The sequence below is a fragment of the Oncorhynchus mykiss genome, chromosome 27 (genome assembly GCF_057628025.1).
Source record: "Oncorhynchus mykiss isolate SJ-2025 chromosome 27, ASM5762802v1, whole genome shotgun sequence".
NCBI classification, from domain to species: domain Eukaryota; kingdom Metazoa; phylum Chordata; class Actinopteri; order Salmoniformes; family Salmonidae; genus Oncorhynchus; species Oncorhynchus mykiss.
The window spans coordinates 22354129-22605000 of record NC_143048.1 but is presented as its reverse complement, the minus strand read 5'-3'; the positions used below and the strand labels follow the sequence as shown (position 1 = coordinate 22605000).

The 250872-nt window shown below is 43.2% G+C and overlaps 8 protein-coding genes, 1 non-coding gene and 2 pseudogenes across 14 annotated transcripts in view; 8 read left to right on the top strand and 3 right to left on the bottom strand.

The window, feature by feature from the left end:
* LOC110507771 (membrane-associated phosphatidylinositol transfer protein 3) overlaps positions 1 to 23230 on the bottom strand; it is a 146760-nt gene extending 123530 nt beyond the window's left edge. Inside the window, exons 1-2 of one of the 2 annotated variants that reach the window (XM_036965164.2) lie at positions 22821 to 23230; positions 2448 to 2543 (exon numbers count right to left, since the gene is read on the bottom strand). In XM_036965164.2, coding sequence (XP_036821059.1) covers positions 2448 to 2543; positions 22821 to 22845 — 121 coding nt within the window. In that variant the 5' untranslated portion in view covers positions 22846 to 23230. The remainder of the gene's footprint in view (positions 1 to 2447; positions 2544 to 22820) is intronic. The other variant, XM_036965165.2, reaches the window with a different exon arrangement.
* Positions 23231 to 50736: 27506 nt separating this feature from the next.
* Positions 50737 to 61340, bottom strand: LOC110507128 (protein moonraker). Its single transcript, XR_016492455.1, has 14 exons — positions 60914 to 61340; positions 59275 to 59561; positions 58888 to 59155; positions 58575 to 58784; positions 58251 to 58472; positions 57573 to 57788; positions 56376 to 56561; positions 56075 to 56233; positions 55800 to 55954; positions 53951 to 54040; positions 52099 to 52182; positions 51556 to 51647; positions 51183 to 51349; positions 50737 to 50944 (listed from the first exon to the last, which is right to left on the bottom strand). It is a non-coding gene; the product is annotated as a protein moonraker (transcript).
* Positions 61341 to 61565: 225 nt separating this feature from the next.
* On the top strand, positions 61566 to 66797 carry LOC110507770 (thioredoxin domain-containing protein 17). Its single transcript, XM_021587998.3, has 4 exons — positions 61566 to 62374; positions 62658 to 62739; positions 65816 to 65891; positions 66209 to 66797. The coding sequence occupies exons 1-4, from the start codon at positions 62230 to 62232 to the stop codon at positions 66275 to 66277; spliced, it is 372 nt and encodes a 123-aa protein (XP_021443673.1). The 5' UTR covers positions 61566 to 62229; the 3' UTR covers positions 66278 to 66797.
* A 502-nt stretch (positions 66798 to 67299) lies between these two features.
* On the top strand, positions 67300 to 155482 carry LOC110507127 (nucleoredoxin). The gene is made up of 8 exons (XM_036965791.2): positions 67300 to 67876; positions 129207 to 129324; positions 133852 to 133985; positions 141917 to 142017; positions 143355 to 143461; positions 144422 to 144601; positions 145992 to 146116; positions 154351 to 155482. Exons 1-8 carry the CDS (start codon positions 67568 to 67570, stop codon positions 154531 to 154533), a joined length of 1257 nt encoding a protein of 418 aa, XP_036821686.1. The 5' UTR covers positions 67300 to 67567; the 3' UTR covers positions 154534 to 155482.
* mrm3a (mitochondrial rRNA methyltransferase 3a) lies at positions 154944 to 158128 on the bottom strand. 2 transcript variants are annotated; one of them, XM_021587996.3, is made up of 4 exons: positions 157679 to 158128; positions 157240 to 157484; positions 156968 to 157135; positions 154944 to 156817 (listed from the first exon to the last, which is right to left on the bottom strand). In XM_021587996.3, the coding sequence occupies exons 1-4, from the start codon at positions 158083 to 158085 to the stop codon at positions 156225 to 156227; spliced, it is 1413 nt and encodes a 470-aa protein (XP_021443671.3). In that variant the 5' UTR covers positions 158086 to 158128; the 3' UTR covers positions 154944 to 156224. The 2 variants fall into 2 exon arrangements, with proteins under 2 accessions (XP_021443671.3, XP_090079733.1); XM_090223607.1 differs by having other exon boundaries at positions 156968 to 157117; positions 157679 to 158085.
* On the top strand, positions 157819 to 164862 carry LOC110507769 (glyoxalase domain-containing protein 4). The gene is made up of 10 exons (XM_021587997.3): positions 157819 to 158139; positions 158334 to 158524; positions 158689 to 158738; positions 158892 to 159012; positions 159084 to 159228; positions 161152 to 161285; positions 161532 to 161618; positions 163717 to 163830; positions 163913 to 163999; positions 164091 to 164862. The coding sequence occupies exons 2-10, from the start codon at positions 158435 to 158437 to the stop codon at positions 164154 to 164156; spliced, it is 894 nt and encodes a 297-aa protein (XP_021443672.1). The 5' UTR covers positions 157819 to 158139; positions 158334 to 158434; the 3' UTR covers positions 164157 to 164862.
* A 5500-nt stretch (positions 164863 to 170362) lies between these two features.
* Positions 170363 to 186232, top strand: LOC110507126 (bridge-like lipid transfer protein family member 2; annotated as a pseudogene). The gene is made up of 25 exons (XR_016492428.1): positions 170363 to 171587; positions 171772 to 172079; positions 172251 to 172301; positions 172453 to 172589; positions 172837 to 172939; positions 173116 to 173202; positions 173342 to 173484; positions 173948 to 174236; positions 174605 to 175684; positions 175828 to 176153; positions 177242 to 177312; positions 177343 to 177438; positions 177700 to 178006; positions 178305 to 178463; positions 178776 to 178983; positions 179588 to 179686; positions 179997 to 180162; positions 180272 to 180419; positions 180759 to 180914; positions 181184 to 181306; positions 181440 to 181620; positions 181915 to 181992; positions 183019 to 183129; positions 183291 to 183426; positions 185627 to 186232. The product of XR_016492428.1 is annotated as a bridge-like lipid transfer protein family member 2 (transcript).
* Positions 186233 to 188550: 2318 nt separating this feature from the next.
* LOC118936433 (ribosomal protein S6 kinase-related protein-like) lies at positions 188551 to 190432 on the top strand (annotated as a pseudogene). Its single transcript, XR_016492427.1, has 5 exons — positions 188551 to 188766; positions 189025 to 189108; positions 189236 to 189304; positions 189601 to 189670; positions 190324 to 190432. The product of XR_016492427.1 is annotated as a ribosomal protein S6 kinase-related protein-like (transcript).
* A 4793-nt stretch (positions 190433 to 195225) lies between these two features.
* Positions 195226 to 203204, top strand: LOC110507766 (fructose-bisphosphate aldolase C). The gene is made up of 9 exons (XM_021587993.3): positions 195226 to 195350; positions 198281 to 198417; positions 200279 to 200490; positions 200897 to 200951; positions 201090 to 201250; positions 201375 to 201458; positions 201555 to 201729; positions 201952 to 202151; positions 202368 to 203204. The coding sequence occupies exons 2-9, from the start codon at positions 198306 to 198308 to the stop codon at positions 202452 to 202454; spliced, it is 1086 nt and encodes a 361-aa protein (XP_021443668.1). The 5' UTR covers positions 195226 to 195350; positions 198281 to 198305; the 3' UTR covers positions 202455 to 203204.
* Positions 203205 to 204474: 1270 nt separating this feature from the next.
* On the top strand, positions 204475 to 209113 carry LOC110507763 (serine/arginine-rich splicing factor 1A). Of its 2 annotated transcripts, none has more exons than XM_021587990.3 (4): positions 204475 to 204934; positions 205271 to 205461; positions 208067 to 208239; positions 208487 to 209113. In XM_021587990.3, exons 1-4 carry the CDS (start codon positions 204744 to 204746, stop codon positions 208688 to 208690), a joined length of 759 nt encoding a protein of 252 aa, XP_021443665.1. In that variant the 5' UTR covers positions 204475 to 204743; the 3' UTR covers positions 208691 to 209113. The 2 variants fall into 2 exon arrangements, with proteins under 2 accessions (XP_021443665.1, XP_090079732.1); XM_090223606.1 differs by having other exon boundaries at positions 204500 to 204934; positions 208372 to 209113.
* Positions 209114 to 210621: 1508 nt separating this feature from the next.
* On the top strand, positions 210622 to 213168 carry dynll2a (dynein, light chain, LC8-type 2a). The gene is made up of 3 exons (XM_021587991.3): positions 210622 to 210808; positions 211502 to 211635; positions 211821 to 213168. Exons 2-3 carry the CDS (start codon positions 211504 to 211506, stop codon positions 211956 to 211958), a joined length of 270 nt encoding a protein of 89 aa, XP_021443666.1. The 5' UTR covers positions 210622 to 210808; positions 211502 to 211503; the 3' UTR covers positions 211959 to 213168.
* Positions 213169 to 250872: the final 37704 nt, after the last annotated feature.

The window sequence follows — 250872 nt, the reverse complement described above, 5'->3', positions numbered from 1 at the left end:
ATAAGCAGGCCATTAATCACGTTACCAGTCAAAACAAACATGTGATGTAGGTTGCAGCAGAGACAACATCTGTTTCTACAACCACTGGCATTCATTAAAACTTCCACTCTCAGCAGGAGAGAACTGGGGCAAGAGAGAGGAAGACTAGGAGTTAGATGTGGGCCGTGAGAAGTAGAACTAACCAGCTTAAACCTACTAAATCATGCTACCACTATTCCCTAAACGACAGATATAACCATATGAATGATTGATCAAAAACACGACATGCATGAGGATGCATTTCCCTGGCTGTTATATCAACATGCAGGCGATGGCCCATACTACTGATGTGATGCCTCGGTGCTCCATGTGTGTGTGTGTTAATGTGTGTGTGTGTTATGCTCTATGAGGATTTCCCTCCCTGGAAAGCCTCTGCCCTTCACACTTTTAACTACCACCTCTAATGATGATTATCTGCTTAATCACAGGGATATTCTTAGACTACAGACACAGCAGATGGAGACTGCCAGGATGACCCCACTGGTAGAAATACCCTCTGTGCTTTAGAAATGATAAAGAAAACAAAAAGAGCACTGATTCAATTTGGCCCTAGCGTTTCCACATGAAGTATAGAGAGGGTTGTGGGTCACATCCAGGAGAGGATTTATCTTCCTCGGGTTCCATGGATGCATCCCAAATGGCACCCTGTTCCCTATATAGTGCACTACTTTTGACCAGAGCCCTATTTGCCCTGGTCCAAAAGTAGTGCACTACACACTACCGTTCAAACGTTTGGGGTCACTTAGAGACAACCACATTTTTTTGTCCATTAAAATTACATCAAATTGATCAGAAATACAGTGTAGACATTGTTGTCAATGACTATTGTAGCTGGCAGCTTCATTAAATTGTACCCGCAAAAACACCAGTCTCAATGTCAACAGTGAAGAGGCGACTCCGGGATGCTGGCGTTCTAGGCAGAGTTCCTCTGTCCAGTGCCTGTGTTCTTTTGCCCATCTTAATCTTTTCTTTTTATTGGCCAGTCTGAGATATGGCTCTTCCTAGAAGGCCAGCATCCTGGAGTCGCCTCTTCACTGTTGACGTTGAGACTGATGTTTTGCGGGTACTATTTAATGAAGCTGCCAGTTGAGGACTCGTGAGGTGTCTGTTTCTCAATCTAGACACTCTAATGTACTTGTCCTCTTGCTCAGTTATGCATCGGGGCCTCCCACTCCTCTTTATATTCTGGTTAGAGACAGTTTGCGCTGTTCTGTGAAGGGAGTAGTATACAACATTGTACGAGATCTTCAGTTTCTTGGCAATTTCTTGCATGGAATAGTCTTCATTTCTCAGAACAAGAATAGACTGATGAGTTTCAGAAGAAAGTTATTTGTTTCTGGCCATTTTGAGCCTGTAATCGAACCCACAAATGCTCATGCTCCAGATACTCAACTAGTCTAAAGAAGGCCAGTTTGATTGCTTCTTTAATCAGGACAACAGTTTTCAGCTGTGCTAACATGATTGCAAAAGGGTTTTCTAAAGATCAATTAGCCTTTTAAAATGATCAACTTGGATTAGCTAACACAGCGTGCCATTGGAACACAGGAGTGATGGTTGCTGATAATGGGCCTCTGTAAGCCTGTGTAGATATTCCATTAGAAATCGTCTGTTTCCAGCTACAGTGGTCATTTACATCATGAACAATGTCTACAATGTATTTCTGATCAATTTGATGTTTTTTTAATGGACAAAAAAATGCTTTTCTTTCAAAAACAAGGACATTTCAAAGTGACCCCAAACTTTTGAAAGGTGGTGTAGGTACAACTAAGGACTGGAGATGTATTGATCCAGAGAGGGAAACTAGTGAAGGAAGACAAAGCAATTGGTTGGACAAAGCTGGCAGGACAGAGCATACAAGCAACATGCAACAGACAGTCTCCATTCAAGACAGGGACAATAGTTCCAAAACACCTATGATTTTCACCATGAGCTTATTGTGTAAAAGCCTGGTGTTAAGAGCAACAACACACCTGTTACTACGGAATCCACTCTATCTTCCCACCGGGGGTCTAGCATTAGCAATCAGCCTCTCTTCTAACCTGGAGATAGACTTCTCTCCAATCAAAACAGCAATCATGGACCCACCCAGTAGCTCCCCTGACCACATCCCAAAACGCATGCAAATTCCCTGATGACGTGTGATTCTAACGTTACAGTTGGCTTCAAATTATTTCCCCTTTAACTGTTCAAAATACCTTTCAAAAAAATGTCCATGTTAGGAACCCTGAAGATATATCAGCCTGGGAGGCATATAAGCCTGGCCTGACCCATGTGATGGGATAAGGCACTTTTCAGTGTGCTCACAAAGGAAAAGAGATAAGGGGAAGATGAGAGAGGAAGAAACACAGGAAAGAGAGAGAGTTGAACTAAGCTCTCTGGGTGTTATCAAAGGAAAATATGAAACTAACCTCTGGCATCGAAAAACTCCTCATCTGAGCTGTCAACGGACTCCTGTGCAATGTCCTGCATCCGCCAGTGGGAGATACTGTGCTTGCGGGAAGCGGCTGAGAGGTAGAAAGAGAAAAACACGTCAATTTCTACTTCAGGAGAAACATCTATGTATGTCATCATGTCATTATTCAGAGTATTCAAGGTCAAATTCATTATGTGAATCTATATTTTTTTCCTTTCAGCTTCAAGTGCATTGTCTGTCTATAAAAGGCAGTAGAATAATTGCATTGGCTTTTAGGGCCTTGAGCAGAGAGGCTCTATTGGTCTCCAGTGTTATAGAGCACAAATCAAGCAAACCAGAGCCCTAGATTGAGAAATGTAAGGAGGCCATATAAATAAATATAAGGCTCTGAAGCTAACCAATTGAGCTCAGAGGTTAGCCAGCTAATCTTATCTATGAACCATGGAACATTGGAGATGAAGGCTCCATATCTAGGTAGACTACTGTCCCTCAACAACACCCATTACCTGAGATATTGAATCAATCTTTAGTACTACACAGGAGGGTTTGGCCAGGGAGTTCCTCAAATTCCCATTCTTCAGGACTAGAACGAGGGAATATTTAGAGAGATCCCTCAAGCTCTGTTCCTCTAAGATCAGTGTTAATAAACTAATGCCAGATAAAGGCAATAACGTTAATTATAAATGACTTTCAGACAACCAACGAGTCTTCCTTTAAGTGCTATTGAATTGAAACAAAATCAATAACAAGTCAAAGTGACCAAGCAAATTGTTCCCTTGTTCTAACCTCCAGAGAACTGCAATTGGAGAGAGAAAAATATCACCTAATTGAGTCGTGTGGGCTTTCCCGTCCCTACACACAGAGAGCCCGTGCCTGAGAATCTAAGAGCCTTTACTCCACAACAACACCAGACTGCTTGTGTTTGATCTCAGCTCATTTCATCCCTCTATCCCTTCCTCCATTATCCACTTCCAGAGGCATTTGGAAAGTGCCATACTGCATGTTGAAACGCTGAGTTCATGGCTTTCATTACACCATGCCACTTTCTCTGCCCTCACTGTTTTCACTCTCTTCATCTCTTTATTTCTCTCCTACGGCTCTGCTTCTCCTCATCGCTACACAGGAAATAATTAGCTTTTAATTTCTTACATGACTCCGTCAGTTCAAATGTTTTCACTATTAATATCTCATTGAGGGATGGGTGTCTCAACCTTTGGAGTTCTCAATTAGAATCATGAAATGGAGGATAGTCCATGAACAGCAGATGTGTCACAAGGCTTTGCTCAACCTCAGCCTGGGGTAGGCCAGCACCGTTCAGGAGAGAACCCTGGTATTTCTGTTTGCTTTTTGCACTGTCTATGCCCCCTACACACTCACGCATACTGACACGCCAACACACACACACAAACACCCACTTCATCACACACACACAATATGCACATACATTTATACTGACTCTACTGTACACACACCCACTCACATTCAATCATCATATAGGCTGCTGCTACACCGTTTATCATACATACTGATGCCTAGTCACCTTACCCCTCTACATATCTACCTCCATCACTCCAGTATCCCTGCACATTGTAAATATAGTACTGGAACTGACTGACCTTGTATATAGATTACTTAATTTATTGTGTTGTTATTATTTCTTATTTCTATGTCTCGTGTGTTTTTGTTCTACCTTATGTTATTTTTACTATGACATTGTTATTGAATACTGCATTGTTGCGTTTAGAGCTGGCAAGAAAGGCATTTCACTGTACTTGTGCACGTGACTTTAAAACTTGAAACTAACCAGATCCTAACTAACACACTGATTCATGGGTTCACCCTGGTTAATATCATTGGACTAGATGTGATTACAGCCAAGTGTATGGAGACACACCATATGGCCCTGGTCAAAAGTATATAACAATATAGGGAATATGGTGCCATTTGGGACACAGGCGCAGTGTTCAATATACACTCTCATGATGAACATGTGAATACTAACTATGTCTTAATGACAAATTGATGATGGCAAACAGGGGCATTAACCAATCACCTGAAATCTCTACGCTATTCTGTAATGAGTGATTAACTTTACATCCAATTTCTCAATACCTTCAATAGCTCATTTGCACATTCAATATACACTACCATTCAAAGGTTTGGGGTCACTTAGACATGTCCTTGTTTTTGAAAGAAAAGCACATTTGTTGTCCATTAAAATAACATCAAATGTATCAAAAATAAAGTGTAGACATTGTTCATGTTGTAAATGACTATTGTAGCTGGAAACTATATATCTACATAGGCGTACAGAGGCCCATTATCAGCAACCATCCCTCCTGTGTTCCAATGGCACGTTGTGTTAGCTAATCCAAGTTTATCATTTTAAAAGGCTAGTTGATCATTAGAAAACCCTTTTGCAATTATGCTAGCACAGCTGAAATCTGTTGTCCTGATTAAAGAAGCAATCAAACTGGCCGCCTTTAGACTTGTTGAGTATCTGGAGCATGAGCATTTGTGGGTTCAATTACAGGCTCAAAATGGCCAGAAACAAAGAGCTTTCTTCTGAAACTCGTCAGTCTATTCTTGTTCTGAGAAATGAAGGCTATTCCATGCGAGAAATTACCCAAAAACGGAAGATCTCGTACAATGCTGTGTACTACTCCCTTCACAGAACTGCGCAAACTGGCCCTAAACAGAATAGAAAGAGGAGTGGGAGGCCCCGGTACACAACTGAGCAAGAGGACAAGTACATTAGAGTGTCTAGATTGAGAAACAGACACCTCACAAGTCCTCAACTGGCATCTTCATTAAATAGTACCCGTAAAACATTAAAATTAAAATTACATCAAATTGATCAGAAATACAGTGTAGACATTGTTGTCAATGACTATTGTAGCTGGCAGCTTCATTAAATTGTACCCGCAAAAACACCAGTCTCAATGTCAACAGTGAAGAGGCGACTCCGGGATGCTGGCCTTCTAGGTAGAGTTCCTCTGTCCAGCGTCTGTGTTCTTTTGCCCATCTTAATCTTTTATTTTTATTGGCCAGTCTGAGATATGGCATTTTCTTTGCAACTCTGCTTAGAAGGCCAGCATCCTGGAGTCGCCTCTTCACTGTTGATGTTGAGACTGATGTTTTGCGGGTACTATTTAATGAAGCTGCCAGTTGAGGACTTGTGAGGCATCTGTATGCAAATAATAATAATTGGCATTTAAACAGGATTTGGAGCATGCTAAAAATCAAGCTGCAACAAGAGCGGCTAGAGTTGGTTAGGGAAAGAAAGCTCTAAGGGGAGAGTTTGCTTTGGGAAGGTGACCCAGATTTACCTGGGGTCGCTCCTCTCTCGGTCATGCCCCGGACTCATTCGATATTGTTGGAAACTTACAGTTGTTGCCAAAATTTAATGAGAAGGACCCTGAGACGTTATTTTCATTGGAGCTTGTTGCTGACAGGCTCTCTCGAATGTCTATGTGACTGTCACGCCCTGACCATAGAGAGCTTTTTATTCTCTAGGTAGGGGTGTGACTGGGGTGGGTCATCTAGGTGATTATATTTCTATGTTGGCCTGGTATGGTTCCCAATCAGAGGCAGCTGTTTATCGTTGTCTCTGATTGTGGATCATATTTAGGCAGCCGATACCCCTTTGTGCTTTGTGGGATCTTGACTACAGTGCCTTGCGAAAGTATTCTGCCCTCTTGAACTTTGCGACCTTTTGCCACATTTCAGGTTTCAAACATAAAGATATAAAACTGTATTTTTTTGTGAAGAATCAACAACAAGTGGGACACAATCATGAAGTGGAACGACATTTATTGGATATTTCAAACTTTTTTAACAAATCAAAAACGGAAAAATTGGGCGTGCAAAATTATTCAGCCCCCTTAAGTTAATACTTTGTAGCGCCACCTTTTGCTGCGATTACAGCTGTATGTCGCTTGGGGTATGTCTCTATCAGTTTTGCACATCGAGAGACTGAAATTTTTTCCCATTCCTCCTTGCAAAACAGCTCGAGCTCAGTGAGGTTGGATGGAGAGCATTTGTGAACAGCAGTTTTCAGTTCTTTCCACAGATTCTCGATTGGATTCAGGTCTGGACTTTGACTTGGCCATTCTAACACCTGGATATGTTTATTTTTGAACCATTCCATTGTAGATTTTGCTTTATGTTTTGGATCATTGTCTTGTTGGAAGACAAATCTCCGTCCCAGTCTCAGGTCTTTTGCAGACTCCATCAGGTTTTCTTCCAGAATGGTCCTGTATTTGGCTCCATCCATCTTCCCATCAATTTTAACCATCTTCCCTGTCCCTGCTGAAGAAAAGCAGGCCCAAACCATGATGCTGCCACCACCATGTTTGACAGTGGGGATGGTGTGTTCAGCTGTGTTGCTTTTACGCCAAACATAACGTTTTGCATTGTTGCCAAAAAGTTCAATTTTGGTTTCATCTGACCAGAGCACCTTCTTCCACATGTTTGGCGTGTCTCCCAGGTGGCTTGTGGCAAACTTTAAACAACACTTTTAATGGACATCTTTAAGAAATGGCTTTCTTCTTGCCACTCTTCCATAAAGGCCAGATTTGTGCAATATGCGACTGATTGTTGTCCTATGGACAGAGTTTCCCACCTCAGCTGTAGATCTCTGCAGTTCATCCAGAGTGATCATGGGCCTCTTGGCTGCATCTCTGATCAGTCTTCTCCTTGTATGAGCTGAAAGTTTAGCGGGAAGGCCAGGTCTTGGTAGATTTGCAGTGGTCTGATACTCCTTCCATTTCAATATTATCGCTTGCACAGTGCTCCTTGGGATGTTTAAAGCTTGGGAAATATTTTTGTATCCAAATCCGGCTTTAAACTTCTTCACAACAGTATCTCGGACCTGCCTGGTGTGTTCCTTGTTCTTCATGATGCTCTCTGCGCTTTTAACGGACCTCTGAGACTATCACAGTGCAGGTGCATTTATACAGAGACTTGATTACACACAGGTGGATTGTATTTATCATCATTAGTCATTTAGGTCAACATTGGATCATTCAGAGATCCTCACTGAACTTCTGGAGAGAGTTTGCTGCACTGAAAGTAAAGGGGCTGAATAATTTTGCACGCCCAATTTTTCAGTTTTTGATTTGTTAAAAAAGTTTGAAATATCCAATAAATGTTGTTCCACTTCATGATTGTGTCCCACTTGTTGTTGATTCTTCACAAAAAAATACAGTTTTATATCTTTATGTTTGAAGCCTGAAATGTGGCAAAAGGTCGCAAAGTTCAAGGGGGCCGAATACTTTTGCAAGGCACTGTATGTATGTGAGCACGATTGTAGCTTCAAGTTTCATTTTGCGATTTATTGTTTTCTTTGAGTTTCACTTCAAAATAAAGAGGATGGAACCATACCACGCTACATCTTGGTCCACTCATTCAGACGATCGTGACAGAAGATCCAACCACAAACGGACCAAGCAGCATGGCCAGGAGGAGCAGACATCCTGGACATGGGAGGATATCTTGGACGGTAAGGTATCCTGGACGTGGGAGCAGATCCTGGCTGGAAAGGATCGCCTTCATGGGAGAAGACTGAGTTTCACTTCAAAATAAAGAGGATGGAACCATACCACGCTGCATCTTGGTCCACTCATTCAGACGATCGTGACAGTGACTGACTGTTGTTCATTTTGTTTGGTATTGTCCTGTTCTGTCGCTCCTGTCTGTTCCCTTCTGGTCTTGTTTTCTTCTTTCCTCTTAAAGGTTGCTTCCAGTGCGCAAAGGTTGCTGAGGTCTTGGGGAGGACAAGGTTGGCTGGGGAAAGTGGAAGTGTGGACACGTACCCCCTAATGGATTGGGGACGCAGACTGCGTCATTTGGGATGCAGAGCAGGGTCATTTGGGACACAGGCTGCGTCATTTGGAATGCAGGGCAGGGTCATTTGGGACACAGTCTGCGTCATTTGGGATGCAGGGCAGTGTCACTTGGGACGCAGACTGGGTCATTTGGGACACAGCCTGGGTCATTTGGGATGCAGGGAAGGGTCATTTGGGACACAGACTGCGCCATTTGGGATGCAGGGCAGGGTCATTTGGGACGCAGTCTGGGTCATTTGGGATGCAGACTGGGTCATTTGGGATGCAGTGTCATTTGGGATGCAGACTGGGTCATTTGGGACGCAGTTGGGTCATTTGGGATGCAGGGCAGGGTCATTTGGGATGCAGGGCAGGGTCATTTGGGATGCAGACTGGGTCATTTGGGATGCAGTTGGGTCATTTGGGATGCAGGGCAGGGTCATTTGGGACGCATCCTGGGTCATTTGGGATGCAGCCTGGGTCATTTGGGATGCAGAGCAGGGTCATTTGGGATGCAGAATGGGTCATTTGGGATGCAGGGGAAAGGGTCATTTGGGATGCAGACTGGGTCATTTGGGATGCAGTGCAAGGTCATTTGGGATGCATACTGGGTCATTTGGGATGCAGGGCAGGGTCATTTGGGATGCAGCCTGGGTCATTTGGGATGCAGACTGGGTCATTTGGGATGCAGGGCAGGGTCATTTGGGATGCAGAGGGCAGGGTCATTTGGGATGCAGCCTGGGTCATTTGGGATGCAGACTGGGTCATTTGGGATGCAGGGCAGGGTCATTTGGGATGCAGAGGAAAGGGTAATTTGGGATGCAGAGGAAAGGGTCATTTGGGATGCAGACTGGGTCATTTGGGATGCTGACTGGGTCATTTGGGATGCAGACTGGGTCATTTGGGATGCAGACTGGGTCATTTGGGATCCAGACTGGGTCATTTGGGATGCAGACTGGGTCATTTGGGATGCAGGGCAGGGTCATTTGGGATGCAGTGGGTCATTTGGGATGCAGGGCAGAGTCATTTGGGACACAGCCTGCGTCATTGGGGATGCAGAGCAGGGTCATTTGGGATGCAGAGCAGGGTCATTTGGGATGCAGAGCAGTGTCACTTGGGATGCAGAGCAGGGTCATTTGGGATGCAGAGCAGGGTCATTTGGGATGCAGAGCAGTGTCACTTGGGATGCAGAGCAGGGTCATTTGGGATGCAGAGCAGGGTCATTTGGGATGCAGACTGGGTCATTTGGGATGCAAACTGGGTCATTTGGGATGCAGACTGGGTCATTTGGGATGCAAGGCAAAGTCATTTGGGACACAGGCTGCGTCATTTGGGATGCAGAGCTGGGTCATTTGGGATGTAGGGCAGGGTCATTTGGGATGTAGGGCAGGGTCATTTGGGATGCAGACTGGGTCATTTGGGATGCAGGGCAGGGTCATTTGGGATGTAGGGCAGGGTCATTTGGGATGCAGACTGCGTCATTTGGGATGTAGGGCAGGGTCATTTGGGATGCAGACTGGGTCATTTGGGATGCAGACTGGGTCATTTGGGATGCAGGGCAGGGTCATTTGGGATGCAGGGCAGGGTCATTTGGGATGCAGAGCAGGGTCATTTGGGATGCAGAGCAGGGTCATTTGGGATGCAGGGCAGGGTCATTTGGGATGCAGACTGGGTCATTTGGGATGCAAACTGGGTCATTTGGGATGCAGACTGGGTCATTTGGGATGCAAGGCAAAGTCATTTGGGACACAGGCTGCGTCATTTGGGATGCAGAGCTGGGTCATTTGGGATGTAGGGCAGGGTCATTTGGGATGTAGGGCAGGGTCATTTGGGATGCAGACTGGGTCATTTGGGATGCAGTCTGGGTCATTTGGGATGCAGGGCAGGGTCATTTGGGATGTAGGGCAGGGTCATTTGGGATGCAGACTGCGTCATTTGGGAAGTAGGGCAGGGTCATTTGGGATGCAGACTGGGTCATTTGGGATGCAGGGCAGGGTCATTTGGGATGCAGGGCAGGGTCATTTGGGATGCAGAGCAGGCTCATTTGGGATGCAGAGCAGGGTCATTTGGGATGCAGGGCAGTGTCACTTGGGACACAGACTGGGTCATTTGGGATGCAGCCTGGGTCATTTGAGACACTGTTCAGTATTATTTGTTGTTTGTGTGATTGGTGTGGTGTTCAACAAGGATCCCGGTTTATGGACCAGAAATACAACATGGATGGATAACCTAAGATGTTTCACTTTTTTGCTCTGAGGACGCACATCAAGAATGGGAGAAATTGTTCAAGTAGTTTTTAAACAAAAGAAATAGCCAAAAGAGTGGCATTATTAAGTTTAAGTAGGCGATGAAGTAATCAAACAGCCATCTTAAATCACTATAAACATATTCCCTTATAGATAAGTAAGACTATTATGGGAGTGATAAAAACCCTTCCTCTAAAATCTCTCCCTCTCTCCCTACCTCTCCCTCTCTCCCACTCACCGAGCCGCCAGCCAGCCAGCCAGCCAGCCAGCCAGCCAGCCAGCCAGCCAGCCAGCCAGCCAGCCAGCTAGCTAGCCAGCTTCTGGCTCCCGGTTAGGTAAATAGGCAGCACTCGCCAACCCAGTGCACCCTCATGACAAACGGCCATTAAATTCTAATTAACACTACTTTGCATGCTTGAATAAATAACTGAGGTCAGGGGCTGAATGCATTATCACACGCCTGAGTTTGGCAGCACTGCCGAATAGAGGCCAAACCTAAGATTTCACTTATGGCACATAAGATTGTAACATTAGATGATACTCGTCAGTTATTGGAAAATGACAAATGTCTTCATGGCTTAAATATTCCATGGACAATAGGGCTATTTGAGGGCTTTACATGAGGTTGCAAAAGATACATAAATAATACATGGAAACAATAATTGTGAAAACTTATCAAAAAGGTAAGACTTAAACTGAAATGTGTTTGGCATCGGTAGAGAGTTAGCTAGGCATATCTATAATTTATCTGGCAAAAATGAATGTAGTGACTAAATTAGCAAACATGAGGGGTTGTGAAACTAACTGAGCTCTCCCTCTGAGGAATGAGGAAGAGCGAGAGAGAGAAAGGCCTACAGCAGCACCTAGATCTTCTGCACAGATTCTGTCAGACAGTAAATCTCAGTAAGACAAAAATAATGGTGTTCCAAAAAAGGTCCAGTTGCCAGGACCACGAATACAAATTCCACCGAGACACCGTTGTCCTAGAGCACACAAAAAACTATACATACCTCGGCCTAAACATCAGCGCTACAGGTAATTTCCACAAAGCTGTGAACGATCTGAGAGACAAGGCAAGAAGGACCTTCTATGCCATCAAAAGGAACATAAAACTTGACATACCAATTAGGATCTGGCTAAAAATACTCAGATCAGTTATAGAACCCATTGCCCTTTATGGTTGTGAGGTCTGGGATCCGCTTACCAAGCAAGAATTCACAAAATGGGACAAACACCAAATTGAGATTCTCCATGCAGAATTCTGCAAAAATTTCCTCAGTGAGGAACGTAAAACACCAAATAATGCAAGCAGAGCAGAATTAGGCCAACACCCGCTACTTATCAAAATCCATAAAGAGAGGTTAAATCCTACAACCACCTAAAAGGAAGCGATTTTCAAACCTTGGATAACAAAGCCATCACCTACAGAGAAATGAACCTGGAGAAGAGCTCCCTAAGGAAGCTGGTTAAGGACAGCAACACAATTAGACCCAACCAAATCATGAGAAAACAAAAAGATAATTAGAATTTACAATAAAACTGAGCCAACTAGAATGCTATTTGGCCCTAAACAAAGAGTCCACAGTGGCAGAGTACCTGACCACTGTGACTGACCCAAAATGAAGGAAATCTTTGACTCAGTGAGCATAGCCTTGCTGTTGAGAAAGGCTGCCGAAGGCAGACCTGGCTCTGAAGAGAAGACAGGTTATGAGGTGAAAACTGAGCTGCACTTCCTAACCTCCCGCCAAATGTATGACCATATTTGCCGACATATTTCCCTCAGATTACACAGATCCACAAATAATTTGAAAACAAATCAAATGTTGATAAACTCCCATATCTACTGGGTGAAATACCACAGTGTGCCATCACAGCAGCAAGATTTGTGACCTGTTGCCACAAGAAAAGGGTAACCAGTGAAGAACAAACACCATTGTAAACACAACCCATATTTATATATTTTTATTTTCCCTTTTGCACATCATTACAACACTGTATATAGACATAATATGACTTTTGAAATGTCTTTATTCTTTTGGAACTTTTGTTAGTGTAATATTTACTGTTATTTTTTTATTGTTTCTATTTCACTTGCTTAGGCAATGTAAACATATGTCTCCCATGAAAATAAAGCCCTTAAATTGAAATTGAGAATTGAGAGAGAGAGAGTGAGTGTGTATCTGCTGTCTGTCACTGCCTCCTCTCATACAGGGCTATTTTTAGCTCTGTGCTGAATCCCAATCGTTGTGCAAATTAGGAAGGACACAATCATTTGGGCAGAAACTGAAAAACCAGATTGGAGTTGGCCAATTTGAAACTAATTCAAGTTACATGTTACAGCAACTGCACATAAATAAATAATCTATACTAAATGAGGACATGATTCCAGCTCCAGGAATGAAGATAATTACAATAAAGATTTTTATAACATCAATTGATCAGCTGCAAGAGGTGCGCCGGCCATAGCCGACAACACCCAAAGCTTGCCTAATGTTGATGGTCATAGGCACCGCAGTGCAGGGTCTTTTAATGGTCATTTACTTTCCTTGAGTCTTAGTTTCAAATGTAGTCCAAACTTAAAACAAAGAATAACGAGTCTGCATTTTCTTCCTTGTTTCAGTCACCTATCAGCCAGTCAGGTGGCAGCTGGTAGCTGTTTCAGAAACTGAAAACAGAGGGATCTCACTAATATCATTCAGCCCATCACACAGCAAAGCTGCCAGAGAAGAATTACAAAAACTATCTACATACATTTATTAAACCGCAATCATTGGTCTTGAGTATTATTCTGCAGCAGTCAATGTGGATCTTATCAATAAGCAGAGTTCATTATGTTTAGTATGCTTGAAAATAAATGAAGGAACGGAACTCAGACCATTACAGGTACAATGCCAGCCGAAGTCATTAATGCAGAAAACAATGTGGTCTAGGGAATGTGTTTGTCTGGGTTATTGATTGCACTGCTTACTTTTTCAAATGACTTCTGAGGACAAAGCTGCTTGTCTGCTCAACCCTCATAATGTACAGTGCCTTGCGAAAGTATTCGGCCCCCTTGAACTTTGCGACCTTTTGCCACATTTCAGGCTTCAAACATAAAGATATAAAACTGTATTTTTTTGTGAAGAATCAACAACAAGTGGGACACAATCATGAAGTGGAACGACATTTATTGGATATTTCAAACTTTTTTAACAAATCAAAAACTGAAAAATTGGGCGTGCAAAATTATTCAGCCCCTTTACTTTCAGTGCAGCAAACTCTCTCCAGAAGTTCAGTGAGGATCTCTGAATGATCCAATGTTGACCTAAATGACTAATGATGATAAATACAATCCACCTGTGTGTAATCAAGTCTCCATATAAATGCACCTGCACTGTGATAGTCTCAGAGGTCCGTTAAAAGAGCAGAGAGCATCATGAAGAACAAGGAACACACCAGGCAGGTCCGAGATACTGTTGTGAAGAAGTTTAAAGCCGGATTTGGATACAAAAAGATTTCCCAAGCTTTAAACATCCCAAGGAGCACTGTGCAAGCAATAATATTGAAATGGAAGGAGTATCAGACCACTGCAAATCTACCAAGACCTGGCCGTCCCTCTGAACTTTCAGCTCATACAAGGAGAAGACTGATCAGAGATGCAGCCAAGAGGCCCATGATCACTCTGGATGAACTGCAGAGATCTACAGCTGAGGTGGGAGACTCTGTCCATAGGACAACAATCAGTCGTATATTGCACAAATCTGGCCTTTATGGGGGAGTGGCAAGAAGAAAGCCATTTCTTAAAGATATCCATAAAAAGTGTTGTTTAAAGTTTGCCACAAGCCACCTGGGAGACACACCAAACATGTGGAAGAAGGTGCTCTGGTCAGATGAAACCAAAATTGAACTTTTTGGCAACAATGCAAGACGTTATGTTTGGCGTAAAAGCAACACAGCTCATCACCCTGAACACACCATCCCCACTGTCAAACATGGTGGTGGCAGCATCATGGTTTGGGCCTGCTTTTCTTCAGCAGGGACAGGGAAGATGGTTAAAATTGATGGGAAGATGGATGGAGCCAAATACAAGACCATTCTGGAAGAAAACCTGATGGAGTCTGCAAAAGACCTGAGACTGGGACGGAGATTTGTCTTCCAACAAGACAATGATCCATAACATAAAGCAAAATCTACAATGGAATGGTTCAAAAATAAACATATCCAGATGTTAGAATGGCCAAGTCAAAGTCCAGACCTGAATCCAATCGAGAATCTGTGGAAAGAACTAAAAACTGCTGTTCACAAATGCTCTCCATCCAACCTCACTGAGCTCGAGCTGTTTTGCAAGGAGGAATGGGAAAAAATGTCAGTCTCTCGATGTGCAAAACTGATAGAGACATACCCCAAGCGACTTACAGCTGTAATCGCAGCAAAAGGTGGCGCTACAAAGTATTAACTTAAGGGGGCTGAATAATTTTGCACAGAGACTTGATTACACACAGGTGGATTGTATTTATCCTCATTAGTAATTTAGGTCAACATTGGATCATTCAGAGATCCTCACTGAACTTCTGGTGAGAGTTTGCTGCACTGAAAGTAAACAGGCTGAATAATTTTGCACGCCCAATTTTTCAGTTTTTGATTTGTTAAAAAAGTTTGAAATATCCAATAAATGTCGTTCCACTTCATGATTGTGTCCCACTTGTTGTTGATTCTTCACAAAAAAATACAGTTTTATATCTTTATGTTTGAAGCCTGAAATGTGGCAAAAGGTCGCAAAGTTCAAGGGGGGCGAATACTTTCGCAAGGCACTGTATATTCAGTAGTTCTTCCCGACTGTATTTAATGAAACCTAAGATTACCTGGGGTACCAATGTAAGAAATAACACGTAAAAAAACCAAAAACTGCCTAGTTTCCTAGGAACGCGAAGCGAGGCTGCCATCTCTGTTGGCGCAGGATGCATGTTGGATGTCGGAGCAGGATGCATGTTGGATGTCGGCGCAGGATGCATGTTGGATGTCGGCGCAGGATGCATGTTGGATGTCGACGCAGGATGCATGTTGGATGTCGGAGCAGGATGCATGTTGGATGTCGGAGCAGGATGCATGTTGGATGTCGGAGCAGGATGCATGTTGGATGTCGGCGCAGGATGCATGTTGGATGTCGACGCAGGATGCATGTTGGATGTCGGAGCAGGATGCATGTTGGATGTCGGAGCAGGATGCATGTTGGATGTCGGAGCAGGATGCATGTTGGATGTCGGAGCAGGATGCATGTTGGATGTCGGCGCAGGATGCATGTTGGATGTCGGCGCAGGATGCATGTTGGATGTCGGAGCAGGATGCATGTTGGATGTCGGCGCAGGATGCATGTTGGATGTCGGAGCAGGATGCATGTTGGATGTCGGAGCAGGATGCATGTTGGATGTCGGCGCAGGATGCATGTTGGATGTCGGCGCAGGATGCATGTTGGATGTCGGAGCAGGATGCATGTTGGATGTCGGCGCAGGATGCATGTTGGATGTCGGCGCAGGATGCATGTTGGATGTCGGCGCAGGATGCATGTTGGATGTCGGCGCAGGATGCATGTTGGATGTCGGCGCAGGATGCATGTTGGATGTCGGCGCAGGATGCATGTTGGATGTCGGCGCAGGATGCATGTTGGATGTCGGCGCAGGATGCATGTTGGATGTCGGCGCAGGATGCATGTTGGATGTCGGCGCAGGATGCATGTTGGATGTCGGCGCAGGATGCATGTTGGATGTCGGCGCAGGATGCATGTTGGATGTCGGCGCAGGATGCATGTTGGATGTCGGCGCAGGATGCATGTTGGATGTCGGCGCAGGATGCATGTTGGATGTCAGCGCAGGATGCATGTTGGATGCATTTGTTTGTTTTGGTTGTGTTTCAGATTATTCTGTGCCCAAACAAAATTAATGGTAAATTAGATATTGTGACATTTTGGAGTCACTTTTATTGTAAATAAGAATAGAATATGTTTCTAAACACTACTACATTCATTTGGCTGCTACTATAATTACAGATAGTCCTGAATGAATCATGGATAATGATGAGTGAGAAAGTTACAGACGGACAAATATCATACCCCCCCCCAAAATGCTTGGGGGTTTGATATTTATGCATCTTCATTTCAAATCCAAAATGCTGGAGTACAGAGCCAAAAAACAACTAAAAGAACACTGTACATGCCTGGAGTCTACTTCTGTCTCCAACCTAAGGTTTTGATCAAGTGGAAATTGAAGAGTGAAAGACCACATGTAACCCCTAAACCCCTGATGTTCTTCACATCAATGAGGAGATCATGTTTTTAGGAGAAGCTGAAACAGAAATACTGATTCATCATGTTCCAAGTGCATATCATATGGCATGTTTGGCAGAGCCTCTGCTAAAATCAAAACGGATGTTCCCATCTCCTCTTATCAAAAATGCAATTTCCTTACTGATCCCCAGCTGCTTTTTGGTAATGAAAGACTTTCTATAGAGAAAAGAGGAAAAGGGTATGTGGCAGAATCCTTAGAGACAAACTAAAAAAAGCTACAGATCCACTCAGAACAGATCTCAAGTAATGATGAAGCAGATAAGAAGAACGTGTGTGAATATAAGAAAGAAAGATTACAATAAAGTCTATATCTTCTAGGCCAAGTTGTTTTACTGTAAATAAAGTAAAGGGAGAAAAAATGTCCTATCTACAAACTGCAATGACACAGAGATTACACACTACAGTCAAAGGTGCAACAGTATTGAAAGAAAATAGATCATGGAGATATGAAGGTAGGAACAGTAACCCTTACATATTGCAGTTTGCCATCAATCTTATACCAGTGTGTTCAAGCATTGCAGGGTTCAAATGATCTTCATGAGCAGAACAGCGAGCATGGCTGGAATGATGGCTGTGGCCATAGATTTGCCATTAGCTCAGCGAGGGATAATCACTCACATCATATTGTGACTATTATGACAAACTGAAGAAAGGACTACAGTTACAGCTACTTACAATTGAATTAGTCTGTTAGTTTCAAGGAAATCTATTGTCGATTATAAACTGGGTAGCAATGCTTTCCTCTCAATCATATTACAGCACATCATGAATAATCTGCACTGCACAACTGGTGACAGAGTGAAAAGCTTCCTGCTACAATGTACAGAGGACTCTATTAACCTTCTAAGAACAAGTTTCCCACTGGGCACAAACGTCATTTCAACGTCTAGTTTTGATTTAATTTTGGTTGTGTTGTCAACTAATGTCAATTCAACGCAAAATCAACAGAACATTTCACCATGCCTTTGGATTTAGGTTAAAAGTTGTGTGAAAAAAAACAAAATTACATTATGTTGATGGCTTATTGCAAATTCAATCAGTTTTCCACGTTGATGCAACAACATCACATAGATTTTTTGTTGTTAAAATGACGTGGAAACAATGTCGAATCAATAAGTGTTTGCCCAGTTGGTTATGAGCTCTTGAAATAATCTATCTGTCTCTCTCTCTCTATGTCTGTCTCTCTATCTGTCTCTCTCTCTCTATGTCTGTCTCTCTATCTGTCTCTCACTCTCTGTCTGTCTCTCTACCTGTCTCTCTCTCTCTCTGTCTGTCTCTCTACCCGTCTCTCCCTCTATGTCTGTCTCTTTACCTGTCTCTCTCTCTCTGTCTGTCTCTCTATCTGTCTCTCTCTCTCTATGTCTGTCTCTCTATCTGTCTCTCTCTCTCTGTCTGTCTCTCTACCTGTCTCTCTCTTTCTGTCTGTCTCTCTACCCGTCTCTCCCTCTATGTCTGTCTCTTTACCTGTCTCTCTCTCTCTGTCTGTCTCTCTATCTGTCTCTCTCCCTCTATGTCTGTCTCTCTATCTGTCTCTCTCTCTCTGTCTGTCTCTCTATATCTCTCTCTCTGTCTGTCTCTCTATCTATCTCTCTCTCTATCTCTCTCTATGTCTGTCTCTCTATCTGTCTCTCTCTCTCTCTATGTATGTCTCTCTATCTGTCTCTCTCTCTATGTATGTCTCTCTATCTGTCTCTCTCTCTCTGTCTGTCTCTCTACCTGTCTCTCTCTCTCTGTCTGTCTCTCTACCTGTCTATCCCTCTATGTCTGTCTCTTTACCTGTCTCTCTCTCTCTCTGTCTCTCTATCTGTCTCTCTCCCTCTATGTCTGTCTCTCTATCTGTCTCTGTCTCTCTATGTCTGTCTCTCTATATCTCTCTATGTCTCTCTATCTGTCTCTCTCTCTATCTGTCTCTCTCTCTCTATGTCTGTCTCTCTATCTGTCTCTCTTTCTATGTGTCTCTCTATCTGTCTCTCTCCCTCTATGTCTGTCTCTCTATCTGTCTCTTTCCCTCTATGTCTGTCCCTCTATCTGTCTCTCTCTCTCTATGTCTGTCTCTCTATATCTCTCTATGTCTCTCTATCTGTCTCTCTCTCTCTATCTGTCTCTCTCTCTCTATGTCTGTCTCTCTATCTGTCTCTCTTTCTATGTATGTCTCTCTATCTGTCTCTCTCCCTCTATGTCTGTCTCTCTATCTGTCTCTCTCCCTCTATGTCTGTCTCTCTCTCTCTCTCTGTCTGTCTCTCTATCTGTCTCTCTCCCTCTCTGTCTGTCTCTCTATCTGTCTCTCTCCCTCTCTGTATGTCTCTCTATCTGTCTCTCTCTCTCTGTCTGTCTCTCTATCTGTCTCTCTCTCTATGTCTGTCTCTCTATCTGTCTCATCTCTCTTTACTCATTGAATCAACTGCTAATTGAGGTGAATCAGTAAATTAGCAGATGCAATTGCGACATGGCTGGTATGTGATCTGGATAGGATTCTACTATACAGAGCTGAGCTCCCTCTCCTAACACCTGGGCTGGTTCAAAACATGCTGCCACTGTGTGTCCCAAATGGCACCCTATTATTTTGGTCAGAGCCCTGGTCAAAGGTAGTGCACTATAAAGGGAAAAGAGAGTCATTTGGGGGACACACACTGTGTTTCAGTCAGCAGCCAGTGGCATAAGCGCATGTTACTCTAGCAAAATGTTTTATTCAAGTGAATGGGTAGTCTCCCTACATGTTTTGTTGTTGTTGGTATTTATAGGATCACATCTCATAGCTGTTGTGTACTTATTGTACCCGCCAGGTAGGACATTAGCCTGCCTTCTGTGAGGCAGGTGGTGAGGGAGATTCTTAAAATTGTATTGTTTTCATTATAAAACTAATTTCAGTTCAACCTAAATTACATTATTGGAAAGCCTGGTAAAAGTAACCTCATCCTCAGACTCAACTGCGAGAGAAAGCCGACTGGGTGAACGAGACTAAGTAGTAAGACCATAACTTGGCCTTATTGTATGCAATGTAATTCTGTCTCTGGTGTTCAGTTCCTGAGATTACGGTCCAATCATCAGCCAACCAACAGTGACTGTATAAGACAAATGAGACTAACCTCAATAACTTATGTGACCTTGACATCATGGTTTTAATTACCTCCATAACAAATCATTGCACCCCTATAACAAAATCATCATTGTTGGGCACTGCGAAAAGAGACATTGGGCACCACCAAGAGTCATGCATAATTTGAATACTGCTTGACTTACTGAAACTGGATAATAAAGGCCTACAATGGGTATTTTATTATCATTCAGCTCACCAATATGACCAATTTACGTCACGTCTCCAGAGTCGAGTCAAGGTTAAATATATAATGGAACAGTCATGAAATATTAAATCCTTTCAAAAAGCATAGCGAACGCCGTCAGAGAAAGCGTTATGATGAATACAAAACTAGGATGGGTCTGACTGGGTCAAAACTAGGATGGGTCTGACTGGGTCAAAACTAGGATGGGTCTGACTGGGTCAAAACTAGGATGGGTCTGACTGGGTCAATCTAAAGAAAACTCACCAGTTGCTCATCAATCTTTTATCACTCTACTTTCAGGAAATTTGGACAAAATCAGGCAGGGGCTACATCCCAAATGGCACCCTATTGGCACCCTATATTCCTTACATAGTGTCCTACTTTTGTCCTTACGTAGTGCACTATTTAGGGAATTGGGTGTCTTTTGTGACACACAACCCATGCTGTCCAAAGCCCATTGCTTCATGTGTTGTTGTTGAGGAAGTCAGTATAGCACTGGACAGCACACAATCTGTCATGCGTTCGTTATCTAATTAAATTCATTAGACCAAAGATGGGCCCAAGTATTTCACACATAGTCATGTTTTCAAGATACTTTGTGTTTTTACCTATACCTCAAACACATTCATTCAACAGAAACATTTACTTAGGATTCCACCATCTCAATCACCTTCCACTGCCCCGTGTCACCTTCTTTCTCACCTTCTTTCTCATATCTTTAAGAAATGGCTTTCTTCTTGCCACTCTTCCATAAAGGCCAGATTTGTGCAATATACGACTGATTGTTGTCCTATGGACAGAGTCTCCCACCTCAGCTGTAGATCTCTGCAGTTCATCCAGAGTGATCATGGGCCTCTTGGCTGCATCTCTGATCAGTCTTCTCCTTGTATGAGCTGAAAGTTTAGAGGGACGGCCAGGTCTTGGTAGATTTGCAGTGGTCTGATACTCCTTCCATTTCAATATTATCGCTTGCACAGTGCTCCTTGGGATGTTTAAAGCTTGGGAAATCTTTTTGTATCCAAATCCGGCTTTAAACTTCTTCACAACAGTATCTCGGACCTGCCTGGTGTGTTCCTTGTTCTTCATGATGCTCTCTGCGCTTTTAACGGACCTCTGAGACTATCACAGTGCAGGTGCATTTATACGGAGACTTGATTACACACAGGTGGATTGTATTTATCATCATTAGTCATTTAGGTCAACATTGGATCATTCAGAGATCCTCACTGAACTTCTGGAGAGAGTTTGCTGCACTGAAAGTAAAGGGGCTGAATAATTTTGCACGCCCAATTTTTCAGTTTTTGATTTGTTAAAAAAGTTTGAAATATCAAATAAATGTCATTCCACTTCATGATTGTGTCCCACTTGTTGTTGATTCTACACAAAAAATACAGTTTTATATCTTTATGTTTGAAGCCTGAAATGTGTCAAAAGGTCGCAAAGTTCAAGGGGGCCGAATACTTTCGCAAGGCACTGTACACTGAACTTTTCATATTTCATTAAATGCACTGAATCATGAAGAATAGACTATCAATTTCCATAATCAACAAAACACATCTTCTCCCTGGGGAATGCTATATAGTGGCCTTGATACACTGTATTCATTTCAATTGTATCAATGTGTGCATTGGTGTTTTAGTAAGCAGGGGTGGACTGGCCATCTGGCAGGGTCGATGCCAGGGTTGATTTCTGGTCCCAGTCCACCCCTGTCAGTAACGTATTGAACCCCAAGGTGATCAACTGGATATCAACCAGGTATAATGAAAATGCAGTTAAAACAGTTATAACACCTTCATTACAACATTAATTTAACTGTATCACCTGCATGTTAGCGTTTTTCATAATTAATCTTGTTCTGGAGGCAGCTCTGCAGTGGTCACTAGCTGGCACAACCATAAAGTCATAGAATCTAATTTTAAACATAACCCTAACCACAATGCCAACCCTAACGCCTAACCTTAAAATAAGCCCATACATTTTTACAATATAGCCAATTTTGCAGCTAGCCTATCTTAGAGGAACTCGCTCAGTTCTGCCTCCAGGACAAGACTCATGACAATAAACGTCGACCTGCGTATCAACTCGTGCGTCCTGTTTTACTTCTGGAAAGTCCAGTTTTACTTTTATAATACACGAATTCATACTGTTAAATATTTGTGTGGACAACAATAGTCCAACTAATAGCCTACTAATAATAGCCTATCCACTAACAATGTAATTTTCCTTGAATGCATGCTTGTCAACAAAGATTGATCAGCGTTTGAGTCTCTCAGGAACTGAAAAGGGTTTACCCAAATCATTTAATATGCTCAATATATGTGATTAACGAGGTCCAAATCTAAGTTTGGCGCGCGCTTTTTCCCGTCGTTAATGGTCAGGATGACCATATCACACCTTACATGTGTCAAAATATTTTACAATGAACGTACTCAGGCAACATCGACAAAAACACGTCACACCGTTTGACAAACATCTCAGAGGACACGGGTTGTTTTATATTCTGATAGACTACTGAACGGTAACATCACGCATTCCAACAGATTGTCAAGAAGAGCCAGCGGGCTATTGCGCGCATGCATCGTTTTACATGATTTAGGTTGAGACGTTGACTTATGCGACCTGATAACCTCATAAGATTTGACACCGGAGGAGACATGGTAGGCTATATAAAAAATATTGAACCGAGCACCTTACCTTTCCCTCTCGTTTCCTTCGCCATCCCAACCTCTACGTCTCTACCAAGGTAGGTGCGGAGTCACCGGGGTGTAATTTTGTCAGATAGTTTTAACCGAGTGGGCGCTCCCTCCCTCGTCTCCGCACCTTGACGCCAGCCAGGCAGAAGATAGGTAGCCCTGAGGCAGTGAGGATGCGCTTTTTCTCTCGGCTTGAATTCTGCAGCTGAGATCCTCTGGCTCATCGGTGACAAGACCCACATCTAGTGGATCTGCCTCTTGTACTGAACACACTTTCAGTTTTTGTATCTGTGCAGACTTTGCTACTGCCCTCCCCTCCACTACCGTCACATCAGTAGAACTGTTTCAAGGACCAGTGTTAGACTGCCTCCAGTGGCTCGCTGGTGTGCCACCCAAGGGCGTCCTTTGTATGAATTGGCTCTGCCTCCTGCAGTTGGGATTCCAATAAAATAAATTAGTCGACAGTGACACATTGATGCAAACTGATTTGAATGGGATGCACTTCTAACCATGGACGTGAGGTCTAGTTGACGTGAGGTCTAGAAATAAATATAGCCCAATTGGAAAACAACACATCTACAAAATCGCACTCCTGCCTATTCAATTAGGTAGTTACAACTGTTATGATTGTAGAGTAAAATAATAAAGATAAGATAACCTATAAGTCTATAAACAACAGACTGAGGTGAATGTTTCAGTATATTGAACCATAAGTATGCTGCACGCAGCAGACATGACAAATAGCTTGACAAAGACTCTTTATTGACCTTAAAGACATGATGATGATAATGACTGTCTCCGAGCCACAGATGGGGGCCTAAAGGGCAAGGACCGAATCTCACCTTGTCATGACTCTAGCTTTATTTCCTGCAGCCTTGGCTCCTCCACAATGTTAGGTCAGAGACCCAGCTATAAAACATACTGGAACCAGAGTTCAACAGCATAGCATCACAGCACATTCCTCATGGTCCACAGACGGCTCACATCACATCTTAGGCTTTGTGCGAAGTGGACTGTTGCATTTAAGAGAAACTGTTATTAGCCACATGGATCAGATGCATGCATTAATGGCCTGCATGATGAGGGATGTAGGTTGAGTCCCAAATGGCACCCTATTCCCTCAAAGTGCACCATAGTGTGCACCATAGTGCAATTTTGCCCTAGTCTGGTCAAAAGTAGTGCACTATAAGGGCAAAGGGTGCCATTTTGGATTCTGTCAAACTGTTATTAGACACATGGATAATCAGATAAGTTAATGGATGCATTGCCGTTAGGGATGTAGCCTATTGTATGTGAACTGTAGAAACACAGCACAGTAAGGCTGGCTGGCTTGCTTCCGACATTCAGTGCCTAATCTATTATGTTTTATAGATTTCCCTGCTCTGACATTGTCAACAATCTTGGGCTAACTCTCACAACAGGCGGTCACGTCTATCAAACAATACGCTATATTAATTTAGATCACTGTCTTATCTATCAAACCAAATCTATTCATTTAGAGTAGACCACTTTGAATATGCTGAAACCTGCTGTCTATATGTGAAGAGCCCATTCAGATAAACATAGTATCATATTCACCCCTACATGTATAGAAATCGTATTACCAAAGGACACCCATGTTCCCAACCCTTTCAACAGAAAACAAGATATTGTACTATAACACAAAAACTCAAAGTAGATTCCCAACCTGAAAATCTCATTGTAGATTCCCAACCTGAATACAACCTAAAAAAATCATTGTAGATTCCCAACTGAATACAACCTGAAAAACTCATTGTAGATTCCCAACCTGAACCATCTACCAAGCGCAGTGGGAAACATGGGAGAGCAGTGATTGTCTGTTGTTGTGCACAGCAGTGCAGATATATAGTTATACCCTCGTTCTATCCTCTAGCTAGCACATGACCACAGAACAGGTCATAGCCTGGGATCAGAGCAGCACCAGCATCACTCTATCTGCAGCTCTGCACCCTGGTGCCATTTAATGACTATCGATGGACCCAAATGCCTGAAGCTGAGCCATCTCCCTCCAATCTGAGTACTGGCCTGGCCACAGACACGCTGTATTACCCAATCCTATGAGGGCCCAGGATATTTCAACCAGTCAGGATGACCAATGACAAAATACTTCTGGCTCAAGACACTGTATTGTGATTCTAGCAGGAGAGTAAAAGAAATCAGCCAGCAGGGCCAGAAAGACAGCGAGAGATAGCATTGATTACACCCAATGGCCTCACTCACAAGAAAAAAAAGGTAATTCAATTTAGGCAGAATAACTTTTTTCTTTAGAAGCAATCTCATCCTATGCCAAGGCAGTGTGCCAAGTCTACACCAGGCTCTACTTTGAGCTGCCCCACCCCTCAATCATAAAAAAAACTCAGCACTTGTGGCTGAGTGGAAGCAAGTCCCTGCAGCAATGTCCCAACATCTCGTGGAAAGAATTCTCAGAAGAATGTAGGCTGTTATAGCAGCAAAGGGGGGGACCAACTCCATATTAATGGCCATGATTTTGGAATGAGATGTTCGGCGAGCAGGTGTCCACATACATTTGGTCATGTAGTGTACACTGAGTGTACAAAAAATTAGGAACACCTTTCCATGACATAGACTGACCAGGTGAATGAAAGCTATGATCCCTTATTGCTGAACCTGTTAAAGCCACTTCATTCAGTGGAGATGAAGGGCAGGAGACAGGTTTTAAGAAGGTTTGCTAAGCCTCTAGACAACTGAGAAATGGATTGTGTATGTGTGCCATTCAGAGGGTTAATGGGCAAGACAAAATATTGAACAGGGTATGGTAGTAGGTGCCAGGCACACCAGTTTAGGTATGTCAAGAACTGCAATGCTGCTGGGTTTTTCCCGCTCAACAGTTCAAGAGTGGTCCACCACCCAAAGGACATCCAGCCAACTTGGCACAATTGTGGGACGCAATGGAGTCAACATGGGCCAGCATCCCTGTGGAACACTTTCACCACCTTGTACAGTATATGCTCCAACAAATTGAGGCTGTTCTGAGGGCAAAAGGGGTGCAATTCAATATTAGAAAGCTGTTCCTAATGTTATGTATACTCAGTGTATATCCACGTATCCAGATACCTGAGAAAGCACCTGGTCTCAGCACTTCCATGTATGTACCAGTCTGTCATAAGAGACATGGGGCTGCTCCAGAGTGAGGGCCAGTGGGTTCTAGCAGAAAAGCAGCCAAGAGATGACCCCATGACCCCAGAGACATGGGGCTGTTCCAGAGTGAGGGCCAGTGGGTTCTAGCAGAAAAGCAGCCAAAAGAGGATCCCATGTGTAATCATCTACTAACAACAATGAACTTTGCACCTCAAGTCTGAAATAAGACTCTGGACTTTTTGCCTTTTAGCTATCCACACAAAGACTTAGCTTTCAATACATCTTAATTCTACTAACCATGAGTCAGCAAGGATAATGACACAGCAAGGATAAGTGTTTCACATTTGATAGCTGCCAATGCTATGAGATTACCCACTGCGTTGTGGGGGAAACAAGGTTGTTTCTCTCTCGTTTCTGAAGTAGAGAATTTATAGGTCAGACTATCTGATGACATCAGGGAGATTACTGCCCAGGGAGGGCGCATACTGTGCTGATCAATTTCTCAACTGGAGCAGCTGCATTCCTCTCTCATATCCACACCCAGAGCATGGATCTAACTACTACAATCTCTTCAATAGTTGTTCAGAGAAGGAGAATATCACTGGTTCTGTAAATAGGTCAATAGTACTATAGAGAGAACATTTGTCTTACTTGGTTGAAGATCATATCCAATTTTCTAAGAATTGTGAAAATTTCCAGCCATTAGCTGAACTGTCCCTGAGTGAAACCTAAAATGATTCTATCCAGCCTGAATGGGCATTGTTGCCTCAAAATACGTCACTGTGTGTACCACATCATTCATATTACCATGACTACTAGTCAATACTCACAGTCACATGAATTCTGTCTTTGACAAGGATAATTATGCTGGCTAACATACTGTAGGGACAGGCCCTTTTCACCATTAGAACAGTGGAAAAGGAGACACAGCTCTATATCTGATGGCTGTATTGATAAAGCAAGATACATATCATTTTTAAAAATGATGTTATAATACTAACATCATTAAGATTATCAAGGTTGTCAATACCTCATTTTGACTGAATAAAACAACCTTTACATATTGTACCAGAAAAAAAGGTATTACAAAATAAACTTTTGGGCATCAGTATAAAACAGTCTGCTATGAATGTGTCATGAAACATCACAAAACATATATATATCAAAGCACCACAAAACCAATTCCATTGTGTTCTGTGTTATGTGCAAAACACATCAGAATAGATCATAGACAGTTCTTGTTGTTCTGTTTGTTAATTGTGTTGAAAATACATTTCTGTGTTGAGTCTGTGTTGGCTGTCTGGGGCGGGAGGTGACACACTCAAAACCAAAATATCAATAGACAGCATTCAGCACCATGAAAATGAAAAATCATTTGAAATTAGCCACCCTGACTCTCACAGACGAACAATATATTTTTCAATTTCAAGTATTCTTCAATTCAAAAACTCCTATTATAAGGATGCGATGGCTCCTAGATTCCAATTTGTGTCGAACTCTGGGACGAAACAGAACTGTGAGAGTGAGTCATGTGTATGTGCATAAGCCTATGTAAAACCTGCATGTATTCTGACACCCACACAAAACACAGTTGGCGGAGAGAAAGAGGGTCTGATTCAGAGTGAGCTATTCACTCAGTCACTCTCTGTCCCTTGTCACAGTCAGTTCCGCTCGGGGCCAACTCAACATCTGGATGTGTCTCTCTCCTCCTTCACAGCTGCTTTCTCTCCAGGGCCTGAGAACATCCGCCACACCAGTAAAGGCTCCCTCATCCAATGTGCACTCATGATATATGCATTCTTATTTAATTTAAATCACTCATTTGGCAAACATACAGTATTTGGTGCATGCCATGGCAAGTGAATCACACAATTTCAATGATTGCAATATGCTATCCGGATTTCCTATTAACCAATGAATGGTGACCTTGGCTTGCTGCACCCCTATTGTTAATTCCCCAAACAATTCATTTACTTCTATGTTTCAATGTGGAAATGGAAAGAGTGAGTGGGGGAGGTTTATAAATTGAAAGAGAGGAGACCCTCTGTAATGTCGTAATGTTCTCTCTAAGCTTATCAAAACCAACTTTCCCAGTGAAATTCACCCATCCCTCTGGATGAACTACAGAATTGAACCTGCCAAATAGGAATAATCTGCATTGCTTTAGTTCCATTCTATTCTGAATGTATTCTGAATGTTGTCACATCAATGCAATCAGGATGTTTTTCCCCCCAAAAATGAACTTGTTTTACATAGTTCTTTCACCGTTTTAGTAAAACCGCTGTATTTAACACACATAGATACATATATAAACATTAACCCAGTCTAAACTATAATCTTAGCTGGCTAAACCCTGAAGAGTAGGCAAGCTCGTTCTACATTGCCCGGTGGCCCAGGTGGGTGGAGTTCTGTTGGTGCTGAGTTGAAATATCCACCTACGCAGTACACCGGGCGATGCAAACTGAACTCGTCCAATGTTCACGAAGAGGAAGAGCTCTATTGGCTGTCTAATGGTGGATCTGAAGCAGGACGGGATGTGATTGGCTTATTACCAACATCTGACTGATAGACAGGTTACACTGATGACTGAGAATAGCAGGCTAAATGACGTTGCATTTCCCCCCATCTGTCCCTTGATACTGAAGCAATTGGACTGGTCCCCCTGAAACTTCCCTTCCCAAAAAACTGAAAAATATGAGTTATTTTTTTCTGAACATACAAAATTCAGATGCATAGCTCAAGAGGATGGCATATGACTTTATCTCCTGTCATCTCTCACTCTCTAAAAGTAACGAGGCAACAATAGTAGTTCTCCCTTGGGCTGGTTTTCTTAGCTGACTTTTTTTGCAACAATTCACACTCCCACACACAGATATGGTGAGAGGAGAGAGAGGCATCTCCAAGTGCCAGACCTGAGTATCTGTCCTTTGGTACCGTTAAGAACATTTGGCGTATTATTCAATTACATGTGCTTCTCTTTGAAATGTCTGAATATGACGCGTTTCTGATCTATCACACTCAAATGCATTCAGTATGCTCATAAAGACAAGGGGGATTCTCTGCATTGCACCAAATTAAGAATTATTTTAAATATGCACTCACACGCACCCCACAACTAGTCAAACACTGGACCTAATGTTTGAATAAGCAAAGAGCACTATGTTTGAGGAAGAGTTGTGTAGCCCTGGGCCAAGTGAATAATCCATCCTCCTACACACGGTGGCATTCAGGGACTAACTGGGTAGCAAATAAATCTGTTGAGATGGCTTAAGGAACAACCAACTGCAGATACAGTTGAAGTCTGAAGTTTACATACACTTACATTGTCATTAAAACTAATTTTTCAACCACTCCACAAATTTCTTGTTAACAAACTATAGTTTTGGTAAATTGGTTAGGACATCTACTTTGTACATGACATAAGTCATTTTTCCAACAACAGATTATTATTATTATTATTAACAGACAGATTATTTCACATTTTCAGTGGGTAAGAAGTTTACATACACAAAGTTGACTGTGCCTTTTAAACAGCTTGGAAAATTCCAGAAAATGAAGTAATGGGTTTAGAAGCTTCTGATAGGCTAATTGACATAGTTTGAGTCAATTTGAGGTGTACCTGTGTATTTCAAGGTCTACCTTCAAACTCAGTGCCTCTTTGCTTGACATCACGGGAAAATCTAAAGAAATCAGCCAAGGCTTCAGCATTTTTTTTGTAGATGTCCACAAGTCTGGTTCATCCTTGGGAGCAATTTCCAATTGCCTAGAGGTACCACGTTCATCTGTACAAACAATAGTATGCAAGTATAAACACCATGGGACCACACAGCCATCAAACCGCTCAGGAAGGAAACGCATTCTGTCTCCTAGAGATGAAAGTACTTTGGTGCGAAAAGTGCAAATCAATCCCAGAACAACAGCAAAGGACCTTGTGAAGATGCTGTAGGAAACAGGTACAAAAGTATCTATATCCACAGTAAAACGAGTCCTATATCGACATAACCTGAAAGGCCGCTCAGCAAGCAAAAAGCCAATGCTCTAAAACCGCCATAAAAAGCCAGACTACAGTTTGCAACTGCACAGGGGGACAAAGATCGTACTTTTTGGAGAAATGTCCTCTGGTCTGAGGAAACAAAAATAGAACTGTTTGGCCATCATGACCATCGTTATGTTTGGAGGAGAATGGGGAGGCTTGCAAGCCGAAGAACACCATTCCAACCGTGAAGCACGGGGGTGGCAGCATCATGTTATGGGGGTGCTTTGCTGCAGGAGGGACTGGTGCATTTCACAAAATAGATGGCATCATGAGGCAGGAAAATTATGTGGATATATTGAAGCAACATCTCAAGACATCAGTCAGGAAGTTAAAGCTTGGTCGCAAATGGGTCTTCCAAATGGACAACAACCCCAAGCAAACTTCCAAAGTTATGGCAAAATGTCTTAAGGACAACAAAGTCAAGGTATTGGAGTGGCCATCACAAAGCCCTGACCTCAATCCTGTAGAAAATGTGTGGGCAGAACTGAAAAAGCATGTGCGAGCAAGGAGGCCTACAAACCTGACTCAGTTACACCAGCTCTGTCAAGAGGAATGGGCCAAAATTCACCCAACTTATTGTGGGAAGGTTGTGGAAGGCTACCAGAAAAGTTTGACCTAAGTGAAACAATTTAAAGGCAATGCTGCCAAATTATAATTGAGTGTATGTAATCTTCTGACCCACTGGGAATGTGATGAAATAAATAAAAGCTGAACTAAATAATTCTCTCTATTCTCTCTCTCTACTATTATTCTGACATTTCACATTCTTAAAATAAAGTTGTGATCCTAACTGACGTAAGACAGGGAATTTACTTGGATTAAATGTCAGGAATTGTGAAAAACTGAGTTTAAATGTATTTGGCTAAGGTATATGTAAACTTCCGACTTGAACTGTACATTTGCATTTGAGAAAGTGAAACATTGAAAAGTACTACAGTCCAAATGGCACTAGTAAGAGTGTACTCATAGGTCCCTGGTCAAAAGTAGTGCCATTTGCCATTTGTTAGTCGCTCTCACCTGTCTGCAATGGCCCAAGGGTTGAAGCTGCCCACAGCCTCGTGGGAAACCAGGAGGAGGTAAACCTTGTGGTCCTGTCTGTACTGCTTGATACTCCTCTGCATGCTGGCTGGCACAGAGAGTCACGTCCCCTCTCCCCTCCTCTCACCTGGGGCTGGGAAGGTGCTGCTGCTGCGGCCAGGTAGACCTGGGGAGTCCTCCTCCCTGATACTATTCTCAGACAGGACACTGTGGCGAGATGGAGAGACAGACAGGGTGTTCAGGCTGTTGAGTTAGAGAGACAGACAGACAGACAGACAGACAGACAGACAGACAGACAGACAGACAGACAGACAGACAGACAGACAGACAGACAGACAGACAGACAGACAGACAGACAGAGAGTATGCTTGGGTTCTGGATAGACAAAAACAGACAGGCAAACAGGATGCTCAGGCTGAATACCAGACTGATGGAGCTTCACCCTGTCTTTCATTACATTGTCCTCATCTCCATTCAGCCTGTTTGAATTAGGTACATATGTCAATGGAAGTGAAAAAGCAGCAGCCTGGAATATAACTGCTATTTATCAAGATAGGGGCCAGAACGTGCACACGCGAGAGAGAGACAGACAGACAGACAGACAGAGAGGAGAGAGAGAGAGAGAGAGAGAGAGAGCTGGTAGTCCCATCCACCAAACTACCAGGTGTGAAACAGGGAAGAGACTCAGGGGGTATGCTAATTTGGTATAGAGCAGACTTAACCCACTCTATTAAATTAGTCAAAACAGGAACATTTTTACATTTTACTAATTAATAACGAAAGTGAAAAATGTTCTCATGTGTGCTATCTCTATCCCCCCAATAGAATCCCCATACTTTAACGATGACAGATTCTCCATCCTAGAGGGGGAGATCAACAATTTCCAGGCCCATGGACATGTACTAACAAGTCTGTGGCGACCTAAATGCCAGAACTGGACAAGAACCTGACACCCTCAGCACAAAGGGGGACAAACACCTACCTGGAGGTGACAACATTCCCTCCCCCATATGCCCCCCTAGACACAACTGCGACAACATAACCAACAAAAACGGGTCACAACTCCTACAGCTCTGTCACACGCTGGGTATGTACATAGTCAATGGTAGGCTTCGAGGGGACTCCTATGGTTGGTACACAGATAGCTCATCTCTTGGCAGTAGTACTGTAACCTACTTTATCACTGACCTCAACCCAGAGTCTCTTAGAGCGTTCACAGTCAGCCCACTGACACCCCTATCAGACCACAGCAAAATCACAGTCTACTTGAACAGAGCTTTGCTCAATCATGAGGCATCATAGCTAAAGGAGCTGAATAATATGAATTAATGCTATAGATGGAAGGAGTGTAACAACAAATTCAATCCCTTCTAGACAATTTCCTGGACAAAAGGTTTGACTGTAATAGTGAAGGTGTATATTTGACCTCACAGCTGCCATATCAAATCTAAAAACTTGAAGCAGACAAAAAACTAAAATTAACAACAATAAAAAATGGTTTGAAGAAGAATGTAAAAACCTAAGAAAGAAATTGAGAAACCTATCCAACCAAAAACACAGAGACCCAGAAAACCTGAGCCTACGGCTTCGCTAAGGTGAATCACTAAAATAATACAGAAATACACTACGAAAAAAGGATCAGCACATCAGAAATCAGCTCAATGTAATTGAAGAATCTATAGAATCTAAACACTTCTGGGAAAATTGGAAAACCCTTAACAAACAACTACACAAAGAAATATCTATCCAAAACAGAGATGTATGGATAAACCACTTTGTCACGCCCTGACCATAGAGAGCCATTGTCAGGGCGTGACTGGGGTGTTCTAGTTTATTATTTCTATGTGATGTTCCAGTTTATTATTTCTATGTGGCGTTCTAGTTTTCATATTTCTATGTTGGTGCGCTTGATATGGTTCCCAATTAGAGGCAGCTGGTAATGGGGGATCATATTTAGGTAGCCTTTTTCCACCTGTGTTTTGTGGGATTGAATTTTGTATTTTGAGTTAGTGTATGTAGCAGCGATGTAGACACTGTTCGGTTCTTGTTTTATAGTTTCACTTTAATAAATTATGTGGAACTGTAATCATGCTGCGCCTTGGTCCTTCTCTACAAACGATCATGACACATCTTCAATCTTTTTGGCTCAAAAACAAACAGCAAAAACATATACATGATGAAATACAAAATCAATTCTTAAAGACTACCAGAACACACTGGATTCTCCAATAACGCTGAATGAACTACAGGACAAAACACAAACCCTCCAACCCAAAAAGGCCTGTGGTGTTGATGGTACCCTACATGAAATTATAAAATATACAGACCACAAATTCCAATTGACTATACTTAGACTCTTTAACATCATCCTCAGCTCAGATCTTCAGCAATATTTGTAACCTAAGACTGATCACCCCAATCCACAAAAGTGGAGACAAATTTGAACCAAATAACTACAGTGGGATACGCGTCAAAAGCTACCTTGAGAAAATCTCTGCATTATCATTAACAGCAACGTACTGAGCAAATGTCAAATTGGCTTTTTACCAAATTACTGTACAACCGACCACGTATTCACCCTGCACACCTTAATTGACAAACAAACCAAAACAAAGGAAAAGTATTTTCATGCTTTGATTTCAAAAAAGCTTTTGACTCAATTTGGCATGAGGGTCTGCTTAACAAATTGAAGGAAAGTGATGTTGGGGGAAAATCATACATAAGATCCATGTTCACAAACAAGTGTACGGTTAAAATTGGCAAAAAACACACACATTTCTTTCCACAGGGTCAGGAGATGAGATAGGGATGCACCTTAAGCCCCACCCTCTTCAACATATATATCAACAAATTGGCATGGTCGCTAGAACAGTCTGCAGTACCCGGCCTCACTCTACTAAAATCTGAAGTCAAATGTCTACTGTTTGTTGATGATCTGGTGCTTCTGTCCCCAACCAAGAAGGGCCTACAGCAACACCTAGATCTTCTGCACAGATTCTGTCAGACCTGGGCCCTGACAGTAAATCTCAGTATGACAAAAATAATGGTGTTTCAAAAAAGGTCCATTCGCCAGGACCACAAATACAAATTCCATCTAGACACCATTGCCCTAGAGCACACAAAAAACTATAGATACCTCGGCCTAAACATCAGCGCCACAAGTTACTTCCACAAAGCTGTGAACGATCTGAGAGACAAGGCAAGAAGGACCTTCTATGCCATCAAAAGGAACATAAAACTTGACATACCAATTAGGATCTGGCTAAAAATACTCAGATCAGTTATAGAACCCATTGCCCTTTATGGTTGTGAGGTCTGGGATCCGCTTACCAAGCAAGAATTCACAAAATGGGACAAACACCAAATTGAGATTCTCCATGCAGAATTCTGCAAAAATATCCTCTGTGTACAACGTAAAACACCAAATAATGCATGCTGAGCAAAATTAGCCGATACCCGCAGATGATCAAAATCCAGAAAAGAGACGTTAAATTCTACCACCACCTAAAAGGAAGCAATTCCCAAACCTTCCATAACAAAGCCATCACCTACAGAGAAATAAACCTGGAGAAGAGCCCCCTAAGCAAGCTGGTCTTGGTGCTCTGTTCACAAACACAAACAGACCTCACAGAGCCCCGGGACAGCAACACAATTAGACCCAACCAAATCATGAGAAAACAAAAAGAGAATTACATTGGAAAGTAAGAGCAAATGCTATCTGACCCCAAATGCTATCACACCCTAAACAGAGAGTACAATGGCAGAATACCTGACCACTGTGACTGATCCAAAATTAAGGAAATCTTTGACTATGTACAGACTCAGTGAGCATAGCCTTGCTATTGAGAAAGGCCGCCAAGGGCAAACCTGTCTCTCAAGAGAAGACAAAATGAGGTGGAAACTGAGATGCCCTTCCTAACCTCCTGCCAACTGTATGACCATATTAGAAACACATATTTCCCTCAGATTACACAGATCCACAAAGAATTCGAAATCAAACCAAATTTTGATAAACTCCCAAATCTATTGGGTGAAATACCACAGTGGGCATCACAACAGCAATATATGTGACCTGTTGCCACTAGAAAAGGGCAACCAGTGAAGAACACCATTGTAAATACAACCTATATTTATGTTTATTTATTTTCCCTTTCGTACTTTAACTATTTGCACATCATTACAACACTCTATATAGACATAATGACATTTGAAATGTCTTCATTCTTTTGGAACTTTTATAAGTGTATGTTTACTGTTCATTTTTTATTGTTTATTTCACTTTTATTTATTATCTATTTCACTTGCTTTGGCAATGTAAAGATACATTTTCCATGCCAATAAAGCCCTTAAATTGAAATTGAACTGAGAGAGAAGAGAGAGAGAGACAGAGAGAGGTGTGATGCTACATTCTAAAGTCTGTGTGCTCCCCTCACACCCACACTCTCCTCTGCCACAAGTGGAGGGTGCCAGCTGGGGGCTCATTTGGGCAATGTCAAGGCCAGGGTTGTAATATTTGTTTCTGAGAGTAAGTCAGTTCAGCTCTGGCAACAGCTCTGGCTGCTACTATATTTAGAGACAGACACAGCAGTTCCACAAGTAAAGTGCCTCTCTAATGTTCTCCCCACACACCAACCCAGGTCCAGCCCCATTTGCTCCTGCTGCTCATGGGGTCTGCACACCATGGGGCCAGGCTGTTAGCAGACAGAGACACAGCGAGAAGTGCCAGGTTGGGTATTTCACTGTTAGCCCTGCCAATCCCCTCCATCCCTGGACTACACACAGCACACATTTCTGCTCTGATAGGTCATTTAAGGGCCATTGAGGCGATATCACAATCATTTCCCTTCTCCCCTTGTGCAAGATTTCCTTTATGTCTACACAAAATGGAATAACACACTTAGATTAAAAGCAGAGTGAAGGCGCCCAAGGGTTATGTGCAACTTTAAGAGTGTGGGCATGAGGGCACCAGTCAGGAAACACCTTTCACAAATTCAAGTGGCAGTATATTTTCACAAAAGAGAAGATTTTCACATGGGTAGGGTTTGAGTACGGTAAGGTGATGTGAATGCCAATGTATACAAGCTGCACTACTCTTTCTCATGGCTCTACAAGGATGCTTAGAAAGCTTAGAGACAATGAGGACACACTCACTGACACGTGTTAATCGTCGGTGGTGAATATTTTGCGGTCTGTTCACTGTTGTGAGTGTGGGCAGCAGTTGCTGACAGGGGGAGAGGAGAGGGTAGCTGCAGTCTGATCATAGCCTGACAAACCCAGCCCTCTCACATCCACCTACTACAGAAAGGCCTAACACAAACAACTCAAATTGATGAGCAGCCTGAGCCATAAATCCCCACAGCGAGGTGCGTGATATCGACTTCAAATGACTTTCAAGATAGTTTGTCGTTCTTCTCCAACAACTACATAAGTCTATTGCCAAGGAAACAGAGAAAGCGGCAAAGCACCAGCTCCATATGTGATATATCAAACAGGAAGCAGACTGCGCTGGGCTTGATTCTGAGACAGCAAGAGAGAGAGTGAAAGAGAGAGAGAGAGAGAGAGAGACCCAAATCTGTTTCAGAGATAGTGGGGGGTGATTCAGGGAAGAGGCTGGCTACAGCTCTACCGCTAGAGAACTGGTGCTTAGGTTCTGAGAGCAGAGAAACAAATCAATGCACTAAGAAAACAGGTGGATGGAGAAAACAGTGCAGAGAAAAGAAGGTGAATCATTGCAATGTGGTAGCAACTTGTATTTCCTTCTGCCTACAACAATAACAGATGGTTCTACCTATCAGAGCCAATCGCAGAGACAGGGGCAGTGGTGGAGTTTCTTGGGAGCTAGAGGTCTTGATTAGATGGGCTGGTAACAGCCATCACCGCATCAAAATACCAATTTCCTGTAACAAGGTTATGGCTTAGAAGAGATTTTTCTGAGAGGACAGCACAAGAGAGTGAAGGTTTGAGAGAACAGTATAAGAGAGTGATGGTTTGAGAGAACAGTATAAGAGAGTGATGGTTTGAGAGAACAGTATAAGAGAGTGATGGTTTGAGAGAACAGTATAAGAGAGTGATGGTTTGAGAGAACAGTACAAGAGAGAAATGGTTTGAAAGAAAGAGGAACACACCAGGGACAAAAGCAGGGCTCTCCAACCCTGTTCCTAGAGAGCTATCATCCTGTAGGCTCTCTCCAACCCTGTTCCTAGAGAGCTATCATCCTGTAGGCTCTCTCCAACCCTGTTCCTAGAGAGCTATCATCCCGTAGGCTCTCTCTAACCCTGTTTCTAGAGAGCTATCATCCTGTAGGCTCTCTCCAACCCTGTTCCTAGAGAGCTAACATCCTGTAGGCTCTCTCCAACCCTGTTCCTAGAGAGCTATCGTCCTGTAGGCTCTCTCCAACCCTGTTCCTAGAGAGCTATTGTCCTGTAGGCTCTCTCCAACCCTGTTCCTAGAGAGCTATTGTCCTGTAGGCTCTCTCCAACCCTGTTCCTAGAGAGCTATTGTCCTGTAGGCTCTCTCCAACCCTAATCTGGGACACCTGATTCTAATAATTAGCTGGTTGAAAATCTGAACCGGGTTAGTTACAACTGGGGTTGGAGCGAAAACCTACAGGAGGGTAACTCTCCAGGAACAGGGTTGGAAAGCCCCTGACAAAAGACTGGAGAGAACATAAATCATCAGTCTTCAGACAGTAGCAGAGTGACCAGTCTTTAATCTGACCACTGATTTGTTTGTCTTGGTGGTGGTGGAGCTGTGGTTAGTCAGCATCCGTCAGAGAGGGACCAGTAGGGCGGGTGTCATCCTCCCTCCACTAGGTCTTCTCACCATGGAGACCTCTTATCCTCTGCTCCAATGATGCATGACCTCCCCCCACCCACTCCATTGCTCTCACCATACGCATACTGAGGATTAGACTCTCTACCCACCCATCATCTCCATCATAAATCACCTACCCCAATTCAACCCAGGTCACAGAGAGGGATGAGGATCTACAGCTAGTCTAATGCATGTTGAAATATTATATTTAAAAGCAATGCATTTGGACTGAGTGTTTCCCAGGGGGACTGAAGTATCTCCATTAAAGCTCTAGCCTACAGCAGCTAATTCAATCTTTAAGTTTAACTATTAGTCTAGACTCAATAGCTACAGCATCTTGCGAAAGTATTCACCCCTTTGGCATTTTTCCTATTTTGTTGACTTACATCCTGGAATTAAAATTTTTGGGGAGTTTGTATTATTTGATTTACACAACATGCCTACCACTTTGAAGATGCAAAATAGTTTTCATTGTGAAACAGACAAAAAATAAGACAATGAACTTTAGCGTGCACAACTATTCACCCCCCCCCCCCACCCCCCTCAAAGTCAATACTTTGTAGAGGCACCTTATGCTGCAATTACAGCTGCAAGTCTCTTGGGGTATGTCTCTATAAGCTTGGCACATCTAGCCACAGAGATTCTTGCCCATTCTTCAAGGCAAAACTCCTCCAGCTCCTTCAAGATGGATGGGTTCAGCTGGTGTACAGCCATCTTTAAGTCATACCACAGATTCTCAATTGGATTGAGGTCTGGGCTTTGACTAGGCCATTCCGAGACATTTTAATGTTTCCCCTTAAACCATTCGAGTGTTGTTTTAGCAGTACGCTTAGGGTCTGCTGGAAGGTGAACCTCTGTCCCAGTCTCAAATCTCTGGAAGAAGGAAACAGGTTTCCCTCAAGAATTTCCCTGTATTTAGCGCCATCCATCATTCCTTCAATTCTGACCAGTTTCCCAGTCCCTGCCGATGAAAAACACCCCCACAGCATGATGCTGCCACTACCATGCTTCACTGTGAGGATGGTGTTCGCGGGGTGATGAGAGGTGTTGGGTTTGCCCCAGACATAGCGTTTTCCTTGATGGCCAAAAAGCTACATTTTAGTCGTCTCATCTGACCAGAGTACCTTCTTCCATATGTTTGGGGAGTCTCCCGCATGCCTTTTGGCGAACACCAAACTTGTTTGCTTATTGTTTTCTTTAAGAAATTGCTTTTTTTCTGGTCACTCCTCCGTAAAGCCCAGCTCTGTGGAGTGTACGGCTTAAAGTGGTCCTATAGACAGATACTCCAATCTCCGCTGTGGAGCTTTGCAGCTCCTTCAGGGTTATCTTTGGTCTCTTTGTTGCCTCTCTGATTAATACCCTCCTTGCCTGGTCGGTGAGTTTTGGTGGGCGGCCCTCTCTTGGCAGGTTTGTTGTGGTGTCATATTCTTTCCATTCTTTAAATATGGATTTAATGGTGCTCAGTGGGATGTTAAAAGTTTTTGATATTTTTTTTTATAACCCAACCCTGATCTGTACTTCTCCACAACTTTGTCCCTGACCTGCTTGGAGAGCTCCTTGGTCTTCATGGTGCCATTTGCTTGGTGGCCCTTTGCTTAGTGGTGTTGCAGACTCTGGAGCCTTTCAGAACAGGTGTATATATACTGAGCTCATATGACACTTTAATTGCACACAGGTGGACATTATTTAACTAATTATGTGACTTCTGAAGGTAATTGGTTGCACCAGATCTTATTTAGGGGCTTCATAGCAAAGGGGGTGAATACATATGCACGCACCAATGGGATGAATACTTTGCAAGGCACTGTACATGGTTCATTGGAGTGAAAGGGGGCTAGATATTTGTAAATTAACTTCCTCATCAACTGTAACCACATTTTCTAAGGAGAGCTTTGAGCAAATGATACCTTAACAGAAGTGTACATTTGCCAGCGAGAATACTTTCCAACAACTGTTTCCAAGTGCTGTTCAAATCTACAAGACGATGTTATACCATATACATACACGTGATGATTGGAAAAGGCTGACCATCGGGGAGTGTAGGCTTTTTCTCTTACTTAGGTGTTCTCAACGCAGCACAACACAGGCTTTGTACCTCCCAAAAATGAAAGTTACACTTGATTTAACAATGACAAATAACAAAACACCTAAAAAAAACAGAATGTGGGAGAAATTAGTTCCTATGAATTCCAGAACAAATCAGATGAGAGTTGTGCTTTGAGGATTGTGTACAATAACAACATTGTGTTCTATTCTCAACAGTGGTGGAAAAAGTACCCAATTGTCATACTTGAGTAAATGTAAAGATTCTTTATTAGAAAATGTACTCAAGTAAAAGTGAGAGTCACCCATTAAAATACTACCTGAGTAAAAGTCTAAGTATTTGGTTTTAAATATGCTGTACTTAAGTATCAAAAGTAAATGTAATTGCTAAAATATATATTAAGTAAACCAGACGGAAACTTTTTATTTTTAAGGGGCACACTCCAACACTCAGACAGAATTTACAAACGAAGCATGTGTGTTTAGTGAGTCCACCAGATCATCAGTAGGGATGACCAGGGATGTTCTCTTGAATAACTGTGAATTGGACCATTTTCCTGACCTGCTAAGCATTCAAAATGTAACGAATACTTTTGGGTGTCAGGGAAAATGTATGGAGTAAAAAGTACATTATTTTATTTAGGAATGTAGTGAAGTAATAATAGTCCAAAATATACAGTTGAAGTCAGAAGTTTACATACGTTTTAGCCAAATACATAAACTCAGTTTTTCACAATTCCTGACATTTAATCGTATAAAAAAGTCCCTGTTTTAGGTCAGTTAGGATCATCACTTTATTTTAAGAATGTGACATGCCAGAATAATAGTAGAGAGAATGATTTATTTAAGCTTTTATTTATTTCATCACATTCCCAGTGGGTCAGAAGATTACATACACTCAATTAGTATTTGGTAGCATTGCCTTTAAATTGTTTCACCTGGGTCAAACGTTTCTGGTAGCCTTCCACAACCTTCCCACAATAAGTTGGGTGAATTTTGGCCCATTCCTCTTGACAGAGCTGGTGTAACTGAGTCAGGTTTCTAGGCCTCCTTGCTCGCACATGCTTTTTCAGTTCTGCCCACACATTTTCTATAGGATTGAGGTCAGGGCTTTGTGATGGCAATTCCAATACCTTGACTTTGTTGTCCTTAAGCCATTTTGCCACAACTTTGGAAGTATGCTTGGGGTCGTTGTCCATTTGGAAGACCCATTTGCAACCAAGCTTTAACTTCCTGACTGATGTCTTGAGATGTTGCTTCAATATATCCACATAATTTTCCTGCCTCATGATGCCATCTATTTTGTGAAGTGCACCAGTCCCTCCTGCAGCAAAGTACCACCACAATATGATGCTGCCACCCCCGTGCTTCATGGTTGGGATGGTGTTCTTCGGCTTGCAAGCCTCCCCTTTCTCCTCCAAACATAACGATGGTCATGATGGCCAAACAGTTCTATTTTTGTTTCATGAGACCAGAGAACATTTCTCCAAAAAGTACAATCTTGTCCCCATGTGCAGTTGCAAACCGTAGTCTGGCTTTTTTCATGGCGGTTTTGGAGCAGTGGCTTCTTCCTTGCTGAGCGGCCTTTCAGGTTATGTTGATATAGAACTTGTTTTACTGTGGATATAGAAACTTTTGTACCTGTTTCCTCCAGCATCTTCACAAGGTCCTTTGCTGTTGTTCTGGAATTGATTTTCACTTTTCGCACCTAAGTACATTAATCTCTAGGAGACAGAACGCGTCTCCTTCCTGAGTGGTATGACGGCTGTGTGGTCCCATGGTGTTTATACTTGCATACTAATGTTTGTACAGATGAAGGTGGTACCTTCAGGTGTTTGGAAATTGCTCAGACTTGTGGAGGTCTACAATTTTGATTTTCCCATGATGTCAAGCAAAGAGGCACTGAGTTTGAAGGTAGGCCTTGAAATACATCCACAGGTACACCTCCATTTGACTCAAATTATGTCAATTAGCCTATCAGAAGCTTCTAAAGCCATGACATCATTTTCTGAAATTTTCCAAGCTGTTTAAAGGCACAGTCAACTTTGTGTATGTAAACTTCTGAACCATTGGAATTGTGATACAGTGCATTATAAATGAAATAATCTGTCTGTAAACAGTTGTTGGAAAAATTACTTGTGTCATGCACAAAGTACATGTCCTAACCGACTTGCCAAAACTATAGTTTGTGGAGTGTTTGAAAAACGAGTTTTATTGATGCCAACCTAAGTGTATGTAAACTTTCGACTTCAACTGTACCTAGTAAAGTAGATACCCCCAAAAAACGACTTAAGTATACTGAACAAAAATATAAACGCAACATGCAACAATTTCAACAATTTTATTGAGTTACAGTTCATATAAGGAAATCAATAAATTAAAATAAATAAATTAGGCTTTAATCTATGGATCATGTGAATTAGGCCCCAATTCACATGACTGGGCAGGGGCGCAGCCACCGGTGGGCCTGGGAGGACATAGGCCCACCCACTCGGGAGCCAGGTCCACCCACTCATCAGCATTAGTTTTTATCCACAGAAAAACTCCTCAGTTTCATCAGCTTTCTGGGTGGCTGGTCTCAGACGATCCCGCAGGTGAAGAAGCCGGATGTGGAGGTTCTTGGCTGGCATGGTTACACGTGGTCTGCGGTTGTGAGGCCGGATGGACGTACTGCCACATTCTCTAAAACGACATTGGAGGCAGCTAATGGTAGAGAAATTGACATTAAATTATCTGGCAACAGCACTGGTGGACATTCCTCCAGTCAGCATACCAATTGCACGCTCCCTCAACACTTGAGACATATGTGACATTGTGTTGTGTGAGAAAAGGGCACATTTTAGAATGGCCTTTTATTGGCCCCAGCACAAGGTGCACCTGTGTAATAAGCATGCTGTTTAATCAGCTTCTTGATATGCCACACCTGTCAGGTGGATGGATTATCTTGGCAAAGGAGAAATGCTCACTGACAGCGATGTTAACAAATTTGTGCACAACATTTGAGTGAAATATGCCTTTTGTGCGTGAGTGATTGGCATACTGAATGATGTGTGCATTACTTTCATAAGCTATGAGATATGGCTATGCAGCCAATCCCTGGTGTGTGTTTGTGTTGTCTGCAGTGGAAGGGCCTGCTGACTCCCTCTCCCTGTGCTGAGCATTGTTGGTTGTAAACACAGGTAATCACAAGCTTAGACAACACACACAACATATTGAGCTCTGCACACTAATAGGCAGCTGTGCCCACTCTCCGCTTCCCAAACCCACAGCATTAATCACTGTTTTCATACATTCTACCCTACAACAACAACTGTCCACACACACACACACACGGATTAGCTATCACTTTCCATTCAGGCCTTATAGAATAACTAGCCCCCTCTAGTGACTGTCTGACATTCTAAATGGGATTTCTTCCAAGCGCTTTAAACACACTGTAAATCTTCCTGTGGTGAATTGCCCTATAAAAAGAGTGAGAACATAATTTCATTAACCTAATGATAGCAATAACTCTCTCCCTCTCTCTAGATTTATCATCAGTTTACCACTTTTCCACTAACAATCTCTTACGCAGAAACCTGATGGAGTTTGAACTTTATCACAATAAGTATGCATGAGTAGTAATTGAGCATAACTGTGTCTATAACTAGCCTATAGCTCTCTGCACTGTGTTATACTACGGCCCAGAGCTCCACCTCAGTATTTTTTTAATCAAGGAAGTCCCATTGAGGTCAGAAGACCTCTTTTACAAGGGAGACCTGGCCAAATGAATGAATGACATGTGGAGAAGCATAAGGACAACCAGAGACAAAGCACCACAGAGCTACAGATAACTTTGATGAGGCAGTACATCATTTAGTTACGTACCATCATCTGGTCCATTATTTCCTTTCACTATTGATTGTGTATTGCCTGGCATCGAAGTGGCCATTATAATATGATGGATAGGCTATATTTCAACCTATAACATTTCAGTGGCTCTACTTCCTGGAGTTGGGAATGTAATAAAAAATAAATGAGAATACAACACCAGACATATGGGAATAATCTTCATTTTGAAGCTAGGAGCTACACTTTGGTAATAGAATTAGCCTGTGCTCCTGTTCATCTCTTCTGATCTGAGGAGGGAGGGCTGGTTGCAGACAGACAGAAAGCAATCTGAGAAATGTCATTCCTATATGAGCCATCCAACAGGCAATAGTGTGCTCTTGTTATCAGAAGGGCTTCACTTGAGACGGAATAATAATCACCTCCGCTCTGAACAACACTTCTGACATATAAAGAACGGATGTGATCTTGATGAAAAACGACAACAGGACTACGAGGGCTGACAGAGGACCCTCCAGAGAAATATGCATTTTAGTGCTGGCAGTGCAGTACTAGAGATGTGCACTCAGCAACCATTTCTGCCTAGATGTGGCACATGAGGATAAAAATGTAGAAATATAATTGTGTATCTTTGATATGTCAAGATGTCCCAAGACAAACACTATCTCACCAAGAGAAGAATCAGTGAGCCAGACACACAAACCACTCTAGAGTGATTCCATATGAAACCAGAACCAAAAAATACCATGATTTTGGGGATTTTCACAAAATTGTATCCATATAATGGTCCTTTAGAGCAGGTTTTCCCAAACTTGGGCCTGGAGTTTTTGCCCTAGCACTACACATCTGATTTAATTGAGAAAGAATGAATCAAAGTTGGCATATTTATTAGATTTTGGCCTTACCCAGGCTCCTTTAAGACTCCATATGACTTGGCGTCATATGAAGCTTTACCGCTGCTCTGTAGTACTTGATTTCAGTAAAAAAAAAAACATTGTTTACAATAATGTATGAATATTCACAAATAAAAACATGAGTTTTGAAAAATAATAACAAATATTTGGCTTATCTTTCAATATATCGTTGAACATAATATACTCTACGGGCATCTCAAAGTTCCAGAGTGGGATCTCTGGTAGATTTAAAGTTATGGACAATTTTATACAGCAAAATTGGCATAGTAATGTAACCAATTACAGCCCTCCTTTTACTTGTATCATTGCACATCCTGCTAATCACCAGCAGAAACATTTGCAACAATAAAAAAAATAAAAGGTTTTCCCAATATTCATGTTTCTAGTTTTCAATATTCATACATGAATGTAAAAAAAAGTGTATTGAAACTAAAATACTACTCATATCACAGTGTCACGACTCCCACCGAAGGTGGCTCGCCTGCCTGTTCGGACGGCGGTCCTCGTCGCCGGTCTACAAGCTGCCACCGATGCCGTTTACCTTTTCTGTTTGTTTTGTCTTATTGGCTGCACCTGTCTCTTATTTTGTTTTTTATTCAGGACTATTTAAGCCTGTTAGGCCCGCCTGTTTTTGTGCGAGCTTGTTTTCTGTTAGTCGAGGTTGTGCGTGTAGTTCTTGTCCGTTTGTGCCCTGTGTTGGGTTGGACATTTTTGTGATTATTTCGCCTGTTGTTTTGGGCGTTAGCATTGGAAAACGAAATAAAGTCCGGTTTGCTCAGTATCCTCTGCGTTTGACTCCACACCCACCACTCCAGGCGTTGTGACACACAGAGCAAGCAGTAAAGCTTCATAAAACACCCATTTTTGCTCTAAACACCTACAGATTAAATGGCAGTGGTCACCAACCGGTCGATCGACTGATTGATCTTCAAGGCCGTCTAGTCGATCACCAAACATTTCTGTAGAACAGCCAACGATAAAGGCTTGCACTCCCTTTTTAATATTATTCATGTTGCGCTGTTTTGCAGTAGGTGCACTTGATTCAGAAGCCCTGTGCACCGGGTAGGTAAAGTGTTCCCATTTTGAACCATTTAATTTGTCTGAAAAGACAAACTCCGCCGAGAGAGAGCTGAGGCTAAACTGGGAGATCTGTCGCTAAATCGAGTGCGCCTACTGCGCTGGCTAATTTGATAGCTCAAATCACTACAGCTTCCACAACCCCGGCCACGTTAAATTTGATACTAGCCTATGTGAGATTTCACAACTTTCAAAACCATGAGCAGAGACAACAAAGAGCTTCTGTTTTTATGAGCGAGTTCATGTTCGTTTTTATTTTGCACTATTACAAAACATTAAACGATCTACTCCCTACTTCCACTCGAGCTTCAGCTGCAATAAATGAGTATCTAAATACAGTATATGGATAGCCATGCGTTTGTATTATTATTAGCAGTTCATCGTGTCTATTTTAATATAAAGGAATATTTAACTTTCTCTGATCATAGGAACATGAATTTGTGCACGACGCAGATGCGGTTTGACTTCAATTTAGTCATCAGGTGGAAGACATGTCCCCTCTCTCTGGTCAGTCTCCTACCGGAGGAAAGAAAGAAGAGAACAGGGACCGTGAGATGAACCCTCTGCTGCTCTCTCCCTCCCTCCGCTGAGACTAATGCCGCGTTCAAAACCACTGGGAACTCGGAAATCTCAGACTTCCAACTTCAGTGCGTTTAAAACAACTGGAAACTCAGGGAAAAACGAGAATTCCAAGTAGAAAACTTGGACATCTTTCTAGAGTTCCGACTTTACGACTGGAAGATCACTGATGTCATGATTTGACCTCGTTTTTTCCTGATTTCCCAGTTGTCTTGAAAGCACCATGTAAAATAAAAAATAAAATAGCAAATTATTTGCTAATTATTTCAATTTATACTCAGCTGTGCCTTGAAAGTGCTACACCAACAAAAATAAATCTGAGCGGTAGATTTTGGCTTGCTATTTGACTGCGAGGAAAAGGTTGGTGACCACTGCTTTATGGAGTCTTAAAGAAGGCCTGGGTAGGTGACCACTGCATTATGGAGTCTTAAAGAAGGCCTGGGTAGGTGACCACTGCTTTATGGAGTCTTAAAGAAGGCCTGGGTAGTTGACCACTGCTTTATGGAGTCTTAAAGAAGGCCTGGGTAGTTGACCACTGCTTTATGGAGTCTTAAAGAAGGCCTGGGTAGGTGACCACTGCATTATGGAGTCTTAAAGAAGGCCTGGGTAGGTGACCACTGCATTATGGAGTCTTAAAGAAGGCCTGGGTAGGTGACCACTGCATTATGGAGTCTTAAAGAAGGCCTGGGTAGGTGACCACTGCATTATGGAGTCTTAAAGAAGGCCTGGGTAGGTGACCACTGCTTTATGGAGTCTTAAAGAAGGCCTGGGTAGGTGACCACTGCATTATGGAGTCTTAAAGAAGGCCTGGGTAGTTGACCACTGCTTTATGGAGTCTTAAAGAAGGCCTGGGTAGGTGACCACTGCATTATGGAGTCTTAAAGAAGGCCTGGGTAGGTGACCACTGCATTATGGAGTCTTAAAGAAGGCCTGGGTAGGTGACCACTGCATTATGGAGTCTTAAAGAAGGCCTGGGTAGTTGACCACTGCATTATGGAGTCTTAAAGAAGGCCTGGGTAGGTGACCACTGCATTATGGAGTCTTAAAGAAGGCCTGGGTAGTTGACCACTGCATTATGGAGTCTTAAAGAAGGCCTGGGTAGTTGACCACTGCTTTATGGAGTCTTAAAGAAGGCCTGGGTAGGTGACCACTGCATTATGGAGTCTTAAAGAAGGCCTGGGTAGTTGACCACTGCATTATGGAGTCTTAAAGAAGGCCTGGGTAGGTGACCACTGCATTATGGAGTCTTAAGGAAGGCCTGGGTAGTTGACCACTGCATTATGGAGTCTTAAAGAAGGCCTGGGTAGGTGACCACTGCATTATGGAGTCTTAAAGAAGGCCTGGGTAGTTGACCACTGCTTTATGGAGTCTTAAAGAAGGCCTGGGTAGTTGACCACTGCATTATGGAGTCTTAAAGAAGGCCTGGGTAGGTGACCACTGCATTATGGAGTCTTAAAGAAGGCCTGGGTAGTTGACCACTGCATTATGGAGTCTTAAAGAAGGCCTGGGTAGGTGACCACTGCATTATGGAGTCTTAAAGAAGGCCTGGGTAGTTGACCACTGCATTATGGAGTCTTAAAGAAGGCCTGGGTAGGTGACCACTGCATTATGGAGTCTTAAAGAAGGCCTGGGTAGGTGACCACTGCATTATGGAGTCTTAAAGAAGGCCTGGGTAGGTGACCACTGCATTATGGAGTCTTAAAGAAGGCCTGGGTAGGTGACCACTGCATTATGGAGTCTTAAAGAAGGCCTGGGTAGGTGACCACTGCATTATGGAGTCTTAAAGAAGGCCTGGGTAGGTGACCACTGCATTATGGAGTCTTAAAGGTAAGGCCTGGGTTGGTGACTGCTGCATTATGGAGTCTTAAAGGTAAGGCCTGGGTTGGTGACTGCTGCATTGTGGAGTCTTAAAGGTAAGGCCAAAATTAATTATTTCTCAACTATGCTTTTAAATACAAATGTCAAATACATGTAAACAATCTTTCATCCAAAGGACCATTCGATGGATTACATTTAGTGAAAATTCCCCAAATCATAGTCTTTTTTTGTCCTGGTTTAGTATGGAATCAATCTCTATTGGCACCTGTATCTTTGTCAACCCTTTGAAGCTTAGCGCTCAGAACACAGGCCTTTAGGGAAACATACTGGGAAGAAAATACTCCCTGTGTGTTGGCACACAAAAATCTATCATTTTCAGCCCTGAGTGTTTGGCTGACTAATTTTCTCCACGTAATCAAGGATAATAGAAAGACTGGAGGGAAGAACTCCTGAACATGCTCTGTGTGCTTGTAGGGGATGAGACAATATCCATGTGGAATTTAGAATCAATCCCTATTGCTTTGCAAATGAGAGAGAATGCGATGAAAACTTGCCCGGCATTCTCAGGGACACAACATACAATCATTGTGTTGTGCTTTCACACGAGTGTACTCATCGATACAAAAAAATACCTGGCTTCATATTTGGTCAGACAGTTACACATTATCTCATTTATACAGCTACTGGGGGCAAAGCAAGGGAAATACAAGGGAGAGAATTTTCATGACGCACTCTGCTAGTCTTTTTATCGGAATCCTGTCAGAGGCTCAGGCCATTTTCATTTTCCTTGTCTAACACACCAATGAAATTACCTGCCAGTCAGGCAGGGGTGAGAAGTCCCATTGGACTGTGTAATTCACTGGGCTGTGAGAGGGAGGAAGACACAGAGGCAGACTTTCCTGGGTGAGTCTAATGCTCTCTTCATAGAGGCAGGAGGATACAGGTAGCTAGTATCTACAACACAGGGGTAGAAGTAAAGCTATCTGGCCAATCAATACCAATGCAGAATCAAGAAAGCCATGGTCAGTTAGTTCTGCTAGTGTTGTTTTACTCATAAACCATATGAAATAACTAGGCAAAGTCATAACCTGCGCTATGAATGGAATTTGGGTTGACCACATCTTCCTCCCAACCCACAAAATAGACAGCAAAGAGCTAGTGGTTGTAGTTTCTGCTGGTCTTTAGAGACAGAAATAGGTTACAGGTGGATAGGTAAAAGCAAACGGACAGAGTGAGAGATGAGTCACAGAAGAGTTGGTCTGAGCCCCTCCAGAAGGTCCAGGAACAGTGAACTACACTGTCTTTAATATGCTAATGGTGCAGCTGCTTGAATATGTTTTCACTGCATCATGCTGGCATGTCCGCTCTGCTCCACTCTCAACAACTTACTTCCCCTGTCAGCCGTTGGCTCTCATCTCTCACCCCTCCTTCTTCTTCAAGCAATGGCAGCTACAGCTAAACCTCTGGGCAGGGGAGGGAGGCAGAGGCACACTGATGCACTCCCTTTATGTCTTGCCAGAGGGTGAGGTGGGGGGGGTTAGGGTTTGAAGGGGGTTAGGTTTGGTCTCATCGCAGCCTGGAGAGATTAGGGGTGGAGAAGAACAGCCAGAATTGAGGCACAACAAAGCAGTGCATTCTGGGAAAGGCATAAACAACGTTCCACCTCCATCCGTTTTGTTGATCGTCTGGAATGGACGTCAACTGCAAAATAAAGTAATTGACAGTTTTTGGGACAGTGATTTTGTTGGGCACTTTCTCACAGTCTTAAATTTAGGGGATCAATGTTCTGCATCAGTTTTGTCTCGTTATATTGTCCTTTATGAGTTCCTGCCTGATAAGGTACATCTAATACAGCAGGTTAAGTGATGTCATACACCATTACCCTCTGTAATTAATTCCCATTTAGAGGAGACTGCAGAAGTCCCATCACCCAGTATAGCATCTCATAACCATTAACTACAATCTGCAACATCAACAAATTATAAATGTATAATTAAGCAATAATGGTATATGGCCAATATACCACTGCTAAGGGCTATGCATGACGCAACGCAGAGTGCCTGGATACAGCCCTTGGCCATGGTATATTGGCCATATACCACAAACCCCTGAGGTGCCTTATTGCTATTATAGTGGTTACCAATGTAATTACAGCCGTAAAAATAAATTATTTGTCATACCCGTGGTGTATGGTCTGATATACCACGGCTGTCAGACAAATCAGCATTCAGGGCTAGAACCACCCAGTATATAATGTAATTTATTCCTTATTAATATATATCTGTTTCTCAAACCATCTGTCCATACATCAACCCATTAAACTCAGACAGGGCTTGAAGCTTTCTCTAAGATGGTGGCTGCAGTATTGCATGGTGATTACTACAAAACAAACATATTAATATACAGATACTGTAACAATACACAATGTTCTATTGAATTCTGTGCATAGGATTATTCAGAGAAAAGAGCGCTTTGGCAACACCAGATGAAAAAACACCCGGTCTCCACAGGGCTCTCCAGGACAATGTCAGACGTGGTGGTGTGTCTCAGTGTTGGCCCGGTGATCCTGACGGGCTGAGGAGAGACTGGCCTGGAGCAGGCCTCTAGGGCCTTGAGAGAGAGATGGGGATGGGAGAAAGAGGGGTGGAAAAGGAGAGTTAGGAAGAGGGATAGCCTTGCTCTCAACTGGCTGAAACAGCACTAAGACAATACCTCCACCTGCAGTGCACCAGAGGAACAACAATTCAAACCCTCATGTAAACTGCCTGTTTACTCCCCAGTTGTGTCCCCTTTGTCCCAGTAGTGAGGGTCTGAGTACGTGATGGTAGAAAAGTGCCTCCTCACAACTTCCTGGTCTTTCTGCTCAGACACATAGATGATAAAATAAGTATATTATTTAAATACATTTTTCAGCCAAACAATAATACAAATCCGGACAGGACTGGACAGTGTATTCACTGTATCCCCATAGTACAGCTTGACCAAGGCTGTCAAACATCACACAGGCCTTGCATGACAAACTAACTAGCGGTGCCCTTTCAAACTCCCTGTGACCTTTGTGTGGTGGTCTTTCCTTAGGGCCATGCTCAGGGCTCACCTCCATCTCCTCCATGCGTAGCAGCATGCTCTCCAGGGTGGGGGCCTGGAGCTGGCGCTGGGCCAAACCCTCCATCTGTCTGTCTCCGCCACCCAGGTGGCCAGCACTGCATCAGCCAGCAGCTTCTCTAGCAGGGCCTCACTCAGCACCTCAGTGCACTCTGCAGCCTGGAGAGGGAGGTAGATAGCACAGAGCTCATCACATGCGTTTTATGGAATCACTTCATGGTTGTTTCCCGAAATGGCACCCTATTCCCTATATAGTGCACTACTTTTGACCAAAGCTCTATGGGCATTTGGGACTCAAATACTGAGAAAAACAGAAATATTGGTAATATAAGTCAGTATCATTACAATATGACAGGGCTACTCACTCTGTCTGTAGCCTGCTCAGACAGCCGATGCCTCAGTGACGATGTGGCCTTTCTGTCCCGGGTCTGAGAGGCAGCAGCTCCCATCTGCTGGGGTACACAGGTAGAGCAAGCTCAGTACCACACCACTACTGACCTTCTCCTACCTAACACAAACCACTCCTACTCTAACTCAGTCTTGTCACTCAGCACATACACAAGGCTGCAGCAGTACACCCTAGGCCTAGCTGTAAATTCCCTATTCATTTCACTGTGGTGGCACAAATATGGTGGTAAAAGCTGTATGGATTTTTCAATTACAAATGAGATGTATTGATTTTCCCACTCCTCTGAGGGCAGTGGAATTCCTGAGTGAGGGGAAGCTTTCCTTGGTCCAGGCTTTTCTTCTGTAACAACAATGTGGGTATTGAGTGACAGCAAAGTTACACACTCAGTTATTTATTCCCCTACCTGCTGAAAAGCAAGAAAAAACTCAAAAGGATTGTCTATTTTTTGTGTCCATACAACCCTTTATTTTTTTTAGGGATAGTTTAAATGTCTCTTGGGCCTGGTCCAAGAGAGGCTGAAGTCTCCCTCGGGCCTCCCTGCTCAACTCTCTCAGCCCACTGGGTTGGAGAGCCCACCTCAGACCTGACACACACACATGCGCAAGCCTGGTGTGACAATATAGTGTCTTTGAATCCTGTCTACAATAAGTTGTTGAAATCAAATCGAACTTTATTCGTCATATGCGCCGAATACAACAGGAGTAGACCTCACCATGAAATGCTTACTTACAAGCCTTTAACCAACAATGCAGTTCAAGAAAGAGTTAAGAAAATATTTACCAAATAAACGAAAGTAAAAAACTAATAAAAAGTAACACAAAATAACGAGGCTATATACAGGGGTACCGGTACTAAGTCAATGTGTGGGGTTACAGGTTAGTCAAGGTCATTGAGGTAATATGTACATGTAGGTAGGGGTAAAGTGACTATGCATAGAAAATAAACAGCGAGTACCAGCAGTGTAAAAACAAAAAAGTGTGTGTGGTGGTGGGGGGTTTAATGTAAATAGTCCGATGGCCATTTGATCAATTGTTCAGCAGTTTAATGGCTTGGGGATAGAAGATGTTAAGGAGCCTTTTTGGTCCTAGATTTGGCACTCCGGTACTGCTTGAGGTGCAGTAGCAGAGAGAACAGTCTATGAGTTGGGTGACTGGAGTCTTTGACAATTCTTGGGGCTTTCCTCTGACACCACCTTCTATATAGGTCCTGGATGGCAAGAAGCTTGGCCCCAGTAATGTACTGGGCCATACGCACTACCCTCTGTAGCGCCTTACGGTCAGATGCCGAGCAGTTGCCATACCTAGCAGTGATGCGTGATGCAACCGGTCAGGATGCTCTCGATGGTGCAGCTGTAGAACATTTTGAGGATCTGGGGACCCATGCCAAATCTTTTCAGTTTCCTGAGGGGGAAAGGTGTTGTCGTGCCCTCTTCACGACTGTCTTGGTGTGTTTGGACCATGATGATGTGGAGACCAAGGAACTTGAAACTCTCGAACTGCTCCACTACAGCCCCATCAATGTTAATGGGGGCCTGTTCGGCCCTCCTTTTCCTGTAGTACACAATCAGCTCCTTTGTCTTGCTCACACTGAGGGAGAGGTTGTTGTCCTGGCCCAACACTGTTGTCTCATCGTTTTCGGTGATCAGGCCTGTTGTGTCGTCAGCAAACCTAATGATGGTGTGGAGTCATGTTTGGCCATGCAGTCGAGGGTGAACAGGGGGTACAGGAGGAGACTAAGCACGAATTGGAGTGGGTCTAGGGTATCTGGGAGGACGCTGTTGATGTGAGCCATGACAAGCCTTTCAAAGCACTTCATGGCTACCGACATGAGTGCTACGGGGCAGTAATCATGTAGGCAGGTTACCTTCGCTTCCTTGAGTATATCCTACGCGTCAGACACGTTAAAGAAACATCTTTGTCCAGTTTGAGGTGAGTAATTTTTTCGGTCATCAGAGACGTTAGCAGCAACATTATGTAGAAAATACGTTTTTTTAAAAAAGTTACAAACAACGCAAAATAAAACCGAACAAAATAGCACAGTTGGTTAGCAGCCTGTAAAACGGCAGCAATCCCTACCGGCGGCATTTCATTTGAATTTAATTTTGAACTTGAATCCCCTCTGGCTTGGTCATATGGTTTGTCCATTGATTTCCAGACTCATACTTGTCACAAACCTGAAGGGCTTCAGGGATGTGTTAAGTTGTCATCATTTCACACTGAGGAATTAGTACCTTGACACAACTACTGAACATTTTGACCTTCCACTTTTAGCTTGACGGGTAGACTAACAGTATATTTGTTCCCAGGCTATGACAGGGAGTGTGTACAGGACGTAGTACTACACTAGTGTACTGGATTCTCTGGATGCGTTCTGCTTCATCTTTACTCAGCTGAATTAGGTCCCTCAGTCACTACATGGTCATTCTGTCAATCCAGGCTTGCCTGTGCATTCACATAAAGACAACACAAGACAGAACCGTTTCAATTAGAGATCCACATATGTGGATGGCCAGGGTAGGCAGCCATTGTAAAATAAGAATTTGTTCTTAACTGACTTGCCTAGTTAAATAAATAAAAATCCAGTCCTAATGTCAGCCACCAAAATCAGGCTGCAGACATTTGATTAATTATAGACCTCAATTGCACTAATTAAGTTTTGATTAGTGTAGAGGGTTGCTGTGCACTTGAATTTAGGGCAGGCAGGCACTGCTTTCCATCAGGTGCTTTAAAAAAATAATAATGTCCCCAATCTAACAAGCAAGCGCCTAGATTTAATTTATTGGAGAGGTTAACTTTCAATTGGAATCAGAGTATTGCTTGCAGCTTTCAGCAAGTGGGGTCTGAGATCAGGGTTTTAAATGACTTAATTACTCAAAATGAGCAAACTCATAATTTAACTGTTCCCTGGGCAGTTTCCATTGGTTCATTCATTCTGCCAGTCCACACAGCTATAAAACATACACACTATTTATACAAAACTCCCCTTCCAATTAGTGGATTCAGCCACACCCATTGCTGACAGGTGTATCAAATTGTGCACACAGCCATGCAATCTCCATAAACAAACATTGGCAGTAGAATGGCCTTACTGAGGAGCTCAGTGACATTCAACGTGGCCCCTTCATAGGATGCCACCTTTCCAACAAGTCAGTTTGTCAAATTTCTGCCCTGCTAAACCTGCTCCGGTCAACTGTAAGTGCTGTTATTGTGAAGTGGAAACGTCTAGGAGCAACAATGGCTCAGCCGCGAAATGGTAGGCCACACAAGCTCACAGTTTCATGTAATGGGTTTGCATGGCCTAGCAGCCGCACACAAGCCTAGAATCACCATGCGCAATGCCAAGCGTTGGCTGGAGTGGTGTAAAGCTCACCTCCACTGGTCTCTGGAGCAGTGGAAACGTGTTCTCTGGAGTGATGAACCACACTTCACCATCTGGCAGTCCGATGGACAAATCTGGGTTTGGCGGCTGCCAGTAGAACGCTACCTGTCCAAATGCATAGTGCCAACTGTAAAGTTTGGTGGAGAAGGAATAATGGTCCGGAACTGTTTTTCTTGGTTCAGGCTAGGCCCCTTAGTTCCAATGAAGGTACATCTTAATGCTACGGCATACAATGTCATTGTAGACAATTCTGTGCTTCCAACTTTGCAGCAACATTTTGGTAGAAGGCCCTTTCCTGTTCCAGCATGACAATGCCCCCGAGCACAAAGCGAGGTCCATACAGAAAAGGTTTGTCGAGATCGGTGTGGAAGAACTTGACTGGCCTGCACAGAGCCCTGACATCAACCCCATTGAACACCAATGAAATGAATTGGAACGCCAACTGCAAGCCAGGCGTAATCGCCCAACATCAGTGCCCAACCTCACTAATGCTCTTGTGGCTGAATGGAAGCAAGTCCCCGCAGCAACGTTCCAACATCTAGTGGAAAGCCTTCCCAGAAGAGTGGAGGCTGTTATAACAGCAAAGGGGGGACCAACTCCATATTAATGCCCATGATTTAGGAATGAGATGTTCGACAAAGAGGTGTACACATAGTTTTGGTGATGCAGTGCATTATACATCAACTAAAACCTCATGAGACTAGTAAGGTACTGTGATGCTAATAAGGCACAAGGTTGTTTGCCATGTCCAATGGTTTATGTTTTATGTGTTAAATGAAAAGATTTCTGCAAATAAAATGCATTATTGTTATTATCAGTGACCTGAGGGCTTCGTTGTGGGCATGTCTCTGTCTATCACAGGTCAGACAATAGTCCTGCTCTGCTGTCACCACACCACTCAGCTGCTGCTCTGAGGTGCCTGAGGAGGGCTTCAGAGGGGAGAAGAGACATCGAGGCTCTGGTCTCTTCTGAGAGGAGATGGACACATAAAACAAGTAGATTAGAAAAAATTACAATCAAAAGAGACTGTAAGAGAGGGAGAGTATGCAGCAAGAGTAAGTTACAAAAGAGAGACCGAGGACAAGAGAGAGTGCTCTCCTCTGATCTCACCACTGTTGTTGTTGTATAGGAGGAGAGTGAGGTGACGTGGGTATCCAGGGCACAGAGGCCTCCTTCTGTGGGTACTGACCCACTCTCAGCCTGGAAGCCACTGTTGGCTGCTGGAAACCTGCATCCCTCACATGGGCTCCCTGCATCTAGACAAAGATCATGTTTAAGAGACACAATTGTAGTGCAAATAGTTCAGGCTAGACAGTTATTAATAGACATATTAAAATACATTTAGTTGCGCCAAAAATGTGCTAATTAAACTCACTGACCTTTGTCCTGTCGGGGTGCAGGACAAAGGTCAGGTGAGCAGTGCTCCTCCTTGACTGTTGGGACCTGTACCCCACCTTCCCTGAGTTCTCTAAGATGGACCAGGCTCTCCAGGCCAGCCCTGAGCACCTGTCTGCGATCCAGCTGTGGAGGAGGCTCTGTGGCTCTGGGTGGCTGCTGATGCTGAGGGACCGCTCTCCTATTTTGCTAACATCACAACATTGGCTCATCATCAATTTTTATTGAAATGTTGTTTTGAAACACTTGAACAGCTAGGCTATGTGACCAATCATTTCTATATGCCCTTACAGATAAGTGTTACAGTGCTTGGCATGACTAATCAAACATTAGTAAATGTTTGAGGCCCTTAACACCTGCATGCTCCTTTGACAGACTACACAATTATCTGGCACAGAAACAGACACCTGCCTGCTGCTTGTTTAGCAGTGTGGAGAAGGTACAGTAGGGGGTTTGTTCATTGACAGTGAGAACTGTTATTAGTTGCCAAGGAGACCTGCGCATACTATCCAGTTCAAACCCTCTCGTGGTGTGTGGTGGTTGCATCATATCTCCCACAGGGAGACTGTACACAGTAGAAGCTAACAACCCACACAATGAGCTGCCTGCAGGAGACCCATGGCCAGAGAACCGGACGCCGGCCCTGCTCTCCCCTCTTTGTGTCAGTCAGCCAGTCCCTCATTAATCTCCACCCTGGTGCCGTGATTCAAGCTCGTTGGGAGGCCCAAACTCACACAGCACTTAAGCCTTCAGGTAATTTCCTGAGCCATGGGAACCGTAAGAATCTGCTACCTCGTTCACAATGAAAGAACAGGGTAAACAACAAAGACACGAGACGCTCAAATTAAAAATGCAATTTCAGGAATCGTTCCACCCACGCAATAAATGTTCTATTTTTGGATCAGATATTTTATCAACGGCTGAGTCTGTGTGACTGTGGTTTGAACCGTAGGATGGGGGATGCTGATTTGTCTGACACATTTGCTGTGTTGGTTGTTCCCGGTTTAATGATGTATGAAATTAATTTACATGAGTTATTGATGTTATGAGGATATGGAATAATGAGCCAATAAAAAAAAAAGACTAGATAATTAGGCTATCCTTATTAAAATGCTAATAAAATAGCTTCAGCAGCACAGCTGACTGGGACAATGAGTGTCTCTGAATGCTGAGTCATTCAGCTAGAATTAGAATGAGAACACCTGCTCGTTGCTCACAAGGGAAGGACTTCTTGGGGCCTGCTGCTCTACGAGGTCCTCTGAGACCCCTGGTGGCAGGGCCCCTGGGTGCACGGGGATGGGGGGGAGACGTGCTGCGAAGTGGAGACCTGCGGTAGCGTGCAGGGGAGGAACTGCGTGCTCGGGCGTGCCTCCTATGTACTGGACTCTCCTGCTACCTGAGAGCAGTATCCAGGGTCTGAGAGACACAGAGAGAGACACAAATCAAATATATTCTGTATACATTCAAATTAAAGAAGCCAAATAAAATCAAAATGAAATGTACTGTATAATACTTCAGCTCTACCTATGGTTTTGTAGCTCTCCAGCACATTTATTTCCACTTTCTTTAGATTGATTAGCTTTGGTTTTTAAATGGAGTATTGCTTGTATAACCTAATATAGATGTATAAGGAAGCTATGGAAAAATGACCAATAGATGTACAGTAGTTGATTGGGGAAATGTTCTGGTGCCCATCTTCTGTGTAATAAGGTGAGAGTGACCTGTAGGTGGATTAAATATATGGATGCATCGCAAATGGCTTTCTATTTCCTATATAGTGCATTACTTTTGACCAGAGACCTTTGGCCCTGCCCCTGATCAAAAGTACTGCACTATAAAGATAATAAGGAGCCATTTGGGACTCAGCCTATGACTGACCCCTAGTTTCTGCAGGATGCCCAGGGCAGTCTCTGGGATGGCTGATCCCTGGCCCACCTCCACCTTGGCCGAGCACAGAGAAAGCTGGCGGATCAGCTGGCCCAGCTCTTTACAATGGGAGGGCATCCTACCCTCAGACGTGTCAGACAGCTGATTAGTGAACCTCTGCATGGCCCTGATCGCCCCTCTTTGGGCAGCAGCCAACCTGTCCATCGATCTGGACTGAGAAAAGGAAGGCGAGGGAGATGGGTGTTAGTCTTTGTCATTGTCCTCATCATGAACCTCATCAGAGTATGACAGCTTTGGTTATTAAGTGAGAGTTACTTTGTTTGTGTGATCAATCTTCTGTGAGCGCAGTTTGTCTAAATCCTCTTGGATCTCTTTCGCTTGTTGTTGTAGCACATAGATGATGCGTGCAGAGCGGGCTGCCTGTTCCTGTCTGCGGACCACCACCCTGCGCTGCTCATCAGGCTCCAAGGGCTCTGCAACCATTCGCCTTGGAATGCACAGTATGCCAACAAGGTGCCACTCCAGCTGTGTTACCCATAGAAATATAATCACTACAACAGGCCTAGAACCTCTGACCATGGCGATTTGACTGGTAAACTCATGGGTAAGTTTAATTATGTGGAGTTACCTCTGTTTGTGAGCTGATCTAATCTCTGGATGTAGTTGGCCAGCTCTCTCTGCAGTCTGCGGGCCTCCTGGCTGAGTGCTGTCTGGGGCTCCTGGCTGGCTGTCTGCCTTGGGCCTGGGTCTCTGGTTGGGGGGGACAGGCCATGATCAGGCCCAGGGGGTACAGAGATATACTTCTGGGAGGTGTATACAAGCACCTTGGCTCCAGACCGAGTCGCTTCTTCTTTGGGGCCGGCTGTCTTTGACCTCCCCTTAGGAAAAACCCTCTTCTGCTTGAAATTGAAAAATTATCAAGGTTGATAATCGATTATAAAGGTTGATGAATGATTAATCGCAGAGTAAAATTGATATAAACTGTACAAGTGAAAGGGGAGTGAGCCTTATTTACCTGCTCCACATTGCTCTTGATGGTAGTGGTCTCCTCTGGCTGTGGTCTGATGGGGGAGCTGTTCAATGACTCCTGTCGTCTCTTCCTCAGATCTCTTGGCCAGCCTAATTGCAGCCAGCAGACGCACCTCAGACAAGAGCAGAGAAACACAGAGAGCTGCAGGTGCTATCCAGGTCATCCCAATCCTCTACCCAGGGCATCAGCTTCTCAATCACAATGGGTGCAGCTGGGCCAACTTGGCTAGCACGGTTATAGGCGTTGGGAGGCATGGCTGCATTGAAGAGTAACTGAAAGAAAACAATAGTGGCACTGGAATCATTCCTGCTGTTGCAATGACAGAGCTACCAATTTAGCTAGCTAGCTAAGTTGACGTAACATCCGGCTGTCCAACTTATGACCTGGCCACATAAACTGGCATTCACAACGTTAAAATGTTATATTTCAATATCCATCATGAGAGAGTAGAGAGTACAGTAGTATTTTATTCATCCCAATTTGGGAAATTGTTTCATCACTTCATCATCAATCAATAAAATTACAAAGTCAGGACCCATACCAGTGACAGACACATGATAAAACACATAATATAAACTGGGTGGACCGAGCCCTGAATGCTGATTGGCTGACAGCCGTGGTATACGGGTGTGACAAAACATTTATTTTTACTACTCTAATTATGTTGGTAGGGATTTTATAATAGCAATAAGGCACCTTGGGGGTTTGTGACATATGGCCAATATACCACGTTGCATCTTGCCTAAGAACAGCCCTTAGCTGTGGTATATTGGCCATATATCAAACCCCCTCAGGCATCATTGCTTAAATAAAACACCTGCATGTTAATAGCCATAAAAGATAGGTAAGAAAGTATGTTGTCTATCCTCCTGGGAAACAGCAACAACTACACAAATAAAAGGCATAACAAATTAGTCATTTGTGATGGCTGTGGGTAAAAAGGACCTTCGGGAACATCTCTGTGGAGTGTTTGGGCAGGATGAACCTGCTACTGTGTTGCATTAGAGTGCTGTGGCATTGTCCATAATCATGTGTGTTGAAGCTTGCAGCCTTTCTATGAACATGTCTTGCATTGACTCGACTGCATCTGATTGTATCACTTTCTTTATGATTTTGTCCAGTCATCCTTCACAAAGTTTCCCTTCCAACACACAATGGCATAACACAAAACACTAGCTACTACACTGCTGTAAAACATGAGAAGCATTGTGTCTCACACATTAAAATATATTAGCTTCCTTAAACAGTACAGTCTGGATTAGGTTTTTTGATAGATACTCTGGGAATTATCCTTCAGTTTATTGTCCACTATAACTCTCAGGACTCTTAATTCCCTGTGATGAGCATCGTCACCTTTTATGATACAACTTGCTTTTGCAGAATCTGAGAATTTCTGCAGGTGGCGCAGTTCATTGTTGTGTGTGAAGTAATTTATGTATTGAGAGGAAACGGGAAAGGTGACAGGGCCGTTCCTAGTGGGGTTAACGTTACCGTGTTTGCGCATATCTGGTCTCATACTGCCTGGTTCAATCTCACGAACTGTGGTCTTATTGGTCAGATAGTTCACAATCCATTTGACCATATGTGGGTTTACATGAATGTCTTTCCGCTAACGTTACCTTACCTGGGTCTGAAAAAGCCGAGTGCTTCGATTTGGACCTAATGTGACCCAGCTTTTCGATTGTCCTAGGTCATCGGGAACTCTAGGTTTGCAGTCATGGCTGTTCCTAAATCCCCTAGCTAATTACCGGTCTATCTACATCAGCTGTAGCCAGTATACCTAGCTACCTGCCTAGGTAGCTAACTAACGTTAGCTTTGATACATTTTGCAAACCCTTGCCTAGCATTTCAGTACGTATCTAGCCATGTAACCAGATGGTACAATATGCTTAGAATATTATCATGTAAAGAAAGTGAAAATATTTAGCTAGGATACTATTTGTACGGGATAGACTTCGACAGCTAGCTAGCAAGCTAATCACAGCTAAAACGGTTTAAAATGCCGCCTTGACAACAAATAATAAGCACCGCCTTCTGTAAAAACGAGAAGTGGGTATTTCTAACCTACGGAAAGCAGAAACCGTCAAACATAACCAGATGTAGGACATTTAAAATACTAATTTGACTAAAATGTGATAACTATGATAAAATTGTTGTTTTTCTATCTATTTGTGTCCATAATGTTCTGTTTGTTTCGATAAAACAGTCATCAAAAGCAGTACACGAATAGGATGATGTTGTCGTATCAGTTTTATTTTTCATAGACAGGAAGAGGAAGTGTTGTCATGCGTTTTCTGAACTGATAGCAAAGATTATGGATATACTGACAAGATACTTGCCTCTCTGCCCTAACAATGGGAGTCGTTGTCCACAAAGCGGCAAGGCGGGCTGTCTAGCTCCCGCCTATCATTTCTTTGGATTGGTGATGTCTCATATTGTATTCGATGAGGGTTGTTGACGTTAACCGTCTGTATTCAATGGAGAAATGCTACGCTACAAGCCTCATATCATGAATATGCATAGCCATCTCGAGATGACTACGGTATAAAGTGTTTTTAATCAAAGATGAGACGATGTCATGTGTCCTACTTATATCAGTACAGTCGTAACAACCCAAACATTACGAAACTTACAATCAATCAAATACACCTCAAGTAGCAAATATGCCATACATTTTTGTTGTTGACCAAATTCGAAACTCTCATTGACCTCCAAACAAAAACTCCTTGCTTGGTGGGCGAAAAAACACACAAAACACCACCTGCTGGACGGAGACAGATTTTCCGCCGAGTTGGGCCTCTCTCTTTACTTCTTCCTCTCTGGTCGTAGTATTTTAGAAGCGATCATAGTCCAACTCGTTTTTATTCTAGCGTGAAACGATTCATACCTGCTTGCTTTGCCTACGATAATTGATAATACTGCTACTTATTCTATTTCATCATGTCTCATTACGAAGAAGTAAAGGTCCATGGTTATGATGAATTCTGCAAAGCAGTGTCTGAGCGAAAAGGAAAGGACATATTCGCATATTTCTCTGGTGATAAAGACGCTCAAGGGATGAGCTGGTGTCCAGATTGTGTGGAAGGTATTATAGTTATTTTATTGCTGTATTGATTTGTACTTTACACGTATAGCGGTTGGCTTTCTTTTCCAGCTGTCTGCCATAATGCGTCAGTCTCTGCTGCATTATGGTCGGCAATTCATTGTAGCCAAGCCAACTATTCTATGTAATGTGTTTACTGGGGATGCTCGTCTTATGCTCTATTTTCTGTATTATTTTAGGAAGTTATAGCTGTTGTGTGATTTATTGCTTGCATAAATCAAAGCCACACAGATTTGCCAGCTTTGTTCTGCTCCTTCCCCTCCAGCTGAGCCAGTTGTTAGAGGAGAGATGTCCCACCTTCCCGAGGGCTCTGTCTTCATCTACTGTCAGGTTGGAGAGAGGCCATAGTATGTACTCAACTTTTTCTTCATATTTACTGGTGATGATAGGAGAATGATAATGCTGTGCTATCAACAGGCAATAGAAAATACGATTTTTTTCATACCCGCAAATGCAGCTAGTAGTTTTGAAAAGCTTAGATAAATTGTGCAAGTTGTAACATCACGATTTGTTGGCTCTCTCAGGCAGCATATTTGAATTGAGCAAAATACACTGAACAAAAATATAAAACACAATGTAATGTTTCATTACTGAAATAAAAGATCCCAGAAATGTTCCATAAGCACAAAAAGTGTATTTCTCTCCAATTTTGTTTACATCCTTGTTATTGAGCATTTCTCCTTTGCCAAGATAATCTGTCTCCTGACAGGTGTGGCATATCAAGGAACTGATTAAACACCATGATCATTACACAGGTGCACCTTGTGCTTGGGACAATAAAAGGCCACTCTAAAATGTGCAATTTGACACACAACACAATGCCACAGATGTCTCAAGTTTTGAGGGAGTGTGAAATTGGCATGCTGACTCCAGGAATGTCCACCAGAGCTGTTGCCAGAGAATTGAATGTTATCTTTTAACCATAAGCCGCCTCCAACATTGCTTTAGAGAATTTTTGCAGTACGTTCAACCGGCCTCACAACCGCAGACCATGTGTATGGCATTGTGTGGGCCAGCGGTTTGCTGATGTCAACATTGTGAACAGAGTGCCCCATGGTCCCTGTGCCCAAGAACACTAAGGTAACATGCCTGCCTAAATGACTACCGACCCATAGCACTCACGTCTGTAGCCATGAATTGCTTTGAAAGGCTGGTCATGGGTTACATCAACACCATTATCCCAGAAACCCTGGACCCACTCCAATTTGCGTACCGCCCCAACAGATCCACAGATGATGCAATCGCTACTGCACTCCGCACTGCCCTTTCACACCTGGACAAAAGGAACACCTATGTGAGAATGCTATTCATTGACTACAGCTCAGCGTTCAACACCATAGTGCCCTCAAAGCTCATCATTAAGCTAAGGACCCTGTGACTAAACACCTCCCTCTGCAACTGGATCCTGTACTTCCTGATGGGCCGCCCCCAGGTGTTAAGGGTAGGTAACAACACAACCGCCACACTGATCCTCAACACAGGGGCCCCTCAGGGGTGCGTGCTCAGTCCCTTCCTGTACTCCCTGTTTACGCATGACTGCACGGCCGTGCACGACTCCAACACCATCATTAAGTTTTCCGATGACACAACAGTGACAGGCCTGATTACCGACAACAACGAGACAGCCTATAGGGAGGAGGTCAGAGACCTGACAGTGTGGTGCAAGGAAAACCTCTCCCTCAATGTGATCAAGACAAAGGAGATCATTGTGGACTACAGGAAAAGGAGGACAGCACGCCCCCATTCTCATCGAAAGGGCTGTAGTAGAGCAGGTTGAGAGCTTCAAGTTCCTTGGTGTCTACATCACCAACAAACTAACATGGTCCAAGCACACCAAGACTGTTGTGAAGAGCGCACGACAAAACCTATTCTCCCTCAGGAGACGGAAAAGATTTGGCATGGGTCCTCAGAAGATTCTACAGCTTCACCATTGAGAGCATCCTGACAGGTTGCATCACTGCCTGGTATGGCAACTGCTCGGCCTCCAACCGCAAGGCACTACAGAGGTTAGTGCGTACGGCCCAGTACATCACTGGGGCCAAGCTTCCTACCATCCAGGACCTCTATACCTCTAAAAATAGTCAAAGACTCCAGCCACCCTAGTCATAGACTGTCCTCTCTGCTACCATCCTGCCATCCTGACAGGTTGCATCACTGCCTGGTATGGCAACTGCTCGGCCTCCAACCGCAAGGCACTACAGAGGTTAGTGCGTACGGCCCAGTACATCACTGGGGCCAAGCTTCCTACCATCCAGGACCTCTATACCTCTAAAAATAGTCAAAGACTCCAGCCACCCTAGTCATAGACTGTCCTCTCTGCTACCGCACGGCAAGTGGTACCGGAGCGTCAAGTCTAGATCTAAGAGGCTTCTAACAGCTTCTACCCCCAACCCATAAGACTCCTGAACATCTAATCAAATGGCTACCCAGACTATTTGCATCCCCCCCCCCCTCCTTTACACTGCTGCTACTCTCTGTTATTATTTATGCATAGTCACTTTAATAACTCTACCTACATGTACATATTACCTCCGTCACCTGGACTAACCGGTGCCCCTGCACATTGACTCTGTACCGGTACCCCCTGTATATAGCCTCCACATTGACTCTGTACCGGTACCCCCTGTATATAGCCTCCACATTGACGCTGTACCGGTACCCCCTGTACATAAGCCTCGCTATTGTTATTTGACGGCTGCTCTTTAATTATTTGTTACTTATCTATCTTTTTTTATAGGTATTTTTCTTAAAACTGAATTGTTGGTTAAGCATTTCACCTGTTGTTTTCGCCGCATTTGGTAGCAGTGGGGTTATGGTATGGGCAGGCATAAGCTACGGACAAAGAACACAATTGGATTTTATCAAGGGCACTTTGAATGCACAGAGATACCGTGACGAGATCCTGAGGCCCATTGTCGTGCCATTCATCCACCGCCATCACCTCATGTTTCAGCATAATCATTTATTGCCCAATGTCGCAAGGATCTGTTCTGTACACAATTCCTGGAAGCTGAAAATGTTCTTCCATGGCCTGCATATTCACCAGACATGTCACCCATTGAGTATGTTTGGGATACTCCGGATAGACGTGTACGACAGCGTTTTCCAGTTCCCGCCAATACCAGATACTGACTGATTTTCTGATCCGCGCACCTACCTTTTTCAAAAGTATCTGTGACCAACAGATGCATATCTATATTCCCAGTGATGTGAAATTTATAGATTTATTTCAATTGACTGATTTCCTTATATGAACTGTAACTCAGTAAAATCTTTGAAATTGTTGCGTTTTTATATTTTTGTTCAGTGTGTGTGTATATATATACATACACACACACACACACACAATGCACAAAATTATACGTTTGACCTAAATGTCTGACATATGTATTTTGCTTAATTTACCTTTTCATCTTCGACCAGTTGGAAGGATCCCAATAATAAGTTCAAGAAGACTCTGAAGCTCAGTGGAGTTCCCACTCTGATCCGATATGGCACGGTGAGCATAAGATCACAAAGAAAATAATTTCTAGTATAGTGATCGATTATCAAATTGCCTTTTCAAAGGAGAATTTCTCTCATCAATTTTGGGTTTTCTTTGGATTTTGTGGCAACACTCAAAGGCTCCTAAAAGCATTGAATGTTTTTTTTTATAGATAGTCTGTAAAAAACTTTAAACTGTTACAACACATTGGCACGGTTGTTATTAACCATTTATACACTTTATAAATTCTATGTAAAATATAGCTTCAGGGAAAGTGTTACCAAAACATGCTAAGTTATGTTTATTTTCTTTTCCTCCATCATCTAATTCAGCCTCAGAAGCTGGTTGAAGAGGAGTGCTTCAAAGCTGACCTGGTGAGGATGATGTTCACCGAGGACTAGAGGACCACACTCGCCCTGCACTGGGTCATCTTCCATTTCCCACTGTCCTGTCTTTTTCCTGAGATCCAGCCCCAACCCAGGCACCTTTTCACTACACTAGATTGAACAGAAATTATTGTTTCTTTGAAATTCAAATACACACTCCTCTCCCTGCGAGGTAGTGGTAATCAGTGAATGTGTTGCTATTCTTACATGGAATTAAAAAGCAACTATAACATAACCAGAGGCCTTGGTAGAGCTAGCTGACTGCTTTTATAACTTGATGTTTAATGTAGTAAATTAAATAGAAGAGTTATAATAACATAATATAATAACACTTTTGACAAATATATTAGATACCCCTAAGTGGTAGGCAGCCTACTCCTAGTATGTGATGTGCCAGATGAATTGATGATTCTTACTTATAGCAGAAATCTTTATAGTGAAGATATCAACTGAAACATTACCTGTTATACTGTGATTGGCGTGTTGTTGTGTAGAACTTAGTCAAATGAAATAAATGATGGATGGATGAAAACAATTGTATGTGTAAAATGGTTTGTCTATAGTGCAGTTCACTTTGTGAGACGCTAGGTGGCACCCTCAGCCTGTCTAAAAACATTTTATTTAACTAGACATTAGGCCTAATGTGTCTTATCATAAACATTTAGGTTCGCGTTTTATCTTGATATTTAAAACATTTTTTTATGTGAAATTATAATATTATAATATAATTGGCACATTTAATAATAGGCCATGTTGTCTTTGGAAACCGGCTCATGAAGAAGAAAGTAACCTAGCCCTAGTTCTGTCATTCGAGTTTAATGTACACATAGGCCAAACATGCCATGTGTACCATGTAGGCCAAAACATGCTCAATGCTAACAACAATCAGTCTTTGAATAGTGAACTTGATCAAGTAATGCTATTCAATACAAGACCAAACAAAGGTGGTCAGATTTTATATATATACACACACACACATACAAACATCAAGAATATTATAGAGATGCAATATCACCATTTTATAACTAGGTGTCATCAAAGAGTTGCTTTCTTGCTTTGACGTGAAGAGTGCAACCACTTCTATGAGTATAATTGGAGCGCATTCCTGCACACCACACATTGGAGCGACTGAGCTGAGTGGATGATATCTGTAGTTGTGCACACATTTGAGCATAGGCTATATAACGAATTGGGGCTCTCTCCAAGGAAGCTAAATTGGAGGACGAGGGCGTGTTGGTTTTCATTTTCTGCAGTATTGGTAAGAGAACGGAATATATTAGGGTCTGTTTCAAGGACTCGAGCAGCATGTCGGAGTTACTGGTGAATCTACTCGGGGAGCGGCTCGTCAACAGCGAGAAAGCCGAGGTGGATGTACAGGCGCTGGGCAGCAAGCTGTCCCTGGTCGGGCTCTACTTCGGCTGCAGTTTAAACGGTCCCTGTAAGCAGTTCAACGCCAGTCTGTGTGAGTTTTATAGCAAGTTCAAAAAATCATCTGAACATAAAGACAAATTGGAAATCGTCTTCGTCTCATCTGATCAGGACCAGAAACATTGGCAAGACTTTTTACAGGAGATGCAATGGCCGGCATTGCCTTTCAAAGATAGACACAAAAAGGTAAGCACTGACTAATACAAATGTGAACCTGGAATTGCACCCTGATTTAAAAAAAAAATGTGACACCCATATATTTAGGCTACCCTGGTCATTTGGCCAATAAACCCTTATATAAATAAACAACATGCTTGGCCCAATTTTTATATAGGCCTACCTTACAGTGCACAGGTGTATGCTTTCATGTGGGTCATTGGAAATAACTGACTGTGGAACCAAAAGTTGATACAGGGTCTAACATATTTAGTTTTTAATGTTGCCAGCTGACCTATTTTTTTCAGTAGGTAGATTAATTTGTCCCTGTCCCTTATGTTATGTATATAGATTACGGTTTATACAGAAGGCCCACTGTATTTCTTCCAGGTTCCATTGTTTGCATTGAATATATCATATAGCCTATCTATTGTGCACTGCAGTGCCATGTGTCACAGGTTATCTATAGCCTAAATATCCATATTGAAATAATAAAATGTCACATACACACACAGGGAAGATATGCTGATGTCTACAATGCATTGTTATTCATAGTGGAATTTGTAGAAACCTTTTTAATTCAAACACTCCGGTAACAAATTACATTGGGGGGAGAAAAAAACAACGTTTTAGGGGCAGGATCATTTACAAAACATTTACAAAAAAATCTTGAGAAACTTTAATTATTATAGGCCATTAGAAATAGTGACAATGCTATATAAATATTGATCTAAATATAGTAAAAATGTTATTTTTTTCTCTATAATATATCTTAGGTTTACTATAGCCCAGATGAAATTATCGATGCTGAAAAGAGTTATTGTAAAAAAGTAAAATGTATTTTTTTAAATCCGTGTTATTAAAATATGTGAAACTCGAGACAATGGCCTACTCTTTGGTTGTTAGGATTTTGTTTGAGGTAATTATTTAAGGGCCATTATTTAGGATCCAGAAGTCAACATCTCATAGGCCTACACATTACACAGCTATTTGAAAACAGCCATATGTCTTATAAAAGGAGAACAGATCTAAACAAATTTCCTATAAATATACCTGTAGGTGTCACATTAAGTCCTTTTTTAATCCTATTATCTGTCCATCTCTTTCATATGGGTGTAATGTAAATGTTTCAATAACAGATGTTTAGCCTATAGATGTTATGAGGATTTAAGCTCATCTTTCACAGGAAATTGCTCAATCTTTTCTATGTACCCTGTCCATTTATTTATTTATTTATTTATTTATTATTTTGCCTTGCACACAACAAACTACATGTCGCTAATATATCACAATTTGTCAAGATGTGTGTGTGTGCAGTTTAACAAATGAGCACAGTTACTCTCCCATATAATTAATCTAGGCCTATATTGTAAATATTATTACCACACTATCTTGAATCTGTATTTTATTTTCTAGACATGGATTCAATAAAAATAGCATGTTGTGAAAGCCTTTAAAATATGTAAGCTGATGTCAGTGTGTTTTTGTATCTTGTACATTTATGGGTAAAGCAATGGTTTCAGGATTAGAAATAAATTATACCTAGATGATACCTGCATCATGCTGCAGGTTAAGGATCTATTTTGGGTCCTCTGCAACTCTAGTTTCCTACATACGTAAGCATGCCTGTCTTAAAAACAAATGATGATTCTCAATAACAAATTACAATTAATCCCACTGAGACTCTCGGCTAGCCGATGTCTCTACTTGCAGTTGCATGCACATAATGTATATGCTATAAAGAATAATATCCAGGTGGGCGGATATAATATATATGTACATTGTAATCGTGAGGGAGAGAAGGGTAGAGGGAGCGAGCCGAGGTACTGTGAATATAAATCTAATTGTCTGCAGAGAACGGAGCTGCGCCATTCTCAGTGCCCTGCTGCTGCTACCCTGTTGGCAGTACAGGACATTATACCCAGTAACACCTGGTAAAGACATGATCATGTCTCTAGGCCTCACAGGATAGGTAGAAACAGTATGGTATGATTTCCTGGTTCAAAGAGAATATTTCCAAATGAAAGAGTTTCCTTGGCATCTTAGGACAATGAAATTATCACTGTCCAACTAAAAGCCAGCCTCCTTCATCACCATCTCTGCTCCCATTATTTTAAGGAGATATAAATGGTATGGTATGATTTCCTGGCTTGAAAATGTAGAAATGGTATTTTATATCTCTTTAAAATAATGGGAGCAGAGATGGTGATGAAGGAGGCTGGCTTTTAGTTGGACAGTGATAATTTCATTGTCCTAAGATGCCAAGGAAACTCTTTCATTGGGAAATATTATCTTTGAATTAAGAGTATATATAGCCATCTTCTGTGTCTCTTTACATTGCCACACCAGGCTAGTAAAAGGGATTCGCAGGAGATTTTCTGTAAGAATACTTCTGCATATACTCTGTGCCAGTGGAATGATATTATTTACAGTGTGAATGTTTTGTCATGTATTTATCTGATCTAGGCCTACATAGTTTATCCACATACTGGCAAGTAATTACATTTGACCACCTCTTCAATGAAATGCAGACATTTAGGATGATTATCTTTCAACAGTAAGGGCACACAGGACCTTTTTAAATGAGCTTTGGCTCCACACCACCCAACCTTTCCCCATAGTCATCAAATAGCGTGCTGTACATTTTATGAACTCTTTGTGAATTTCCTTAGTTTAGTATTTTCCTGTAGAACCCTAACCCTTAGTGCAACATGATTTCGATTGAATCAAGGCCCATCTAATGTGATGCAGATTGTTGGTGATGGTTTGTGTTACACTTCATTATGCAGTCCAGGCATGAAGGGGGGAATGACAGAGGGATGGCGGTTGGATGGAGGCAGGGAAGGAGGGATGGGGTTGTCTTGGGCCGGTCTGGGAGGAGCATATCTCCACAGGGCAGCATTACTGTGTTCTGAATGATGCTGGTGGAAAATATTCTGCAGCATTAACATTGCCATTGTTCAAAATTCGAGTGCGGCCACGACTTGGCTAAGGCTACTTGAGAGTAGTGTTCAATTTTGCATTTAACTCTGACAGTGTCACCAGTATTAATTGCAGAGTAATTGTGATCTTCAGAACAGCAGGGGCCTGAATGAGTGTGTCTGTTAGTGGTTTAATTGACCAGCTCTGTCCGCTCTGTTTTTATACTGAAGAGAGAATTCATGTTTCAGTGAGCAGTCAGATGTAGGTCACACTACCATAGCCTTCTGACATGTCCTAAGACATGTACATGTTTAGTGTTTACTTAAGGCTTCATGTGGCCTATACATTTCCCCCTTCAGAATTATTATTTTGGCACGTGTGTGCATTGATGTGAATGTGTTCTTCTGTTCCTGTAGCTAGGCTGTATAACGCATCAGATAGCCAACCCACAAGACTGCAAAGCTATGTAGTCTCAGGCTTTGTCTGATACACAGATGTGGTTTTATCACCAGGACAGGTATATGAAGCTCCTGGCACCTGACAAGAGAAGCTTTGCTTCAGAGGGGATACACATATACAGGACATCACAAAAGTGAGTACACCCCTCACATTTTTGTAAATATTTGAGTATATCTTTTCATGTGACAACACTGAAGAAATTACACTTTGCTACAATGTAAAGTAGTGAGTGTACAGCTTGTATAACAGTGTGAATTTGCTGTCCCCTCAAAATAACTCAACACACAGCCATTCATGTCTAAACCGCTGGCAACAAAATTGAGTACACCCCTAAGTGAAAATGTCCAAATTGGGCCCAATTAGCCATTTTCCCTCCCCGGTGTCATGTGATTCGTTAGTGTTACAAGGTCTCAGGTGTGAATGGGGAGCAGGTGTGTTACATTTGGTGTCATCGCTCTCACACTCCCTCATACTGACTGGTCACTGGAAGTTCAACCTGGCACCTCATGGCAAAGAACTCTCTGAGGATCTGAAAAAAATAATTGTTGCTCTACATAAAGATGGCCTGGGCTATAAGAAGATTGCCAAGACCCTGAAACTGAGCTGCAGCACGGTGGCCAAGACCATACAGCGGTTTAACTGGACAGGTTCCACTCAACAGGCCTCGCCATGGTCGACCAAAGAGGTTGAGTGCACATGCTCGGTGTCATAGCCAGAGGTCGTCTTTGGGAAATAGACGTATGAGTGCTGCCAGCATTGCTGCAGAGGTTGAAGGGGTGGGGGGGTCAGCCTGTCAGTGCTCAGACCATACGCCATACACTGCATCAAATTGGTCTGCATGGCTGTCATCCCAGAAGGAAGCCTCTTCTAAAGATGATGCACAAGAAAGCCCGCAAACAGTTTGCTGAAGACAAGCAGACTAAGGACATGGATTACTGGAACCATGTCCTGTGGTCTGATGAGACAAGGATAAACTTATTTGGTTCAGATGGTGTCAAGCGTGTGTGGCGGCAACCAGGTGAGGAGTACAAAGACAAGTGTGTCTTGCCTACAGTCAAGCATGGTGGTGTGAGTGTCATGGTCTGGGGCTGCATGAGTGCTGCCGGCACTGGGGAGCTACAGTTCATTGAGGGAACCATGAATGCCAACATGTACTGTGACATACTGAAGCAGAGCATGGTCCGCTCCCTTCGGAGACTGGGCCGCAGGAAAGTATTCCAACATAACAACCCCAAACACACCTCCAAGACGACTACTGCCTTGCAAAAGAAGCTGAGGGTAAAGGTGATGGACTGGCCAAGCATGTCTCCAGACCTAAACCCTATTGAGCATATGTGGGGCATCCTCAAATGGAAGGTGGACGAGTGCAAGGTCTCTAACATCCACCAGCTCCGTGATGTCGTCATGGAGGAGTGGAAGAGGACTCCAGTGGCAACCTGTGAAGCTCTGGTGAACTCCATGCCCAAGAGGGTTAAGGCAGTGCTGGAAAATGATGGTGGCCACAAAATATTGACACTTTGGGCCCAATTTGGACATTTTCACTTTGGGGTGTACTCACTTTTGTTGCCAGCGGTTTAGACATTAATGGCTGTGTGTTGAGTTATTGAGGGGACAGCAAATTTACAGGGCCTGGTGTTATACAAGCTGTACACTCACTACTTTACATTGTAGCAAAGTGTCATTTCTTCAGTGTTGTCACATGAAAAGATATACTCAAATTTACAAAAATGTGAGGGGTGTACTCACTTTTGTGATATACTGTGTGTGTATGTATGTATGTATGTATGTATGTATATCTGGATGAGCTGCACTACCTGAGCCACTTGTGTGGGTTGTAGACTCCGTCTCATGCTACCACTAGAGTGAAAGCACCGCCAGCATTCAAAAGTGACCAAAACATCAGCCAGGAAGCATAGGAACTGAGAAGTGGTCTGTGGTCCCCACCTGCAGAACCACTCCTTTATTGGGGGTGTCTTGCTAATTGCCTATAATTTCCACCTGCTGTCTATTCCATTTGCACAACAGCATGTGAAATGTATTGTCAATCAGTGTTGCTTCCTAAGTGGACAGTTTGATTTCACAGAAGTGTGATTGACTTGGAGTTACATTGTGTTGTTTAAGTGTTCCCTTTATTTTTTTGAGCAGTGTGTATATGTATATATATAATCAGCTGTGTCTAAATGAGCTGGCTATTTCTTGCTTTCCATGTACAGTTGAAGTCGGAAGTTTACATACACTTAGGTTGGAGTCATTAAAACTTGTTTTTCAACCAATCCACAAAATTCCTGTTAACAAACTATAGTTTTGGCAAGTCGGTTAGGATATCTATGTATCTACAAGTCATTTTTCCAACAATTGTTTAGACAGATTATTTCACTTAGTGGGCCAGAAGTTTACATACACTAAGTTGACTGTGCCTTTAAACAGCTTGGAAAGGACCTTGTGAAGATGCTGGAGGAAACCGGTACACAAGTATCTATATCCACAGTAAAACGAGTCCTATGGCCATAATGACCATTGTTATATTTGGAGGAAAAAGGGGGAGACTTGCAAGCCGAAGAACACTATCCCAACCGTGAAGCACGGGGATGAAAGCATCATGTTGTGGGGGTGCTTTGCTGCAGGAGGGACTGGTGCACTTCACAAAATAGATGGCTTCATGAGGGGGGAAAATTATGTGGATATATATTGAAGCAACATCTCAAGACATCAGTCAGGAAGTTAAAGCTTCCTGACGCTTTAAGGTGATCCTAACTGACTTAAGACAGGGAATTTTTACTAGGATTAAATGTCAGGAATTGTGAAAAACTGAGTTTAAATGTATTTGGCCAAGGTGTATGTAAACTTATGACTTCAACCCTATATGCTGTTGAATTTGCATAAATTCTTTACAATTCATTTTAACAGGACTTTAAGTTATTTTAAAAATAAATAACAAGGTGGCAACCCACACCAATATGACTTGCCAGTGCTTTTATCATACATGCTATGGTTAAAGGCATCATCTGTGCCTATATTGCAATCAGAAAATGTTTCCAGTAAATGGAAGGGAAGCAAGACAAGGTAATGCTCTCATCTAAATCAACATGTTTGTGTAGAGGAAACACATTTGAGTCCAGTCCAGCTGTGAGGTCTTCTTTGAAGAAGTGTGAAGTCAGCTATTGAACAACTTGGCAGCATGGGACTGTTTACCCCCTCAGTGAAAAGATGATGTCGGGCACTGATCTTGCCTGCATGCGAGTGTGATCATAGCAACTAGTAAAGAGTGGCTCTGTGCTGCATTGAGGTTGTGGGTCTGTGGGTAGTAAGTGGCCCTATTGGCCCCTCGTTTCAGGCCTGGCTGGGCTCTGGCTGTAGGCAGGGGAGGAGAAAGAGAGCGGCAGCTCTGTTGAGCAGCAATCTCACTCCATTGCCTCGTTCAGAGCCTCATCACCCACCTGGCACCTCCCTCCCTCTGTCCACCCCTCCTTCAGTAGTTCCCCCTCCCCTCCCATTATTATCTAACCATGCAGAGATAAGATGGAATACTGAAGACATTGTCTTACATTTTTTACAAGCGAGGAAGTTTTGTTTTGAAGGACCCTGGGGGCTTTAAGTTTGACTATTAGGCAGGTTTTCATTTGAAGAGTCAGATTTTTTTTTACCGCTGAATTGTTACCACTCTGATTTCACTTAAGTCATCCAGTACAAGACGTCATTCACATCAGAAAAGCTGTGGTTCACAGAACATGTTTTATTACGGTTTGATATTTTGTCATCCTTGAGTTGGCATAATAGAAAGGTCACAGTAGCTGTGGGAGGAGAACAATGTGTGTGTGGTGTTCAAGGGACCCTTTAGCAGAACAGTGGGTGGGTGGGTGCCTGTTATGGAACCAAGGCTGTGTGTGTGAGCGGAGTGTCTTGGCTGGCACTGCCTTACATGGAGAGGTACAAGCAGGAGTGGGAGAGCTGCTCGTAAATCAATTACAGCCTTCACCAAGTCTCTGTGAAAGCCCCACTTTGCCAACGCTGGAAAATAAACTCTGGGGCAGTGTGTTTCTGCTGAATCAAGAGGGGAGAGGGTAGCACATCCCAGTGAGAGAGGATGCATCCCAAATGGCACCCTATTCACTACATAGTGCACTACTTTTGACCAGAACCCAGTGGGAAAAGCTCTGTGAACAGCGTGCCATTTGGGACGCACTGTCATGGACTAGAGCCACAGCTGCTAGGTGCTTCAGTGAGGGGCTAAGGGTGCCTGTCATCAGGGTGTCACTGATCTGATGAAAACCGCCCCCTGCTCATCACATATCTCAGCCCTACGCCGCCCTACGCCTCCCTGCGCCTGCTGTATGTCTTTGATCTGGAAGGAGCAGCTGGAAAAAGCATGCTACATGCCCTCTTAATTGCAGGTGATAATGTGCAATTCCGTATCTGTAAATGCTAAATTTGGTTGGGGTTGACCTGTGTAGATGCTCTCTCACCTGTCAATTTCACTTGTATGTGACAGTTTGGGCTGCTGTTTACTGCTGCTAAGTGGATAACTAGGTGAACAAACACTGAGCCTTTTTACACGCAGGGTAAACACTTCTGATAAGCCCATGCTGAGAGGGTATAGGACCAAATGAAGCCCTGGACATAATTTAAACTTCTGCCCATCAGTCAGGATGAAAGGCTAGATAACCCCCTTCTGACGGGATGGTAAGTAAGCCCACCATGCTAAGATTACGTAGTTAAAGGATCCAGGCTAGTCATGCAATGGGGTGACCCCTCAGTGACTAACTTCTCGCCCCTCCTGGCTAGTTATGCAGTGGGGTGACCCCAAGTGCTTAATTTGTAAATCGGGAGGTGCCGGAACAAAAAGTGAGTGTTGCATGCAGATCATCGCATTTGCATAGTGGCACAGAGTAGTAGAGGTGCTTGCAGAAGTTGCATACATGGGGAATTATTTTTGTAGCCTAGGGTCTGGGATAATGTTTGCCTTTTTATGAATGTCATTTTACATGACCGGAGACCTTAGCATAATCTTCTTTAACACCGCACAAATGATTGAAATGACCGGCTACTTGGACACTTGACTAACTGACAATCTGAGATCATTAAAAACAACCTAGTCTTGAATCCATTCAACTCAAATTTTATTTGAATACAACAGGAGTAGACCTCACCGTGAAATGCTTACTTATAAGCCTTTAACCAATAATGCAGTTCAAGAAATAGTTAAGAAAATATTTACTGAATAAACTCAAGTAATTAAAAAAAAAAGTAACACACTATTGAGGCTATATACTGGGGGTGCCGGCACAGAGTCAATGTGTGGGGGGTACAGGTTAGGTGAGAGAATTTGTACATGTAGGTAGGGGTAAAGTGACAATGCATAAATAATAAACAGCGATTAGCAGCAGTGTAAAAACAAAGGGGGTGGGGGGGTCAATGTAAATAGTCCGGGTGGCCATTTGATTAATTGTTCAGCAGTCTTATGGCTTGGGGGTAGAAGCTGTGAAGGAGCCTTTTGGTCCTAGATTTGGCACTCCGGTACCGCTTGCCATGCTGTAGCAGAGAGAACAGTCTATGACTTGGGTGACTGGAGTCATTGACAATTTTTGGGGGGGCCTTCCTCTGACATACTACTGGCTTAAGCAGGGGGACACATCTGGCACTGCAGGATTTGAGTCCCTGGCGGCGTAGTGTGTTACTGATGGTAGGCTTTGTTACTTTGGTCCCAGCTCTCTGCAGGTCATTCACTAGGTCCCCCCGTGTGGTTCAGGGATTTTTGCTCACCGTTCTTGTGATCATTTTGACCCCACGGGGTGAGATCTTGCGTGGAGCCCCAGATCGAGGGAGATTCAGTGGTCTTGTATGTCTTCCATTTCCTAATAATTGCTCCCACAGTTGATTTATTCAAACCAAGCTGCTTACCTATTGCAGATTCAGTCTTCCCAGCCTGGTGCAGGTCTACAATTTTGTTTCTGGTGTCCTTTGACAGCTCTTTGGTCTTGGCCATAGTGGAGTTTGGAGTGTGACTGTTTGAGGTTGTGGAGGTCTTTTATACTGATAACAAGTTCAAACAGGTACCATTAATACAGGTAACGAGTGGAGGACAGAGGAGCCTCTTAAAGAAGTTACAGGTCTGTGAGAGCCAGAAATCTTGCTTGTTTGTAGGTGACCAAATACTTATTTTCCACCATAATTTGCAAATAAATTCATAAAAAATCCTACAATGTGATATTTTTCTCATTTTGTCTGTCATAGTTGAAGTGTACCTATGCTGAAAATTAAAACAATTGTATTGTAAAACAATACTGTTCCCTCAATAGGCCTATTTAGAAGTTGATGGACTATTTTGGTAGCCTCTACAGACAGATTAGTCTTCTCTTTTCAGCAGGAGCCATTTGCTTTCCAACCTGTGTTCCGCATTGTATTTGAAATATTGCAAAAGGCCTGTTTTGGCTGCATGCTGTTCACTGGCAGATTTTCCGCACATTCCGGACGGCTACACACAATCCACAGCTAGGCAATAAAAAAATATTGATCCTCTGTGGCTAAAAGTATAGGCCTATAGTCCTGGTGTAGTATTCTGAATTATTTAATTTATTTCTGAACAGCAGTAATTCTATAATTGTTCACGGCTATGATTCTATAAGGAAATAAATAATGAATTGCAACGCTGGAGAGATGGTTTTAGGTTCATGTCTATCAGAGCAGAGACGGGGAGAGAGGGGTAATAGAAAGTGAATATCATTCTAGTTCTGTGGGAGATACAGGCATACTTTTCTCTCACCCACAGCACCAGCCACGCGTTGGTCTCTAGGCTACAATTTTGCGCGAACTATAAACCCGGGCCACCCAAATCAATTCTTAGAATATCAGGCACGGCTGAAAACAGATTTTTCACAATATGTTTTTTTGGGGGGGGTCATTAAAATTAGAGGCAACTCAAATGAACTCTGACTGCTTTTATTCACATTTTTACATTGCAAACAGTGACAATTCGTTTTCATGTCATGACGTACTGGATCCTGGCAAATAGGTTCCGGAACAAAACAGTCCAAAACTAAGTGCTGGTGACCCCTCTGTGACAGTTACCTCTCGCCCAGTCTGAGGTGGAGTCCCAAATTACACTATTTCCTACAATGTACGTCTTTTGACCAGGCGTCATAGGGCTCTGGTCAAAAGTAGTGCACTACATAGGGAATAGGGTGTCATTTGAGATGCATACAGTGTCTGTGTGAGTGAGCCTGGCTGTGGGGCTGTAATGTAAATAATAATGTATTAAACTTTTATAGTGATTTTTATTACAGACAATCTCAAAGCGCTTATGTAGTCCAATATGTCTCCATTGTGCTGAGTGGCCTGCAGCTGTGAGTTACTGTACGCCATATTTGACAGGAGCTCGTGAGGAATTTGGGCAGACACCTGCTCTGCAGAGAGAGGCAGTAAGGCCAAGGTGCAGGGAAACAGACTGTGCTGTAGTAAAGTACTGTGGACCGATGCTCTGTTGCCCGAGCCAAATGTTGCCTCTCACACCAAGCTAGTGTTACTAGCTCTTTCACTGCTCTTTGTGCCATTTCACAGGGAGCACTGTAATATTGTGAGGTAACAATAGGTTGATGTTGAAGGGGAGTTTAAGTTACCCTCTGAAATTTGGTGAAAACAGTGTGGCTGGCTTGTAGACCACAACCAGAATCTCTGTGTGTGTGTGTGTGTGTGTCTCCTCTAAGCAACCTGATCTGTTTCTACATCCGTTATCTGCATGTAAATGAAAACACACAAAGACGCTGAGGCTGTGACCTTGGTCTGTGGTCCGTGAACCACTGAAAGATCCACTGGGATTGGGCCTATGGCTTTGTCCCCGGTATTCTGCAGCTGGTCCATTGATACAGACTCTCTGCTCTCTTTCTGTGGTTTACGACCAGAAGTTTCCACAGGAGAGTACAAGCATGGCCATGTCTTCACCACAGTGCCTACAATAACACTCCAATGAGAACAACCAATGATTTTCCAGCTTACGTACATTATTCCAAACCAACCCCAATTAGCACATACTAGACGCTCCAAGAATGCCCACTTTCCTCATTTCTTTTCTCCAAATGAACCAAATACAGGAAATGGAACACCGGAGACACTGACTAGATATTAATTAAGAGTGAAAGAAATTACTTTGTTTCCTTTCCATGGAAATAAGCATATTGTTGTTATTCTATCTTGATGATCTCACCCTCATCTGCTGTTTTCCTTGCGATGCTGCTATGTCTGTGTTAGTCTAGCGACCGTGGTTTGAGTTTTCCCCTGGTCTTGAGGACTCCTCTCTCCAGCGAACACTCGCACACACAGTCCTCCAGTCTGTAATTGCCCCCCACACCGCATTTAATTTCTCAAATGTGTTTACATACCTCCTATTAGTGAGCATTTCTCCTTTGCAAAGAAAATCCATCCACCTGACAGGTGTGGCATATCAAGAAGCTGATTAAACAGCATGATCATTACCCAGTTGCATCTTGTGCGGGTGACAAAAGGACACTTTAAAATGTGAATATTTTGTCACACAACACAATGCCACAGATGTGTCATGTTTTGTGGGAGTGTGCAATTGGCTTGCTGACTGCAGGAATACCCACCAGAGCTGTTTCAGAGAATTTAAGGATTTAAGGTTAATTTATCTACCATAAGCTGCCTCCAATGTTGTTTTAGAGAATTTGACAGTATGCCCAATCGGCCTCACAACCGCAGGCCTTGTGTAACCACACCAGCCCAGGACCTCCACATCCGGTGGCTTCACCTGCGGGACCGTCTGAGGAGGGTGGTGCTGAGGAATATTTCTGTCTGTAATAAAACCTTTTTGTTGGCAAAAACTGATTGGCTGGACCTGGCTCCACAGTGGGTGGGCCTATGCCTTCCCATGCCCACCCATGGCTGCACCCCTGCCCAGTAATGTGAAATCCAAAGATTAGGGCCTAATACATTTGTTTAATTTACAGATTTTCTTATATGAACTGTAACTCAGTAAAATCTGTGTGTTTTTTTTATATTTTTGTTTAATATAGCTCATCCCTCACAGTTTACTCTTTCTGCTGAAATAACTGTTTGTATACAATGCAAGGACGCCTTAACGCCTGCAAGAACACCTACACTGAAACGTTCCCCTCAAATAACCCCTCTCCCTGTGCCATTGTCTCACCAGTCTAATAGGAGATGGATGACAGACCGTTGAATGAGAAGGGTGTGAATTCTGGTCATGTGACTGGAACTGCAGCTCTGGCTCCTGTCTAAAAGAGGCTTACTATGCAAACAGGCCTACTGTCTCAGCTTGTAGCCTGGCACACTGACACATTGGTGCCAGTCCTGCTATCTTGCCTACTATTGAGTTGTTGGGAGCAAGTGGTGGGAGTATTTATTTTTTCAACTGGCTGACAGAATTCCACTGTGTGAGAACCTAAATACCGTTACATTGATTATTTTGGCAATGTTATATTATAATCTGTAATCCATGTATTACTACAGTGCACATTCTGTAGGAAGGCACTGAGCCGGAGAGGAATAAGCTGAGGACTGGACTAGTAGTGTAACTGAGAGAAAGGTTTGGTCACTCCCTCAGGCTAATGGTGTGTGCTGTGGGAGACTGAGAGACTGACAGCTCTACTCTGCGGGACTTTAAAAACCTTTGTGACAAAGAGGACAGTACAGCATCCAATCCACCTCTGTAAGGGGAGATGAGGGAGGTGCTTAGGGAGAGAATATGTGGTGAGGAGGGAGAGTTCATGTTAGTTTAAGAGTTGAAAAATAGCCGGAATCTCAAGAAGATTTTCTTTAATTGTGGTTGGAAACTTAGTTTTCAAGAAATCCTCTCTTGAATGATAGTTTCTGTTTTAGTCCAGATTTGCAAATAACCATTGACTTTCCAAGCAGATTTTGTCTTTAAACAACTGTACTGCAAGTCTCTGTTACCCACACTAGTCTCTCTGTTAGGTAAGGTTCCTATGCAAGTCTCAGTGAGCCCCAGTGAAAGGTGAACAGTCACCTAACCCTGTGACAGTTCAAAGAACTCCATTGCGCTCCAGAAGTAGTCTCTCCTGGGAGGAGAGCGTTGCTTGGTTCAGGCCGTCTAATCTCCATCTCAGGAATTTTACAGCCAATTAGCACCTCCACGAAAGTCACCCCAAAAACAGTTCCCCTACAAGTGTTTTTTGACTCCTCTGACGACTTGGTTAGATTAGTTTTGTCTACGTCAGGCCCGGGCAATTATTTTCCATGGAGTGCACGTTAGAATATATTTTTGCCATCGCGGGCCAGAATCATATCATCATATATACATCATGTTGTATGACTGTGTTGACAGATACATCCACTAAATCACGTCCAGATATGCTACTTATTTGACTTTTTTAATGCACAGACATAAACCACATCCATCTTCTCCTTTTGATAGGTATTTTCATTATTAAATATGCAATGAACTCCACGGAGGGAAAAGTACACTGCATTCAGCACCACGGACTGAACTCTTGTTAACGGGTATGCACAAAAACACAGAGAGTGCTCAACATTACATTTAAACTACTCAATCAGTGTGAGGAGTGAAGTCTCTGATGGGCACCCAAACAGTACAACTTCTAATCTTATGAAAGTTTTGTTCATCGAGAGCTGCATAGACCCTTGTCAGTGACATTGTTTTGAATAGTTCTCCAATCACTGCATCAGACTGAAGATTGATAAGTTCAAGTTGCGTGTCACGTGCATCACTGCTCTCATCCAGGGCCAAGGATAAATAAGTGAAATCCTTTACCTTGTCTTTCAACTGTTGTTCCATATTCTCTGCGATGTCCTCAACACGCCGTGTCACTGTTCGTCTTGACAGGGAAACGAAAGCCAAGTTAACAAACAGATTACCGACCATTTCGAATCCCACCGTACCATGGATGCACCTCAGCCACGCTCAAGGTCCTAAACGATATCATAACCGCCATCGATAAGAGACATTACTGTGCAGCCGTATTCATCGACTTGGCTAAGGCTTTCGACTCTGTCAATCACAACACTCTCTTATTGGCAGACTCAACAGCCTTGGTTTCTCAAATGATTGCCTCGCCTGGTTCACCAACTACTTCTCTGATCGATTTGACACACTGAACTCGGAGGGCCTGTTGTCCGGACTTCTGGCAGTCTCTATGGGGGTGCCACAGGGTTCACATCTCAGGCCGACTCTCTTCTCTGTATACATCAATGATGTCGCTCTTGCTCCTGGTGATTTTTTTTTTTACCCACCTCTACACAGACGACACCATTCTGTATACTTCTGGCCCTTCTTTGGACACTGTGTTAACTAACCTCCAGACGAGCTTCAATACCATACAACTCTCCTTCCGTGGCCTCCAACTGCTCTTAAATACAAGTAAAACTAATGCATGCTCTTCAACCGATCGCTGCCTGCACCTGCCCGCCCGTCCAGCATCACTACTCTGGACGGTTCTGACTTAGAATGGACAACCAGAAATACCTAGGTGTCTGGTTAGACTGTAAACTCTCCTTCCAGACTCACATTAAACATCTCCAATCCAAAATTCTATCTAGAATCGGCTTCCTATTTCGCAACAAAGCATCCTTCACTCATGCTGCCAAACATACCCTCGTAAAACCGACCATCCTACCGATCCTCGACTTTGGCGACGTAATTTACAAAATAACCTTCAACACTCTACTCAACCAATTGGATGCAGTCTATCACAGTGCCAAATGTTTTGTCACCAAAGCCCCATATACTACCCACCACTGTGACCTGTATGTTCTCGTTGACTGCCCCTCACTTCATATTCGTCGCCAATCCCACTTGCTCCAGGTCATCTAGAAGTCTCTGCTAGGTAAAGCCCCGCCTTATCTCAGCTCACTGGTCACCATAGCAGCACCCACCCATAGCACGCGCTCCAGCAGGTATATCTCACTGGTCACCCCCAAAGCCAATTCTTCCTTTGGCTGCCTCTCCTCCCAGTTCTCTGCTGCCAATGACTGGAACAAACTGCAAAAATCACTGAAGCTGGAGACTCATATCTCCCTCACTAGCTTTAAGCACCAGCTGTCAGAGCAGCTCACAGATCACTGCACCTGTGCATAGCCCATCCAACTACCTCATCCCCATACTGTATTTATTTATTTATTTATCTTGCTCCTTTGCACCCCAGTATCTCTACTTGCACATTCTACCATTCCAGTGTTTAATTGCTATATTGTAATAACTTGGCCACCATGGCCTATTTATTGCCTTACCTCCCTTATCCTACCTCATTTGCACATACAGTAGAAAAAGTCTATATTCAGTATTATTGAATGTATGTTTGTTTATTCCATGTGTAACTCTGTTGTTGAATGTGTCGAACTGCTTTGCTTTATCTTGGCCAGCTCTCAGTTGCAAATGAGAACTTGTTCTCAACTAGTCTACCTGGTTAAATAAAACATTAATTAATTTTTTTTTTTAAAACATTTTCAAACAGCTCTTTCTTGTCGGGGAAAAGTATTGGTGCAGAGTCAATTAAGCATTATTTATTTAATTCACCCTCAGCGAATAACTTGCTATGTTTAGCAATTCTGTGGGACAGTACATAGCTAGTTAGCTCTTGCAATTCCGTAGTTTGCTGAACGCAGTATTGTGAAAAGTCCTTGCTTCTTTTGCAACTGAGAAAGCAACTCTTTCGATGCATTGGCCCTCTGCTCAGAAGACATAATCCTTTATTTCTCTACATGCTTCGTCTGGAGGTGTCGGGACAAGTTGCAGTCTTCCAAGACAGCGATGCTCTCTTTGCACACAGCTTTCCCTGATACCTCAATAAAGAAATATTTCGATGTCCACTATTGCTGGAACACCCAGCTTTTAATTTGAATAACAAATACTTTTTTCAAAACTTTATCGCAAATTCTTTGCTCTGAGCATGATTCTGCAAGCTGTATTGAATCAGGTCGCGGGCCTCACACGACCCCGGGCCGGCCTATGCCCAGGCCTGGTCTACATTGTAGTGCTCTATTCTGATCCTAGCCCCCTCTAAAGACGGATGTCATTGTAGGGAAGGCGTTCATCTCCAGCTACAAGATAATGAGGTGGTGTGTGTCTAAGGTTGGATGGCAACTCATTGTGCCTTCTTAAAGATTCCTTTCCATAATATTGAATCAGCCTTTTTCCAGCCAATCTTTGACAGAGAGTGAGCTTTCTATTTGAGCTGATTAGGGTAATTGAGGAATTGTCAGGTGTCCCCTCACTGTCAGAATGGTTATGGCAGAACGAACCAAATCTAGCTATTTTTGCATTGCAGTGGGGCTTTGTGCTTGTTCTGCACAACCCACAGTGAAACTAGTTTATGTACTGTTTTAGTAGCGAGCCGGTGAATAGTGGCGGTGGGGACTGAGTTCAGAACTTTGGCAAGGCAGTTTTGACGTTGTCAATCGTCATATCAGCCAGGGTGAAGTCAGAATCCAATCAGATTCAACCCTGGTTCTCATCACCCTCCCTGCTGTCTCTGGAGATAGCTGGCAAATACTAATGTTTACAATTTGGATTTACATAATTCTCTCCCAACCAATTTCTTGATTAGTAATCCAAATATCGAATATTGTATGCTGCCAGTAACATCAGTCAGTCCATATGTCTGTTTATCCCTACACATTACTACAGCAATATGCCCTCCCATGTAATTGGACATAATATTTACTTGGCCCAATGGATATGAGGATACCTCCTGGCCTGCTTTCTCCTTGGCAGGACATTCACATCATTCCATCTGCTTTTTATTGACCTCATTTAAAGATTCAGTAGTTCTATTAGTGTGTCGTATGATCGCTTGGACACTAGCACTCACTAACCATTATTCAAGGGCATTGCTTGGCAAGCTGGTCCTGAAAACAAATGAAATATGAATGGTAAAGCACCACCTCATGCATGCTGATTTTCATATCATTATAGGTTCAAATAATATATCACATATTATGGTGTCACTTCTTCTGCTTTTCAATAGAGTAAATAATTATGAAAGTAATTCCCAGAACCACACACATTTACATTGACTGTTAAGGTATATCCAATCCCACACGGTCAAGCCAGAGCCCCCAGTGCAAATTAAAGCATAGTGAGATTATGTATGGGAAATAGTTGTCTGCTCACAGCAGCTGCAAGCTTTTTACGGGCGAAGAATGTCTTCTGATTACATTGTTGAGAAATGACATGTTGATGCTGATGGCAAGGCAACCAATATGGGGGAATAAGTAATGATGGTATTGCAGCGAGAAGAGAAAAGAGGCTAAAAAGAGACATAGCCAGAAACATCCAGAGTTGGCCTAGCTGTGGCGTAGAGGGAGAGGATGATGTGGGAGATGCTGACTATCTGTTGTGTGAGAGGGATTTCTCCTGGAGACAGACAGACTGAGTGAAAATTATGTAGACTGAGTCTGCGTCCCAAATGGCACCCGATTCCCTATATAGTGCACTACTTTTGACCTGGGCCCTGGTCAAAAGTAGTGCACTACATATGGAATAAGGTGCAATTTGGTACTAGGTTTGTGACGGTACCAGTATCGTGAATTTTTTTGCTATGACAAAAATGAAAACACAAAGCAGACCACACACGAACTTTGGTCCTTTTTAAAAACGTGCTGTATGTAAAATATTGTGTTTTCCGAAAGAAGTTCAAATCCACGATACTAATGAGTACTGCAATACTGGTATCGTCCCGGCCCTATTTGGTACGCAGCCCGAGATCACTGAGGTCAGTGGAGCTGCCGCACTGGCATGAGTCTGACTAGAGCCACGTATACTGTAGCCAGTCAGGTTAACTTAGTCATTATAGCAGTGTACGTTTCCACTGCCGTCACGTCCCGTTGTAAAATATATTATTGTACGTCTCGGTTACTCAAAACACCCACTACACGCATTCCAAACATATTGAAGGTAATAGTTACTTGAAAGGCATACGTTCAAGTTCCCAAATATAAGTAGAATAAGCACAGGGAAATCATGAAAGGGAATGCCTGGCGATGGGTTTGGTTGGAGTGGACCCCCTGCGGGGCTGAGCCCATGCTGTGGGTTACCCTGTGCCTCTGTGTTGGGGGCTAATCGTTGTTTTGATGATTATTTTGCTGTGCATCTGTTTGGGCTTGGGGGAACCGATCCCACGGCCATGTAGCATCAAAGGCGTTACCAGCTTAAGCTGGTTGTAAGGAGCCTGCGAGGTCTTGTCTTTTTGAGAGACATTTCTCCAGCACTGCATTGTTAACACGGGCTCCAAATGAAAGCCACATGATGTTTCGCTGCACAGCAACATGAAACCCTCGGCCTCAATCAGTTTTACTGGATGCAGAGTGAACTGATGGATTAACCGTCAGACTCATCATATGAATGGTCCTTGCTATCGAGATACTTCAGATCAATGAGTTGAGATCCCTTTTTAATTTAACCTTTTATTTAACGAGGCAAGTCAGTTATGAACAAATTCTTATTTACAATGACGGCCTACCCCGACCAAACCCTCCCTTATCCCGGACAACGCTGGGCCAATTGTGCGCCGCCCTATGGCACTCCCGATCGCGGCCGGTTGTGATACAGCCCGGGATCGAACCAGGGTTTGTAGTGATGCCTCTAGCACTGAGATACAGTGCCTTAGACTGCTGCACCTCTCGTGAGCCTATTAATCTATACAACTCAGAAATATACCGTGTTGGAATGGATGGAATGGGGACATTTTATAGGACTGAAGTTGATCCCTGTCCAATAGAAAGGTTATCCCACTTCCCTCCATGTTTTCTTTGAAACATGCTTTAGGAAGTGAAAAAGCAGTGTATGCATTCAGAACCATTAGTGTAATGGGATTCCCAGCCTGGTGAGGTGTTAAGTCTAGTCTGGGAGGAGGACAGACAGAGCGTACAGAGACAGAATGTGTGTCCCAAATGACACCCTTTTTCCTTATACATTGCTCCCTATGGGCCCTGGTGAAAACTAGTGCACTGTATAGGGAATAGGGTGCCATTTGGGATTAAGTCGTTTCATTGGCGCATCAGAATGTTACTCACCACCTGCTCATTTGACCACCTCACTGCTTTCAGAACCAGCAGGTGTGTTTTTAAGTCTTTAGGGGTAGCCGGTGCATCTCGTCCTTTGCTCTGCCGCATGCAGAAAGCCTATTTACTGTTGAATTGAATGTTGTCCAGAGTAATGTTATTTAGGAGTAGTTCATGTAACCTTGATAAGCTCCTCCTGTTTGTGTGCAAGTGATCACCAGCAGACTGGGAAAGCTGCTGAGCTGGAGCAGAGTAACGGCTTAAGGTCTGTTAAGGTTTCACGTTTGAAATGTCAGTGTTTTTGACAAGCACCACCCTTTTCTCCTTTTCGTTCCCTCTAATTACTGAGCACAGTTAGCGGTATGCACTGATGTCAAGAGCAAGCAATGAAAGTGAAGCAGAAAGGGAGAAAGAGGAGTAAGTGAGATGTACTAAGAGTGATGGTTGAAATGGAGCAGGGGGGTTACCAAAGATTTATGGGAATGAAACTAAATGTTAACCGAGTATAGCCCAGTTCATGCTAAGAAACTGTCCGAAATCAGAAGCCAAACAGCCAAAGAGGAGGTTCATCTCACTACATTGATTTAAAGACATTTGAACTAGAGGTTGACCGATTAATCGGAATTGCCGATTTAATTACGGCCGATTTCAAGTTTTCATAGCAATTGGAAATCGGTATTTTTCGGCGCCAATTTTTTTTTTTAATACCTTTTAACTTTTTATGGCTGCAGGGGCAGTATTGAGTAGCTTGGATGAAAAGGTGCCCATTGTAAACGGCCAGATCCTCAGTCGCTAATATATGCATATTATTATTATTATTAGTAGTATTGGATAGAAGACACTCTAAAGTTTCCAAAACTGTCAAAATATTGTCTGTGAGTATAACAGAACTGATATTGCAGGCGAAACCCTGAGGAAAATCAAAACAGGAAGTGGCTTCTATTTTGAAAACTCCATGTTCCATAGCCTCCCTTTGCTGGGTTTAAAGGGATATGAACCAGATTCCTTTTCCTATCGCTTCCTCAAGGTGTCAAGTCTTCGGACATAGTTTCAGGCTTTTATTTTGAAAAATGAGCCAGAACGATAACATCGCGTCAAGTGGTCACATGAGTTTTGCTCGCGCAACAGAATTTGGACAGCCATTGTTTTCCCCTCTCCTACTGTGAAAGACATTTGCGGTTGATATATTATCGATTTATATATTTTAAAAACAACCTGAGGATTGATTATAAAAAAACTTTGTCATGTTTCTGTGGACATTATCGAAACTATTTGGAATTTTCGTCTGCGTTGTCGTGACCGTTCTTTCCTGTGGATTTCTGAACATAACACGACAAACAAACGGAGGTATTTTGGATATAAAAATCATCTTTATGGAACAAACGGAACATTTGTTGTGTAACTGGGAGTCTCGTGAGTGAAAACATCCGAAGATCATCAAAGGTAAACGATTCATTTGATTGCTTTTCTGATTTTCGTGACCAAGCTTCCTGATGCTAAGTGTACTTAATGTTTTGTAGTGCGATCGATAAATTTACATAAACGCTTGGATTGCTTTCGCTGAAAGCATAATTTCAAAATCTGACACGACAGGTAGATTAAGAAAAGACTAAGCTGTGTTTTCCTATATTGCACTTGTGATTTCATGAATATAAATATTTGTAGTAATATATTTATTGAATGTAGCGCTATGCTATTCAGCGGGATTGCAGCCATAACAAGTTAACTAGGCAAGTCAGTTAAGAACACATTCTTATTTTCAATGATGGCCTAGGAACGGTGGGTTAACTGCCTTGTTCAGGGGCAGAACGACAGATTTTCACCTTGTCAGCTCGGGGGATACAATCTTGCAACCTTACAGTTAACTAGTCCAACACTATAACCACCTGCCTCTTGTTGCACTCCACAAGGAGAATACGCGAATGCAGTAGGAGCCAAGGTAAGTTGTTAGCTAGCATTAAACTTATCTTATAAAAAAACAATCAATCAATCATAATCACTAGTTAACTACACATGGAGGATATTACTAGTTTATCTAGCGTGTTCTGCGTTGCATATAATCGATGCAACGCTGGGGGATGATTTAACAAAAGCGCATTTGCGAAAAAAGCACAATCGTTGGACGACTGTACCTAACCATAAACACCAATGCCTTTCTTAAAATCAATACACAGAAGTATATATTTTTAAACCTGCTTATTTAGCTAAAAGAAATCCAGGTTAGCAGGCAATATTAACCAGGTGAAATTGTGTCACTTCTCTTGCGTTCATTGCACGCAGAGTTAGGGTATATGCAACAGTTTGGGCATTGCGAACTAATTTGCCAGAATTTTACGTAATTATGACATAACATTGAAGGTTGTGCAATGTAACAAGAATATTTAGACTTAGGGATGCCACCCGTTACATAAAATACCGAATGGTTCCGTATTTCACTGAAATAATAAACGTTTTGTTTTCGAAATGATAGTTTCCGGATTCGACCATAGTAATGACCTAAGGCTCGTATTTCTGTGTGTTATAACTAAGTCTATGATTTGATAGAGCAGTCTGACTGAGCGATGGTAGGCAGCAGCAGGCTCGTAAGCATTCATTCAAACAGCACTTTCATGCATTTTGCCAGCAGCTCTTCGCAAGCACAGCGCTGTTTATGACTTCAAGCCTATCAGCCTAATGGTTGGTGTAACCAATGTGAAATGGCTAGCAAGTTAGCGGTGGTGTGCGCTAATAGCGTTTCAAACGTCACTCGTTCTGAGACTTTGAGTAGTTATTCCCCTTGCGGCTTTTGTGGAGCGATGGGTAACGCTGCTTCGAGTGTGGCTGTTGTCGATGTGTTCCTGGTTCGAGCCCAGGTAGGGGTGAGGAGAGGGACGGAAGCTATACTGTTACACTGGCAATACTATAGTGCCTATAAGAACATCCAATAGTCAAAGGTATATGAAATACAAATGGTATAGAGATAAATAGTCTATAATAACTACAACCTAAAACCTCTTACCTTGGAATATTGAAGTCTCATGTTAAAAGGAACCACCAACTTTCATATGTTCTCATGTTCTGAGCAAGGATCTCAAACGTTAGCTTTTTTACATGGCACATATTGCACTTACTTCTCCTACACTTTGTTTTTGCATTATTTAAACCAAATGGAACATGTTTCATTATTTATTTGAGGTTAAATTGATTTTATTGATGTATTATATTAAGTTTAAAATAAGTATTCATTCAGTATTGTTGTAATTGTCATTTATTACAAATACATTTTTTTTAAATTGGCCGATTTTAATCGGTTTCTGCTTTTTTTGGTCCTCCAATTATCGCTATTGAAAAATCATAATCGGTCGACCTCTAATTTGAACAGAACTGCTGTACTCTAACTCGTCTTGAGATTATACCCCCCCTGTAGATTCACTCCCTCCTCAACCACCCTGGCCCCTCTGAGAGAAGCTTCTGGAAGAAGAGGGACATCCCCCACCATATGTCTCATTATATCCCCTCCCAGCTCTGCTAGTGACAGGTGTTCACTCTACAGCCAACATGTTCTTTTAGATGCATAGAAGCCTTCTGAACATATACAGTAAGAAATAACTGTCTTTAGGGCCTTTGCCAGAACATTCTTACAAGGCTGTCAGTTCTCACTTTATGAATGCCTTGTCTCCATATCTTCACCCCAGTTGACCCTCCCAGTGTGAGTCTGAAGGAGTGTCTGAGAGGGAGTTCTCCAGCCTCTTTGTTGTGGTGACATAGCATTTAGTGCTGAGGTGCGGGGTTGGGATTTGCCAGTAGGGTGGAGAAGAGAGATGTTCATAATGTATAGTGTAATTACTCTCTCTAATTACTGGAGGAGATCTACAACATATCATAGCAACATGTCCCATTACACTGTCTAAAAGACTAGTGGTGTTCCTGCCCCACTGTCTCTGACTGTTAGGAGGTGCAACTGTTATTAACGCCATCAATCCAGGTTTTATATTGGTGTTAGAACCAATATAAATCAGCCAATTCCATGGTTAAGAACAACAGGCTTATGTAATAGCTAAATGGCAATTATTGCAGTGTCTGTTTGAATGCTTGCATGTTTCATGCTGACTATGTCAGTGTTTTTAGATGGTTTCTGGAGGAGACTCTGTTGGGGGGAAACAAAGCAAAACAACTCTACTCTAGTGGCTTACTGGCCTCCCCAGGCCTATTCCACCATCACTTTTTTTTATTTCAAAGCTGAAAGCCCGGCCAAACTAAATATCTGCCCTGGCCACAAAGCTAGGAATATTTCAGAGAAGGAAAGCGAAGGGGTTTATGTAAGTTCAGGGATAGGGAAAACAGATTGCATGTCTTTTGTGGCCAGTTAGTTGCCAGTTATTAGGGATGGATATACCACACTGCACCGGAATAGTAAGTCATAATCGAAAAGGGAAAGGGGGATACCTAGTCAGATGTACAACTGAATGCATTCAACTGAAATGTTTCTTCCACATATACTGGGGGTTGTTGTTTGTAGATTTGCCAAAGTGGTAGAAATGGGGGGCCAGTCAAGGTTATTGTTCTGTTCAAGTCCTGTACCCCGAATACAAAGAATGTTATTGCAAGATTTACTGTTGTGTATGAGTGCATGCTCTCTCTCACTCACACACACACACACACACACACACACACACACACACAGTGGCCTGCAGGTGTGACCTACCGTCCTGGTTTCCTTTACCCCTGGCTCAGAGGTGATGCAGTACAGTAGGTTCTATCCATGTTGTGTTTTACTTTCCAGCCACCCACTGTGGGTGTTCCGTGTTCCCTTGTCTCTCTTCCCCTTCCCGTTTAGTTTCCTTTTTGAAGTGATACCCATGAGTCGCTTTGGCCTTTAAAGCCAAACTTGCTGTCCTAGAATTCTCTCTTAATTGGCCTGCCATTGGGCTTCATGACGTTTAGTTTGTGGAGGCGCCCATGGGAAATCAGAATCCGAGACGGGGGTGAGGCCATTCTTCACCCTCCCATGCTTCCTTTCTTCTCTCCTTAAGGACACTGATGAAGAGAGGGAGGGAAATGAAGCGTTCCTAAAGACGTGTCCCAACTTTGATCTTTAAATTGCAGTCATTACATGTCATAATACAGCGTGTAAATTCATTTTCCATACCATTGTTAAAGTGAAATATGTCTGTCACATTTCACTTTGATGTCATAATTCTATTATTATGATGATGTATGGTCAATATACTTGTTTAATTGCTATCCTTATACTAATGGATGCCAACCCGTCCTATGTATTTCCCACCTTCCAAATGTAGGAAATCCGTTCCACTAACAGCCAGTCCTCTGTGGATGCCAGTGAAAAGAGAGATTGGGGCTGGCTTTAGGGTTTACACTTGGGGTTACAGGCCAAGGTTGTTGTGATTTGTGTTGGCATTGTGTTAACGTAGGGATTGGGAGTCAAGCCTCCTCGACAGTAACAGGAGCTTGAGTTCCTCTAGGAGCCATGGCCTACTTTTGGCTGTGCCCTTGGGTGAAATGTGGACAGCTGTAGTACTTTAGGATGCCAGCCGAAGGAGAGTTGGAATAATTGCTCCAGTATGTATGTGAGCTGAGTCACTGACTACATCCTAACCACTACAGCTGTTTCCTTTTTGGTGTTAAAATAATGTTCAAAGGCTATATGGCTAAGTATTTATGGCAAAAATGCAGCACACAGGTCGGGCGGCAGGCACTATTAGGTACTAGTTCTTGCAGGGATTGCTGTGCGGTATCATTTTGGAAAGTAAATACAATTCAAGTTTAATATTCAGCGGGGGCGATGCATGGAGGGAAAACAGACACAAGTGCAGAACGGCTGCTTAAAGATTCATTATCCATGTGAGGTGAGAAGGGTAGAGGGACACCTAAAGCTAAACATATAGCCCACACACACACACCCGTGCAAAGACACATTGCCTCCCGCTATGTTGTTTCTCTTTTTGATTGACTCCACCCCCACAGCAGTGTGCCTTTTCCCTCCAACACAAAGGATCGCAGGAAGAGCAGATTGGGTCAGGTTTCCTCTCTGCTCCCTTCTGCCGTGTCGGCCTTTCCCTCTTTCTCTCCGAGGGGGTGTTGGTCCTTATATTTTTTGTTTCGTTTTTTTCCTCTGAGGTGGGGGATTGGACTGGATCCAAACTCACTCATCAATTTAAATTCTGTTCCACAATCAATGCAAAATGACAAGAATTTAGCTCTATTCCCATGCGTAGTTGTGGTATGATAATATGTATTTATTGTTTGGGGCCCCAACTCAAGGTCTCAGTGATAATTGCATTCACAGGCATGGTGGAGATCTCTGCCTCTCAACAACCCCTCCCAGCCATCTCCCTAATTAGCAGCACTCTTGTCATTTCAGAATTTCAAAGGCTGAAACACTTTAGCAGTTAATTGATTTGGACAAAACTATACAAGAAAATCTCATATGCTGCTCCATCATGATACCTTATATATACAAAAGTATGTGGACATGCCTTCAAGTTAGTGGATTCTGCTTTTTCAGCCATACCCATTGTTGACAGGTGTATAAAATCGGGCACACACCAATGCAGTCTCCATAGGAAAACATTGGCAGTAGAATGGCCTTACTGAAGAGCTCAGTGACTTTCAACGTGGCACCGTCATAGGATGCCACCTTTCAAATTTCTGCCCTGCTAGAGCTTCCCCAGTCGACTGAACGTGCTGTTATTGTGAAGTGGAAACGTTTAGAGCAATAATGGCTCAGCTGTAAAGTGGTAAGCTCACAGAACAAGCTCACAGAATTGGACCGCCAAGTGCTGAAGCGAGTAGCGCGTAAAAATCGTCTGTCCTTGGTTGCAACCCTCACTACTGAGTTCCAAACTGCCTCTGAAAGCAGAGTAAGAGCAATAACTGTTCTTTGGAAGCTTCATGAAATGGCCGAGCAGCTGCACACAAACCTAAGATCACCATGCACAATGCCAAGCGTCGGCTGGAGTGGCGTAAACCTCTCCGCCATTGGACTCTGGAGCAGTGGAAACGCATTCTCTGGAGTGATGAATCGCGCTTCACCATCTGGCAGGCCGACGGACGAATCTGGGTTTGGCGGATGCCAGGAGAAGGCTACCTGCCCGAATGCATATAGTGCCAACTGTAAAGTTTGGTGGAGGAGGAATAATAGTCTGGGGCTGTTTTTCATTGTTCAGGCTAGGCCCCTTAATTCTAGTGAAGGGAAATCTTAATGCTACAACATACAATGACATTGTAGACAATTCTGTGCTTCCAACTTTGTGGCAACAGTTTGGGGAAGGCCCTTTCCTGTTTCAGCATGACAATGCCCCTGTGCACAAAGTGAGGTCCATACAGAAATGGTTTGTCGAGATTGATGTGGAAGAACTTGCCTGACCTGCACAGAGGCCTGACGTCAACCCCATCGAACACCTTTGAGATTTAATTGGAATCGCTCGACATCTGTGCCCGACCTCACTAATGCTCTTGTGGCTGAATGGAAGCAAGTCCCCGCAATGTTGCAACATCTAGTTTTGGAATGAAATGTTCCACATACTTTTGGTCATGTAGTGTATTTGCACACTAGCAGTTCAGCTTAGATTCTTCTGTGAGTGAAAGTTTGGCGGCATAAATCCAATACTGTAGTCCCAATGCAGCAGGACTGGACTGTAGCTTGTCGTGCAGACCTGTATCTCAGTATTTCCTGTTATTCACTAGGCCACTGTGTGCCACTCTTCCTGCTCTAACACTTTCTCAGGCTCTAACAATAGTCTGGCCCCTCACTGCTGCCCCCCCCATAATCCTCTTTACAGCCCCCCTCCCATCTCTTCTCCACTAAGCCTCCTCCATAGGCCAAGCACCCTGCTGTCTTGTCAACATCAACCAATAACTGCGAGGGTTACTGCAAATAATGAGCTGCATTCCATGTTCAGCATTTTCAAAGCCTCTTACATACCCCTGGTCTCATAACTTTTGGAGCGAACTTCAGAGATTTGACTTGACTGAGACTTGTTTATGTTAGTAAATATGTGATTGCAGATCATTTAAAGCCTTAACTCATGTGGTGAAGGTATAGAGGGAAATGGAGGGTAACTGATGCTAGCGTGGCAGTGTGCCACCTCCTTATAGTCCAATGTCTTCAACAAGTTGACCCGGCTGACGCAGACCAAAGCTAACTCCATTCCCTCCTAGTCTAGTTTGTTTTCCCAGAGTCCCTTGTCTTGCTAGGCGACACCTCGTTTGGGCTTCTGCCTCCGTCCTGATGCAATGTGCTTGTCATACTGTTGCTATGGCCTGCTAGTTGAGCAGCTTTGATATCTATCTGAGAATGGAATCCCCACCACACAGAGCAGAGACAACACTACAGGCAATGGAGCACCGCTGAGGGGAAAAGGGAAACACGGTACAGATAAGACCCACCGTAGAGAGCTTCTTTTAATTTAGGCTTTTTATTCCATCTCCACATTCTCCATCTTGTGTTTTATATATTTTTTCCATTCACAGCAGCTCATAATCCACAACTAGCCTCTATTACTTGATGTGGTAGCTGTATGTCCCTCCTATCTGTGATAGAGTATTTTGTGAATGTTCAACACGGACCTGAACATTCTTTCTTACTTCCTGTAGACCTCTGGTCTGTGTCTAGTTTCAGACGGCTTACATGTGTAAGATCACTTTAGCCATAGCACTGCAGCATAGAGTGAGTCTCAAATGGCACCCTATTCCCTATATAGTGCACTACTTTGAACCCCGGGGGTTAGTGCACTACTATGAACCCCGGGGGTTGTGGAGTGTGAGCCGTTTGAAAGGTGTCAAGGATTTAAAATGCTTTTTTGGAAACAAGCACATTTCCCCCTTTTTTAACTCTCCTGTGTTCAGCTGGAGATCCTTTGAGCTTAATTTAAACATTTAATTATTCACCCATTTATGCATTAAATTGACTTTTTTCTTGAATGGAATGGTGACTGACTGCAGATCAAGGCTGAGAACAGGTTGCAGGCTATGGTGGGATGTTAGGGGGGAGACAGAGTATGGGGGCTGCTGGGATTCAGGCCTGGGTGGCTGGCTAACTGACTGGTGGAATCGTTGATGTGCTGTTAATGGTGGGAACTAAAATGGTCCCACTTATGAAGTCCACCCCGCCTCGTCTGCCTTGCCCGTCATCATGACTCTGGCAAATTGCCAACTGTACAAGGGCTGCTCCTCTCATTACAACCCTTACTGAGTGATTTCTGCCCTCGACAAGCGTCAATGTCACTCAAGTTTAGTGAGCATGATGGCTGGAAGCAGTTGGGGGTGGGTGAGAGGGTGTGATACTCCAGAAATCCACATCAAACAAAGCAATTACAGCATGCTGGTACATTGGACTAATGGGTGTTTACAAGTACAGGGAGTCTGCCATCTTAATTACATGCTATTAATTATTAGCCTGACTCACACTGGCCCACTGTAGAGCTTTGGGCATAGGGCGACTGAGGAACAGTTAGGCTGCTGGGTGTTGGACTACAGACTACGCAGGTAAGGTATGAGAAGGTGCTGGCCATACCAGAGCTGTGATTGTGTGTGTTGAGAGACTGGGTGTGCGAAAAGCTGATTTTTCTGGAGTAATGACGCGACCCCTCGCCAGCTCTCACAATGCCACTCAATATCTCTCTCGACGGACCTTACTAACCACCAATGCTACTCTCCTGCTCTAGAGCTTTATTTCAATAAGGAATATTACTGTTAATACAGTCCCTTCTCACCCCCTGGCTTTACTCCCTTTGTGGGAGGAACACTTTTAAAGGAGTTCTGTATTGTCAGCTGGGCTGCTGGAGTGGCTGTATAGTGGCTGTATCCTGAATAGTCCACAGCTCTCGGCTTAAAGAACCCACAGTCATTCACTCATTCACTTCTAGATGACAGAAGAAATACAAATAATTAAATTACGTCCATTTTTCTATTTTCTTGGCATGACACTGTCATTAATCTTCTTGGATGCTGAGTGTATCCAGGAAGGAGGGAGATGTCTCTAGTGTGATGAGGCAATCTGTCTTAGTAAACACTCAGAGGTTTAATTTAAAAAAGATTGTCTTGGCTAGGGAGAGGAGAGATGGACAGAGAGGAGAATTAATATGTACAGATTTTAGAAATGGGGTATTCAGACATTCACTGACTAAGACGGCAATTATTCTGGAAACTTTCACTGCAGAGAAATGTCATTGTTACTGCACCACATTAAAGAAGATTTACATCAGTAATGCTTTAATTACACAATGTTTACGTGGTGAAATAAAACAAAACTCATTTTTATTTTAATGAGGGTGCATTTTTGCAGCACAGGAGCTCTGCTATTTAATGAGTCCACCCATTAGTGTTTTTTAGATTCTGTATGCTCGTGTACATTTTAATTTTAAGTACAAGCAGCTAGTCCATGATACATACATTTGTCTTACTTATGTCGCATCAACAAACGTATGAATACTCAAACTTCCTCCCGTTAAACATTTTTATAATCCAGGAAACATTTAGAATAATAGATGTCCCATGGCTTTTAGACTGGGGAATCATTAACACATTGCTAGGGAACTGTGACCAGGATATCCTGCTTTATTTTTACTCCTGTAAAGAGGAGCTGTGTGCCGCTCTACTCTGCTCGCCATAGGCTAATGGAACACGCCACTGCAGCAATTAAGCGGGTATTTGGAATTAATCAAATAAACCCCCAGTCCTGATGCCTACTCTACTCTGAGCCACCGATTTTCCCACAGATTACATTAATAGATGTGTGGCCATAATGGAACAGGCTTCACATAGGCAACACTGATCAGGAAATAAGCCATGAGCTGTACAACCCTTACGGCTTTTCTGACTTGCCGCAGTTTATTATCAACCAGCATGAGGCGTAGTTAGTTTTTGTTGGTTAAGATACAAAAAAGTATTTAGGGTTTAGAGTTTTTGATATGACTAATGTAATGTACTTCCGGTGCCAACAGAGATGGCCGCCTCGCTTCGCGTTCCTAGGAAACTATGCATTTTTTAAAATTTTTATGTGTTCTTACAACGTTACCCCAGAAAATCTTAGGTTTTATTACAAACAGTCGGGAGGAACTATTGGATATAAGAGCAACGTCAACTCCCCAACATTACGAACAGGAATATGACTCTCCCGAAGCGGATCCTGTGTTTTGTCTTCCACCCAGGACAATGGATCGGATCCCAGCCGGCGACCCAAAACAACGGCGCCGTAGAAGGGGCAGACGGAGCGGTCTTCTGGTCAGGCTCCGTAGACGGGCACATCGCGCACCGCTCCCGAGGTATACTACTCACCGATGTCCAGTCTCTTGACAACAAGGTAGACGAAATCCGAGCAAGGGTAGCATTCCAGAGAGACATCAGAGACTAACGTTATTTGTTTCACGGAATATTGGCTCACTCGAGACACGCTATCTGAGTCGGTACAGCCACCTGGTTTCTTCACGCATCACGCAGACAGAAACAAGCATCTCTCTGGTAAGAAGGGCAGGGGTGTATGCCTTATGATTAACGAGACGTGGTGTGATCATAACAACATACAGGAACTCAAGTCCTTTTGTTCACCTGACTTAGAATTCCTCACAATGAAATGTCGACCGCATTATCTACCAAGAGAATTCTCTTCGATCATAATCACAGTCGTATATTCTCCCCCCCCCCTCCTCCAAGCAGAAACATTGACGGCCCTGAAAGAACTTCCTTGGACTCTATGTAAACTGGAAACTACTTATCCTGAGGCTGCATTTATTGTAGCTGGGGATTTTAACAAGGCTAATCTGAAAACAAGGCTCCCCAAATTCTATCAGCATATTGATTGTGCTACCAGGGCTGGCAAAACCCTAGACCATTGTTATTCTAACTTCCGCGATGCATATAAGGCCCTCCCCCGCCCTCCCTTTGGAAAAGCTGACCACGACTCCATTTTGTTGCTTCCAGCCTATAGACAGAAACTAAAACAGGAAGCTCCCGTGCTCAGGTCTGTTTAATGCTGGTCTGACCAATCGGATTCCACGCTTCAAGATTGCTTCGATCAAGTGGATTGGGATATGTTCCGCATTGCGGCGAACAACAACACTGAAGAATACGCTGATTCGGTGAGCAAGTTTATTATCAAGTGTGTTGGTGATGTTGTACCCACAGCGTCTATTAAAACATTCCCCAACCAGAAACCGTGGATTGATGGCAGCATTCGCGCAAAACTGAAAGTGCGAACCACTGCTTTTAATCAGGGCAAGGTGACCGGAAACATGACCGAATACAAACAGTGTAGCTATTCCCTCCGCAAGGCAACCAAACTAGCTAAGCGTCAGTATAGAGACAAAGTGGAGTCGCAATTCAACGGCTCAGACACGAGAGGTATGTGGCAGGGTCTACAGTCAATCACGGACTACAAAAGAAAAACCAGCCCCGTCGCGGACCACGATGTCTTGCTCCCAGACAGACTAAACAACTTCTTTGCTTGCTTTGAGGACAATACAGTGTCACTGACACGGCACGCTACCAAAACCTGCGGGCTCTCCTTCACTGTAGCCAACGTGAGTAAAACATTTAAACGTGTTAACCCCCGCAGGGCTGCAGGGCCAGACGGCATCCCAGGCCGCGTCCTCAGAGCATGCACAGACCAGCTGGCTGGTGTGTTTACAGACATATTCAATCAATCCTTATCCCAGTCTGCTGTTCCCACATGTGTCACGAGGGCCACCATTGTTCCTGTTCCCAAGAAAGCTAAGGTAATTGAGCTAAATGACTACCGCCCTGTAGCACTCACGTCCGTCATCATGAAGTGCTTTGAGAGACTAGTCAAGGACCATATCACCTCCACCCTACCTGACACACTAGACCCACTCCAATTTGCTTACCGCCCCAATAGATCCACAGACGACGCAATCGCCATCACACTGCACACTGCCCTAACCCATCAGGTATTCCTCTTGTCCAATATAAGAATGCTGTTCATCGATTACAGCTCAGCATTTGACCCCATAGTACCCTCCAAACTCGTCATTAAGCTCGAGATCCTGGGTCTCGACCCAGCCCTGTGCAACTGGGTCTGCCCCCAGGTGGTGAGGGTAGGTAACAACATCTCCACCCTGCTGATCCTCAACACTGGGTCTCCACAAGGGTGCGTTCTCAGCCCTCTCCTGTATTCCCTGTTCACTTACGACTGCGTGGCCATGCACGCCTCCAACTCAATCATCACGTTTGCAGACGACACTACAGTGGTAGGCTTGATTACCAAAAACGAGACGGCCTACAGGGAGGAGGTGAGGGCCCTCGGAGTGTAGTGTCAGGAAAATAACATCACACTCAATGTCAACAAAACAAAGGAGATGATCGTGGACTTCAGGAAACAGCAGAGGGAGCAGCCCCCTATCTACATTGACGGGACAGTAGTGGAGAGGGTGGAAAGTTTTAAGTTCCTTGGCGTACACATCACGGACAAACTGAAATGGTCCACCCACACAGACAGCGTGGTGAAGAAGGCGTGGTGAAGAAATTTGGCTTGTCACCAAAAGCACTCACAAACTTCTACAGATGCACAATCGAGAGCATCCTGTCGGGCTGTATCACCGCCTGGTACGGCAACTGCTCCGCCCATAACCGTAAGGCTCTCCAGAGGGTAGTGAGGTCTGCACAGCGCATCACCGGGTGCAAACTACCTGCCCCCCAGGACACCTACACCACCCGATGTCACAGGAAGGCCAAAAAGTTGCCGTACCAGGCGGTGATATAGCCCGACAGGATGCTCTCGATTGTGCATCTGTAGAAGTTTGTGAGTGCTTTTGGTGACAAGACAAACAGCCATCACTAACATTGAGTGGCTGCTGCCAACATACTGACTCAACTCTAGCCACTTTAATAATGGAAAAATGTATGTTATCAATCTATCACTAGCCACTTTATATAATGCTTACATACCCTACATTACTCATCTCATATGTATTTTCTGTACGCTATACCATCAACTGCATCTTGCCTTCTTGATGTAATTAAATGCTGTGCTGTGGGAGTGATGGACAGACCAAGGCTTTTGCATGGACAAGTCAACAATGCCACTTTATATGTTTTCATTACTCATCTCATATGTATATACTGTACTCTATACCATCTACTGCATCTTGCCTATGCCGTTCAGGCATCACTCATTCATATATTTTTATGTACATATTCATATTCATTCCTTTACGTGTGTGTGTGTGTGTGTGTGTGTGTGTGTGTATAAGGTAGTTGTTGTGAAATTGTTAGGTTATATTACTTGTTAGACATCACTGAATGGTCGGAACTAGAAGCACAAGCGTTTCGCTACACTCGCATTAACATCTGCGTATGTGTATGTGACAAATAAATTTGATTTGACGTAAGCGGTCTTCTCACACAAGTACTGTGTCAGCTGATACCCTGAGTCATTTTTGATCTTACTGGAGAACCATCTTATCCTGTCAGTGTTTTCTATTGGTCACGTAAAGATTCTGTCTGTTATCTGCTGTAGCCTTCCCGTTTCCAAATATGTCATCACATGACATTGTTGTATGACAACTCACTCTGTGTTAAAGCTATTGCTTATCCTTGTTAGTTCCATAGAATCAAGACTGAGCCCTAGAATGAAATATGGAGTGTACAACAGGCTCTTATCAGAGGAGGTGCATCTGCAGAAGATGGATGTCGCTAGGGACCTAGCTGTGCTGTGGGAGTGATGGACAGACCAAGGCTTTTACATGGACAAGTCAACTCATGCTGCTCACTGGCATTCACAAGATCTGAGGAAGCATGAGAGAGTGGGTTGGGAATTCATTAGTCTTGAGTTCAAGGAGGGAAAACAAAATGGATGAGACTTGGATGTGAAGATACACTGAGTGTACAGAATATTAGGAACACCCTCCTTTTTGCCTTCCGAACAGCCTCAATTCTTTGGGGCATGGACTCTACAAGGTGACTCTAATGCTTCCTACATTTGTGTCAAGTTTGCTGGATGTCCTTTGGATGGTGGGCCATTCTTGATACACACAGGGAACCGTTGAGCGCAAAAAACCCAGTTGCGTTGCAGTTCTTGACACACACAAACTGGTGCGCCTGGCACCTACGACCATACCCTGTTCACCCTGTAAATGGCACACATACACAATCTTAATTGTCTCAAGGCTTAAACATCTCTTCCCCTTTATCCACACTGATTGGAAGTGGATTTAACATCAGAAAGGGATCATCAGAAAGGGATCATAGCGTTCAATGGATTCACCTGGTCAGACTGCTCTTTCCTTGACAATCATTCCTAATGTTTTATACACTCCGTGTATATGAAGATCTTGAGGGAGTGAGAAAGACATTGAGTCATTCTGAGACGAGGGCCCTGTTTTGAAGGAGCAATTAGCACTGATTTTGGTGTCCAGAGCGAAACACTGGAAGGGAATCAATTAAATAAAACATTACATTAAGATGTCCCTTTTTTCCACTGTACTTCCGTCCCAGCCCTGGGATTGGTCGGTTTAGTTGTTTGTCTTTGTTGTGTGATGTATAAAATTCGCTGACTGATTCTTTAAATGAAACAGTCAGGCAATTCAGAGTGTTTGTGAGCTCATTAAAATAAATGGTGGCATTGAGCAGTTTGTTTTGTGCTGGGGGATGCCGTCGATTTAGAGAAGCGAGAGAGGTAGCCATGATGGACAGGAAAAAAGCCAAACAAGTGTACCACACAGGGATGGCAGTCCGATCTGGGCTGAACCGGTCCATGCCGCTCCATTTGTTGCTCACTTGGCTGGACCACCCAGAGTAATCCGGTGGGTTACACAAGTGAACATTGTATCCCTCTGGGGGAAAAATCTTATAACAAAACTGCTTTTCAGCTTTCATACGTGCCAGAAACAAAAGGAGAGCACAACAAATGGCTGAATATGACATTTTGATACCTAATTGCTGCCCCGGCCTTTGTATTAATGCCAGCGGATCTATCTAGCAGGACGAGGTAGAGTGGTGTGACAGACAGGAGCTCTTTGTTGGGTTTGACTGTGGTACGACTGAATACAGACCGACGAACACCATGCGGTTTAGACCAACACTATGCGGTTTAGATGGTTTGGAACCATCGTTGCACAGCACACACTTCCCCTGGTGGAGGATGTTGATGGAGGTTTCAGAAACACCCCAAAAAATATCCAGCCTTGGTCATAGAATCACAGACTCTATATGTAAATTATAGGATCTCTTTGGCCATAGAGAACAACAGATGAATGTTTAGAGGGCTATTGCGGTTCCCCTCCCTTTTAGCCTTGTGAATGTTAACTCACCCCGTGAGAGGCTGGGGGAGTGTTATGTGTTTTTAAGGGGAGGAGTGATATGAAGTAGCTTAGAATGGAAGGAAATGTGCCAGTCCCTGTAGAACAGGAGTGACACGTAGAAGCAAAGAGCAGACTGTGTGGTCTGCTTGTGGTAGGTTTTCTGTCACAAATTATAAATATTATTTGAGCTAACCCATTCCAACCCGGCAATTGCAGTTGTGCAGGAGGACAAATGAGCAAATTGGGAGAGCTTGAACAGTTGCTATGTGTTGTCTAACAAAATTGAATTACCACACAAACAGAATGGATCAGGAGGTGGTCTAGAAGCCTCTAATTTGACCTTTTGGTTTGCCAAACGAGAACATTTGCCTACTGTTTATGTCTCAAAGCTCTTAGCTTGAATGTCCGCTAGACTGTTTGTTTTTGTCGATTTTTACCGTTTGGTTCTCCAGCTGGTTCCAAGCAAAAGACACGTAGACAGAGTGCCATGTTACGCGGAATTGAATAACACACAGTTAACTGTGTTTCAGCAGCCCAGTATAATGGAAAGGAGAGCTTGTGCAAATTTCATAGCGTTTTTCTCCCCTCTGTCAAGACATGCGGCTTATTCCCTCTCTCTCTGTTACTATCATCAGCATGACTGTCTTCAGTCCCCAGTGAGAAGGCCAAACTACAGCATGAATATCTATGGATGGAGGCAGTTTGAATCAACCAGTTTCCAAATTCAGTATTTTTTACACATAGTTATGCAATGTGGTAGCAAGACTATTTGCTTGGCAGACCACTGCTTCCAGGTTGGGTTTCTGGCAGCAGCCTGCTGGTGGCAGTGTGAAAGTGAGGCTGAGATGTATGCAGCCTTATGTTTTGAAAGGTCAAACCCTGAAGCCCAATAACGACCAAATGACTGCAGACAAATAAGGAAATGAAGAGGGATATTGTGCTGATAAAGAACAGGCTTATAATTGTAGTGTGATTAGATTGACATGATTACAGGGCATGACACACAGATCCTATTAAATTGTTATATTTAATTCCATTACTTACACCTCCTAGTTCTACTGTAGCCCTGGGTTACATAAAGACTCAAGCCTTTACAGCCTGTTCTTCTGTCTGCAGTGATCTCAACACAGCTTTTGTGTGACTGTACAACACTGTCGCCATGTTTCACCACCGCGAGGCAATAATGTGAGCAGGTTGGCTGTGTGTATTGATGTCGGTTTCACTTGTGTCTGGCATTTCATCCTGTTCCTGTTTCTATGCATTAGCCCGAGTGCCACTCAAAGGCCATGGGGAACAGGGCACGAAACGGTGAGCTCGCCCAATCCTGTTAATGTGGAACAGCATTTAATTAGATCCGCTCGACGTGGTAGACGGGACGGCCCGGGTGTTTGTAGAGTAACATCTCACTGGAACAGTGCAGAAAAAGCAATGAACATTGTGCATATAATTTTTTGTCTGATTTGCAGAAAGTACAGACCGTGACGAAATAGGTATAAATCTGAAATGGGCTTTATCTGCTGCTTAGCGTCTCCGATTGGTCCTTTTGATCTGTGCTGATGGAAGAAAGGGATGGTCTATGTGGGCCAGGGCGTCTAGGCTATGGGTTACAGACGTGTAAGTGGATTACACAGTTCAGGCCAGCTGTGGTGGGCAGTTGAGTGGGTTTCTTGTTTGTTTGAACTCCACAACAAAGCACCTCTATGTAGGGGAAACCCCTTGCTGAGAACTGGGTGGGTGGGTATTACATAAATGACCCTTTCTGAGGTCTGATAGTGGAGGGTGAACCTGTCTGAAGCTAAAATACTTTCTCTCAGGCCTCTGTTAATCCAACTGAAGTTACAGACTGTGTGGGTGTAGTAGAGATACTTTAGCTAATCATACATGAACTCATCCATGGTTTTCTGTCATATAACTATGTTTTTTATGTGTTTTGATAAAGGGATGTGGGACCTGGCTGGGGAGACAATAGAGCTGGTTGGTTGAGATGGTAGTGTTTTCTCTCCACAGTCTTATGTGTGTGACTCACAGTCCAATTTGCCGCACCATGAAAAATGTAACATAAATGCACATTGCACCGTGCTCTCCACACTCCCCCTAACCGTTTCACTCTGGATAGTACGAAGGCATTTACATTTGGTGTGACTGGCTATTGTGGAACCTTTTTCAGTCCTTCACCTCCTCCCATCTCCCCTCTCTCCCTCCCTCCCTTGGTCTTGGTGCATGTCATTACACAGCATGACAGTGCATCATTAGAAAAGGAGGGAAAGGTGGCATAAGGAATGAGAGATAAAAGAGAGCGTGGTTTCCATCTCTATCTATGCTGGTTAAGCTTCAGGTGGTGCGGCGGTCCACTCGGGCTCCTTGGAAACCAAGGGAGAGGGGTGAATGCTGTAATGTGACAAAACAGATTGATTCTCATCAGAAATCTCCCGTCGGCTCTAGATCCCTGCACAGATTTGCACTGAAACACTTGCTCTGGCTGGGTTTTCTGCTCCAAGCATATTTCAACGGGTGATTAAGTATCATACTGTTATGAATTAGCCACGTTTTTTGTTAGTCGGTGTACTATTCTAGAGACATTGTAGATGCTCTTATTGTTTTGAAATTGGAGTATTGATTTCCCCTATTAACGTTCTTTGAATAATTGAAGAGATTCGATATTGTTGGATTACCATCTGGTGGCATGCTGATTATAGCTAGTCACAGTCACCTCTAGACTAATGGGGGGGGATAAGTGCACTGCTGTAAGCTACCTCAACGTCTCTCTCATACGGGGACACACACACGCCACAATAGCTCCCTTTAAACACTCCTGGGTTGCCTTGATTTCTTTTCTCCATTCAGACTAAATGGTTCTGGTGTTGCTAGCAACGGTGAGAGGGCGAGCAGGTGGGATGGAGTGGGGCTGGGGAGCTGGTGGTAACCACTCCAGAGAAAGTGAGAGAGAGTGGTAAGCTGGAGTGGACTGCAGGGCGGGCGGAGAGGAAAGGGTGCTGGCTGCCTGGGAATGAGGGAGAGAGAGAGTGGCCCTGCTCCTGCAGATTCAGAACAGCACTGCCTTTTGTGTCTCCCTTTTTCTGACAGTTATTTATAAACCCAGTAAACCCTCATCACATTCCAGCCTGCCACAGATGCAGCCAGAGTAGAGCTGCACCTCGCACATGTGTGTTCTCTTTGTCTCTCACTATAGCTCTGGGGAATTTAGTTTTATCTGAAACAACATTACTCAGGGCCATTCAATGGTGGTTTTACTGACGTTTGCTAAAACCAGAGGCAATTCGGCAAATTACATTTTTATACATTGTGAGCTAATTGTCATCTTTCTCGTAAAGTTGGCAGGCTATGGCATTTAACTTTGACCCTTGCTATTGGTTTATACTGTTTTAATTTTGTCCTAGCTGTTGTGTTTTTATGAGCTATGCTTGTGGTCTTCTGGTGACTCATATTTGGGAGTTTCTTCCTCGCTTGGCAACAGGGTCTTAAGTTTAATGTTAACGTATTACTTCAACTGAGTGCTGTGTGGTTCTCTCCCTCCCTTTCTTTCCGTCTGTCTCTGTCTCTCTGAGACTCCTTTATCTCAGACTTCTCTGGCCAGCCAGGGTTTAAGCCCACAATGGTTCAATCATGCATTCTGCTCTTTTTTTATTGGATATTCAACTTAGCCTAAATGGGATCGTTCTTAAGAAATGTGTGGAAAGCCTATTGGGGCAGTTAAGTTCCCACACATTTCTGTATAGTGGCAAAACTGGCTTGTCATCAAAACAGTCACAATCAAACAAAGTTGGCTATTCTATTTGAGCTGCCAGTCAGGTAAGGGCAGTCAGTTTGGTCTGTTTATTTTCTGGCCATACTCTCCTCCCTCCAGCCCCTTCTCTCTCTGTTTGCTGGCTCCAGTTGTAAGCTAGTTTACTGTAGCAGTACAGTGGAGGAAGTTCTGGAGCAGGTCCAACTGCTAAAGGACTCCACTTCCCCACCCCTCTAACCAGGTTCTGCTCTCTCGCTCCACAGATCACATGAGGTCACTAAGGTACTACAGGACAGGATGTGAACAAAAATGAGTGTGGTTATGAGTTTGTTTGCTTGTGTTTCACTGTTCGAACTTAATGGAAGGACGATGAAAGTGCAAAGGGAAACTGCAGCAAACAACTCTGTGGCCAGTTCATTAACATCTGCAAACAAACTTGAAAAGTTAAGCCCCCAACAGTCCTCGTTCCAACTCTCATATCACTCCCCCTCTCTTCTTTTTGAGGGGGAAAAAGGACTGTGGTTCTTTGGACCATGGAGTCACAGTGTGGTTTTTCTCTACCTTCTCGATTATTGGCAGGCTTTGAAAGAGTTCTCTTTTCCTGTAAATGCTAGGCCTGATTACAAATCACTATGAAGCTCGCCTAGCCTAGACCAACTCTTCCCTTCCTCCCATGTGCAGCTTGATATGTTTTAAATAGGCCAGTGATGGAAGAGACGTACTGTCTCTCTGAACCCAGGTTAAAAGCAGGGATGGAAGAGACGTACTGTCTCTCTGAACCCAGGTTAAAAGCAGGGATGGAAGAGACGTACTGTCTCTCTGAACCCAGGTTAAAAGCAGTGATGGAAGAGACGTACTGTCTCTCTGAACCCAGGTTAAAAGCAGGGATGGAAGAGACGTACTGTCTCTCTGAACCCAGGTTAAAAGCAGGGATGGAAGAGACGTACTGTCTCTCTGAACCCAGGTTAAATGCAGGGATGGAAGAGACGTACTGTCTCTCTGAACCCAGGTTAAAAGCAGTGATGGAAGAGACGTACTGTCTCTCTGAACCCAGGTTAAAAGCAGGGATGGAAGAGACGTACTGTCTCTCTGAACCCAGGTTAAAAGCAGGGATGGAAGAGACGTACTGTCTCTCTGAACCCAGGTTAAAAGCAGGGATGGAAGAGACGTACTGTCTCTCTGAACCCAGGTTAAATGCAGGGATGGAAGAGACGTACTGTCTCTCTGAACCCAGGTTAAATGCAGGGATGGAAGAGACGTACTGTCTCTCTGAACCCAGGTTAAAAGCAGGGATGGAAGAGACGTACTGTCTCTCTGAACCCAGGTTAAAAGCAGTGATGGAAGAGACGTACTGTCTCTCTGAACCCAGGTTAAAAGCAGGGATGGAAGAGACGTACTGTCTCTCTGAACCCAGGTTAAAAGCAGGGATGGAAGAGACGTACTGTCTCTCTGAACCCAGGTTAAAAGCAGGGATGGAAGAGACGTACTGTCTCTCTGAACCCAGGTTAAAAGCAGGGATGGAAGAGACGTACTGTCTCTCTGAACCCAGGTTAAAAGCAGGGATGGAAACTGGGCCCAAAAATGTGACCCTTTTTTATTTGCACTGAAACATGCAAAAAATCCCTGCTAGGGGGAAATGCAGGTTTTAACTAATTAAACAACAAAGAATATGATCTACATGATCAGTCTCTGTGTGTAAAATAAAACGTGGTTAATGTGACGCTAACTCAGAGCTAAAAAATGCAAAGAGAGCAATCCAATGTTATAGTCTAGACTTTACAGCAAATGACAATCAAGTCTTGAGAAAAAAAACAATACACTAATATTGCAGTTAGCCATGACAGCCTTTATAATAGAGCACTTGTGACCACACACATCTAAATATTGCACTTGGGAAAAAAACATCTTAAGTAGAAATAGAATGAAACAAACAGGCATTCTATTTTTGCTCTATTATAGTGGCCATGATAGTAGACATTGATCAAGTGCACAAGCCTCGTGTGCAAAAAGAACGTTCACTGAGTAAAAACATTTAATAATGCCCCTCACTCACACCTGTTACTGTCAAGTTCAACACAACAAAAGGAATATATTTGGGCTACACATTATTACATTGTACACTTTCTGCCTGTGGACATCTGTTCTACAAGTGTGCCAGCAGAGCATGATACCCTTTGTTGGCATAATTGATCTCTTTCAGGCAGAGAGTACACCTGACATACCCCTTTTCATCAGCTGACTGAAAAAGTGGCCAATGTGTGTGGTGTTCCTTTCAACTCTATGGTGGCATCCAGTTTAAACCAGGCCCAGCTCCAGCTACATTTAATCCCTGAATCAACTTGTTTAACAAGCAATGCCTCATTTTCACCTAATTCTCTCATTCTGAAAATTAACCACATACTTTAGACAGAAAAATTAAATTCACAGATTAGTAGTTAGTTCATTAGCTAGTTAACATTTCACACAGATTGCCAGGGTCCAGTAAGCAACTAACGCGTTATAACTTGAGGAACGGCAAGGAGTCGTAACCAGTTAATACTATAGCGAATTGGTTAGGTGCTAACGTTAGCGCATATGATGTTGTAACATTAGCTAGCTAACGTTAGATGTCTGACTTTATTAGCTAGCTAATTTTCACACCATAAACTCAATTATTTGATAAATTAAGTTGGCTAATGTTGCTCAACATTTATCTGGCTAGCTAAGGGAGAATTTGATCCAGCTAGCAAGATACTTAACAATGCTAACAAAACTTGTTCCACCACACTTTCTCCCTCACCTCAAACTTTCCAAATGCCAGTTGTTTTTCAGCTCATGAAGTACGCTTCATCACCTTCTCACCCCGTCTCTGTGGCTCTTCGTTATCGTTCAGTGGACGCACAAACTGCCTTTCCACTCTCCCGCTGTCTTTCCAGAGTGCGCGCTGATGATGTAACTAGCGAAATGGTTGTCTCTTCCCTCTTCAGTCCATGCTGCATTCTGTTGTTATGGGAACGATTGGCTGAGCCTTGGATTGTGGCTGAGCCTTGGATAGCCCCCACAAACTTTTCGCATCGGATCTACACGAATCACATAGGTCACCTATTTTGGATTCAAAATGGCGAATTTTGCCGAGAGGTGACTAGTTTGCGTGCCAGGTTAAAACGGGGAAAATCCGCTCATTACAGCCAATTCAATCATGTGTTTTAGACTATTTCGAACAGTAGTTATTACCTGACAGTTATACAGTCTGGTGGTGTTTCAGTAGAGCAGCACAGTGTCTCTGTGGTTTAACTGTGTAATGATCTGCTGCTGTGTGTGGATTGAGAGAAAGGGTGATTTGTAGGCCAGTAAGGACTCATGAGGCAGCTTAGAACTTTACTCCACAGTTCACCACTCTACTCCACCAGTCTTAATACTGTACTGGGGGAATTTGACAAAAAAATTGACAATAAAATAATTCTGAGGTTTTATGTGCAGTTTCGCACCCCTCCCTCCTATTCGTAGATGTAAAGTCTAGCCCAAAGCAGTCATTCAGTGGGTTACCAGAGGCTCTCCTTGGTTTCAACTACCTAGCCTCTCCCACACGGATCATACATGCCTATTGATCTGTATCAATGAGATTTGACTGCTATTGGCTCCAATAACCATGCAGTTAGTTACATGCGGTATTAGACCGAACAACAGACTGGATGGTAGAAATATAATTTTAGGCTGTGTGGATTACATCATCTTGTCTAGCAAACTCCTAAACTGCTGAAAGAAGACATCACAGAAGCCAGGGCTTACCGAGGGCTAGTGACCTCACTCCCTGTCTGTGGGAGACCTCAGATCTGTGCTGTTGGGATGCTGGTGCTGAATTACAAACAGAGAACAAAGCACCACTCACTGTGTGCCTTTCACTCTTTGATGCATGGGAAGCTTGAAGAGGAGGGCTGCTCACTTTACCTCTACACATGGAACGCTCTGCTGAGGACGGCCGATTTAGCTGCTTCTCCCAGCTGTGTTTTATCCTCTGACTCGCTGTCTTTATCTGTGTGTGCGCGCGCCTGTGTGTCTGGAAAGAGGCCTCAGAAGATGAGGCGTGTACAGGATGGGAAGGTTTTGAAGGAGATTGCTGAGTGGTTATTTAAAAGGTTTTCCTTGTAAAGTTTTCATGTGACGTGGTGGGGCTGCTGGGTCAGAGGGGATGACGGTTTGGGGAGGTAAGTGGCCAGGGGTCTTTTTTGAGGTCATGTTTTTCCTGCTGGGGTATTAACATCCTGACCTTTTGATGCTGCCCTGTCAGTCAGTCAGCCCTTCAGTTGGGGGATGTGACCCTGAACCAGCTCCTCAGCTGTCTGTGGGGCAGACCGACCTTGCTCCCTCCATCTCTCCTAATCTCTCAGGCTTGCTCTCTCTATTTGGCTCACTCTCACACATACACACACAGACATGTACAGACATTCACACCCAGCAGACATACTAACTCTTGTACCGTACACATACACCCTGGTCACACCCACACTTCAGAGTGAACAACCGACTAGCTCTGAAGTATGTTCATATTCCATATATTGCCATTTCAAATTATTTAACAAAAATTAGGTCAAGTAGTTGGAGCAAAAATTCCCCATTTTGTGGTTTGTGTAGGTTTTAAGCCGGAGCGCCAATGAAAGCTGCACCTTTACGTCTCTCTGACCGGCCGCTCTGATTTGAGAACATATTGTCAGAGCAAAGCCGGAAGAAAGGGCAGGCGGGGTAGCAGAGGAGATTCTCTATGTATTGGGGCTGCTGTGACAATGGGGTTGTAAGCTGTCACGGGGCAGGAGGGGGGTTTATTGGTGGGGGTTGCGGGGAGGGGGGTGTAGGTGGGTGTCCAGATGTACAGCTCAGCCGTAAAATCCAGAGCCCTGCGTGCAGCAACATGAAACAGATGTGCCTTTTAATGAGCGTAAGAGGAGAGGAGGAAATGGGTTAATGAATGGAGATCAAGTATCACAATGTAACCCAATGTCACTGTAGGTTTAATCTGGTACCAGGTAATGAAGGAACGGGACTAGCTACAACTCCTCTCCCCAGAGGACAGCACAATTGATGTCATTCCATTTCTGTATAAAATGAAAGGTTGGGAGGCAAAAATGCTGGTGAGCTAGATCTTTTTATTCCATGTTCAGAGGTGGACAGGGCACTTTGGTCGACGTTTCAGCCGAGTGGCCTTTCTCAAGGCCATCCCATTTCATGATGACATGCATTCTGTACTGTGAATGTGAAGTGGGAGTATTGAAGTAGAGGTGAGAAATTGGTCTCATATAAAGCTTTGGATCGCAGTCCGGCATCTGTCAGGCCCAGATGACGTGTGTGTGTGTGTGTGTGTTGACTGTGGTCTTGTAGAGTTGGAGCCAAGTATCTGGGAGCTAGCTACCACTGGTCTATAGTTTATGATGCAGTATAGTCTCATGGCCAGTGTCACTGTGATTTACAACCCTACTCATTGGCCTCAGAACACAATGAAACCTAAAATACACTCTCACTAAAATGCACCATATATCTCCCTGGGAGGTTACAGTGTGTATATAGTCAAAAAAATATATATTGGATAATTTCATAACATTGCCTAGGCTCTTTCAGGAGCCTAATAATGTGTTACAAGGACATCAGAAAAGGCTTTATTATTTTCTAAGGATTAGTTTGGGTTTATTGCAGTAGTAGTGTCCCATTAGAAGTCCAAGCCCAGCACTAACACGTAGGCCTATATAAGACATACATACAATAACTGTTATGTATCACTCAAAGTATAGGAAAGCAGAAATCCTCTGAAGGAGATGGTGGGTGTTTCTCAATATGCATACCCCCGAGCTCCACACTCTCTCATGCTCCAAGTGCATTATCCGAGGACGTTCTCTTGAGAGGACGAGAGTGTGGCGAACAATGGCAACAATGGAGACAACAAGATATACACACAGCAATGTGTTACTTCAGAATTATCAGCTAGCTAGTTAAATAGGCAAAAGGTATAGTAGTTGTAAAATCTTTGTGGGTAGCGAGCTAACAATTCTTTGTGTCTATCCAGTTAGCCCTATTAACTTACCATTCACTGAACCTTCTTTCTTCTAGCCAGGACAATTGCAATAGAGACGAAACAAGATATACACAATGCAAACATTTTACTTCATAACTATCAGCTAGCTATACATCAAAAATGACCTAAAACAAGTGTTATCCAATATAGATGTCAATTCTTCGTTGTTAGCTAACAATTATTTGTGGCTATATGGCTAGCTAACAGTAGTAACTGGCCAGTTAACTCTATTGACTTACTAGTGAGCTTGCGACCTACGCACACTACAGTTGGTATTGTAGGCAGGTAACCATGCCAAAACTAACACAGCATGTATTTAGATCATTTGTGCAATTTTTTGGCGTGGTTGCGTCATATTTCTTTGCATACTTTCCTTTGAAGCTTACATCGATGCATGCTTCAAAATATGTACAAACGGAGCATGCAGACGAGAAGTGCCCTACTTGCTCCGTTTTGCATTCTTTGATTTGGACTCATACTCCGACCCTTCTGTGCTCCAATTTGCGTGCTTGGAGCACGGTAGTATACATTTTCAGAAACACCCAGTGTGTTCTGAAAGTTCTACTGTGATAATGTCTGTCTATGTAAAACTGCTGTAGTGTTATCAAAATGAATCCCCTGCGTTGCGATGGGACCTGAAGCTGGAGGAGCACAACCAGTCTGTCTCACTGTCCCAAATGCCACCCTATTCCCTTTATATTGCACTACTTTTGACCAAGGCCATTGTTAAAAGTAGTGCACTAAAAAGGGAATAGGGTGCTATTTGGGATGGACATCTGTCTCTTCCAGGGAATAGGAGGAGGAGTGGGAGTTAAACGTTGGGTCAACCAGGGGTCAAAATAGGGAAGGAGCTGTGTAAATGCACCCCTCCCCCCTCCCTGTGGTACTCAAATAAGCCAGTTGACCGAAGCCTCCAATCCAGCCTAAACATAGAACTCTTGTCTCACTTTATTTATGTACTTCAATGAATCACAGCTAAAGGTATCCCTCTTGTTAATTCACTAAAACCATATAAAAGCATAGGAGGATTTTATAGGGTTATTCTTAGTGGTTTCTTCACGTGTGTTATAGTAGGCTATGTTATATTGTATTGCTCACTAATGTTTTCTATTTGGATCATCATGGAGGCTTAGCAGGTGCCAGCAAAGGCTTAATGTGGTCTTAACAAGGTGTGTGTGGGCATGTGTTTTCAGGACATGTGGTGCTTCTGTGTGTTTTGAGTTGAGGAGGATGCTGAGGCTGCACTGTCTAGCCGGCCCCGTACCAGGAACCACTCCATAATGTATTAGATTACATTTTTTGCATGAGAGAGTGTGATATGAATTACCTCTGGCAGGCGCCAGGGACAACCAGGAAAAATGTGCCCTGAGGGCAGTTCTCTCTCTCCCAGTGGGTGAGGCAGGCGGGCCATGGTGATGCCAATCTCTAACAGACTGGCGGCCGTGCCCATTGGCCAGACCAGAGTAGGGCCGTTTGGTGCAGAGCCAGAACATCTCACTCTCTCTATATCTGAGAGGCCCAGCAGGCCTTGACTTGATGAGAGGCAGGATGACAGGAGGAAAATCCTCTCTAAAAGCTTAAACTCACCACCAGAGCTTTTATACTGGTCCACACTAAAGTGGTCAGTTTGCAATAGGGCTGTGACAATACCAGTATCGTGGTATTTGTTCCATGGCATAAAAGAAAACACGAAGCAGACCAAACACTTTGGCCCTTTTTAAAAACCTGCTGTATGTAAAATATTGTGTGCGTTAGCTTGGTAAAAAAAAACATAATGGTGTTTGTTTCCAGCATTAGGGCTGTTTTCCTGAAGAAGTTAAATCCACTTCATGTTTTGTTTTCTTGCCACAATACTAACGAGTATCACAGTACTGGTATCTTCCCGGCCATAGTTTGCAGTGAATCTTGTGAACATTGTTGAAGTAAATTCTAATTCTTCCACAGAATTGCAAGCAGTGAACTTTCTACATTTGTGGTCTACACTGGTTTAATAATTGACTCATGGGGTATGCAGGTCTAGGGTGAGAGGTATTTTGGCTTTTACACAGTTCTAAACACCAGCAGGAGTAAAGATTGCACCCCCTGCCTTTGATCTTTGACCCTCCAGTATGTAGGCCTCAGGGGCAACCCACGCTTGTGGAAGACACGATGCTGCAGATAACTATTGAGTACTGTATTTCTACTCCTTTACAATCCCCCTTTTACGCTGCATTCTTCACTAAATAAAAACTTTTACGGTGGTGCCCAGCCATACAGAGTCCGAGTTTGGATTAAGAGCCTGCATTCAGACATCAGCTTTTTGTCAACACGAGGAGAGGAAGAAACACCCCTCTTACGGTCTCTCCTCTGTCGCTCTCTCTCTCTCCCTTTCCATCCAGCTATTCCCCCTAAGCTCTCTGACATTCTGGCACCTGTTTTCCTCACAAAACCGTTAATTTATCACTGAATTATTAACTAACAGCCCACAATGTGACTGGGGGGTTGCCATGGCAACACACGGAAGCAATTTAGCCCGTGGGTGTGTGTGTGCAAGGAGGTCCACAACGGCAAAATTGTTGGTCGGGCCAATGAATATTGTAAGAGATAAATATGATACAGCAATCACATGCTGCCCTGAAAAGGAGGGGGACTAATGTGCATTACTCTTGTTTATTTCAGGAGTGTTTATCCATCATAACAGAGAAAATATTATACTGTACTGTGGTTCAGGGACCACATTTTTTTTTTTGTAATGAACTCAGTGGAAAAGAGAGCAAGGCCTGTAATGTTAATCAGTGGTTCTGGCTGGGGAGGGTTTGAGGAGACCGGATTAATCTGTTCTGTTCCACGTCACATGCTCCCTCCTTCGATCCCTCACCCCTGCCTATCTAAGCACTAGAACACAGGGCTTCTATCCAATATGCCTCATATTTTACCCGATTCTACTCCATTCCCAGAGAGCCAAAGGCTGAAAGCTCCATGTAGAATGAATAAGCTGCAGACGGTTGAACACTACATCAATGTAAATGAGATCAAGTTGGGATCCAAATGTGGGATGGGATAAATTTCCCATCGTTGAGGACCAAACTCTACAGATTCTCTGCTGTCTAGCTGTCAACTTGGAGAATCTTCTTTTATGCTGTCGCTTTGTGAGAAACATAAAAATCTGTAAGTTATAGTATTGTCCTTTACAAAACAGCCCATGGTTGTGCCCCAAATGACACCCCATTCCCTACAGATCCTGGCCAAAAGTAGTGCACTATATAGGGAATAGAGTGCCATTTGGGACTTAGCTCAGTTCTCCTACCTCCTCTCCTGGTCCTTCCCAGTAAACCTTCATGGCCAGGGCTCAAGCTGCCTGCAGGCAGGCTCTATAGAAATACCCAATAAAAGACGAACGCTTTGGTATGGAGTGGGCTGGACGGACAGACAGACATCCTCTATCTATCAACCTGTTGAAAGGCCACATGAGAGACTACTAGATTTACCTTTATTTAACAAGGCAAGTCAGTTAAGAAAAAAATAGAACAAAGAGACTACTATATCTCGCAGGTCCTGAGACTGCTGTCTAACAGGCTAGCTTTACTTCAAATACCACCAATGAAGGTTTTATTGACGGAGTGACTGATCATCTGACTACTGGTGTCGTTGCCATCGTGGATATTAAACGGGTCAGTGTGGATTCCTCAGCAGTGTTGGAAAAAAATCTTGTTCTTGCCCCCCATGGAGACATGTCTTAGTTGAAACTATAAAAACAAAACAAAACGAGAGACATGACTGGTTTACCCTGCCTGTCTGGCCCGCCATGCTCTGATAAATGTGGAACACATTATTGTTTTTTATAGAACTCTCAAACCTACATACCAATCTAACAGAATGCACATGGCAAAAAAATCCTTTTGAAAAGAATGGGGAAGTGAGTTAATTCAGGAGCGTGTTGATAAAGTAAAAAGACATAGCTAATGGGATTAAGGGAATACAGCCTAATTTAGGATTCTGGTTGTTCATTAGTGGAAGAGACATGAGTCTAGAGAGTCTTCTCCCCAGAATGCAAGACTAGATAAAGTACAGGAATGCCCTCTAGACCATGATAAATAAGTTAAAACACAAACTAGCTAGCTACTATCAGATGGTAAATTGTCCTGTAGGTATAGCCTACAGTACTCTGTGAAAGGCCAAGGCTTTGATTCTAGAAATAGCTACTCCGACTCCCTCCTTCCTTTGTAGTGTGTGTTTTTTTAAATGCCCATCCATGTTATTCTTAAGTATTCTATTGAGAGATAAAGAACTTTATTCCTGTTAGTATTCAGCAGGGTGGAGCACATGGACTCCTTTGTACGCTATTGAAATCCCTTTGTAAGTGCCGTGTTTGCTAAAATGGGGCTGCAATGTGAGCGTTTGGCAAGCGCCTCAGGTCTGGCCGCCTGGGCCAGTGAAAGTAGATCTGTGTGGAGTCAGGGCAGGAACAATGAGAGGTGAATAGGGATGATGACTGGAGGAATTTCTTCCACTCCAGCTCTCTCAGCAGGGCTTCTCCTCTCAGCCCAGCACCACTCTCTCTCAGCCCAGCCTCTCTCCACAAGGCTGCATGGGGCTAGGAAGACCATAGGGGGAATGGAGAGGAGGAGGGGTCGGGGGAAGAAATGGCAGTGGGGGTTCAGATGGGAGGGAGCGGGTCACAAGTGAAGCAGATGTGTCTGTGAGAGCTTTGGGAACGCCAGTAGGAGCTCTGTTAACTACCCCCACCCCTTTAAACGCCAAGTGTTCCTACAAACGTGCAGCAGTACAAAGAAGCATGAAAATGATTACCATCCATGACACCAAACATAGATACAGTATTGTATGTGGACAAGATGGACAACTGTGAGAATTCCCTTCTCAGAATAACATACAGACAGTGTGACGTTATTTAGTGCATTCACAAGACTCATCAGTGGATTTAACAAGATCAGTTTTTGACAGGCAGTCGGAGCTTGATCATTATGATGACCTTTTCACCTCGTGCTGAACATCTCCGATGTGAGCGTTATACAGAGCATTGCATTAAGCTACAGGCCTGGCCGTCTGGCTCTGCTATGTCCATACAGGCAGATCTACTGCTCCCTCCTCAGCCTCCATAAGTGGAACCACAGCCATGGGTGATCCTATTAGGGGAGGGGGAGGGAGGGAGAGTGTGTGTCCTAAATGGATTGTTAGTATGGATTTCCGGGTCTCTGGGGGGTTGGCTGGGGGTTATTGGCACATTTGATCTAGTCTAGTGTGTTGGTCTGGGTAATGAAAAGGGTTGCCCACCTAAAAACATGCAGGAGGAAGGGAGATGTGTAGCAGACACGTGGACTAATGCTAGGGTCTCTAGACTGGCTATGATTTATGCTGATAAAATTATATGATTGTTTCCGAGAAGTTTTATATGATTCCTCTCATCTTCAGCTGTATCTACGTTTTCTACCATGTTCTTATTTCTTTGGGTCTTGCACAGACTTTCCTACAGTAGATGATTAAAACGTACAGCACAATGGATATTCAATACTTTGATTAAATCATTCCTTCAAGAGTCAAATGAAATCCAGACAAACCACAGAGATCTGGTTTGGAGACAACCATGTATGCATCCCAAATTGCACCCTATCCTCTATATAGTGCACTACTTTTGACCAGAGCCATATGGGCTGTGGTCAAAAGTAGTGCACTATAAAGGGAGTAAGGTGCCATTTGGGACACGACCCATGTGAAGTAGGTTCGAGATGAGCCCTGACTGGGGAATAAGTTTAGTTTGGACACTGATTTATGAGTGTTTGTGGCTCACAGGGTCACCAGTTCTGTCACCAGTTCTGTTCTATTTTTTTTTAAACTTTAGTTTATTTAGAAAATATTTTCTTAACTCTTAAAACTGCATTGTTGGTTAAGGGCTTGTAAGTTAGCATTTCATACAACACCTGCTGTATTCGGCGCATGTGACAAATGAAATTTGATTTGTTTATTTTCTCTGCAGCTTCTAATACACCCAACTCTGAACAGATGGCTTCAAACATTGACTCTCTGAATGGAGTAAGGTACTAGAGGGAGTGGCTACATTTGGGAAGCTAATATTGAGACCACTATGGCATCACATTCCTCTGTTTTTAGTCCCTAAAGGCAAACCGAGGAGAGAAGGAGTAAAAAGAAGTACAGTCTGTCACTGTGTGCAAGGCAGAACCTCTAGAGATTCTGAACAAATGTTGCTATTGTTTTCAACATTTTCTAACATACCACTCCAAAAAAATGCTGTCCCTCTTGGGAACATCTGCTTTTGTTTTCAAGACTGCAAAAACCTCCCACTGTATAGAAAAGAGGTTCTCCTTTTGGTGTTTAATTTAGGCAGCCTAAGGAAGAATCACCATGAGAACAAGCACAGCAAGGCATCTTGTTTTGCCTCTAAACAGTGACATAAGTATAAATGAATGACTGTTCCATACCTCTTCCAGTATGAATCACCATGTCTCAAGGTGGTGAAATGTATGTAGCTGCCATCAATGAATGAATGTAGGTGATGTAACTGTCATAATTACCAGGCCCATCATCTGCCCTGAAATCATGATAACAGCCCGATGGCTGTCACACACAGCCTAGCCTCCAGGCGAATCTACAGATCTACAGCTGACGTGATTTAGTGTCCTGTGGTGCCCTGAACTGCAGCCAAACCGCCAGGCAGACAAAATTCCGGATCATGCAGTAAATTAGCAGTAGTGAAAGGATCGAGGCTGAATCGGCTCCGAGGTCTCTCTGTTTCTGAGAGGCAATCTCTCTTTCAGCAGTGCTCTCTATGCACCAGGCTCAGACTAGAGCAGGGTGGGGTTGAGAGAGGTTCGGCATTGGTATACACACTAATAGATAGACAGACATATATGTATGCACATTGACATTGTACACTTACTGTACACATCATAGAAGAATTATGTATATTTTAGACAAGCTGTATATAAACTCATGAACTCATACTGACCAAAAGGGCCCTACTATGATATATTATGGCAAACATCTCCTAGTATGTTTAGTTGATAACGGTACAGTATTTGAAACATGCAAATAGACCTAATGATTTGTAAATACAGACTTCCTGTATAGCCCGTCATCCATTGGCCCTATAGCATTTTTAGCTAAATATGATTTGTCTATTTGAAGAGTTTTGCATATATTTTGTTGTGACTTCAAAGTTATGTCCCTAGGGCTGTGGAGGTCACAAATTATTGTCAAGCAAATAACTGTCGGTCTCACGGTAACTGACCGTTAATTAACATAAACGCATTTAGTATCTCCTGGCTTCCACACAAACCACTGATGCAATAAATACATTTATTTTAGATAGGTCTAAAGAAACATAATATGAAAAAAATGTAGTCTATTTCAGAAGAACAGAATAGCATACTCTTGAGTTGTCCTGATATGGCTATGACAAATGGCTGTGGGATACACTAGTTCATTTTACAGACAAGATTTACTTAGAATTCTGTGGCATTATTTTATAGTCTGAAGAATACAATTGAACAAAGCTGATTTAAAATGGAATGGATATTTTCTCCAAACGATTTGAGGGAGTGCGCACTATTCCGTGTAGAGCGAAAAATTAGGTGCTCCTATATTCATTTAGAGGTATTCATTTAGTTGTTCTATTAACGTTGGGCCATATTTTGATTGTAAGGTTGCATGATATGACTAATGATGATTTAAAAAAAAGCTTGTTTGAACGGCATGAGCTCTGCTTAGTTTTTTTGTGTAGGCTGTACCCACTTCATCAGTCTCTCATTCATAATTTGATAAGCACTTGCTAATACCTAACATTTCCCGGGGCTTCTCCTTTGTGTGGCCGTAATGCACCCTAAAAACGTATATTCCTTCTGCGGCCAGTGGCCGTTGTGCCCTTGGCCCAGAGTGCTGGGTTGTACTCTTCTCCCTCAGTGCTGCCTGCTCCGAAGCACCTCCAACTCGCATGGCTCTCCATCACGTGATCGGGTCTTTGTCACAGGCTACAAGTGAAGACTGACACATCGGGGGCACAACTACGCGCGTCCTTATCCAATTCTGAGGTGCATATTGAAGATATTGGAAGAACTGTCCACATTTACTTTTCGTCAGCCAACAAGATGAGTAGGCCTAACGAACAGCAAAAGCACTAGCCTATGTCGATTTACTATCCCCTATAGTACAACATTTGAAATAAATATTCCAAACTTAGTCTGGGACAGTTGTAGGATGCAATAGATCCCAAACCACTAGCATCATTTTTTACGCAATGTTGCTGATGCAACAGATCAGAACGTTTTCGCTTAAATGTTGATAAACTATTAGGTTATAACCGTCCGGTCCAGGCAGATTGTGTGTACACCGTCCACTATGTGAGTTTCACAGATGTGACGCGGGACATGTTGGTTACCCTGAGACGGTCCCAGTTAATGACCTGGCCCCTAACCTCATCAATGTGGCTGGGGCAGATGGAGTTTCCAGAGGACCAAGAGAGAGAGAATGCACCATGCAACCTGTGGTGGAACTTTTGATTGTGGGTGGCCCTGACATGAGGGGTACTACAGTATGGAGGGACTGCCAGACAGACAGCCATACTCCACTACAGAGGACTTGGGTCTTCCACTCCCCAGGACAGGTAGGCACGCTGACCAGAGAGATGCCTGCTCATAGAGGACCTGGTGGGGGTTGAACACTCCTCTTCCAGTTCCACAGTAGAGAGGATGTCCCTCCCTGTACAGTCCCTGTCGAGGGAACCCATACCCTGTAAAACGCCAATCTCTCTGAGCAGCCTGAGCCTCCCTGAATCCGTCTGCACATCAGAACGCTAACTTGGCTCCCGAAGTGAAGTCATTGTTTTTATTAGAAAGAAAAGTTTTTCATCAGCCAGGCCTGGACTGGAACAGGACTGTAACTGAACCCAACTGGAGGCTTCCCCCACTGAGACAGACTGCAGACAGGCCTCACTCCTACATCTATCTCTCCCTTTCACTGAAATTACTAGAGAGACCACAGTGCTAAAATCATTATATGGTACTATGTGCCTATACCAAATTGTCTGGACTGGTGCAGTCCTTGGTGTATTGGCTTGGCTATCTCAAGGTCACTGGTACAATTCTGGCTCAGACTTGCTATCAGACTTTCAAACATCAATATTTCTATGCTTCTCAGACAACTCTCAGGAAATTGACCTCTGACTCTCAGTGCTATTCTTCAGGAGCTAGTCATTTCAAGCAACGCCCATCTTCTTCCCTCTGATATGGAAAGTGAGTTTCCACTGTGTGAGTTTCTTGATGCGCTCTCTGTCGTCGGACTACACCGAACATATACACCTATAAACAGTCCCAGTTTCAAACACTGCATTTGCGGTCATAAAGAGTCTGTTTCCGTTTTTATGCGGTATGTTTTATATTCATATCATGTCACAATATACAGTCGCAACAGTCATTATTTACTGAACAATAATATAAACGCAACATGTAAAGTGTTGGCCCCATGTTTCATGAGCTGAAATAAAAGATCCCAGACATTTTCCATATGCACAAAAAGCGTATTTCTCTAAAAATGTTTTACACAAATTAGTTTACATCCCTGGTTGTGAGCATTTCTCCTTTGCCAAATAATCCATCCACCTGACAGATGTGGCATATCAAGAAGCTGATTAAACAACCATATTCAGCAACTTCACACAGCCTGATCAATTATATGCGAAGGAGATGTCGCGCTGCATGAGCGAATGGTGGTCATACCATATACTGACTGGTTTTCTGACCCACACCACTACTTTATCTGTGACCAACAGATGCATATATCAAATAGTATTAGTCACATGCGCCGAATACAACCTTACAGTGAAATGCTTACTTACGAACCCCTAACCAACAATGCAGTTTTAAAAAATACGGATAAGAAATAAAATAAACAAGTAATTAAAGAGCAGCAGTAAAATAACAATAGCAAGACTATATACAGGGGGGTACCGGTATAGAGTCAATATAAGGGGGCACCGGTTAGTTGAGGTAATATGTACATGTAGGTAGAGTTATTAAAGTGACTATGCATAGACGATAACAACCGAGAATAGCAGCGGTGTAAAAGAGGAGATGGGGGGGGGGGCAATGCAAATAATCTGGGTAGCCATTTGATTAGTTGTTCTGGAGTCTTATGGCTTGGGTGTAGAAGTTATTTAGAAGTCTCTTGGACCAAGACATGGTGCTCCGGTACCGTCTCCGGACAGTCTATGACTAGGGTGGCTGGAGTCTTTGAACATTTTTAGGGCCTTCCTCTGACACCGCCTGGTATAGAGGTCTTGGATGGCAGGAAGCTTGGCCCCAGTGATGTACTGGGCCGTTCGCACTACCCTCTGTAGTGCCTTGCGGTCGGAGGCCGAGCAGTTGCCATACCTGGCAGTGATGCAACCAGTAAGGATGCTCTCGATGGTGCAGCTGTAGAACCCTTTGAGGATCTGAGGACCCATGCCAAATCTTTTCAGTCTCCAGAGGGGAAATAGGTTTTGTCGTGCCCTCTTCACGACTGTCTTGGTGTGCTTTGACCATAATAGTTTGTTGGTGATGTGAACACCAAGGAACTTGAAGCTCTCAACCTTCTACACTGCAGCCCCGTCGACGAGAATGAGGGTGTGCTCGGTCCTCCTTTTCCTGTAGTCCACAATCATCTCCTTTTGTCTTGATCACGTTGAGGAAGGGGTTGTTGTCCTGGCACCACATGGCCAGGTCTCTGACCTCCCTATAGGCTGTCTCATCGGTGATCAGGCCTACCAATGTTGTCATCAGCAAACTTAATGATGGTGTTGGAGTCGTGCTTGGCCTTGCAGTCATGAGTGAACAGGAGTACAGGAGCAGACTGAGCACGCACCCCTGAGGGGCCCCTATGTTGAGGATCAGCATGGCAGATGTGTTGTTACCTACCCTTATCACCTAGGGGCGGCCTGTCAGGAAGTCCAGGATCCAGTTGCAGAGAGAGGTGTTTAGTCACAGGGTCCTTAGCTTAATGATGATCTTTGAGGGCACTATGGTGTTGAATGCTGAGCTGTAGTCAATGAATAGCGATCTCACAGGTGTTCCTTTTGTCCAGGTGGGAAAGGGCAGTGTGGAGTGTAATGGAGATTGCATCATCTGTGGATCTGTTGGGGCTGTATGCAAATTGGAGTGGGTCCAGGGTTTCTGGGTGTTGATAATGGTGTTGTGAGCTATGACCAGCCTTTCGAAGGACTTCATGGTTACAGACGTGAGTGCTACGGGTCGTAGTCATTTAAGCAGGTTACCTTAGTGTTCTTGGGCACAGGCGCTATGGTGGTTTGCTTGAAACATGTTGGTATTATAGACTCGGACAGGGAGAGGTTGAAAATGTAATTGAAGACACTTGTCAGTTGGTCAGCGCATGCTCGCAGTAAACGTCCTGGTAATTAATCTGGCCTACGGCCTTGTGAATGTTGACCTGTTTAAAGGTCTTACACGGCTGCCGAGAGCGTGATCACACAGTCTTCCGGAACAGCTGATGCTCTCATGCATGTTTCAGTGTTATTTGCCTCAAAGCTAGCATATAATTAGTTTATCTTGTCTGGTAGGCTTGTGTCACTGGGCAGCTGTCGGCTGTGCTTCCCTTTGTAGTCTGATGGTTTGCGAGCCCTGCCACACTCAGCTGGCATCAGAGCCGGTATAGTGCGATTCAATCTTAGTCCTGTAATGATGCTTTTCCTGTTTGATAGTTCGTCGGAGGGCATAGCGAGATTTCTTTAAAGCTTCCGGGTTAGAGTCCCGCTCCTTGAAAGCGGCAGCTCTAGCCTTTAGCTCAGTGCGGATGTTGCCTGTTATCCAGGGCTTCTGTTTGTGGTATGTACGTACGGTCAATGTGGGGACGACGTCTTCGATGCACTTCTTGATGAAGCCAATGACTGATGTGGTGTACTCCTCAATGGCATCAGAGGAATCCTGGAACATATTCCAGTCTGTGCTAGCAAAACAGTCCTGTAGCTTAGCATCTGCTTCATCTGAGCACTTTTTTATTGATCTAGTCACTGGTGCTTCCTGCTTACATTTTTGCTTATAAGCAGGAATGAAGAGGGGAGAGCTTTGTATGCATCTCTGTGTGTGGAGTATAGGTGGTCCAGAGTTGCATATTTAACATGCTGATTAGAAATTTGGTAAAACGGATTTAAGTTTCCCTGCATTAAAGACCCCGGAGCGCCACCTCTGTGTGGTTTGTTTTCTTGTTTGCTTATGGCGGAATACAGCTCATTCAGTGCTGTCTTAGTGCCAGCCTCTGACTGTGGTGGTTTGTAAACAGCTATGAACAATACAAATGAAAAGTCTCTAGGTAGGTAGTGTGGTCTACAATTTATCATGAGATACTCTACCTTAGGCGAGCAATAGCTCGAGACCTCCTTAGATATCGTGCACCAGCTGTTATATATCTGTATTCCCAGTAAGGTGAAATCCATAGATTAGGGACTAATTTAATTCATTTCAATTGACTGATTTCCTTATATGAACTGTAACTCAGTAAAATCTTAAATTGTTGCATGCTGTGTTTATATTTTTGTCCAGTATAATTAATGTTAATTCCTGTGGAGGTATGCTTTCTTCACATACTTTATTGAATAGACAGAATAATTTACAGTTTTTTCCTCACTCGAAGAAAGGCTACATTAAGTGATTTGTATTTCTATGGGGTATAGTGCAGAGTCGGTGACAAAAGGTTTTTATCAAGTGTGGATTTTTCTGCTCTTTTTACGTTATGTTGCTCTTATTAGTGAAGGTGGAAACATCTCCACTTCACTGATCCTCAACACTGGGGCCCCACAAGGGTGCGTGCTCAGCCCCCTCCTGTACTCCCTGTTCACCTATTACTGCGCAGCCATGCACACCTCCAACTCAGGCAGCAAGTTTGCAGATGACACAACAGAAGTGGGCTTTATTATCAACAACGACGAGACCGCTTACAGGGAGGTCACTCAGGGGCACTCGGAGTGTGGTTTCAGGAAAAAAAACTCACTCAACGTCAACAAAACAAAGGAGATGATCATGCACTTCGTGAAACAGCAGAGGGAGCACCCCCTATCCACATCGACTGGACAGCAGTGGAGAAGATGGAAAGTTTTAAGTTCCTTGGCATACACATCACAGACAAACTGAAATTGTCCACCCACACAGACAGTGTGGTGAAGGCGGCACAACAGCGCCTCTTCAACCTCAGGAGACTGAAGAAATTTGACTTGTCACCTAAAACCCTCACAAACTTTTACAGATGCACAATTGAGAGCATCCTGTCGGGCTGTATCACTGCCTGGTACGGCAACTGCACCGCCCACAACCGTAAGGCTCTCCAGAGGGTGGTGCGGTCTGCACAACGCATCACCGAGGGTAAACTACCTGCCCTCCAGGACACCTACAGAATCCGATGTCACTGGAAGGCCAAAACGTTCATCAAGGACAACAACCACCCGAGCCACTGCCTGTTCACCCCGCTACCATCCAGAAGGTGAGGTAAGTACAGGTAAAGTGGGGAGAACAAGTATTTGATACACTGCCGATTTTGCAGGTTTTCCTACTTACAAAGCATGTAGAGGTCTGTAATTTTTATAATCAGTACACTTCAACTGTGAGAGACGGAATCTTAAACAAAAATCCAGAAAATCTCATTGTATGATTTTTAAGTAATTAATTAGCATTTTATTGCATGACATAAGTATTTGATCACCTACCAACAAGTAAGAATTCCAGCTCTCACAGACCTGTTAGTTTTTCTTTAAGAAGCCCTCCTGTTCTCCACTCATTACCTGTATTAACTGCACCTGTTTGAACTCGTTACCTGTATAAAAGACACCTGTCCACACACTCAATCAAACAGACTCCAACCTCTCCACAATGGCCAAGACTAGAGAGCTGTGTATGGACATCAGGGATAAAAATTGTAGACCTGCACAAGGCTGGGATGGGCTACAGGACAATAGGCAAGCAGCTTGGTGAGAAGGCAACAACTGTTGGCGCAATTATTAGAAAATGGAAGAAGTTCAAGATGATGGTCAATCACCCTTGGTCTGGGGCTCCATGCAAGATCTCACCTCATCAATGATCATGAGGAAGGTGAGGGATCAGCCCAGAACTACATGGCAGGACCTGGTCAATGACCTGAAGAGAGCTGGGACCACAGTCTCAAAGAAAACCATTAGTAACCCACTACGCCGTCATGGATTAAAATCCTGCAGCGCACGCAAGGTCCCCCTGCTCAAGCCAGCGCATGTCCAGGCCCATCTGAAGTTTGCCAATGACCATCTGGATGATCCAGAGGAGGAATGGGAGAAGGTCATGTGGTCTGATTAGACCAAAAAACTATATTTTTGTCTCAACTCCACTCTCTGTTTGGAGGAAGAAGAAGGATGAGTACAACCCCAAGAAAACCATACCAACCGTGAAGCATGGAGGTGGAAACATCATTCTTTGGGGATGCTTTTCTTCAAAGGGGATTGGACGACTGCACCGTATTGAGGGGAGGATGGATGGGGCCATGTATCGCGAGATCTTGGCCAACAACCTCCTTCCCTCAGTAAGAGCATTGAAGATGGGTCGTGGCTGGGTCTTCCAGCATGACAACGACCCGAAACACACAGCTAGGGCAACTAAGGAGTGGCTCCGTAAGAAGCATCTCAAGGTCCTGGAGTGGCCTAGCCAGTCTCCAGACCTGAACCCAGTAGAAAATCTTTGGAGGGAGCTGAAAGTTCGTATTGCCCAGCAACAGTCTGTATGGAGGAGTGGGCCAAAATCCCTGCTGCAGTGTGTGCAAACCTGGTCAAGAACTACAGGAAACGTATGATCTCTGTAATTGCAAACAAAGGTTTCTGTACCAAATATTAAGTTCTGCTTTTCTGATGTATCAAATACTTATGTCTTGCAATAAACTGCAAATTATTTACTTAAAAATCATACAATGTAATTTTCTGGATTTTTTGTTTTAGATTCCGTCTCTCACAGTTGAAGTGTACCTATGATAAAAATGTACAGACCTCTACATGCTTTGTAAGTAGGAAAACCTGCAAAATCGGCAGTGTATCAAATACTTGTTCTCCCCACTGTATATCAAAGCTGGGACCGAGAGACTGAAAAACAGCTTCTAAAGCCATCAGACTGCCTACATTCAGACTCAAAATCATCGTCCACTTTAATAAATGGATCACTAGTAACTTTCATAATGCCACTTTTTAATAATGTTTACATATCTTGCACTCATCTCATATGTATACACTGTATTCTACACCATCTATTGCATCTTGCCTATGCTGCTCGCTCATCACTCATCCATATATTTATATGTACATATTCTTATTCCATCCCTTTACTTAAGATTGTGTGTGTTAAGTAGTTTTTGTTGAATTGTTAGATCACTTGTTAGATATTACTGCACTGTCAGAACTAGAAGCACAAGCATTTCACTACACTTGCGTTAACATCTGCTAACCATGTGTATATGATCAATAAAATTTGATTCATGACATCACAGCAGGGGCGAAACGCTCCTTGTGAATGCCAGTTACTTTAAAGTTTAAAGTTAGCTAGTTAGTGTGATTCTAGCCTTCATCTAATTTACCGCAGGCTGCGTCTCTGCTGCTGTTTTATTCAACCTGGCTCATTTTGTAGTCCCTTTATACTTCAGAGAAACGGCTTGCCTCGGTAATAGATACTGGTCCTTCTGCACTTTTGGTGTAATTATAGTGAAAATGGCTGTTGTCCTATAAACTTATGGATATCAATTGATGTCTGATAAATAATTATTTATAAACTAGATGGAAAACCAACTATAGTAAGATGTACGACATTCAATTACTTTTTTTATTTGTTTTTTTCTATTCCTGTTGCTCGGACGATTAACCAGAGCATAGGTGTCTTATACTAACTGCATATTTCCCATTTCTCTCCTCTGTCCTCTCTGTCTGTCCAGATGAAGCTGTGGAACAAGTACAAGGTGACCAGTATTCCCTCGCTGGTGTTTGTGGATGCAGCCACAGGGAAGGTGTTGTGTCGGAACGGACTACTGGTGGTGAGAGATGACCCCAAAGGTAAATCTCCTCAGTCAGACTGAGCCTCAGCAATGAGGACTGCGCCAGAACACAGAGACACACACGTGCAAACAAGCATACAGTTTATTACATGATAAATGCCTTGTCAGAATTTCCTATTGTGAAGTTTCTGTGCCACATCCTTCCATATTCCATATTTCTCAATTTGTGTCCTGTTCTTGTATTGCATGAATATTATAAAGTGCCCTTTCTTATTCCCACATCTGCAGACCTATAATTTCCCAGCTTTTAAGTGGGAGACTGCCTGTTCGCAAGAGCAGACTTGCATTCCTTTCTGGTACATGAGAGGATGTCCTCTCATGGCCAAAAAAAATCACAATACTTTGACATCCTGCTCTTTAGAGCCCTAATTGCACAACATGAGAAAGGCCCACTAGTCAGAGAGGGGGTGTTCCAAAAAAGGTCCAAATACAAATTCCATCTAGACACCGTTGCCCAAGATGACACACAAAACAATACATACCTCGGCCTAAACATCAGCGCCACCGGTAACTTCCGCCAAGCTGTGAACGAGCTGAGAGACAAGGCAAGAAGGACCTTCTATGCCATCAAAAGGAACATAAAATGTGACATACCAATTAGGATCTGGCTAAAAATACTCAGATCAGTAATAGAACCCATTGCCGTTTATGGTTGTTAGGTCTGGGATCTGCCTGCCAACCCAGAATTCACAAAATGGGACAAACACCAAATTGAGACTACATGCAGAGTTTTGAAAAAATATCCTCAATGTCCAACGTAAAACACCAAATAATGCAAGCAGAGCAGAATTAGTCCGATACCCGCTAATGATCAAAATCCAGAAAAGAGACGTTAAATTCTACAACCACCTAAAAGGAAGCGATTCCCAAACCTTCCATAACAAAACCATCACCTACAGAGAGAGAAACCTGGAGAAGAGCCCCCAAAGCAAGCTGGTCCTCGGGCTCTGTTCACAAACAGAACCCACAGAGCCCCAGGACAGCAACACAATTAGACCCAACCAAATCATGAGAAAACAAAAAGTTAATTACTTCCAATGTGTCAAGTAATTAACAAAAAAACTGAGCAAACTGGAATGCCTTTCCACAAAGAATTTGAAAGCAAAACCAATTTTGATAAACTCCCATATCTACTGGGTGAAATACCACAGTGTGCAATCACAGCAGAAAGATTTGTGAATTTGTGACCTGAAAAGGGCAACCAGCAAACACCATTGTAAATACAACCCATATTTATGTTTGATTTATTTTCCTTTTGTACTTTAACTATTTGCACATCATTACAACACAGTATATACAGTGGGGCAAAAAAGTATTTAGTCAGCCACCAATTGTGCAAGTTCTCCCACTTAAAAAGATGAGAGGCCTGTAATTTTCATCATAGGTACACTTCAACTATGACAAACAAAATGAGAAAAAAAAATCCAGAAAATCACATTGTAGGATTTTTAATGAATTTATTTGCAAATTATGGTGGAAAATAAGTATTTGGTCAATAACAAAAGTTTATCTCAATACTTATATACCCGTTGTTGGCAATGACAGAGGTCAAACATTTTCTGTAAGTCTTCACAAGGTTTTCACACACTGTTGCTGGTATTTTGGCCCATTCCTCCATGCAGATCTCCTCTAGAGCAGTGATGTTTTGGGGCTGTTGCTGGGCAACACAGACTTCCAACTCCCTCCAAAGATTTTCTATGGGGTTGAGATCTGGAGACTGGCTAGGCCACTCCAGGACCTTGAAATTCTTCTTACGAAGCCACTCCTTCGTTGCCCGGGCGGTGTGTTTGGGATCATTGTCATGCTGAAAGACCCAGCCACGTTTCATCTTCAATGCCCTTGCTGATGGAAGGAGGTTTTCACTCAAAATCTCACGATACATGGCCCCATTCATTCTTTCCTTTACACAGATCAGTCGTCCTGGTCCCTTTGCAGAAAAACAGCCCCAACGCATGATGTTTCCACCCCCATGCTTCACAGTAGGTATGGTGTTCTTTGGATGCAACTCAGCCTTCTTTGTCCTCCAAACACAACGAGTTGAGTTTTTACCAAAAAGTTATATTTTGGTTTCATCTGACCATATGACATTCTCCCAATCTTCTTCTGGATCATCCAAATGCTCTCTAGCAAACTTCAGACGGGCCTGGACATGTACTAGCTTAAGCAGGGGGACACGTCTGGCACTGCAGGATTTGAGTCCCTGGCGGCGTAGTGTGTTACTGATGGTAGGCTTTGTTACTTTGGTCCCAGCTCTCTGCGGGTCATTCACTAGGTCCCCCTGTGTGGTTCATGGATTTTTGCTCACCGTTCTTGTGATAATTTTGACCCCACGGGGTGAGATCTTGCGTGGAGCCCCAGATCGAGGGAGATTATCAGTGGTCTTGTATGTCTTCCATTTCCTAATAATTGCTCCCACAGTTGATTTCTTCAAACCAAGCTGCTTACCTATTGCAGATTGTCTTCCCAGCCTGGTGCAGGTCTACAATTTTGTTTCTGGTGTCCTTTGACAGCTCTTTGGTCTTGGCCATAGTGAAGTTTGGAGTGTGACTGTTTGAGGTTGTGGACAGGTGTCTTTTATACTGATAACAAGTTCAAACAGGTGCCATTAATTAACGAGTGGAGGACAGAGGAGCCTCTTAAAGAAGAAGTTACAGGTCTGTGAGAGCCAGAAATCTTGCTTGTTTGTAGGTGACCAAATACTTATTTTCCACCATAATTTGCAAATAAATTAATAAAAAATCCTACAATGTGATTTTCTGGATTTTTTTTCTCATTTTGTCTGTCATAGTTGAAGTGTACCTATGATGAAAATTACAGGCCTCTCATCTTAAGTGGGAGAACTTGCACAATTGGTGGCTGACTAAATACTTTTTTGCCCCACTGTAGATGTAATATAACATTTGAAATGTCTTTATTATTTTGGAACTTCTGTGAGTGTAATGTACATTTGTTTATTTCAGTTTTGTTTATTATCTACTTCACTTGCTTTGGCAAATTTAACATATGCTTCCCATGCCAATAAAGCACTTGAATTGAATTGTGAGGGAGAGTGGAGAGAGTAGGCATGGTGGCAGTAGAACACGTGGTGCAGGGGAATGGATTTCACGAGCTGAACTGTATGACAGATCCTCTGTCTGTCTGCTTAATGAATCCCAGTCTCCATCCCAGCCCACAGTAGACTGCACACTATCATTCCCATGATTCATTAACACCAACTAGATGTGGTAAAGAAGAGATTCATCCATCCCCTCCTCTTTAACAACTCTGAGAGGGTAGCGGTAGCAGAAAAGGGGTGTGTTTGTGTTGTAGTGAGGAAGGGAGACGGGGGTTACAGGCGGGGTAGTAAGAGTTTGAGGTGGGCTGGGGGGGGGGGGGAAAGGGGAGGGTGGTTGAGAATTCAGGACCCTCTTTCAGCATTGTGAAAAGGCCTAGCTGTCTTGAGTGGCGGAGTGGAGGAGAAGTTGCCTGCAGCACCAGGAAGGAGTGCACTTTTACAGTGTGAATGGGGACAACAATAAAAGGATACAGCAGCAGAGGCAGTGGGGATGTGTCAGCCATGTCTAATGAAGCCCTATAGAGGGAAGCCCACATAAAGGAACCTTTACTTCCCTGTCTAATGAAGGCCTATAGAGGGAAGCCCACATAAAGGAACTTTTACAGCCCTGTCTAATGAAGGCCTATAGAGGGAAGCCCACATAAAGGATCCTTTACAGCCCTGTCTAATGAAGGCCTATAGAGGGAAGCCCACATAAAGGAACCTTTACAGCCCTGTCTAATGAAGGCCTATAGAGGGAAGCCCACATAAAGGAACCTTTACAACCCTGCCTAATGAAGGCCTATAGAGGGAAGCCCACATAAAGGAACCTTTACAGCCCTGTCTAATGAAGGCCTATAGAGGGAAGCTCACATAAAGGAACCTTTACAGCCCTGTCTAATGAAGGCCTATAGAGGGAAGCCCACATAAAGGAACTTTTACAGCCCTGTCTAATGAAGGCCTATAGAGGGAAGCCCACATAAAGGAACCTTTACAGCCCTGCCTACAGCACTTTATTTATGATTACACCTTATTATTTGGTCCTCCCAAATGCATCTCTAGTGCTTGACACTAACAATGAAGACACCTTGAAAAAGAAACGAAAGGGAGTAAGGTTGGCAGCGCTCCCTGTCTCTGTATGGGAAATTGAAAAGCATGGCATTCAAATCTAATTTTGCATCTGTTGTGCGGTCCCATTTCCAAACACAGATGACATGGATTACAAAAGAGCTTGTGAGTAGGAGGCACACTGGGTTTAGACGTTTGTATGACAAATGCTGGGCACATGTGCATGTATTTAATATCTAATAGCTGTGCCAGGGGGATGGAGAGAGTGCTCTGGTTTTGAATGGGGAGTTTCTCACACACAGAAAAAGCTCTCTTCTCTGTTCAGTAATCAGACCCTTGTCTCTCTATCCTTTCTCCCCAACACCAAACCCTCCCTCCCACCCTAATTCTCCCTCCTCCTCCTCCCCCCCCCCCCCCTCTCAGGCCTGGAGTTCCCCTGGGGGCCCAAGCCCTTTGCAGAGGTGGTGGCCGGCCCTCTGCTCAGGAACAACAGGCAGACAACAGACATCAGCTCATTGGAGGGCCACTATGTGGGAGTGTACTTCTCAGCACACTGGGTAAGTGGTGGGGTGGAGGCCGGGAAGGACACACACATGCAGGGAGGGAGGGAAAGGACCCTCATTTTCCTTTTCAGGCATCCAGCTGCCCCCGATATGAGGACTAGCCTTATGAAAACAAAGGCATCGGTGAAAGCCAGGGCGGGGCGGCAGGGCACAGCGGGAGGAAACACAGCAGCCGGTAGCCAGGAATGGACAGAGTTGTTAGGGGATTTCCATTGTCTGGGATTACAGTAGCTAGTTATTCCACTCCTTGCTGTCATCACCAACTAGTGCCCTTTTAAAGTGAGCGTCCGATCCATTGTCTCTGTCAGTGCTGGGCTTGCCCATCCGTGTGAAGGTCGTGATGCATGAAAGGCTTGTGTCACTGATGAGCTCAGCTGATGACACACACACACACACACAGGCCACAGATGCCCCTCCAGCTGCCAGTGCTGCCTTCAGCTCCAGAGACCAGTCAGCACCAAGCCATAACGCACTGACTGGTCCACTTTCCAAACCAATACAAATTTGTACATTTTATTTGTCACATTCTTCACAAACAACAGGTGTAGACTAACAGTGACATGTTTACTTACAGGTCCTTTTTCCAACGATGCAGAGTTAAAGATAAAATAGAAATAGTGACATGAGGAATAAATACACAGTGAATAACATTAATGAGTAAAAATAGCATGGCTATATACAGGGAGTACCAGTTCCAAGTCCATGTGCAGGGGTATGAGGTAATTGAGGTAATTATGTACATACAGTGAGGGATTTTGTACGTTTGGCCACTGACAAAGAAATGATCAGTCTATAATTTTAATGGTAGGTTTATTTGAACAGTGAGAGACAGAATAACAAAAAAATCCAGAAAAACGCATGTCAAAAATGTTATAAATTGATTTGCATTTTAATGAGGGAAATAAGTATTTGACCCCCTCTCAATCAGAAAGATTTTTGGCTCACAGGTGTCTTTTATACAGGTAACGAGCTGAGATTAGGAGCACACTCTTAAAGGGAGTGTTCCTAATCTCAGTTTGTTACCTGTATAAAATACACCTGTTCACAGAAGAAATCAATCAGATTCCAAACTCTCCACCATGGCCAGGACCAAAGAGCTCTCCAAGGATGTCAGGGACAAGATTGTAGACCTACACAAGGCTGGAATGGGCTACAAGACCATCGCCAAGCAGCTTGGTGAGAAGGTGACAACAGTTGGTGCGATTATTCGCAAATGGAAGAAACAAAGAATCTCCCTCGGCCTGGGGCTCCATGCAAGATCTCATCTCGTGGAGTTGCAATGATCATGAGAACGGTGAGGAATCAGCCCAGAACTACACGGAAGGATCTTGTCAATGATCTCAAGGCAGCTGGGACCATAGTCACCAAGAAAACAATTGGTAACACACTACGCCGTGAAGGACTGAAATCCTGCAGCGCCCGCAAGGTCCCCCTGCTCAAGAAAGCACATATACATGCCCGTCTGAAGTTTGCCAATGAACATCTGAATGGTTCAGAGGACAACTGGGTGAAAGTGTTGTGGTCAGATGACACCAAAATGGAGCTCTTTGGCATTAACTCAACTTGCTGTGTTTGGAGGAGGAGGAATGCTCCCTATGACCCCAAGAACACCATCCCCACCGTCAAACATGGAGGTGGAAACATTATGCTTTGGGGGTGTTTTTCTGCTAAGGGGACAGGACAACTTCACCACATCAAAAGGGACGATGGACGGGGCCATGTACCGTCAAATCTTGGGTGAGAACCTCCTTCCCTCAGCCAGGGCATTGAAAATGGGTCGTGGATGGGTATTCCAGCATGACAATGACCCAAAATACACGGGCAAGGCAACAAAGGAGTTGCTCAAGAAGAAGCACTTTAAGGTCCTGGAGTGGCCTAGCCAGTCTCCAGACCTTAATCCCATAGAAAATCTGTGGAGGGAGCTGAAGGTTCGAGTTGCCAAACATCAACCTCGAAACCTTAATGACTTGGAGAAGATCTGCAAAGAGGAGTGGGACAAAATTCTTCCTGAGATGTGTGCAAACCTGGTGGCCAACTACAAGAAACGTCTGACCTCTGTGATTGCCAACAAGAGTTTTTCCACCAAGTACTAAGTCATGTTTTGCAGAGGGGTAAAATACGTATTTCCCTCATTAAAATGCAAATCAATTTATACAATTTTTGACATGCGTTTTTCTGGATTTTTTTGTTGTTATTCTGCCTCTCACTGTTCAAATAAACCTACCATTAAAATTGTAGACTAATCATTTCTTTGTCAGTGGACAAACATACAAAATCAGCAGGGGATCAAATATTTTTTCCCTCACTGTATATAATTACAAAAGCTAAGACAATGGAGCCGGAGGGAACGGCTGCCGTTTTACGGGCTCCTAACTAACTTTGCGATTTTGTGTTTTTATGCATTGTTTAACTTATTTAGTGCATAATGTTGCTGCTACCGTCTCTTATGACCAAAAAGAGCTTCTGGATATCAGAACAGCGATTACTCACCTCGAACTGGACAAAGATTTTTTTCTTTAATGAGTCCGACGCGAAGGATGTACTGTTTCTCCGAGACCAGGCCCAAATCCCTGTCATTTGAGTGAAGAAAAGACAGCGGTACAGGGGGCGGAGATCGGGGTGCTTTGTGAGAATTCGTCAGCGAGTGCGTAACCCGCCTCTACCATCTGGCCAATGTGAAATCTCTGGAGAATAAACTGGATGAGCTCCGTTCGAGACTATTCTACCAACTGGACATTAACTGAAATATGTTATGTTTCACAGAGTCGTGGCTGAACAACAACACGGATAATATGCATTTGGCTGGATTTTCCATGCATTCGCAGGACAAAACTGCTCCGTCCGGTAAGACGGTAGTGGTGTGTGTCTATTTGTCAATAACAGCTGATGATCAATGTCTAATATTAAGGAAGTCTCGGTATTGCCCGCCTGAGGTAGTGTGGTGTACAGCTTATCATGAGGTACTCTACCTACCAAGAGAGTTTTCATCTATATTTTTCGTAGCCGTCTATTTACCACCTCAAACCGATGTTGGCACTAAGGCCGTACTTAACAAGCTGTACAAGGCCATAAGCAAACAAGAAAATGCTCATCCAGAAGCAGCGCTCCTAGTGGCCGGGGACTTTAATGCGGGCAAACTTAAATCCGTTTTACCTCATTTCTCCCAGCATGTCACCTGTGCAATCAGAGGGGGAAAAAACTCTAGACCACCTTTACTCCACAGAGATGCATACAAAGCTCTCCCTCTCCCTCTATTTGGCAAATCTGACCATAATTCTATCCTCCTGATTCCTGCTTACAAGCAAAAACTACCAGTGACTTGCTCAATACGGAAGTGGACAGATGACGCAGATTCTACGCTACCGGACTGTTTTGCTAGCACAGACTGGAATATGTTCCGGGATTCATCCAATGGCATTAAGGAGTATACCACCTGAGTCACCAGCTTCATCAATAAGTGTATCAACGACGTTGTCCCCACAGTAACCGTATGTACATATTCCAACCAGAAGTCATGGATTACAGGCAACATCCGCACCGAGCTAAAGGCTAGAGCTGCCGCTGCCGTTTTCAAGGAGTGGGACACTAATCCGGACGCTTATAAGATATCCCTCTATGCCCTCAAAAGATCCATAAAACAGGCAAAGCGTCGATACAGGACTAAGATTGAATCCTACTATACTGACTCTGATGCTCGTCGGATGTGGCAGGGCTTGCAAAGGGAAACCCAGCCGCGAGCTGCCCAGTGACGCGAGCCTACCAGACAGGCTAAATGCCTTTTATGCTCGCTTCGAGGAAAGCAACACTGAAGCACCAGCTGTTCTGGACGGCTGTGTGATCACGCTCTCCGTAGCTGATGTGAGCAAGACCTTTTAAACAGGTCAACATTAACAAGGCTGCGGGGCCAGACGGATTACCAGGACGTGTACTCCGAGCATGGTGGACCAACTGGCAAGTGTCTTCACTTGACATTTTCAACCTCTCCCTGACCGACTCTGTAATACCTACATGTTTCAAGCAGACCACCATAGTCCTTGTGCCCAAGAAATCAAAGGTAACCTGCCTAAATGACTACCGCTCCTTAGCACTCATGTCGATAGCCATGAAGTGCTTTGAAAGGCTGGTCATGGCTCACATCAATACCATCATCACACTGCCCTTTCCCACCTGGACAAAAGGAACACCTATGTGAGAATGTTGTTCATTGACTACAGCTCAGCGTTCAACACCATAGTGCCTACAAAGCTCATTACTAAGCTAAGGACCCTGTGACTAAACACCTCCCTCTGCAACTGGATCCTGGACTTCTTGACAAGCTGCCCCCAGGTGGTAAAGGTAGGCAACAGCACATCTGCTACGCTGATCCTCAACATTGGGGCCCCTCAGGGGTGCGTGCTAAGTCCCCTCCTGTACTCCCTGTTCACCCACGACTGTGTGACCAAGCACGACTCCAACATCATTATTAAGTTTGCTGACAACACAACGGTGGTGGCCTGATCACCGACAACGATGAGACATACTATAGGGAGGAGATCAGAGACCTGGCAGTGTGGTGCAAGGACAACCACCTCTCCCTCAATGTGAGCAAGACAAAGGAGCTGACCGTGGAGAACAGGAAAAGGAGGGTCAAACAGTCCCCCATTAACATCGGGGCTGTAGTGGAGCGGGTCGAGAGATTAAATTTCCTTGATGTCCACATCATCTACAACAAACTATCATGGTCCAAAAACACCAAGAAAGTTGTGAAGAGTGCACAAAAATGCATTTTCCCCCTCTGGAGACTGAAAATATTTGGCATGGGTCCCCAGATCCTCAAAAGGTTCTACAGCTGCACCATCGAGAGCATCCTGACCGGTTGCATCAGCGCTTGGTATGGCAACTGCTCAGAATCTGACCGTTAGGCGCTACAGAGGGTAATGCCTTCTGCCCAGTACATAAATGTGGCCAAGCTTCCTGCCATCCCTGTTCTCTCTGCTACCGCAAAACAAGAAGTACCGGAGCGCCAAGTCTCGGTTCAAAAGACTTCTTTACAGCTTCTACCCCCCAAGCCATAAGACTGCCAAACAATAAAATTGCACCCCGGACTATTTACATTGACCCCTTCCCCCCCTTTGTTTGTACACTGCTGCTGCTCGCTGTTTGTTTATCTATGCATAGTCACTTTACCCCTACCTACATGTACAAATGACCTTGACTAACCTGTAGCTCCGCACATTGACTCGGTACCAGTATCCCCTGTATATAGCCTCGTTATTGTTATTTTATTGTTACTTTTTATTTAATTTTGTGTTACTTTTTATTTAATTTTTCACTTAAGAAAATATTTACTAAATAAACAAATCTCTTTCTTGAACTGCATTGTTGGTTAAGGGCTTGTAAATCAACATTTCACGGTAACACGGTAAGGTACCTGTGATACCTGTTGTTTTCAGCGCATGTGACAAATACAATTTGATATAGTTATGTGTATTATTTTAAGGCTACATTCCCCTCTCTTAACAGTGTAAATTCACCACACCATTAATAGACAGTTCCAAGCGTGAAATGGCCAGCACTTGGCCATTGGATTACTTTTACCAACAACCTGAAGTGACCCTCGACAGGATAGAGTAGGTGATCCAGTTCCTCACTGACTTTACCCTCGTCACTAGCTATGTGTGTGTGAGCGCTGTGTTTGTGTCACTGAGGCTGAGAAAGAAAAGGAGGAAATGGAGAATGGATAGAGAAAATATACTGTAAGAGGGAGAGACTGATGAGTGAGACTGGTCTGGTTTGTTTTCTTCAGCCACAGATCTGCCACCGCTGGCACTCTGATACCATCTTAATGCCAGCCGCTCTGCTCCTCCACGCTCGCACGCACTCATGGAGGGAACACAACACACACACACACTAGACCAGAGACTATGAAGTCATTCTCCCTGCTTGACTTGAGAGGGCTCTCAAAATACACACTCACAACAACAAATGCCTCCAAGCCAAGGACCATCCTGAGTTCAATCCCGAGCACTTAGGTTCTCACATTTGAATGGCCCAGGAAACAAAATGTAAATGTTAGTCCTGGTTCCTGGTGAAACATTGGAGTGATGTACTGCAGAGAGTCAGTCAGAAAACACACCCAAGGCCATGTTATATTTATTTATATACAGTGCCTTGCGAAAGTATTCGGCCCCCTTGAACTTTGCGACCTTTTGCCACATTTCAGGCTTCAAACATAAAGATATAAAACTGTATTTTTTTGTGAAGAATCAACAACAAGTGGGACACAATCATGAAGTGGAACGACATTTATTGGATATTTCAAACTTTTTTAACAAATCAAAAACTGAAAAATTGGGCGTGCAAAATTATTCAGCCCCTTTACTTTCAGTGCAGCAAACTCTCTCCAGAAGTTCAGTGAGGATCTCTGAATTATCCAATGTTGACCTAAATGACTAATGATGATAAATACAATCCACCTGTGTGTAATCAAGTCTCCGTATAAATGCACCTGCACTGTGATAGTCTCAGAGGTCCGTTAAAAGCGCAGAGAGAATCATGAAGAACAAAGAACACACCAGGCAGGTCCGAGATACTGTTGTGAAGAAGTTTAAAGCCAGATTTGGATACAAAAAGATTTCCCAAGCTTTAAACATCCCAAGGAGCACTGTGCAATCGATAATATTGAAATGGAAGGAGTATCAGACCACTGCAAATCTACCAAGACCTGGCCGTCCTTCTAAACTTTCAGCTCATACAAGGAGAAGACTGATCAGAGATGCAGCCAAGAGGCCCATGATCACTCTGGATGAACTGCAGAGATCTACAGCTGAGGTGGGAGACTGTCCATTGGACAACAATCAGTCGTATATTGCACAAATCTGGCCTTTATGGAAGAGTGGCAAGAAAGCCATTTCTTAAAGATATCCATAAAAAGTGTCGTTTAAAGTTTGCCACAAGCCACCTGGGAGACACATCAAACATGTGGAAGAAGGTGCTCTGGTCAGATGAAACCAAAATTGAACTTTTTGGCAACAATGCAAAACGTTATGTTTGGCGTAAAAGCAACACAGCTGAACACACCATCCCCACTGTCAAACATGGTGGTGGCAGCATCATGGTTTGGGCCTGCTTTTCTTCAGCAGGGACAGGGAAGATGGTTAAAATTGATGGGAAGATGGATGGAGCCAAATACAGGACCATTCTGGAAGAACCTGATGGAGTCTGCAAAAGACCTGAGACTGGGATGGAGATTTGTCTTCCAACAAGACAATGATCCAAAACATAAAGCAAAATCTACAATGGAATGGTTCAAAAATAAACATATCCAGGTGTTAGAATGGCCAAGTCAAAGTCCAGACCTGAATCCAATCGAGAATCTGTGGAAAGAACTGAAAACTGCTGTTCACAAATGCTCTCCATCCAACCTCACTGAGCTCGAGCTGTTTTGCAAGGAGGAATGGGAAAAAATGTCAGTCTCTCGATGTGCAAAACTGATAGAGACATACCCCAAGCGACTTACAGCTGTAATCGCAGCAAAAGGTGGCGCTACAAAGTATTAACTTATTAAGGGGGCTGAATAATTTTGCACGCCCAATTTTTAAGTTTTTGATTTGTTAAAAAAGTTTGAAATATCCAATAAATGTTGTTCCACTTCATGATTGTGTCCCACTTGTTGTTGATTCTTCACAAAAAAATACAGTTTTATATCTTTATGTTTGAAGCCTGAAATGTGGCAAAAGGTCGCACAGTTCAAGGGGGCCGAATACTTTCGCAAGGCACTGTATATATTTATATATTTATTTATTTATATATATATATATATATATATATATATATATATATATATATATATATATATATATATACACAGCTGTATAGGGACAGATCAATATAGAGACAGATCAATATAGGTAATTCTGGAAACTGTGTTTGTGTTGTCCCTGCAGTGCCCTCCATGCCGCAGTCTGACTCGGGTGCTGGTAGAATCATATCGCACTGTGAAGGAATTGGGTCAGAAGTTTGAGATGGTGTTCGTCAGCGCTGACAGGTGAGACTCATCAAGTATTTCCTTCATACACGTATACACACTGTCTCGCGCTCTCGCTGTTGCTCTCTCGCTCTCTGTCGCGCACGCATATATATATATATATATATATATATATATATATATATATGTATGTATGTATGTGTGTGTGTGTGTGTGTGTGTGTGTGTATATATATATATGTGTGTGTGTGTGTGTGTGTGTGTGTGTGTGTGTGTGTGTGTGTGTATATATATATATATGTGTGTGTGTGTGTGTGTGTGTGTGTGTGTGTATATATATATATATATATATATATGTGTGTGTGTATATATATATATATATATATATATATATATATATATATATATGTATATATATATATGTGTATGTATATATATGTATATATATATATGTATATATATATATCCATTAAAATAACATCAAATTGATCAGAAATACAGTGTTAATATTGTAAATGACTTTTGGAGCTAGAAACGGCTGATTTTTAAAAATATATATATAATAATAATGGAATGTCTACATAGGTGTACAAAGGCCCATTTATCAGCAACCATCACTCCTGTGTTCCAATGGCACGTTGAGTGCCTAGAAGGCCAGCATCCCGGAGTCGCCTCTTCACTGTTGACATTGAGACTGGTGTTTTGCGGGTACTATTTAATGAAGCTGCCAGTTGAGGACTTGTGAGGCGTCTGTTTCTCAAACTACACACTCTAATGGACTTGTCCTCTCGCTCAGTTGTGCACCGGGGCCTCCCACTCTTTCTATTCTGGTTAGAGACAGTTTGCGCTGTTCTGTGGAGGGAGTAGTACACAGCATTGTACAAGATCTTCAGTTTCATGGCAATTTCTCGCATGGAATAGCCTTCATTTCTCAGAACAAGAATAGACTGACAAGTTTCAGAAGAAAGTTCTTTATTTCTGGCCATTTTGAGCCTGTAATCAAACCCACAAATGCTGATGCTCCAGATACTCAACTAGTCTAAAGAAGGCCAGTTTAATTGCTTATTTAATCAGAACAACAGTTTTCAGCTGTGCTAACATAATTGCAAAAGAGTTTTCTAATGATCAATTAGCCTTCTTAAAATGATAAACTTTGATTAGCTAACACAATGTGCCATTAGAAGACAGGAGTGATGGTTGCTGATAATGGGCCTATGTAGATATTCCATAAAAAAATCTGCCTTTTACAGCTACAATAGTAATTTACAACAAGAACAATGTCTACACTGTATTTCTGATCCATTTGATGTTATTTTAATGGACAAACATTTGAATGGACTGAATAAACAGAGTTGACAGTGGCTCTAAGGGTTGTTTTGTGTTTGTCAACCAACGCAGGTCGGAGGAGTCCTTTCAGCAGTACTTCAGTGAGATGCCTTGGTTGGCAGTCCCATACTCAGACGAGGCCCGACGATCACGACTCAACAGACTCTTCGGAATACAAGGTACAACACTATCTCTGATGTCTCCTCCTGTACTCATATAATGTAGTCCTCTTGGACATGAGGCTCAGAGTATCAAACACTAACTGTCTGGCCAAATTATGTGTTGATGTGGAGAAGCGGCCTAATGGCAGCCAGCTCTACTGTGTGTTGTTCTGTGCTGGGTAGGGAACAGTGAACAGATAGCCCTCAAGCTAAAGGAATGTGGGCTGGTAATCAAGTTTACTGTCCCGCTCACTGAGTAAGGGTCATTTCTCTCTCTCGCTCTGCCTTTTTTTCCTTCTTCCCAAGGCTTTTTTTCTATAACCTACCCCCCCCCCCCCCCCCCCCCCCACACCCCCGTCTCTCGCTAATGCCCCCACCATCAAGTCTGTCTGTCCGTCTGTCCACAGGGGAGTAGTGTGGTTGTAGTCAAGGTGCTGGCTCATTGCCTTTTCTGCCTGAATGTTAAGAATGCTTGCAGGACTAGTCGATACTGCCCCGCTTCCCCATTCAAACCCCTGTTATTCACACTGGCCCCCACCCATCACACACACACACACACACACCCTTCCTCCCAGCCAAACACACACTATGCACTCTGTCTGTTTCTGATAAGGCTGTTTAATACGGCAGTGACATTGTAATCTGAAAGACTGTGGGAGAGAAAGGGGTCGGGCGTTATGAAAAATCTCCTGAACAGGGAACGCAGCGGGAGTCTGAGCAGAGAAATGGATGGGGAGAGAGAGAGAGAGAGAGAGAGAGAGAGAGAGAGCGCAGAGGCAGGTCAGAGCCTCTGAGGGACTTTAAGCTCCTCCATACCACACAGATAAACAGTGGGAGAGAGACAGCCATATGTGGTGAGAGTAACTGGAAAACATGGAAGAATAGGAGGGTGAGGTGGCAGTAGCAAGATCTTCAATTCATGATTGTTCTCTCCGTTTCCATCTTTCTCACTTTCTTTTTTCCACACTCCCTCCCCAGGTATTCCCACCCTTATTCTGCTGGACACGGAAGGTCACATGATCACGCGACAGGGCCGTGTGGAGGTGCTGAATGACCCAGAGTGTCGGCTCTTCCCCTGGCACCCCAGGCCCGTACTGGAGCTCAGCGAGTCCAACGCCGTGCAGCTCCACGAGGGGCCCTGCCTCGTGCTCTTTGTGGGTGAGTAGATGAGTGGATGACCATTTCAATGTCAGTCCCTACCGTGCACCTCCACGAGAGGCCCTACCTCGTGCTCTTTGTGGGTGAATGGAGGAGCATTCAGTGCTGGTTTCTACCAAAACAATCCTTTAGACTATGTAGAGTAGTACATTCTAAAGAATATTGTGCAAGTAGTAAAAGTGAACAGATCAGTTGTAAGGCCGCATGCTATTTTAAAGTTTGAGAACATGCAAGAGTAGGGTAGAGAGAAGGATGAGAAGAAAATGGTCTGTCTGTCTGTTAAGCTGTTAGCAGTGAGAGAGATGGCAGAGATGGATGCCATGCTTTGCTAAGTGGCTCAGGCCGAAGTGGACAGGACAGCCAGCAGGCCAGACGACACAATAATAAAGCAATGTGAGAATGGAGTGACCGGGTGCACACTGATGACCTCAGGCCACCCTAAGATCAGATCCAAAGGGCTCAACCACAGACCATCTGCTCTCCTCCGTTTGCCTCCTCACTCATCTGTCTGTTCACTCACCCCCTCTCTCCTCCCGTCCTGCACATTCTTTCTCTCCTTTTTCTCATGGCTGTTTTTCTTTCTCTCTTCATCCTGTCCCCTCTCTCTGGCCTTTCTCTCTTCATTCTGTCCTCTCGCTGGCCTTTCTCTCTTCACCCTGTCCCCTCTCGCTGGCCTTTCTCTCTTCACCTGTCCCCTCTCTGGCCTTTCTCTCTTCATCCTGTCCCCTCTCTCTGGCCTTTCTCTCTTCATCCTGTCCCCTCTCTTTGGCCTTTCTCTCTTCATCCTGTCCCCTCTCTGGCCTTTCTCTCTTCACCCTGTCCCCTCTCTCTGGCCTTTCTCTCTTCATCCTGTCCTCTCTCTGGCCTTTCTCTCTTCATCCTGTCCCCTCTCTCTGGCCTTTCTCTCTTCATCCTGTCCCCTCTCTCTGGCCTTTCTCTCTTCATCCTGTCCCCTCTCTCTGGCCTTTCTCTCTTCATCCTGTCCCCTCTCTCTGGCCTTTCTCTCTTCATCCTGTCCCCTCTCTCTGGCCTTTCTCTCTTCATCCTGTCCTCTCTCTCTGGCCTTTCTCTCTTCATCCTGTCCTCTCTCTCTGGCCTTTCTCTCTTCATCCTGTCCTCTCTCTCTGGCCTTTCTCTCTTCATCCTGTCCTCTCTCTCTGGCCTTTCTCTCTTCATCCTGTCCTCTCTCTCTGGCCTTTCTCTCTTCATCCTGTCCTCTCTCTCTGGCCTTTCTCTCTTCATCCTGTCCTCTCTCTGGTCTTCATACATTCACACCCAGTTTTCACTCTCCTCTGTCTCACTCTCTCTCTCACACACACATTATCTCTCTCAACCTTTACTCTTTATCCTCTTTTCATACATTTGACACCTGTGTTTCTCTCTTGTTCAGATGCGGAGGAGGAGGGAGAGCTGGAGCCGGCGAAGGAGCTGATCCAGCCAATCGCAGAGAAGATCATGGCTAAGTACAAAGCCAAGGAGGAGGAGACACCACTGCTCTTCTTCGTGGCTGGAGAGGTTAGATAGTGGACACATGCACATGCACACGCGCACACACACACACACACACACCTCCAGCTGACCTAGATGAGAATATTCACACCTGATGAAATCTGTCTTCACTTTTGGTGTTTTAGTTGTTTTGCATTCTTGTCTTGTGTACTGTACATCTCTACTGTGGGCATCTGTCTCTGTGTGTGATTGCTTGTTGCTATGCTCTGGTATGATGTTCCATCTGCTTTAGTTATCACATATCATAATCCTCTGGTAGAGAACACCAACCGACACACAAATGTGTGTGTGTGTTGGGGTGGCAGGTAGCCTAGTGGTTAGAGGGTTGGGCTAGTAACCGAAAGGTTGCCTGATTGAATCCCCGAGCTGACATGGTACAAATCTGTTGTTCTGCCCCTGAACAAGGCAGTTAACCCACTGTTTCTAGGCCGTCATTGTACATAAGAATTTGTTCTCAATTTACTTGCCCGGTTAAATAAAAAAAAATATATAAAAAATAAGCTACAGTATAATATCAGAGGGGCAGTTTCTGAGGGATGAAACCCTCTTTCACTTTTATGTGAGACAAACCACACGGCCCATGGCCCAGAATTCAGCTGGCCGTCTGTCTGATGATAGCTGTTCTCCCTCTATCCGCAGAACAGCTTTGCACCTCTCCCTCCCGAATCCTCTATCTCCCCCTCGATCCTTCCGCCAGCCCTCAGTGCAGGAGGGATCATGGAATTATCTTGACTCTTGTTATCTCTTGTTTTTCCTTCTCATCCTTTCTGGAACTTGTGGAGTTAGCAGCAGGGGCAGCCATAATTACCAGATTAGCTAGCTCCCCTTCTCCTCCTCTCCCCTGCTCACAGGGCTCAGAGCTCGGGGAGGTCAGGACGCTGTCCCATGTCAGATGGTCTAGGTTTCAGCCATGGGGGACTGCACAGGTGCTCCCTCTCTGTCCTGTCTGACCATCTGCCTGGCTGCCTGAGGCCACACGGCTCTCATGACAGCCTTGAAATGCCACAGCCACAGACAGACCGAAGGACTGACGCGTTCACATGTCACAGACAGGCACTGTGGCTAAGACAAGATACTAACACCCTCTCTCTTTACCGTTCACTTGTTTTGGGGATTTATTGCATATTAAATGGTATTTCTGTTCATCCGGACTCGACCCATTCTAATGAATGCTTTCTAGGTGCATGTTCAATCTGGCACCCCTGGTAGTCTATAGCAGGCAGGTACAGTTTTCTCATCGTCTGGGTTACATGTAGCTTCACCAGCACTGGATCTGTTCCAGACTGGGATAGTCCCAAATGGCACCCAACTCCCTATATAGTGCATTACTTTTTACCAGAGCTCTATGGGGAATAGGGTACCATTTTGGATGCAGCCTGTGTATACCCTGTTAGATATCACTCCCTGCCATGGACCCATTGGGCTCTGTTATATTGGGCTCTCTGTTATACATGATGGACCCCCATGCAGCCTACTGGTTGAGGCCTGCCTGCATGTGGCTAGACCAGGCCCTGTCTGCCAGCTGCTGGGGAAGGTTTATCAGTGAGACAGCACTATGCTGGCAGACCCACAGGGAGAGCCTGGCCTGCAGAAAATGAGGGGATCTCATTACCCCGCTATGTCACACAGGGGCTGAGAGAAACTGACTGGCAACCTACAGTAGAACAATTGGAAGACACCCTATTCACACAGAAAATGAATGGGGATTGATTGATGTGTGATTGCAATAAAGATGTCTACTGTAATTTAGAAATGTTTCTATCAGTACACTACATGACCAAAAGTATGTGGACAACTGCTCCTTGAACATTTCATTCCAAAATCATGGGCATTAATATGGAGTTGGTCCCCCCCTGTGCTGCTATAACAGCCTCCACTCTTCTGGGAAGGCTTTCCACAAGATGTTGGAACATTGCTGCGGGGACTTGCTTCAATTCAGCCACAAGAGCATTAGTGAGGTCGGGCACTGATGTTGGTCGATTAGGCCTGGCTCGCAGTAGGCACGCCCAATTCATCCCAAAGGTGTTCGATGGGGTTGAGGCCAGGGCACTAAGCAGGCCAGTCAAGTTCTCTTTATGTAGTGTTGTCTCTCTTGTCGTGATGTGTGTTTTTCCCTATATTTATTTTAATCACAGCCCCCATCCCTGCAGGAGGTATTTTGCCTTTTGGTAGGCCGTCATTGTAAATAAGAATTTGTTCTTAACTGACTTGCCTAGTTAAATAAAAGGTCAAATTAAAAATTGCATTTAAAAAAGTTATTCCACACCGATCTTGACAAACCATGTCTGTATGGACCTCGCTTTGTGCACAGGGGCATTTTCATGCTGAAACAGGAAAGGGCCTTCCCCAAACTGTTGCCACAAAGTTGGAATTAGAGAATCGTCTACAATGTCATTGTATGCTGTAGTGTCAAGATTTCCCTTCACTGGAACTAAGGGGCTGTGCCCGAACCATGAAAAAAAAGCCCCAGACCATTATTCCTCCTCCACCAAATTTTAGTTTGCACTATGCATTTGGGCAGGTAGCGTTCTCCTGGCATCCACCAAACACAGATTCCAATGGCAGCAAGCTTTACAACACTCCAGCCAACACTTGGCATTGGGCATGATGATCTTAGGCTTGTGTGCGGCTGCTCAGTAATGGGAACTCATTATATAAAACTCCCGACGAACAGTTCTTGTGCTGATTTTGCTTCCAGAGCCAGTTTGGAACTCGGTAGTGAGTATTTTTACTCGCTTCAGCACTCTGCTGTCTGGTTCTGTGAGCTTGTGTGGCCTACCACTTCGCAGCTGAGCCTTTGTTGCTCCTCAACGTTTCCACTTCACAATAACAGCACTTACAGTTGACCGGAGCAACTCTAGCAGGGAAGACATTTTATTAACTGACCTGTTGGAAAGGTGGCATCCTATGACGGTGCCCCGTTGAATGTCACTGAGCTCTTCAGTTAGACCATTCTACTGCCAATGTTTGTCTACCTGTCAGCAACCAGTGTGGCTGAAATAGCCGAATCCACTAAGTTGAAGGGGTGTCCATGTAACAGTATTGCTTCCGTCCCTCTCCTCGCCCCTACTTGGGCTTGAACCAGGGAACCTCTGCACACATAGATAACAGCCACTCTCAAAGCATCATTACCCAAGGGGAACAACTACTTCAAGGTCTCAGAGCGAGTGACGTCACCGATTGAAACGCTATTAGTGAGCACTCCGCTAACTAGCTAGCCATTTCACATCGGTTACACTCACCCCCCTTTTGACCTCCTCCTTTTCTGCAGCAACCAGTGATCTGGGTCAACAGCATCAATGTGACAGTATTGCTTCCGTCCCTCTCCTCGCCCCTACCTGGGCTCGAACCAGGGATCCTCTGCACACATAGAAACGCTATTAGCGCGCACCCTGCCAACTAGCTAGCCATTTCACATCGGTTACATCCACATACTTTTGTGTATATTATTTTTATTTTATTGACTATTTTCTATATAATTGACTCAATGGGATATTTAGGGTCTAGTTGTTGTCTTTGCCTTGACTCTTCCCAGGTATAACCAGGAATAGGAGATCCTGACAATAGTTTAGTCTGCCGCCAGTCTCACCTGCTAACCTCCCTGACCCCAGGGTTCAAAGGTTGAGGCCTGTGTCACACTGTTGTGAGCCAGACAGGTTGGCCTCCACTAGTTATTTATGTCCAAGCAGTGTGGCGTTTATAAAACACTTGTCTCCTGTTTACCTTACTGGCAGTACAGTTCAACAGTTAGAAGAAATTAAACAATTAAAAGAAGCCAATATCCTCACAGGCAAATCCCTGTCATTTAGGACAACCATATACCTACTGATTAAATAATATGTTACATATAACACTTTTCACAAGATCTAACAGCGCTTTACAAGGGCGTTATCTTACAAAGTGTGTAAACATACAGGGTCTAGCTGGCCTATTTCCTATCCTTTGAAAAAGTGATTCTCAGTGACATGGGTTTCCAGCCTCCCATTGATACAGACTGATTGTTCAGCCAATCATATCGCTGTGCCAATTGTATCCTGAATTTTACAACACCTGGAGAACTCTCATGCTGACCAATCAGTAGGCTGCTGCCCAGGCCGTCTGGCCAATGGGAGCTTCTTATCTTTGAAGGTCCTTGTCTGATGACGGTCATCTACTCTGTTGAATGCCACAGTCCCTCTACAATGGGCAGAATAAACCTGACAGAGGTCGACCGATTTTCAAGTTTTCATAATCGGAAATCGGTATTTTTGGATACCGATTTGGCTGAATATTTGTAAAATTTTAACACCTTTATTTAACTAGGCAAGTCAGTTAAGAACACATTCTTATTTTCAATGACGGCCTAGGAACAGTGGGTTAACTGCCTTGTTCAGGGGCAGAACAACAGATTTTTACCTTGTCAGCTAGGGGATTCAATCTTGCAACATTACGATTAACTAGTCCAACTCTCTAACCACCTGCCTTACATTGCACTCCACGAGGAGCCTGCCTGTTACGTGAATGCAGTAAGAAGCCAAGGTAAGTTGCTAGCTAGCATTAAACTTATCTTATAAAAAAACAATCAATCAATCATAATCACTAGTTAACCACACGTGGTTGATATTACTAGTTTATCTAGCGTGTCCTGCGTTGCACATAATCGGTGCGCATTCGCGAAAAAGGACTGACGTTGCGCCAACGTGTACCTAACCATACTCATCAATGCCTTTTTTTAAATTAATACACAAGTATATATTTTTAAACCTGCATATTTAGTTAATATTGCCTGCTAACATTCATTTATTTTAACTAGGGATAATGTGTCACTTCTCTTGCAACAGAGTCAGGGTATAAGGAGCAGTTTGGGCCGCCTGGCTCGTTGCGAACTGTGTGAAGACTATTTCTTCCTAACAAAGACAGCCAACTTTAACAAAAGCGCATTTGTGGAAAAAAGCACAATCGTTGCACGACTGTACTTAACCATAAACATCAATGCGTTTCTTAAAATCAATACACAGAAGTATATATTTTTAAACCTGCATATTTAGCTAAAAGAAATCCAGGTTAGCAGGCAATACTAACCAGGTGAAATTGAGTCACTTCTCTTGCGTTCATTGCACGCAGAGTCGGGGTATATGCAACAGTTTGGGCCACCTGGCTCGTTTGCCCGAATTTTGCGTAATTATGACATAACATTGAAGGTTGTGCAATGTAACAGGAATATTTAGACTTATGGATGCCACCCGTTAGATAAAATACAGAACGGTTCCGTATTTCACTGAAAGAATAAACGTTTTGTTTGAGATGATAGTTTCCGGATTCGACCATATTAATGACCTAAGGCTCATATTTCTGTGTTATTATGTTATAATTAAGTCTATGATTTGATAAGAGCAGTCTGACTGAGCGATGGTAGGCACAAGCAGGCTCGTAAGCATTCATTCAAACAGCACTTTCGTGCGTTTTGCCAGCAGCTCTTCGCAATGCTTCAAGCATTGCGCTGTTTGACTTCAAGCCTATCAACTCCCGAGATTAGGCTGGTGTAACCGATGTGAAATGGCTAGCTAGTTAGCGGGGTGCGCGCTAATAGTGTTTCAAACGTCACTCGCTCTGAGACTTGAAGTAGTTGTTCCCCTTGCTCTGCAAGGGCCGCAGCTCTTGTGGAGCTATGGGTAACGCTGCTTCGAGGGTGGCTGTTGTCGATGTGTTCCTGGTTCCAGCCCAGGTAGGAGCGAGGAGGGACAGAAGCTGTACTGTTACACTGGCAATACTAAAGTGCCTATAAGAACATCCAATAGTCAAAGGTATATGAAATACAAATCGTATAGAGAGAAATAGTCCTATAATTCCTATAATATCTACAACCTAAAACTTCTTACCTGGGAATATTTAAGATTTGTGCTAAAAGGAACCACCAGCTTTCATATGTTCTGAGCAAGGAACTTAAATGTTAGCCTTCTTACATGGCACATATTGCACTTTTACTTTCTTCTCCAACACTTTTGTTTTTGCATTATCTAAACCAAATTGAACATGTTTAATTATTTACTTGAGGTTAAATTGATGTATTATATTGGGTATTGTTGTAATTGTCATTATTACAAATACGTAAATAAAAATTGGCCGATATCAGCTTTTTTGGTCCTCCAATAATCGGTATCGGCGTTGAAAAATCATAAATCGGTCGACTTCTACCTGACATTGTGCAGTAGGTAGGTTCCATACGGTAAACACACACACAAGCCTTATCACGGCAGTCAGTCAGTGACTGCAGGCCAGACATAGCAGAGCGACTCTTTGTGTTCAGAACTGGGCTGGAGAGGGCGGGGGCTGGCCTCTCTCTCTGTCTCCCTCCTTCTTTCACGGCTGGACTGGTTGCTTTTAATGAAGAACAGTTTACACAGGGTTAGCAGCCACACAAAGGAAGATGCAAGACTTCCCACAGAGAAGACAGCCAGGGAGATTACATCTCTTCATATCTAAGAGGCTGGGAGGCCACGCTGACAGACTCCTCTGTGGTTTCTCTTTCTGTGGTTCCTTTCTAAGGCGATGCCCGAGGATGTATCTTCAAACTGAGCTTGCAGTGTGGAGTCACAGATTTTTAAAGATTGAGAATGGAGCTTGTGGCTACATGAATCATCCTCATAAGTGTAGCAATTACTTTCCTTGGATATTTTTATGAACTTTAATAGGTTTAAGACTCAATGTTCTGCTCCTAGATCAGATTTTAGAGATTCAGAAGAATTGAGCTCTCCAGATTTTACATGCCACAGGATAACTCAACTGTTCTGCTAGCAGGTTTACAACAAGTTGAGGTCAAACTTTGTTGGCATGCATACTTGTCCATTTTAAGTAGAAAATCGACCAAGCTGCTCTTTGAGAGGTCTGAGAGCTGATTGTGCAGTTTAATAAATTTTTAGTTTGAATCGTTTTACTGCCATTTTGCCAGATGACAGGAACATTTGAAAAGCTGTGATTTAATGAGTGCCAATCTTGTGACAGTGCCACCCTGTGGTCGTTCCCTGTAACATCTGTATTTTTTAAATAATATTTTCCATAAGAACAATTTCAATCTTCGATCTCTTCCAAGCCTCTCTCACCCAGAGGGCTTAGTTGAGGGGAAGTCGGCTCATCCTGTCATGAGGAAGCAAGAGACCATCTCAGTCGACGTTAGATACTAGTCTGGCGGCATGTAGCCTAGCGGTTAAGAGCGTTGGGACATTAAACTAAACGTCGCTGGTTCAAATCTCCGAGCTGACTAGGTAAAAAAAATCTGTCGGTGCCCTTGAGGAAGGCACTTAACACTAATTTCTTCTGTAAGTCGCTCTGGATAAGAGCATCTGCTAAATGACAGCTGAAATGTGCGACCTCACATAAATCAACAAAAGTCTTGACTGACTGGAACTAATGCAGCTTTGTTGATTTACTAACTGAAATGACATGCTATTGCAAGTATTGCCAAAAAGTGCCTGTTATTTTCTCTCTGAATAATTGATTGCCCCTCCAAGTGAGTGGGCTGGGGAGCTGCTGCCTGTCTGCTGTGGTGTTATAGTGAGTTATTCTAGGCCCCATCTGTAATTCCCATTTGTTAAATGGTGAGATCTGGGATCTGTGTTTGAGGGCTTGTAAAAGGGCTTGTAAAAAGACATTCAGGTAGTGACAGTTCTGTCCTGACTAACTCTGTCGTCAAAGCTCCACCACACACCCTTTTATACTATTCCTCACCAGGCATGAAGTAATACAACACTCCCTCTTTCTTTCTCCCTCCCTCCCACGCATACACTATTCAAACACGCTGTGATGTGTGTCTGAAGCTTCCCAGCCTTGTAATCCCCCCGTGGGGTGCATGATGGAACCCTGGCTAGCTGGGCACACTGCCTGCAGGAGGAGAGAAGAGAGGTCCCCAGTCTTCAAAACCAAGCAGACATTGAGACTATCACCTTGAGTTGTGAATGAGTAATATTAAGTGGCATAGTTCATCTTGTGTGCTGTCCCAGTTTTATTACCAATATCAAGTCATAACTGATTGAAGCAATTGTTTTTATATTCAGTCATAAGGATGTTAGTAGTTATCTAGCAATTGCTTTTGCATGACACACAGGATAAACTGTTGTTGATAATATGTAGGCTAGTCTACTTCACATGTGATTGTCATAACTTATTTCCCAGGCATAATTGCTACCGCATATAGACAGGTTTGACAGAGTCAGCTGGTAGGCAAGATTGTCATATGATCATGACTGACCCGTCTGTGTTTCCAGGATGACATGAGTGACTCCCTGCGTGACTACACCAACCTCCCAGAGGCAGCACCCCTGCTCACCATCCTGGACATGTCTGCCCGGGCCAAGTACGTTAAGGACGTGGAGGAGATCACACCGGCCGTGGTGGAGACCTTTGTCCAAGACTTCCTGGCTGAGAAGCTCAAACCAGAGCCCATTTAGAGAGCACACCTAGCCAGTGTCCCAAATGGCATCCTATTCCCTATAGTGCACTACTTTTGAAAAGCAATGCACTACATAGGGGACAAGGTGCCATTTGGGGGACACACCTAGAAACCTACGGGACCGAAACCCATAACCCCCATCAAACTCTGACCTCCCAGTTACCACCACCAGCCTCCTCCCCCCCCTTTCTGTCAGAGGAAGTTCTCACTTTTTACAGACATTACCTTTTTTTAGATGTCTTTCTCTCATGGAGTCTTCTCCTTCTCCTGTGGTGCCTTGCATTGACTACAGCCCCTACAGTAATATGGAGATTCTGTTGCTTTTTGGCTTCCAATAGCTTTTTTTAAATCCGTTTCATTATTAGCATTTCTTGAAACTAGAAGAAACCACACAATTTTGACCCAATGGACTTGACATGTCTCTTTATTACCTTTGCTGAACCCACATTGCTTTTGTTTTCCAAAATGTGCTGAGAAAGAATAAAATGATTGCAACAAATTTTCTAAGTTCTATAGTTGTAATTTACAAATATGCAGTGCAGAAAATGTCCTGAACTTCAGTTTAATGTAACTGTCTTAATGTTCTTCTGTTTTAGAGGTGCTGCATAAATGTTAAGATTTCCCTGGTTTAAAAGGTCATTTTGTTTTGTATTGCATCTGGCTTTGTGTGTCATGGGATTTCAAATACTATTCACTTGTCTTGTTCTACAATGAAGTGAGTGATAGTCAGCTCTACCCAATTAAGTTTCCATCTCAACCACCATGACATTTAAGAGGATTTTCTGTGAAGATCCCATCTATTGAAAAGGCCAGATATTTTTGAAGGCACAAAAATGGCATTAAAATCCACCTTAGCAACTAAGTGTTGGAAGTATGAATTCACATTTGTCACTCCCTGGTTGTCTCTAGTCATGACTTCACAGCCATTAAAATTCACTGTTAAGCACTATTGTCTTATGTTGTCAACTTCCTCTATCCATGAGGCCAGTTGTATTCCATTGGGAGAAAATGTATTTTAGACAGTATTAGCTTGGTATCACTTCTACATGTGTGCATTATTTATATATAATGACTCCAGAAATGTAGTTTCCATTTATATTTCTAATTTTAAAAAACAAAATCAAGTGTACTGTTCTTTGTCAGGCATTTGTACACAACCCATATGTTTACAGTATAAGAAAACTAAGTATTTCACACCTTTCACATGCAGTACTGTTTTTTTAACCGTACAACTTCATAACATACAGTAAATGTTCTCAATAAGGTCTCAAGTTGCTTCAGGTGCCACCTTGTGGTTACTATGATAATTGCTTTCAGGCCTGTTAGATGGACAGATTATTTCCCTTGCTAAACAGACACACTTAGCACATGTCCAGTATAGAGATTAAGCAGTCAACTGACAGGAAATCTAGAGGCCAACTGCGTGTGGAGACTAAGTGAAGCTTCTAAAGCCACACTGGCAGGAATGTTGGAAGACAATAGAGGAAATATGCAGACAGGAAAGAACACAGAATTTCCACAATGTGAAATGTGTCACTCATTTTACTTAATTTATTAGCTGAGAGTTGAATATGGAAATTAAATCCATCCATATGATTCAGTCTGACATGAGGTGCAGCCAAGAATGTATGCATGGAAAAAGTGACCAACACCAGGAATAACATGTCCATTACACTCCAAATGGATGGATCATGGAAATTGCACCTTAGACTTAGCTTTCCTCCCAGACGTCTCCATTAGGTTCAACAGTTGCCTTCTGCCTTCAAATAGGAGAATGCTGGCTGCCATGGCGGAGTTGAGACTGTCCACTCCAGGGACCACAGGGATAAACAGTCTTTGACCGGCAGTTTTCTCAGCCAATTGGACAGCCTCTAGACTCAGTCCATGAGTCTCTCCACCTATCACAAGACCAGTGTTCCCCTGAGCCCAGCCCTCATGGTACAACTTGGTCTCCAGTCTTGGAAGTGACAGTTCGGAGTCGAAATCTGATTCATATTCCTTATAGTCGAAATCTGATTCATATTCCTTATAGCGCATGTCTTTACAATTAGGCCTGCTACTCACCCATCCATATTCCCCCATCTTTGAAGGTTTGTTGGACTGGTTTGCTTCCTCAGCTACTTCTTTCTCAGAGCCACTGCAGTTATCTGCCACGTGGACAGTCACCAACTTTGGCAGCTGGTTTTGAATGTCGTCCCAGTCCAAGCTGGGGAAGATGGGAAGGCGGAAATGGGCACCCATCGCTGCTCGCAGCACCTTAGGTTCCCAAGCGTCCACACAACCTGTGAAAATAGACATACACAAGATACTTAGTGAAAGACACATTCAGAGTAGTGCACAGGTTTATACACAGCAATTCCTCTATCAGCTCCACTCGAAATGGCATCATGGACTTGGATTATGCCCATTCCCAGCTTATCATCATGACATACCCTTGGTGAGCAGGACATTGTGGCAGCCTGCAGCAACAGCACAGCGCAGGATGGTGCCCAGGTTCCCAGGGTCCCGCACGTTGTCGCAGATCAGGGACAGCGGCACAGACTGACCACGCTGGTCCTGAGGGAATGTCAGCCGGGATGGGTCTGGCCGAGAAAATATGGCTACAAGGGGTAAGTAAGCGTTGTCAATTTACAGTACTCATTCTCAACAATATATGTAGAACTTCAAAAGCATTCTGAAAATGAAAACATGCAGCCCATCATACCTATCACTCCTTGTGGAGCTACAAGGTCAGACCAGATCTTGATGTCCTCAAACTTGACTTTGACCAGAGTGGCCCGCTTCAGTTTGTCCAAGGGGAGATCACACAGTCTGTCCACAGAACTGAAGAACACCATCTGAGGGTTGGCTCCAGCAGCCAGGGCATCGCAGATCAGGCGTCTCCCCTCCAACAGGATCTTACCCTGGTGCTCCCGAAACGTCCTGGAGCAAGCCACACTCACTACCCTCCTGGGAGATGGAGAGAGGGTAAAAGAGGTCATGATATCTGGGCTGAACATCAGCTAACAAACTAAGCCTACATGCAAACATACATAACAATCCCGTAGTTACTAGACCTCTACTGGCCACTATAATTAAATAGGATATATTCACTCAACTAACATTAAACATAGGGTCGATAGCCAACATGCACTGAGACTTACGCCAATCTTTTGTCACCAGGTAAGGCCCTTTCGAATTTGAGGCCTCCTAGTTGGTCCTTCAGATTGGTTGTATGTTCCGACGTTGTGGATGCATTGCCATTTCTGGCACTCCATGACATGCTGCTAACACGTTTATTAGTGGCCTCATTTTTTAAAATGGCGTTGACAGTGGACTCCCTCATTTTGGACGCAACTTTTTGAGACTGCTTGTTGACTATTTGATCTGACCTCTGTTTCGATGTTGGAGAGGTCGTCTCACTATCAGGATACAACACCTTCACGGGCCTCCTTTTCAATGCTCGCACGTATCTCTTTGAATCTACGATACAGTCGTTACTTTTTTTCAGAATATTACTTCGTTCCGCTACAAGAATATGCCAAAACATGGCTCTCACGAACGCCGCCATATTTGCTACAACAGTAAGAAGAGAGAGTGATAACGTTCGACAGTATGACGATTGGTTGGTTTATACCATTATAAAGGGGGGTGGGTAATCCAAGTAAAACATATTTTATGTTGGCAATACTGATTTGTAAAACAATATTAGATGCTTAACTTTTAATTTAAATACTCCTCGTTATCTTGAGATAGATTTTGGATCTGCGATTGAGTTGCAAATAATTTTAAGTGTACCGAAAATGTTGTCTTCCATAGAATCGATACCAGAGCAATCGATTGCAAGGCTCCTCAATCGACGTATACAAACTGAGCGTGACATATAATCGTATAGTACATAGCAAACTCACCGGGTGAACATGGCTTCGAGTCGAGCCTTGCATTTTGTTTTCAAAGTGGGTGACAGAAGAAAAACGGCCACCTTTTACCGAGATGTGCTCGGCATGAAGGTACATGTTCAGCTCTTTCGTAGAACATCCTCAAACATTGCACAGAGTGTACCACTGTTGCATTCTTTTGTTATGATTGTTCCTCAATGTTGTTCAGTGTTCTGTAAACACGTGATATTGGGGACTAGATCACAGTTTTGTCAAAATCACTGATTTGATTTCAGATTTTGCGTCACGAAGAGTTTGAAGAAGGATGCAAGGCCACTTGTAATGGGTAGGCAGGCTGTCAACTTTACTGTTCAAACCTCCCCTTGAAACGGACTTTGGTCTGTAAACACCTCTTGTGAAAATGGATTGTTTGAATTACTTGTGTAACAATACGGTCACTCCTTCTCTCACGATGCCCTACTTGCTTGTGTGAGTTAAGCCCTTATGATGGAAAATGGAGCAAGACAATGGTCGGCTTTGGTCCAGAAGATGATCACTTTGCGGCTGAGCTGACCTACAATTATGGAGTGGGAGAATATCGCCTTGGCAATGACTTCCTGGTAAGTGAATGGTTGTTCATTAACAACCATATATGTATATTATTTTTAACCCAATGCTAACTCAATTTCAGGGTCTAACTCTGCAGTCTAGCCAGGCTGTCAGTAATGCTAAGCGGCTTGGTTGGCCCCTCATTGAGGTTGGAAAGGCCCTCTATCTGGCTGAGGCTCCAGGAGGTTATCGCTTCTACCTGGTGGACAAAGAACAGCCTCCTAATGGTGGGTCAACATTGCTTTGCACAGAAGATCATTGCTGTAGTATACTGTAAAGTAGAGCAGTAGACCATGTTTATTTTAAAGTCCAGGAGGAAATGAATTAACCTGGGTACCAGTCTGTTTGTGCCATCATGCCAATCCTTGCCATGCCATGTTTGGCTTGCATGGAGTAGGCAAGAGCACAAACAGATCTGGAACCAGTCTAGATATGAATACTCCTTATATTCAGGTAACTGCCAAAATAAAGTAAACACTAACATAGTGTTTTAATAGGGTGTTGAGTCCCCACAACCTGACAGAACAGCTTCAATGCGCCTTGGCATAGATTCTACAAGTGTCTGGAACTTATTGAAGGGATGTGACCTTCATTCTTCTACAATAAATTCCATAATTTGGTGTTTTGTTGATGGTGGTGGAAAATGCTGTCTCAAGCACCACTCCAGAATATCCCATAAGTGTTCAATTGGGTTGAGATCTGGTGACTGACACACACACACACCCTTTAAAACCCCTATGCTCCTTTGATAGCCCTCTTTCAAAGTCACAGATCAAATGTATTTATATAGCCCTTCTTACATCAGCTGATATCTCAAAGTGCTGTACAGAAACCCAGCCTAAAACCCCAAACAGCAAGCAATGCAGATGTAGAAGCACGGTGGCTAGGAAAAACTCCCTAGAAAGGTCAAAACCTAGGAAGAAACCTAGAGAGGAACCAGGCTATGAGGGGTGGCCAGTCCTCATCTGGCTGTGCCAGGCGGAGATAACAGAACATGGCCACAATGTTCATAAATGACCAGCATGGTCAAATAATAATAATCACAGTAGTTGTCGAGGGTGCAGCAAGTCATCACCTCAGGAGTAAATGTCAGTTGGCTTTTCATAGCTGATCATTAAGAGTCTCTACCACTCCCGCTGTCTCTAGAGAGTTGAAAACAGCAGGTCTGGGACAGGTAGCACGTTCAGGGTTCCATAAGCAGGTTCTATAGACAGGCAGAACAGTTGAAACCAGGTGGACTGGGGACAGCAAGGAGTCATCATACCAGGTAGTCCTGAGGCATGGTCCTAGGGCTCAGGTCCTCAGAGAGAGAAAGAGAGAATTAGAGAGAGCATAGTTAAATTCACACAGGACACAGGATAAGACAGGAGAAGTACTCCAGATATAACAAACTGACCCTAGCCCCCCGACACATAAACTACTGCAGCATAAATACTGGAGGCTGAGACAGGAGGGGCCAGGAGACACTGTGGCCCCATCCAATGATACCCCCGGACAGGGCCAAACAGGAAGGATATAACCCCACCCACTTAGCCAAAGCACAGCCCCCACACTACTAGAGGGATATCTTCAACCACCAACTTACCATCCTGAGACAAGGCAGAGTATAGCCCACAAAGATCTCCGCCACGGCACAACCCAAGGGAGGGGGGGGGGCGCCAACCCAGACAGGAAGATCACATCAGTGACTCAACCCACTCAAGTGATGCACCCCTCCTAGGGACGGCATGAAAGAGCACCAGTAAGTAAGCCAGTGACTCAGCCCCTGTAATAGGGTTAGAGGTAGAGAATCCCAGTGGAGAGAGGGGAACCGGCCAGGCAGAGATAGCAAGGGCGGTTCGTTGCAACAGAGCCTTTCCGTTCACCTTCACACTCCTGGGCCAGACTACACTCAATCATATGACCCACTGAAGAGATGAGTCTTCAGTAAAGACAGAGCTCTTCTGCTAGCCATAGTAGCCAAAATAATGGGCAACTGAGCATTTTTATACGTGACCCTAAGCATGATGGGATGTTAAATGCTTAATTAACTCAAGAACCCCACCTGTTTGCAAGCACCCGCTTTCAGAATACTTTGTGTCCCTCGTTTCCTTTAAATTGGCATGTACCTGTATATTGTGAATGTTTATCTGTTTTTCACTTGGTTAAAGATCCTGTACAGAAGGTGTGTCTGGCAGTGTCTGACCTGCAGAAATCAACACACTACTGGTCCTCCCTTTTGGGGATGAAGGTGATAGAGAGACATGAGGAGAAGACTGTGCTGATGGGATTCGCAGACACTCAGGTCCGTGGTGGTACCTTAATTGGGGAGGACGAACTCGTGGTAATGGCTGGAGTGGAATGGTATCAAATACATCAAACAAAAGGTTTCCATGTGGTTGATGCCATTCCATTTGCTCCGTTACGGACATTATGAGCCTTCCTCCCCTCAGCAGCCTCCTGTGTTCTACACTTAGAATGCAACTGTGTTTTTGCAGGAATTAGTAAGATGGTGCTAATGCTAGGTGTGTGTTTTTCTCTATATTTGCAGTGTAAACTAGAGCTTCACAACATTGGTGGGACAGTAGATCATGGGACAGCCTTCGGGCGGATAGCGTTCTCTTGTCCACGTGAGCAGGTGAAGTAATAGATCCTTTTCCAGTACATGACACACTGACGTCACGCGCAGATGCGCCCGACTCTTGGCTGCAGTAAGAAAGCCATCGCCATCTGCGCCCATTCAACAAAGCCTTTTTTGGGTTCTCATATGCATACAATTATGTTTTGATTCTTGCTTGAACAGTCACTAAGACTATATTTGGTTGTGATCTTAGCAAAATAACTATTTTGGATGCAGCAGTTGTTAGCTACAATACTAACGCTCATTGATACAGGCTGTAGCAAAAGCTAGCCAAAGAGCCATTTTACTGGTTGAAGTTTGTGTTTAAGTATAATGCAGTTTATTTTGTGATGATGACACAAACTAAACTCCAATTATAATCCAAAAGTAGTGTGAATTGCACTCGTAAGCAACGTACAGTGCCTTGCAAAAGTATCCATCCCCCTTGGAGTTTTTCCTATTTTGTTGCATTACAATCTGTAATTTAAAGTGATTTTTATTTGGATTTCATGTAATGGACATACACAAAATAGTCCAAATTGGTGTAGTTTCAAAATTGAAAAGTGGTGCGTGCATCACCCCCTTTGCTATGAAGCCCCTAAATAAGATCTGGTGCAACCAATTACCTTCAGAAGTCACATAATTAGTTAAATAAAGTCCACCTGTGTGCAATCTAAGTGTCACATGATCTGTCACATGTTCTCAGTGTATATATACACCTGTTCTGAAAGGCCCTAGAGTCTGCGGCACCAGGAAGACCAAGGAGTTCTCCAAACAGGTAAGGGTCAAAGTTCTGGAGAAGTACAAACAGGTCAGGGACAAAGGGACAAATTAGGGTTGGGTTATAAAAAAATATCCAAAACTTTGAACATCCCATGGAGCACCATTAAATCCATTTATTTAAAAAATGAAAAGAATATGGCACAACAAACCTGCCAAGAGAGGGCTGCCCACCAAATCTCATGGACCAGGCAAGGAGGGCATTAATCAGAGAGGCGACAAAGAGACGAAAGATAACCCTGAAGGAGCTGTAAAGCTCCACAGCTCGAGATTGGAGTATCTGTCCATAGGACCGCTTTACGGAAGTGGCCAAAAAAAGCCATTGCTTAAATAAAAAAATAAGCAAACACACATGTGGGAGAGTCCCCAAACATATGGAAGAAGGTACTCTGGTCAGATGAGACTAAAATTGAGATTTTTGGCCATCAAGGACAACGCTATTTCTGGCGCAAATCCAACACCTCTCATCACCCCGAGAACACCATCGGCAGGGACCGGGAAACTGGTCCGAATTGAAGGAATGATGGGTGGTGCTATGTACAGGGAAATTCTTGAGGGAAACCTGTTTGTCTTCCAGAGATTTGACACTGGGACAGAGGTTCACCTTCCAGCAGGACAATGACCCTAAGCATACTGCTAAAGCAACACTTGAGTGGTTTAAGGGCAAACATTTTAAATGTTTTGAAATGGCTAGTCAAAGCCCAGACCTCAATCCAATTGAGAATCTGTGGTATGATTTAAAGATTGCTGTACGCCAGCGGAACCCATCCAACTTGAAGGAGCTGGAGCAGTTTTGTCTTGCAGAATGGGCAAAAATCCTAGTGGCTAGATGTGCCAAGCTTATAGACACCCCTAGAGACTTGCAGCTATAATTGCTGCAAAAGGTGGCTTTACAAAGTACTGACTTTAAAGGGGGGGGGGGGGGTGAATAGTTATGCACGCTCAAGTTTTCAGAATTTTTTTTGTATTTTATTTCTTGTTTGTTTCACAAATATTTTGCATCTTCAAAGTGGTAGGCATGTTGTGTAAATCTAATGATACAAACCCCCCCAAAATCAATTTTAATACCAGGTTGTAAGGCAACAAAATAGGAAAAATGCCAACGGGGGTGAATACTTTCGTAAGCCACTGTAAATAGAGGCTATTTTTTTCTGCCGTTCTATAAAAACTCCCCCTTGTTCTGCCACCAACTTGCGCACATCGCCCTTGTGCGGCAAAGTTAGCAAAACAAAGTGGTCTATACAATGCTTTAAATTCTTAAATTATTTGCCCCACTGATTCTTTACATACATGCACACAGAAAGCAATATTCAACTATTTGTTTTATTATTTTTAGTTGGCAGATCTTGAAGCCCTGATGACAAAAGAGAACCAGAAAATCCTTACTCCCTTGATTAGCCTGGACACCCCTGGGAAGGCAACAGTAGAAGTGGTCATTTTGGCTGATCCAGTGAGTGCCTTACCAAATTATTAACATGGGTAGACTTGATTCATTATAAATTCTCACATAACTCTGGTCATCTGTCTTCTAGGATGCCCATGAGATCTGCTTTGTGGGAGATGAGGCATTCAGACAACTCTCCCAGATGGACCCCAGTGGAAATGCATTGCTGGATAAGGTTGGTATTTAGAAATATTATACAAATGAAACAATACTTTGCATTATCACAGAGTACATGCTCTTAATCTTTTACCCTAATTTATTTTCAGGCTATGGCTGAAGATAAAAGCGATGACTGGTTTGCCAAGCACAACAAGCAGAAGGCTTCAGCATAAGTGTGAAGAACATAGCTTAGCCATCATGGGTCTTCTGGACATTTCCAACCTTTTGCCCCATATATGGCATTACCCTTCCAGCGGCACAATGTCAGTAGATTTTACTCAACCAGAAGTGTTATTTTGAGATGCTTAGAATGAGACTGAAAGTGTAGCTGTATTTGAGTCATACTGTGGCAGACGCTTGATGATCATAGACCACTTATATTAACCTTGTTTGTGTATGCATTGAAAATAATTGTACCTCTTCAGCTCAATGACATGAGTAAAACACTAATACCTGTGACTTCATGAGAACAGTGCATTTATGGTGAAGAGTAATATCCATGTGAAGTCCTCACACTGCCAAATTGTAGGTAAAGTTTTGTGAAATGTGCAGACATTGGTGGGCGGCCCTTGGTTGAAAAAACAATGAAACGAGGGGGTATATCTCTTGTGGTGTAGAAGCTGTGTCATGTCATGCTCATTGAACTATAATATGGGAAAATCAAACTGAGCAATATCAAAAGGGGATGGCATGAACATTTTCTTGAAGATGGGAGAATTGCCTCACCTTTGCTAACAACTCACTCCAACTACCATTTTCTAGTGATCCCCTTTCTTTGGCATGAGATGAATGACACTGAATAAGAAAGTGTCTAGTTCATTTTTAAACTAGCTGTTCTTGAGTGGTTATGCTGCATAATAAAGGGAGAAGCATGGTAAATAATTGTTCACTGATTGAAAAAGATTAAGTGCAATGTGGCTAGGTGAAAGGTGGGTTGAGTGTGAGGCGTTTCATACTCCGGGTTACAAATTAGTCGACCATTGACTTTTTGGTTGTTTTTTTCTCATCGCGCCTCTGTTTACAGTGTAGACAACACACCTAGAAGATGATGCTGATGCTGCTTTGCCACTGAAAATGTAATGAAGATAAGAACCCTCCGGGCGGGATGAGAACATTTGACACATTCAGATTTTCGACAAGCTGAAAAGGGGATAATACTTGTTAGCTAGCCCCCTAATTACCAAGTTTGCCAACATTGGTTTCAATTGACGCGGTAGCTAGCTAATGTTACGAGGCTATTTACCTAGCCAACTAACGTTAGTTAGCTAGTAACTGACTACTGTTAGTGATGTGAGTATAGTTAGCTAACTCGCTACTCGATACGGTGAACCATTGCTAGCGTTCCATCTTAGCCAGCTAGCTAACGTCATCGTTTCCTTCAAACTTTTTTGTGACAGGTACTGAAGCCAGTTAGCGAACGTTAGCTTACCACAGTCTGGCCCTAGAGCTAGCAAAGTGTAATTTAGTTATCAGATTTTACAGACTAGACATACCAACGTTAACTGGCATGTTATTTAATTGCTCTTGAATAGTGTCTTGCATGCATTTAAATCCTTCGCTAACAAGACAACGTGACATTAAGCTCGAGGTCTCCGGGCTTCAAAGAGGAGCAAAGCTGTCTATTAATTAACCACCGTGTGGCATGGTCATCAAAGGAACCAGCCGCATGACCACAGGTTGTGTGTGACAGAGGGCGCAACATAAGGACAGAATATATCTCCTGCTCATTGTCTTACTAGTACTTCTGCTCCTGATACTGTCTGTCCTACTCTTCAGGTAAGAAGACATGCCTTAAATGGGGGAAGGACACTTACAAAACATTCCTGTCCGATATGCTTCTTTCTGTTGCCAAAACAACTCTTGCCATTTCATCAAATACTGCAGCTGCCCTTTTCTGAAAGTATCTATGCATATCTTTAATTTGGAATACCTGATTCTTGCTACCTGAAAATCACTGTTCATGTGACTTGAAAAATGTAGAGGACCCACAGTTACAACTGAACTGCTGAAGCTTTGTTGTATGAGTTGGGTAAACAATGTCCTGTCTTTGTGCACTAACACAAGTGCCAGCTTGTCCTTTGATGGAACTCAATATGACAGGCAAACAAATGCACACAGCTCTGTTGATGGAGAAGTGAGAGACAAGATTAGTCGTGGCTGATAGGTGCCACGATAATGATGGGAGCATCCCAAAATTACACTCTATTCCCTATGTAGTGCAGTCCTTTTGACCAGTACCCATATCAAAATAAGTGCACTATATAGGAAACAGGGTGCCATTTGGGATGCTGATGATAACTGACCCATGTATAATTTCTTCATGACTGGTGTCATGACGTTGGCCTGGGGGTAGGTTTATGATAGTCATAAATACCTCTTCCCCCCCCATTTTTCCTCTCTCTACCCTACTGATGTTACATTTGCAAACGCCTTGATTAACATATAGATTCTGGGAACATCAGAAGGTTTTGGGAAATTAACTATATTCTGGTAATCCGACCAATTGAACATATGCGGTGGTACTTAATGAATATGATGTCCGTTAGGTTGTCATCTGAGACATTCTCATCAATGATAAGATGACAAACTCTACAGTGGAAAGTCTACACATCAGAGTTATCGGATTCACATGGAATTGTTGTTCAATTTAAATGTTTGAATATTAAATTATTCGTGATGGGATGAAATGTGATTTTAGCTTCTAAAATGTGAGAATTGGGTTTTCATAAGGTTAGGGCTCTGCTCAATCAGTGGCCCGCCCCTGTGAATAGTCATGGGTTATAAAACTTTTCAGACACACCCTTCTCGCTCCACTATATAAAGCCTTGACGACAATATAACCTCCTGTTCTGAGGATGTGAGGACTACGGTCCGATGTCAGAATGGTTCAGATAATAACTACAGAACGAAGTCAACATCAGCGTGAGCTTTGGTTGTGAATGGTATGAACTTTGGACTCTTATTGAGTTTGAGTTTATTTTTATTTACAGGGACTGCACATTAATCAACGTTTCAGTAAAAGTGCCGGTTTTATAATTTTCAACCGCAGTCCCTGGGAAGGTTATTAAAAACAATTACAGTATAGACAATAGAAACATAGGACAAGCAAGACATAGCATACAGACAGAGCAACATAGGACGAGCAAGACGTAGCATACAGACATAGCAACATAGAACAAAAAGCAGCAAGACAAAATTCATAAAAGCAACTAAGTGTTTCCACACCTCACAAGCTACAGACAACAGACAACATGGAAAGAGGCAACACACAGCTAGGGACCATGTTCACAAATCTGATTGACCTTTAGCCATGTCTTCAAGCATTTTGTGAAAGTGTGATATGTGGTGCAGTTATGTGTGTCTGATGGCAGTGTATTCCAGACATGGGAAGCTCTCACAGAGAAAGCGGATTTACTAAAGGTGCTTTTCGTTAAGGGAACTATACAGTCACCTCTCATGGCAGACCTTGTGGATCTGCTGCCATATGTTTGGGTTTTCTGTTTAACAAAAATACTGAGTGGAGGGGGAGCCAGGCCATTTAGGATCTTGAATACAAGACATACGTCAGTGTATTGCACAAGATTTTCCCAACTCAGGAGCTTTCTGAGGATGTAACAGTGATGATGGCTATTGGGCTTCCTATCAAGCACTTTGAGAGCCTGTTTATAGACAGACTGAATAGGTCTTACTGTCGTACAGCAAGCTTGGGCCCAACTAGTCAAGCAGTATGTTATGTGGGGGAGTATCATAAATTTGAAGTACAGTTTTGCTACCTCTGTAGTCAAACAATTTCATATAAATCGGAAATTAACTAGGTTGAATTTGGTTATTTGAATTACCTTTTTCACATGCTTTTTAAGAGAGGTTGGAATCAAGTATGATGCCAAGGTACTTAAAATCAGATACCACCTGGAGCTTCACCTCTGACACATAGACATATGGCTCAGTAGCATCTGTTGCCCTCTTTGTGAAGAACATGCAAACAGGTTTTTTTCACATTGAGATGCAAACATGAGTCACTGAGCCACTTTGTAACCTGGACCATTACAGTAGTGAGTTCTTGTGCAGCTTGTTGTTTGCTCTTTCATGCACATATATCACTGTATCATCTGCATACATTTGAACTTCAGACCCAGTACAGACAGAAGGCAGATCATTAATGTACAGGCTGAACAGGAGGAGCCCCAGTATTGACCCTTGGGGCACGCCCACATCATAGCTAAGAGTGGGCGACAGCTCATTGCTCACTCTGACACACTGAGTTCTGTCTTCATGGTATGATTTCATCCATCTCAAGGCATCAAGGGAAAAGTTGAACTTGGACAATTTTGTGATGAGAATCTCATGGTTAACAGTATCAAAAGCCTTCCTTAGGTCCAGAAACACAGCCCCAACAACGCCCCCTTTGTCCATCTTGGACTTCACATTTTCCAGAAGAAAGCAGTTGGCCGTTTCTGTGGAGTGTTTCGCTCTGAAGCCAAACTGCATGGAGTGTAATGTGAAGGGGCTGTTGTTGAGGTGGGCAATCAGTTGTTCTGCTACACACTTTTCAACAACCTTTGACACCACAGGTAGTATACTAATGTGCCTGTAGTTACTCACGTCAGCAGGGTCGCCTGATTTAAAGATGGCAGTTATTATGGCTGACTTCCATACCCTTGGAAACACCCCGAGACCAATAGATGTGTTGGTGACCTTAGTAATGGGGCCAATGAGTGACTCTTTGTAGTTTTTAAGAAAGGTAGAGTCGGGCCCAAACACATCTTTGGCTTTAGAGTTCTTTAGTGAGCTAATCAACTTGTTCACCTTTGACTCAGAAACCTCCCTTATGATGAAGACAGGTTGAGCATAATTTACTAGCACTGAGCCCAAGAAACCAGTGGAGGGGTTCTGTGTCAGCACCCTGACAGGGTCAATAAAGTAGGAATTGAAGGCTATTGCTATTTCGACTGCATCCTGTGTTAGATTGTTATTCACCATGATTTCTAGTCTTTTTGCAGTGTTACTATGGTCTTTCCCTGTTAACTTTTTTAGATTCTCCCAGATCAGTTTAGAATTTCCCTTTGCTTCACCAATTATGTTAATAAAAAAGTTTGCCTTGGCCTGTCTGATTTCTTTCATCACCTTATTTATCAACATGGTAAACCTACGTCTGTCATGCTCTAATTTGGATATCAGGGCTATTTTTAGAGCATAATCTCGTTCTTTCATCAATTTCCAGATTTCTCCATTCAGCCAAGGAAGAGTGCTCTTTTGGCCAGGTTCGGATTTGATTTTCTTAAGGAAACCATTTATTGTAGTCTGGATTGTGGATAGAAAAACCTGACTATCAGCTTCCACATCTGTATAGGACAAGTGATCATTCCAGTTAATTCCCTTAATTTGCTGTTTCAAAATAGCTTAATTCACTCTTAGGTATTCTTAGTTGATCCGGCTTTCTAACAGTAGAGAGGTTAAACCTGCTTTTAGACAGCTTTCTGGCTATAAGTGTCAGATTATGATCAGATAGTCCAGTAACCATATTGAATGATTTAGTCACTCTCTCTGGTTTATTACTGAACACCAAATCAATCTGTGTTTTAGAGAAACAAGTCACCCTGGTTGGCCCTTTAACTAGCTGTGTAAGGTCAAAGGTATTAGTGATCCGTTTGAGGGTTTTCCTACAAAACTTGTCTTCATAATTAATGTTAAAATCTCCCATTAAGATTACCTCTTTCCCAAAGTCACATTCCCTAAGCATGTTATTAAACTGATCAAAAAACACACTTTTGGTGGAAGGTGGCCTATACATTCCAATAAGGGTAAAAGACATTTGGGGAGACAGTGTAACTTTCAGGCCAATACATTCTAGTTTATTATCACATGACCACTCAATTTGTTTACTTCGGATATGTTCTTTAATGTAAATCATCACACCCCTCCTCTTCCTTCAATCCTGTCTCTCCTGAAGACATTGTAGCCAATCACAATCAAAGCAGCATATGGAGAGGTTTTATGGAGTCATGTCTCTGAGAGGCAGAGGAAGTCAAGGTTGGAGTCTGTGAGTGGATGTTGAATTTGGTCACTTTTTGGAATGACACTACGAATGTTCAAGTGCCCCCCTAGTGGTCCCTTGGGCATAGCTCGTGGGTCCCAGATGACTCGAGAGTGATTGACACATTGAAAAAAGTAACATTTTTTGTGTTTTCTGATGGCTGGGTTTAGGCCGTTTTGTTTCGTTTTGATTAGGGGCAGTTCGGTAGCGCAATTAACAATCCCTCCCGCCTGCACTGGATGCAGGGAACTAATTAAAACAGCTTGGGTACAGAGTCAGGAATCGCATATCGCGACTTGGGTATGTTTGAAGAGTCAAAATCTATCCTGGAGCCGGATGAGTCGAGAGAAACCATGGGACCATAGCACTCACCCACTTCCACAGCGGCGACGATCATCAGTGGACGAGGCCATCAACCGCTTTTCACTCCGGTGAGTGTGGATCGTCCACTATTCACGACAGAAGTCATACCTCCTAGCCGTTGAGTTAGCAACAGCAGCTGCAAACGATGGTTAGGAAGGAACAGGTGCATTTCTCCGTGTTTATTTCAGGAAATAGACAGGATATGGATTTCAAGCAAACTTTTAAACCAGAACCTGCCCGTGAGTGTATAAACATGTCTTCAAAACAATCTTATGACCTCACATCATAATTGCATATCTCTCAGCCTTCTTGCCCTTTTAAGGGAAAGGGCCCGTGAATCATTCAACAGTACAAGGTTGTGAACTGTGTGTTTGTTCCTCAGGAGGTGCCTGGAGTTGTGTGTGGGCGAGACCAGAGTGAGAGTGGACCTGCAACAGCCTCTGAGACCTTGGGCGCCTAAGAGCTGTGATGGAGGAGAGTCGGAAGGTTCCTCTTAGCCCCGCAACCCTGCGGTTTATCTCCCAGGAAGGGACCAACACAGAACTGTTTATATAAGATTGCTACTCACAAAATATTTCATGAAATAAGTGTTCTCAGTTCACTCTGCTGCTGTCTGTCTCTTCTCTCAGTTGCTGTCCTTCCATATTGACTCCATCAACGTGATGGTGTTTAACCTAGCCCTGTCAGAGTCTCTATGGTACATGACCACCTCAAGTATTGACCTACTGCTCAACCATCAGGGCAAAAGGTATTAAACCTCCACACACTAAAGTCATCTAAACAGATCGGTCTTATCTTAGCCTGTCTGTTTAAATGTTCATGATTTTTCATATCAATTTCTCAAACTTTCATTACAGGTTGGCCTGGGACTTTTTCTGTGGGGCAGCTAAGCAGTAAAGTGCTTAAAATCAGAGTGGAGTTTTTTCCCATGTAAACATAGCAGTCTTTTGAGTGTCTCTCTTTAAATAAGTGTTACTTAACAGAATGTATTTCACTGCATTGTCTCAACTCACTGCTCAGCAGGATACATGTCTGCCAGAGACGTCCCTGAGCCTGGTGCTGTCTGGGGATGTCAGCCTACCAGAGCTGGGTCCAGGCCGAACGGCCCTGTGTGTGAGAACACTGCTGGCTGAGCTGCACAAAGGCTTGTTCCTCAGCCAGCTACTGCTTCCACCTCCTCCTCTGGAGAGCACTCTCTCTGCAGATGGTGAGAAAGGGCAATGGGTTTCGTCCCAAGGGCACCTTATTCCCTATATAGTGCACTACTTTAGGGAGAAATGTGCCATTTGACATGCAGACATGGTGTTATTGTATGGTTGCTGTGAGGTAATTTTGAGAACCATTCGGAGATGCATTATTCACAACCACTTCTGTCTGTCATTTTCTTTTAGAATGTGGAAAGGACAAGTTTTTCCAGACTGAAGCAGTGGAGCAGTTTCATCAGCTGGTGCCCCAGAAGGTCAGCGTGGAGTTTGAGAATACTAGTATAACCCTGTCCATGCACAGCCAGAAAAGGTGAGTCATAGGACATGGAGTTAGTATGAATTATATTTTATGTGTTGGTTTGTGTTTCTGTTATTCCATTTTCTTCATCCTTTGACTATCTGAATCATCGGACGTGAGGACGAGCAGCTGTTGCTCAGGAGCTTCACCCCTGAGATGAGCTTCCCTCAGAGCAGCCTGGAGCTACTTCTGGAGGGTGAGTGGAGAGCTTGGCACCAGAAAGAAGTGTGTCACAAATGGCAATCTATTCCCTACATAGTGCACTATATAGGGAATAGGTTGCCATTTTGGATGTAGCCATAGAGGAGGGGATGAGAGGGTCTGGGAGGGTGGGGAAAATATCCATTCCTTGTTTGTGTATCATCAGATGGGCAGACAGAGAATCCTTTGCCTTAACACCCTCAGGACTGTCTTGCAAGTGAGTGGTGTGGATTTGATTGATATGGTTACTAGTTTTCATAGTTGCATTGCATCAACATAGCTTTTTGCAAATATGTTTGACATTTGATCTCTCGTAAGAAATATGTTTGTTCTGAAGTCTCCTGCTTGTCTCCCACTCATGTCCCCAGGTGACATCAGTGGACATTTCAGGGCCAGTCAAGGTCAACACCTGCATCATCCACTACCGTCACCAGGAGTTCTCCCATTGGCTAGACCTGTTTCCATGGGAACAGCTTATTCATAGGAAAACAGCTCATAGAAAGAGGTATGAGCATTTTCAACTGACAAACCAGACTGGAGAATGTCAAGCACACCAGTTCATTGCTTGAAACGGATGTAAAGACAATATCCAAAAACATACATTACTAACTTGGCCCTATAACATGGTTTCTTTTTGATATTGATTAACACTCTAATTCTCTCCTGTCTGCTTCCTCATGTTTCTGTTGTGTCTGGGGGTATATTGTGGTGTGTAGTCCAGTGGAGTATTTGCATACCCTCCCGTCCTACAGGAACTTCCCCCACCTGGACACCCCAGTGATGATCAGCTCCTCAGTGTCCAATGTCTGGGTGACACTCCTCCCTTCGCCCTGGGCTTCATCTCAGTCAGCACAGGTACAGCCCAACACACACTCGCACAAGGCATGGTCAAAATATACTCCTGTTGCATTAAAGGTCAAGAATATGTTGTGGGAACACAAAGTTTAGTCTTGCCTGGAGAGGAATGACAGGAATGCTAATGAACAGCAGTGGGTGTTTTTCTTCAGTTAATTCTGCTTTCAACATTGCAGTGGTTTCAGGAACCATGGTGCTGGAGCTGTTGAATCAACCCTTTCCAAACATACCCAGCCCTGATAGATTACATTCCTCTATATATGGTAATCAAATGCAATATCCTTTTACATCACAGAATCATCACACACCTACACATAGTGAGTAGAGTTAGAGTTGCATACCAAAGTGTAGTAATGTGACTTGTGATCTTCAGTAGATCTGAATATGTCATGTATAATATAGAGATGCAGCACTTCCTGGACATCAGCACAAATGCAGAGAGCCTCAATTTCCAGAATGTTCACCGCCACCTCTCTATGTCCCTGGCAAACACGTGTGGGGGGGAAGCCCTCATCCTCGACTCCCTTACACTGCAGGCATACAAGGTAGGCAATAACTATTTAGGGTTACTCACCCACTACTACTCCCCAAGGTTTCAGCTGGGTTCCAATGATGTGATGAAGAACACCAAAATCAGGCTACAGGAATTCCTACTTATCTGAAATGACTATCTATTCATAAATCGTTGAAGTTGACCTCTAAACCACGGGTCAAACTCATTCCACAGAGTGCCGGGTGTCTGTGGGTTTTCACTTCTCCCTTATACTTGATTGATGACACAAGGTCACTAATAGTAAGGAACTCTCCTCACCTGGTTGTCTAGGTCTTCATCGAAAGGAAAAACCTAAAACCCCCAGACACTAGGCTCTCCTTAGAATGAGTTTGACACCCCTGCTCTAAAAACACCCTTCTTTTCCTCTATTGACCTGATGATCACAGCCCTGATTTAGTATTTGACCAATACTACACCAGCCATTGTTGTTATCTTTGTTGTCTCTGTCACCCCAGGGGAGCTTCAACAAGCCCCAGAGTGAGTCCAGTAGCCATTCTGAGAGTGTGAGTGTGGAGTCCAGTGTGAGGGGACTACAGCTGGATGTGTCAGAGACCTGTGCCCTGTGGCTGTCCCGCCCACTGTCCCTCTGTAACCTAGACAGCTGCTGGAGGCCTCAGAGCAGTCAGATGTGGTGCCTGTACCTGTCCTTGTTGATGGGACAACCTACCCCTACCCCTGCCTTTTATTTTAAGATTGAGTGTAACCTGGAGGATGTCAACTTGTTCACACTCTCCAATGTAGCAGGTAAGTTAAATGGGAAGTGCTGTTTAGGGTTTGCATCCAAAATGGCACCCTATCCCCTATATAGTTCACTACTTTTGACCACAACCCTATGGCCCCTGGTCAAAATTAGTGCACTATATAGGGCAGGGGTACTCAACTCTTACCGTACGAGGTCCGGAGCCTGCAGGTTTTCTGCACCTGGTGTCCAAGTTCTAAATCACTCTCTGATTTAGAGGGGAACAATGGAAAAAATGCAGTGGCACTGGCTTCCAGTCCAGAGTTGAGTTTGAGGGATATAAGAAATAAGGTGCATTTTGGATGGACCTTTTAATATCCATCTCTGACTAGGCCGACATTGAGTATGGTAATTGACTCCTGTGTTGTACTAGGAGCTGTGTCTTTGTGGGTGGACACTGTGAAGGCCCAAGACTCGGCAGAAAGCTCCACGGTGTCTGTCCAGGGTGTGTGTGTCTGTGGTGAAGGCTCTCACAGAGACCATTGAGCCCTCCTGTCCCTCAGCCCAAACCCCCAACCCTATCCTCAGCCTCTCCATCCTGGCCGTCTGCTACCACATCACCACCGGGAACGTGGAGGTAGCTTACAGTTACTCATCCTTCCATCAGGCTTATCAGTCCTATTCCTTCTTCTTGATTGACAGTGTTATTCAGATAAGTTTGCATGGGCAGAACCCGCTTCACAGCCTAGGTAACGGAGCACAACTACCTTCTGCAGCACACAGACGCCCTGTCCCCCTCCACTCACTCCGGCTCCATGAATGTCCGCTCGCCCCACATGTTTCTCAACTTCGACGGCAACAACATATTCTCCTTCAAGGGCTTGGAGGTCCAGACGCACCCTAATCAGGCCATGGACCAACGCCACCTCTTTCCCTTCCTCTCCACCTGACACAACCGTGTCTGGGTGTTCACCTGCCTCTGCCTGGCTGTGGAGTTCCCCTTCCAGTACAACTTCTCCAACTCCTTTGACAAGTTCATCAGCATTCAGAAGTTGCTCAAGTCCCTGCACATCAACCCCAGCCAGACCCCAGGCCTCCAGCGTCTGCCCCCAGATCTGGTCTTCAAGATCAGACAGTTCTCCTTCGTCTTCCTGGATGACGTGTTTGAGATCAAGCTTAGGGACAACTACGATCTGATGAAGGACGAGAGCAAGCAGAGCTCCAAGAGGCTCCAGCTGCTGGACAAGAAAGTGGCTGACCTACCGAAGCAGCACAGAGAACTGCTGCCTGCGCATAGAGATCTACATCCAGCGCTCCCGTCGCCTCTACTCCAACACGCCCATGAGGAAGTCTCTTCTGACCTGGAGCTGGTGGCCCTGGCCGACCAGTCCCTCCACGGGCCGGAGCGCGTCCGCGAGCAGCTGAGGGACATCGATGGAGTCAGCCCCTTCCCCAGAGACGGGCTCCCCCTCGTGGTGCCGGGCAATCAAGTTCAACCTCACTGCCTTCTTGGGTGAGTGATGGGATTGTGTCCCAAATGGAACCCAATTACCTTTTTATAGTGCACTACATTTGGCCATTGCTCCATACCTTAATTATTTATATTAATATTGATAATATTATCTTTATACTAAATTATTTTTCCCCCTGCGCCAGTGAGAATCCGGGACTATCCTCGTTACCTGTTTGAGATCCGGGACTGGGAGCTGTCAGGCCGTCTGATCGGGACCGAGCAGGACGGGCTCGCCACAGGCAGATGCTGCCACTAGGCCAGCCATGGGGAGATGTAACCATCCACAGGAACATGCCACCACTCAAGTTCTACTGCGATTTCAAATGTGAGTCAAGTGTTTCAATGAAACGCGATCCTCGTTTTTTGAGATCAACACTTGTATTTTCAACAGTTGGCAATAGACACACACTGGACGATCACATACGGTGCATTTGGAAAGTATTCAGACCCCCTCACTTTGATTGGAGTCCACCTGATTGAACGTGGTTTGGAAAGCCACACACCTGTCCTATATAAGGTCCCACAGTTGACAGTGCATGTCAGAGCAAAAAAACAAACCATGAGGTCGAAGGAATTGTCCGTAGTGCTCCGAGACAGGATTGTGTTGAGGCACCGATTTGGGGAAGGGTAACAAAACATTTCTGCAGCACTGAAGTTCCCCAAGAACACAGTGGCCTTCTTCATTCTTAAATGGAAGAAGTTTGGAACCCCCAAGACTCTAACTAGAGCTGGCCGCCCGGCCAAACTGAGCGAAGGGCCTTGGTCAGGGCGGTGACCAAAAACCCAATGGTCACTCTGACAGAGCTCCAGAGTTCCTCTGGAGATGAGAGAACCTTCCAGATGGACAACCATCTCTGCAACACTCCACCAATCAGGCCTGAGTGGTAGAGTGGGCAGATGGAAGCCACTCCTCAGTAAAAGGCACATGACCGCCCACCAAAAGGCACCTAAAGGACTCTGACCAAGAGAAACAAGATTATCTGGTCTAATGAAACCAAGATTGAACTCTTTGGCCTGAATGCCAAGCGTCACGTCTGGAGGAAACCTGGCACCATCCCTACGGTGAAGCATGGTGGTGGCAGCATCATGCTGTGGGGATGTTTTTTCAGCAACGGACTGAGACTAGTTAGGATTGAGGGAAAGTTTAAAGGGTCCAAAGTACAGCGAGATCCTTGAAGACCTGCTCCAGAGCACTCGGGACAATGACCCTAAGACAATGACCCCAATGACCTCCCCAGGTGCATTACTGGGCCTTCTTCGCTCAGTAGAGGGGCATCCAGGTGGAGTGCAGCAAAGGCCACGTCTTCACCAGAGGGGCTCAGAGACTCATCCCACAGGGTAAAAAGAGCTGGCACAACACAGGCATAGTAATTTATACACTCACGTAATAAAACATTGGGCCTAAAAACATTACATCTTCCCATATACATTAGTGCCCTACTAAAGTAGTGCACTATATTTGGAATTGGGTATTATTTGAGACTGAGTTGTTGAACAGCCTACCTGTTGGTCTAACTCGTGAGTGTGTCTGTGCACGTCGTCTGTCTGTCCTCTCAGCGGGCACGGTGATGAGGCTGATCTCAGAGTGGAACGTGACCCAGATGGTTTCAGAGCTGTCCCTGATGACGGTGCACCTCATGGCCTCCGCCTGGGACTAGACGGCTGACCACCAGATCAACGCCCAGGTGAAGAAGACCCACTTGCTCGGCCTGTCCTCCTTCAGTTACCAGCGCCAGAGCAACCGCATGGAGGAGGTAAGACAACGGGGAGGGGATGGTAGACACCCCAAAGTTGATGGCACAGACTGCGTCTCCATTTGCACCCTATTCCCTATGTCGTTCACTACTTTTGACCAGGGACATTGGGGTGCCAGTTGGGACACAAACACAGTAGTTTTAAATGAATTATATTTGTTCTGTGTCTCAACCCTTCATTTGTAGTTCTACAATCAAAAGGCATAGCTAGATCTCTTGTAAAAATGTGAAGTGTATAAATGGTGTTTCTCATTGTGGCAGGGGGTGAACCCAAAAGATGAGGTGAATGCCCCGTACACCCACAAGCTGTGCCTGGTTGACCTGCGAGCCGCCTGGACCACCACTAACAGGAACATAGCAGTCGGTCTGTACGACGGCTACAAGAAGGCAGCTGTTCTCAAGAGGAACCTCTCCATAGAGGCTCTGAAGGGCCTGAGGATAGACGCTACACTGCAAGCTGCCAAGAAGCTCAAGCGCTCTTTGTCCAACTACTCTGGCGGCCACAGCACAGCCCCCTCCACCCCAACCATGCCCAGCACCAGCCGCCCTGAGAAGAGCCCGTACGAAGGTAGGATGTTTCCCCTGGAGTAACAGAAGTTCAGCCTAATTCCTTGTGAATGAATGGTCTTTCATGTGATTTTCTTTTAAGGGATTTTCAGATTTTATTGAACAGATGGTGAGAGGATGACAGTGGACAAATAAAGAGAGAGGTTTGAAACCGGCCTTTGGTACATATGTCATCACTAGATATGTATGCCAGATGCTGCAGCATTACTGTTAGACCAGCCAGGCCATATGAATGGTCTTTCAATGTGATAAGTTACTACCTCTGTTTCTTCAACTCTTCCTTCCTCCTCTCTCTGCAGGGACATCCATGCTGCAGAAGCTAATTGCAGAGACTAATAAGTTTGTGGTGTTCTCAGAGGAGGACTCTGGTGTGAGTGATCAGCTGTGTGGCATCGCTGCCTGCCAGACAGACGACGTCTACATCCGCAACTGGTTCATTTGAGCTGGTCAACTGTCAGGTACAACTAGTCTGGGACTTTAGGTTCATGGCAAATCAGATTAAGATTGTAAAGAGCAGTGGGCCAATCACACTTGTAATGCCCCAGAAGTTAACAATTCTGTTTGCTAACAGGACCTTATTGGACAAAGACAAATATGGAAAGAATGTTCTGCGTCTCAGTCATTTCGGATCCTTAGCGATACTGAAAACAGAACTTGTTCTATTTTTTAGCAACATTCTAATATAAAATGTTCTGCCAATCTAGCATTTTATTTAGCATGTGACACTCCAGTCTCCAGGGTTATAATCCTGCTCTGCTGTCTGTCTGTAGATAATGTTGTGTGGCACAGAGACAGCTGGCTGACGGCTGGTGTCTGCTGCCAAGGCCCAGGTGCTGCAGTGTGAGCACCACCCGGTCTGGTACAGCGACACTCTCAAGCAGAAGACCACCTGGACCTGTCTGCTGGACAGCATGCAGTACTTTGCCACCATGGAACCCAACCCCTCAGAGCAGGAGGACTGGCAGCTGTGGCTTGAGGTGGGCCAGTGAAACCATTATTAACAGGCTCTGAAAGATGCACTATGCAGAAATCGCTCCGCCATTTCCTGGTTTCTAAAGTTCTAATAGTTTGCCTAGTTTCAGTTTGCGACAAAGCAAGTATAGTGTTGAGAATCATTGTAACATCTAAACCACTGTGAAATATATTTTCCATAACCAAAAATTTTCAGCTGTAAAATTTTTTTTTTTTTTAATTTAAAAAAAAGTAAAACGCAAAAACAGAACTTAAGAAAGGGGAAGCAAAGGGGAAGCATAGCGCACGTAGAACAGATCTAACTGTTCAATGAGTGACAGATCTGACTCACATTTCTATATACATTTGGTCAGGTTGCCCAAAAAGTTATAATGCCACTTTAACAGGAACTACCATAAATTATCATCTGTAGCATTGAATGTAGCATTGAGCATATGTGTTGCATATGGCTCATGATGGCTTACATTCAGGCTCAAGTCCAAGTTACATGACAGAGTATTTCTGTATTAGGTCCAATACAGAGAGCGTATTTGTGCAGTTAGTCTTTCAGATTCAGGGTGCTGTCATAGCTTTGACCATGTGTCTTTTCCTTGGTTGTGTGTGATGCGTCTGAAAAACATTGAGGAGCACAGGAAGCGTCACCTGGACTCCATGCTGGAACTGATGGAGAGTGGTCAGGCTGTTGGAGGCATGGTCAGCACCACCACAGGTACTTCTGCTCCTCACACATCCACTCTACCTCATAGAATGCACTCTGTTTAAACCATGGCCCTGCAAAGCTGAACATCTCAACTTGATCTGAATCTTTCCTTAAAGGGGGAATTCCCAAAAATGTTACATTTATATTCACCATCTCCAGCACCATAAGTATCGACATATTTGTAAACTGCACATTTTATGTTATGTAGTTTAAAAGTTCCACATGATGATGATGATGATAAGGTTAAAAAGTGGTGGAATTGCCTTTTTAACTTGTGTCAAGGTAAATGTAACACTTCCTCTCTGTTCTGTGTATCCAGACTGGAACCAGCCGGCCCAGGTGAATGACACCCAGCAGGTCCAGCGTATTATCTCTCGTTGCAGCTGTCGCATGTACTACATCGGCTACAGCCACGACATCGACCCTGAGCTGGCCACGCAGATCAAACCCCCAGAGCTACGGCGCAACGAGAAGGAAGACTTGCTGTGTTCTATTTCATTCTGAGGCAACCTACATCCTCAAATACAGTGTTGGAACATGCTGACTGTTTTTTGCTGTGTTATTGAGTGTAAAGGCTTGAGCCCTTTGACTTAGTAGAGTGGGAGGAAACATACCATCAGGGGCTGTGGACACCTTCACCCTCATTCACCATGACCTGGAGATCTCCACCAACCCTGTGCAGTATGCTATGATCCTGGACATCGTCAACAACCTATTGCTGCACGTTGAGCCCAAACGCAAGGTAACGAGATGTCAGCATCTGACTAGGCAGTGTTTTGTCCTATAGCATTTGCAACTGTGTAAGGGGTGAATCCTAACTCCCACTTAAGTCAAATTTTCACTTAGTCATGCATTGAGGTCAATGGGAGACTAAGTTAAATTTTTACTTGAGTGGAACTTTGGATTCACCCCTTACTGTATGATAGCTGAATCTCTTAACTCTACAAGTCCCTTTGCGTCCCAAATGGCATGATATTCTCTATGTAGTGCATGACTTTTGACGAGGGCTTTAAATAAGGTGCCATTTGGGATGCCTCCTGTCCTATCCTCTAACCATGTTGTGTGTGGGCTCTGTCCTCAGGAGCACAGTGAGAAGAAGCAGCAAGTGCGTTTCCAGCTGGAGATCTCCAGTAACCCAGAGGAGCAGCGCAGCAGCATTCTATACCTGCAGGAGGCTGTCAGGCAGCACATGGCCCAGATCAGACTCCTGGAGAAACAGATCTACTCCAATATCAGGGTGAGCCATTGGACAGACTGACATACACACTCTTCTCATAGGCCCTGTGTGTGGAGGCAATGGCTGATTTCAACACTACTTGTGAGGTGAAAGTTGAAGGTAATTCCGATGGGAGAGACGATACAGTTGTATTCGATCTAGTTTACTTTATTCAATTATAATCTAGAGTGGGAATAAACACATCCCTGAGTTATGAATCCCTAAACACTGAAATATCTACTTGGTGAGTGTGTATTTGACCTGTGTGGTGTGTGTATGACCTCCCTCAGGCCCAGCCTGTGGAGCTGAGAGGGGATGAGCAGTCAGAGATCAACGTGAGGCTGCAGAACCAGCTCAACCTGGGAGAAGACTGACATGCAGATGAAGAGTGAGGTGCTCAACATCCTCATCAGGTCAGCACAACACCGCCACACACACACACCATCATTTCAAGGACTAGGAAACTACTCAGCCAACAATGGGAAGTTCTGCCAACCACACTCACGTCTCCTGTGTTCTTCTCTGTATGTCTCGCTCTGCTCCTAGATGTTTTAAAGACTTCCTGCTGCAGAGGGCCAATAAGCTGGAGCTGCGTAAACCCCCGGGGGACGTGAGTGTGGTTCGCAGGACAGAGATCTGCTTTGCCCAGGCCCGCTGGTGTCTCACTGAGGAGGATGGACAGCTGGGCATTGCTGAGCTGGAGCTGCAGAGGTTCATGTACAGCAAGGTGTGTGGGCATGGGGCAGGGAGGACACTGCTCTGTCCTTACAAGGAGATGACCCTAACTCTTTTCATGCTGTGCTTCGGCAAGAGAGCTGGGCCCATATTCACCAAAAGTCTCAGATTAGTAGTGCTGAAATTAGGATCAGTTTTGCCCTCTAGATAGTAATGAATGAGATGATATAGACAAGGGGGTACCTGATCCTAGATTAGTACTCCTACTCTGAGACGCTTTATGAATGCGGGCCCTGATGTTGACGCTAAACATCTGTTAAACTGTCTCCTCCCACAACTGAACAAGTCAGACGACACAGCAGAACATCTCCTGGAACTGGGCTGGTTCACCATGAACAACCTGCTCCCCAACGCTGCATACAAGGTCAGGAAATAGTGCTAATCTGACCTTTTCTTTGGTAAGGGCAGTCTGCAGCTCAATCCGTGTATCGTTTTGGATACATTTTTACAACATGAGCTATGAACCTGTGAAGCTTACAAATATGTCCTCTGATAGGGCAAGCCTTTTTGTTTTTTCAATATTTTGTCAGAAGTTTTAATCTCCTGCTGTTACTGATCCAATGATTCCAGGCCATGCTGCACCCAACATGTAGTGCTCACAAATAACTCTAATGCAGTGTTTGCTTGTGTTGTTAACTCTACTTGTTAACTTTACCCTGTGCAGCACGTGAGGTTATGTATGGTGCTGGTACAGAAACTGGGAGTTCATGTCACTGTTGTTGAACAGTATGATGTCATCATCCAGTCAGCATCAAGGAAATCCCACTCAGAATATTATGGTTGTCTCCCAAATGGCACCCTATTCCCTATATAGTGCACTACTTTTGACCTGGGTCCTGGCTAATAGTAGTGCTCTATTAATGGAATATGGTGCCATTTGGGACTCAGGCTTTGTTATTCAGCATTGCATGTCCATCATGGGACTGGGTCACCAGAATGCCCAGATCCACAGTTCTTCGTCTTATTGTGGTGCCCCTCGTTGCATTTGCACCGTCATCTGAGTGCTGTATGGTACCATGCCTTGCATCGCTGTATGAGTCATGTTTGTTTTGCAGATTTTCTTTCCCGCTCATACGGGATATTTAGGAGGTAAAATCCATATAGCTGTGAATTGATTCATTTATCCTCCTCACAATTCATGCTGTATGGACACATGTTCAGATTCATTGTATTATCTTTACAAAATATTCTGAATTTGATTTGGTTTCCTACATTACAGGAAACATATTTTGGGGTTGCTTCATGAGTCCGAGGTTAGGAGCATGGCATTATTCAAGTGATTATTTTGTTTACGTGCCGAATGACACCATATTCCCTATATAGTGCACTACTTTCGGTGCCATTTGGGATGCAACCTCTGTGACTTAACTTCATGAAACCTGTCTCCTAGGTGGTGTTGCGTCCTCAGATCCCGTGTCATTCTGGCCGTCAGTTTGCCCTGCGCATCTTCAGTAAGGTCCGCTCCCCAGTGGGAGGCATCTCAGTCAAGGAGCACTTTGAGGTGAGGAGGAAGCATGTGATCATAACATTAGAGATGTCATAAGGTATGTATGTGGTCATAACATTGAAGATGTCGTAACACGATCATAACATTTAATTATGAAAGCATTGGCAGCATACAGTTAAACGTGTTTCTCTGTTGTAATGTGTTTGTGTCACCAGGTGAATGTGGTTCCTCTCACCATCCAGCTCATGTACCCGTTCTTCAAAAGGATGATGGAATTCTTTTTCCCAGGAAGGAACGTGGAGGAGGAGGAAGTTGCTGATGAGGAAGACAAGTCCCGAATGGTCACTACTGGTATGTATTGTCTCTACCTGCTAGCATCCTGTTCAGGGGGTGTACTTGTACATCAAGCTACAGAAGCTGGGTGCCTGCCCTATGGGCCATTCTGACTCGGACAAGGCTTACTTACCAGTTATTGATGTGCAACAGTTATGCTTTACTATATAATACATTCACTTGCCCTCAAGTCTCCATCCATCCGCTACATGTTGACCAGCCTGAAATCCACACCTGTCTCCACCCAACCAATATTACTTTCCATTGTCTGCCAATTCTTGTGTGGTATTCTATAGGTAGTTGCTGCGTCACCCCTGGTGTCTATTAAAAGCCTGGGACTAGTGTGACCTTAAGGGCTGTGCGAGAGTGTGCATCCCACATGGCACCCTATTCCCTAAATTGTGCACTATGGGCCCTGGTCAAAAGTAGTGCACAATAAAGGGGATTGGGTGCCATTTTGGAAAGTACAGGAGTGTAGGGTGTGGACTCTAGAGTGGTAGTCGTTCAGAGGCCGTGGTGGTACTGCTGCTGTCTTTTTCTTGAACTCACATTCACACTTGGTGCGTTGCTCTGCCACTTCTCACAATGGTGCTCGTTTAGTAAAGTTAGATCAAAGAAGAATCAATGTCTTGAAAGATCACATAATGAATCATTAGTATACTACATAACCAAATCAAATATAATTGCATAGTATGTTACTATTATACCAACAACACTACGTCATTTCTTGACATTTTAGGATGGTTAGCTAAATGGTAGAAAACAATGATCGTGCGACCAACTCAACAATGCGCCTCTAGGTAGAAGGTACTCACGAAACAGTAATTCAAGAAGATCTAAATGCATATGCTGCCATTTTTTTGTATTAATGTAGGCTACACTGTCCCACAAAATTATCCTGTTGTTTGGGGTTTGGGGTCACTTAGAAATGTCCTTGATTTTGAAAGAAAAGTACTTTTAAAAAAAAAACAGAATAGAAAGAGTGAGGCCCCAGTGCACAACTGAGCAAGAGGACAAGTACATTAGAGTGTCTGGTTTGACAAACAAATGCCTCCCAAGTCCTCAACTGGCAGCTTCATTAATACTGTAGCCGCAAAACACCAGTCTCAACGTCAACAGTGACGAGGCGACTCCGGGATTCTGGCCTTCTATGCAGAGTTCCTCTGTCCAGTGTCTGTTCTTTAAAAAAAAAAAATGTTTTATTGGCCAGTCTGAGAGATGGCTTTTTCTTTGCAACTCTGCTTAGGCCAGCATCCCCTAGTCGCCTCTTCACTGTTGACGTTGAGACTGGTGTTTTGCGGCTACCGTTTAATGAAGCTGCCACTTGTGAGGCATCTGTTTCACAAACTAGACACTCGAATGTACTTGTCCTCTTGCTCAGTTGTGCACTGGGGCCTCCCACTCTTTCTCTTCTGGTTAGAGCCCGTTTGTGCTGTTCTGTGAAGGGAGTAGTACACAGCGTTGTATGAGCTCTTCAGTTTCATGGTAATTTCTCACATGGAATAGCCTTCATTTCTCAGATCAAGAATTAAATGACAAGTTTCAGAAGAAAGTTATTTGTTCCTGGCCATTTTGAGCCTGTAATCGAACCTACAAATACTGATGCTCCAGATACTCAACTAGTCTAAAGAAGGCCAGTTTTATTGCTTCTTTAATCAGAACAACAGTTTTCAGCTGTGCTAACATGATTGCAAAAGGGTTTTGTAATAATCAATTAGCCTGTTAAAATGATCAACTTGGATTAGCTAACACAATGTGCCATTGAAACACAGGAGTGATGGTTGCTGATAATGGTCCTCTATGCGTATGTAGATGTTCCATTAAAAATCAGCTGTTTCCAGCGACAATAGTCATTTACAACATTGACAATGTCTACACTGTATTTCTGATCAGTTTTATTTTAATGGGCAATTTTGGTTTAAATTTTCTTTCAAAATCAAGGACATTTCTAAGTGTGTGTGTGTGTGTAAGTAATTATCCAGTCTGATAAACAATCTACCCGACCACTCGGAGGCGTCCGCTTGTTAATGCAATTTCAGAATGTGGGGGGGGGGGGTCATGACCCCAGTGAAAGTTGTCCCTGCTACTTTGCCAACTAGCTACATCTGCTGGTGGAATTGGCTTGTTGTTTCACAAGTACTTCTCAACTTTCTCGCTAAAGTTATGCTGCTTCAGATATGGCATCCTAAACCTTATATTGTGCCCTACTTTTCACCAGAGCTCTATGGACCCCTACCGACCAAGCCCTCCCTAACCCGGGCGACGCTAGGCCAATTGGCGAACCCAGGGACTCTGATGGCACAGCTGGCGCTGCAGTACAGCGCCCTTAACCACTGCGCCACCCGGGAGGCCCTCCTAAAGCTATTTTTATGTTACAATATAGAACTATGTATAGTTGACTTCATTCATATGTCCTATATACAGTGGGGCAAAAAAGTATTTAGTCAGCCACCAATTGCAAGTTCTCCCACTTAAAAAGATGAGGCCTGTAATTTTCATCATATGTACGCTTCAACTATGACAGACAAAATAAGAAAAAAAAAATCCAGAAAATCACATTGTGGGATTTTAATGAATTTATTTGCAAATTATGGTGGAAAATAAGTATTTGGTCACCTACAAACAAGCAAGATTTCTGGCTCTCACAGATCTGTAACTTCTTCTTTGAGGCTCCCCTGTCCTCCTCGTTACCTGTATTAATGGCACCTGTTTGAACTTGTTATCAGTATTAAATACACCTGTCCACAACCTCAAACAGTCACACTCCAAACTCCACTATGGCCAAGACCAAAGAGCTGTCAAAGGACACCAGAAGAAGAAGAAAGGAAGACTGAATCTGCAATAGGTAAGCAGCTTGGTTTGAAGAAATCAACTGTGTGAGCAATTATTAGGAAATGGAATAGATACAAGACCACTGATAATCTCCCTCGATCTGGGGCTCCACGCAAGATCTCACCCCGTGGGGTCAAAATGATCACAAGAACGGTGAGCAAAAAAACTCCAGGGAACCTAGTGAATGACCTGCAGAGAGCTGGGACCAAAGTAACAAAGCCTACCATCAGTAATACACTACGCCGCCAGGGACTCAAATCCTGCAGTGCCAGACGCGTCCCCCTGCTTAAGCCAGTACATGTCCAGGCCCGTCTGAAGTTTGCTAGAGAGCATTTGGATGATCCAGAAGAAGATTGGGAGAATGTCATATGGTCAGATGAAACCAAAATATAACTTTTTGGTGGTAACTCAACTCGTCGTGTTTGGAGGACAAAGAATGCTGAGTTGCATCCAAAGAACACCATACCTACCGTGAAGCATGGGGGTGGAAACATCATGCTTTGGGGTTGTTTTTCTGCAAAGGGACCAGGACGACTGATCCGTGTAAAGGAAAGAATGAATGGGGCCATGTATCGTGAGATTTTGAGTGAAAACCTCCTTCCATCAGCAAGGGCATTGAAGATGAAACGTGGCTGGGTCTTTCAGCGTGACAATGATCCCAAACACACCGCCCGTGCAACGAAGGAGTGGCTTCGTAAGAAGCATTTCAAGGTCCTGGAGTGGCTTAGCCAGTCTCCAGATCTCAACCCCATAGAAAATCTTTGGAGGGAGTTGAAAGTCTGTGTTGCCCAGCAACAGCCCCAAAACATCACTGCTCTAGAGGAGATCTGCATGGAAGGAATGGGCCAAAATACCAGCAACAGTGTGTGAAAACCTTGTGAAGACTTACAGAAAAGTTTGACCTCTGTCATTGCCAACAAAGGGTATATAACAAAGTATTGAGAAACTTTTGTTATTGACCAAATACTTATTTTCCACCATAATTTTCAAATAAATTCATTAAAAATCATACAATGTGATTTTCTGGATTTGTTTTCTCCTTTTGCCTGTCATAGTTGAAGTGTACCTATGATGAAAATGACAGGCCTCTCATCTTTTTAAGTGAGAGAACTTGCACAATTGGTGGCTGACTAAATACTTTTTTGCCCCACTGTATGCCACAGCAGACTTCTGTTTTACACTGTAGTTCCTCAGCATATCTGTGCAATATATCACAACCAAGCAGCAAAAAATATGTCCTTGTTTTATATTTGATGGCACTTACAGCTTTGATAGGCTCTGCGGAAGTAATGTTGTTGCAGCTTGTCTCCATAATGTTTTGTAATCTTAACACTACAGCTCTTTTTAATTAAGCAAAGTATTTCCAATATTTTTATTACCATGTTAATTATTTTAAATTACAGCTATACCAACACCTTAGTTTGTTATTCAATTACATCTTCCTTGAAGTGCAAGATGTTAATTATTTCTGTCTAAATATTTCAAGAAACATTTATTATAGCTCAATGAAGTGAGTTGTTTCTTTAACGCTTTTTCTTATCACCATGCATGTAACTGTTTGTCAATAAAATGTTCTAATGTCTCTTAAAGCTGAATGTGTCATGTATGTTCTCAAGTTCACTACACCGTCAACTTATAATTGATTTCGTAATTATTAATAGATGTGTAATAGAAATGTGGAGTTTTGGTTTTAGCTGTTATTTCCAGTGATCATATGACAGGCTCAACTGGAGCGGAACTTCGCCTTCTGCAGAATAACATCGAATGGGAGGTTATCATTCGTTGCTATTAATGACAATCAAACCCCGCGCGCCGCTCGGTCATGGCGAGTCAGCAACGTGCACTCGATGTTTTACACCGCAGTGTAAAAGATAATAGAAAATAGTCATGTGGGGTTGATCGAGGCTTACCAGTGAGGGGGGGGGGGGTGGCTCACTGTGGCTGCTGTGAACTTCTCTTGTTGTTGTGCCTGGAGTAGAATGTACTAAAAGCAATTCAAACAAACTGGACTCAGATCATCTACATGAAAATACCATTAATGACTGTCTTCAATAGTCGTTTATTTATTTATTTCGGTTTCATATAATACAGTATCTCCTCTATCCAATGCTGATTTACACCTGCATGATTCTAGTGTGGCATATGCCAGTAAGTAACCTCGAGATGTTTGACATTTAATTGTAGTTACTTCCTGCACACAGCAAAATGTATAATTAGAGCCATCACTAATTAGAAAGCCACTGTCCTCAATGGAGAGACAGGCACCAAGCCAAGAGAGACGACACTATCAAGCCTGGCATGGTCTCCAATATGGGAATATCCTTTGCTGACGGAATTCGCCACCTTGGCCCACCTGGTCTGGCAACACAGTGCATGGTGCCCGGCAGTGGAGCCCCAATCCCTGAGGCCCTCCTCCCAGGAGACAGTCCTCAGAAGCCTGTCATGGAGTGGACTCTCCCTGGCTTAATCTCTATCTTTCTGCCTGAGTTCCCACACCCTAAATTCCCTGGGCAAGACAATTTCCAGGTAGTCCTCCTTAATTTGCATTGAGCACTTGGACCACAGATGTTATCAATGTTTTCAGCAGATCTAATGAACTCATCAATTGATGGGGAAACAACAGATAAATCACATGTATTACTTCTATATGGGGGGAATATATGATGTGATGGTCTGTCTGATGTAAAAAAAAATAGAAAAAAAGATGTGTAACCTACCTGTGATGATACTAACATTTAATAATATTGCAACATTTGAATCTCTCTTTCTCTCCATGACATTCAGATCCTGGGCTTCATAGCTAAAGGCTCCTTTGGTCCTATCTTGAAAGTAAAGGACAGGTCGAAGGAGTAGACGTATGCCGTTAAGGTGAATCTCTCCTCAGCCTCCTGCCTCATCACATTTAACCAGCACTATATTTCATGTGACATCTACACACATCTAGTTTATTCTATTTCCACTGTATTTAATGTTCTTATATTGTGTTGCTCTACAGGTTTTATCCAAGTCTGAGATACTGAAGCATGGCGTCCTGGAACAGTCAAAGGAGGAGGTCATCATTCAGGTAGGTCACACTGCAGGATGACCTGTGAAGCTGCTATCCTGAGCAGGCTTTAGCTTAGGGCCTGACTTTGTTTACAGCATGTTATCCCCTAAACTATGACTCACCGAGCTCTAATAATGACTATGCCAATTATCCCTAAGAACTTCTGTGCAACAAGAAGCATGGTCCCATGGAGCTTTTGCTGTAAGAAAAACAACCTTTACCATCATTCCCTCCTAAATCACATTGTTCTACTGAGTGTCTTTGCTGACATCCACACTTGTTGCTGCTGTTGTGTGTTGCCTGTTGTGTTGCAGCGGCATGTCAGCCACCCATTCCTCCACAATCTGCAGGATTGCTGGCAGAACCAGCGTCACCTCTTCATTAGTGAGTGACTAATGTGATCTAACTAGATCCCTCCTTCCCCTTTGTTTTATCCTCTCCTCTCTTTACCCTCCCTGTGTCTTACATAGGAGCTTCCCACTGGGAAGCATTGGTTCAACGTAGTTTCATTGAAATGTCGTGGAAACAACATTAATTCAACCAGTGTGTTGTCTCACTCTCCCTAGCAGGAGCGTCTACTATGGCATTGACTGGCCTTGCTGCTATTTAGTGTTGTCTCCCTCAGTTTGAGCCTCATGACTCATCTGAATAATTATACTGCCATCTGCTGAGATCTCAGGGTGTAGCATACAATCATGTGGCCTCTGAACTGGTATCCCCTTCCTTTGATTTATTAATAACACCCTTATTAGTGGATAAAGGCATATTTGAGTTAATTGTCTCTGACTGACACACATCTCCTTACCCAACATAACCCCTTTCCCCTCCCACGCTTCCCCCAGCCTTAAAAAACTTGCCACTGTGTGACTTCCGACAATTACATTTTTTCCTGTTGCTTCTCTCCTCCATTGCTCCTTCCTTTTCAAGTGATTGTGTTTTAGGAGGGGTCATCTAGTCCCAGCCCTGGATCAGTGTACTGTACATATCCTTGTTACTAAGATAGTTAATTGTGTGTGACTGTGTCTGTCTTCCCACAGTGTGAATACTGCAGTACTGGAGACCTGTATACCTACTGGTTACTGAAGGGCTAGTTTGGGGAGGATGAGGCTCGGGTGTTTGCTGCAGAGCTAGGCTGTGCTTGGGGTGAGTGTACCTCAAGTGTATATGCACAATATAGTTCTGCAAAATGTGTATGAAATCTGTCAGGACCCGGTTACGAACTCGGGTCTCCGATGTGAGAAACAGTCACTTAGTAAACTGAGCCACTAATAGTCGGTAGAACCCAGAAGATGAGGCAGACACAGCAGTACTAGAGACGGTGATTTAATAAAGAAAAAGGAAACAAATCTTCAAGGCAAAAATATAAATCCACAACGTCAAAAGTATTTCCAAGAGAAAAAATGTATCTCCTCCAAGACACAAGGAAAATCCACAAAGTGGTAAGAACAGCAGGGAAAAAACAAACCTCAAAATAATAATAAAAAATAAACAAGAACAAAACCAGAGTACCGCAAGAAAATCCAACTAGAGAAACTAAAGTTCACAGCATGGCTGGGGCTGGGTGCTAACATACAAACACAGAGCAAAGAACTGAGTAACACTAAGGGTTTAAATACATTCAAGGGAAATGAGGCACAGGTGCAACTAATAACTAGAACAAGGGCAAAACAAAAGGGTCAAAAAGCACAATGGGGGCATCTAGTGACCAAAACCTGAACAATCCTGGCCAAATCCTGACAAAATCATTGTTTAAGTTTCACCTTTACTTGAATTATAATGTGTGTCCCCGATCGGTAGGTTTCCTTCACAACTTTGGGATCATGCATAGGGATGGGAAAGTATGAACATTTGTTTTGATAATGAACATTATACTTTATACATAATTTATGCATTCTTTAATCTAAATAACATATATTTATAACTTCACAGAGAATATTATAATCATCTGATTATTCTGGATTTTTTAGATGGAGAATGTCCTTCTGTCTGACCAAGGTAATGCTGGCTAAAATAAAATAATATATTTATATATATATATATAATATATGCCATTTAGCAGACACTTTTATCCAAAGCGACTTAGTCATGCATGTGTAGCACATGGGGATGTGTGAAACGTACTCCTCAGCCTTAAGTGTCCCGCTTGCACCACCTCATTAGCTATCATTTGAGGTGGGTTGGCTGAGACGCTTGAGGGAGGACTGTCATATGTGTTTGTGAGGCAGAGATCCTGAGTTGGCGCCAGGTATGGGCCAAATCGGGGGCAAGTGGTCCCTGCTAAGCAAGCAGTGTGATGTCTTTTACACATGCATGCATTTTACTTAGGGTTTAGTTTACTTTCTACTACAATAAAATATAAGAGAACACTAGAGGGCCTTATAATAAAGTGGACACTTCAGGATTGTTGTTGTATGGAAGATATAGTTCTATAGTGAAACTAATTTAAACTTCATATTAGACAGGTAGAACAACCAGAATCGGATTTGTGAAGTACTGTACATAAAATACTACTGTATCTATTTGATGCAGGTCATCTGCGTTTAACTGACTTTTAACTGACTTTGCAAGAGCATTTACAATTTGTGGGACAATCCAATACATGGGTGAGATGCATGGGATCAGGCAAAGTTAATGATTACTACACATTAAGCACATATTATAATCTCACTGTGATGGTCCTCTGTCTGAACAGCTCCTGAAGTCCTGAGTGGGGGTCCCTACAGACATGCTGATTGGTGGTCTCTCGGGGTTCTGTTCTCATTGGTGACTGGAAAGGTGCAGTAACCACCACAGTTCATCATGTTAACTGAATATGTAATGATTTAATAGTTGTTAGAAAGGTGGTTTTTCTTATTTTTTTTTAGCTCAGTCCTGTTGCAAATCTAAATCTAAAGATGTTGCTAATTCTGTCCTTGTCACCTACATATTTCCCTGTGCCTCCAGAACCAGACCACTCCAACATGCTGAGAAAGGTCAGAGATTGCCCATACTCCATGCCCAAGACCTTCTACCCTGCACTGACCCTTCTGCTCACAGAGGTCATGTGTAGTTGGATTGTCTCAGATTAGGAAACACATTTACCTTTTAAACAGAATATCAACAAATTCTCAATGCTCTTATTTATTTCTCTATCCTATTTGTGACTCTAGCTCCTATCTATGCAAGAACCCAGCTCATCGCCTGCGTAGCCTGGAGCTCTTCCAAAGGCAGACATTTTTCCGTGGCATTTCCTTTGACTCTCAACTGCTACAGAAGAGACCCGTTGAACTAATTCTAGAACTGAAGAACCATCCTAATCGTCCAGCCATAGCCATGTGAGGCCTGTCTACGGACTGCTTCCAGAACTTTGACTGTGACATACTCCACTCCCCTACCAGCTCAACTGACATGTCACCTACTTTGGCCAACATTGACCTGAGCTAGACTCTGGCTACAGCTCAGGGTTTTAGTGCATGAGATGTGCCTGTGCTACTATGACTCAATACTGACTGTAGTGGAAACAAGTATGGACATGTATTTGATATATACATTTTGTACCACATGGATACATGGTTGTGAAAAAGCTCCTGTATGTTTTCTTTATTTACATGGCCTATTTGGCTCCCTCTCTTCCTCTGTATACCTCTTTGCATACCCATTTAAGGTGGTGATAATTATAGATGAGCTTAAATGCATTGAAAACCACCACTTACCAAAAAAGGTTTAGAACATTTCTATTTCCCATTGAGTACCGCAACTCAAAGCCTCTCAAAGCTCTGCCAAATGGCACTTTCCACATGTGGATCAACCACCTGCATGTTTAACCTTTTACCTTTGTTATTACATTTGTATCTATTTTCCTGAAAATCCTTTCACATATATTTTTAACAAAGTATTTATTTAATTCTGTAGGTTTGATTGCTTAGGCCATCTGATTATTTGATTGATTATTGTGTGTGTGATCACAATGTCTTTGACTGTTCACAAAGTCCTGCTCTATACCCATCTCTCATTAGATTTCACTAACTGTTGTTGTGTTTTACCCAACCACAGTGACATCTGAAAAATGAAAGCCCCTATGAACTCATGGTGGGGTTGTCTCCTGTCATGATATACTAGGAGAAATATCAAAGGATATATCAAATCTTTCATTTGGAATCTCAAATGTTTTTTCACCTGAAATCTGTGCGGTTCAGTTGGTAGAGCATGGAGGTTGCAACGTCCTGGTCATGGGTTCGAATCCCGTGGGATCCTGGACACCCATATGAAAATGTATGGATGATGCACTACTGCAAGTCCTTTTGGATAAACGCGTCTGCTAAATGGCATATATCATATATTATGTTAATAACACATACTGTACATTATATGTATTGCACTACAACTGGATACATAAAGACAACTTTTTCCTCAGACTTTAGTGTGATGGTGACCTATTTGGTAAAACACCAAGAAACCCTTAAGGGAGCAACCTTAATAGGACAGAAAATTAAAGAACAGATAAAGCATAATCATTAAATGTTTTAATTAGGTTCAAACAGAAAAAAATAGCTACTGCCCCAATGGAGATGGCTAAATATAATCTAAGCACAAGTCCCAGTCATCTTGCTAAAATGTCTCCTGAATAGGAAGGTCTAGTGGGCTTCTCTCTCTCTGCGGTCTGACACTGAATTCCCCTTTAGGCCCTTGTCTTAAACAGGTCTGGTATAGTATGTCTGTGGCGTTAGTCCAGTGACCCACATCTTTACATTGGTGGACACCTCTAGCACACTGACTCAATTATAGAGAGAGGGATGGAGAAGTCCCATAAAATAACTAGAACAAGTGAGATGTCTTAGAAAAGTGGAAAACATATTTTCTCACTTCTATACAGAAAAGGGGCAGAGGGAGATAAACGTCCCAAATAAAGGATCAAATACTTGATGAGAATTAAGTATTTACTGTCAAATACAAGTCATTCTTGGTAGAATTATCTACACATTTTATCCAACAACTTTGAGTGAAAATGTAACAACTGAATATGCCACCATAAAGCCAATGTAGCATATCACTGTTGATCTTCATGTGATGAACCTGATCTCGAGTATCAACCTATGTAAAGTACTCAAACATTGATTGTTATATCTTGTTCACAGAAAGAAAATACATTCTGACCCCATTTCTCTCTAATCTATGTCCCAGTTCTATATTTGGTAATGTACTGTATATACACTGGAAACACAATTTCTGAACCTATTAATACCCATGAGTTCCTACTAATGCATAATGCAGATATGCATAGGGGTGTTTGAATTGCTCTGAGACTGAGCTTTTCCTCTGGGTCTTAGGGGATGTCCGAATTGCCAAGAGATTCAGAAATGTGCCCTAGGCATAGTTCAACCCAATTACATAAGTCTATGATTCCAACTAATTAGCAGAAATTAGTGAGCAACGGGGTTGTGGTTTAACCCTTAAATGAGGTTGCGCTGAAGGGTTATTATAGCTTCAGAAGAAGTTATTGGGCCAACATACTGTAATAAACCTGGGTGTACACAATAGTGCTGTTTTAAGTAGCCAGACTTCATGAAATATAACATCTATGTATATAAAATTAAGAGAAAAACAAAACTGTTGTTTGGAATGATTAATTAGCTTAATATTTCATCCACTTAATTATTGATTGAACTTGCAAGACAAGTGTATCGTTATTATTGTAATGACTTGGAATGATGGATTAGTTTTAGTTGAATACAGAGGCTGGTGGAGGAAACTGTAGGAGGACAAGCTCATTGTAATGGCTGTAATGGAATCAATGGAATGGTACCAAACACATCAAACATATGGAAATAACATGTTTGAGTCCATTCCATTGATACCATTCCAGCCATTACAATGAGCCTGTTCTCCTATAGCTCCTCCCACCAGCCTCCTCTGGTTGAATGCATTCGTCCATATTTATTTATTATCCATCAATAAGCCCCACCCCATCGTTAAGCCCCGCCCTAGAGGTATTGAGTGGGATACAAGGGAGCAGCAGTCTGTCAGACATTGCAGTGGCCATCACTTCTCCAGTGAACAAGTGAATTCTGAATTTGCATCCTATCAGGTAAGGTTCTCAAGTTTTCTTGACATTCACTTTTCATTTCAGCAAGCTTTAGTAAACATGATAGATAATATGATATTTAGAAATGTTCAACTATATGTAATGAGTGGGACCCAGATATGCTATTAAGTTAATGATTTTGATGTTTTACTTGGAAAACTAAAGATGTTTTTAATTCACTAAACCAATATAAAGGAGTGGATTGGAGTTACATGATAGGTCAATGCATGAAAGGTAAACATTTTTACTGGCTATTGTCGTATTTTTCCTCGGTTATTGCAGACAGTGGAGTGGTCTGTGTTTACATGGTGATTTGCCATACCCAATATCAAGGGGTGTGATATGAATGCACAAATCAACAAGTGCATTGTACTACCCCCACAGATCCCTGTAGTCAGCACTGCTGCATCAGCAAGTGGGAAGTGTGATTAGTGGCCTCCTGCTTTCAATAAACAGTACTCATACAGTATAAATATATAGCCTCTATGTGAATGATACAGTTGAAGTTGGAAGTTTACATACACCTTATCCAAATACATTTAAACTCAGTTTTTCACAATTCCTGACATTTAATCAGAGTAAAAATGTCCTGTCTTAGGTCAGTTAGGATCACCACTTAATTTTAAGAATGTGAAATGTCAGAATAATAGTAGAGAGAATTATTTATTTCAGCTTTTATTTATTTCACATTCCCAGTGGGTCAGAAGTTTACATACACTCAATTAGTTTTTGGTAGCATTGCCTTTAAATTGTTTTACTTGGATCAAACATTTCGTGTAGCCTTCCACAATAAGTTGGGTGAATTTTGGCCCATTCCTCCTGACAAATCTGGTGTAACTGAGTCAGGTTTGTAGGCATCCTTGCTCACAAGAGCTTTTTCAGTTCTGCACACACATTTTCTATAGGATTGAGGTCAGGGCTTTGTGATGGCCACTCCAATACCTTGACTTTATTGTCCTTAAGCCATTTTTCCACAACTTTGGAAGTATGCTATTGGCCATTGTCCATTTGGAAGACCCATTTGCAACCAAGCTTTAACTTCCTGACTGATGTCTTGAGATGTTTCCTACCTCATAATGCCATCTATTTTGTGAAGTGCACCAGTCCCTCCTGCAGCAAAGCACCCCCACAACATGATGCTGCCACCCCATGCTTCACAGTTGGGATGGTGTTCTTTGGCTTTTTCCTCCAAACATAACAATGGTCATTATGGCCAAGCAGTTATATTTTTGTTTCATCAGACCAGAGGACATTGCTACAAAAAGTGTTGGAAAATTGGTTTCTTCCTTGCTGAACGGCCTCTCAGGTTATGTCGATATAGGACTCGTTTTACTGTGGATATAGATACTTTTGTACCCGTTTCCTCCAGCATCTTCACAAGGTCCTTTGCTGTTGTTCTGGTTGATTTGCACTTTTTGCACCAAAGTACGCTAATCTCTAGGACACAAAACGCGTCTCCTTCCTGAGTGGTATGACGGCTGTGTGGTCCCATGGTGTTTATACTTGCGTACTATTGTTTGTACAGATGAACGTGGTACCTTCAGGTGTTTGGAAATTGCTCCCAAGGATGAACCAGACTTGTGGAGGTCTACAATTTTTTTTCTGAACTCTTGGCTGATTTCTTTGGATTTTCCCATAATGTCAAGCAAGGAGGCACTGAGTTTGAAGGTAGGCCTTGAAATACATCCACAGGTACACCTACAATTGACTCAAATTATGTCAATTAGCCTATCAGATGCTTCTAAAGCCATGACATCATTTTCTGGAATTTTCCAAGCTGTTTAAAGGCACAGTCAACTTTGTGTATGTAAACTTCTGACCCACTGGAATTGTGATACAGTGAATTATAAGTGAAATACTCTGTCTGTAAACAATTGTTGGAAAAATGACTTGTGTCATGCACAAAGTAGATGTCCTAACTGACTTGCCAAAACTACAGTTTGTTAACAAGAAACTTGTGGATTGGTTGAAAGATGAGTTTCACTTGACTCCAAGTGTATGTAAACTTCCAACTTCAACTGTATGTATTACTACATCATCATTTTTTATTTCACTTGCCTATTTGATATTGCTATTACAGCTACACAGAACCAGGGTAATATATCTGAAAAAGCTCTGGTTTAGACTGACAAATTTCCCTCACCTTTCTTGTACCTCCTGGGATATTTGTCAGTAGCGCCCACCTCAACAGTGACCACATGCCGAAGGTTGTCTGGATTACTGAGTTGTTGGCTGAGAAAGTTGTATATTTCAGCTCTGACTGTGTCTCTTAGCTGTACTTTAGAGTGTGGGAAAGAGAGAGGGAGTTGAGAGGAATACATTTTGGGGGAATGAAAATGCTTGAAGAGATTGAAAACAAGCAAGCAACAATCGATGAGGGAAATGTGTTGGTGTATCTATTTCGGACAAAGAAGCTGGACAGATTTCTCCATTGGTTGTCATCATTGGCATCCAGTCATTCTTATATTTTAAAAATGTTATTTAACTAGGCAAGTCAGTTAAAAAACAAATTCTTATTTACAATATCGGCCAAACCCGGATGATGCTGGGCCAATTGTGCACCGCCCTATGGGACTCCTAATCACGGTCGGTTGTGATACAGCCTGTGTAGTCCTTGACTTTTTCTTATTAAATAGTTATTTTTGATTGTTTATGAGACCCCAACAGAGAAAATGTAAATCCTTCCGGACATAAAGACTTGCATGGCCCCTTGTTTGGTGGTCTGCATAGTCAGCACAGAGGTCCACACATTCCTAATCCCAGTTGACAATATGCCAACAAGGACAGCCACTTTGCCAAAATCCCTGGGATTTGGAAGGACGGGAGAGATATAACCTTACTGTTGATGTATTTCTCTAGCTAAATATTTCCCTGAGTGAATATTGATCAATATAGACCAGAAAATATGTGCACAATCTGATATCCCTATGCAGGTTGTGTGATCGACCATCTCTCAGGATGACGCACCAATTCCCAGCCCTCTCCAGTGGTCAGAAGCAGGAGCTCCAGGAGATTGCCCTTCGTATCGTCACTCCAGGGAAGGGCATCCTGGCTGCTGATGAGTCTGTTGGTTAGTAGGGAGCTCTGTATGTTCTCTCTGCACTGGAAAACAGTTGGAATGAAAATGATTACGTAACAATCTACATGTACAGTGCCTTGCGAAAGTATTCGGCCCCCTTGAACTTTGCGACCTTTTGCCACATTTCAGGCTTCAAACATAAAGATATAAAACTGTATTTTTTTGTGAAGAATCAACAACAAGTGGGACACAATCATGAAGTGGAACGACATTTATTGGATATTTCAAACTTTTTTAACAAATCAAAAACTGAAAAATTGGGCGTGCAAAATTAAGTTAATACTTTGTAGCGCCACCTTTTGCTGCGATTACAGCTTTAAGTCGCTTGGGGTATGTCTCTATCAGTTTTGCACATCGAGAGACTGACATTTTTTCCCATTCCTCCTTGCAAAACAGCTCGAGCTCAGTGAGGTTGAATGGAGAGCATTTGTGAACAGCAGTTTTCAGTTCTTTCCACAGATTCTCGATTGGATTCAGGTCTGGACTTTGACTTGGCCATTCTAACACCTGGATATGTTTATTTTTGAACCATTCCATTGTAGATTTTGCTTTATGTTTTGGATCATTGTCTTGTTGGAAGACAAATCTCCGTCCCAGTCTCAGGTCTTTTGCAGACTCCATCAGGTTTTCTTCCAGAATGGTCCTGTATTTGGCTCCATCCATCTTCCCATCAATTTTAACCATCTTCCCTGTCCCTGCTGAAGAAAAGCAGGCACAAACCATGATGCTGCCACCACCATGTTTGACGGTGGGGATGGTGTGTTCAGCTGTGTTGCTTTTACGCCAAACATAACGTTTTGCATTGTTGCCAAAAAGTTCAATTTTGGTTTCATCTGACCAGAGCACCTTCTTCCACATGTTTGGTGTGTCTCCCAGGTGGCTTGTGGCAAACTTTAAACGACACTTTTTATGGATATCTTTAAGAAATGGCTTTCTTCTTGCTACTCTTCCATAAAGGCCAGATTTGTGCAATATACGACTGACTGATTGTTGTCCTATGGACAGAGTCTCCCACCTCAGCTGTAGATCTCTGCAGTTCATCCAGAGTGATCATGGGCCTCTTGGCTGCATCTCTGATCAGTCTTCTCCTTGTATGAGCTGAAAGTTTAGAGGGACAGCCAGGTCTTGGTAGATTTGCAGTGGTCTGATATCGCTTGCACAGTGCTCCTTGGGATGTTTAAAGCTTGGGAAATATTTTTGTATCCAAATCCGGCTTTAAACTTCTTCACAACAGTATCTCGGACCTGCCTGGTGTGTTCCTTGTTCTTCATGATGCTCTCTGCGCTTTTAACGGACCTCTGAGACTATCACAGTGCAGGTGCATTTATACGGAGACTTGATTACACACAGGTGGATTGTATTTATCATCATTAGTCATTTAGGTCAACATTGGATAATTCAGAGATCCTCACTGAACTTCTGGAGAGAGTTTGCTGCACTGAAAGTAAAGGGGCTGAATAATTTTGCACGCCCAATTTTTCCATTTTTGATTTGTTAAAAAGGTTTGAAATATCCAATAAATGTCGTTCCACTTCATGATTGTGTCCCACTTGTTGTTGATTCTTCACAAAAAAATACAGTTTTATATCTTTATGTTTGAAGCCTGAAATGTGGCAAAAGGTCGCAAAGTTCAAGGGGGCCGAATACTTTCGCAAGGCACTGTATGTATGGTATTAACAATAACAGTGGGACCTACTTTCAAGAAATCAGACAAATGTTAATTTCCAGTAGTGCTTGCCAAAACCCTCTACAAAGCAGTGGTACAGGATGGTATCCAATAGATTATTCAGTTTTTATAAATGTAGGTTTACCAGAGTGTGAACATGTTTGTTTCTAATGTTCCTGGAAACAGGCAGCATGGCAAAGCGCCTTAACCAGATAGGGGTTGAGAACACTGAGGAGAACCGCCGGCAGTACCGCCAGATCCTCTTCAGGGCTGACGACCGCATCAACAGCTGCATCGGAGGAGTCATCTTCTTCCATGAGACGCTGTACCAGCACGCTGATGATGGCACACCCTTTGTCAAGATGATCAAGGACAGGGGCATCACTGTGGGAATCAAGGTACTGTACGAGCAAAGCGGTCATAGGGGCCAATGGTGATATCTGAAGTATGTTTTATGTCTCTGGTCTTTAGCTTGGGCAAGAATACCTCTCGACCCTACTTCTACTGTATATAACATTATCGAGGGAAGGAATGAGAATGTAGAACATAAGGCTACTTGATATGCTCCAATAGACAGTTCCAAGAAGGGAACAGGTTTCAACATTAGAGGCCAAAAGGTAGCACAGATACACTCGGATCAGGAGTTCTACCCCTGATGGGGTAGATGGTGCAGTGCTATGGGTTGAATGGCTGCTATTAATATCAACACCATCTGGAGGAAAATAAGCTGGTTTTAAGACATGGAGAAGATCAGTGTGAAGGGGAGGGATTCTTATTTTTGATCTGCTTTATCTTTTTCTTCAGGTTGACAAGGGTGTTGTCCCCTTGGCAGGAACCAATGGAGAATCTACCACTCAGGGTAGGGCTAAGACCCCTTGGGTTCTAGTCAATCTGATCATCATAACTATCTGAATTTGACAGTTACAAAATGTAGTCTGCCACTCATTGGTGAATCCCAATCCTTACCAGCCTTCTTAATTTATTTTTCATCCTATAGGACTGGATGGGCTCTCAGAACGCTGTGTTCAGTATAAGAAGGATGGAGCAAACTTTGCTAAGTGGCGCTGTGTGTTCAAGATCAGTGAGACCACCCCCTCTAAACTGTCCATTGAAGAGAATGCAAATGTCCTGGCTCGATATTCAAGCATTTGCCAGCAGGTAAGGACTCCACAAATGCAGATGAAAGGCACAATATCAGGTATGATGAAATATCATAATTGCAGGAGGTAACATCAGCAACGCCTTCTAATCATGCGGATTATGTCATTTTTCTTTCACCCAGCATGGGATTGTGCCTATTGTGGAGCCAGAGATTTTGTCTGATGGAGATCATGATCTGAGGCGTTGTCAGTATGTCACAGAGAAGGTGGGACCGTACCCCAACTCTTAACCTGTTAGTATGTAAATGTATTTCTAACATTGCCAGTTTATTATGTTCCATGTGTTCCCCTGTGTTGTGCAGGTGCTAGCTGCATTGTACAAGGCCATGTCTGACCATCATGTGTACCTGGAGGGCACTCTGCTCAAGCCCAATATGGCCACTCCTGGCCACAGCTGCCCCACCAAATACAGCGCAGAGGAGGTTGCCATGGCAACGGTTACAGCCTTGCGCCGCACCGTCCCTCCTGCTGTCACGGGTAAGGTCATAGGCCATTGACCAGTTATATTGCCTCTCACTCTCAATGAAGCTCAGAAAGAGAGTACATGTAACACCTGTGTCAGATTCAGTCACTATACCAGTGATTTGGCATTATGAACATATATTAATTTATTGGCAGTTTGTAAAGCACTTATGGTGCTGATAGAAATCCATTAACTGTTCACTCACAGCGATTTCTATTTATTTTCTGTGTGTGCAGGAGTAACGTTCCTTTCTGGGGGTCAGAGTGAAGAGGAGGCCTCTGTCCACCTGAATGCCATCAACAACTGCTCCCTGGTGAAGCCCTGGGCCCTCACCTTCTCGTACGGCCGAGCCCTTCAGGTCTCCGCACTCAAAACCTGGCGTGGACATAAAGAGAATGAGAGTGCTGCCACTGAGCAGTTTATCAAGAGAGCAGAGGCATGTACATCACTATGTTTTCAGCCTCATGATCAATCTTTTAGCACTTAGTGTTGTAGAGGAACATATATATATTTTTGCATTTCACCATTTTCCGTGTGGAACGGTCATCTGAGGAAGTGATCTATGTATTCAGCTGACATGAAGTGAGTTTCACCCCTAACAGTGTTTGTGTGTTTGCCCCTCATACCCCCATCCCCTTTCTCTCACTATCAGGTGAATGGCTTGGCCTGTCAGGGGAAGTACACTGGTGGCGGGGACAGTGAATCTGACCAGATCTATGTGGCCAATCATGCATACTGAAGAGCCAGTGATGCCTCACATTACAGCTTTGGCTAACCAATAGCATCGTCCACTGTCACTGCTATACCAGTGGCCAATCACAGGCATGTGCTGTCTACAATCTGTATTCTAGGAGTTATAATATAGTTACTTGAGTGTACACACTTGTTATTAAAAAATGTTGCACATTGGTGGACCCACTAGATGTAAGGGTCTAATGAAATTAGTCATTAACGGATGTCCTTTGATTAGACACTTTCAACAATATTATTGTAACCTTTGAGATGACAACATATTCTTGTGGTAGTAGCAAAATGAAACCTAACTGATGTTTGGTTGTTTCATTATTTATTTTGATGAGATCCAGAATCAACTTTTGCCATGTAAAGCCACTTTCCAAACTGCTGCACTAAGCATTAGATAGGGGGCGTGGTGTAGGCCTATTGTGTGTGACGAGAATGGAGAATTCTAGCTTTCTTGAAAAGACCATATTGCCATTCCAAATTCTGGATTAATGATGGGATATGTGTGTCAAAACAAAATAGCTGTGTGAAGTTACTATTTTGTAGAAATTGTGTGTGTGTTCTTGCATAGAGGCAGAAGGTTCCAAAGACGTGGTTTTGGATGAACTAATGGACAGCTGGACTTACAGTAAATAGTGTTGTTGGAAAAATGTTATTTTTGTGACTTAGCTAAGTATTGTTCTCTATGCAACTGATTATCAAATACTGTAGTGCAAAAGTAATAACAATAAATTGTGTTGAGTTGAAACAATCTGGTAATTCTGGTTTTATTTCTCATAAATTAATCTTGGTTAAACCAGAATTAAAATATCCCATAATTTGGTCAGATGCTCATGCTCCATAGTCTGTCCATGAAGACTAGGCCTACTCACAAATATATATATTTTTTAACTGCACCAAAGAGTAGGCCTACCTACACATTGCATGATTTGTACATTATTTTCTACAGTAGTCAAACTCTGTTATACAGTTCTTGATTTTAACAGAATTCTTAGTTAATTTATCCTCACCCATGAACTAGTAGGCTACTTGTAGCGTGTCATCTGATTTGCTTTCCCATACCATGGTCCATGGCACCATCTACTGGCTTAAGAGTAGTTGATGATGATATATTAGGGTGTTTTCACATATTCCTCTTTAAAAAGAACGCATCTCAGTCCTCTTTAGGGTGAACAAAAAAAAGCTAAAGAACTAATTTATTTTTGTATTCACACTGCCCTTGCCTCTGAATGAGGACTACACTATTTAGCCTGTTCACTTCACCTATTTTGTGGACTGAGTCCTCTTTGCATTCACATTGATTTGTTTAGAAAGGAACCAAAATCTTTTTCCAACATGCACTCTGGGTTTTTACAAAGTGCAGGACAAGCCATTCAATCAGAATGTGTTATCGGACAGCTAGATATACCTACTTACATTTTGGAAGCTAATAGATTGCATTTCATTAAAATATCCGACATAATAATTGTAATCAGAATATACTATTAACGTGTACATTTAATTGCTAACAGAATAAATAGCAACCGAATAACTGCAGAATAAATAATGCTGTAATTGAAAATTGTACACCCAATGTAGGCTACTGCCCCTTTAAGAGCTAGAATACTGTATATAGACTTCTTTTTTTTCTACTGTGTAATTGACTTGTTTATTGTGTTATTGGCTTGTTTATTGTTTACTCTGTGTGTTGTCTGTGTCACACTGCTTTGCTTTATCTTGGCCAGGTCACAGTTGTAAATGAGAACATGTTCTCAACTAGCCTACCTGGTTAAATAAAGGTGAAATAAAAAAATTGATTTTGTACCCAACATTGTGATTCTCACCAAATATATTGTCTTCTCACACTATTCAAACCCCCCAATCAATAAACAGTTGATTAAGCTATCTTAGCCTATAGATCAAATATTGCAAACTAAAAACTCCACACATTCAACATCTTCTCTCTTGTGGCACCAATGTGAGTGTTTAGGGCAAAGGAAACTGTTGCAGTAGCCTAGTCTCTTTTACAGATGAGCCCTGTGGACTATTTTGTTTGGCGGAGGTAGGCATTTCTAGAGTTCTCTACTGGGTACATTTCCGGTATTCTCATGAATGCCCTCGCGAAGAAGCGCGGTTCTGCACCGGGAGAAGTGTAGCTAGCTAGTAGACAGCTTTAAGCGCGATTGATACCTTATTTCGTGTTTATGCACTATACTCATATGGTTTTCTAATCGGTTGTGATCTACTTAAATACCGTTTTGAGAACTCGCTTTTAATTTCAACCTAACGCTAAAATAAACTAGCTAACATGTCGGGAGGCGTCGTGCGAGGCCCTGCAGGAAATAACGATTGCCGTATTTACGTCGGAAATCTACCCCCTGATATTCGCACCAAAGATGTCGAGGACGTCTTTTACAAATACGGGGCGATTCGCGACATCGACTTGAAAAATCGGAGAGGAGGACCTCCCTTTGCCTTTATCGAATTTGAAGATCCCAGGTAGCTAAAGGCTAGCTTGTTAGCAACTCGTGCACTGCTCTAACGTTACTATACTGTAACTTGAATATCTATGCTCATGCAACGTTGACTTAGTTTGCACATGTAACTAACGTTAACGTAACTAGCCATTTTCGTTTTAAGAATGTAACGTTAATTGGCTTGACCGCTGGTTTCGTCTCTTTCTGCAGTGGCACATTGTGAAGTTGTCTTTGTTTGTGTCTAGCCAACTAAACGCCACGAGTTAAAGTAAATTGTTGAGTTTAGCCGGCTAATGAGTTACGCCACAGTTTGCTGTGTGGACGATTGTTTAACTAACATTTTCTATCACTTTTTCAGGGATGCCGACGATGCAGTGTACGGACGAGACGGCTATGACTACGACGGTTATCGGCTGCGAGTTGAATTCCCTCGGAGCGGCAGGGGTGGGGGGAGAGGCGGCTTTGGTGGTGGTGGGGGGGTTGGTGGCGCCCCTAGAGGCAGATACGGGCCGCCATCCAGACGCTCCGAGTACAGGGTCATTGTCTCAGGTGAGTTGTGTAACTACGTTGGAGACTTACCGTTGCTGAGGTCTCATTTTCAAGTGATCGAAAAGGGTCGCCCCTGGTCAATGATGGCACAGAATCATCTGTCTGGAGACTTAATTTCAACACGATCTGTCCAATACCTCAAGATAGGGTTGTCATATTCTAATGACATTTTTAGGGCTGATGTAGAACAGAGTAGATTCAAATAAACTGTGATATTATGCAAATGAGGCAGTACGGCATACATAATTACAATAATTTAAGACAAATAGTTTTACGGTAGGGTTGTCATATGAACAAATATTTGTGCTTTGTGAAACAGCGTATGTAACAATTTACTTTTGACTTTATGCAAATTAACTACTTAATATGCTAATTCTTATTTTCAGAAGAAAATGACAGCATAGCATGTTAAACCCATTAATTTAAAGTACCAATCTTATGCAACAGTACCAAATGTAACACACTAATTTGAGTGTCCCAGACTTACTTCTAGTCAGGGCATTCTGGAACATAGGAGGGGAAGGAAAGACGTACCTTCCGCCCAAGGACATCTGATGACCGTAAAACGCCCTCAGGACTTTCCCGTACTTGTTTGCAATACAATGTCACATCGATCTTACTCTGGTAGAGTGAGGAATACTCAGTGCAAAGAGCAAATATGAACACCAATTTCACAGGTTTCATTAAAAAAATGCTGTCCCACAGCATAGCGCCACTGTCAAATAATATTACTAGAAAATATTAATGAAATCACAAGTGCAATATTGCAAAACACAGCTTAGCCTTTTGTTAATCCACCTGTTGTCTCAGCTTTTGAAATTATGCTTTACAGCGAAAGCAATACAAGTGTTTGTGTAGCATCAGGCAACTTGGTCACGAAAATCAGAAAAGCAATCAAATTAATCGTTTACCTTTGTTCTTCGGATGTTTTCACTCACGAGACTCCCAGTTAGACCACAAATGTTCCTTTTGTTCCATAAAGATATTTTTTATATCCAAATACTTCTGTTAGTTTGGTGCGTTATGCCCAGGAATCCACCGGAAAGAGCGGTCACGACAACGCAGACACAAATTCCAAATTATATATATAATGTCCACATAAACATGTCAAATGTTTTTTATAATCAATCCTCAGGGTGTTTTTCAAATATCTATTCGATAATATATCAACCGGGACAGTTGGCTTTTCACTAGGACCGGGAGTAACAATGGCCGCCTTTCTCTTTTGCGCACAACTCACTCTGAGAGCCCCCACCTATCCACTTACGCAATGTGGTCATTCACGCTCATTCTTCAAAATAAAAGCCTGAAACTATGTCTGAAGACTGTTGACACCTCGAGGAAGCGATAGGAAAAGGAATGTGGTTGATATCCCTTTAAATGGAGCAATGGGAGGGTATGGAACATGGAGTTTTCAAAATAGAAGCCACTTCCTGGTTTGATTTTTCTCAGGGTTTTGCCTGCAATATCAGTTCTGTTATACTCACAGACAATATTTTGACAGTTTTGGAAACTTTAGTGTTTGCTATCCTAATCTGTCAATTATATGCCTATTCTAGCATCTGGTCCTGAGAAATAGGCCGTTTACTTTGGGAATGTTATTTTTCCAAACATAAAAATAGTGCCCCTAGCTTCAAGAGGTTATTAACAGGCACCGCATTGATTATATGCAATGCAGGACAAGCTAGTTTTAAACTAGTAATATCATCAACCATGTGTAGTTAACTAGTGATTATGTTAAGATGGATTGTTTTTTATACGATAAGTAGCTAGCTAGCATTAAACTTATTCCTTGCGGCACTCGCGTAACAGTTGGTCAGCCTCCCATGAAGTCGCCTTGTGGATTGCAATATAATCGGCTTCCAAAAATGCCGGTTACCGATTGTTATGCACATTTGTAATCGGTCAACCTCTAGTTGATATACGTCACTGGTAACTTACCAGTCTTTAATATTTCAACAGCACTGTGCTGGTGGTCTTCTGTATTTCACTAACAAATGGACTCCCTGTGTTAACATAGCAGGTGTAAAGTAATCGCCTGAAACTAGGTCCCCTACATACTGGGCTGCAGTATGACCAGTTGAAAAACTGGGAGGGGTTGGGGAACGCTGTGAACATGGCCACTGCCCTTTTATATACTCGCCATACCCAGCAAACGTAACTTAGTTCAAGAATGTATCAAACGTCGAAGTGAACTGAACGCACCTCGGGTCTTGGCGAGAAGGAAAATAAACTGTTGGGCAGACCTCTTCTGCACTGTTCAACCAATCCAGTAAATGTGGAGGAGGAGTTAAGATGGAGTATCGCTGGAACATCTGGTTTTTGGGTACTCTGCAGAGGCTGATTGGCTGGTTACTTTTTCACAAGACGGAAGCGGTGGTCTTTTGTTCCACTAAATATTGATAGTTAATTCATATCCATGTCTTCTACATTAGTTCATTGTTTCTGGTGGGGTAGAACCAGCCTGGTTTAGTTATTATCTGTGCAGACTCTGAATTATACTGCTATGCCACAGATCTATTGAGCAAGTTTGTACCATTGAGCAAAGTGTTGAAAGTTATCATTGAGTAAAACATATCTAATTTATATGCTCTTCTCTCCAAAGGGCTTCCCCAGAGTGGCAGCTGGCAGGACCTCAAGGATCACATGCGTGAGGCTGGGGATGTATGTTATGCTGACGTTTTCAGAGATGGAACTGGGGTTGTGGAGTTTGTGCGCAAAGAAGACATGACCTACGCCGTTCGAAAGCTGGATAACACCAAATTCCGATCACACGAGGTATGCTTTCAGGTTTGATTGGTGGTTCATGGATTTGATTGTAAGGATATGATTATATTTTTGTTAAAGATAACTAAAGTGACTAATAACACTTGATTCTTTCCCCTCAACCTTTCCCCACTTTCAATCCAGTGACTACTTGTGCAGCCTTTCAAGAACTGAGGCTTGTTTTGATGCAATGGAAGGAACCGTTTGAGGTGGAAATGCTTTTCGTTTCAACGTCCAGTTCTTTTTGTGTGTCTACCAGGGAGAGACCGCTTACGTTCGCGTGAAAGTAGATGGTCCCCGCAGCCCGAGCTATGGAAGATCACGTTCCAGGAGCCGCAGTCGAAGCAGGAGCCGCAGCGCAGCCAGTCGCAGCCGCAGCAACTCTCGCGGTGGTGGTACCCGTGGTGGCAGAGGATCTCCTCGCTACTCTCCACGCCATAGCCGCTCTCGCTCCCGTTCCTAAACTATGTTGCCCTTTTGGTGGATCCCCTGTAAACAGTTCCCCTCTCCACTTGTTTTTACCCCCTTTTGAGTTTTTCCAGAAGTCAACTATAGATTTGAATTTTTGCATTGCATCTCCTGATGTCCTAGTGGAAAGTCGTGGTATGTAGGTGTATCACCTTTCCTCCCTCCCCTGACCCTCCCTACTTTAGTCCTTTTGTTTTGATCCCTTTCAATTAATTTTGATTTACCGATTGTCTCTGTCAATTTTTGCAACACTTGAAACCCGGTTGTTCTTTTTAATGAGATCAATGTTTTTGTAAGTGTTGGAAAATTGAGATGTACTTTTTCATGGGATGGCGGGAGTTTATTGCTAAACTGTTTTACCCTTGTGTCTTCCTTTAGACATCTGAAGATAAGGATTAAAGAGTGATTTGGAATAAAAGTTGTGGAGCACATTTCATTTGTTTGATCAGGATAGGACATCTTAGGAGGAGTCAGGTCGAGGCAATGGTATGCTTTAGTCTTGATTATTTGCATCTATCGATAAAATGGTTGCTACAAGATGCATGATTGTCTCTTGAATGTAGCACAATTTTCTATATCATCTATACTTATTGTTTGGCAACCTTATTTAAGCACTGATAAACAGTGCATGTATTTGGTTTTGTGCCAGGACAAATGTCCTGAGGTGTACCTTTTCAACTTTAATGTTACATAGGAACCCTTTATCTTTTTTATTTTATAGATGCTGGTTTAATTAGACAGGGGCTCTGGGCTTGTTTCAGCTCAAACATTGAGAAATATTGAAAAAAAAATAAAAAAATTGATCATTAGTAGTGACATGTCATGAGTGCACAATATAAGAAGTGGGCTGGGCCCAAATCAGACATGATTCTAATGGTTTCCCTCTGATTTTTTTCCTGGTATTTCAAGGTTTTGATTGGAGGAGTGGCTCAGTGGATCCCAATCCTTGGAGACGGATCAGAGGAGCGTTTAGGGAAGGAATAGGCAAGAATGGATGCTTGGAACGGGATCCATTTTCCAGGAATCAAATCAATTGAACTAATTAAGGAATCCTAGATGCAACTTTTTGAATGGCCCAGTTTATTTCAATTTTTGAGCGGTAAATATGCGCAGAGTCAAAGGATAAGGATTATTTACGTTTTTGGAGTAAGAAAAGGAAACTGAGGACCAGGAAGTTGGATCAAAGGATGCAAGGAGTCTGGTAAATAAGGCATTAAAATGTGGGATGGTTGGGGATTATATTTAGTATAGTTAGTCTGTCTTTATTAAATTTACTTTACTCTTTCAGTTTAGCATTTTCAATAAAATCCTGAAAAGACACCTGGTTTTTCTTTTTTTCCTTTTGAATGAATGTTAAAGCTGATTTTCATGGCCCTATGATGTAATAAGAGAAGATAAATGCTTAGTTGTAGACCTAATTGAAAACCCCAGTAAACCATCTACTCCATTGTATTACATTTTACATCGTGGGGCGGTTTCCCGGACACAGATTAATTTTAGTCCTGGACTAAACTTTCAATGGAGATTCATAATTTACTGTATGTTTTAGTCCAGGACTAGGTTTAATCAAGAAATAACTGAATATAAACTCTGAAATAAGTGATGATAAGAGCCTATTAAGAGTTGTATGCGGTAGTGAGGAAATGTCATTCCAAGCAGATGTTTATATACATCTCACACAGAAACATGGATTATATTTTTATGAAATGAATATCAGCCTATATAATCTCTCATACATTCATTGGTGCTGATATCAATAAACTAACACATCGAGCATAATACATACTCCGTACAGCTGAGTTTGTGAGGAGGCCTTCTCTACCTCACCGTGTATTGTTAACGATGCATTGTGGGATGAAATAAGATGCTGGCAGAGAAGAGCTGCTAGAAAATGCTCAAAACACAAGAAGAGGTGGCAGCTCAGCCAATGGCAGGATAAGTTGTGTAGGGCGGGGGAGGTATTTTACGAGGGCAGTTTCCCCACATATTTGCTTTGAGTAAATCTTGTAAAATAATTTGTCGCAGCACGATCCATCAAGTAAGCAAAGCTTGATATCCACTAAGGGGAATTACTTGATTACGAAGGGGATAGTATCAGCATCTCCTAAATAAGGTGAGCGACAATGTTTAGTAGCCTGCACGCACTCACACTTGACTTGCATGGATGGTGGTGATTCAGGTTGTCTAATTGAAGCGAAGTTTCTCGTACAAGGTAGCCTACTTTCTATTGTGAATTTAAATCGAAATAATGAACTAATGCGCAATCACTACCACCTGCAGGCTATTGGTACGAATCCGATCACCCTCGGACCCGTTAAATCATCCAAAATTTAAAGGAATTATATGTAGAAATTAAACTAATAGTTGATGTATCTGGATGTTTGAAATAGACTAGAATTGTGCATATCAGGGGACAGATTCCTAATTGTATAAATGTAATGTCGCCATGTGGTTTTTAATTATACCTGTATCGAGTTTCTTCCGCAACCTATTTGTATTGTACCTAACCAGCACTCAAATCACTCAACGTAATCTGGTGCCGAAATATAGACCAGCTATTATCCCAGTACATTCGGAAACACTGATAGAACCGCGTTGATTGCAACATTGTATCATATCTGCATTTGATTGGCCTATCCTTTGACTTTCGTCGTAAACCGCACGGTACGGTGAAGACGGGATAAACCAATCATAGCTGCACGTGTTACCTGTGAAATTCCGGCTTTATCACCTCACTAAACTTGTCATTTTGTATCTGTAATTATGTTAGTTTAGACTTGTTTATTTTTGTTGTCCTTGTTTGCAGGCATGACTGACAGGAAGGCAGTAATCAAGAATGCTGACATGTCTGAGGACATGCAGCAGGATGCAGTGGACTGTGCTACCCAGGCCATGGAGAAGTACAATATAGAAAAGGACATTGCAGCCTACATAAAGAAGGTGAAATGTGAATACTGTGTTGTCAGGCCTTTGGCCTATGTATTCCAATTAGAGTGATGTCTTCCATGGTGCAAGCTGTTTAAATACGATGACCAGGCTAGGCTGCAAGATGTGCATGCCATGAGGTCATTTTCTTCCTCATGCAGTCATTGATTACTAAAGCCCTGCTTTTTAAATCCCTATAGGAATTTGACAAGAAGTATAACCCTACATGGCATTGCATTGTTGGAAGGAACTTCGGCAGCTACGTCACTCATGAGACAAAGCATTTCATCTACTTCTACTTAGGGCAGGTGGCCATCCTCCTCTTCAAGTCTGGCTGAGTTCTCGTTGAGGCCTGGAGTGCCTCTCTTCCCAACATGGACTGTAATGCACTGGTGGCTGATGTCACAACTTCCCATACACTTCAAATATTAAAATTAAAACATACCATGATACACAACTGGCTGTGCGCAACTGCATGGACTAAGATGTACCATATTTAATGTGTATATGTTACAGTAAAAATATTACTTTTCACTTGTTTCCATAAAATGCAACTGGAAGATTTTTGTTAATGCTACATTTTGTTATAATTAATTTGTAAATGCTTTAACAGTGGCCTTTGATTGTATAATAAAGGAAAGCTAGAGATTGTAGTTGTGCATCTGCTTTCCCCCAGAGCTGTTTTGTTTTTAGTGACTTCTGTCCTGTCATTTTAAATGTGTTTAGTTGCTCAAGATGTTGAAGTACTACAGCAGTTTGTAATACCTGTATATTGCCAGAGGTACAAGTGAGCCTAGCGCAGTGTATTTGGACATGTCGTCCCAGATTTGCAACTGCTGTTATCGATCCCATTATCTCACAATCTTATTTCATGAGCTGGACTGTCATCTGGCATTTTTCTATTGCTATTTGTATTCCAAGCTAGTAGAGTTCCTATGCTAACTTGTTTAGATGCTTGGAGGTTCCATTTGCAGAGGGTTGACACCATCCACACTTGAACCTATTCTGGCTGTGCAACAAAGGACTGAATGTTGGCGTTCAGGTCCTTTTGTAGACTTTCAAATTGTAAGAAAATATTAATCATTAGTGGTTACATTTTTTTTACTGTATTTGCTATGTTGGTTGTTTCTGTTTATAGTATAATGCAAATTGCTGTATGATTTGCACAGACGTACCTCTTATTGTTCTCAGTTCATGGGCACCTGAACTCAATTGCACTTCACTAAAGGGATATTTCGGCAATGAGGCCCTAGATCTACTCTCCCAGAGTCCGATTCACTTGATACCATTATGTGGGGGAAGTTGGTAGTTTCGTGAGCTACCGCTAACTAGCGTTGGTGTAATGACTTGAAGTTGCTAGTAGTTAGCGCGATGACTGGAAGTTTATGGTTAACAGATCAAAGTTATAATTGACTCCCGGCAAGTAGCTAAAGGGCCTCGTTACCAAAATGCTGAAGTGTCCCTTTTAAAGGTGTCCAGTAAACTTGGACATTTTAATATAGTCAATGTATAATCAAGCCAATGATTAAACGTTTCATTGTATCCTGATCACGTTCAATAGTTTTGTGATTACTTAACCATGTCTTTGACAATGCAGTCAAATGTGTAGCTATTGTTTCAAAACCATGGACAGTTACAGTGGGTGGAGCCCACCACATATTATTTGGGCAATTGGCCATTAAGATTTCATTAAGGTTGTTCCTGTTTGGAGGTGTAGCAATGTAGGGACAGATATTGGCTGGCAAATTAATTAACCTCGGAGGCAGCATGTTATATACAGTATGTGCTGCTTGGGATCTTTTCAGTACTCGAGTGCAAACACTACGCGACAACCTGAGTGTAGTGTAGTTCAGCAACTGAGCAGTAATATTGATTAGGGGAAAATATTGATGCAAAGACATTCGTTCTGCATAGAGGTCAATTGGAGGCAAGACTACAGAAGACAAAGTGAAGGACAAGTGACTGATAAATTATTTGTGGGTACAGACCACAAATACTACCCTAGGCTTCACAGGGAAACACACTGACTGAATCAATGTTCTTGTTTTTTATAGAATTATAGACACGCATGTGGTTATTATAAAAATGATGTGCCTTTTGATTCTCAGCGTGGTAACCATTCTCCACTCCAGTGGCACATCCTGTTCACTGCACCTCTGAGTGTTTGGTCCGTTACCTGACAGCCAGGTGAGGGAAGCATTCAGTAAGGATCTGTCCTTCCACTGCTAATCAATCCAAGGCTTGAATGACAAAAGAGCTAGATGATGGATGAGATACAGTACATTGAAGTGAGTTGCACCAGACTCAATAGCTTGTGGTTGTACAGTTCTGGAATGCCATGTACTTTAGATCAGGGTTTCCCAAACTCAGCCCTGGGGCCCCCACCCACCTGGGTGCATGTTTTTGCCCCAGCACTACACAGCTGATTCAAATAAATAAATAAATTGTAAATATTCAAGGAACAGTCTTGAAAAGCAGACAGCCGATAGAGCTAGTTATTCATCACGTGTTAAGCTCAGTCGAATCATGGTGCCATATGCAATATGCAGTACCAGTCAAAAGTTTAGACCCTCATTCAAGGGTTTTTCTTATTTTTTACTTTTTTCTACATTGTAGAATAATAGTGAAGACATCAAACCTATGAAATAACATATGGAATCATGTAGTAACCAAAAAAGTGTTCAACAAATCAAAATATATTTGAGATTCTTTAAAGTAGCCACCCTTTGCCTTGATGAAAGCTTTGCACACTCTTGGCATTCTCTCAACCAGCTTCATGAGGTAGCCACCTGGAATGCATTTCAATTAACATGTGTGCCTTGCTAAAAGTAAATTTGTGGAATTTCTTTCCTTCTTAATGCATTTGAGCCAATCAGTTGTGTTGTGACAAGGTAGGGCTGGTATACAGAAGATATCCCTATATGGTAAAAGACCTAGTCCATATTATGGCAAGAACAGTTCAAATAAGCAAAAGGAAACAAAAGTCCATCATTACTTTAAGACATGAAGGTCAATCAATCAGGAAAATTCCAGGTTTCTTGAAGTGCAGTTGCAAAAACCATCAAGCGCTATGATGAAACTGGCTCTCATGAGGACCGCCACAGGAAAGTAAGACCCAGAGTTACCTCTGCTTCAGAGGATACCTTTATTAGAGTTACCAGCCTCAGAAATTGCAGCCCAAATAAATGTTTCACAGAGTTCAAGAAACAGACACATCTCAACGTCAATAGTTCGGAGACTGTGAATCAGACCTTTATGGTTGAATTGCTACAAAGAAACCACTACTAAAGGACACCAATAAGAAGAAGAGACTTGCTTGGGCCAAGAAACATGAGCAATGGACATTAGACCGGTGGAAATATTTCCTTTGGTCTGATGAGTCCAAATTTGAGATTTTTGGTTCCAACCGCCCTGTCTTTGTGAGATGCAGAGTAGGTGAACGGAGGATCTCTGCATGTGTGGTTCCCACCGTGTCAGTTATGTATTTGTAATTCAGGGCACACTTAACCAGCATGGCTACCACAGCATCCTGCATTGATACGCCATCCCATCTGGTTTGCGCTTAGTAGAACTATAATTTGTTTTTCAACAGGACAATGACCCAACACACCTCTGGGCTGTGTAAGGGCTATTTGACCAAGAAGGAGAGTGATGGAGTGCTGCATCAGATGACCTGACCTCCACAATCACCAAACCTCAACCCAATTGAGATGGTTTGGGTGCTCAGCATATGTGGGAACTCCTTCAAGACTATTGGAAAAGCATTCCAGGTGAAGCTGGTTGAGAGAATGCCAAGAGTGTGCAAAGCTGCCATCGAGGCAAAGGGTGGCTACTTTGAAGAATTTAAAATAGAAAATATATTTAGATTTGTTTACCACTTTACCACTTTTTTAGGTAATACATGACTCCATATGGGTTATTTCATAGTTTTGATGTCTTCACTGTTATTCTACAATGTAGAAAATAGTAAAACTAAATAAAAACCCTTGAATCAATAGGTGTGTCCAAACTTTTGACTGGTACTGTATATCTATGCAATTTCTATCCTGTTGCCTCGTCACTTCACCTCTACCTATATTTAGATATCGATCTCAGCTACCTCGTACCCCTGCACATCAACTCGGTACTGGTACCCCATTTACAGTATATAGCCAAGTACACGTTACTCATGTTATACATTTTTCAAAATATTTTAATTTATTTGTATCTCTGCATTATTGGGAAGGGCCCGTAAGTAAGCATTTCACTGTAGGTCTACCCCTTTACGAAGCGTGACAAATACAATTTCATTTGATGCCACGTGATATGGGTCAGATATGCGTGAAATTGTTCTCATACAAATTATATACGTGAAAAGGCTGTTAAAAAATGTAAACATGCTAATGTCCTTGGTTCCAGGCAGTTTGTTATGTACTGGACGCTATGCTTCCTTCCGATGTCTGATCACCGCTCTTACCCCACTCACTCACTGTACGTTGCCAACTCTATGCCCTGCGACTGGGCACTGGCTCATCAACGTGTGTGACTGTGTGTTCCTTTTTGTCTTCTTACATGCACACCCACACACCAATGGGTAATAATCGTTAATTTCCATGCATATACTCAGATGGACTTGAGTGTTGTGTTACGTTGGTCATACACTCAATTGCCAGTTTATTAGGTAGACCACCGTGTTCACGAAAATGGTTTGCTCCTACAGGCAGTGAGTCATATGGCCGTGTCTTGTTATGTAAAGCAGGCAGACAGAGATCGAGGCTAGTGATGGGCATTCCGTCTCTTTTCAGTGAACCGGCTCGTTCGCCTCAGCTCACCAAAAACAGCCTGCTATTTTGGCTCCCAAACGCTCTTTAAAAATAATATGTTTTGTATTTGACTATGATTGGTGTTAAAACAATTCTAATTAAATTATTAAATGAAATCATTCTCTACCTTAACTACAATGTATTTAAAAATGCATTGGTTTGTTAATGCTATTAAACATTTTATTTTTAATGTATATAAACAAAGTGCATATAAATCTAATCATTCAAAACGAACACAATCTGAACAGTATAATAGAATATTGCACCATATCAAAGAAAAATAAATAACAATTTGCAGAACTGCAGCATCCCACAAATTGAAATACATGTAAAAAAATAAGGATGTTATTACACATGTGCATTTAAAGTTTAACTTTTTTAATGTATATAAACAAAGTGCATATAAATGTAACAATTCAAAATGAATACAATCTGAACAACATAATAATAGAAACTGCAAAACTACAGCATCCCACTTAAAACATTAAAATGGTCCCTGTTTTTCTCTCTACTTTATTGCCATGTTACAACCAGCAGCACAAAGCAATGCTGACCATTCTTTGCTTTTATGAGAGATTTGCATTCAGAAATACAAGCTGCCTCACTTTCGAGGGGCTGATGTGGTTTCTTCTCTCAGTAATTATTTGTCCCGTTTTCGAGAAGAACCTCTCAGAGGGAACAGATGTGGCCACTATGCAGAGTCTCCCTGTCATGACTTTAGTAAGCCGTGGGTAGACAGAGGCCTTGTTCTTCCACCAGCTCAGAGGAGGAGCTCCTCCAAATAGGGACGGACCTCCATTATGGCATCTGCTGAGAGATTCCTTCATGCTGCATCCCCAGTTGCTCTCTCGTCAAACAGCATCCAAACAGCAGACGTTTGTGGCACTACTGATGGTGCTTATGCTCCATCTGATCCCTCTTCTTCCTGTTGCCCTGGTGCTGGTATCACTGAAGGCTAACTTATTAAACCTCAAGTCAAGTGCAGCTGTTTTGTCTACTGATACTACATTCTCATCTACTGCTCATATACATATGTAATACTGGATAAAATAATGATGTAGTAATAAGTGCTTACTGTACCTCTCTCCACTGATCTCCACAGTGACCTGCTCAAATGGTTCCAGGGTTCCATCTCCTCCACCACCTCCCATTCCTCTTGGGTCAGAGCATCAACAGGTGCATTGACAATGGCCAGGGTAGAGATGATGGCATCCTTTGACTCAAGAAACCGCTTCAACATATAAAATGTTGAATTCCACCTTGTAGTGCAGTCTTGTTTAGGCCTCAGCTCAGGCATCCCCATCTGGCGTTGTGTAGACTTTAGTTTTTCAGCACCTACTGGGCTCCTGTGGAAGTATTCTACAACTACTTTCACTTTGTCCACAGTGGGCTTCATCACCTTCAGAGCATCTCTTACAATCAGGTTGACTGTGTCGACATGGATGATGGGTCCATTTAAACATTTTCATGGATTTGGTTATGTTAGCCGCATTGTTGCTAACAAAACAGACCACTTTTCCATCTACTTGCCATTCTCTGGCCACTCTCAACAGTTCCTCTGCCAAGATCTCTGAGGTATGTCTGTCGCTGAACTCAAAGCAGTCCAGAGGACAGCTAGACATCGAAAAATCTTCAATGAAGTGACATGTAACTGACATGTAAGAAATGGTTACCCTTGATGTCCAACAGTCAGTGGTAAGGCAACTGCAGTAGCTTTTTGGACTCTTTCCTGCACTGAAGCCTGTGTGCTCTCGTACAGTTGTGGAATAAGTCATTTTGAAAGGGTTTTCCTGCATGGAATTGTGTACATTGGATTTAGACGATTAGACGATTATTTCTAAAACCTCTGTCCTCCACGATCGAAAATGGCTGGAAATCGGTGGCAATCATTTTAGCCAATGCAATATCAATTTGACCTTGTTTTGCTACAGACATAGACTTTGGCATAAACTGGTCCATAGAAGACTGAGTTGCTGTGGGTCGCGGAGTAGGCCTACTTGACTGAGTGGATACATCTCCACATGTGGGGGTGCTGGCTCCACCACTATCACTAGCAGGCCCGCTAGTTTCTCGAAGCTCCGCTACAGCTAGCTTCACAATTGGGTGCACAGTTCGCATATGATTACGACTCATTTTCCAGCTGTTGTTTTCACAGCTGTCCTTCCTCTCTGTCCTCGGCTGCTAAGTGTGTGACTGTGAGTGTGTTTGCTCGGCCCTCCCTCACACATCTTTGGTTCATTGGTTGACACTGCGTGTCTGATTGACAGGAACAACAGGTGAGGCTGTTAGTCTGAGCTGACAGTCAGAACAAATGTGTGCGCGCTTGTGCATTTAGGCCTATATTATTATAATTTATTTTTTTGTTCTTTGAATTAGTTAATTATATTCATTTAAATATTTTGATTATTCATATCTTAATTTTTAAAATATTTTAATAAATAGATTCGGCTCTTCTGATATGCGAGCGTGCTCCCAATGTTCACCTACAAGAGCCGGCTCTTAGAGCCAACTCGTTCGCGAACGACCCATCACTAATCGAGGCACCCAGTTATTGTTCGATTGAACATTAGAATGGGCATATCAAGTGACCTAAGCGACTGAGCGCTGTATGATCGTCGGTGCCAGATGAGCCGGTTCCGGTATCTCAGAAACGGCTGGCCTGGGCTTTTGACGCATAACTGTGTCTAGACTTTACCGATAATGGTGCGACAAACAAAAAACATCCAGTCAGCGGCAGTCCTGTAGGCGAAAACAGCTTGTGGATGAGAATGGCAAGAGTTGCGCAAGCTAACAGGCAGGCCACAAACAGGCATATAACGGCACAGTTCAACAGTGGTGTGCAGAACGCACAACTCGTCGGTCCTTGTCACGAATGGGCTATTGCAGCCGACGACCTCACCGGGTTCCACTCCTATTATATAAAAACAAGAAGAAATGGCGATCGTCACAGGCGGCCAGTGGCACCTTAATTTGGGAGGACAGGCTCATAGTAATGGCTTGAACGGAATAAATGGAATGGTATCAAACACATCAAGCACATGGTTTCCATTCATTCCGTTCCAACCATTATCCAACCAGTCATCTTCCCCTCAGCAGCCTCTTGTGGCGATCACCAGTACTGGACAATTGAGGAATGGAAACACATTGCCTGGTCTGACGAATCCCGTTTCCTGTTGTGTCATGCTGATGGCAGAGTCAGGATTTGTTATAAGGAGCATGAGTCCATTGCCCCATCCTGCTTGCTGTCAATGGTTCATGCTGGTGGCGGTGATGTAATGGTGTGGGGAATGTTTTCCACACGGTCCTTTGATACCAATTGAGCAACGTTTCCATGCTCCAAGGATTTCAGGCTGTTATGAGGCAAAGGGGGATCCAACCCAGTACTTGATGGGTGTACCTAATAAATTGGGTGTACTGAGTGTACATGGAAACATTTTATTAAAAATGGCATCTCTTTTAACACACTCTTTCTTCCTCATAGGCACGTGCATGTGCACACACAGACCTGACGCACACACAGAGTAAGACTTTGATGTTTGTAAATGTGTTCCTCCAGGACTGGCCTATCTCAGAGGATGCTAATGTTCTTCCTCCTATCTTGCGCTCCAGTGACATGAGGATGTTGAAAGTTTGGGGAGAATCAGCATTTTATTCACCTCTCACCAGGCAGCAGTACACTGCTACCCAGTACACTGGGTATACAAAACATTGAGAATTACCTGTTCTGTGGCCTCCAAGTGGCACAGTGGTCTAGCTATGCCAGTAGAGATTTTGGGTTCGAGTCCAGGCTCTGTCCCAGCCGGCCGCACAATTGGCCCAGCGCCGTCTGGGTTAGGGGAAGGTTTGTCCGACAGGGATGTCCTTGTCCCATCGAGCACTAGTGACGCCTGTGGCGGGCCGGGCGCAGTGCATGCTGACACGGTCGCCAGGTGTACGGTGTTTGGTGAGGCTGGCTTCCGGGTTAAGTGGGCATTGTGTCAAGAAACAGTGCGGCTTGGTTGGGTTGTGTTTTGGAGGATGCACGGCTCTTGACCTTCGCCTCTCCCGAGTCCGTACGGGAGTTGTAGAGATGAGACAAGACTGTAACTACCAATTGGATACCACGAAATTGGAGAGAAAAGGGGGTAAAAAATAATACCTGCTCTTTCTATGAAATAGACAGACCATGTGAATCCAGGTGAAAGCTATGATCCCTTATCAGTGGTGTAAAGTACTTGTAAAAGATATTACTTTCAAGTACTAATAAAAAAAAATTGGGGGGTGTCTGTACTTTACTATTAATATTTTTGACTACTTTTACTTTTCTACATTCCTAAAAAAAGTATGTACTTTTTACTCCATACATTTTCCCTGACACCCAAAAGTACTAGTTGCATTTTGAATGCTTAGCAGGACATGAAAATGGTCTAATTCCCACACATATCTAGAGAACATTCCTGGTCATCCCTACTGCCTCTGATCTGGTGGACTCACTAAATACCTGCCTTATTTGTAAATTATGTACGAGTTGGAGCGTACCCTTGTCTATCCGTAAATAAATAAAAAACTTGAAAATGTTGTCAGCTGCTTTGCTAAGGAATTTGAAATTATTTATACTTTTACTTTTGATACTTAAGTACATTTTAGCAATTGCATTTACTTTTGATACTTAAGTATATTTAAAACCAAATACTTTTAGACTTATACTCAAGTAGTATTTTACTGGGTGCCTTTCACTTAAGTGATTTTCTATTAAGGTATCTTTACTTTTACTCAAGTATGACAATTTAATACTTTTTCCACCACTGTCCCTTATTGATGTCACTTCTTAAATCCACTGCAATCAGTGTAGATGAAGGGGAGGAGACAGGTTAAAGAAGGATTTTTAAACCTTGAGACATGGGTTGTGTAATGTGTATGCTTGCCACTCGGAGGGTGAATGTGCAAGACAAAAGATTAAAGTGCCTTTGAACGGGGTACGGTGCCAGGCACACCGGTTTGTGTCTAGAACTCCAACGCTGCAGGGTTTTTCATGCTTAACAGTGTGTGTATCAACAAGTGTCCACCACCCAATGGACATCCATCAATATTAGGAAGGTATATGCTGTGCAGGTAGGATAGTCTACAGTACACGATGAGATTATGGATAAGAGCAGTGGTGATGTTAGCATGTAAATCTTGGTGGGGCAAAGCCACTACACAACACAACACTAAACAATACATTAATTGCAGTTTAATGGTGACAAACGGTACCCACAAACTGTTAGGGCCTCCATAAAGCTGTCCCAACAACAGAGCTTTCTTTTCAACACAATGCAGTGAATCGTTACCACTGCTACACCTGGCTATCAGCGGAGCCTTGTCTGGTGGCAAAAAGTTGATTCAGCCTCATTTACTGCCTTTAAAAAACACATCGCTGATATGGCTGACCTGTTTCAACAAATGGGGTTTCTACATTTGAGATGTACAAACTATGGCATAAGGGGTTGACGAGCGGATAAGAGGAAATCCATCATTTCGATTAAGACATTAACGAGCAAGCTAGGACGGATGTAGTCAATATAACTATTTGTTCAGCAATTTTGAAATGTACAACGACAGAATTCAGAACATGGGTTGTTCTTACAGTATTCTCCCTGTACACCAAGTCAGAACCGTAGGATAAATAAAGGTGGCATATAGCAGACAATGAAAGCTATTACAATATTCAATGATTACATTTCTCTAAAACAGACTATAGGCTACATGTGCACCACCAAGTCAGAACAGTAGGCTAAATTATGAGGGCAAAATGGACCAAATTATTAGGGTGAGGCACATAGGCTGCTAACAGCTTACTACACAACATACATGTAGTATTACTTTCTTAGCTACAGTATACATATCTCCCTGGCATAAAACATCATTTATGCAGCAGCTTACAATACATTTTTGGACTCACCTGGTTGTGCTGTGCTCACTTGAACAGGAAGGTCGCAAGACTAAGGCTTGGCTAATTTTGTCATGAAACTTTGTCATTCACCTCTAGCATTATCTGGATTTATGGTGCTTTCAACACAACTGGGAACTCTGAAAAAAACAAGGTAGAATCATGACGTCTGCGATCTTCAGCTCGGAACTCTAGAAAGAGTTCCGAGTTGGAAACATATTTTCCCAGTCGGAGCTATTTTTTTCAGAGTTCCCAGTTGTCTTGAACTCACTGAAGTCTGAGATTTCCTCAGTTCCTACTTTTCAGTTGTTTTGAACATGGCAGAAGTCATGCTGGATTGACAGCATGGCCAATCTATTCAACCTTTTCTGGTCCATGGTGTTGAATGTTTATAATTTTAAGCTTGGAAAAGAGACCCTTAAACCAAGACTTGAACCACACACCCGCTCATCTGAATAGCAGGATAGTGATTTATTTGTAATGCTTGCAGTTAGCCACTGATTTCTTCCAAACCACTCATTGTTGAATTTGCGATTTCCAACTTGTTGTGTAATGTTTATGGCCAATGGCTGATTGGCATTGATACATTTATCAATAATTAATTTTAATATTGAAAAGGATTTGCCAGTAGATTGTCAACGTGATTCATGATGGTGACTGCTTGTCTAGGTTGCTAAGGTTTTGAAAGTATGATGTTGATGCGATCAGTCCAATCAAAGCTACGGTAGCTATAACGTGATTTGAGGTCATTTTATCTGTGGCCAATGACCTTGAGACTTCTTGGATGGGCACTTCTAATGTAACTCAATGGCAGATTTGCGTTGACGTAGTGTCCCCATGAGTGACAGAACACTGAGCAAATCCCGGCGCAACTAGAGAACATTAACCAACCCCTACGCTCTGTATTTTTCGCTGGCTGCCCCAACATCACAGAAAGCACCGAGCTGGGCCGAAACACTTGCATTTTGGAGCTGTCTTATTCAAAAAAGATAACATGTTTGTATGCAGATTTTTATTTATTTTTTACAATGTTTGCAATCTGATATGTGACACGTATTAATGCCAAAACAACATGCAAAACAGGCTCTGCCCCACCTGCCCTTAATGACTGGTCGCCACTGCTCAGTTTACTCAACTCAACTAGCTAGCTTAATAGCTAAAATTATTCATAAGCGAAGGACCAAATGTCCATCCAGGCTCAACTGTCCTGTGCACGTTCCCTGTCTTAACCAGTTATCCACACATTTATGTTGATCATGATCCTTTTGATACTTAGATTATTATATTACATCAAATAATTATGTCTCGACTCTAGAAACGTCATACACTAAATAGCCACTAGATGGTGGTAGAATAAAATAAATCATAGGCTCTGCAGGAAAAGATGAGTCTTTATCATGGACCGGGAGAGTGGAAGTGAGACTGATCTGTTTCAGCTGTCACTCATGGGTGCTATATGATGCTTAGCTCATATTTTACAATGAAAACCCTCTGCTCCAGCTCTGTTCACCATGCTGATTTGGGAGGACAAAATATGGAGAATGTATCCTTCCTGTATCAGATTTGTCCTTTTTTTGCACAACCCCGAAAATGATGTGCACATGACTGAGGCATAATCTATAGAATATTTATTATAATCATACACTGGGTGTATTGTGTGATTAATGGTGTTGCTATGGGCCACTAACCTCAGTATTGCCATCAGTAAGTTATTAACGAAAAATACGAGGTGTGGTGTTTGTGTGTGTGATACATACGGCAGCCAAGCAGAAATAGATTCATGGAAATAATACCACTACCTCAAACAAATGATCAGAGGAAATGGCACTGCATCTAAAATGGTCTGTAAATGTAATAATCACAGTCATTTTGGAGAGAGTGCAAGGACTGTGTGTAATAGCAGGGATATGTGTGAAATGCTGGATAGAGTTCTGAATTAAGCGTGTTAGTATGTGTGAAATGGCCCTAATTTCTGGGTGTGAAATGGGAAATACAGGATGTTTACTGTACAGCAGGCTACTGGGTCTAAAATGCTGCCTGTAAAAATGCTGCATGTACATTAATTCACTTGTTATTACCTGTGTGTGTGTGTGTGTGTGTGTGTGTGTGTGTGTGTGTGTGTGTGTGTGTGTGTGTGTGTGTGTGTGTGTGTGTGTGTGTGTGTGTTAAAAGCTGTCAGGGTAGATCACTGGTCTATAGTGCTCCTGACAGAGTGTGTTTGCATCATTAGGGCTCTATTTAGAGGGGGAGAGATCTGATGTACAGTCACCTCACAGTCACCTGATTTGGTGCATCACACCATGTATTCTGTCCAAACTGATCTGTAGAAGCTCAGTGATTGACGTGTCCTCCTCTTTTCTCCTTCTTCCAGGTTCTCAGCTGATGAGGCCAGGGACCTGATCCAGAGGTACCTAACGGAGCACCCTGTCCCCAACAATGAGAACATTGGCCCAGAGATGCCAGGATGAGACTGATAAAGAACAAAGTCAACCTGTGAGTTCCCTTCCCCATGTTGCTTGATCTTTAAGATGGCGTTCATATGGAAAAGTCATGAAATAGTTGAGAAAATAATTAAATACTTATGTGAGATATTTTCCCTGCTTCACCGATGTTGGGATTCTGGTTATTGCAGCTATGTTTACACCTCAGAAGTCAGCATTGTGTCAGTTGAGCTCTGCAGAATCACTGCATTTTCAACTTAACTATGTTTCTACCAGCTTGAATGGGAGGAACAGCGATATTCATATATTGTGAAATAATAGTTGACCCTCCATCTCTGTAACTGTCCGGGGTCGTGCTGTGTTCTAGTAGCCCTTTCCTGCAGTCAAATGACCTAGTGGCCTCATGGATGGAATGTTTTTCATAATTAATATTGTGTTAATTATTTTTTTGCATAAAATCCAGTGTTTCTATGTCAAACATTTATTTTTAAATAGTACAGTCTTCTGTGATGTACAGTATATAAAATGTAATATTGGGATGCAAACTCAACATTTAATACATTTCAACTCTATATCTGACATAGTACAGGCATCTTCTTTTATAGCCCATAACCATGTGTGTGAGGTGTATACTTTTGTTTCAAAGTAGATTTGTTTAAGACTAGCAAAGAACACTCTGTGTGACCCTGATTTAGCTGCAGTAAAAGGTTAAGAACCGCCTGCTTCGCTCTGTGACCATGCATGGTCCTGTGGTAGAACAGCTTTGTGTCCATCTGCAACAAAGACAACCATAACCTGCTCTTCAACATGTGTGGTTTCAAATGCTGCATCCTGCCCAAGTGTCACACCAGCTACGAGGAGTTCACCCACAAGGACGGAGTCTGGAACCTGCAGAACGAGGGCAGAGGGGAAACGGAGGGATGAAGGGATGGAGAGAGAAGGGCTGGAGGAAGAGGGATGTTACATGGTTAAAACTTCGTTTTTCAGTTGGCCCTGTCCTGCGTCTCCATGGCAATACAGGGAGACAGTGATGTGCTAAATAATCATGGCAGCCGTCACCAGAAACAGTCAGACCTTCATCACTGTGGCTGACTGGAACTGATATGCTGCTACACTGTTGTCCGTTGTACTAACTTGTTGTGAATCACTGGGTGCTTGATAACAACAGAAGTCATTCATTTTCATTTTTAGGAAACTATCCCTTTAACTGTATAATAAATGCGGTGAGAACACTGTGCTTACTGTTTGTGTGTGTGTGTGTGTGTCAGTGTGTTTCCGTGTGTGCTTAGGTGACCAAGGAGCGTACTGCCCGGTGTTTCCTGCGTGTGTATGATGAGTCCATGCAGCGGCTCCACAGCAGAGTCAGACAGATCCTCATGGCCTCAGGATCCACCACCTTTACCAAGGTTAACAGCTCTTTCACAAAACAGCACTGTTCCTTTCTTTAATGTGGTTGCATCAAACAGATCAGTTTCAGTTTTGTTCCAACAAATGTGTCTCTAACTTTGAAATGGTTGCTTGGAGCTATCAGTTATTGTGACACCATCCCTGAAAGACACGACTCTCAGTAACATGCACGTCTCCTGTTTCCCTCTGGGCCTGACAAAGCTATGCAGGATGTGTTAGAAGGGACTGTAACAAAATGGAAAGTAATGCAGATCTTCTTTTCCACACACACACACTTATTTCCAGATGATTACCAGACACATATCAGTCTCTACAAACCATAAATACTTTAGATGGATATCAAACCAGGGCTACCTGACATACAGTATCTTTTTGTGTTACTTAGTGGTTTTATTGACGTAATGGCAGTAATGCCAAATTCAAAGGTTTCATCAAATAATTTTCACATATGTTTCTTATACCCCCTGAATCAAATAGCTTAAATGTAATACTATCTTAAAACAATTATATGTGTTAAGGTAGTAGATAAAGAAAACACATACAAAAATGCCTGTTTTTAATAAAAAAAAGTGATGGGTAATTATTTTTTACCCAAATGGTCCCCAGAGGAAGAAAGCCATGCTTGCCGCTCCCAAGCACAAAAATAGTTTGAGAAATGCTGAAAGAAACCATGTTTCTTTACTGTGAAAGATGTCAAAGAAGACAGAGGCCAGTAATGGACCTAAACTCAAACACTCATAAAAACATTTGTCTAAATCAAAAAATGTCCTTCAGGCCATAAAAATGCTTTCATATAAGTTATAGAAATAAACATTTTAGAGATTTAAAAAAAAACACATAAACGACACCTGGAACCAAATCAGTGGCCTTGTGGTTAAAGTCTCGCCTCTGAGATTGGAAGGATGGGTGTTCCATCCCCAGGTTTAGTCCTACCAAAAACTTAAAATGGGAGCTGATGTCTGTCTGCTTGCCACTGAGCATTAAGATGGATTTGGGGGGGTAAGGCCCTTTGACAGACTAGTGTCCTGTCCAGGAGATGTACTTGCACATCAAGCTGCTTCACGCTACAGAAACAGAATATGGGCTCTTGTCCCTATGGGCCGTTCTAGCTCTACTTACTGACACCTGGGCCATGTTATGGTGAAAACCTATACAGACCGATTTGTATATACATGTAATATTGGGATGTAAACAAACTTAAATACATTTAATCTCAATATGACATGATATACAGTAGGTGTCTTCTTCAATTTGAATAACTATGTGTGTGAAGTGTATACTTTTATACCATTAAGATATGTTAGACTACCAAAAAACACCCTGTGAGACTTTTCAGCATGACCGGAACCTGGCACATTTTTCAAATCTGTGGGTGGCAAGCCAACCCAATGAAATCACTTTTAAAAGCTCTCTGAAATTTTGTAAGTAAACATTTTTTCAGACTCATTGTCTTTTCTGTATTGTCCATAAAGGATATATATATATATTTTTTTACAACCCCCCCCCCCAACCAGTGATTAATTTCCTCATCCTCCTTGTGTGCTATGGGGGCTCTGAAAAAACATGAACAAAGGCTCCAAAAACACCCAGACACATCATTTTAGAAACAGAAAATCTCCCAGTATAGTGATGCAGGTCTTTACACTTTATACACATGAAATTGTGTCATTCCGAACTTTATCTGCTACGTTATATTCCATTTTTTAGCGACTCCTGTGATACCTCTCCTTCCATTCTACAGGTTACTGTTAAAATACAGGAAACACTTGAGTAAATGAGGGATACTAAGTATAAAGCAGGTGCTTGCACACAAGAAGTTCGAGACACTTGTAGAATCTATGCCAAGGCGCATTGAAGCTGATCTGGCTCGTGGTGGCCCAACGCCCTATTAAGACACTTTATGTTGGGGATTCTTTTATTTTGGGAGTTACCTGTAGTAGTAGGCTACACTGAGAATGGAACAGCTGGATAGGGGAAACGGCTCGAGTCGCACAAAATGTGGCGCATGCGATGGTCTCAGATATGCAGTGAATGGCAATATCACCACCGTTGGGGAATGCTTTTCCTTTGACCCTAGGGATAGTCTACCAGCAGAAGCCTCCACAATGGGGGCCACTGCGTCATCACCCCAGAACTGAATGCTTTCCTGTTGGCTGAATACAACGGCAAAACCAGCCATATCCTTCAGAACATTCTGTATGTTGATGAAGAGCATCGATTGGAGCTGGAAAGGGGGGATTACTTTCACCCTTCCAGCTGGGAGTGAATGTCAGGTGACCCATGACTAGGGCTGTGGCGGTCACAACATTTCGTCAGCTGGTGATTATCAAGCAAATAACTGCAATCAAATAACTGGCGGTCTCACGGTAATTGAACGTTAATTAACAAACACGTTTAGAATTTCCTGGCTTCCACACAGCCTACAAGCCACTGATGCAAACCTTTGGAACATTTTTGAAAAGTCTAATAAATCCATGTAATATAGCCTACACCGTCACAATAAATCCATTATTTATTTAGGTCTAAAGAATCATGATATGAAGAAAATGTAGTGTATTTCTGTTACGTGCCTCCTAGCGGAGGGAGGTGCAGGAATCAGGAGCAGGAGAGCAAGGAAATCCCAGTGGCAAAATAGTTTATTGAGCAGTCCCAACTCAACTACAACATGGGACTGAAACACGCCCAAACGAGATTGCCACACACACAGGGACTATAGCGATACACACGGAGGAGAAACCTCTACTCCTAAACTCAATACCAAATGGCACAACTGCTGTGAGAAAAGAAACTCTGTGGTGCAGACACGCACCCCTAACAAAGTAACCACAGCAACCAATCCCGCACAAAGACTAGCAGGCAGCAGAGGTTAATAAACCCACCGAAATCAACTAATTGGACACAGGTGTAAACAAAACAGACAGACACAAAGGAAAAATGGATCGGTGGCAGCTAGTAGGCCGGCGACGATGACCGCCGAGACCGCCCGAACAGGGAGAGGAGCCACCTTCGGTGGAAGTCGTGACAATTTCAGAAGAACAGAAAATAATACTCTGAGCTCTCCTTATGTTAGGTCCTGATCTGGCTATGCCAAATGGCGGTGCGCTACAGTAGTTAATTTAGCAGACAAGATTTGGTTAGAATTATGTGGCATTATTTTATTGTATGAAGAATACTATTGAATTAATCTGAATAAAATAGAAAGGGTATTTTCTCCAAACGATTTGAGGGAGGGCTCACATGCGGCTATTTCGTGTTAAGAAGTTAACCAATTAGGTACTCCTATATTAATTTAAATATTAATTTGAATTTTTAATACATTGTAAGGCTGCATGACACGACATGACATGATGATTTGGAAAAAGTAGCTTGAAAGGCATGAGCTCTGCTTAGTTTTTTTGCGCAGGCTGTACACACTTCATCAGTCTCTCATTCACAACTTGACAAGCACTTGATAATGCCTCGAACTTCCTGGCGATATCCCCTTTGTGTGGCCGTAATGCACTCTAAACAAATCCATGCCTTTTGCGGCCACTGGCCCGCTGCTCCCTCCTCGTGCTCTGAATAACCTCTCACTCACATGGCTCTCCATCACGTGATCTGGTCTTTCTCACAGGCTACAAGTGAAGACAGACACTTTGGGGACAACTGCTTGTGTCCTTATTCAATTCAGAGGTGCGTGTTGAAGATTTTGGAAGAACTGTCCACATTTACATTTCGTCAGCCAACAAGATGAGTAGGCCTAATGAACAGCAAAGGCACTAGCCTATGTCAATCTACTCTCCCCCATAGTACAAAAGTTGAACTATTCTGTGAAAGAAAGAAATATTCCAAACATACTCTGGGACAGTTGTGGGATGCGATAGATCCCAAATTAGTACAACCACTACCATCAACAAAATATTTTTTATGCAATGAGGCTGATGCAACAGATCAGAACATTTAACTTAAAATGTGATAAACTATTAGGCTACTTCTTCACATTATAAGTGCAGCAATGCGCACATGGCAGTAGGCTATAAGCTCAAATGTTCCATTAACGGGAAAACATCATTATCAAAAGTGACCACAAATGTGATTATGCATTTTTATGGTGAAAATTATCTTCCCCAAACTTGAAACTCACACAATGCTTATGTATGCCAGTTAGGCTCTACACCCCTTGTAAAGCAGATGAATGTGCTTAATTTTAAGAAGTTATTTGGCCACTTTAGTTGTGATACAAACCTTATTAAAACGTATAGGCCTATGGGCTAGGCTACATGAGGTGTGTGACTATCATTCAAACAAGTCGCAAAAAAAAGGCATTGTTTCTTATGCTGGGCATCATTTACAAGTGATAATATATCATTCACAAATGATAGGCTAATATTGTCACACATCAGACTTCTTGATTTAGTCTTGTCTTTACATATACTAAATAATATGTCTGAAATTTGTTTTGATTTAGAATGGACCATTATCATGCACCTGTCTTGAAACAGGGGCAGCAGGAAAAAATACATGTCATCTCTGCACTTAAATAGCGAATGGAGGACACTTTTCCTGTGGTTCATTTTCATGCCAGCCAGGTAGACTATACTCCTGTTGTAAAGGTAAGCAATGTGCTTAATATTAGGAAGTTGAGAAATAAATATAGTAGGCCTAGCCAATAGAAAGACGGGATCCTCCTCTTTTTAATAAAGGCCACCACTCTTTTTTTCATGCATTTGCATAGCCTACAGAAATGTTGCGCAACATGAGCTCATGAAGTGTTTGATTAGATTTTCGATTACATTTGCATTGAGGTCAGAGTGATTGGAGGGACAATAGAGTGCTGACCATCAGCAGCTTTAGAGCTTGGGGAGGCCTAATTCCTGTGACTAAATGGTCACGTGGAATTTGACTGCCTTCATGACTCGTGACCGCTGGTATGGCGGTAATACAGTCACTGCAACAGCCCTACCCATGACCCCTTAGTTGATGTCTCTGATGGTCTCTAAGTTGATGACAGTCACCCTGTGGGCACTGCGAAGCTGGATGTCTTCCTCAGCCGGGATCTCTCCCTGCAGGATGGAGGAAGCCATCTCCAGCAGGTCCTGCCTGGCCTCTTGGCCATATGAAGAAGCAACTCTCACCTCCTCCACCTTTTGGGCAGGGGATACAAATGCTGCCTTGGCTGAGGTAGAGGGCCCAGCCAGTATGGAGTGGCCGAAGATCCTCTCCAGCTTATGTGAGGGTTGGTCCACCACCTGAGTGGGACACCCTACATGGCCCTCCTCATTGGCCCAAGTCCCAGAATCCAATCCCAAGAAAACAGTCACACTTAACTGTGTCCCGTCCACGGGACGGTTGAGCTAACGTAGACTAATGCAATTAGCATGAGGTTGTAAATAACAAGAAAATGTCCCAGGACATAGACAAATCTGATATTGTCAGAAAGCTTAAATTCTTGGTAATCTAACTGCACTGTCCAATTTACAGTAGCTATTACAGTGAAATAATACCATGCTATTGTTTGAGGAGAGTGCACAGTTTTGAACATGAAAAGTTATTAATAAACAAATCAGGCACATTTGGGAAGTCTTGATACAACCTTTTGGACAGAAATGCAATGGTTCATTGGATCAGTCTATAACTTTGCACATATACTGCTGCTATCTAGTGGCCAAAATCTAAATTGCAGCTGGGCTGGAATAATAGGTTATGGCCTTTCTCTTGCATTTTAAAAAAATACAAAAGAACGGTTGGTTTTGTATTTGTATTATCTTTTACCAGATCTATTGTGTTATATTCTCATACATTCCCTTCACATTTCCACAAACTTCAAAGTGTTTCCTTTAAAATGCTACCAAGAATATGCATATCCTTGCTTCAGGTCCTGAGCTACAGGTAGTTAGATTTTGGTATGTCATTTTAGGCGACAATTGAAAAAAAGGGGCGGATCCTTAACTGTTTTGAAGCTAAAACTTTTTTGTTTACTGCTTAGCTCTATGGAGTATTTGACCAGACAGCAAATGTATTATGACCCCAAAACACCCTACATCTTCAATGTTACAACTTGGTATTACAGTTCTGAAGTGGGCCATCCAGTATGTGAAACAGCTTTTAAATGTAGCCTACCTTTATGGACAATGTCCCTGGCATTTTCAGGGTTGTTGCAGGTCTTCTGGAAGATGTCTTGCACCCTGGTGCTCAGAACCTGGCAGATGACCCTTAACGCCTCCTGGTGGTCCTGGTTTAGGGATATCCAGGGAACTGTTCCTCACCAGAACGCCCCACAAGGTGTCACCCCACACGACCGGGGGGGGGGTTTCATTATGCTGATCTGTTGCAAAAGGTTTAGGCCGTTGAAAAACGTTTTGCAACAGAAACTGTTTACTCCAAAAGCAGTTAAGTTATGTTTTGTCCTTCATAAAAGAAAGTTGTAGTTCAGTCATGTCTCTTAAAAAAAACAATAATAATAATAAGCAGCTGGAAGAAGTTGGAAGGAACACTGTAGAATGGCAAAGCATTGATAACATACAATTAAGACAAACTACAACTTCTGTTTAAGAAGCCAACAGCCTGTTGCAAAACGTTTTGTCTGTTGCAAAACGTAGAATCGTCATAATGAATACACCCCAGGTGTTGTCGCTGTGCAGTGACTCATTACTGGATGAGGTGGACGCCCAATCGTCTTTCAAAATCAAGTTGTCATTCAACCAGGGTGCTTCTCCTGGCGTGGTGTGTGCCCAAGTTGTTTTCCACAAGATTCTTCATTGCTCTATGATGATATAGATCAGGTCTGTGAAGAACTCTTTGGATAGTCTGCAGTTGGCCACCATGTTTTTGAGAACAGGCACCGACTTGCTGAAATAGGACTGATGGGAGTCCATCTCCCTAGCAGGGCTGCTGGCCTGCTGCACCTCCAAAGGCATCGATGCAAAGACAGGGTTGGACCACTCACTGAAGGCACCCCCCCCACCCCCCTCCAACACTGCCTCACTAATGGTGGACCGGATTGGGGTTACCTGAGGATGAACTCTCATGACCTCCAGCTCACTGGCCACATCCTCCACCAAGGTGTGGTTCAGGCACCGTACCAGCAGGGGGTAGCCTCCATGCCTACCTCTTCCTCCTCAATATTGTTTTCTGCACTGTATAATAATTTATAAGCATAACCATGACAATGTTACAGGCCACTATGACTTTGTCAACCAACGATGCTGCAGAGATGCTGGTCACAGTCAGGCGGAAACAACCAGGCTGGTCAACGAAAATTCCAATGACCCCCCCTGACCAGCTCCAGTTTCTCCTCTGTGGAGCGAAGCTCACTTTGGATCTCTGATCCAGATGTGAAGACGGCATGGTCCATGACCGCCACAGAAATGGTCCCCTGGAGAGTGTGCTGGGTTGTCGAAGACGAATGGGTGGAGGCCCTTCCCTCTGAGGGCAGGGTAGCCGGGTTGTACTCCATATTCTGATCCAGAACTTCCGCTGTCACTGTAGTCTAGGCACCAAGTCATCTGTGAGAAGTGTAGAGGCCTTGAAGGGACAAAGCCCCAGGGGAGGACGGTCCTGCTTCGTTGCTGTCCACGAAGAGCTGAATGTTGTGCAGAATCACAGCCACGGTCATAGAAGCCCTTTTCTGGAGCTCATCCTCCATGTCTGAGGGGAAAACACAAGGATTATGTTTATTATATTGGACAATTACACAGTTCATAGCCAGAACAGGACTCATAGTTGTGACATCAGGTATTCAGCTACCGGTAACAAGTCCTCTATGTCCTCTACGAGCAATGTACGTGATACAGCCATGTGACATCATTCTTCTCCGTGCTCACTGGGTTACCCTGGGATGGAGGGGAATAACCCCTTTCCCCACCTTCAGGAGTCAGCTGGCGGCTTGGTGGCTCTGAAACAGAACAAGGTAATAATCATTAACAGTGTCTGATACCACCAGGGGGAAAGAGAAAGAGCGAGAGAGAGTGAGGGAGAACAGAATTGATGTGTGTGGTCGAGAGACAGGAAGTGTCTCTTCTCATTGTCTCATCTCTCATTCTAGACCAACAATGCCGTCGGAAAGTATTCAGACCCCTTGACTTTTTCCACATTTTGTTACGTTAGAGCCTTATTCTAACATGGATTAAACATCAATCTACACACAATAACCCATAATGACAAAGCCAAAACTGGTTTATAGAAACGTTTGCAAAAAACAGAAATACCTTATTTCCGTAAGTATTCAGACCCGTTGCTATGAAACTCGAAATTGAGCTCAGGTGCATCCTGTTTCCATGAATCATCCTTGAGATATTTCTACAACGTTATTGGAATCCACATGTGGTAAATTCAATTGATTTGACATGATTTGGAAAGGCACACACCTGTCTATATAAGGTCCCACAGTTGACAGTGCATGTCAAACCAAGCTATGAGGTCGAAGAAAATGTCCTTAGAGCCCCGAGATAGGATTGTGTCAAGGCACAGATCTGGGTAAGGGTAAAAAACATTTCTGCATCATTGAAGGTCCCCAAGAACACAGTGGCCACCATCATTCTTAAATGGAAGAAGTTTGGAACCATCAAGACTCTTCCTAGAGCTGGTCATCTGGCCAAACTGAGCAATTGGGGGAGAAGGGCCTTATTCAGGGAGGTCTGATGAAACTCTTTGACCTGAATGCCAAGCGTCACATCTGGAGGAAACCTGGCACCATCCCTACGGTGAAGCATGGTGGTGGCAGCATCATGCTGTGGAATGCTTTTCAGCTGCAGGGACTGGGAGACTAGTCAAGATCCTGATGAAACCTTACTCCAGAGCGCTCAGGACCTCATACTGGGGCGAAGGTTCACCTTTGAAACAGGACAACGACCCTAAGCACACAGCCAAGACAACGCAGGAGCGGCTTCGGGACAAGTCTCTGGATGTCCTTGAGTGGCCCAACCAGAGCCCGGACTTGAACCCGATCTAATATCTTTGGAGAAACCTGAAAATAGCTGTGCAGCAACGCTCCCCGTCCAACGTGACAGAGCTTGAGAGGATCTGCAGAGAAGAATGGGAGAAACTCCCCAAATACAGGTGTGTCAAGCTTGTAGCGTCATACCTAAGAAGACTCGAGGCTGTAATCGCAGCCGAAGGTGCTTCAACAAAGTACTGAGTAAAGGGTCTGAATACTTATGTAAATGTGATATTTCAGTTTTAGCAAACATTTCTAAGAACCTGTTTTTGCTTTGTCATTATAGGGTATTGCGTGTAGATTGATGAGGGAAAAAAACAATTTAATTAATTTAAGAATAAGGCTGTAACATAACAAAATGTGCGAAAAGTCAAGGGGTCTGAATACCTTCCGAAGGCACTGTATGTCCAGCAGCCTTGTGGATAAAACAAGGACCTTGCATGGGGATATCAGTAGAAGTCCCTCACCTCTCCTTGCCTTCATTATGTTTGTATGAAGACAGTCTGTGTGGTTTGTCCTTGCATAGGAGACTGGGAGGTGATTAGGTTTCTAAATGTCATGCCCGGTCTGCTTTGCTGCCCCCGAGAGTCGTTTGTTCTAATGGCTTCCTCTGAATGGATTGGGCAGCCAACAGCCATGAGGCTCTTTGCAAAGCAATGCAGGAAGTAGTCTAAGGCAGTCACGCTATGCAGTTTCTCTCTGGTCCAGTATCACTCATGTGTTATGAACTCATTAATAAACCCATTTAGACTAATGAAAAAACAAAACGTTTGGCATTTTTGTGGGGACTTTTTGGTCATGCTAATGATGGTGTGAAGGGTGAGAGGAATTTAGGAACAACACTGACATGTTGTGCATCACTATGGGACAGTTCTCCCACTGATATGGTTTTTATAGTACAAAGGTGATCATAAAATGAATCTATAAAGGAGAAAGCAAACAACTTTAAAACACTTGAGAAAAGAAGCTCCAATCTCATTTCTGTCTTGATGGGATTAGCCAACATGGGGTTGCATGACGAGGTGGGAAGCAGGTTAAAGGTTGAAGAGGCTGTCTTTCATGGGGCCGCAACACTTGAATTTGATAGATATGTGCACTTTTATTATCTTGGCCACACACACACACAGAGCGAGGGAGAGAGAGAGAGACAGAGAAAGAAAAGCAGAGAAAGAAAGAGGGAGCGGGAGAGAGAGGGAGAAAGAGAGAGAGAGAGACTAACAGAGACAGAAACAGAAAGGGATATTTTTATATTTCCTTAAATTATGATTATCAATGTGGTGACATTGAAAATTTGAATAGTTCACAGTGATACAGTAAGTATCTTCCAGTTTCAGATTATCCATAAGAAAACATAGTTGTTATTGACCTAAAGCCAGTTACCATTCCTCCCTCTCCCTCCCCCTCCCACACACCCACTTACAATCTGAGCCAAACTCTTTATAGGCCATCGTCTTGTAATACTGCCCCTTTTACTGCCCTCAGTGCAAGCTGCTGTCAAGGATAAGGCAATTAGCTTATCATAAAGACATCATTTATAGAATCTGCAAGCAACGAGGGCATTTCCGTGGTTTTACCATCCCCCTTACATTGAAGTGACATTTTATGAACGGCAATGGGTCAGTACAGTGGGCTATTGGTTGACCTGTCCTCTGATAAAGGCATGTAAGTAGGCCATGGTATAAAATAGACTGCTGATGTTAAGAGCCAGGAACAGACAAGCCTCATTCAGTGGGCTGTTTTTGGTGTAGTTGCCAGTAGAAAATCAATACTTGGCTGTCGCTGCCTCTTTTTTTGTCTCCTTTCTCTGATCTAATTGAGTTGTGAGACTGAGTAGTGGGACTGTGAGTAGTGGGACTGTGAGTAGTGGGACTGTGTAGCCAGAGAGCTCAGAACATGGCTCATTCTCTCCTCAGCCTTATCTCGGGCCACATCCAGGTAGTGGAGGCATGTGATGTTGAGCAACGGGGTCATAAAACCATGCAACTCTTTATGAGTGGGACAGACTGTAAAAGTGTGGCTCCGCTCGATGTCCTCTGCCTCCCAGGCTGCAGGGCCTACACTGCACTGCTCTGAAGTGGAGGCAGAGGCACTGAAGCAGTCTGCCAGCCAGGTCATCAGTGCCTCTGCCTCCCAGGCTGCAGGGCCTACACTGCACTGCTCTGAAGTGGAGGCAGAGGCACTGAAGCAGTCCGCCAGCCAGGTCATCAGTGCCTCTGCCTCCCAGGCTGCAGGGCCTACACTGCACTGCTCTGAAGTGGAGGCAGAGGCACTGAAGCAGTCCACCAGCCAGGTCATCAGTGCTGTTCACCCTCAGCCCATTTGGCTGCCCTTTCTTTCTTGGTTAAAGTTTCCAAGATTGAAGATTTATGTAAATGATTCCTGAATAGGACACATCCTCAAATACACAGTACATTTTCCTATAGCGTTGGAAGAATCTAACACTGTATACCTTGAGGGAAATGGTTAAAAACATTTAAATAGGTCATGCTGGGCAAGTCAGTTAAGAACAAATTCTTATTTACAATGACGGCCTACCGGGGAACAGTTCATGGGTAGAATGACATTTTTACCTTGTCAGCTCAGGGATTAGATCCAGTATCCTTTCGGTTACTGGCACAACGCTCTAGCCACTAGGCTACCTGCTGCCCCAAAATACTGACGAATGGAATATATGTTTAGTTACAAGACAATACAAGTGTTGTCAAAGATAATGTGGGGTCTAGATTGCTCTCCTACAATTATAAATGTGTCATAAAAGTGATATTTTATCTCATTAAGTTGTTACTTACCCATATTGTCCTCAAGGTTTGTTTGACCGTCTGTGCGTATGTGTATGTTGTGAGACTGAAGGGGTCATGTGGGGGGTTGGAAGAGCCAGGGAGCTGGGGAGTCACACAAGTTGGGGGTACTGACGCAGCTGGTGGGACTGTGCAGTCACCATGTCTCAATCTACGAGCCAATACTGCATGACTAGTCCTGGGTCATCGTTAATGGCACCCCAATTACACCCTCTCTGTCCTCCAGATAGCAGCCAGTGTAGCATGACCCAGCTCAATGACTCCATCCCTCTGCATGGACAGAGATATTTCGTCATTAGACAACAGCAAGGTTTTGTGAATGTGTTTTCTTGCGCTAGAGGGGGTTGAAAGGATGGTGCACAGTGACACAAAACCCCCCATCCCAAAACCCCTGTAAGATGTTAGAGAGCAGGGAGAGATGAACAGGTGGTTAGGTATGTTATGTGTTGGCCCTGTGTTGAAATGCAGATGAAACAAGCCTATAGCCAGGGGTGGGGGGGGCTGAGGGTAGAGTTGGTAAGGTCAAACTGAGGTGGCACTGTTGAGCCACATAGGGACATTTCTTTCCGCCAGGATGCTTCCCGTGGCCGGGGTTAATGTGATGTTAGAGGGACAGGGATGTGTGGATGAATTCATTTAAGGGATGAGCAGAGAAGCGTTGAGACAGAGCGGGCAGAGTCCATGGAGGTGGGTTGAGCAGAGGGGGGTTAGGGGCGGTTATGGGAGGGGGCTGATCTGGGCACTTCCATTGGCACCCATCCCCTTCCTGATCACCGTCAGGTGGATCTGCCTACATGCTCCCTGACCCCCAGCGATCATCATGGCACTACACGCTTCGCTCGGGAAGATAGTGATGCCAACAATAACATACCCATTAAAATGAATCAGTTACCAACAGAAATGTGTCAGAGATGGGTACACATTATCCTGGCATAATTCTGCACATGGCACCATGGTACATGGAGAATATCGTAAACTGTTTTCACCAGGCTAACCCAAAAGACCACTGGCCAAGACCTTTAAGATGTTTTCCCATTGATAGAGACTGTCGTTGACCTAATCAGGTGTTTGTCATAGTCAACTGTAAGTTATGACGAAAAGGTTTTCATATGTGACGCTGTTGAAATACTTCAGTATTGCTATTATTCAAACAAGTCTTTCTTGAGTCTATATTTAATGATATTCTTTGTGTCTTATTTGAAATCAAGAAATAACTTTTATTTCCTCTTGTGCAAGATCATTGGCATTTGGCACAAGGTACAGGAAAGACTGAGCCTTATCTTAACAAAGAGTCATGTCCGGTGACAACACACACTCAGAGTGGAAGGTAACTGTAGGTGCTTCAAGCTGTCGGAGAAGGACACGACAGACAACATGGTTGATTGAGCTTTTCCATTTACTCATGTTACAATAGATAACTTGGGTTTCACATTAGGTGGCAAAGGGCCAGATAGGTATTTGTTCAAGTTCTTAACCAACTTAAACAAGCAAAGTAGACCCAAGGGGGCTCTTGAAGTATTTGTTACTTGTGATCAACATTAGAGCTTTGTAAATAGTAGGTCTATAGTATTCTACATTTTTAGAGAACAGTAGCTTCTAATTTCCTTTATTTCCATAAGAGGGGTCATGAATTTGTATTGAATTTAGGGTTCTCGATGTACTGCAGGCTTTAGAGGATTACATAGCCGACGGCTGCTGGTGTAGTGTACAGTAGACTTATGTTTACCTGCTCCATGTGGTCCTCTGTTTATCTTCTGATTGGAACAACACATTTATCAGACCTGTCCTTATTCCATCTGGAGTTATCACTTGGATGGTAGGCAGGAAACAGTACACTGCCAGCTGTTTTGTGGTTAGATATTGTGTTTGTGCACATATGATTACATACAAATGTAATTGGTTCTTCTACATGTGAGATACATCTTTTGCATTCATTTTCTCATGTATAAAATACTTCTTAAGTACTCATAGCACCAAAGGTGATTGTGGTCTACTATGTCTGGACGAGGATGAGGTACCAGTACAGTAAGTGAGTTCAACAATGCTCCCATTTAGTCCTCTCTTTGTGGGACCACGCCAGCATTGATTGGTGTCTGAGGTAAAAGTAAATGTGCTGATTCCTCACACATTTAGTGATTCATTAACATTGAGCAGAAAAACTAAATAAAAACAGCTTATAGACAGGGATAGATAACCTGCTACTGTGGCTGTCAGACCAGGCAAAAAATTGCTGACAGAAAAAAAACTTAACACAAAGGAACATAAAGGTCATTCTTGCTACTGTCACGTTTTCAGCTTATATTGTCCCGGTTTATAGCCAGAGTAAAAATCTCCTTTAAGAGCTGTAGAGTTCTAAGAGGTCTTGCTGTCGAGATTGATGGTTTTGAAATCAAATAAAACAATTACATGCAATATAGGAACAGTCCTAAGTAGCATTCAAACATGGTTTATTTTAGCGAATCAGTGACATACATTATATATTCAAAAGTATATTTTCTGTAAGTGCTATTATTGTGAATTGGAAATATCTAGGAGCAACAACGGCTCAGCCGCGAAATGGTAGTCCACACAAGCTCACAGAACAGGACTGCCGTGTGCTGAAGCGCACAGCACGTAAAACTCCTCTGTCCTCGGTTGCAACCATCACTACCGCATTTCAAACTGCCTATGGAAGCAACTACAGCACAATAACCATTCGTCAGAACATTCATGAAATGAGTTTCAATGGCCGAGCAGCTGCACACAAGCCTAAGATCACCAAGAACCAGACCAAGCGTCGGCTGGAGTGGTGTATAGCTTGCCGCCATTGGACTCTGGAGACGTGGAAACGCGTTCTCTGGAGTGATGAATCACGCTTCACCATCTGGCAGTCCGACAGACTAATCTGGATTTGGCGGATGCCAGGAGAACGCTACCTGCCAGAATGTATAGTGCTGACTTTGGTTTGGTGGAGGAGAAATAATGGTCTGGGGCTGTTTTTCATGGTTCGGGCTAGGCTCTGAGGGAAATCTTAACACTACAGCATACAATTACATTCTAGATGATTCTGTGCTTCCAACTTTGTGGCAACAGTTTGGGAAGGCCTTTTCCTGTTTCAGCCTGACAATGCCCTCAAGCACAAAGCGAGGTCCATACAGAAATGATTTGTCGAGATCGGTGTGGAAGAACTTGATTTGCCTGCACAGAGCCCTGACCTCAACCCCATCGAACACCTTTTGAATTGGAATGCTGACTGTGAGCCAGGCCTAATCACCCATCATCAGTGGCCAACCTCACTGATGCTCTTGTGGCTGAATGGAAGCAAGTCGCTGCAGCAATGTTCCAACATCTAGTGGAAAGCCTTCCCAGAAGAGTGGAGGCTGTTATAGCAAAGGGGGGAGCAACTCCATATTAATGCCCATGATTTTGGAATGAGATGTTCGACAAGCAGGTGTCCACATACACTACATGACCAAAAGTATCTCATAAAGAATCTAGAGCATGTTGTTTGGTGGCAATTCACAAGTAAAATGGGTACATTTTCCTTATATTGACAAGTTTAGAGTTTGTATTATGTATAAGGATGGATCAGTTGTCTTTTATGAATATCTTGAAGGTGAACAAGGGTATGCTATAGCCTTGGACAGACCAGATAGCAGATAAGGCATGAGGCTTATACAGTAGGCCCATCATTTTGTCATTTACGTTCATGACATATTCAAATGGTTAACAATGTCATAAAGATAGTGTCTTTATTGCACCAGAAAAACATGCTTCTTAATGTCGATGTCCAAGAGCTCCCTCAACACATAGACAGAGTATACAAAACATTAAGAACACCTGCTCTTTCCATGACAGACTGACCAGGTGAATCTTAATATTTTTTTTATACTCAGTGTATCTAACCTATATCCTATCACATATAGGCCAATGTTGGCTGTTCCGGGGAATGTTGAATATGTGGCTGCATCTGAAATGCACTATAATTCCTTATACACTGAGTATACCCCCCCCCCCCCCCACCACCCCCCTTTGCCCTCAGAACAGCCTCAATTCGTCAGGGGATGGACTCTACAAGGTGTCGAAAGCGTTCCATAGGGATGATTGCTCACGTTGACCCCAATGCTTCCCACAATTGTGTCAAGTTGGTTGGATGTCCTATGGGTGGTGGACCATTCTTGTGCGTGTGTCTGTCTGTATGTGTGTGTGTACATGCTTGTGTGCGTGCATGCGTGTGTCACAGAGTGTGTGTGTGTGTGCCCATGTTTGCTCTGCAGCATCTCAGTCAGAACATTCCACTTCTCATGGCTGCTAATGGCAGTGGTGTGTGCCTCTGCATTAATAAAGGGGCAGTGAACCCGGCTCTAATTGCAGAGGAAGCCAAGCAGTTAGTAACCTCTGAATCTTTCATTGTGGAGAGGAGGAGGAGGAGGAGGAGGAGAAAGGGAAACATTGGGCTGGAGGGGGAGGGAGGGAGGAGGGCAGGCGTAGGAGGAGGGTGGTGACCAAAATCACATGCACTCCTGATTCCTAGCCAGACCTCACCCTAACATGCATCAGTGGTCTGGTCAAGAGCATTGTGGGTCCTTCCTAAGTCACTGGAACTAGCCCGGGCACAGACCAACCAATGAGATTGCAAGTGTGCGTGTGCACTTGTGCGCGTGTGTGCTTGGTGCATGGAGATGAGGGAGGATTCTGTCTCAGTGTATCCACCTGTTAGAATCAGTTCTGGGAGAATAAACTCTGCCCTGTCCCATTTATCTTGCACTCTCTCCCACCTCTTCCTCTGATTGTGTTATGCAAATCCACAACAGGAAATTGGATTACATTACATTAAGTACTGAGACTATTTCTCAAGAAAGCAAGAAAACATTTCACCTAACTGTCTTATTTTCGCTGTGGCCATTGTGTCAATTTGTCAAATGGAGTGGATAATAACTATGCATCTACTTGAAGGGTATCATTAAATAAAGAGTGCTTTTAATGTGCTATACATTTTGTAACAGATTGTTTGCCTAACCATTGACAACAGGAGTTAATGGATTGGATCTGATTTGAATTCCTTTCATCTAACAACTCAAGTCCGAATTTGTTTTTTTCTGATGCGATTTTTAACAACCAACTGCCACACCTAGCTTGGTCTTGGCACACTGCTTTCAGTCTAATCTGATTGGGGTCAATAGAGGTACTGTATGTATTTATACATGTGTGAATCAGGGTTTGAATTAGCTTGTTGTGATACTTTAGCTGTGGCCTTACACACCTGGTTTTAGTGCAGCTATTTGGCTCATTCCTCAGTATATGGCAGCAGTGAGGCCATACTTAGTTTCAGTAGTACTCTGCCTGATACCCTTTGTGACATCATATGTAGTAGAAAAGGAGCCCTATAGACTACAGTTGTTCAAGTGACCTATGAGGAATGGCCGTTGATTTGAACCCTGCATATTCCATCAAAGCACTGAAGAGCATTTGAATTAGAGGCAGAATCATGCAAATGCCTTCAGAGTTGACTAGTTCAGCGTCACCAATGGCTAACTCACAAATAAAAAAACAAAGGTTGCCTTTTTTACCACAGGCTCAGGGAAATGTGGGTCTTCCTCATTCTTTGCATGGTGTGAGAGCACTGCTCGCTGCAGGACACAGGTGCAGACTAATATCTACCATAGTAAGCAGCTTCAAAATATGCTCTGCATACAGTGGGACAAATTATGGTGGAAAATAAGTATTTGTTCACCTACAAACAAGCAAGACTTCTGCCTCTCACAGACCTGTAACTTCTTCTTTAAGAGGCTCCTCTGTCCTCCACTCGTTACCTGTATTAATGGCACCTGTTTGAACTTGTTATCAGTATAAAAGACACCTGTCCACAACCTCAAACAGTCACACTCCAAACTCCGCTATGGCCAAGACCAAAGAGCTGTCAAAGGACACCAGAAACAAAATTGTAGACCTGCACCAGGCTGGGAAGACTGAATCTGCAATAGGTAAGCAGCTTGGTTTGAAGAAATCAACTGTGTGAGCAATTATTAGTAAATGGAAGACATACAAGACCACTGATAATCTCCCTCGTTCTGGGGCTCCACGCAAGATCTCACCCCATGGGGTCAAAATGATCCCAGAACCACACGGGAGGGGGACCTAGTGAATGACCTGCAGAGAGCTGGGACCAAAGTAACAAAGCCTACCATCAGCAAGGGCATTGAAGATGAAACGTGGCTCGGTCTTTCAGCATGACAATAATCCCAAACACACTGCCCGGGCAACGAAGGAGTGGCTTCGTAAGAAGCATTTCAAGGTCCTGGAGTGGCCTAGCCAGTCTCCAGATCTCAACCCCATAGAAAATCTTTGGAGGGAGTTGAAAGTCCATGATGCCCAGCAACAGCCCCAAAACGTCACTGCCCTAGAGGAGATCTGCATGGAGGAATGGGCCAAAATACCAGCAACAGTGTGTGAAAACCTTGTGAAGACTTACAGAAAACGTTTGACCTCTGTCATTGCCAACAAAGGGTATATAAGTATTGAGATAAACTTTTGTTATTGACCAAATACTTATTTTCCACCATAATTTGCAAATAAATTCATAAAAAATGCTACAATGTGATTTTCTGGATTTTTTTTCTAATTTTGTCTGTCATAGTTGAAGTGTACCTATGATGAAAATTACAGGCCTCTCATCTTTTTAAGTGGGAGAACTTGCACAATTGGTGGCTGACTAAATACTTTTTTGCCCCACTGTAAGAGCGTCTGCTAAATTACTAAAATGTAAATGTAATAAAATTTTGCTCTCAAAGGATGTAGACCTGACAATCTTATAGTCCATGTCTCCTTTTGGAATAATGGAGGTCCAGTGTGTAATTGAGGCCTTAGGCTGGGATGGATAGGAACTGTTCTGAAACAAAGAGAAATGTGCAGCTTGCAGCTTTGTGGTGAAGTGGGTGATTTCTGCTTTGATGGATGAGGAAGGAGAAGAGCGTAGGTTGGCCTTGAGTGGGAGTTTGCACCAGGAGAGGTGTGATGTGGCCTCTTGGCTGTCTGCACAAGTCATCCATGACAAACAGTGTACAAGATCCAAACTCACATTTATCTCCTGAGACCTTTCAGTAAATGTTGGTGAACGAACACATTGTTTTTCACAAGAAGAAGAAAATGGGCTTTGGTTGTCCTGGATGGTGGTGGTCCACACACTTACCTTGATGTTTTTTCTCATGCCTCAATGTGCCCGTGTGTGTTTTTGGTCTCATTTGTTTTCCCTGAGTCACTCTGTTGGAGGTTGAGGTTGCGTCTCAAATGGCATCCTATATAGTGCACTTCTTTTGACCTGGGCCCATACCGCTCTGGTCAAAAGTAGTGCACGATAGGGAAAAGGGTGCCATTTGGGATGGAACCTGACTGTTATTAACTTCTGTGCCAGGACCCTGATTAATTGGGCAGCATTAGTTGGTGTTCCTTTCTGCAGACCTGAAAGTGTTACACAGCACCAACTTTGACAGAATTACAGTTGAAGTACGACACACAAAGGTTAAGTCCTTCCTGTGAAGTGTGCGTACAATCTTTGCAATTAAATGCTTGGTCTAGGTCTCAATTTGATTGTAGAAATATTTTATTGCAGATATTCATTTCTTAGTCACTGTTGACTAGTTCTCGTGAATCAGTTGTTTGGAATTATAATGTTAATTGATGACCTACCTAGCAACTACTTCACTCTATTCTGATTGGTCAGATGTTTGTAATTGTGGGGAGAGAGCAGGGCTGCGTTCACTACGTTTTTACATTCTGAGACGTTGAATTGAATGGAAACAGTGCTGTACTGAATGACCAGTTGAAAAACGCGGTGGGGTTGAGTTGTGGAACACAGTCAGCATGGCCACTGCCCTTTAAATACCTCACTTATTGCTTCAAGACAGACCTCGCCACACCGACCAAAAGGGAGGAAAAGTACCTCAAAGTTTGTTCAAGAACGTTCAAGAATGTTTTGGTGAAACGTGTTGTTCAGTACAAACCGTTCCGCAACGTAGCAAACATTAAAGCAAACTCAACGCACCTCAGGAAGAAGTTGAATTGATGCCATAGAGAATGATAGAGGCCAACTTCATTAGTTGATCCCTCCTGGTGACCCTGTTGGAATCATGTTCAAACGGTTCATCAGGAAGGATCAGCGAATCATGAAGAAAAGACATATACTACTTCAAAATGGAGATAGCCTCAATGGCGCTGTCCATGCTGTCACAGACGCTATAATGGCTCAGATACAAAGAGTCCTCTATCTCTATGGTTGAATCATGGCTGTAATTGTGGTCAGTTCATCAGTAAACCTGAAAAAGTGTAATCATTCTCTGTCTAGTTTGTCTACATGAAGGCCCAAATGGACCCCTACGCCCTACACCCTATGCACTTGTGGAGATCTGATAGGATGTGATTGGTAGTAGTAGTATGGTGAAACTTCCACTTAGTCTATTAGAGGGCAAGGGGGAGCTATTACCATATTGCTTACAACTGTCAAATCCTCTCAGTTCTCCACAAGTGCACAGGGTGCAGGGCATTTGGGATTGAGCCATCCATCCACCATCTAAAGAACCCTCTTAACTACATGAGCTTGGTCCCAGTGAAGGGTCATGAAATCAAACTCATCTCTTTGTAAATTGTGCAAGCCATCATTGTGTTTCTCTCACTACCTTACACCATGCTAACCCCAAAGGTGTCAGTCCACTACCATGCTAACCCCAAAGGTGTCAGTCCACTACCATGCTAACCCCAAAGGTGTCAGTCCACTACCATGCTAACCCCAAAGGTGTCAGTCCACTACCATGCTAACCCCAAAGGTGTCAGTCCACTACCATGCTAACCCCAAAGGTGTCAGTCCACTACCAAGCTAACCCCAAAGGAGTCAGTTCACTACCCAAAGGAGTCAGTCCACTACCATGCTAACCCCAAAGGAGTCAGTTCACTACCATGCTAACACCAAAGAAGTCAGTCCACTACCCAAAGGAGTCAGTCCACTACCATGCTAACCCCAAAGGAGTCAGTTCACTACCCAAAGGAGTCAGTCCACTACCATGCTAACCCCAAAGGTGTCAGTCCACTACCATGCTAACCCCAAAGGTGTCAGTCCACTACCATGCTAACCCCAAAGGAGTCAGTTCACTACCCAAAGGAGTCAGTCCACTACCATGCTAACCCCAAAGGTGTCAGTCCACTACCATGCTAACCCCAAAAGAGTCAGTTCACTACCATGCTAACCCCAAAGGAGTCAGTTCACTACCCAAAGGAGTCAGTTGCCTCTCTGGGAGGAAATCGTTGCAGCTGTCTGGAAGGGGGTAACATCAGAGTTCAAGGGGAACCATTGTGCGTTTTAGATTGTATTACATGTTGTGCTTGTTGCCATCCCTGACTTGCAGCCGTAGGATAGCCAGCCATATTGCGTTTACACCTGGAGAGTCAGAGATACCGTCGCCGTCTCCCTATACTCTGACAAAGTGGCTGTTGCTTCAATCCCTGAATCAATATTGACCACCGGCAGACTGGCCTGCTTGCCAGAGAAACAGCAGCAGGTTGATTGCAGCTGGAGGCTAGAGAAGATGGGTGCAACAGCAGGGAAGGGGAAGGTGCTGTAGCTTCTACTGAGTGTACCATGTATGTTACACACAGACAGAGGTGTTCCTCAAAACTCCCCCTCACTGTGCATGGTGAATTTAAGATGTCATCTACTCAAATCTGTTTTGTATATTGGACTGTTATTTAGTGTGATGATGCAAACTCCTTTAGAAAGTATTAAGGATACCATTCAAACTGAGGAATTGATTATGCTGTGTCGCCCCGGCCCTATACAATAACACCAGCCCCCCTGAGATTCAGTATGAGGGGCCAAGTTTGAGCAGGGCTGCCCCAGTCAGCCCCAAGGCCATCTGAATCAGTGCTTTGGTGTGGTGGTGTGTTGTACTGTAGTGTGCAGCCTGCCTGTCCTAGCTGGTGCCGGGAGCAACCTGCTCCTGACTGTCGGGAAGGGAAGAGGAGGTGTACCGATTGGCATGCTAACATTACTGCACACATCTAACTCATGTTCTGGTCTTGGTTGCCAGTCATACAATTGAAGATGACTCTGGTCTACACAGTAAGAAATATATTTGGAGAGATAAGAGGTCAGAGATAAGAAGTCAGAGATAAGAAGTCAGAGATAAGAAGTCAGAGATAAAAGTCAGAGATAAGAAGTCAGAGAGAGAAGTCAGAGATAGAAGTCAGAGATAAGAAGTCAGAGATAGAAGTCAGAGATAAGAAGTCAGAGAGAGAAGTCAGAGATAAGAAGTCAGAGATAGAAGTCAGAGAGAGAAGTCAGAGATAAGAAGTCAGAGAGAGAAGTCAGAGAGGTGAGTGAGTAATAGAAGAAAAGAGAAACTGTTTTCCCTGCATCTCTCTGATGTTGTATAAATGATTGGAGACAAGCGCAGGAATTCATAACAGGGGGTTTTAAAACTCCACCCAAAATATACAACATGCAATGAAAAGGCACGGGGACAAAGCCCAAAACAAACACGTATACAAAAACACAGAGATGTAACCTAAACAAAAGAGTTATGTTAAACCTCTAATAAATACACAGGACGAGACCTGCAATACCCTACACAGGACGAGACCCATAATAACAAGTGCACAATACACGACAGAACAAAGCACAGGTACTCATAGACCAATGGACATGGGAACAATAACCGACAAGACAATGGTTAAAAGAGGGCAAATATATACCATTACTAATCAGGGGAATTAGAATCAGGTGTGCGTAATGAGTCTGTTCAGTGCTGCCTAGAGGCCGGTGACGTAGACCTCCAGAACTGGTGCACGGAATGAGCAGCAGTACGGGGGTAACCAATGACAGCAGCTCTCTGATGAATGACGGTGTGATCTCAAAACTTCCTTGATCTGACTGGATATAACAAAAATAAAAAAAGGAAGAAAATAAGCCATACCTGACCAGAAACACCTCTTGCAAATAAGAGCAAACATGACATAGAGACTTTCATGTCTTGGGCCTGATACAAGAAAATCCCAAAGAATCGCACACCCTCTCCAGTGGGTGTTGACAGAGCTAACATTGTCCCTAGCTGACAGACAGTCAGGGCCTCAGTCAGGCCAGGATCATCCACAGGTCATGTTTAACAATAGGGAGGAGGGCCTGCCTAGATAACAGTAGCATTTTTCATCACTTTCCTCTTCGGTGTCCTACTGTATCACTTTATCAAGAAGTCAATAAGTAGTAGGCTACGCTGGTGTGTGCTGGTATCAGCCACATCACTGGCTGAACTCTCCCTGTGATTTACAGGGACAGTCATGAAATCCCATTCCTCTGTCAGAGATCAAAGCTGCTAATGTTTCAAATGGAAACTCAATGTTATGCACTTAAAGCCCTTCTGCCTCTCTAATCAATCAAATAACTGATTGATTTATCATTAGCATGAGATATTGATTAATATTGATTGATTAATGACATTTTTTGTTTTATCTGGTCCCAACATCAGGAAAACTGGTGTAATGGAGGCGTGAATTGTATGATAATTGTGTTATAAAGCCACAACTCTTCTTACTATCTTGGAAAGGTGATTTTTTTATCTCAACGGGATCATTCTAGTTTAAATGTAGGTAATATTTTTGTTAATCATGCGATAAGCTGCAGTGATCTTTTTATGTGACAGATATAGATCCTAGCATACTGTGCCAAAGCAGACGAAACACACCTTATGCTACTGAAACTGACTCTTTGTTATGTAGGTGTGAATGATTGCCCCTTCGATCTGTCCCATGCCAAGGTAAGACAACACCTATCTCCACATTTCCTTATACAAGGGGCATGGGTAAGAATAGTTGGTCATAGGTAAAACATGGTCAAAGTACTCATAAAACACAAAGATTGTTTTACTAAAAATTCAGTGTGAATGTTGTAACAGTATCTAATGCAGAAAGTCCTTTGAACATACAATGAAAGACCAGTGCTGAGTGTGAACAAATGACAAGAGACTCAAGCCATCTTCAGGAGGGAGAGATGAGCAGAGAGCGGTCAGGGAGTGCAGTGTGAGGAGGGTAAGGTCCAGGTTAGTCTGTGGAACGGGACATGGTCTCTGGTTCCTGGATCTCACGCACACGACATGCAGCCCTTGCCCTTTTCAGAGTTTCCAAATGTTCCGCTTTCTGCCCCAAACCCATCATAAAAGTTAGCGGGAGGAGGGTTGGGGGGAAGAGGTCACTGAAGACTGAAATGGCAGCCAAGCACAGTTTGGGTCACCACTTGTACTCAGAGTTCATCTCAGGACCTTTGGACTCATCACACTTCCATTAAAACTGTAGACACCAAACTTACCTACACCGGATGGGTCCAGATCCCATACTAACTGTCATATCCTGGCTTGGCCCTTTTATAATCAATCCCACTTCTACGCTAGGTGTTGATCCATTACACAATATTGTTGGTTTAATATATCTCAATCAGAATGTCTGTGATTTGTCAGTTGTATTGTCACTCCAGCTTTAGGGATTATTTCCTTATCAGCCCATGTTGAGTGATTCCCTGGTCTTCTCCCATCCTCTCAAGTGAATCCCATCCTCCCAACTGTCAGGGAACAATATGGAGACTACACATCTATCAATGTAGACTCTCTTATGGTTTTAATTAAGGTAAAAACCACATACAGTATGTGTTGACGTGTAAACTATGTGGATAAATGTGCTACTGTTGTTCTATCTATGTTGTTTCATACAACTCCCAAGAGTTATTGAAGCAGTCCTGAATAATGTCACTGTTTTTAATTTGCATCCCCGTTTGTTAGGCCCTGTTGATATATATTTTGGGTAATGATTTGCATGCCCTTCGGTGGTCCTTTTATTTCAGCTGAATCTGATTTCAATATTCTAATGAATACTGTAACAGTGGTACAGTCCATAACAGTCCAAAGTACAACCAAATATAGATAGTTATACTGAAGTGGTTTGAAGACCAAACTCCGAGGCCACTGCACTG

What these genes read in the sequence shown, in the direction of transcription:
- LOC110507770 (XM_021587998.3), top strand. Translation starts at nt 62,230, where the DNA reads ATGTCTCATTACGAAGAAGTAAAGGTCCATGGTTATGATGAATTCTGC. An exon ending in GTGTCCAGATTGTGTGGAAG is followed by an intron (nt 62,375 to 62,657) that starts GTATTATAGTTA and finishes CTTCCCCTCCAG; the next exon opens with CTGAGCCAGTTGTTAGAGGA. An exon ending in CTCTGATCCGATATGGCACG is followed by an intron (nt 65,892 to 66,208) that starts GTGAGCATAAGA and finishes CATCTAATTCAG; the next exon opens with CCTCAGAAGCTGGTTGAAGA.
- LOC110507127 (XM_036965791.2), top strand. Translation starts at nt 67,568, where the DNA reads ATGTCGGAGTTACTGGTGAATCTACTCGGGGAGCGGCTCGTCAACAGC. An exon ending in GGTGAGAGATGACCCCAAAG is followed by an intron (nt 129,325 to 133,851) that starts GTAAATCTCCTC and finishes CCCCCCTCTCAG; the next exon opens with GCCTGGAGTTCCCCTGGGGG. An exon ending in TGTACTTCTCAGCACACTGG is followed by an intron (nt 133,986 to 141,916) that starts GTAAGTGGTGGG and finishes TTGTCCCTGCAG; the next exon opens with TGCCCTCCATGCCGCAGTCT.
- mrm3a (XM_021587996.3), bottom strand. Translation starts at nt 158,085, where the DNA reads ATGGCGGCGTTCGTGAGAGCCATGTTTTGGCATATTCTTGTAGCGGAA. An exon ending in CCTGGTGACAAAAGATTGGC is followed by an intron (nt 157,485 to 157,678) that starts GTAAGTCTCAGT and finishes TCCATCTCCCAG; the next exon opens with GAGGGTAGTGAGTGTGGCTT. An exon ending in AGCTCCACAAGGAGTGATAG is followed by an intron (nt 157,136 to 157,239) that starts GTATGATGGGCT and finishes TACCCCTTGTAG; the next exon opens with CCATATTTTCTCGGCCAGAC.
- LOC110507769 (XM_021587997.3), top strand. Translation starts at nt 158,435, where the DNA reads ATGGCTTCGAGTCGAGCCTTGCATTTTGTTTTCAAAGTGGGTGACAGA. An exon ending in GAGATGTGCTCGGCATGAAG is followed by an intron (nt 158,525 to 158,688) that starts GTACATGTTCAG and finishes ATTTGATTTCAG; the next exon opens with ATTTTGCGTCACGAAGAGTT. An exon ending in CAAAGAACAGCCTCCTAATG is followed by an intron (nt 159,229 to 161,151) that starts GTGGGTCAACAT and finishes ACTTGGTTAAAG; the next exon opens with ATCCTGTACAGAAGGTGTGT.
- LOC110507766 (XM_021587993.3), top strand. Translation starts at nt 198,306, where the DNA reads ATGACGCACCAATTCCCAGCCCTCTCCAGTGGTCAGAAGCAGGAGCTC. An exon ending in GGCTGCTGATGAGTCTGTTG is followed by an intron (nt 198,418 to 200,278) that starts GTTAGTAGGGAG and finishes TCCTGGAAACAG; the next exon opens with GCAGCATGGCAAAGCGCCTT. An exon ending in CGTCCCTCCTGCTGTCACGG is followed by an intron (nt 201,730 to 201,951) that starts GTAAGGTCATAG and finishes CTGTGTGTGCAG; the next exon opens with GAGTAACGTTCCTTTCTGGG.
- LOC110507763 (XM_021587990.3), top strand. Translation starts at nt 204,744, where the DNA reads ATGTCGGGAGGCGTCGTGCGAGGCCCTGCAGGAAATAACGATTGCCGT. An exon ending in ATCGAATTTGAAGATCCCAG is followed by an intron (nt 204,935 to 205,270) that starts GTAGCTAAAGGC and finishes TCACTTTTTCAG; the next exon opens with GGATGCCGACGATGCAGTGT. An exon ending in CCAAATTCCGATCACACGAG is followed by an intron (nt 208,240 to 208,486) that starts GTATGCTTTCAG and finishes TGTGTCTACCAG; the next exon opens with GGAGAGACCGCTTACGTTCG.
- dynll2a (XM_021587991.3), top strand. Translation starts at nt 211,504, where the DNA reads ATGACTGACAGGAAGGCAGTAATCAAGAATGCTGACATGTCTGAGGAC. An exon ending in TTGCAGCCTACATAAAGAAG is followed by an intron (nt 211,636 to 211,820) that starts GTGAAATGTGAA and finishes AAATCCCTATAG; the next exon opens with GAATTTGACAAGAAGTATAA.